This window comes from Callithrix jacchus, chromosome 6, assembly GCF_049354715.1.
Source record: "Callithrix jacchus isolate 240 chromosome 6, calJac240_pri, whole genome shotgun sequence".
NCBI lineage: Eukaryota > Metazoa > Chordata > Mammalia > Primates > Cebidae > Callithrix > Callithrix jacchus.
In genome coordinates this window covers 49,111,339-49,355,131 of record NC_133507.1, presented here as the reverse complement: position 1 = coordinate 49,355,131, position 243,793 = coordinate 49,111,339, and the positions used below count along the sequence as shown (strand labels likewise).

The following is a 243,793-nucleotide window of genomic DNA, read 5'->3' as shown; positions in this document are numbered from 1 at the left end:
GTGGGATTAGTGCCTTTATAAGGAGAAGAGTTTGTTCTCTCTTTTTCTGTCTCCCCATCCCCTTCCTTTCCTCTCTGGCACATGAGGATACATGGAGAAGATGGCCATCTGCAAACCATAAAGTGAGTCCTGTCCAGACAGCAGATCTGCCAGCACCTTTATCTTAGACTTCCCAGCCTCCAGAGCCGTGAGAAATAAACATCTATTGTTTAAGCTACCCAGTCTATTGTAATATCTTATAGGAGCTGGAATTGACTAAGTCAAGTCAGCTCCACTGAGGATAAGTTACTCTTTTGAGAAGGAAGGAGCCATCCAATGTCGAAGCATGGAACACAGGGATCACTAGGAGGCAGGGGTGGAAAGAGGGATAAAATAGCAAAGAAAATGATGGTGGAACAGACAAACTTGTTCTACACCTCAACTTGCCTTCCCAAGACAGACTCTGGCTTCCAGTTAGGCTTTTTCTGTTCCCATTTTCAGTGTCTGTATCTTCCCACTTCATGCTGGTTGATCAAGAGATGGAAGGTGGAGCAGGCAAGGAGAAGTTCATAAAATTTTTATGTTGTAAATTATAGCATTGTTTAATAGTCAAAAAGTTGAAAAATAATGGTCCTTCTTAAATCCAGAGAGAAATCAGTGAGTGAGATGGCACAGGCCAGCTTTCAGAGAGGCAGACTGTGAGTCAGAGATGAGCAGGTAGGAAGTTCATTAGGTGTTCTCCAAGGATCATCACCTAGGAAAGGAAAGCAAGGAAAGGGAAGGGACTGGCAGAGGGAGAAGTGGAGCCTTGATGGATTCTCAATGAAACCTTCAGCCCTCTGGATTATTCTGAAGAAGGGATGACCCATCAAAGATGCCTTGAATTCGGGCAAAATGGGTAGGCCTTTATACCTCCACATTGACTAGTGATTGGATGCAGACCATCCTCAGAAAGGGTCTGTCACTTTAGGCAAGGAATCTCTCTTCAGCTGAGGAAATACCTGAAAGGAACTGACAGCTAAGGGTTGTCTTGTCCACAGCATTCCTTGCTGCTAGAGGAATAAAACCTTCAGTCTTGAAGGGAGAATCTGAGCAGTGCATCACAGTTACCATCACAGAGAGAAAACTCATACCTACCACAAAGCTTAATGTATGCAATGACTCAACAAACATTTATTTAATAAATGAAAATCCTGTTCTTTCTTGCAAATTGTCCCTCCTTCCCAACAGAAAAATAAATACGGTATTATTAAAGTGTTTATAGATGAACGATTGTCTTCAATAACTAGTTTTTCTCCTGTGAAAGACTAGCAAGATATTGTTCTGTAGCTATACCTGTGACCAAGGAAAATGGCATTATGTGACAAGTATCTGTAAAAGTCTGCTGTAACTTAATGTACATTTAGTTTTGAATTTTTGGAAAAAGCAGTTCGCATTTTGAAGCCATGTTAAACATATAGAAAACTTACAAAGAGAGAACAAAGAAGTTTTCTTATTTGAACAGTTGGAGAGTAAGTTGCTGACCCGATGCTGTAATACCCCTATACTTTAGTGTGTTTTTCTAGTCCTATAGACAAGGATACTCTCCTATTTAACCAGAACATGATTACTCGAGATCAGGGAGTTAACATCACCACATTACTATGATCTAATCATCAGACCATGTTCAAGCTTTGCCCAATGTTCCATTGTAATTTATAATAAAAGAATCCAGTCCAAAATAAGTACTGCATTTTGTTCGTCTCCTTAGTTGTCTTTTATCTGGAACCATTCCTATCTTTCTTTGACTTTCAGGACCTGACACTTTTGAAGATGATGGGTCAGTAATTTTTATAATGTCTCCCAATTTAGCTTTGTCTGATATTGCCTTATGATAAGGTTATGCTTTTTTGGCAGGAATCTCAGTGAAACAATGCTGTGTTCTCTTCGCATTCTATCAGAGGGTCTGCATTTTCGATTTGTTTTATCACTGAGATGTTCACTTTGATTATTTGATTAAAATGGTGTCTTCCAGTCTCCTCTATTGTAAATTAACCCCTTTTCCCTTTTTATTCATAAATACTTTTCAGGAAGTACTTTGAGGCTATGTAAATATCTCATTCTCCACAAAGTACGAACTTACTTATAACGTGATTTATTATATGATTATAAACTCATGGATTGACGCTTTAATTTATTACTATTATTTTATTTGAGGTTCAAATTGTTCCAGATTTATCTAGTGGTGTGCCCTTCAAGCTCACTTCTGAGTCATTTTGACTTGATGCCTGCACAATATTGGGGGACACTTCCTTACTTTTTAGCCTAGTAAGACGTTCCAGGTTGATCTTCTATTTCCTCTGACCTAATTCTGAAATCAGCCATTTCTCTGAGCTCTATTTTATTTATTGTTCATTTTTTGAGATAGAGTCTCTCTTTTTTATTCAGGCTGGAGTGCAGTGGTTCCAGAATAGCTCACTACAGCCTTGAACTCCTGGGTTCAAGCAATATTCTCACTTTAGCCTCCTAAGTAGCAGGGACTACAGGTATGCACTACCACACTTGTCTAATTTCTTTTTTCTTTTCTTTGAGATGAAGTCTTACTCTGTCACCAGGCTGGAGTGCAGTGGCACAATCTTGGCTCACTGCAACCTCCACCACCTGGGTTCAAGTGATTCTTCCGCCTCAGCCTCCCGAGTAGCTGGGACCACAGGTGCGTGCCACCATGCCCAGCTAATTTTTTGTATTTTTAGTGTAAACAGGGTTTCACCATTTTGGCCAGGATGGTCTCAGTCTCTTGACCTCGTGATCCACCTGCCTTGGCCTCCCAAAGTGCTGGGTTACAGGCGTGAGCCATGGCGCCCAGCCAAATTTCTAAAAAATTATTTTTGTAGAGACAGGGTCTTGTTACGTTGTTGATATGGTGTGACTCTGTGCCCCCACCCAAATCTCATCTTGTAGATCCCCTAATTCCCATGTTGTGAGAGGGACCTGATATGAGATGATTGAATCATGGGGGTGGGTCTTTTCCATGCTGTTCTCATGATACCGAATGAGTCTCATGAGATTTGAGGATTTATTAAAATCAGGAGTTTCTCTGCACAAGCTCTCTCTTTGACTGCCACCATCCATGTAAGATGTGACTTGTTCTGTTTTGCTTTCCTCCATGATTGTGGAGGCCTCCCCAGTCACATGGAACGGTAAGTCCATTAAACCTCTTCTTTCCAGTCTTGAGTATGTCTTTATGAGAACTATGAAAACAGACTAATAAAGTAAATTGGCACCAGTAGAGTGGGGCATTGATGAAAAGACACCCAAAAATGTGAAAGCAACTTTGGAACTGGGTAAGAGGCAGAGGTTGGAATAGTTTGGAGGGCTTGGAAGAAGACAGGAAAATGTGGGAAAGTTTGCAACTTCCTAGAGACCCATTGAATGGCTTTGACAAAAATGCTGATAGTGACATGAACCATAAGGTCCAGGCTGAGGGGGTCTCAGATGGAGATGAGGAACTTACTGGGAACCAGAGCAAAGGTGACTCTTGTTATGTTTTAGCAAAAAGACTGGCAGCATTTTGCCACCGTCCTAGAGATATGTGGAACTTTGAACTTGAGAGAAATGGTTTAAGGTATCTGGCAGAAGAAATGTCTAAACAGCAAAGTATTTAAGAGGCAACTTGAATGCTGTTGAGGGCATTCAGTTTTATAAGGGAAGCAGAGCATAAAAGTTTAGAAAATCTGCAGCTTGACAATGTGATAGATAAGAAAATCCCATTTTCTGGGGAGAAATCCAAGCCAGCTTCCGAAATTTGCATACGTAATGAAGAGCCAAATAATCCCCACGACAATAGGGAATATGTCCCCAGGGTATGTCAGAGATCTTTACAGTAACCCCTCTCATCAAAGGCCCGGAGGCCTAGGAGGAAAAAGTGGGTTCATGGGCCGGGCCCAGGGTCCCCATGCTGTGTGCAGTCTAGGGACTTGGTGCCCTGCATCCCAGCTGCTCCAGCCATGGCCAAAACAGGCCAATGTAGAGCTTGGGCTATGGTTTCAGAGGATGCAAGCCTCAAGCCTTGGCAGCTTCCAATGTGGTGTTGAGCCTGTGAGTGCACTGAAATCAAGAATTGAGGTTTGGGAACGTCCACCTAGATTTCAGATGTATGGAAATGCCTGGATTCCGAAGGCAGAAGTTTGCTGTAGGGGTGGGGTCCTCACGGAGAACCTCTGCTAGGGCACTGCAGAAGGAAAATGTGGGGTGGGAGCCTCCACACGGAGTCCCTACTGGGGAACCACCAGTAAAGCTGTGAGAATAGGTCCACTGTCCTCCAGACCCCAGAATGGTAGATCTACTGACAGCTTGCACTGTGGGCCTGGAAAAGCTGCAGGCACTCAATGCCAGCCGGTGAAGCCAGCTGGGAGGGAGGCTGTACCTACAAAGCCACAGGGGTGGAGCTGCCCAATACTATGGGAACCTACCTCTTGCATCAGCATGACCTGGTTGTGAGACATGGAGTTGAAGGAAATCATTTTGGAGCTTTAAGATTTGACTGCCTCACAGGATTTTGAACTTGCATGGGGCCTGTAGCCCCTTTGTTTTGGCCAATTTCTCCCATTTGGAATGGCTGTGTTTGCCTGATGCCTGTATGTCTATTGTATCTAGGAATTAACTAACTTGCTTTTGATTTTACAGGCTCATAGGTGGAAGGGACTTACTTGCTTTGTCTCAGATGAGACTTTGGACTGTGGACTTTTGAGTAAATGCTGAAATGAATTGAGACTTTGGGGAACTGTTTGGAGGCATGATTGGTTTTCAAATGTGAAGATATGAGATTTGGGAGGGGCCAATGACAGAATGATATGGTTTGGCTCTGTGTTCCCACCCAAATGTCGTCTTGTAGCTCCCATAATTCCTGTGTGTTCTCAGAAGGACCCAGTAGGAGATGATTGAATCAAGTAGGTGGGTCTTTCCCATGCTATTCTCACGATAGTGAACAGGTCTCACGAGATCTGATGATTTTAAAAACAGGAGTTTCTCTGCACAACCTCTGTCTTTGCTTGTCACCATCCATGTAAGACCTATCTTGCTCCTCCTTGCTTTCTGCCATGCTTGTGAGGTCTCCCCACCCATGTTGAACTGTAAGTTTATTAAACCTCTTTTCTTTCCAGTCTCTGGTATGTCTTTACCAGCAGTGTGAAAATGGACTAATACAGTTGTTCAGGCTGGTTTTGAGCTCCTGGCCTCAAGCTATCCTGGCTTGACCTCCCAAAGTGTTGGGCTTACATGGGTGAGCCACCACACCTGGCCCATGTCTCTGAGCTCTATTTAAGGTCCCCTCTCCATTAGGGCACTTCATCCATCATAAGGAGTGTGGTTTGTCAAAACTATATAATGGAGTGTTTCTTGCTTAAGTTTGAAAATTACAGTACTCTGCTTAAAATTCTAAGTTCCAAAGGTATAGATGTCATAGGTTTATTCCAATATCTTCGCTGCATAGATGTGTATCTTTAGTATATCTAGGAAGTAGTGTAAAGTGACTAGTTTGCATAACATAGTTCAATTTATATAGTGAAGGCCTGTGAAAGGGGATAAACTCCATTTAAAACTGCTCTGTGGTAAGTGTGGTGATTGCCAGTTCAGCAGCAGAAGTGGGATGGACTTTGAACAGAATAGATGACTTGGGTTTGTGACTCAGCAGAGTCCTTCAGTAAGAAAAGAATCTCCACCTCACTAGGTTGTGTAAATATTAAATGAATTGGCTCCCATAGAGCTGCTGTGTAAACTGTAAAGGGCTATTTTAATATAAAATATTATTTTAAAATGCTAACAGTCACATAACTGTTAAAATTTCAAAAAAGTGAACTTGGTTTTCTCAAGAAAAGAAAAACCAATGTAGCAAAAAAAATAAAACAGAACAAAACAAAACAAAGACAACCAACCAAACAACAACAACAAAAAAATGGTAACACTGTTAGCCTTTAAAACAGTGAGATTGTATTTATAGGCTTATTTTTTCACAGAACCTTAATAGAATTCAAATTGCAATTGTGCTGAAATCTGTCTAATGATTGCCATTATTGCTTAACCTTCTTATATGCTTTGTTAAATTCATGATATTTTATTATTTGAGGTCATCTACAGATAAATTGCTTGTTCAATTTTTAAAATTTCTGAGAGTAAACCACTAATAAAGAATAGTTTGTGGTTCTTTCAATGGTTTGTAGACTATGAGTGGACCTGAATAATGAGTTAGCAAGAAACTGAACTATTAAATAGTTCTTACTTGTTCTTATTTTGTTTGAGTTTTATAGAAAAGAAGAGAAAACTAATGAATTGCTGTTAATTTTGTAGGTAAGACTGATATTGTCTTTTTAAAAAGTCATTAGTTTCTAGAGACATACTAAAACATTAAAAAATGTAATATGAAAGAGATTTTTCCTGAGATGAGTGGATGAAAGTTATAGTTCAGGGGTCAGCAAATTTTTTTGTAAAGGGCTAAATAATAACTCCTTTAGGCTTTGCAGACCATACAACTTCTGTTGCAACTACTAAACTCCACTACTACAGCACAAAAGCAGGCATGATGTAAACACAAGAGCATGGCTGCATTCCAACAAAATTTTATTTACAAAAGCAGGCAACAGGCAAGATTTAGTCTGTGGGTCATAGTTTCCAACCTCCAGGGAGAAATGAAACAAGATTTGCTGTGATTGATAATTATGAAAGCTCAGTGATGAGTACGTAAAAGTTGCTACACCATTCTGTGTACATTTTATATATTTAAAATTTTCCATAATAAATTTTCTATAATAAAAAGTCAAAAACAAAGAAAATTTTGATAAGAGATAGAGAATGAGATAACCAGGCTGAGATAAAATACCTTCATATTTGATATATATACATTTTACTAGTTTACTGATCAGATTTACTGGCTATTTTCCATTTATTTGTTTATTTGACAGGGTCTTGCTCTGTCACCCAGACTGGAGCACAGTGGCTTGATCATGGCTCACTGCAGCTTTGACCTCCTAGGCTCAAGTGATCCTCCTGCCTCAATCTCCCATGTAGATGGGACTACAGGTATGTGCCACCTCACCGGCCAATTTTTGCATTTTTTGCAAAGATGAGGTCTCATTTTGTTGCCCAGGCTTGTCTCTAACTCCTGGGCTCAAGCAATCCTCCAGCTTCAGCCTCCCAAAGTGTTTGGATTATAGGCATGAGTCACTGCACCCAGCCTATTATCATTTTATATAATCTGCCTGATTTTTTTTTAAAAAAGATATTGAATTGGAATATTTATGAAACTATTATTTGGTAATATACTAAATTTGGTATGCTTAAGTGCCAAGGGATTTTAAAACATTTTATTTTTAAAAACCATCACATGAAATAAAGGATATATATTTCATATAGGATTCTAGGACTTTGGATTGCAATGCTATTGAAAGTTAATGATTTACATTATTCCTTTACTCAAAACTCGTGGCCATGATTCATAATACGTCTCTGTGAGCCAGGAACAGAAAATGCAATGAAGAAATTAGGTGGGAGCCACGAGTCTGCTAAACTCTAAGTCAAGAAGTAGATAGAGGCAATTGTGAGTTCATATTCTCTTGGGAGACAGGTTCACTGCCTAAAACCAGGAGCTGGGCTGGTGATCCCCACTTCCTCTCATCCCTTTCACAAGGAAGCTTGAAAAGCTCCTGCTGACTGCTGCCTGGTACTATAGCTTTAGGGAAAGCTGCGAGCTTCAGGAGGAAGGACAAAAACACAAGCTGGCAACCAATATTCTACATGTTCCCATGAAGGATGTCATCAATGAGTGGTCCAAATGATTATTGTTAAATTTTATTTTAAGTTTCTGGATACATATGCAGGATATGCAGGTTTGTTACATAGGTAAACACAAGCCATGGTGGTTTGCTGCACCTATCGACCCATCACCTAGGTATTAAGCCCCACGTGGATTAGCTATTTTTCCTGGTGTTCTCCCTCCCCTCCGTGACCTATCCATTGACAGGCCCCAGCGTGTGATATTCCTCTTCCTGTGTCCATGTGTTCTCATTGTTCGGCTCACATTTATGAGAACATGTGGTGTTTGGTTTTCTGTTCTTGTGTTAGTTTGCTGAGGATGATGGCTTCTATTTCCATCCATGTCCCTGCAAAGGACATGATCTCATTCCTTTTTGTGGCTGCATAGTATTCCATGGTGTATATGTACCACTGTGTGTGTAAGGGCATTGGGTTGATTCCATTTCTTTGCTATTGTGAATAGTGCTGCAATAAACATCTATCTTTATAATAAAATACATGTATCTTTATAACAAAATGATTTATAGGTCCAAATTCTTTATCCCTTTTTGTGCCTATATCCATTGCCATTGTAATGTCAAAATTCTTCCCATAAAAGGCAGTATACTTTTCTGGGCTCAGCCATAGGACATGCTTTGGCCAATGGGGTGTTAGCAGATATGATGAAAGCAAGAGCTTGAAATGTGCTTATCTAATGGGGCTTGGCCCTTATACTTCTGTCATCACAATCAGGAGAGTTTTCCCCAGAATAGCTGCTGCCCTAGGCCTGAGAATAAGCATGTGGAGCAGAAGTGCCCTTCCTGTTTGCAGACCTGGCAACTCCACACACATCACACCCTCTCTGTGGTTGACAGTGCCCTGAGTAATATGATCTAGCAGCATTTTGGCCTCATTCATCCTCTCTACTCTCCCTCTCTCACTGTTCCAGGCCCACAGCATCCTCCCTCTCCCTTGAACACCTACCCCAGGGCTTTTGCACTGGCACACCCTCCCCCATTCTGCCCTGCTGGGCCCTTCTCATCACCCATAAGTCAGGACAATTGTCATCTCCTCAGAGAGGTCCAGGCTGTCAGACCTCATAGTCATCACCAATGCACAATACATTGCTTTTTCTATGCTTAGATAATGTTTAGATACACAAATACTTACCAATGTATTACAATTGTCTACAGTATCCAGTATAATACATGCTGTATAGGTTTGTAGCCTAGGAGCAATGGGCTACACCGTATAGCCTAGGTGTGTAATGGGCTATACCATTTAGGTTTGTATAGTACACTATGTTTGAACAAAGACAAAATTGCCTAACAACACACTTCTCAGACTGTATCCCCATCATTTAGTGATACATGACTGTACATGTATGAATTTTTTCAGCTGCAGATAATAGAAATGTAAGGATAGAAATGATAAAAAGTTTTCAGCTGGATTATAATCTTATTGGACCGCCATGATATATGCAGTCTGTCACTGGCTGTAACATTGTTATACATTTTTTTTTTCAGTTCATAGGTTTACAGATCAGGGGAACCACATCCAAAATAGACGTACACCATAAGACAGTGGAATGCAATCCTTATAAATGACTGCATGAGGCTTTTGGGGGTCCTGGGATAAAGATGAGTCTGTTTTGCTGTGGGATGGATGTAAGTAATCATGACTAAGAAGGTGGACTATAGTTGATTGAACTGATTTTTGGTCTCAATGCTTCACACTTCCATGTATCTACCTGCTTTGCCTCGTGACTTTGAAGTTCCTCCCACAAAAGGCAAAGTATGCTCACCTGCTCCTTGATCTTGTGCTTGACTGTGAGACTTGGGTTGGCCAATGAAATGTCTGAAGATGTTACGTAAGCAGGGGCTTCAACTGCTAGCACAGCGAGGCTTGTCCTATTGTGCTTTTGCCATCATCATAAGATGAGATTCTCCTAGGTAGCTGCTTCTCCCACAGTCTGAGCTCAACAATGAACACACTAGAGCTGCTCCAGCTAACCATACGCCCACAGTCTGAATCAGAGGCTGCCCCACCAACTTGTGAGCAAAATAAATGCTTACTGCTGTATATCACTGAGATTTTGAGCTATGTCAGGAATAACTAATACAGAGGAGAAATCTCAAATTGTCAGTATAAGGCCTGATTTAAAACTTGGTATCCTGGGAACTTGTTGGTTAAGTGCAAAATCCTTCAATAGGCAGCTGTGGATAACAGAATAATCTTTTCCACCCAAAATGAACATTAAAAGTCCATAAAATGTTCCAAAGCACACAAAGAAATCTACATTTAAAAATGCTCTCAAAACTTTAATAGTCAGAATTATTTGCTCCAGATTAAACTGAAATAGGACAATCTACAGAATGAAAATACATGGGCTCAGTGCAGTGGCTCAAGCCTGTAATCCCAGAATTTTGGGAGGCTGCGGCAGAGGGATCACGAGGTCAAGAGTTTGAGATGACCCTGGTCAATGTGGTGAAACCCTGTCTCTACTAAGAATACAAAAATTAGCTGGGTTGGATGGCATGTGCCTGTAATGCCAGCTACTCAGGAGGCTGAGGCAGGAGAATTGCTTGAACCTGGGAGGCAGACGTTGCAGTGAGCCGAGATCTTGCCACCGCACTCCAGCCTGGGTAACAGAGCAAGACTCCATCTCAGGAAAAAAGAAAAAAAGAAAAAAAGAATGATAATATATGTTTAGAATCCTCAAAAAGTGAGTTGAAGCAATAATATAATTTTTTTTTTTTTGAGATGGAGTCTTGTTCTGTCACCCACACTGGAGGGCAGTGGCACAATCTCAGCTCACTGTAACCTCCGCCTCCCGGGTTCAAGTGATTCTCCTGTCTCAGCCTCGCAAGTAGCTGGGATTACAGGCGCATGCCACCATGCCTGGTTGATTTTTGTATTTTTAGTAGAGAAGGGGTTTCACTATGTTGGCCAGTCTGGTCTCGAAGTCCTGACCTCAGGTGATCAGCCCACCTCGGCCTCCCAAAGTGCTGGGATTACAGGTGGGAGCCATTGTGCTGGGCCACATAAATTTTTAAAAAGAATAAATTATGAAACAAAATCAGGCTTAAATGATCCAAGAATAGGTAGAAATAGTTTATTTAAAATTTGCTGGACATAGTGGTGTGTGCCTGTAGTCCCAGGTGTTTGGGAGGCAGAGGCAGGAGGATGGTGGGAGGCCAGAAGTTTAAGGATGTAGCACTATGATTGGTCCCATCAATAGCCACAGCACTCCAGCCTGGGCAACACAGTGAGACCCTGTCTCTAAAAACACAAACATTTTTAAAAATAAATAAAATAAAAGAGTTCAAAAAGTTAGAACATACCAATTTAAAGACGCATTGGACATTCTAGACCTCACACAGTCTCAGAGAGAATTACTATATTTTAAGGCATTACTGAGGAAATAATGTAAAATGCAACAAAGAGACTTTGGAAAATAAGTGAGAAAATAAGTGGCACAGACAACAGACAGAGAAGCTCCAACTGTCTAATAAACTTTCAAAAGAAGAAAATAGAGAAAATTACAAAGAAGCAATATTTGAAGAGATAGGAGCAGAGAACTTTCCAAAACTGAAGAACAACCCCTTGGAGTAAAAGTACATTTTGTACCAAGCAGGATATAATACAAACTCATATGTAGACACATAAGAGTAAAACTGCAGGATAAGAAAAATTACAGTTATCAAAGAGGGAAAAATAATTAACCATAAAGGTATAAAAATTAGACTAATAAGATTTCTAATGAGAAAAATAAGTGACAGGATGCAATGGAATAATCGTTTCAAATTGCTAAGAGAAAGTAACTCCGAATGCAGAATTCTATACTCAGCCAAAAGCTATTATCTAAGAGTGAAAGCAAAGTAAAGGCATTTGCAAACAAAATGAACAAAACTCCAGTGACATCTCACTGAAATAACCACTACAGATTTCAAGAGGAAAAGTGAATGTAAGGGCAAGAAGTTAGATGCAAAATACAATGGTGATTTTTACGTATGTGAACTGAATACCAATAAAATTGTTTTGTGTAAGAAGAAACAATGATGGGCATAAAATTGTCATGTTTGAATACTGATTTTTTTAAAAATGTATTTTATGATAAAAATGTTGATACTGAATTTCCAGACAACGATAAAAGGAAATGTAGGAATCAGTTAATGAGTAAACAAAATAACATCCTTTTCTTGTTTGGAAGAAAGTTGTTTCAAGTAAGGAGAACATTAAAGTGGGGGGATAATAGAAAACCTTATCAACCTGGCAGAAGACCAAAACTGAAGAAGCAAATATAAATAATGATAAACACATAAAATAAAATGGTAAAAAATAAATGCTAGAGCTAGGCATGATAGGCCAGGCACGGTGGCTCACGCCTGTAATCCCAACACTTTGGGAGGCCGAGGTGGGCAGATCACTTGAGGTCAGGAGTTCAAGACCAGCCTGACCACCATAGTGAAACTCCGTCTCTACTAAAAATACAGGAATGGTGGTACACACCTGTATTCCCAGCTACTTGGGAGGCTGAGGCAGGAAAATCGCTTGAAACCAGGAGGCGGAGGTTGCAGTGAGCCGAGATTGTGCCATTTCACTCTTATTCCCACGTGTGCAACAAGAGTGAAATTCTGTCTTAAAAATCAAACAACAACAAAAAATAGCTAGGCTCGATGGCACACACTGGAAGTCCCAGCTATTCTGGAGGATGAGGCAGGAGGATCACTTTTGAGTCCAGGAGTCCAAAACCAGCCTGGGCAACACAGCAAGACCACACTTCTAAATGAATGAATGAGTAAATAAGTAAATCTAAATGTCATTAATCACAATGAATGTAAATGGGTTAAACTGATCTAATGAATGACAGACTATCAGATTTCACAAAAAGCAAAATCTAGTCACATGTTGCTTGTAAGAGATACATCCAAAGTAAAATGTCACAGAAATTTTGAAATAAAGGAATAAAAATGCACTACACAGGGTTCTGATTCTGAAAATGAGAGAGGAGCTTTTATCAGACTATATGTTCTATAATAATTATAAACTCTGGGGAACATATATATATTCGATTGGTTCATATATATGTGAACTAATTGGTAATTGACATATATATGAACTAATTGAAGGTACTTGTAGAATCAAAAGCAGGCAGAAACCAAGGGGAGTAAACATTGAAGGAAGAGAATCACACTGGGTGAGATTCATGTTTATGAAACTTTACCTCAGCATAGTGATGCTAGAACTCAAGCAGAAAAGTGCAGTCTTACTGGCTTGAGTCAGTGGGCACGAACTGGGGATGCCTAAGCAATATGAGAGCAAGGGAGCATACCCCAAAAGGGATAGAGCCAAAAACAAGGAGTCCCAACATCTAGGATAAACCTCACTCAATTTTTTGGGCTGACTCTTTGGCTGTGCATGTGCAAAGGAGACTACCAGAGGTGGTGGTGATGGAAAATAATAACTGGAAAGCTGAAAACTCCAACAGAAATCCAGTGGCTGCCAACTGCAGAAGAGGAAATGGGGGTCCAAACAAGCTAAGCACCTGCTAGAATAGAAATAAAGACTCTTCATAAAAAGGTAATAGAATCTAGTCAAAACAATGTTTGATTCCCAATGTCTTATATATGATAAAGCTAAACAAGTGAATGACTAATGCTACAACTGCTATTTTTACAATAGACTACTCTTCAGCCATGAAAAGGAATGAACCATTGATATGCACGACAGCATGTATGAATTTCACAGACCTCATACTGAGTGAAAGCAGATAAACACAAATGAGTACACAGTCAGCTTTCCGTATCCTTGGGTTCTACATCTGTGGATTCAACCAGCCTAGTTTGAAAATATGTGAAAAAAAAAAATGGATGGTTGTGCCTGCATTGAACACATACAGACTTTTTTCCTGTCATTATTTCCTTAGCAATACAGTATAACAACTGCTTACAAAGCATTTACATTTTACTAGGTATTGTAAGTAATCTACAGATAAAGCAAACAAGAAAATGTGCATAAATTATATGCAAATGCTACACCATTTTATTTTTATTTCCTTTCGAGACAGGGTCTTGCTCTGTTACCCAGGCTGGAGTGCAGTGGCACAATCTCTGCCCCCCTGGGCTCAAGTGATCTTCTCACCTCAGTCCCCCAAGTAGCTGGGACTACAGGTATGAGCCACCATGCCAGGCTAATTTTCTTTTTCTTTCTTTTTTCTTTTGGTAGAGATGGGGTTTAACCATATTGCTTAGGCTGGTCTCAAACTCCTGAGGTCAAGCAATCCACCCACCTCGGACTCCCAAAACGCTGGAGTTACAGGCATGAGTCACTGTACCTGGCCTACAATCATTTTATATGACTTATCCATTTGAGCATCAGTGGATTCCTTTGCAATTACCAAGCGACAGCTGTATACGGTATGATTCCATGTAGGTGATGCTCTAGAAAATGCAACACTATCTAGTGTGAATGAAATCAGAAAAAGGAGATTCTTGTGAGATTGATGGGAAAGGGGCATGAGGGAACTTGCTGCCCCAATAAAAATGATCTATATCTTGAAGGGATGCGATTGTCAAGAACTGTGAAGGGTCTGAAATGTTATCCTACTTGCAAGATAAAAAGCCTGCCACCGTCTCCTGCATCAGAGACAAAGGATTTCATTATCCACAACACAGTAAGCGGCTTGAGCTGCATGTCTGCCTTGGCTCCTGTCACCCCCCAGGTCTTACAGGGGTAATGCAGAGGGGCCCGAGTGGATGCCATGCATGCAGCACTGTGTGCTAGAATGGAAGAACACCGAGCTTAAGGAGCCTCAATCTTTCACCAAGAGCTGTAAGTCTGCTGGCCCTTTGCCCTGGAAGGAAACATCATCTTAATTTTACTGGATAGAACTTGTCTTTTGCTCCAGAGGGAGAAACTATCTGTCTTCTGAGACTGTTTACTTTATAAAATCATTAAAAAAGATAGTGCCTCTGCTTACAAGACAAACAGAAACACAATAGACCCATGGGAATATTCTCCAAAAGTCAGTATGAGAGTGTTTGCATTAATCAAGAATTCTCAAATCTTACGCTTAAGCAGTGTAGACGACACTGTAATCTTTATCTCCAATAACACAACAATAAAACCCTTTAAAACGAACCCCAAATCAGAATTGGGTGTGGACAAATTAAGGATGACAGAAAAGGGGAATTCCTCTGTTCTTGTGAATCCTCTAAAATTGATATGTTTGGGAGAAGTCAGCCTGCTTTACTCAAGTGGCAGCTGACCTCACTGTAAACTATTACTTCAAACTACATTATAAAGTTATAATAGCATGTAATAATTTTATAAGCTATTATATAATGCAAATAAGTCATCTTTTTTTCTTTCTCTTCACTATTATGTCCTTGGCAGCTAGTACATACATGTTCAAATATATTATTGTTGAATTAACTTGTACAACCAAGGTGAAAAAGGAACCAACACTTTGACCCCAAAGTCACTAAGTCACCTCTTAATCCTGCCATCTGTAATCCTTTCTCCTGCTTTCACATCCTCTCATCACAGTTATACTTTTCTTATCTTTTCCTGCCACCTCATTCTTTCAAGGAGTCATAAAATGGAATAAAAATGTTTTCACAATTACATGGTCTATTTATAACATAAAGATTTTATATTTCTTTCTTAAAAAACAAACAGTACCCAGAACAATGGTTGAATTAAACAGCATGTAAACTTAAAAGAAAATTAAACAAGAGACCTCAAAAACTTGGGTAAAAACTCCTAACTGTTCCTCTCCACAGAAATCTTCAGTAAAAGGCAAAAGATTTATATGATCTGAAGATAAACCAGAGTATCACAACGTGGGAACTTAAGTGAGGCCATGGAGTCATATTTGTTGAGCATTAATCCCAGCTCCACTGGCTATGTGTCCTGTCAGAAGCCATTTAACCTTCCTGTGCCTCACAGTATTAATTTCACAGAACTGTTAGATTGCTAAATGGGAAAATATCTCACAATGCTTGGAACAGTAGTGATATAGTAAGAGTTTAACAAGTGTCATTTATTATTCAAAAAATCATCTGGATTTGTATTTGGACTGTGGACTAGGCACTAGTAGAATTGTAGAAAACAACAAAAACACAACATTAAAATAAAAATTAGCATAATCTTTAAAAATAAGCCTAAGTAAAACTTCAATTTGAAAAGGTAGTACCTAAATAATTATTGCAATATCTATAGAGAATACACATTTGTTTACAGAATCTCTGCAGAAGACACACATAGGAATCCATTATGTTGTAATCCAAATGGATAAAAATTGATTTTGTGCCTATTATTGTAAGGTGCATAGCTGTGTTTGAGGTTACAAAAATAAAACACAGGCTTTGCTCATAAAAACCACAATTTAGTAGGGCATACAGGATAATTTTTAGATTTTTTTTAAAGTGCAAATGTTCACCAAGGAAAAATGAAAATAGTGAAAAGCAAATACGCCCATAAGACTCTTTCTTTTTCTTTTCTTTCTTTCTCTTTCTTTCTTTCTTTCTTTCTTTCTTTCTTTCTTTCTTTCTTTCTTTCTTTCTTCTTTCTTCTTTTCTTTCTTTCTTTCTTCTTTCTTTTTCTTTTTTTTTTTTTGAGAGGGAGTTTTGCTCTTGCTGCCCAGGCTGTAGTGCACTGGCGTGATCTTGGCTCACTTCCCAGGTTCAAGTGATTCTCCTGCCTCAGCTTCCTGAGCAGCTGGGATTACCACCTGCACCACCATGTCTGGCTAATTTTGTATTTTTTGTAGAGATGGGATTTCTCCATGTTGGTCAGGCTGGTCTCAAACTCCCGACATCAGGTGATCCGCCAAGACTCCCAAGTGCTGGGATTACAGGCATGAGCCACTGCCTCAGCCTCCCAAATTGCTGGGATTACAGGCATGAGCCACAGTGCCCAGGCTGCTCTTTCAAATCCATTCTAGCTTTTTAAAAAAAATCATTAACCACATTATATGCAATTTTGTATTCTGTTTGCTTTCTCTAAATAGTAAGCATTATTTCCATTCTATCCCATAGTTTTGGAAGAATTTGGTGTTACATAATATTCGATTAGTGTGTGCATGTGGTAGCGTCTGTAATCTTCATTATGACCATTGATATTTAGTGTAGTGGTTAAGAGACTGGGCATCAATTTTAAGTCTGCCTGTATCTGAAGCCCAGCTTCCCCATTTGCTGGCTGTTTCTTGAGCAAGTCACTTTATTTTCTGAATGTACTTCAGCTTCCTGTTGATAAAACAGGAAAAATAGTACTAACATCATAGAGTTCTGAGATATGTAAAGTCACTTGCCCAGTGCCTGGCAATAAATCTAGCAAATAAGCAGTTTTAGACATTGTGTTTGCCTTACCAACATGCTTTCCATACCTTCTCCATTATACTGCAGTCATGAGGTTGGGAACAAGGCTAGATACTGATTCATTTCAACAACTCAGGCTAGTCCCATCCTTCCAGCTAGTGATTGTTTCAAACTAATCATGCATAATCCAAAGAATCCATGATAGTCATATGATCACAAATGAACAACCAATTTGGGCAAACAGACCTCATTGTGACTATACTGAGATGTGTATTATAATTTGAGAGCAGCCTGAGCAACAAAGTGAGACCTTGTCCCCCCCTCAAAAAAAGTGTATTGACAGTTTTTCCTCCCTCAGTGGGAACTGCTCTTTCATCAAAAGATAAACCCTACTTGGTAAGTTGTTCTTTGAACACATGATTTATATTTCTAATATTTTATTTAGGTTTGTTTGCATCCATATTCATAGGTAAAAGAACAATCTATAACTTTGATTTTTGTCTTTTCAAAGTTTTGGTGTCAGGGTAACAATAACTGTACAAAATTTAATGTGGTATACACTCATCTTTTTCTGTCTGCAAGAGAAAACTGATATACCTTGGAAGTAATGTGTTTCTTAAAAGTTTGGGAGAATGCATAAGTGATCAGGACTCACTGGAGGAGATATAATTCACTGGTTACTATATTTTTTCTTTGGTTACTGAGCTGTTTGAATTTTGTAGGTTTTCTAAACTTGTGTACTGAATATATATATATATATCTTGAGATGGAGTCTCACTCTGTCACCAGGCTGGAGTGGAGTGGCGTGATCTCCCCTTACTGCAACATCCACCTCCTGGGTTCGAGCAATTCTCCTGCTTCAGCCTCTCGAGTAGCTGGAACTACAGGTGTGTGCCACCACACCCAGCTAATTATTGTATTTTTAGTAAAGTTGGGGTTTCACCATGTTGGCCAGGATGGTCTCAATCTCTTGACCTCATGATCTGCCTGCCTCGGCCTCCCAAAGTGTTGGGATTACAGGTTTGAGCCACTGTGCTGGTGGCATACTGAATATTTCATAGCAAGTATTTGAACTAAAATAGAGAATTAAGGATGGCATTTAGTTTTTTAATAATCTCTTCTGGTTTTAATTATCATTTCTGATTTTGATTTTTTTAAAAAATGCATTTTCCAGGAGGTTGTCTGTTTATTTGCCTTCTTTTGATTTATTTCTAATTAGTCTCATCCGCATTACTTTTTTCCCTTGTGTTACATGTCTAATTCATTCATTTTCACGTTCTATATAATAGTGGCTATCAGTTTGCCTTTCAGCATAGCTTTAAACACATCTTCTTATTTGCCATTTTGTTTTCACTCAATTTTACTGGACCTTTTTGACAAAACACTGTTTAGAAGGCTTCTAAATTATTTTTCAAGGGACTATAATTTAATTAGTATTTTTTAGTTTTATTACCATGTGTAACTTTTGCCCTTTAAAATGCACTGCAAGGAAACTGTCAGGCTCTAACGATTGCTTTCAGCTATTACAGGCCATTCAGATGCTGAACTAATGTACAGCAGGTGGGTACTGAATATCAGACCCATTTAATTCCTAAGGAATCCAAGGAGGCCCATAGGATCTAGGCTTAGGGTAGAAGATGGCAAGAGATGTCCTTGCAATCAGACCAAAGTACTTCAAACAAAGAGGCTGGAAAGAACATGTTGGAAGTGTTTCTTTTATCCTGCTACAAATACTCTAAATCAGCTAATATTCAAAAATCTAAGAGATCTTTCTGGGTCCTCTATGCTGCTTTTGTCATGCGACATTGCTATCTGATGGATTTGTAAACTATTTCATTTGAGAAAAGGTAATTATATTTTTTCTGTACATACTAATTTTGCTTTATTACTTTTCATTTCTTGAGGATAATTTCTCCCCCTATTTGTGTTGTGATGGTTCACGGAACATGTTTAGGTTTCCATCACAATACTTACAGTATTGTAAAGGCCTTTGAACTTTCACATTTTAATCCTATAGAAGCCTGCATTTAAGTGTCAGGGCTCGTTGTCTTCACTAGTAATTGTAATTTTATCAGACACTATGCTCCTGTTATTTAGCCTTATAACTTCTCCTTAAATTGTACTCTGAGGTACTTTTTGGGTTAAGTGTGTGTGACAGAATTGGATTTAAAGGTAAGTCTCTTGGGTGAAAGAAATACTTTCATTTTGTGTTTAGAATTTAAACAGTTCGAACAGTTTATGTGCTTTTTTTTGACATTTGTCATCCATACAATCTCACTTTTGTATTGTTCAAGAATTTGAAGAGGAGACATTGTTATTAATTTTATTTTCAACCACCTTAACAGATTTCAAAAGATTCTTAATCTTACATTTAATTATCAAAGTAAAAAAATTAATTTTAATATTTCTTTACAAAACAGAAGGATTTTTACACCTTATCTGCCTCTGCCCCCTGAAAAAAAGAAACTAACACTCCTTCCTGGCCTTCATTAACTTAACCAAGGGTTATAAACCCCACTGAAAAATTTTGTAATAGATAAATCATATAATAAACCTTTTTTTAAAAAATGAAATTTATAATTATCTTTATTATTCTAGTAGTTTCAGTGATGATTTCAATGTTCACCAACTAGCCTTTCTTTCCTTATTCTTTTATTCTTAATTTTGATTCTTTTATTCTTAATTTTGAACTCATTTTGGGAGTGTAGTGATTAATTATTTTTCCAGAAATGGCAAATGAGCAGTACATTGTCTATCCCAGAATGACTGTTACCTTTACAATAAGGATGAGTAGAAAAATCCTGGGCTACAAAACAGCAGACATTGCCCCATTCCACATGGCATTTAAAATATGTAGAAGAGGATCTTCAGTCTTGTGCTTTTTAAAATTTTTTAGGTCAACATTGTTTCTTCTATTAAAGCAGGTAATTGTTTATTGGGAACCTCTATTAGTCAAATGATAAGTCTCTGTAATCAGCCTTTTTGACCTGCACCTTTTCTCTTGCTATATTCGTTGGAGGATGCTTTTTACCTTCTGCTCTGGTGCTTTCTGCTCATCCTAACTTATTTACACTGCAGAATCCTTTAAAGGAAAGCTTTTAAAGCACAATATATAACATCGATGAAGGTTATTTCTGATCTGGATAATGAACAAGAAGTGGGGGAACCCCCTTCCATCTTCCCTTTGTGGGCTCATGAGAACCCATAGGATTCTGAAAAGTAGTTCAGTATTCACTGTTCATCGTGGATTCAGTTTTCTTTAGTGCCATGACTATTTATTATCTCTGACACAAATATTAATTTAGCGTCTCCTTTTCTTTTCTCACTGTTACTCTCCTGCCGTCTTGCTATCATAATACCCTACTGCATCATAGGGGGAGCAAAAGCAGATCTTTTCTAATATTTCTTGTTCTATAAGCACTGGAAGAACAAAGTCCTTCTTTCTAAATGCTTCAGGACATTGCTCTTCTCTCATTCTGCAGAACTGTCCGTTTCACCAGCCTCATGCTGATTTTTGCTTTATTCACTAAGAAAGTAAAACTTTAATCGAAGGAAAAGATAAATAAAAAACGCATACTCCATAGAATACAGCTCAAAAGACGATCAGTTATCCCCATCCTGGTCAAGAAAGACAAGATCACCAGCACACCATAACTCCCTTTGTGACCTTCCCCATTTCATCTGCTCAAAGGTATGTTTTGCTTGTTTCTGAACTCTGTAAGTGGGAATACAACAGCACATCTTTTGTTGGCTGGTTGCTTTTGTTAAACATTATGTTAGTGAGATTCCTTCAAATCGTTAAGTGTAGCAAGAGTTAGCTCATTTCCTTGCTATAGAGCGTTATATGTATTCTGTTCATGGACATTGGGATTGTTTCCACTTTGAGGCTACTGTGAATAATAGTAAGAACATTTTTCTATGTATCTTTTGGTACATATACGTACACATCTTTATTGGATATATGCTTGAAGTGGAATTGCTCAGTTGAGGGGGTACATATGTTCAACCTTAGTAGATACTGTCAAACATTTTCCCAAGTGGTTGAGCCAACTTACACTTGCACCAGCAGTTCTTATTGCTTCACACTGTCACCATTACTTAGTATTGTCAACATTTTAATTCTTGCTATTCATACCACTGTTAGGCTATCTTACTGTAGTTTTAATGTGCAGCTCATTAATGACTAATATGGTTGAACATTCTGAGTTTTAAAAGATTCTTAAATTTAACTGTCAAATTAAAAAGAATATTTTAATATTTCTTTACAAAAGGAATCCACCCAATCCTCCTGTCCTCTGCCAAAAACACAAAACGAAACCCCAAAACAAAACAAAAGAACCCTCCCTCACCAAACAAAAACCCTGCCATCTCTTTTGGTCTTTTGTGAAGTGCTTGTTCAATTTTTTTGCCCATTTAGTTACTTATTTATCAATGAGGTTATCGAGGCCAATTGCAGAGAACTATCAGACTCGGAATATTGCTTTCAGCTCTTTCTCAGTCTACCCAGTAAGTGCTGATATAATACCCAGCAGGTGGTCAGAGGTGCTAGACTCATTTCATTCCCTCAGGAAATCCCAGGTCTGTCAGATCTAGGATAGAAGAGGGTAAGGGACTTCCTTGCAATAAGATAAAAGTTCTCAAGTCAAAGAAGCTGAAAAAGAACATTCCGTACCCCCTGCTCCCCATCTGTAAGTATCAGCTGATTTAGACCAGCTGATGTGCAGAAGCTAATAGGTCTTTTTGTGCTGGTTATGTCACCTTTGCCATTCATACTCTTCTAGTCAGAGGCAGGATCTTTTATGACTCCCCTGTGGAGGTGAATGCCAGATGTGGTTCTCTTAGTCAACAAAACCTCCAACATAGTGCAGCTTCAGGGCCACTAGTGAAGGAATGCTGAAAGGAGCCTATTATGACAAGACTCTCAATAGCTGTCTCAAATTAATAGTATAGCTTTTGCATATGTTAAGTTAATAAGGAGTCTTAGAAGATGGGAGGTTATGGTGTCATCTTGTTTTATTAACAAGATGTTCTGATGTCAAATTGGAGTCAGCCATTTTTAAAAATCCTACTCCTTACTGGTATTCTACTAAATTTCGATTTAGTAGAAATTCTAGTTTCCACTATTTTTACCTAAGTTTCTATGATTGACATGAATTTTCTTCCTATTTAATGTTTTCAAGGATATTTTTATAGAACACCGGGGGAGGAGGTTTGCAGTGGCTTGCATTTACACTACTCATTATTATTTCTTATTTTCTAGATGAGAAAACAGACCCAAGAAGGCAATGTGGGTACCATATATGAAACCCACTTTCTGGGAACTGAAGGCTAATAAAATCAACAAGATCTAGAAGACATGATAAATTCTTGTTACAAATAGCTAAAACCTAATTGGTAGAAGTTGGGTATTCCAGGCATGTTGCTAATCTTTAAGGATGATGTAAGGGAGATCTACTTCCATTTTTCTTGTGTGTGAAATACCTCCTTTAAGTTAACATAGTAAATAAGACGTAGGGATGACATTACAGTACCTGGTATAGACTCCTTATTGCCTATGATTCCTAGATTTAGGCTAAAATTATTAGGAGATAAACCCTGTTAGAAATTGCCGGTGAAAGAAATAAGCCAAGATGGTACCTGATGGTAGATAAATACTGGTAGAAGTTGGTGATAATAAACCAAAAGTAGGTGCTATCTTTGCTAGTACACTCTTTTTTTGCCACTGTTGGTTTAGTCTTGACATTGCCAAAGCAGCTCACCCTGTCCAGTACTCTCAGCAGCTACTGTAGATTGTTTCTAAAGTCAGTCCTCCAAGCAACAGATTATAATCTTCTTCTCTACCTTCTTCAAATGATCATGCTCGCACTTACATTAAGTTATGAATGTACTAATATAGAAGAGGGAAGAAGTCTTTTGTGCCAGTGGAGAAATTATGTAAGAATGTAAAAATTGGCCGGGCGCGGTGGCTCAAGCCTGTAATCCCAGCACTTTGGGAGGCCGAGGCGGGTGGATCACGAGGTCAAGAGATCGAGACCATCCTGGTCAGCATGGTGAAACCCCGTCTCTACGCAAAATACAAAAAATTAGCTGGGCATGGTGGCGCACGCCTGTAATCCCAGCTACTTGGGAGGCTGAGGCAGGAGAATTGCCTGAACCCAGGAGGCAGAGGTTGCGGTGAGCCGAGATCGCGCCATTGCACTCCAGCCTGGGTAACAAGAGCGAAACTCCGTCTCAAAAAAAAAAAAAAAAAAGAATGTAAAAATTATCTCCTAGGGCCAAAACCCAACACAATGAATAGGCTTTGTTTTATTTCACTTTTATTTTTGAGATAAAGTCTTGCTCTTTCACCCAGGCTGGAGTGCAGTAGTGAAATCTTGGCTCACTGCAACCTCTGCCTCAGCTTCCTAAACTGGGATTACTCCAAGTGATTCTCCTGCCTTAGCTCTCCTTAGTAGCTGGGATTACAGGTGACTGCCACCATACTGGCTAGTTTTTTTGTATTTTTTTTTTTTTTTTCAGTAGAGACAGTGATTTACCATGTTGGCTAGGCTGGTCTTGAACTCTTGACCTCAAGTGATCTGCCCACCTCAGCCTCCCAAAGTGCTGGGATTACAGGTGTGAGCCACTACACCTGACCCAGATAGGCTTTGTGGACAAAGAGAGGAAAAAAATGATATTATATACTTTCATATATCACATCTTCTAGCAAATTAGAACATAAAGTAGATGAGTTTAATTTTTTTCTAGCATTAAAATAACAACAAAGAAACAATAAACAAGCAAACAACACCCTTAAAAACTGTGAGCTAATGAATGCTGCTACCTATGTCTTGCTAATGCTAGAAAATATTAATGTATGAGCAAAAAAAGCAGGGAGGTGTAATATATACTTATAAAATCAGAAAAGAATTTGAAGAATTCAGAAAACATAGTTTCACAGAAGTTATTGTTGAGAAGCACTTTGGTTATTCTTCTGTGCTCAGTATCTCCCCCAATTTCTGCAGAAAACAGTACTTGTACTTGCCTTTTACACAGTTCTTGAGTTTTGTACCTCATATACAAACAACTGTTTAAAAATGGTCTCCTGATGCCTTCCTTCTGCCACTACTGCAGCATTGTGGTCAGACAGGCAGTTTCTAAGAGTACCACAGTGGTACAGCCTAGGTTAGCTAGCTCACGTGGACCTTGACATCTAGATACTGCCTTCAATTCATATATGACAGTCACAGAACTCCCTTTTACTCTGATAACCACTCAAATAAATTTTCACAGGGCCTGGTAACTTTCTCAAAGTATAGTAGGAGCTGCATTTTCTACTGAGGACAAAACTTTTCCATCTTAAATAAAGTCAAAGCATGGCCATTAATGAATGAACTACACCTTGATATTTTAACTGAATACTGCTGTCTGATCTCCTACCAATACCATACCTTCAGTTCCCAGGATCCATGTGCTCTTGAGCTACTGTTTCTAGAAAAGGAAACAATGCAATCCATTTATTAGAATTCAGGTATTAAAATGGAACTTCTTATCTAATAAGGATGACCTTTTTGGTATTCTCTTTACTGAAATCATATGTAAAAGTAATTGCCCTGATTTTTAATAGCACTTACCATCCACATATGGAACAAAGCCTGTGTGTGGCTATACCTCTAGGTGAAAAGGCAATAGATTTCACTTGTTTTTGCTCTCACTGATTTTTAGTTTTAGTATTTATTAAAGTCACTGAAAGTTAAAAAGTAACTATAAATCAAAAAAGCGATCATTTTACAAGAAGATTCACCTTAGGACTGTAAGAACACACATAAATATAGAGGTATTTCTGTACCCTTTTGATTATTCTATTTCAGTTTTTTAGAAAATGATAATTACATGTCCTTCATACTCCTTTGACATTTAAAACAAATAACATGTACCTATGTACTTCTTCAGAGCCCCAATCTTTGGTAATTTCTTTACACAACTCACTTAAAAATAAATGTAAATAAAAAATGTTAGGTAAAAGCTTTGAATGGCATAAACAATTACCATCCCTTATGAACATCAATAAAAATGCTGGCCTATTACTTGTTATTTATGAGGCTGTGTTTTTCAATTTCTTAATGCAATTCCTATTTACTGATATTAAACTCAGGAAAAACCAGATGCATAATTCTAAAAAATGCCCAAGGTAAAAAGACTAAGAAATAACTTCTCGATGCCTTACTTTTACAACAGTCCAACCTAAGGTCCAACATATGAAACCTCTTTAGGCCAGTATATTCCAAAGTGAATGCCACTGACTATCCCATCATAACCACAGCTTGTTCAAAAACTCACCCCAAACCTACAGAACCAGTATACCTATATTTTAAACAAACACTCAGGGTGATTCCTGTGGACGCCAAAGTTTAACAGTTGGCCGGGCGCAATGGCTCAAGCCTGTAATCCCAGCACTTTGGGAGGCCGAGGCGGGTGAATCATGAGGTCAAGAGATGGAGACCATCCTGGTCAACATGGTGAAACCCCGTCTCTACTAAAAATATAAAAAAAATTAGCTGGTCAGGGTGGCGTGTGCCTGTAATCCCAGCTACTCGGGAGGCTGAGGCAGGAGAATTGCCTGAACCCAGGAGGCGGAGGTTGCGGTGAGCCGAGATCGCGCCATTGCACTCCAGCCTGGGTAACAAGAGCGAAACTCTGTCTCAAAAAAAAAAAAAAAAAAAAAAAAGAACCACAGTTTTGGCTGGGCGCAGTGCCTCATGCCTGTAATCCCAGAAATTTGGGAGGCCGAGGCAGGCAGATCACCAGAGGTCAGAAGATCCAGACCAGCCTGACCAACATGGAGAAACCCCGTCTCTACTAAAAAGATAAAATTATCTGGTGTGGTGACGCATGCCTGTAATCCTAGCTACTCAGGAGGCTGAGGCAGGAGAACTGCTCGAATCTGGGAGGAGGGGTTTGCGGTGAGCAGAGACCGCACCATTGCACTCCAGCTTGTGCAATAAGAGTAATATTCCTCAAGAAAAGCACAGTTTTAGGCATTTCAAACACCATCATTTCATTTCCATCTCAGGACCTTAAATTAACATTGAAATGCTGTACTTTATCACCGATGTTTACCACCACCTAGTGGTTAAGTCCCTTATTTCTGTTCTCTATGGCTTCATTCATACTGAATAGGATCGCAATTGAGAGAGAATAAAATTGAGAGAAAGCTAAAATTGTAGACAAATAATTTCCCTACCTTTTTGTCTATAGTAGATTAAATATGTGGGACCAAAAATACCAAACATTTTCTAAATGTATTTAACCATGAAAAATTCTTTCTAGTATTCCAAGGAACATAGTTTGGAACATGTTGATTTAGAAGCAGCAAATTTGACAGTTGTTTTCAGTACCTGTAACCTGCCATACAAGACCTCAGTTGATGAATTTACGAGAAGGCTTTGATCAGGCTTATTTTAAATGTTATTTCTTATTTTAACTACATACTTGAGAGGTTTATTGAGCTGTACTGCTTATTATTTAAATTTTTTAAAAATAAATATATACTAATAAAACACTGTTAGCAGTTTTAATAACTAACATTCGCTGAGCATCTAAATATTTATATATTATGTTCTCACACTCAAAGTGTTCTGAGAAGTGAACATTAAGGTGAAGACATAAACAACTAGATTACTAAATGCTATTTTTAGGTTCTAGAATTTCCTCATTCTAAGAAAAATCTGAAATTCTAGCTTCTAAAATACAGCTTTAGGGATCAATTGCAAAAGACAGGAAGACAGGACCAAAGCTAAATAACTGAGAGGATTAAGACGAAATGCACACGGAAGATGAACTAAGCATTGTTTACTGAGACATGCACCTGGGAAGGAAAACAAAACAGGTTGTACTGAAAACGCAAAGTGTTTTGCAGGTAGAGAGGTATCATACGATCTTTTTAGAATTTAGATTAGGATTCAAAGAAATACACCTAGATAAGGTCCCTTACTCTTACCACAGTTGCTGGGACTGGCTGCCTGACTTGTAGAAGGGAGAAACCAGGATCGTTTAATCTGAACAGAGAACGTGGAGGGCTGGCCAGGAATATGATAGCTAACATGTGACAGATTCAATTTCTCCTAGAAAACCCAGTGAAATACTTTAATAGGGGAAAATTGTAGGAAATAAGATTTTGTCTCAATTGTGAAGATTAACCAGAGATGCAGTAGACTCAGGTAGGAGGTAGAGAGCTCCTTCCTATAACTGTTACTTTTACACTGTTTAGATTAACCACCTGGCAGAAACATTTTTGAGGTAATTCAAGCATTACTTACATGACACAGCCCAATGACTTGTAAGGAACAATTTAATCCCAATATGTGAAAACTGAACCATATGTACAGTAAATGAGTTTGGGTATAATTATACCTATTTTTTGGCAATTAATCTACAACTCCCCTCACTTAGGTTTTTCATTGCTTTTAAAAAAAAATCAAAAACAAAGAAATGGAAGACTGTGTACTATAGTACTATTGTACTATTCACAGGTACAATAACAGCACATTGCAGCCTTGAACTCCTGGGCTCAGGCACTCCTATTGCCTCAGTCTCCTGAGTAGCTAGGACTACAGGCACTTGCCACTGTACCCAGCTTTGCTTTGTTTTTAAAATACATCCTCTGGCTTACAGAAAGATAGCTGGTCCAATTCTTGTCAGCAGTTTTGCCTGTGAAGATGACAGTTTCTTATCTAAATTTGCTAAAATCACTGACTTTTTTTTGAGACAAGACTGTCACCCAGGCTGAATTGCAATGGCGCGATAGCTCACTGCAACCTCCGCTTCCTGACTTCAATTCTCCTGCCTCCCAAGTAGCTGGGATTACAGGGATGTGCCACCATGCCCTGCTAATTTTTGTAATTTTAGTAGAGAAGGGTTTCACTGTGTTGGCCAGGTTGGTCTTGAACTCCTGACCTCGTGATCCGCCAGCCTCGGCTTCCCAAACTGCTGGGATTACACATGTGAGCCCCTGCACCCAGCCAATCACTGACTTTAAAAGAAAGGATTTTAGTTTTCCAATGGAGATGTCCAAGTATAAGATACTCTATTAAAGACTGCTGAATTTATTTTTATTTTATTTATTTATTTATTTGAGATAAGAATCTCACTGTCGCCCAGGTTGGAGTGCGGTGGTGCAATCCGGGCTTACTGCAGCCTCCACCTCCCGGGTTCAAGTGATTTCCTGTCTCAGCCTCCTAAGTAGCTGGTATTGTAGGCACAAACCCCCACACCCAGCTAATTTCTGTATTTTTAGTAGAGATGGGGTTTCACCATGGTGGCCAGGATGGTCTCAATCTTCTGACATCACGATCCACCTGCCTCAGCCTCCCAAAGTGCTGGGATTACAGGTGTGAGCCACTGTGCCAGGTCAAGATTGCTGAATTTAATCTTTTATCATTATTAGTTTGAGTCAGGAGGTGAGAGGTATAATGAGAAGATAATTGTGTTTGAACAAATGTTTAACATTTATAATACCTTTTTATAAAAAGTGCCAAGTGCTTGATTTAGATACATCTTTTTGATACATGTAATTCAACCACAGAGCTAATAACATTTTTTGGTTAAAGTTTTAAAATACAAGCAGAATAGATTCCTAATTTTTAATCTTTAGTTTTTATTTTTAGGACAGGGTCTCACTTTGTCGTCCAGGCTGGAGCAGTACAATTGTGGCTCACTGAAGCCTGTCTTCGAGGCTCAAGCAATCCTGCCACCTCAGCCTTCTCAGTAGCTGAGACTACAGTCACATGCCACCACGCCTGGCTAATTTTGTATTTTTTTAGAGAGCAGGTCCCCTGTGCTGCCTAGGCTGATCTCTTCTTGAACTCTAGGGTTCAAGCAATCCTCCTGCCTCAGCCTCCTAAAGTGACAGGATTATAGGTGTGGTGAGTCACCACCCCTGGCCCTAATTTTTAATCTTTAATTTCAAAATGACTATACCTCCTATTGCAGTCTGTTTTGAAAATTCCTTACATGTCATATTTTTGGAGTGGCCATTATTTCTATAAAGATAAAAATGTCCATCTCCCAAAGCCACTGAGATTTATTTAAATTTATTATCAACAAGTTTTAATTTTTTTAATACTGTTGCTTAATAATCTTAAAACAGCTTTACAAAATTACCAACACATTTTATTATAACTAAAAAAAAATACAGTATAAAATATTTCTAATGATTTGTCTTTTGTTCTTAGATTAAGTGTAAACAGTTAACCTGGATGTATAGATTGAGTAGCAGTTACCATATTTTGTTGACTCTAAGAAGCAATTGATTGAAAAAAGCACCTTTTCTTGTTTTACTAAGGAAGAAAAAAAGGTTATCAATTACACTATGCCATACAATTCATAGCGAGATGCTTCCACTTCCAGAGGTGTTAAAATGTGAAAGATGTGCATCTCAAAATAAATAAAATATGTCATTTAGTCAAGTTCTAAAGACTGCCTTTTAAATTTTTCTATTCTGGTCTTTCACATAAATAAGTCATGATTTAGTTAAGCAAAGAAAACTTTATTTCTGCTATACGTAACAACATATTGCTCTAAGGAACAACTACTATGTTCATTTTAGCATTAATGTATGGATTCAAAAATACATGTCAGCAATCCCTGCTTCCCAGACAAAACAATGCTGTACACAGACTATCAGGTATATGAAAAAAAAAGCTGTCAACTGTCCACAGGGAATGCGTCCAGTCACATTTTCAGTCAGTCAGCTGAGGATTATGTCATTATTTAGTCTTTGTTCTGTAGAAAGAACACAACACAAGTATGAAAATCATCACCTGAAAGGAAACAGCTGTTGTAGTATTCCTAAAATTTTAGGAATTGTTCCTTTATTTCAATATACCCAATGTTATCTGCTTAATCAGAGCCACCCCCAAATAAAACCAAACTTACTCAGAAGCATGATGCAGGTACTGAATTTCTAGAGGGAAAATGTTGTGAATTAATAAAAAATCCAATGCTCTGAAATACTAAAATTTCTATTTTCCTCAAATAGACAATTACATTGTGGTTATCAGACCTATCTTGAAATAGAACTCAACTACTTTCAAAGTTATATCCTAAGATCAGTTCTTCTATTTCCTAGGCATGACTCACTCAATACCAGGCCCATACCTCAGAGACGAAATAAACTAGCCTTCATGAGCTGTGTCTGTAGCCTCTTAAAAATTAATGAAACAAATAAAAAGGTGCACCTACCCAAAAAAACTTGTCACAACTATATAAAATTTGGGAAAGTCTTCCACAGTATTTTATCAAACCTTAAAATAAGATAATATATTTATTTAATACACCAACAAAGAAGAAGCTCATAATGGAGTCCATTGTAAATAGACGATCCGCAGCAAAAATTTTTAAAAAGCCATTCTGCAATTAGAAGAAATTCAAAACCGTGTAGCTAATCGTATCCTATCCAAATAACCCTTTCAGTTAACCTGACCCTACTTTATCTCTGCCCTGAATATGTGTAACCGTTCAAAAAAGGGAAACATGATAGATTAACATTTTTATGAACAGCCATGCTGAATATGCAGTTCCTCTAATGTAGGAAATTGGATGAGTTTTAGGGGAAAATGTGGTATTATAAAGCTTAGTTCTCACAGTACCAGCTGGCCATGAGGTAGTTTTATATCATTATACTTTTAGTTTCTGATCATTTGGATGTCATTATTTTAGGTAAAAGGACATCTCAAAGGTTTCACTGAAGCTACAAATGTAAGAGTTTTAGCTTAGACCTGAAAAGCTTTTTTCGTTTTATAAGGAATTTTGTTGACTCATCTCTCAACAGCCCCATGAGAAAACTGGGCCTCAAAAAAGGCAAAGAGGGTCAGGTGCAGTGGTTCACGCATGTAATCCCAGCACTTTGGGAGGCTGAGAAAGGCAGATGGCTTGAGCTCAGGAGTTCAAGACCAGCCTGGGCAACATGGCAAAACCCTGACTCTACCAAAAGCAAAAAATAGTAATAATTAGCCGGGCATGGTGGCACATGCCTGTAGTCCCAGCTACTTGGGATGCTGAGGTGGGAGGACTGCTTGAGCCCAGGAGGTAGAAGTAGCAGTAAGCCCAGATCAGGCCACTGCACTCCAGCCTGGGTGACAGAGAGAGATTATGCGTTTTTAATTAAAAAAGGCCATAGACACCAGCCCAGTCACAGTTAGATGGCTTTTTATTTTAAGCCCAATATTCTCTTTAACATGTAAATACTCATTAGAAAAAGTTCAACCATAAGAGTAATTTATATACTATTCTATACTGAGAAGTCTATATTATTTTCCTTTTTAAGGATAAAGATTTATTGAGTAAAAACAAGAACTGTTTCTTTCCTATTGTTGAAATATTCACAGATGGAATAAACACCTTTTTTTTTTTTGCATGCTAGAGAATAGCTTGTCCAAATAGAATTCATTCTTAACATTTTATTCATAAACATGAAAAAATGCTTGCTAATTCTTTTTCACTGGCAATTTAATATTTCCAGGATTAAACTGCTAACAATGTATGGTACAATGAGACTGGTTTTGTCACTTAATAAAACATTTAAAAACATTTAAAAATTAGAATTATGGCTGGGCGTGGTGGGTCACACCTATAATCCCAGCACTTTGGAAGGCCGAGGCGGGTAGATCACGAGGTCAAGAGATTGAGACCATCCTGGTCAACAAGATGAAACCCCATCTCTACTAAAAACACAAAAATTAGCTGGGCATGGTGGTACACGCCTATAGTCCCAGCTACTCAGGAGGCTGAGGCAGGAGAATTGCTTTAACCCAGGAGGCGGAGGTTGCGGTGAGCCAAGATCGTGCCATTGCACTCCAGTCTGGGTAACAACAGCGAAACTCCGTCTCAAAAAAAAAAAAAAAATTAAAATTATATGTAATGTGTCCAATGGGCACTTTCTCTTGTCAAATGCCTTCTATGAAGGAGGGACTAATCACGTGACCTGTCCTAGTAAAGGAAGTGAGGCCTGGTAGGATTCATTTTCATATGTGCTAGCTCACATAATTGGTCAGAAAGAAAATCTTAAGTGAAAAGAATAAAAGTTTCAAGCCAATAACTTCAACTAAATTCAAAGTGCTTGCCATCTACTACATTTGACCTATTATACACCTAGAAAGCTGGTTTGTGGGAACAGGAAAACAGCTTCCCCTGAAATTCAGAATTATTTTACAGAATAAAAAAAGCCAAACTTTAAAGAATGTTTCCCCAAACTACACAGATATAAACTAATTGTCACAGGAAAAGAAATTATAGTTTGATTTTTGAAAACTAATAAATTAAATAGGAAATGAAATTCATATGGCTGTACATATTGTAAATTACAGTAGATAAAGAGTTTTTGGTAAATGGTCAGGTTTTCTTAAAAAACACATATATGCGCACAAGAATATTTTCTGAATGTATTGTTTTAATGTACAAACTCACAAATATAAGTCCAGAAAACACCAACGGTTAGGTTCAGAAGGTCCAAAAATGATATATTATATATTGCCTTTTAGACATTTCATTAGAAAAAAGTCAAAACATTATCTTTATAAAAGACTGTCATAAATCACCTCAATTCATAACTCAAGACAAATTCTTCAAGTGAAAGATCTTTAGAAGTATTTTAATTTTTTTGAAGCAATCTATATTCCAGCACTGGACAATAAAAGTTTATGTAAGCACATAGTAAAAAAGTCAAATTCTTAAAATCTAAGATTTCACAAACAAAAAACAATGATTTTTCTTTCTAAATTGAAATCTAATTTTATTTGATAGAAGGGCAAAAACATTCTTCTAGTAAATGTCAACAATTTTTAAAGTTTAAATAGTTGCAAAGCTCTTTTAACCGACAACTTCTAAATCACTAAAAAGAAAAGTTCATAATTAAAGTACTTATGCATATTCTTCTTGCTATACTATTTACTCAATATGTTTTAAAATTCAGATTAAAAAAGGCTTACCTCAAGAATCAGTAAGTTCTTTGCCGTTTGTTAGATTCTTCTCTTGGCGAATCTGCCAGCATAACTTTAAGTCTCACCCCGTTCAGAATCTTACCATGTAGAGTGGCAATGGCATCATTCGCACTTACTCTATCAGCATACTTGGCATACCCCACATTTTTTCCTGACACAAGGTAAACTTCGATCAGGTTACCAAAGCGGCTAAAACAAAGTGAAAAAATAAGCTACTGAAATTGATAAATACAGCTGCTCAGGTCTAAAATTTGGAGTCCATGCTTGACTCCTTTTTCACCCTTCTCCCCAGATCCGACATCCAACTGTTGTCAATCTTAAACATCTCAGTCAATTCTATTCATTCTTTCAGGTCTCTCTTCTCATTCAGACCATCATCTTTTCCTTAATCTAATTCTTTTTTCACTAGTTTCCTTACCCACTGGGCTTGGCCCTCTTCAATCCATTTTCTACTCTGTCTTCTGAGTGATCTTTCTAAAACCTAAATATGATCATTTACTCCCTAAAAATCCCCTCAGCAGCTCCCCACTGCCTCCAGGGTGACAACAAATTCCTTAATATAGCTCAAGAGCCTTTCTGACATAGTCCTTGGACTCTTTAGTTTCATCTTTCCTAACACTCTCCAATTCCCTATCTAAAAGCTCTTCTTTTACATTCTCTATGGCAGAAATAACCATGCATACCACCAGCTTTCACCTGTAGAAAAATTATTTTTATCCTTCAGGTCTCCACATACACCTTCATTCTTTCAAGGCTTCTCAGAGTTTCTAAGGTAACTGCTCCTCCAATGAATTTCACACATTCCTTATCACACACCAATCACACTGGGTTATAATTTTCTAGTTACTTATCTGTTTCCTACATGAGATTAGCTCTAAGAGGACAAGAACTATAAAGTCTTGTCCATTTAATATTTTGCTTACATAATGTCTCTTGTACTTAGCATACACAGTTCCTGCCTTGCACAAAGAGGAAGTTCAAGAAAAAAACTAAATACATCAGTTAAATAACGGTCAAAAAGACTTGAATCATGTCCCTGATTTTTTTTTCCTTTTGAGCCTTAATATACGACCACATTATGTTCCTGATATTTTGTGCAGCTCTTTAACAAGCTTCCTATCTAACTAATTCACTAACATTCTTGTAAGGCAAATGGGAAAAAGACCTAAAAGAAAAAGTGAAGAAAGAAGTTATGTTAAAAACACAAAAATAAGAAGTTCCCCCCCTTTTTTTTTGAGACAGAGTTTCGCTCTTGTTGCCCAGGCTGGAGCACAATGGTGTGATCTCAGCTCACTGCAACCTCTGCCACCCAGGTTCAAGCCATTCTCCTGCCTCAGCCTCCCGAGTAAACTGGGATTACAGGCATGTACCACTCCATCTGGCTAATTTTGTATTTTCAGTAGAGATGGGATTTCACTATGTTGGTCAGGCTGGTCTCAAACTCCCAACCTCAGGTGTCAGCCCGCCTCAGCCTCACAAAGTGTTGGGATTACAGATATGAGCCAGCCAGATCTTCCTTTTCTTTTTAATAAAAAGCATTTATATATTTTTCCCTACAATCAAGTATCCTTTACACAATGCGACTTTATAACCCTTAAGGATTCAACAATGCACCAACAAAACAGAAGATGCTTAGTTAAACACACACACACACACACACACACACACACACACACAAATAAAAAGGGTCTCCCAGGCTGGAGGTTCACTGCAACCTCGACCTCCCGTGTAAAAGCAATCCTGCCACCACATCCTGAGAAGTAGTTAGGACCACAGGCATGTACCACCATGCCTGTTTAATTCTTGTATTTTTTGTAGAGATGGGGTTTTGCCATTTTGCCCAGGCTTGTCTTAAACTCCTCAGCTCAAGTGATTCCCCCTACCTCGGCCTCCCAAAATATTGGGATCACAGGCATGAGTCACTGGGCCTGGCCCATTTTATGTCCTCAAAACAAAATAGCAGGAAATTCTATATGGAGCCTTAGGATATGTGATTGATAAGTAAGAGAAGAAAATGATCAGAAATTGAAAAAGAAGATATAAATAAGTAGTTTTTACTAGGGAAGGGCCAGCAAGGGGTGGGGAGTTGGGGAAGGATAACATGGGGAGACATGCCAGATATAGGTGATGGGGAGGAAGGCAGCAAACCATATTGCCATGTAGATAACACTCTTGCATGTTCTTCACATGTACCCCAAAACCTAAAATGCAATAAAAAAATACATATATATATGTATATATTTTTTTTAAAAGTAGTTTTTAAAACCACAGAACAAATCCTCTCTACCTGATAGAAGAAAGTAGGGGACGAAGAAAGGTTCTAGATTATGAGAATGCTTAAATTACTAGCATAAATAAGTTATAATAAAAATTGTGACTTTCTTACCAGAATACATCTTCTAACACGTCTAAAGGTAAAGGATGAGGATTAAACACAATAAAAAGTCTTTCTTTCACAGGAGTTTCAGGAGGGGCCTTTTTTTTGCATGATGGAAGTACAACATCTGTCTGGATTTGAGGCAACTGTGATCCAGAGCTTCCTCCAAATTGCTGTTAACAGGTAGAAAACAAGAAAAAGAAAAAAAATGCCCTTTAGGGATTTTTGGCCAAGAGCTAAAGACAGATACGTATCATGGCATCTATGTGGTCTTCCATTACAGCTCTGAAAATTTCCTTATACAGGTAATCGAAAAAGTACGATTTTTCTTCATATTTATTTTATAGACTATTGATATATTACAAAGATTAAATTCTTACCTACTTACCATAAATTGTTGCTGACTTGGGTTATTCCACACCACTGATGCAAGCTGTGCAGCTACCATCTGTGTTGCCATTTTTCTAAGGAGACTGGAGACAATAACTGATAATTTACAGAAAACTAGAAATATTCAGTCTTTTAACAGTAACTTGTTTTGTGTGACTTTCTCACCTAAGAGGTCAACTGTTTTCTATTTTTATTCTTCAAGTCCTATCGATCATGTACACTCAAAGCTCAGCTTTAGACACTCCTGGAATGGTACTTACTCTGCTGCATTACTTCCATCATCAGTGAAGGAAACACCTATTCGATTCCCAGGAGGGTACTGAAATCCATGTAATTTGTATTTTGCATAAATAGCTGATGCTACATTAAAATACTGAACCACTCCATGACCTAAAATAGAAAATACATAGAAATGAAAAAGGAAAGCAGATTGAGTGCCTAAGGCCTATGTTACAATGTATCTCAAAAATGAAACCATTTAGAATTCTAACATCACACAACTAGTAAATATAAAATCAAATGTATCAGAAAACACAATTCTGATATAAATGTGTGCAATAGGTATATTCCTAGAAGAGGAAGAAATGATTTAGGGAAAAAAATGAACATGATATTTTAAGGAAAATGGAATATTAACATACATTCTGTCTAATAAATTCAATTTTAGGGTACTGGCTTTCTTATATGATACCAATATACTTATGAGTCTAAACTTTTATTCTTTGAAATCTACTCTGAAATATCAAGATTTTCCAACCATACTGTGTAGTGAACAAAATGAGAAGTGATAGTTGAAAAGAATATATACTCATCCTGGCTATCTGCAGCAGTAGGGAAAGTAAAAGTGATTTGAATGAAAAACAAAGAGAGAGCAGATGATCTCAGATCACAAGTCACATATTTTACATTCCTTTGCAGAGATTTCCATCAAAGGGACAAATTCCAATTTAGGAGGGTGATGTTAAAGGGAGGGACAATGTTACAATGCATTCCTTAGAGAGCCCAGGAGCTTGTGACACAACCAAAAGGTTTTCACATTTATAATACAAACCACTGGGGAAACACTTATAATTTATATTCATCTGAAACTCAAGCATCCAATATTTTAATAAAATATTTAATGAAATAAAACACAGAAACCAAATGACCATATAAAGTTAATTCAAATGGGATTCACACTATATGATGACACCTCTATTAATAAAAAGATGTTCCAATGACACATATATTTCAGACACATCCAACCAGAGAAACAAAACAGAAGGTATAAGAACAAATACATTTCGACATACAAGATAAAAGCGAGGGATCAAAATGAAACAAACACAACTTCATATGCATATAACAAACGTGCCAGGTGTGTCTGTATGAAGGGTGGAGTTACCTTAGTCCTGTTGGTCCACAAGACCAAACTCACTTTCCTACTTCTACATCAACAGCCATGTCACTCTAAAAGGACTAAATTAAGTATCCTTACAAAACAGGAAGAGATGCCAACCAAGTATGATTTCTCTCTACCACCCTTCGCTAAGAAAGAAAAAAAAAATCTTTAGATTTACTGAGTGCCCTATTACATGCCAGAACTTGAATGAGGTTATTTCACATATATTACCTCTAATTCTTACCTAACCCTGGCAAAGAAGGTATCAATGATCCCATTTTACATATGAGGAAAGAGAGGCTCAGAGAGGATAAGCAAATTGCCAGGGCCTAAAAGCTACATGCCACTGCTGGGATTTGTACCCGATTCTGATGCAAAATGGAATGCCAAACTTTTCCATTAGGCCACAATGCCTCCATTAACAAAGAGCCTTAATAAAATCAAAAGCTTAAAACACCAAGATGGGTTGGCTAATGTTAGATAATGGGTTTAATCAATTAACTAATAAGTTCAAATGGCTGATATGTGAGTCTTGCTTCCACTGAAATTGGAAGAAGCAGAGAGGGAAGGAGGGCATTCAGATACTTGGAATGAAGAGAATGAGGGGTACAAATTTAAGAGAAAGAGATCTAGGGATGAATGAGGAGAAAACACTGTGAGTTTCATAACTTTGCCTAGCATTAACCAAAAGAGTACATCGAGACAGAGGCTCTATCCTGAGGATTTTTTTTGGTGTGCAACTGGAAATACAGAATGTTATATTTTGTGAGAGTTAAAATATATTTTACAGTGAACTATTTTGTAAAAAGGAGATAAGTTCCAGGGCTTTGTTTATTAAGGTATCACCATAATTTGAAGTCTAAAGTAGGGAAAAAGGAAAGATAAAATTCCTGTCACACGAGCAGTATCTGACATAAAAGTCCTACTAGAGAAAAGCCATTTTAACAAAACTCTGTGTATGTATATATTTTAATATGAACATTATCTTACCATAATTTGAATAAGGATCTCGTTGAACTTCACAATATTCCAATCCTGGTATTATATCAAAAATGCTGAAAAGCTGTTCTTCAGTGAAAGGAACTCTTGATACAACTGACAAGCGTTTGGAGATTGCTTCCTGGCCTCGGCTGTCATTCTTGTCAACACTTGAAAATTCAGATTGTTCTCCAACAATATAAAAAAAAGTAAATCTTTAGATTTCTACATAGCCAACAATTCACTTAACATCTTAAATACTAGAAAACAAAGAGTCCTTTGTACTGAATAAAGGTCCTGTATTTTGTAGTATGCTTCTGGTCATCAGCACTACCGATGGGACTAATGACAAGAAAACAAACAACTCTTCCCCCCTTGCCCTACCTTTAATGAAGAAATATAAGCAGAAATGCATAGTCTAATTTCACAGAAATAAGTTTAGTATGCAAAACTGAAAAATACAGCAAGAATTTTACTTGAAAGTTTATGTCAACTAACATTCATAGGCCTCACTTTCATCACCCATTTTCCCTTTTTCTATTATAGCTTCTTCTACTTTTGCCATTCCTCTCCTTTCTGTAGCCCTAATTTTAAAGCAGCAGTAGTTCTGGGACAAATTTTTAGGACTCATACTTAGAGGATATCTATATATGTCTTTTTTTTTTTTGAGACGGAGTTTCACTCTTGTTACCCAGGCTGGAGTGCAATGGCACGATCTCGGCTCACTGCAACCTCCACCTCCTGGGTTCAGGCAATTCTCCTGCCTCAGCCTCCCGAGTAGCCGGGATTACAGGCACGTGCCACCATGCCCAGCTAACTTTTTGTATTTTTTAGTAGAGACAGGGTTTCACCATGTTGACCAGGATAGTCTCGATCTCTTGACCTCATGATCCACCCACCTCGGCCTCCCAAAGTGCTGGGATTACAGGCTTGAGCCATCGCGCCCGGCCCCCTATATGTGTCTTTTTAAGTTTTTGGTCAGCTGCATAGAGGCAGAAGCTCACCCTAAAAAGTGACAGTGATATGTGGCAGTGGCAATAGTTTATAATATGAGAATGAGTAACTAATCAGAGAAAACTATAATTAGAAATCAGTTAAACAAAATAAGTGTTAAATATTAAGAACCTTAGGAGTTATAAGCCACTTTTTAGAAATAAAGAGCTACCTTTAAGATATTTATTCACTAGGTGAAATTTAGTGAATAAGATATTCATTCACTAGGTGTTATTAGATGACTAATAACAGAGTATTTTTTAAAACCCAAATTAGATGGCATATACTACATTATACTATTAAAGTAAAGGTAGCCTACTTACCAAATGGAAACATATTTACTCTAGGTTCATGTCCCAAAGCCTCTTGCCTCATATTACTATAATAATCTTGTTCAGAGGATTCAGAGGCTTTATTTTTAGGTTCAGCCAAGATTGCTCTAAAACCTGAAAGAAATCCATGAATTTCAAGTTTCATAGCAAACTCAACATACCTGCAAATATATTTGATTGCTAGTGCCTGACTCAGGTTTATAAATATAATTGTACAAAGTAAAACATATACAATGGCCATCTCCACCAGACCTACTTCTTTGCTTTCTGGAAGACAGTAAAGAGTAAATGAGAAATAGCAAGTATCCCAAATTATGGATCAATGTAGACATGAAAGATCAACAATCCTATGCTATCCCTTCCAGTCTCCCCCATTACAGATAACAGCATCATTCATTTGCCTAAATTCCTCAACATCAAAATCCTGCAGGGCTTCTTCATATTTAACCTGTTACCAAGATTCTTCCTTTAAAATGCACACACTCGGAATATGCTATCTTCCACTCTAACTTCCCTGCCTCTGTTTTTAATCTAGATTCTCTTCAATTAATTAAAACAGTCCTTTAACTGTTTTTTTCCTTCTGGATCAAGGGTTCTTAACTAGGTGCCCAAGGATGAGCTTCAAAAGGTGGGAAGATTCCAGGAACCCTCTGAAACTTTAAACAAAATGCTTACTGTGCATTTATGTGTACATGGAGGGTTCAGTTTTCTTCACATTATTCGGTGGCTTAAAAAAGGATAAAGTCAGTCAGTTTGAATTCTTCTCTGGAAATCTGTGTGGTTAAACTGTTCTTTCTTTAATCATTCTAAACAATCTACAAAAGAATCCTAAAGTGGACCAACCTTGAACTTTCCTTAACCTCCCATATATGGTTCCAATGTACCTAGTTAACTGTGTCTCAAAATGTCTCAACAGAAATACTGTGCTTTACTCAGACAGCTGCCTTCACGGCACTAAGCAAGACATGTTTACTCCTGGCTTTGTGCCTCTGCTAGCACTGCTGTCATCTTCTGTCCTGCCTACTCAACACCAGACATAAGTCCTACCCTCTCCGCATGTGTTTCCATGCTCATCCAGCACATTTGTTTTTCACCATTGATAGACTCTACCATATACTTACAAACATTTTTTCATTTGGCAAATTCTTATTGAGTCTACTACAAATGGCAGTTACTTTTATAGAGAGCTTAATAAATCTTTATTGAGGGCCTAATATTGTACTAGATACTTGGAGTGACAGACAAAAAAGACATACTTCTTGCTTTCAAAGAGCCTTCAAAAAAAAGTTCTTCCATTATTCCTTATTTTTTTTTTTTGCCTATTAGATCTTGGCTACTCAATATAGCTATAAATTCCTTAAATGCTAGGGCTGCCATATACTTCATCTGTATCCCTCCACTTAGCATATTGATGAGTATACCACAGGTACTCAATTAGTGCTAGCTAAATGAGAATTTAGAAGGATCTAAGAGAAAATTTTGGTATGTACCTTAGGGGTATCTAAGAATTCTATTGATTAACAGTAATTCTTTCCAGTACACATAGATTTTTATAATGTCCTAACATCCTCTAATTTAATTATTTCACATCTAATTTCTAAAGGTCAATATACCTAACTAGAAGTATACCAAGAAAGAATGTTCTCCATGACTTCTTTAAAATTCTTATGCTTTATATATACAGCAACATCAGAAGATCAAATTCATGTCACACTAGCTTGAAATTAACCCTAGCTATATTAATTACTTATGTTAGCACATCTTATAAATCTTATTTTTAACCTATATGTTTATTAGTTATACTGTATACTCTTTGGGGTGTAGATCAAATATAAACAAATATAAAGAATATTTTTAAAACCCTGAAAAGGTAAGTCAATTTTCAATACTTAAAATTCTAAAATACATAAAAAAAAAACCCCAAATCCTCTGCAAATAATAACCAAAGTATGCATTTCACTAACTTAAAGTAGTTGCTCTTATTTCAAGGTAGTGCCTCAATGAATGTTTAATCATAGCCCCAAGGTATTTTTCATCCTTGGACTGCATGTATTCAAATACCTACTACTAAAATTACATTACCAGATCTGGTTATTAGCAAAAACCAGTATTAAATTCAGTTATTTAGAATAATCAGAATTTTTTACAGAAGTTTTTAAGAATGTTAAACAAACACATCCTTACTTCGATCACAGTTTTCTATTGCTTGGGCAGCTTGTGATGGTTTTAAGTATCGTACGTAGCCCAAACCTTTACTTTCTCCAGTGACTTTATTCTTAATAATGCTGCAATACTCGATATCTCCATACACCTAAGAGAGTTAAAAGACATTATCTTAGGGGACTTGAAATTAACTGAACAGAATACTACTGAACCAAAAATTTGTTTATATGTGACCCTTGCATGCAAAGAAGTAAGCAGTATAAAATATCTGCATATTTTATACTGCTTATTTCAGAGATGAGGAAGCTGGGGTTTAGAGAAATCAGAGGGACAAAGCCACAGAAAAAAAAGTAAGAATCTGTACATGGTCCGGATACCTCCAAAATCTTGCTCAAAAGTGGTTAAGAGCCAGAGCTCTGGAATTAAACTTTCTAGATTGAAATTCTGGATCACCCTCTTATTAATTAGGCAGTTTATTTATTCTCTCTGTGCCTACCTCTTTATCTATTAAAAGAAACAAACAGTAGTATCCACCTCACAGGGTTGTTTAAGGGTTAACTGAAGTAAAATATGTGAAGTGCTTACATGGGGCTTAAAACATACTAAACACTCAAAGAACATTAGCTATAACTACTTGTCTGTCTTCTAACAGGAGCATAAATGATTCTGTATTCTTTAGAAGGACAGCTTTTCAAAGGATATCTTTAAAATACACTGGTTCACTCAGAAAGTTACTATTCTGAGAAACATGCGGTAGTGTTTACTTTTAATGTAAATGAATATGAAATATAAACCATTAATATTTATTTTACAAATTCTTAAGTAATTAATTAGCAACTTAATTTACTATACATTAAAGTGTCATACTTGTTCATTCAGGAGAAGATAAAAATTTATAAATATTTAAGGTAAAAAACATTTTTCTTATTACTGGAGAAAGCATGAATACGCATTTTTGGTGTTTGTTATTTTTGAAGTATTTTTCTGAATTCTCAATTGGGATAGGAGAGGAAGTTCAAAAATTACTTTTTACTGCTTATTTTCTTTCTTGCTTTTTGCCACCCAATTCATGGAAGGACTAGTAGAAAAAGATGAAAAACTACAATTCAAAACAATTTAAAAATTGCTTTTTAATAATTCTTGTGAAAGCTTATCATCGCATAAGTTAATGGCTAAAAAGACTTAAAATGATCTTTGAATTTCATTTATATAGGTCAGAGCTGTACTTAGTTTTCTTCTTTATATGTAACTCCTTCAAAGGCCCAATTTTAGGATGAAAATTCTTCAAAGAACAAGACTTTCTGTGAATGAGTAGTACCATATCAACACACCATAGGCCTGTTACAAATACTAGACAACACAGTTCACACACTCAGGCCTGCCTGGTTCACCTCCACATGCCAGGCAATAGAGGGGAGTGATAAGAGAGTGCTTTGAAATTTTAAAGACCAAGAACAGGCTCCAGACTCCGAGAGTCTGGGTGTAAAATCACAGCTCTACCACCTACTAGCTGACTTTACTTAAAAGTCTCTGAGCTTTGTACTTCATTTCTGTGACTCTCTACTGTCACAATAAAGCAGGGGAAGACTACAATTACTACTTTTCAGATTTTATATAATCTGTAATTTTAAAAACTAATTTATGCTAGGTTTAATATTTAAAGAGTAGATTGAAAATTATGAAAACAGTTACATAATTCCCCATGACTACTCTACTGACCTTATTCAAACAACACTTCGGATTTAGTACCCACACAACCTATGTAGGACTGTGAGTTATCACATATGCTAACTGGTTAGAAAACATAAGTACCTTAAATTTTTCCCATAGATCTTCTTCTGTGTAGGACTTCGGTATCATAACAAATATTCTTGTAAGTTCTTCGTCTTCAACATCTTGGTGACTTCCAGATGATCGGGACTGAGCAATGAAAACCTAAGAAACAAACAAAACCCTAAAAATAATGTTAACTATTTTCCCACTTCTTAAATTTTTTCAAAAGCAATTTTTATTGCAATGAGTTTTGTGTTTTTTTGTTTTGAGATGGGGTCTTGCTCTGCCACCTAGGCTGGAGTGTAGTGGGGTGATCATGGCTCACTGCAGTCTCAATGATCTAGGCTCAAGTAATCCTCCCACCTCAGACTCCCAAGTAGCTAGGGCCACAGGCACACCCCACCACGCCCAGCTAATTTTTTATTATTTGTAGAGATGAGGTCTTGCTATGTTGCCCAGGATGGTCAGGAACTGCTGGGCTCAAGTGATCCTCCCACTCTGACCTTCCAAAGTGCTGGGATTATAGGTGTGAGCCACTGCGCTGGGACTGCAATGACTTTTTTATATGAGATAATACCAATCTCTGCATTGTGTTTTTCCCAAACATATTTCTACTTTTGCATTTATTTTTAGCTAGAGCAATTTGAAAAAAATGAAATACAATTAATTAAAACACCATAAAGAAGGGCCCTTCCGTTGTTTGCTTCTTTTTCCTTTAAAGGGGGCTCTATATCTTGCTGTCTGACCTACTGCTGGTAAAGGGGGTTCTGTATCATTCAAGCATGAGAAAACTGGAACCTATGAAATTCCAGAGTAGGTGGCAGCAACCAAGAAAACCACAGGGTTAGAGACAGATTATGTTTGCTTCCTTGGGTCTCCTGGCATTAATGGTTGAAAAAACTTCATCCCACTTTTTCTATGAGATATGTTTTTTTCAGACATGATATTTATTCTTGCTAGTCAGTGTGTAGCTAATATGTGCACAATCAATAATGTAGCAGCAATCCTGGTGGGTAGGGACAGCTTCACATACTGCAAAGAGTGCCATTCAGTACACAGCAGACTGGAACTCCATCCTAGCTTGGTCACCAGCTGAACCTGTAATCCAAGTCTTAGATTCTCCATCTATTAAATAAAAGCACTGACTTTTATTCCATTCCCACACCAAGGGACCAAGATGTGTTTAGCTTTAAAGAAATTTTCCAGATAATTTTCTTGTTTATTCTTCTCAAATAAAATAGGAACAAACCTAAAACCGTCATCCTCTTAATAAAGACACTTATAAGAAGTTACATATATGGAATCGATGTAAACACAATCATACTACAGATGTCTCTTGAGCCTGCCTCTAATTATGATGAAAGCTATAGTCACCAATACAGTTTTTTTTTTTAATATATCCTTTTTTGAGACAGGGTCTTGCTCTGTCCCCTAGGCTGGCACAATCACTGCCACTGAAGCATTGACCTCTCCAATTTAAGTGATCCTTCCTGCCTCAGCCTCATGAGTAGCTGGGACCACAGGTGTGCACCACCACACCCAGCTAAATTTTGTATTATTTGTAAAGACGAGGCCTCCCTATGCTGACCACACTGATCTCGAACTCCTGGGCGCAAGCAATCCTCCTGCCTCGGCTTCCCAAAGTGTTAGGGTTAGAGATGCAAGCCACCACACCCAGCCTATATGTCCTTTGTTTCATTAAAAAAATTAGATTATCTGATATATCCCATAAATGGTAGTCCTTAATTTAGAAGTGAATTTATAAAGTAAGCCAAGAGAAGTTAAAAACTGCACATGCATTTTGTTTCTAAAATCTGACATGTCTATGCACTTCCAGGTGTTTTATATTTGCAAATACATTGGGTTAGAAATCATCTTTAACATTTTGTGTTAGTGTAATAACAATATTATCTAATATTAATGCTACCAGAATTCAGTTGCTTTTTCTGTGTATCAAAATTTATCATACTTTATCCACTTACACAAGGTGATTAAACAGAATCTGCCCAATTTATTCCACAGTAAAATTATTGTAAAATCTGTTTTTCCTGCTGACTCTTAGAAATTGCAGAAAGACAAAAACCAGTTTCATCTCTATTAATAGTGTGAAACAACTTCCTTCCAGTGGGACAGAAATCTAAACATATTAGGGAAAGATTTAAGTATAAAGAAAAATGCTTTGACTGGAAAAAAAACCCACAAAAACACAAAAAGGATTCATTAAAGCAACAGAACAAAACCTAATTTGGGACCCTAAAAACTCTGGCAATGCCACGGTAATGAAGTTTTCATTATCTGCTTCAGAGTAACGTCTCTGAAATTGTTATTCTGCTATATAGCTAACTCCCAAAACTCAAATGTATCAGGAAATGTAAAGGTTAAGTCTGACTACAAGAAGGCCAAAATTGCACCAGCTTCCTAAGTGAAGAATAGCAGAATAAAACATACAGAAGGCAGAAATAAAATGAGGTGTATCTGGAGAATTTCATGATGAGCATTTAGATTTAGCAGTGCCCAATGTCACTTACACTGTTTGTCATGACCCTGTCTTCAGCTATTAATTCGGGGTTGTATATCTTTTTAAATTTAATTTTGAATGTTCTTGCATGTTTGGTACGTCTCTCAGCACTGCTAAAGATTGTTTATCCATATAACATAACTACACCAATATCATTTAATGTATACACTAGTACAAAAATGTTTTTTTATTAAATGAAGAATTTGCTGTGAAAAATATACTATTTGTGGCCACCATTTATATCTGTGTTCATTTTCTGTGTGTATCTGCATGTGTATTAGAATCCCAGTTTTTCTTTTGCTCTAGTTTAGATTAAATCATATTTAGATGAAATTTAAAAAATAGCATTGGAAATAGGAGGCTAAGTTTTGTTAAGTGTCATTCCCTTGGGGGGAAATTGCTTTTTCCCTTTTATTTTCAGGTACAATAATCTCAAAAGGATCTCCTACTGACTTCCTTCCTAATTATTATTGTTTTACATGAAAGAAAGGAAATATGTTTTCAGTTGAATTGTTTGAAATCATTCACTTTGTGTAGATTTCCCAGATTGATGTTTCATTGTAAGAATATTACATTATAGGGCCGGGCGCGGTGGCTCACGCCTGTAATATCAGCACTTTGGGAGGCTGAGGCAGGTGGATCACGAGGTCAACAGATCGAGACCATCTTGGTCAACATGGTGAAACCCCGTCTCTACTAAAAATACAAAAAATTAGCTGGGCATGGTGGCGCGTGCCTGAAATCCCAGCTACTCGGGAGGCTGAGGCAGGAGAATTGCCTCAACCTAGGAGGCGGAGGTTGCGGTGAGCCGAGATCGCGCCATTGCACTCTAGCCTGGGTAAACAAGAGCGAAACTCCGTCTCAAAAAAAAAAAAAAAAGAATATTACATTATAGACCACTTGGCCATTTCACAAGCAACTAAATTCTGCTTTAAGAGACCTAAATATCTTTGTTTTTAATAAAATACTTAGAGTTTAACTAAAGCTCTGAAATAACCTGTATTTCTTTTGAGAAGGGTGATTTTAAGGCTGAAGAAGGAAGAGAGCATCCAAATACCTACAGTTTAAATGTTAACTGTTAATTTATTCCATTAACCTTGTCTTGATCTGTGATGTTTTCACTGTGAGAGGGATACTAGCACAGCCGTGTCCATATAGCTTTCTAAAGATGATAAGAGGTTCTTCAAATTATTGAAGTTTTCTGGAGGTAGGAAAGTCTGCAGCCAAAGGCTGGGTTCCTGTGTCCGTTACAGATTGCTCAAATTTGCATAGGCAATTACACAGGGGGATCGCATCAATGCAGGACTGCCAGCCACACTGACGCCATACAATTACGCAATGGCTTCGGTGCTTAAACTTTAAAATTCTTACACCATTGTGCCTGTTCTATTAGAACAGACTGCAGCAAATGATCCAAAGCCAATTCAAATGACTGAAGAGGAGGTGCCCAGAGAGAGGGAAGAGGTGCAGTGTGGCCCACTACTGGCCAGCATACGCAATCACTGTTGCTGGCTGCCGCAATCAGCAATCACTGGCCTTTGTGCTTTGCAGTCTGCAGTTTTAAAGTGGGACCAACAATAAGGCTCACCTAATTCACAGAAGGGCGGTGAGGATTAATGAGGGAAGTTAGGCAAGGCAGCCCTGATACTCAAAGTACTTCCTAAACACAAGAGCTTGGAGTAGCTCTTTGTTTTAATGGTTGTTTTTTTAAAAAATGCTGCTGTATCTACAGTTTTGCCTTCTCTATTAATCCCTTTTATAAACCAAAATGCTATTGTGTTCTCCCTGGGAAGTTAATTTAGACAATAATACTCTATACCCCAAAACACAAGCTACTTGGTCAAAAGCAAGGGATATTCAAGAAGAAAATCTAATTAAAGTATTAATAAAGCTGGAACTACCAGCAAAGAGTTCATAACGAGGTTAAATGTCACACCATCTGAGCACAAATGTTCTCAAGTGTTGATTTTAGCATACACTCTTTCCAAAAGTCTTAAAAGATTGAACAGATGCTCCTAAAAATCAGTCAACTATATTTCCAATTCGGCACTAATTTATTCTTTTCTTCTCTGTTCATGGTAGAAGACTAGAGTGAGGGAATGGGGACGCAAGATAACTGAACTTCCCAAACTGTCCACCCTGAAGAAAATGGTCTGAAACCAAAACGAAAATGAAATAATAACTGGAAAGTCGATTTGCAGAAGGTCCTCCCTTATCAAGGAAGATGTCTGACCACAGCTGTGGTTGAAATACTCAGAAATTAACTATGTTTACCAACAGAAAGATACAGTATAAATAAGACATACCTTACAACTAGTTTTAAAAGAGAATGCCAAAGAGATTACATACACAAATAGAATATGGGATTTGATCATGACATTTTGGCAGGCAGAACATAAGCATGCTAAGAACCAAGCATCATGCTTTTTGCTCCTATATATTTTGCCTAAATGAAACTCATCTACATGATAAACATGTCTCCCTTTATGTAGCAAAATCCACACTGAGTCCAACTCAAATTTCATCAAACTACAATTCCTTTCTACAAGTCACCAAATCACTTTATTACAACCACCAAATGCTTTCCTATTGCTTGAAATGGTATGATACATTCACCTTTTGATATATGCTCCATGTTTTCAAGATCCTATTGCAAACAAAACGATGCTTTATGACACTTTATAAAATTCCACCCTATTTAATTCTTTCCAGAATTTCTATCATTAAAGGGCCTTCTCTCACCACCACCCCCAACAAAACTAATCTATTCCCCAACTGCCTATCAGAGACCAAATAAAAAGTCGGTCTATCAGCAGTGATGGTCATGCCAATTTCACAGTGTGATTTGTGCACTCATTTCATTTTGAAAATGACCCTGCCCTCCATCTGTCTAAGCCGAATGTCCTGCTTTTTTCAAGGCAGGCCTCTGGAGCAGCATCACATGAAATAAGGAGGAAGAGACACAGTAACGGCCTCCCTCCTGCTCATTTCAGCTGCCATGCTAACAGGTACACACACAAAGAGGAGAACCCCAACTGAATCCTGGTAGGGATCCCAGAAATTTGGAGGAGAATATATAGTTGTTTTACTTTTCATACATTTTCAGGAAGCCATTTGAAGGTGATGTAAATACAATCCTGCAAAACAGAGAGAAAGACTAAAGGTATGAAAGGCAATTTTCCATTCCCACTTTGTCATCTTACTTTAATTTAATAGCAAATTACCTAAGGTAACAGTACATACACAAGAATTTTAAAATACTGAGTCTTGTGAGGCACAGTGGCTCATACCTGTAATCCTAGCATTTTGCGAGGGAAAGTGGGAGGGTTGCTTGAGGCCAGGAGTTCGAATGAGACCCTATCTCTATTAAAACATTTTTTTTTTAATTTGGCATGGTGGTGCACCTGTAGTCCCAGCTATTCTGGAGGCTGAAGCAAGAAGATCACTTAAGCCCAGAAGTTCAAGGCTGCAGTGAACTATGATCATGCCATTGCCTGAACAACAGAACAAAGCCCTGTCTCTAATAACAAATAAATAATAAATAAATAAATCACTTGGGCCCAGGAGTTCAAGGCTGCAGTGAGCTATGATCATGCCATTGCACTCCAGCCTGAACAGAACAAAGCCCTGTCTATAAATAAATAAATAAAATACTGAGCCTACATTCCCAAGGGAGAACCATCAGGCAGCCAGCTATAAATAAAACAATGCATTCCCTCCCCCAATTTATTACTGAGCAGTATCCTTTACCCATGTGCCTCCTTGGGTTTAAGACTCTAAAAGGGTGCACCAATAGATGAGATTGAAAGAAGCCTTAGAATAGAGCTATAGTAGTATTCCATAGTTGCTTTCTGTGGGGTCTTGGGTGAGCAAAGCCCCATTCAATCCTTCTGAAATGGGTGCAGTTTCCCTTTCTTGGAATTGACCTTGTCGAGTCACAGCCAAGAAGACACAGCTCTGCCAATTCCTAGTAAGGGAGAAGACTGAATAAATAAAGTCACCCATTTGATGATATGAGCAATCACACACCTAATAAAAATCTCCTCCCAGTGATACCAAGTAAATACAAGCTACACAATTCCACTAGTCACATCTGCTCACAGCAGGAATCAAGGCATAGAAGTTCAAAGTCTACTACCTACACAAAGTTAGTTCATTGTTTTAATGGAGAAACAGAGACAATAATATTCCTCATAGATACTTAGCACCAAACAATGGGCCCTTACAAACTCATGTACATGAGATACATGAATCCGGTTATTCAACATTCACTTTCTTACTGAAATTGGTTATTGGATATCGTGGCTCAGCCCCTACCTACCTAGGTGTGGCCTTAAGCAAACTATTAATTTAAATAGTTTAATTAATAATGTAATACTTAAATCTTTAAACCTTTCTAGCTCGCAGACTTCCTCATCTTCAATATGCAGAATGCAGGCTGCTTATTCAAATTAGAACTACTATATGTAAACAGTCTATAACAGAGTGCTATATGATATGGCTGATACTGTTATCAACCATATGCTGCTCTATTCTGTTCTTAAAAACTGTGCCCTTGGGGTAGCATAATAAGAAACTGCTCTAATTCCAAGGGAATTCAAGGAGTTAACTCCCTTTTGCAAATCCGGTCCCTTTATTAAAAGGTCCTTTTATTGTACTGGTAAATCTCTACATTATTAAAACTAAGCCAAACCCCAGCATTAATATAGACCACACCGTGTACAAGGCTCAAAATCGCCAGAAACACGGAGCCGGAAACCATCCTCCGCCGCGCAAGAGACCGCGGTGGCACAACAGACGAAGAGAGCTCCCCTCATCCTTCGTACGCACGAAAGGCAGGTGACTGCGTCCCGACTGGCCGCGGATCAGGTCAGTACAACAGGGACTACGCCTCCCAGCATGCAGTGCGACCACGCCTGCGCAGCTGCGCCACTGGAACGGTGCTTGCCGCGACGCTGAGATTCAGTCTTTGAACAGCCCGAAGGAGTAGCCTTTCCCCTCCTAACTGCCGCCACTCCGCAGTCCCGATCTTTGAAAATCAAACCGAAATGGAGAGACTAACGAGAATGGTTCCTTTTTATTCCTAGCAGATTTCTTCCGTGGCAAAGTAACCGGCAGTCTTCCGTTTCCGGTTGCCGTGGTAACCACAGACAAAACAGCCGTGACGGTTATGGCCGGCCTGAACGACGCGCAGATCCCCGACGGGGAGTTCACCACAGTCGTGTACCGGCTCATCCGCGATGCCCGCTATGCCGAGGTGGTGCAGCTGCTGGGCCGAGAGCTGCAGCGGAGCCCTTGCCGCGCCGGCCTGTCGTTGCTGGGCTACTGCTTCTACCGCCTGCAGGAGTTCAGGCTGGCCGCCGAGTGCTATGAGCAGCTGGGCCAGCTGCACCCGGAACTAAAGCAGTACCGCCTGTACCAGGCCCAGGCCCTGTACAAGGCCTGCCTTTATCCGGAGGCCACCCAGGTGGCCTTGCTTCTCCTGGATGACCCCACCTACCACAGCCGGGTCCTCCGCCTGCAAGCTGCCATCAAATATAGTGAGGGCGATCTGCCAGGGTCCAGGAGCCTGGTGGAGCAGCTGCTGAGTGGGGAAGAGGGAGAAGATAGTGGGGCCGAGAATGAGACTGATGGCCAGGTCAACCTGGGTTGTTTGCTCTACAAGGAAGGACAGTATGAAGCTGCATGCTCCAAGTTTTTTGCAGCCCTGCAGGCCTCAGGCTACAAACCTGACCTTTCCTACAACCTGGCTTTGGCCTATTACAGCAGCCGGCAGTATGCCTCAGCGCTGAAGCTTATCACTGTGATTATTGAGCATGGCAACCGCCAGCACCCTGAGCTAGGTGTGGGCAAGACCACTGAGGGCATTGATGTTCGCAGTGTTGGCAACACCTTAGTCCTCCACCAGACTGCTTTGGTGGAAGCTTTCAACCTTAAGGCAGCCATAGAATACCAATTGGGAAACTATGAGGCAGCTCAAGAAGCCCTCACTGACATGCCACCCAGGGCAGAGGAAGAGTTGGATGCTGTGACTCTGCACAACCAGGCACTAATGAACATGGATACCAGACCTACAGAAGGGTTTGAAAAGCTACAGTTTTTGCTCCAACAGAATCCCTTTCCTCCAGAGACTTTTGGCAACCTGTTGCTGCTCTACTGTAAATATGAGTATTTTGACCTTGCAGCAGATGTCCTGGCAGAAAATGCCCATTTGACTTATAAGTTCCTCACACCCTATCTCTATGACTTCTTGGATGCCGTGATCACTTGCCAGACAGCTCCTGAAGAGGCTTTCGTTAAGCTTGATGGGCTAGCAGGGATGTTGACTGAGGTCCTCCGGAAACTCACCATGCAAGTACAGGAAGCAAGACACAATAGAGATGATGAAGCTATCAAAAAGGCAGTGAATGAATATGATGAAACCCTGGAGAAGTATATTCCTGTGTTGATGGCTCAGGCAAAAATCTACTGGAACCTTGAAAATTATGCAATGTTGGAGAAGATCTTCCGCAAATCTGCGGAATTTTGTAACAACCATGATGTGTGGAAGCTGAATGTGGCTCACGTTCTGTTCATGCAGGAAAACAAATACAGAGAAGCCATTGGTTTCTATGAACCCATAGTTAAGAAGCATTATGATAACATCCTGAGTGTCAGTGCTATTGTACTGGCTAATCTCTGTGTTTCCTATATTATGACAAGTCAAAATGAAGAAGCAGAAGAGTTGATGAGGAAGATTGAAAAGGAGGAAGAGCAGCTCTCTTATGATGGCCCAGATAAGAAAATGTACCATCTCTGCATTGTGAATTTGGTGATAGGAACTCTTTATTGCGCCAAAGGAAACTATGAGTTTGGTATTTCTCGAGTTATCAAAAGTTTGGAGCCTTATAATAAAAAGCTGGGAACAGATACCTGGTATTATGCCAAAAGATGCTTCCTGTCCCTGTTAGAAAACATGTCAAAACACATGATAGTCATTCATGACAATGTTATTCAAGAATGTGTCCAGTTTCTAGAACACTGTGAACTTCATGGCAGAAACATACCTGCTGTTATTGAGCAACCCCTGGAAGAAGAAAGAATGCATGTTGGAAAGAATACAGTCACATATGAGTCTAGGCAGTTAAAAGCTTTGCTTTATGAGATTATAGGATGGAATAAGTAGCTCTGGCTGATAGTGGCTTTTTTCAAAATGGCTTTCTTACCTATCACACTTTTTAATCTGTACTTAGCCTTGGCATCTTTATGTTTGTTTTATTTTGAACTTTATACACTTTAAATTATAATAACAAGTATTGTGTTTGAACAACTTTTTCATTTAATTCAGAAGAGTAGGGAGTGTGCAGTGTAAGCTGAATCACTTCTGCTTTCTTCCTACTAGTGACAACCATCTGGTCTTGCCGTCAATCAGCAGTTGCTAGAGTGACATCTTTGTATAAGCAAGTAACCCCAAATAGAGTTGATGTTTCAGCTTTGAGCTGTGAAAAGGGTATGTCATGGACCAAAGCCCTATCAATATGTGTATGTTTGCATTTGGTCACTGGTATGTAAATGAATGCTAGCCCATGACTGGACCACTTCTCAATCAGTAAATAAAGCCATGTCTATTTTGCCATCTCAGGATGGACTGTGCTGTCTAATAAATCTAATTCTTAACTCTATTTCTCCAGTTATTTAGTCCTTTAACTTTCTGGATTGCAACAAAGTTCTACTTTAGACCTTCTCTAAGCCCTTTTTAGAAGTACAAGTATAACGGGAATGTCTTTTCTTGGTTCTTTTCAGGTTATGAGGTTTGGTCCATTACTTAATTTTTTTTTTTTTTTTTTGTAATTTGGTTGACTGATTGCTTAAGTTTTATAACAAACATTTTTTTCATTTTCTATTTTTGATTTTACAGAAATGATTTTGCTTTCTTGTGTATACTGACACATTAAGTGTAGAAGCTTAATATTTTCAGTTTTTTTGCTTTTTAATTTTATTAGGAAAAAAAGCACTGAAGTGAGAATGAGAAGACTAAAGTATGAGTTCCATACCTTCTCATTTTAGGCTTTCAGAAATTCCTTTATTCGTTGGGGTTTCACAATCATTTTACAATTACTTTTGGCTGTAACATCTGATTTTGTATAAGGATATAGAAAAAGTTTGCCTTTCTGTTTTTATGACCTGGATATATAAACAAATCAGCTAGGAAATATATAATTGTATTTTATATTAATGTTTGCTAGGATTTTGGCTTACTGTACATGTTAACCCCTACAGTAAATGATGGTTATCTTATTGTTGGATGTTATACTGATTATTAATAAGACATTTGGATTTTTGCCTTTTTGCTTGGAATTTTTGCTTACAACTCTCTGAATATATATAGGGTGGTCCCCAGTCTCTGCTATGGTTGTGCATAAATTAATAATTTTATAAATATTTAAAAATTTTATAATTCTCTTAACCTACCCATTTAGATTTCGTACTAATGTTTGTTTTTGTTGGGGAATGGGAGATTTGCTTTTAATCCTTCCCAAAAATGATGGACCACCCTTCCATTCAGTAGTTTTATTGACAGGCTGTTAAAATGTGTTTTTTCTCCAATAATTCTTGAAACAATTAGACCTCCTCCTTCTTCTAACGTGAAGGCCTTTAGATGCTAGTCTGCCAGAAATCTGGAAACAGAGGAACAAGTGAAGTGAAGATGTAATGGAGATTTAGCTGCATGATGTACTTCACAGTCCACCTTGGATTCCCATCATGTCCAAATCTCAGTAATCAAGTGTCTGCTGCCGTTAACAGAACAGAGGTAATGGATAAAAGAATGGAAATAACACATGCCAGAGCTGCTTCCATAACTAACTCACCACATCAAATTGTCAGTCCTTATACTCTTGTTTTTTTGTTTGTTTGTTTTTTGAGACGGAGTTTCGCTCTTGTTACCCAGGCTGGAGTGCAATGGCGCGATCTCAGCTCACCTCAACCTCTGCCTCCTGGGTTCAAGCAATTCTCCTGCCTCAGCCTCCCGAGTGAGTAGCTGGGACTACAGGCGCCCACCACCACGCCCAGCTAATTTTTGTATTTTTAGTAGAGACAGGGTTTCACCTTGTTGACCAGGATGGTCTCTATCTCTTGACCTCGTGATCCACCCACCTCGGCCTCCCAAAGTACTGGGATTATAGGCGTGAGCCACCGGCCCGGCCACAACTCTTGTTTTATTTAATACAAGGAGAAGAGGCCATGCAGACTTTCAAAAAGGTCAAAGCCACATAGAACAGGAAGACAGTCTCTAATTTAAAGCTTTCTCTTTGATTGTTTTCCCCCCACTGCCTTCAGAGGGTCTACTTTGAGAGATAGTGGTGTTTACTGCTGCAGAATGTATCATAAGATAAGAAATAAAAAATGTCTTTCTTACCACTCCCTTCTCTTTCTCTTTTTTATCTTTTCCCTTTTGTCAAGTATAGGGACACTTTTCTCTGATAGCTAAAAGTTGAACCTTACCCAGGTATAAAAGATGCATACCAACCTTTTAGCAGTAAGTGTCAGGTGAGTGAGCACTATGATTATCAAGGTGACTTTGGAAACCTTTTAAAAATCCATTTTTGCAAGAGAAGATACCATATATTGATAAAAAGTGACTCTCAGATTGGTAAAGCCAGAAAAAATTTTAAGAGGACTCACCAAAAGTACTAGATCTATATAATTTGTTGAATAGAGTGAACTTTTAAAAATATATTTGTGGTAGCCTACTCTTTTAAATTTTTGAACTCAAAAGAAAGACTGAAATTTTAAAGACATGTAGTATTTGTATCATTTTAAATTCTATAACATTGGGAATTAAATATACTCAACTTTAGAGGACACTTGCCTTACTGTAATCTATAATCATTTTATACTGAAAAATATGGCCAGACATTACCAGAAGGTAATTAATTTATTAGCCATAGGTATAGTGTTTAGTATTCTCTTGGCGAGTGAGTCTTTACAAGGTGATTACTTTATACTTGATACCACTGTTAATTGAGGTTCTTTTGGTTCTTTAATTAAATCAGCTCCTTTGGATTTGGGCCAAGATTGATCCACCACATACTGAAATCCTTTCGACAACATCATAATGTATATTTATTCGAAAAGGAATTGCTTCATAAGGAAACATTATTAGAATATAGAGAGTTCTAAGTACATTTCTAGTGTGAAAAGTAAGCATTTGTTAGTTGAAGTGAGACCTGCCAATAACTTGATTTCAAATGAAATGGGCCCAAGTCCTTGTTCAAAAGTGAAATTTGCATGTTTATGAAATAAAATGCATCAATACCAATGACTGAATATCTTAATTCAAAATGGCTAAATTTGTACTATGCAAACAGGACTTTAGTAAGGTATGTGGGAAAGCATATGTTGCTGCTAATATTTTATTTTCAATTATTTCATTAGGAGAGTCAAATGCTTAAGATAAAGGACACATGACTAAAAGTTTCATCAGCACTCATGGCAACTTCTGTAAAACACGTGTCCATGGAGTGCCCACAAACCCTCAATATCTTGTTAAGTCTCAACAGTAAACTACTGGCTGGTTAGTTTTTCTAATCAGGGTCAGGGTCTGTTCTATGAAAACTCAACCTCTTAGTCACAGTTCTTCCAAATTTTCCAAAACCATACACTATAGTGTATGTACTTCATATATGGAAAGGAGACGATATACGACTGTGAATATAAATGGTCTATTCCACTTTTAAGTCATGAAGTACCATAGGAAGAGATAGTCACACCCTAACATTGTAAAATAAAACAAGAAGAAAAGCTTCAGGAATTGGACCATAACAGCAATAGTTTGCTGAAAACTATTTAATCAGAAGGCAATAGTACATATTTACATATGCTAAGGAGTGCCATTATTTTGTATGTTTACTGGAAAAGGCAGAAACTTTTTCCGTAGTTAATACAATATTTTTGTTTCTAGGACTTTTGTTCTTGTACTGATTCATTACCACTAAATTGTTTTGACAAAATGCCAAAGAACAAAGGAGAGGTATACATGATTTGAGCAAGACACTGTAAGTAGTTTCAGAAACTAAGGAGACTATTTTTCTGACAATGTATGTAAGATTTATAATGAAATGTTTGGTAAAATTATACAATGATACTGGAGATAATCATGTAAAATATAAAATGGGTAATCATAAATGGGATTTTTTTAATATTTGTAGACATGACATAAATAGGTTCTTTTAAATTACAAATTATTAAGATAAACATCTGGAATGTATCTGCAGCTAGAATGTAAACAATGAGGGCTTAGACTAGTTCATCTCTTGAATCATAAAACTGAGGCTCAGAGAGTTTATTACTTGCCCAAGATAATATGATAGAGTCAAATAGGATCCAGGCAAAGCCAGGATCAGAATTCAGGGCTTCTTGCTCAGTTCCCTTGCTCTTTCCACTCTACCACATTTCTTTGAGACAGAACAGGGACCCCTCTTAGGGCCTCCAAGTATGGAAATAAGGGAAAATTCTGAGTTCCTGCAAGGGAAGTTTCAGACAGCTAGCTAGCCCTGAAAAGTAAATAAACAACTTGATGAGCAAGAAGGTGAGAGTAGCTTAAGGCAATAGCCAAGGAAATTAGAATCACAGGATGTTTGGTTCCCCTACAGGACTAGAGATAACATATGTCCCTGAACTGTTTTTCAGAAACACAGACCTCACCAAACAGGTCTGCCTGCACATAGACCTCCAATAAGGGGGAACTGAGGACTGAACTCTGGCTGCCATTCTATATGGTCTAAATTTTTTCCTGAGGTGCCTGGAGAAAGTCCACTCATGAGTCAGGGCTGACATTCTTTTCTGCTGACCCCAGAATTTTTAAACACACCTTTTCCTTAACCAATTACAAATCAGAATATCTTTCAATCTGTGATGGGTAAGCCCCCACATCAAGATATCCTGCCTTTTTAAGCCAAACCAATGTGTAAACTCCATGTATTGATTTACAATTTTGCCTGTAACATCTGCTTTCCTGAAATGTACCCCTGCCTTTAAAAAACCCTTGACTGCAAACCATAAGAGAAGTCAGGATTTAAGCAAGAACTGCCTGATCCTCCTTGCTTGGCACTCTGCAAAACGATGTCCTCCTTTCTTCTGCTGCAAATCTCAGTGTGGATGTTTGGCCTTATTGTGCCAGGAGAGCGAATTCCAGTTCGGTTCCATAACACCTTCTCTTGGGTATTTTTTGTTTTTGTTTGTTTGCTTGTTTTACATATTATTCTATCAATGCTAGGATTTCTTTTCCAGCATTATGACTCTTGCCACTTCAGTTCATGCTGATTATTTAATCAGTAATTCAACAGGCTTTTAAAAAAATACACTTAGAACATTCCAGGTCTAGCCTAAACTACATTATAGTTTACAAAAGTGTGTTGAGGGTTCCTGAGCAGGTATGCTATGCTGCTTGTGGCAGCGCAGATTTAGTGGCAGTGCAATCTGGGCTGGGCACAAAGATTACTGACTCACCTGTTGTTTCGTCACTGCTTTGAAAAAAATCACCTTATATGATTCTTCTTCAAGTCAGTGATTTTCTTCTCTTCATTATAGTTTCCAGCCACCGCAAACACATAAAAATGGTCGTCAAAAGGCTTCTCTACACCTTAAGTGCAAAGAGCTGTGAGGCACCTACTCAGAAATCCCAGCATAGTGCCAGCCGATTTTACAAGTATTTACAAAGTGTTACCAGAGACTTTTGAGGCCCCACAAAGCTTTACCTTTACTTGCAAAGTCCATTTGAGCTAAACTCCTGAACACTTACCCTCTTCCAGGAGATTGATTGCTTCGTTTAGCTTAGCTTTGGGGGAGGAAAAATTAAAAGCAAGCAAACAATCGAGCCACGATTAAGTCCCTGTCATTTACCTTCTTTTTTCTTTTTGTGCTAATAATTCTTAGTCCACATTCTTCATGAGAATCAGTGGGTAAACTTTTCAAAAAGTAAAGATGCCTTGGCTCTAACCCCTAAATATTCTATTTCTATGGAGATGGGAGTGGGAGGAGGGGTCAGGTTTTTGTAAGTCCCCCAAATAGCTGATGTGTAGCCAAGGTTGAGAACCACTGTACTATGCAAACACAATAGTGACCATGTGGCTGCTGTATGCTGGTGTGTTAGTTGTGACGCAACGTATTTGAGAATAAAATAACCCTGATGCCCAACCTAAAGAAATGACGAAAAATGAATAAATGGAACCAATGAAGGATCTGAATTTGTTTAGAGGCACTAAGTCTGGCATATTCTGATTCACTCAAATGTAGCTTTTAATCCAGTGAAACTTCTTAAAAAATTTTTTTAAATCATGTACTCAATAATTGTTAAGAAATCTTTGGCTTTCATAGAAGGAATTTTAAAAATACTGAAGTGACTAAAAGCTATACAATTTGATAGTGGAAGCTAAGAAGGGTTTTCAAAATTTAAGAATATGAAGATACTCTTTTTATTTTCAAAGACTCCTAAGTGTCATTTACTGTTGTAGGAGAGGAAAAATTTTCCTCTGTCCTCAGGGTTTTCAGCTAGAACTGACATAAGACAGATTAAACAGGAGAAAAGCATACAAATTTTACTTACATGTATATGGGAGCCCCCATAAGGACAAAGAAGACCCAAAGAAGTGGCTAGGCCTAAGCACTTATATTGTAGTTTGAACAAAGGGTGGAAATTGTAGAAAAGTAACTAGGAAGATAAGTTAGTTTAACAACGTTTGTACAGATTTCTCTCAGCTTCAACTCCCCATCTCTGGTGATGAGAATGTTCTTTTGTACTGGTATAGGGAGGGTATCTTTCACATGGGAATTTCATCTGCTTTTGGGAAGAAAAGAGAGTACCCTTCCTGTACCTACTGTCAAGTGCCTCTATTTCAAAATAATTAATATGTCAAGGCAGCATATTTTGGAGTGGCATGTCTGAATTCCTTTACTGTTGTCTCTACTTAGTTTATTAGTTTACCTTTGCCAAAGTCAAAAGTGACTGTGCATTATCATAACCATGCATACAAATGCTTTTGGTTGACTTTGGATGCGCCCAATTTGTTCTCCTAATATATGAGCCACATTCATCTGTTCTTATAAATATGGATTCCTCTAAACCAGACTCCAGTCCCATGTATGCATTTATAGATGCACATATGTTTTTTAAAAATTTGCATTGGAAATTAATAATACTCAATGGTTATGTTGATTTATTTATTTTGAGACAGGGTCTCATTCTGTCTTCCAAGCTGTAGTGCAGTGGTGTGATCTGGCTCACTGCAGCCCTGACCTCTTGGGATCAAGAAATCCTCCCACTTCAGCCACCCAAGTAGCTGGGGCTATGGGTCCACACCACCATGCCTGGCTAATTTTTATGGTTTTTTTTTGTTTGTTTCTTTTTTGCTGTTGTTGTTGTTGTTTTAGAGACAGGGTTTCATAAGTTAGCCAGGCAGTTCTCGAACTCCTGGACTCAAGCTATCCATCTGCCTTGGCCTCCCAAAGTGCTGGGATCACAGACATGAACCACTGTGCCCAGCCTTAATATTGGTTTATAACTCAGTATGAATTCTCCAACTTTATTCTTCCCCCATCCCCAAACATTTGGTCTAAACTGATGGTTCTCAAAATGTTTGACTGCCCAGTAGAATCATCTGAGACACTTTTAAAACTCTCATGCTGTATTAATTCATTCTTGTATCACTATAAAGAATTACCTGAGACTGGGTAATTTATAAAGAAACAAGGTTTAGTTGCCTCATGATTCCACAGGCTGTACAGGAAGGATGGCAGCATCTGCTTCTGGGGAAGCTCAGGGAGCTTTTACTCATGGTGGAAGGCAAAGCAGGAGCAGGCATCTAACATGACAGGAGCAGCACCAAGAGAGAGCGGGAGGGCAGAGGTGCCACACACTTTTAAACAACCAGATCTTGTGAGAACTCGCCATCACGAGAACAGCACCAAAGGGATGGTGTTAACCATTGATGAAAGATCCACCCCCCATGATCCAATCACTTTCCATCAGGTCTCACCTCCAACTTTGAGGATTACAACTGAACATAGGATTTGGGTGGGGACACAGATACAAACCATATCACATGCCCCTGGCTGCATCCCAAAACAACTAAAGAAGAATTTCCAAGGGTGGAACCCAGGTATCTGTATTTTCCTGAGCTTTTAAAATGCAGCCAAGGTTAAGAACCACTGTTCTAAGTGATCACTATAATTTCCCTTTCCATGATTGATTTAGGAATAAGGATGTGACCCAATACTTACCAAGACGCAAGAAGTCTCCTGTAAAGCTGCTGGGAAAGCTTTCTTCACCCCTTTAAAGAAACAAAAGGATATAAGAAAAAGTCTCTCTTCTTCATCTAGCATTGTTGATCTGAATTGGTACCACCAGTTTGTGATCTTGGCATAGGATCATGGTGACTTTGGGTGAAGGTGACTTTGAAGATACTTAAGAAATATAATTTGAGTCCTTGATGATCCTGGAGCCTGACCTACCTCTGAGTCTTCAGTAGAATAGAAATAATAATATCTTATTGTTTAAACTTGTTTGAGCCATATTTTTCTGCTTATTGTCTTTAAAAGCACCCAGACCATACTCACCATGGACAAAGATTTTCTCTTTGACAAAACTCTACTCAGGCTCCCCTGAACTTTTCAAGCAGGCCTTGAAAAGTTGGACTTTTGGACTTCCATATTTGTCCCTGACTGTCCAACTTTAACAAGAATCCTTGGCTTAGTTGAATCCCCCTTCCTCCATATCTGATTATGCTCCATATGTTATTGGGTCTCTCATTCTCCACCATTCCTCAGCTATGTCTGATCATCCCAGCCTGCTTTCAGCAAGAATCCTGTTATGCCAGTTTGGCCAGAATGCCCACTTAGTCCTAATGTTTCCTCTTAGTACTTTTCCATCCATTAACCCCCACCCTGCTCCTTGGCTATAAATTCCCACTTGCCCATGCTGCATGTGGTTTTGAGCCCAGTCAATCTCCCCTACTGCCAAATCCCTTGCAGTGGACCTGTATAGCTATGGAGATAGTTCCCACATACACCTTAAATAAAGGCTGCCTCATCATATAAAGTGTCATTGACTTTTTTTTAGCACCATACATAGGCCACACATTTTGAGTATTAATCAGGAGGTGATGAATCTTTATGCATATTTCCAAACAGCATTACTCCTTACGTTCAGGTGAGTAGGACAAAATCAACTGACCTCTGTAAAGGTGTTACCCAAAACCTTGACTTCATTAGTATTGATTGCTCAAGTCTTTTGAAATTGCAACAGCTACACATAAAATTGGGTATGAATTCATTGGAAGAACATTCACTTACATAAAAATAAATAGAGTTAAATTGTTCCACCCAAAGAATTAAGTCTAAACCTTGCTTACTGCTTCTTGGCTAAAACACAAGGCAAATACCAATGCATATAGCAACTCATAGAAAACATATTCCCCAGTTTTAGAATTTCCTCCACATTCATGAAGGTGATTTCAGTAAAATCTCACAGCATTTATTCATATAGAGTGAACCTAAGCGTTGAAGTGAGACTGCCTAAATTATTCTCTAGTGAAAAATGCTAATCCATGTACAGCACTATTTCAGCTTTCGCCCTTTCCAGCTATAAATCTAGTTAAAGGAAAAGCTTCATAAAAAGTAAATACTTTAGTTCTTCCTGATAATCCCCCTCAGCGTTGCATTCTACTTATCAGGCCAACTTATTCTGAGTTGTTGGCTTATTTCAGTTCTCTAAAAGAAGAACGCAAGAAATTCAAATTCAAACCGGATGGTCCATATCACATCAGGGGATTGGGACAGTTGATTTACTCATACAATCTCTTTAAACATCTACCAGGAGAGGTTCTAAGGCAGAATTTATTGCCTCCTCCTGCCATCGTCGGACCTACAAAAAACAAAGCAAAATCCTTCTAGGAAATCTGAAACTCCAGTCACTGATTTCCTGGCAGATGTCATTTACAAAGCACGATGTAGTCCTGTGATAGTCACAGCAGGAATCTGCCTCTCTATGGGGTTTCCATCTGTTTGCCATCAGAAAGAACCTCTTTGGGAAGCCATGGTAAATGCAGAGAACCCATTCCTCCCCATGGGTCCCAGAGTCTTGTATTAGCTTTTCAGTCTTTTCAGGATCAGCTGCTGTTAGAATTAAATATGCTTACATTTCTACAGAATGAGAAGTATATAGAGTTATACTGCTGTAACTTTCATTTTTATCCATGTTTGGCTTATCATAGGCTACTTGGTAAAAATCTTTCATATGATTCTGAAACTCTTATGCAAATGTCACCAAAATGAAACTTTAGCCACTGCAATTCTTTCCTTTGGGAGAAGACTTTTCTATGTAACTTTATGTAATGCATTTCTTATTATAAAATGGCTTACATTTGAAGCAAATATTTCTGAGCTCTTTAGGTCCAAAGTGACTTAAAAGTGTAGTATTTTATGTTGAAAGGCTATTTGTTCACTTCTTTTTTAAATTTAAATTTTAATCTTACAGATGGGGGGTCTCACTATGTTGCTCAGGCTGGTCTTGAACTCCTGGCCTCAAGTGAGGCTCCCATCTCGACCTAAGTGCTGAAATTACAGGCATGTGCCACCATGCCCAGCCTATTTATTCACTTCTTATTAAGAGCTAACACAGATGATATAACTGGTTAGAGCAAAGAAAACATATTACAGTGGCAAGACGTTTCAAAACTGATCTTTTGTGGGTCAGCTTCAATGCAGATAATTCACTGTAAATAAGTGGGGGTTCACAGCAGTATCGAGTTATAACTAACGGAATTGGGTGTATTGATCCAGAAATAAATGCATAATGGTCGCTTTTATTACTGAGGAAACAGAGCTTGAATTCCACAGGAATGTTTAATAAAGGAAACGATTTCATGAAGATCAGCCTTTTTCTCATCTCCATTCTTCCCTGCAGGTATTGCAGCCTTCACAGTGCCCGAACAAAAACAGACTCTATTCTGTTCCTCAAGGAATAATTTATTAAACATGTTTTTGTACATTGGCCTTTCTGTGTTTATGTGCTATTTCCTCAGAGAAGATTGACTATGAGGATGAAATAGAAATAACATCACTTTTCAATATTCTTCGAGCCCCAATTCCTAGAAAATGACAGATACAAAGGTATTTTTATTCATCCTGTAAAATGACAGTTTGTTTCAATATGGTTTCCCTGAGTTCAGTATCAAATGAGGCACAGTCTCCACTGGGCAGTAGAGAAAGAAGTTTTCCTTACCACACTGGGGAAAGCAAATATGAATACTAAACCAAATGACTGTCAGAGGATGGAGAGGAGATGAAGAAAGGCCTTAAGAAATTTGATAAGGCATAAGGGAAAGACCAGGTGAAGAAAGGCAATCAACAACTTGCCTTTCAAAGAATGATGACATTGTGATTACTGTATTTACATGACTTAAACATGAGGCGCTACCTCAGTGTTTTGTAAAGCATGTTACACGCATGTGATAATTAACGGAGATGAACTTGGCACACAGATGAACATTTTTCAAGGGTCGTGTATTTATTTTATCACGTGTATGGTGTACATACCCATTCACACACATATGCATACATTTGTAAAGCATGGTACATGCATATGATAATTGACAGAGATGAATTTGGCACGCAGATGAACATTTTTCAAGAGCCATGTGTTTATTTTATCATGTGTATGGTATATGTACCCATTCACACACACATGCATGCACGTATATCCCTAACGCATCAAAGCTGAAATTTCATGGATTCTATTGCTTAGGATGAAGCTGAAACGTAAAAAAAAATGGTTTTATTGAAGAAAAAGTATTAAATAATAATACACACAGTACTAGGCTGTGGCAAGAAGCATGTTGGTGATACTTGAATGACTGGAATTTAAGAAACCTTGGTAAAGGCCAATGAAACACAAAGTTTCATGTGAGAGTGTGGGGAGAACCCTACTCTCCACTGATCAAAAGGGTGATTTTTATTTACTATTGATTCAGTATTTTCAGAAAGCTAGCTTCACATTTTTAGTCAGATATTTTCACCACCTATGGTGAAAATATCCTCAGGAGAATGTTGCCTAACAAATTTATGGGAAAACAATTTTAAACTTTCTAGAACTCTGTTTTCTTGTCTGAAGAGTTGAAACTTGATGTTTGTTTGTTTGTTTGTTTGTTTTTCCACATTTCCTTACCTTTCTAATCTGTTCTGATTTTGGGATCCCCCCCCACCACCATTTCGGACCACAAATTCTACCAGTAGAGGGAGCCGTGTTCTACTTGGAAAATCCTCTAAGCTCAAGGATCTTTGCCGGAAACAGCATCACCCCTCCAACTTGTTTACTGAACACTGCCTCCCTTTACTCTGGGTTAGTCATTTTACGGTATCGGCACCAGCCTGGGGATCCTTCTGACAGCGGATATATTGTCACAGTGCAGTCTGAGATCCAGCCTTCAGCTTTTCTAAGAATACAGTTAGCTTCTGCACGAAACATCTTGTTAAAATCGTGAGTGTTCTGATCATTACCACATTTTTCATTATGTGTGTGGTAATCCTGGGCTGACTAGGCTGGGATCCAATTGCGTTAATTTTGAGTTGGATTTGAAGTTTTAGAGTTGGAAAGATTTTTAAGAGCATCTGTTCCAAATTCCTCATTCCACAAACAAAGGATATGACACCGAAAGAACTTATGTCCCACAGAAAGTTACTAGTGTGGAAATAAGATTAGTCGGCTTTTGTGGAAAAGTCCTTCACAGCCCGCTTTAGTCCTGACTGCACCGGGGGCTGTGCAACTTTGGGCAGGTCATTTAATCACTGAGACTCTGTTTTATCTTCTATAAAATACGTACCCGCTAAAATCACTTCAGTTCTATTCTGTTGGGCTCACTGCCTCTAAATGCTAAGTCATTTAAAGGCGGATGGAGTCATAAGGTTGTAGAATTATGAGTGATTTGTCTTTTATTGAAAAAAAGTTTCTAACTATTGCATAATCTTTATCTTCTATTTGCAGGCAATTCTAAGGCCTCTTTTTGGCTTTATTGTTCCTTCCTGTTCTCTAAAATTGTAAATGATTTTTACCTTTACGAGTATAGAAGGGATTAAATTTGACTACACCAGAACAAAAATGTGTAACTCCAGCATGAATGCAACAATCAAAACGTTAGTCCAGGACCATAAGAGAATGTGGAAAAGAGAAAACAGTTGAAGTATTAAGGTTGGAGCATTGTGAATGATTTGTCTTTTTAAAAAAAGGTTTATAATTGCAAAATAAACATAATTCAAGAGGATGAAAAAGTCCACGTAAAAAGCAACACAGAGGTGAAGGAGCCAGCCAGCCAGAGATTTTAGGGGGTGGAGTCAAAGCAATCAGCAGCTCCGCCAGTACCAGCACTCCCCGCCAGACCCCGCTCCTGGCGTGTGCCTCAGCTTTGCAATAAAGCTTCCTCTTTTTCAGGATATTGAATTGGGGTTCAGGGAAAGCCAGACATCATGTAATCAGTTTGAAATTACAGCGTATATCTAATAAAAGCACACAAAACTTACCAAAATTTTTTTTTGCCAGAATCTCTTAAACAGCAATGTGTTTGCTAAGAAAAGGGGAGATGGAAAAGAAATCATGTGTAAGAGAAATCTTTTCACAAGAACCTACACAACTTCAGACCCGGCACACATAATGGCAGATAGCTTAAAACCGGAACCTCCTTCACCTTAGAAGGAGACAGAGAATCAGAGTTTGCACCTCAGAGTGAGGAGAGCCCTGTTCAGCCTGGATCCCAGGAAGGTCCACCTCTCTGTCTGTTAGCATGGCTGCTCTGCGGAGAGGACAAAGGTCTTTCCTGCTAAGTCAAATCAGTGCATCAGAGTGTTTTGGTGATATATGCTACACGTTTGGACTGATTCTATCGGAGACACAGGGCCCCCTTCATGGATGTGGGGCCTGTGCAGTCAAACAAGGTTCCAAACATAGGAGGATCCCCTTTGTGTTTGGTTTAATCTCTGCTGTCACTGTTTTGAAATTCTTGATAATTTATGAACAAGAGACCTCATTTTCCACTGGACTTTGAAAACTATGTGGCTGGTCTTGGTTGGAAGTTTTTGCGAGGCTGTTCACATTGTTACATAGATTTCTTCCATTACTCTGCTCTGTGGTTAACCCTTTCAATGTGCTTAGCCTGTTGGCCTGCTGTGGGCAACATGTGGCTTGCTGTGAGTTGGGTCTGTGAGTTCCCATGTGTTCTAGACTGCAGAGTGTGGGCCTCTTCGAAGCGGATTTGTCCTTTCTACCCTTATAAACTCCAGGTCAGCGCCTGTGTCTTGCACAGACAATTTAGCAGGTTCCTCCTCTCTTCCCCAAATGACCAGAGCTTCATGTTGTTTTCACCACAGGTGCTCTAAGTACATACCACCCTTTTAGAATCCGCATTAAAGGTAGTCAAGTTCTTCTGAAAACTTTGCCTGGGCAAAGATTAGTGTAAATCTGTGCTACTTTGAGCATGCCGCATTTACCTTCATAGGCCTTGTATGTGGCAAATGACAGAGACCTCTGGTGTTGCACTCATCTTGCTCAAACATCTGCTGACTTTTAACATTTGGTTTTCCGCAGGTCAGAGTCTCCCTTAAGATTTGAAAGTGGCTCCTTTGAATGACCAAAATGCAATTTAACTACAGCTCTGTAGCATTTCTACAGCCAAAACCCCATGAGCTGCAGCAAGAACTCGCTACCTCCCTACTGTATCCTGGTACACAAAAGGCCCAGAGGAGGATCAGATGGCCCGTGGGTAATATAGCTCCTTTAATATTCCAGCAATCACTTTCTTCTCCCCTGCTTCCCTCCCAGAGCAGAGCAGGAAAGAAACCAAACATTGTCCTACGCAAAAATGGGGCCTAATGCCCCAAGGGGGAAAGGAGGAGAGAGAGAGAAAGGTGCCTTGCAAATTTGGGAAATACTTACGATAGCAATTTAAAAGGTATCATCCCTGGGCCTGGCACAGTGGCTTATGCCTGTTATCCCAGCACTTTGAGACGCCAAGTCAGGCAGATCACTTGAGGCCGGAAGTTCAAGACCAGCCTGGTCAAAATGGTGAAAACCTGTCACTACTAAAAATACAAAAATTAGCTAAGAGTAGTGATGGGCACCTGTAATCCCAGCTACCCAGGAGGCTGAGGAGAATCGCTTAAACCTGGGAGGCAGAGGTTGCTGTGAGCTGAGATCGTGACGCTGCACTCTAGCCTGGGCGACACAGCAACACTCCATCTCTAAATAAATAAATAACTGTATCATCCCTGAAAATGAATGTGCCCATTGGATGAGACTGGCAGACACAGCGTAAGAGGTGAAGAGATGAGCACACCTATAGCTCACCCTGGTAGAAATATTGAAAAATCTGACCAGTAGACTTCAGACCCACCTTTTTCCATGCAACAAGAAGTGCCCCCCACCCCCCGACCACCCTGCATCTTATTGTTTTGTGAGGTTTCAAGAGCAACAGCCATCATTCACCATTTAGTTGAAGTCCAAGATGTCTTCTGCAGACCAAATAACTACGGGTGTTTGGGAGCGGAGTTTTCCTGAATCAAGTGGGTGTGTACCTGAAGGCTGATGGGCTAGTTGTGACCTAGGTTGAGAACAGGAATCCACAGAGAGTGTTCTTCCTGTGATCAGGCTTTTATCTTTAAAGTGCATCCCCTTTGAGGTTCAGGGCAAAGTCCTAATTAGCAGGGTCTCGACTTTTCCTCTGCTATGTAGTTCTTTCCAAACCACAGGGCCTTGGATGGATTGAAGGGGCAGAGTGTCAATCTTTGGTCCAGGGAAGGGGTATCACCTTATCAAGTGGACCTGGACTCAGAGAGGTCAAGTCAGAAAGTAGAATAAGTCTGTCTCCTTTCTCAGTCAGTGAGAGTTAGCTGCCCTCTGAACAAAGAAAGGGCTGAGATTGAACATTCAGGTAACTGAAAGAAGCTGGCCTCCTACTGTGGCCTAGCAGGGGCACTGTACTTCTTATGTTCATCTTCAAAAGGAATTCTGTGGAAGGGGCATTCTGTATCAAATTGCTACCCAATTTCTAAACCACCAAGGACCCAGATGGCCTGAATGTTTCCCTTAGAATGGCTGAACTTCAGACAGGCTTCTTCCTGACTTGAGGCTCTGACCTCTCTTTTCTTAGGGCAATGTTTTTTTCGAGACAGGGTCTTGCTGGACTCAAGTGATCCTCCTACTTCAGTAGCTGGGACCACAAGAGCGCACCAGCATGCCTGGATCATTTTAAAAAAATTTTTTTGAGATGGAGTCTCACTATGTTGCCCAGGTCTTATTTTCTTTAGGAAACTTAATTGTAAATTTGTTCTCTGCCCCTTTGAGATATATGTAAATCTTTCAAAACATCCCTTGCTAGTTTTACTACCCACATATGTGTTTCTCAAGGATCTGGAATCAATGTTCTTGAAATATAATCATCAAAGAAGATAGCTTTGAGAATCATAACATATCCTGTGGAATGATAGGAGCCTAACTTCAGTGGGTGCCTTGCTCCAAGTTGTAAAACTACCAACTGTCATAAAGATATGAGAAGTTTGCTTTCCTTTGGGCAAAGTTAATTAGCAAACACAGATAGCCCAGTGATTCCCTCTCACTCCGGTGCTCAAAGACTCTACAACCCTTTTTTTCAGTGGAGTTGAATTCAGACTGAGTTCTGGCCTCTCTCCCCTATTGTAATCACCTTAAATAAAGTCTTTCTTGCCTGTTTAAATTTTTGGGGTGCAACTTTTGCTTTAACATCAACAATGTAAGTAAACTCAACTAAATGTGCTGTGTCCCTACAAACCCTGGTTGCTTTGCAGCAGGAAAAGATCCATGATTAAATTGCATGAGGTGCATGAGGCAAAATGCCTCTTGGTTTGTGACACAGGAAGGAGGGATGTCACCATCGTAACTGAAACATTGTGAGGGAGCAGCCAGAGGCTGGCTGGAGCTGAGCTGGGATAGAACACCTACTTACCTCACCCCAGGCATGACTCTAAGCACCTTGCAAATAATTCCCCATTTAATTCCTCCAACAACCTTATGAAACAGATTTTTTTTTTTTTTTTTTTTTTAATGAATCTTGCTCTGTCCCTAGGCTGGAGTGCAGTGGTGAGATCTCGGCTCACTGCAACCTCCACCTCTCAGGTTCAAGCGATTCTCCTGCCTCAGTCTCCCGAGCAGCTGGGACTACAGGCATATGCCACCAGGCCCAGCTAATTTTTGTTATTTTTAGTAGATACGGCGTTTCACCATGTTGACCAGGATGGTCTCGATCTCTTGAACTTGTGATTCACCGACCTCAGCCTCTCAAAGTGCTGGGATTACAGGCATGCGCCACTGTGCCCAGCTGATTTTATAGCCCCATGTTTTCAGATGAGGTACACCTCTGACACACAGACATTTGGTGAGCATAGAGCACTGGCACTTTGGTTCCAGGATTTGTGTTTTAACCACTAGCTTATACTTCTATATTCTGCAGCTAGAACCAAGGAGCACAAATCCCAAGGCGTGGTAGCAGACCCCTAAGACCTGATCAGGTAACCAGGAACACATCAGAGAAGTCTCTGTCTCTACCAGAGAGCAGTTTTCTATCTCAGGACTAAAGCAGCCCACAACAGGGCCACCACAGCATCCACCATTGATATCCCCTGTCTCACAGGATAGGACAATTCTGCATCTTACCAATTCCTAAGGTCAGAGGGGTTTTCTCCATAAAAGCCTATGTAGGTTCTTTCTATAAATCTGCTTTTACGCAACCACATGCCTGGTAGTTCTAGGAAGAAAAAGCCTGTTTTTCTGCTAGGGTGCCAAAAGGTGGCAGTGTCTAAGAACAACTGAATCGTATCGAAGCTGCTTCCTCTGTGCAGTTCTGAGGTGACCTTGGCTGATCTCTGCAGTATGTGCTGAAACTGAAATGGGGGCTTTGACTGCCATCAAGGGCAAACCACATTCTGCACTCAGTATGCTGAGTGCCATTTTCCCCTGCCGCTTGCTCCCTTACAACTTACTTTCCTCCCTTGCTGCTTCAAAAAATGTGTGAGAAGCCCTTTGACAGAGCACGTTGATGCTTGCACAGAGAAAAGAGAAGTAAAGTTGCTTTTGCAGCTCAACTACACAAAAACAAATCCCTTTACTGCCTCCCCACGTCCCCCAGTGTAGCCCCTGGACGTCTCTGTCTGGATGGCTGCAGGCTAGGACACCAGACTCACCATTTCATTCCCTGAACCTTCCTTTTCCCATCTGTGAAAAGAGAATCTCAATATCTTGCTTAGTACTCTCCAGGGCTGTTGTGAGGCTCAAATGAGATAATGTATGTAAAGCACTTTGTAAACTGTAAAATGCTTTACAAATGTAAGGGATTATTATAAACCACAATACAGTGATGTTTTATGCTTTTATAAAACTACTGGCTGGAACTGCTGTAAGGGGAATCCCTCTGGTGATTTTTATTTTGGAAACAGGAGGACTTAGGTTTGCCTCCTTGCCAGGAATTGGATTCCTGGCAGCAGCTGTTTATTCCATTTCGCTCGGCGACGCACATATGGCCACAGCACGCCTCCTGCAGAGCTGACAATATGTACTACTGTGTTTGAGCACATCCACGGAAAGCCTCCTTTCTCCACCCTCACTATTTCTAACTTGCCAAGTCTAACACCTAGGAAATACAGACTTTCACACCGCATTTCACCACAGCAGCGTTTGTTTTCTTAGATGAGGTTTTTCCCCCTTAGCAACCAGAATTTTACAGTCAGACTCTCACCATAAAAACAGTCTTCTCTTGAGCAGATTGAAAAAATTGGATGCTGTTTTTTTCAACTTTGACATGGTTAAAATGAAAATGATATTAATATTTGTCCCAAGAAGGAGCTTGGACCAGTTGAAAAGGATTAAGGTACTGACACGTTCTTTTTCCCTTGTACCTGCAGTGCACAGATAGACTGGACCAGCACTGAGTGACGGTGCTCAAGCTTTCTGCTGCAATGGACCAACGCACTGCCACTCTGCTCAAATACCTGCACAGAGCAGCTTTATAGATAACCACTCACTGCTCTCTGAGGGGTTTGAGATCATTTGATGTCTGGGAACTACTACTGGCTTGTAAATGTCAAGAGAAATTATGAACATTTGTAGAAAAGTAACTGTTTGACTAATTTCCTGTACCATGGAGCAAACACACTGCCCTATGTATTTAGAATCTGGTGCTGCCAGCCAGGCCATGGCAAGCTTCAATGTTATAGGATCATAAATGGGATTAGATAAGCCAGACAGTGTGGCTCAGACTCCAGCACTTTAAAATATTATTAAAACCCCCAGAAAAGGCAAACAAGTTTGAGGGGAAAGTAAGATGTAACAGACTCCCACCAAGAGAGAAAAGAATCTTGGGTATGATTACTGGGAACTTGGTAACGGCCCCGGAGCACTTCTAGAGTGCACTTTAGAGCACTTTAGAATCAATCAACATTTTAGGATATAAGACATAATGCAACAAGTCATGCTTTAGAGCTCAGAAAGATTTTTCTATTTGATTTGATCCGTGGAAAAAAAATTAAGGAAAGGACAAAGAAAACTTACTGAGAAGACCAAAATCAACATTAGGAATTTGTCGAGTTCTGAAGACCTGAATGCAGTGCCCCACCTGGAAGTCTTTGCGTTTTTAATTATGTTTCTTTTTAATTGACCAGATTAATTATTTCCACCTTGCTACTTGGCAGGTAGGGTCACGGTTCCTTTTCACAGCATTAATGAACTGATTCACTTTTTTTCCATGTAATTAAGACTGTGAGTTGCAGATCACATTCTTAAATTGGCTTAGTGTACAGCCATTCAGTCTTTATTAAACAAAATATATGACATCAGGTATTTCTCACTGAAAAACAGTGTTGAGTTTCTATTGAGTTTTCCTCCAGTTGGGAGAGGAGAGTGGTGACTTTGTTCTTTTTATTTTTTTGGAGAAGAAACACAGACCTGTAAAGGTTATAGCATCCAGGGTGGTGTTTCATTCTTAATATACTCAAAGTCTGAAGATTTAAAGGGCAGCTAATGGATTCATGCTCAGGTGTTTCTATTGCCACCAAAATTCTGACCAGGTCCTTTCATGAGCTATTTGAAAAGAAATAACTTCGGGTATGCCGTTAAGTTAGTTAAGTGAGATATATTGCCCTCTTCTGTTAGCTTTATTTCTAGGTCATTTAGGAAACCCTAGGAACATTAAGAGTTTCTCAGGCATTGACTCCAGTAGCTGAACACAGTGCAGAAGGCTGTCTGTGGTGTCTACAGTACTCAAGAGAGCAAACTTCAAGCCAACGCTAACTGTCTCTCAAAGCATTTGGTTTCATTCAGGACTTCTGGATCTCAAGGTGATTCCCAGAGGAACTTAATTTAGAAGTAAAGGGTAAGGTGCTGTAATCTTTCCAGGACCTGAATGGGATTTGCTCCATCAAGTCTGGTGGAGCACCTGATCAAGAAAGAAACTGATGGACAGACATCTGAATGCTGGTCCTCTTTGACGCTAGCGAAAGACAAGCAATACACATTTGAAATATTAAGAATATTAGTGCATTGCTTTTACATATTAAAAGCTTGTGAGAAATTCACTGTATTGTCTGAATACAATGGGGTTGGGATCAAAGGTACAACAACTGGTGTTTTTTCATTTATTACTTCACTTCTTAGTAGAAATGGAATCTTCTAGTTACAGGTAATAACTGTGACCAATATACTCAAGTATGTAACATAACAGTTCCTAATTTTTTAATGGAACCTATATTTAGCAATCTTCTGTCCCACAGTCGTAAAACTTTATGGTGTTCTTTTTCTACTGAGATTTCAGGTGGTTAACTGCTGTATTTCCTTCCAACCCAAAATTCAAGTGTGGTAATGATATCCATGTGCTTCGAAAAAGGTATGTTGGCCTGTGGTTATGTTTTAAACACACATACTCACATAGACTCAGAGTCACCTGGAATGGCATTTCATTTTTGTCTCATGCATAGCAGACTGTGTCCTAACAAAAAACATTCAAACGTAATTGCAGCATGGCTTAGTGTGACTTTGTCTTTTGCACTAAAAAGGACAGTTTAAATGCTTTTTACCCATTGCTGTGATGGCTTGAAACGGTGTGCAGTCTTTACACAAACAGGCCATTTCAAATCCATGTTATAGACATGTGTGGAAATGGTGGTAATGAGAAGAAAAACACACCAATTTCAGGGAGTTAGAGTCTTTGTACTTGCTGTTAGAGTCCTCTTTGTGGCTTGTACCCAAAGTATTTTGTGCTGGGTAAAGCCGAAGACTGGGTCTCTGGAAAACACAGTGATTAAAGAGAAATGTGCTCAGAGAAGGAAACTAACCAAACTAGGGAACCACCTCAGTGTATTACCAGTTTTGGCCGGGCCAGTTTCGCCACAGCAGCAGAGTCATTCTCAATGACAGTGAGCCCATCTCTTTGTCCCTCCAGGAATGCAATGCCAAGAAGCAAAACATCTGCTTGGGGAAATCTTTGGGTATCATAAAAGTTCCCTGCTCTCCCTTCAATCAGATCTTCCTCCTGCGCTGGCGTGGAGGGCTGCCAGACACAGCACTTGGGGAAGCCTGCATACTATGATGGCCAGATCAGCTACTCTCCATTCTGGGCTAGGTCCTCTGGAGTCTCATTTTCAGCAATACCTCCCCTCTGTGCATCCCGGTTTCCCTTTTTCACAGTTAACTTACCTCCTTCCAGGCTGGAGTCTGGATCAGGAGCTTTGGAGACTCAAAGGGGAGAAAAATTGGAATGTCTGGGTTAGGTCTTGAGAGTTTATTCCACTGTATGAAATACTCCATACACCATTTAAGATTGACAACCATGAGGAATCTATCTAGTGATTACAGTGCTGGTTTTTCATTTCCTGAGGTTTTGTATAACATGCTATTTTATGCACAGCAATACTGATATTTTTATTGGTGTAATAATGTTATTTTGGCCATCAGTTAACTTGGTTCTCTCTCTTCAATTCTACCCCACCTGTCTTCTACCTACCTCCCACCCCAGTCACTGATACTCTCACCACAAGCCTCTTCAGCCCCTTTACCACTCAGCTTTTGTAACTCCTTGGCTTCTCTTCCCCAAAACCCAATGGTTTAGCTAGATTTGGTGGGAGGAGTCAGATCTCCCTGCCTGGGAAGGGGAAGGGTACATCCCAGGTGGGCATATCCCTGCTAGTCAGCTGGAGAGATCACACTGCTGCAGCTGGAAGTTTACTAGCCAGATTCGGGAGTGGTTCAGATATGGTGGGCCAGAGAGCTCCACTCAAGCGAGCCATAGTGGCAGGAAGGGCTGAAATCCTGCTGGGCCACAGACTTCAAAGGCAGCAACTCCAAGGGAGGCACCAGCCAGGGTCAGGGACAGAAAATTCCATCATTTATAAATTACCTAGTCTATGGTGTTTTGTTACAGCAGCACGAATAGACTAAGACAGTGGGGGAAGTATAATTTTCTCCCAGGGAGAAACAGCAAATATTCTGAATAATAATACCATCTATCATAAGCCCCATTATCAAACAAACATATATATATAAAATGAAAAGTCTGGCAGAATGAGAAAAGTTACAAACATTTGTCATTATCAGGGAGAGAAAGCTTGACATTTCTTTGACAAATATAATTCATCAATATAATTCCCTCTATAACATAAGACAATATAGAGCCACATGGTGGAGCTCAGCAGCTTGGTGGTAGATACAGTGTGGCCCAGAAAGGAGAGAGTAGCTGAGAAAGAAGAAACAGCACAGATTATTGGGGCCAGTGCCAAGGGGCAGGTGGCTTTGAGAGCCAGGATGTCTTTGACCCTCGCCTTTTTGGTTACATAATTTCCATTGACCTCACTTATATTCAGCCTGTAACCTAACACAGGAATCTCCTTTCAAGATCAGATTGAAAGGGCTGAAATATCTCTGCCCATTTGCTTGAGCCTTTGATAGCAAACAGCTCTGAGCAGTCACTATCTCCTTTATCCACCACCACCTCTTCCCCTCAACCAGAAGGCAGGGAGAACTGGCTCATCATCAGGCAGACATTTCCATATCTGCTTGGATTGTATTTAGTGATTACAGTGTAGTCTGTCCAGGGACCAGCCTGAATTCTTTGCCTCTTCCTCTAAGGAAGAATCCACTGCTTATGACCACAAAACTTTTGGCTTTGCCTGGAGACAAATTTGAGCTCTGGTAAGACCCTGGTAGGCTCAATTGTAGGTTCCCACACAGACCCACTGATCCCTGGAATGCAATCTGAATAACTGGCAGAGGGGCACAGCAGTTCTCAATCATGACCTTCTGGAACCTCATACCCAGAGACACTTAACTCTGAGCCACATGCCCACTAGCAAGGGACGGGTCCTAGTGGCCAGCTGCTTGCACAACAGGCTGTAATGGAGCTGGATGAGCAAGCAGGCCTGGACTGGCAGGCCCTTGGTGGCTCTCTGCTCTAGTCCCATCTGAAATATGAGGATGATTAATTGGAAACATCCCTATTAGAAACTCACCTTCTTGCCATGCCTGACTATTCCTTTGAATGCATTAACCCCACCTCCATGTATCCCAGATCCTTTATGGAGGTAACTGGTTTTGAGAAGGAGGTGTAAAGCTGCCCTAAGCAAAGATGAAGCTCAATGGAATGTATGTGTAAGAAGTAACCAGATTATCAGACTGGGAGAACGGTTTCAAGGTGAAACTGTCTCTAAGGCTGAGGGACTGTGCCCCCTCCAGACTAGGGGACAGTCAGTGGTGGATATGCAGCTATGTCAGCTAATCCAAGGCAGTGAACAACCATCAGAATCCACTATTATTTTTATTTTAAAAATATTTATCTGCTTGGTATCCTCCCCTCCAAAAACACCTGTCTTCTAAAAGGAGTTCAGCTTCACTGGCCACAGGGATAGGAACATACAACACAGTTTGGCTCAATCACAGGACCTCAAACACTTGGCTCTAAAAGGTGGGGGATGATCTACCTGAGACTAAATGACATCTTCTGTTTAAGTGGCAACTTGCCTCTTGTCCTCTTGTCAGGGACAAGTCCAGATGACTCACCCTGAAATGCAGGCCTCTTAGGTCTCCAGTTGAGGGTGATTCATCTGGTCTTGTCCCTGGCAAGACAGTTCAGTGGCATGGACAGCCCCTGAATTCAAGTGTGGCTGAACTACCTGTTTATCGTTTGTATATTTGTTTTGACAGTATGCTGGAACCCACTGCTTATGACCACAAACCCCGAAACCTTGCCATTTCCCTCCAGTTATGAAGCACGTTCTGTACCCTTGTTGTCCCAACCCATGTTCCTTGTAGTCCACCATTCCTGGAAGCCACTGGATATCTTGGCCCTGACCATTTATCATTCAAAAGCCAAGGGCCATGGGAAGTGCCAGCTCAGCTCATCCATCTGGACATCCCTCAGCCACTTCTATCTTCCAGCATCAGGGAGGAAGTGGAGCTGTGCCACTCATGGGTCTTCTGAGAGATATTCAGTCTTTCCAGCTATCCCTGAAGAAGAAAGGAGTAATAATGCTCTTAGATGTTCCCCCAAGTCTATTTGCGTGTTTCCCCTATAGCACTTTCCAGGTTGAACCTCAAGTGAACTAAGAGTTAAGAACACTCGGGTCTGACCTTTTGCCTTTCTTCCTCTTTCCTGCTCAGAAAGGCTTTCTACTTCCCCTTCCTCTTTAATCAGAACCGTGCCTAGGTCATGTCCTCCTTCTCTACATAGCACTTGCCTTCCTCCCCTTTCCCTTCCCTGGGAAAGTGATACTGCTGTGGCTGCAGAGAAAGAAAGTGAATTTCCAAGATGAGAAAACAACTGGAAAGTGTCTTCAAAATAGTGTCCCTATTTCTCCAGCAAAACTCAGCAATCATAGATGAGTTTCCTCATATTTATTCATTCAACAATCGTTTACGGAGGAGCTGGAGACAAGTCTTTGCTTGCAATAAAGTCAGAGTTTTATGGGAAGGCCAATGAGCAGCTAACAATTACAAATATCTCAGCAGCTTTCACACTGAATGATATTTTCTCAATTCCACATGTTTTCCCCTAAAAGATAGGGAGAACTTTGACCAAGGGCTGTGTCCTATTCCATAGCACCTAACACAGATGATGCTTTAAAAAGTTTGTTGAATATATGAATGAATGAATGAACAAATGTAAAGAATAGTGTTGTAAGGGCATACATATAGGGCACTATAAAAACACAGAGAAGGGCTTTGCACTTTCACTGGGATGGGGAAATGAGGCCTTAGTCAGGCAAAAAGTTCAAGGAGAAGTTGATATTTGTGCTGAGTCTTGCTTTTCAGCAAGCATTGAGAGGTGGAGAAAGCACATTCCACACAGAGATACTATGATGGAAAGGATCCCACCATGTCTCGGAAATTGCATGTTGGAACTGCAAATTGCAACACGCCTAGAGTCCTTGTTGGGGACACGAAGCTGGTGACTGAGCAAGACCTAGACTACATAGGGCCTTGTATCTATGCAAGCACTGTGTGAAGATTTTTACTCCAGGTGGAGAGGAGTTTTGTCTACTTGTTCCCCATTGTATCCCTTTTCCTTTTTTTTTTTTTTTTTTTTTTTTGGTAGAGGTAGGGTCTTGTTTTGTTGCCCAGCTGGTCTTAAACTCTTAGCCTCAAGTGATCCTCTCACTTTGGCCTCCCAAAGTGCTGGGATTACAAGTGTAAGCCTCCCTTGAAGTTTAATCAGTTTCTTCTTCTCCATCTTTTTAGTTTACATGTGGTTTCAGCCAGCCATGGCCCAGACTCAACGTCAAGTCAGTCAGCTCTACAGCTCGTGCCCCTGGACTGCCTCCATCACTCCATATTTCCTAATTCAAATTTCCAGGAGCACAGATCAGATTTTCCCAGAGGGTCACATTATGGGTCAGCCAATTGGATGTCTGTTCTGGGTAAGGTGCCCAGCCTAGGCTGCCAAGGCAGGTCACATGGTACCAGAATTGGCCATGTTGGCAAAAGGGCTGTGAGCATGTGGCATTCCCTTGGGGGCTGCGTTAGTGAAGCAGGTACAGGACTGACACAATCGGTACAGTCCTCAGAGAGATGGAAGGAAGAGGCCAGGACTGTGTCTTTTTCTGATTTGCATACTCAGTGCTTAAATAGTGCTTCACATACATTGAATCAATGGATAAATGAATGAATGAACATATGAGGGAATATGTGAAATTAATGAAGCAGAAGCAAGTGCTGCTCAGAAGACAATTCCTGTAACACCAGAACAAGAAGGAGCCTGGACACTGCTCAGCAGCCCTCTTGAACCAGAGCTGTGCCCCTAGGAAAACTCTGTTCCTAGACCCAAGTCCTGGCCCCTCACAGGGTGCCCCTTGAAGCATGAGCAAGGAAAAAACCCTGTCTGCCAGGCGTTTCACCCAGAACCTCCATCTGGCTGTGAAAACTGCCCCTGTGCCAATGACAGGAGCTTGACCCAAGAGGCCTCTGGCATAGGAGAGGACTTTAGTTGCACTCCCTAATTAATCTCAGGTTTGGCAAGAGTGACTGGAAATGTCTGACCCCTCTAGTCAAACAGATGCTTCCCCTGAGCTCTGACAACCAACAAAGTTGTCAGTTGTATTGAGAAACAAGAAGCCATAATATTATTTAAGAGTCCCATGCCTTTGCTTGAGAGACACGGAAAGGAAATTACTGGGCTTGGACTCAGAAAGGATGAGTTTCAGTTTCAGTTTGGTCCCAGGTAAGTCATTTGACTTCTAAGGCTCTCACTTTCCTTAAAATTGAGGATAATCACTCTGTTCTTCCTACATCTCATTTGGTTGCAGTGAAGGTCAATTTAGATTCCTTTTGAGGAAAGAGAGTAAATGAGTGGAACACTGTACAGATATGAGGAACTATTACTAGCATCAACAACAATTAGCAAACAAATGGATGGTGATGGGCACATCTGGAGGTAAAAAGCTCAGCTAGGAGGCTGCTGCAGGTCACCAGCCTGCAGGTGATGCCATTTTCAACCAAGCAGAGGCAGCAGGGATGGGGAAAAGACACAGAGACCCTCTCTTGAATTTTTGATACATATGAGGCTAAACTATTTAATAAATGAACTAATTAAGTATAATCAGCAATTCTTTGGGAAGAAATCATCCTACTTATCAAAACATTACTTGTTATAGTAATTTCTGAATTCTGAATTTCACTCCTATTTTTGTAACACCAGTAAATGTGCTACATATTTTATTATTGCATTCATCGCCTGATTTAATGTATTTGTTAATTTTTTTTTTTTTTTCTTTGAGACAGAATCTTGCTCTGTCCCCAGGCTGTAGTACAGTGGTACGATCTCAGCTCACTGGAACCTCTGCCTCCTGGGTTCAAGCAATTCTCCTGCCTCAGCCTCCCAAGTAGCTGGGACTACAGGCACACGCCACCACACCCAGCTAATTTTTGTATTTTTAGTAGACATGGGGTTTCACCATGTTGGCCAGGATGGTCTCGATCTCTTGACCTCATGATCCACCCACCTCGGCCTCCCAAAGTGCCGGGATTACAGGTGTGTATTTGTTAAATTTTTCACCTCTTCTTCTAGATTTGAATCCCTGCAGGGCAATGGCCTGCTGAATTACTATTTGAAACCTCTCTTGGCTCCCAGCATACTGCTTAACACGTAGTCAACATGTAATGTTTGATGGATGAATGAAAGTTTAATCATATCACCATGGATTGATTTATTACTTCAAAACTTTACAATAATCTCGCAGGGCAGATATTTTAATTCCCATTTTATAGATAAAGTAAGACTCAAAGATGTTAAGTAACTAAGTTGCCCAAGGCCCCATAACTGGTACAGCCTAGATTCCAAAGGGCCTGCTCCAGAGCTTGCTCGGCCTGCTTCCCCAGTGCCTGGCTGAAAAGAACAACCCCGGGTGGGTATGTCCTTGTAATTTGGAATTTATCTTGAAGTTGCTGAACTTCCATTCCCTCCAGCACTTGCCTTGGTTGGACACACATTTCACTGTGGGGAGAAGGGAAATGGCTTCTTGAAGGAAGGCACTGCTATGAAGGCCATGGGAAGGTTGAGTGTTTAAGACTTCTGAAAACAATCAGCTTCTGGGCCAAGGTCCTCCAGGATAAATCTGATAGAAACTTTTTAGCAGAGCTAAGGGAACTTCATTGCTCTGAGCTTTAGAAAATCTAGCACTTCCCTCCTTGTCCCATGGGTTCTTTTTGTTTCAGGACAAGGATGGCACAGGGCCAGGTCTCCACACCTGTACAGCCAGGAAGGTGGCAGGCAGGGATTGTCCAGTAGGAAAGGAGGTTCTTAATAGTAGTTTAGAATGTATATTTATTTTTATTTTGTTTTTGAGACACAGTCTCATCTGTCACTCAAGCTGGAGTGCAATGGCACTATCTCAGCTCACTGCAACCTCCACCTCCCAGGTTCAAGGGATTCTCACACCTCAGTCTCCCAAGTAGCTGGGAATACAGGTGTACCACCACACTGAGCTAATTTTTTTTTTTGTATTTTTAGTAGAGACGGGTTTTGCCATTTTGGCTAGGCTTGTCTTGAACTCCTAGCCTCAACTGATACACCTGCCTCGACCTCCCAGTGGTGATATTACAGGCGCGAGCCAGTGTGCCCAGGCTCAGAATGTGTAGTTTTTAAAGGTGGCTTGTCATTAAGAAGGAAAACCAATCCGCTGCTACATGCTTGTTATGTCCCTGTTGGGTTTTTTTCAGTTATCAGAAGCACATCCAACCTGCCTGATCCAGCAAATACACTCACAGTCAAACATGTTCCTCTACTTGAGAACCCAGAATTCAGTGCTCTTCATAAAACATGATTAAAAATTGCTACACTGAATGTCATCATGCAAATCAGGGCCAACTTTACTCAGAGACAATTGGTACCAGGCACTAAAGATTTAAGGATATTTAACAAAACTCAGAGAGTACAGAAGGGTACAAAATGATGAGCAAATGTCTCCTTCCTGAACTACCACTCATACGGAGCCCTAAAGTTAACCCTGAAAAATCCCTGAATTTGCCTGAGCCAACCAGTCCATCAATCAGCACACACTTTCTTCTGAGATATGAGATCAAAGATGAGTCTCAGGCTGGGCGCGGTGGCTCACACCTATAATTCCAGCACTTTGGAAGGCTGAGGTGGGTGTATCATGAGGTCAAGAGATTGAGACCATCCTGGCCAACATAGTGAAACCCCGTCTCTACTAAAATACAAAAATTAGCTGGGCAAGGTGGCGTGTGCCTGTAGTCTCAGCTACTCTGGAGGCTGAGGCAGGAGAATTGCTGGAAGCTGGGAGGTGGAGGTTGCAGTGAGCCAAGATTGTGCCACTGCACTCCAGCCTGGTGCCTGGCAAAAGAGCGAGACTCTGTCTCAAAAAAAAAAAAAAAAAAAAAAAGATGAGTGTCTCCCTTCTCTCCCCTTAAGTAGAGAGACGTGCACATACATACAAGGAGAGCTGACCATCCAAGGAGATATGTGATAAGAACACAGGAGTGGACCAGACATTTCCCTGACGGCAGTTGGAGCACAGATAATTTAAAATCAGACTTTCCCCACCACAACTTCTGTATTCTGAACTGAACCTGAGCTGAACGTTAGACTTTGAACTCCAGTTATTTATGACCCTGTCATTCTTCTATGAAACAGGCAACTAAGTTCCTCAGAGCCTTCTCAGATAGCACCTAGTACAATGCCTGGAACATCATAAGTGCCCAGTAAATAATAAATTTATACCTAAGGCCTGATATTTACACCTAATATCAGTTATCTCATACTTAGATTTCTTATGTGTATAGGATAGATCGTGAGTGCCTGCTCAGGGCAATTCTTCTGTTATTATCATTGCCTTTGATATTTCTTTCTAGAAACGTAAAACACAAACATCTCAGTATTGATACCCTTTGACAGCTTACTTTTGGAAGGAGGATGGGGAAGAAGGTGATAAACCTCTTTGTTTAAAGAAAGCTCAAAGGATTGTAGAGACAGAAGTGAATCCTGATCCAACTACTGACAGATGTTCTGCAATCGCTCCTGGCAACAGGAGACATGAAGAGAGCCGAATTTTTTTGTTGGCTACAGACCTGCCCGAATGTGACAAGGAGAACCATTCATTAAAGCCCCCAAGCCAGCTCCAGGGTTCCAGGGTGGGTCTACCTCTCTGGACCTGCACCTGGACCAGAGGCCTGGAAGATTACCTTGATGGCCACATTCATTTGGCAGAAATGAGAAGGCACGGAGCTCTCCAGCAAGCTGCACCGAGTGGCTGTGTTTGTAATCTTCTGGCACTTGCAGTCCTGGCTGACTGGCTTTCCAGCTTTCTCTGGCACTCAGATCTGGCATTTCAGAAACTACTGGCAGCAGATCTTGGAATTGGTACCTTTAAAAATAAAAGTAAGGAAAGCTAATATTGCACTGGCAAAGCTCACCTGAGACCATCTCCATCTGTCGTTCCCTCCCTTTATGACTCCACTTTCACTTTCTCTCTAGCAGTCAGAGCCCCTGCTGTCCTTTCCATGCCCTCACTGGGGACAGTCCTGTGGACGGTCTTCCACCATTCCCTCAATTATGACTTCCTCCTCCATAGAGTCTGACAGCTGGGAAAGGCAGCTGAAGTAATTTCCATAAGGTTGTCAACTGAGCCTGGGCCGGATGGGAAGATGGTTTCAACATGAAGGGACAAACCTGACTCCCTGCTGCAGATGGGCAGAGGGACTGTGCAGAGCATGTGACGGCCATATGAGGCGGCTGAACTCTGGCCTCCACCCACAGCCCAAGGAGGGCCCAACAGAAACAGTTGTGGGATACTGGGCCCTTCTTGCCACTCTCTGGACATCAACTAGGGTTCTTAGTTAAAAATAATGGATATTAAGTATGTAAAATTAAAAAAAAATTTACTGAAAGGATACAGGCTAGTTCACAACATCAAAAGAAATGCTGAATCCCTTAGTCTTAGAAAGGGCAGGAAGAAGGGAAGGTCCTGGGAGCAAGGTAACAGGGCATACAGTACAGATTATCCATCAGGACATTTTCTGTCCAGTATCAAGCTGTTCAAGATTCCTGGTGAAGGCCAAGCATAGTGGCTCACGCCTGTAATCCCAGCACTTTGGGAGGCCAAGTTGGGTGGATCACCTGAGGTCAGGAGTTTGAGACCAGCCTGGCCAACATGGTGAAACTCCGATTCTACCAAAAATACAAAAATTAGCCAGGCATGGTGGCAGCTCCTGTAGTCCCAGCTACTCTGGAGGCTGACAGAAGAGAATCAGGGAGTCAGAAGTTGCAGTGAGCCAAGATTGCATCACCACACTCCAGCATGGGCAACTTCATCTCAAAAAAAAAAAAAAAAAAAGATTCCTGGTGAATCTATTTGACTATGTTGGGATCAAGTGACCCAGCAAAGCCAATTACATTGTCTTAATTTGATTGCCAGACCCACTAAGACTTTACAGAGCATGGGGAAGGGCTTGATCTACCAGGTTGAAAGAACAACTGGGTGGTCAAAATGGCAGGTGTCCACCTTCAACCCAGAGAAGCCCCTTTTCCTCTCTTCTTTTCTTTCTTTTCTCTTTTCTTTTTTGCCCTCCCCTCCCCTCCCCTCCCCTCCCCTCCCCTCCCCTCCCCTCCCCTTCCCTTCCCTTCTTCCCTCCTTTCTCTCTTTCTCTCTCTTTTTCTTTTTCCCGAGACAGGTCTTGCTCTGTCGCCTAGGCTGGAGTGCAGTGACGAGATCTCGGCTTGCTGCAGCCTTGACCTCCCTGTGATCCTCCCACCTCAGTGATCACTGAGTGATCAGTGATCCTTCCACCTCAGCCTCACGAATGGCTGGGATTACAGGCATGCAACACCAGGCCAGGCTAATTCTTGTAATTTTTATAGAGACAGTGTTTCACCATGTTGGCTAGGCCAGTCTTGAACTCCTGAGTTCAAGCAATCCTCCTGCCTGGGCCTCTTATAGTGCTGGGATTACAGGCATGAGCTACCACACTTGGCCTCCCTTTTTTTCCCACACCTGTGTTTGCTCTAACTTGCCAACAACTGGATTTTACTGCAAGAAAAATGGCGAAGACCTCAGGAAGCCAAGAACAGGAAGGGATTGATTACTGTTTGCAAGTAGTTTAGCTATCAAGAGGTGAGTCCTGGAGCAGATTTCTGCTCCCCTGAAATCTAGAACAGAGGAAGGCCATTTACCAAGCCAAGAACCTGAGTGACCCACAGTTCTCCATTGCCTTCTCTCTTCCCCACAAATCAAATAGGGCATCAATTTATTTCATTTTATCCCCCAAACATCTTTCATTAATATATAACCTGTCAAGCCTCAGCTTTTCACCTGCCCAGGGCCAGAGCCTCCTAACCAGTCTCTCTGCTTCCTTGAATCGTTGCTGACTGCAGCCAGAACTATCTTCCGGAAACCTAAATCAATCAAGATTCTCCCTCTCGGGGGCTTCTGGCTGCCTGTGAGACAGGCTTAGCCTAAATGTAAGGCCCTTGGGATTTGTCTGCAGCTCACTTCTCTTGGTCTTCTTGTGAGATTCTCCTTTCTTTACAGCTTTCATTGTTAAGTGAGGGTGTGAGAGGGAGGCCCTAGTCTGATAGAGCCGGTGTCCTTACGAGAAGAGAAAAAGACACCAGCACTTGCTCTTTCTGCCATGTGAAGACACAGCAAGAAGGCTTCCTGCAAAGCAGAAAGACAGCCCTCACCAGAACTGCCCCTGCCAGACTTGCATCTGAGGCTTCTGCCCCCAGAAGTGTGAGAAAATCAATTTCTTTTCTTTAAGCCACCTGGTCTGTGATATCTCTTATAGCAGCCTGAGCAGACTAGGGCAGGGGCATACCCTGAAATAGTCTGCAAAACCCTTATGTCTCTTTAAAAGTCTTTTTAAAATTTTACTTATCTATATTTATTTTTTTAGAGATGGAGTCTTGCTCTGTTACCCAGGCTGAAGTGCAGTGGGGCAATCATGGCTCACTGCAACCTGGAACTCCTGGGCTCAGGTGATCCTCCCACCTCAGCCTCCCAGGTAGCTGGGACTACAGGCATGTACCACCATGCCCTGCTGTTTTTTGGTTTTTTTTTTTTTTTTTTTTTTTTTTTTGTAGGAGCGGGGTCTCACTATGTTGCCCAGGCTGATCTCAAACTCCTGGCTTCAAGAGATCCTTCTGCCTCAGCCTCCCAACATGCTGGGAAGTCTTTTGTTTTAGGATAAGTTCTGATATTTTTGCATCCTGCCTCATACTAGCCTTACTGGCTTTAATAGAAATGTGTTATTTCCAATCATACATACAGTAAATCAAGCCATAGTGACCTGCTGACTTCTAGTATCCCCAGCCTGCCATGCCTTACCTTAGGGAATTTAGAATCCAATTTCAGAGTCCTCCTTAGTCATTCCCATGTAGAGGCTTTTGGATACTCTACTCTTTGCTGAAAAATTCTCCCCAACTCCCTTTTGTCCATTTGGCAAAGCCTTTAAAAAAAAAAAACTCCAATGACCACTTCCTCTTTTAAGACCCTTCTAGCCCCACACCTCAATGCAGAGCTGACATCTTCATTTATGTGCTCACTGTGCCTTCTGCAGATGTATTACTTGCCCTTTATTACTTGCACATATGTTTACATGTATATGATGTCTACTGAATTGTAAGCTCTCTGAGGGCAGGCAGGAGGTCTGATTTATGAATCAGCCTAGCAGAGGGCCAAGCACAAAATATATGCTTGGTAATTGCTGAAGCATGAATGAATGAAAGAGTAAGTGAGTGAACGAATGAACAAATCACAAAGTAACTTAAATTAAAGCAGAGGGATTTTTCTGGGATGTTGGAAATGGTAATTAAATGTTGAAATACAGACAGTCCCTGATTTAAGATGTTTAGACTTATGATTTTTCAACTTTACAATGGTACAAAAATGATACAAAGCCAGTGGAAAGTGGTATGATACTCTTTCATGATCATGAGGGTAGAGAACCGATATTCTACAGTGAACTGTGTTGCCAGACAATTTTGTCCAGCTGTAGCCTAACGTAAGTGTTCTGAGCAATTTAAAGTAGCGAGGCGAAGCTACAATTTTAGATGTATTAAATGCATTTAGTGGGTTAGATGTATTAAATTAGGTTACAATATTTTCAGCTTACAGTGTGTTTATTGAGAGGTAACCTCATTGGAAGCCATGGAGCATCTGTATCCCCAAAGGTTGACAGCAAAACCTCCACGGCTATAGCCACTCCACTGCCTTAAATAGGGCGGGGGACTGGTTAGAGAGTCTCCTGAGATTTCTCCAACTCATTTTGTGTACGCCTGTTCTTCAACACCTCACTGCATCTCTTTTTGACCCCCACCCCTCACTCCCTCTGAGCTCTCTCTACTTTAGTTGAGTCACTATGTAACTCATGCTTGGAATACCACATTTATTTCTTATTTAGACCACCTGCCTAAAAGTACCTCTCCTTTCTATCAGTCTACATATGATCTACCGATTACTCAGAACTCCTGAGGTACTGACTCAGCCACCACGCACTTGAATGGATACATGTTAGGTGGTTTTGTGTAGAAATGCCTGTGTGTCTGTGCGTGTGCGTGCATGCTTCCCACCACTCGAATGTAAACTCTCTGTCTCCTCTGCGTCTTGCTCAGCTCTTGGCACCTGAAGCTGAATCAATATGACAGGGCAGGGAAGGAGGTTGTCAGCAGACAACTCTGCAGGGCTCACCCTGACCTCCTTGGCTTCATTTCCTACTGCTCCGGGTGTCAACTTCTGTCACAATGTTTGCTCTTGTCAGCTGAAGCACTTGTGACAACCTGTCAGGCTGGGGGTAATGACCTGCACCAGGACACAGCAGTGGGAGAAGGAACCCAAGTCTTGACAATTTCACTGGACAGCGTTTTCCTTGAAGCCTGATAGAACCAGTCAGAATCTTGTTCCTTTCTTGGCTCCTCCAGAATAGAAACTGTGTATACTTAGGGACATATTCTAACTAGTGGGAGATTCTCATTTTCTTTCTGAACAACAAGGATATTACAGTAGAGAGGAAAAAGAGGCAGAGAAAGGACCTCCAAAGAGCCAGGATATCCTCTCAGGCACTCCTGTTACATGCACACATAAGGGCCAGGGAGCCTACGGCTTGCATGGCCACTAAAATGGAGTCACAGCATAGTTCTCAACAATATCCTGCCCAGAGGGCTGCACTCGTATAGTTGGACGGAGCCTGCTTAAAACATGCAGGTGGTGAGCAGTCTTTCCTTCAGAGCGGAGTTCACGGCCACGACCATTTCTCACTGTCCCCAGCCATTCCTACTGCCATCTGCCAAAAGGGAAGAAAGAGAAGTTATTCACAGACATCATCACTTGCCCAGCAACTCAGACTCCCCACCAAATAAGGCAGCCAAGACAGCTCCTACCCTGGGACTGAATTAAAGAGAAGAATTTAAGAAAAAATAATTCTACTAGATGGCAAGACCCACAATGCTCTGGGGCCACATCTAATTAACTTACAGCCTCTGATGTCAACAGCTTCCAAGGCTGGTGTAGTGCATTTGCAAACACATTTCAGAAGAGTCAACGTGATCTGGTGTTGACACAAGCCCATAACTGTCAGAGGCAGTAGTTTTCAATTTATGGATGCCGTAAAGCTTTGGCAATATGATTGCTACAATGTGTAGTGTGTTTTTGACAATAAACAGGAGGTAGGGGGTTGGGGAGCATTGGTTCCACATTTAGCTATGGATGTAGGCTCATAAGGGCAAACCTGTAGTCATTTCTGCTATTGCAAAGCAGCTACAATAATGGCTCTAAACAATGAACCTAGGAATGTTATGTGGTTCTTTACTAGCAAACTCTGGACTTCTACATCAACTCAAAGGTACATTAGTCATTCAACACACATTCAATACCACCTACCCTATGTAAAGCACATAGTGAAGAATAAGTACAGAGTATAGTGGGAGCACAAGAAATGGATGGTAGGTTTACTTCCAAAGGATTCAGAAAATGTCAGATCTCCTTACTTCAAGAACCCTCCTAAGAAGAACCATGATGGGAGGAAAAAAGGAGAGGGGTGGTGACCACAGCTGTCATCAGCCTTTGCTTCTATCCTGACAAGATGTGAGTGTCCTTAGATGCAGGTGTGTGAGACTTGCTCATATTGTCAGCAATAGAAGGAGTGACTTTTTCATGGTCGAAGACACAAATGTGATACTAGACTTGATTATTGACCAAAATAAACATCACCAAAACACGCTTCATTTGTTATCACTTACTGGCCTCGAGGCCAACATTTGGATGTACTCAGAATCTGGAACTCAAGAGTCTGAATAATACAGTCCCAAGCTACAGCAGAAGAGTGCATATGTGTGTGTGTGTGTGTGTGCGCGCGCATGTGCATGTGCATTGTATATGTGCATGCATATGCCTAAGTGCTGGTCTGAAACTCTCTAAATGGATTCCTTATAGTTCTCAAAAGCAGAGGCAGCTGGGTTATTAGAAGCCATGCAATCAACAGATATTTACTAACCACCTACAGGGTGCCAGGTATGGTGCTAAAACGGAGGGGCTAAGGGACAAACTGTGTGGCTCTCAGAAGTTAGCATACTTTTGCTTAAGAACAGAAAGTGGATAATATATTAGATCCACATTCACATACTCATTGCCAGGCAATTCCAACTAGGAAAGCCTTTTTATTTATTTTTTTTAAAGGTTGCCACTACACACCTGCTAGGATGTCTGAAATAAAAAACGCTGACAATGTCAAATACTAGCAAGGATTTGGAGCAACAGGAACTCCTACTTATCACCAAAGAGAATGCAAAATGGTACAAACTTTGAAAATTGGTTTGGTAATGTCTTACAAAACTAAACATACTCCTACCATATGATCCAGCAATACTGCTCTTTAGTATTTACCCAAAAAAGCTGAAAACTTATGCCACAGAAAAACCTGCTTGTAGATGTCAATAGCAGCTTTATTCAGAATTGCCAAAAATTGGAAGCAACCAAGATGTCCTTCAAATAAGCGAACAGATAAGCTGTGGCATGTCTAGACAATGGAATATTATTTAGTGCTGAAGAAATGAGCTATCTAGCCATGAAAAGACATGGAGGAACCTTAGATGTATATTACTAAGTGAAAGAAGCCAATCTAAAAAGGCTGTATATTATGCAATTCCAACTATACGGCATTTTGGATAGAGCAAAATCATGAAAGCAGTAAAAAGATTAGTGGTTGTCAGGGGTCTAGAGAGAGAGGAATGAATAAGGAAAGTTTAGAGGATTTTTAGAGGAATAAAATTACTCTGTACATACTATGATGGTGAATACATGTTGTCTAGTCCATTTTGTGCTGCTACAACAAAACATCTGAGGCTGGGTAATTTAGAAAAAACAGAAATTTATTTATCACAGTTCTGGAGGCTCAGAAGTTCAAGATCAAAGTGCTGACATCAGGTATCTTGTTAGGACCATCTTGCTGAATCTTCCAGAGGTAATGCTTTTCCTTATAGGGTAGAAGAGCAGGAGACAGATAATTCTTCCCAATGCTTTTCCTTATAGGGTAGAGGAGCAGGAGACAGATAATTCTTCCCAAAGGCCCATTTTATAAAATCATCCATTCAGGAAAGTGAAGCCTCATGACCTAAACACCTCCCATTAGGCCCCATCTCCCCACACTGTTGCATTGAGGATTAAGTTTCCAACACCTGAATTTTTGGAGGGAACAAACACATTCAAACCATAGCACATGTCAACATGTATCTGTCAAAACTCATAGAAAGCACACTATTGTAAACTATGGGCCTTTATTAATAAGGATGTGTCATTTGGTTCATGAGACTATAAGGTCTGCTACAGATGTTTCACTGGGGTGTCAGACATTAACAGCAGGGGAGGAAGTATATGAGAATTCTGTATTTTCTGCTCAACTTTGCTGTAAACCTAAAATTGCTCTGAAAAATGAAATATACTTAATAAATGAATGAATGAATAAGTAAATAAATGACAAAAAATGGCATTCCAAACTGTGAGCAGTTGTAGAAAGAAATCAAAGGATCTGATGATTAAGATACTCAATTAGTGCCCTGAGCAGATTTCTTAGGTTCTTTTTGACATGAGAATATCTTACATTTTTATGCTGACTTTGTTCATCCTGTGAGTCCATAGCCATGTTCAGAACTGGAATAGTCCCATACTTGGGGCTTTCTGGATGACTCCAAAATCCTGTCTTCAGTCCCAGTGTGCTAACTCTGTGAAACTGGAACCAGACAAGGTCAGCACAGAGAACTGGTGCATGAGAAGCTGCTGAAGACAGGTACTCTCAGTGTTCTGTGAACATGAGGAATCATGTAAAAGAGTGAGAATGCTTTTTATTTTTAATTTTTGAAACAGGATCTCACTCTGTTGCCCGGGTTGGAGTACAGTGATGTGATCTCAGCTCACTGCAACTGCTGCCTCCCAGGCTCAGGCGATCCTGCCACTGGCACACACCACCATGCTTGGCTGATTTTTAAAGCCCTTTTGGAGAGATGAGGTCTCACTCTATTGCTCAGGCTGGTCTCAAACTCTAGGGCTCAAGTCATCCTCCCACCTAAGCCTCCCAAAGTGCTAGGATTACAGGTGTGAGCCACCACACCCAGCTAAGTGAGAATGCTTAAGCAGGCATAGTAGCATGACTCTGATACATTTTTTTTAAAAAAGAAACTTACCAGCCGGGCACAGTAGCCCACACCTCTAATCCTAGCACTTTGGGAGGCCAAGGTGGGTGGCTTGCCTGAGTTCAGGAGTTCAAGACCAGCCTGGGCAACACGGTGAAACCCCGTCTCTACTAAAATATGAAAAATTAGCTGGGCATGGTGGCATGCACCTGTAGTCCCAGCTACTCAGGAGACTCAGGCAGGAGAATTGCTAGAACACAGGAGGTAGAGGTTGCAGTGAGCCAAGATGGCACCACTGCACTCCAGCACTCCCGCCTGGGTGACAGAGCAAGACTCCATCTCTAAAAAAAAGAAAAAAAAAACTTACCAAAATGAATAAATGAATGGTCCCAATTCTGCTAAATAGTCAATTTGATCTTAGATGAATGATTAGAAAGACATGGCAATTGTTAACAGCAATTGTCTCATGAAGACAGCTCATCTGTGATTCTTACATTTTGTTTTATGCATCTTGATGTTCCAAATTTTCTTCAATAAATAAGTATTTTTTAAAATCACAATTGAGAGAGAGAGACAAAATATGAGAGACAATGATTGTCCATCAACAGAGTAGTCAATGAGAGTTCTGAGTTTATCAAGACGATAAATGACCAGCAGGAAAACCCCACATCTGACCCAGAGGGAGCTTCTGAAGAACTAGGGTACAGTTGGGTTTATTTTATTTTTACTTTTACACACACACACACACACACACACACACACACACACACACAGGTGTGTGTGTATATATATGTATAAACATATATAGTTGTTTTTGAGCCAAAGTCTAACTGTAGCCCAGGCTGGAGTGTAGTGGCATGATCTCAGCTCACTGAAGCCTTCATCTCCTGGGTTCAAGCCATCCGTCTCCTCAGCCTCCTGAGTAGCTGTGACTACAGGTGTGTACCACTACACCCAGCTAATTTTTGTATTTTTTGTAGAGACAGGGTTTTTCCATGTTGCCCAAGCTGGTCTTGAGCTCCTAGACTGAAGTGATCCTCCTATCTTGGTCTCCCAAAGTGCTGAGATTACAGGCATGAGCCACTGTTTCCAGCTTCTTGGGTTTAAAATAAAAACTGCACATAAGAAGACAAATCTACATGTGCTGTTTGTAAGTCAACTACATGGACCATAGCAGTAAGGACCCATTTAGTTCTTGTTGGATCCCAGGAGAAGGGCATCAAAAGAGTAAAAAGTATCTGAACACTGTAGGGCCCAACCTCTTCATGATGGAAAGAAAAGGCTATTTCCAAACCTATAAAGGGCAAGAATGACAGTGGATGTAGCCCCCAAACAGATACAAATGATACACCTGGATTTATGGACCAAAGGGTTGAGAGTAGGGAGGTGTGGGGAGGAGACAGAAATTAAATAAACCCGAACCACAGCCAGGGATCAAAATCTAACACCTTCCACTTGATTTGATGGCTCTTCCAGGAGCCTGTTAACACCTCATAACTATAACTGAGGCCCACAAAAGAAACCACTCAACAGGGGAACACAACAATCCGCATACCTCAAAGTGATCATGGCCTTCAGTGCAGAACAGAGAGGCTCAGCAGTGAAGAAGCAAGAGAAATTGGGGGCATATATTTCATGTTCCTCAACCTCCTGGGTGTGGGTTGCTTGTTCAAATCCTCAGTTTCATGGAAATGCACGTTTTTGTATTTCAGCAAAGGGACCCTATTTATTTGACATGTAAGGTCGTGGTTTTCTGTATCCCATCTTATGGTCTGGATGAGAACTTGAGAATGGACTGTAAGTTTCAACCAAGAGTTGGATCCACTGAAGTGCTGCCACCTTAGATACTGCCAACATGGTGAGACACATCCTGAGTCAGGGTCACTGCTGACACCAGGCCTTTCACATTCAAAGGGTCCCTTGAAGTTCAGATCAGTGAGGTCATGCAGGTTTTGTTCCCATCCTGACCTTTTTTTAAAACAAAAACTAGAGTTTAAAAATTCCCAGTAATTGTATGAATTGACAGGTAGCACAGGTTAGAGGAGGTGTGGGACTGAGCATGTATTTAATAATAGCCTTTGTGGGAGATTTTTATAATATATGAATAACTTTGATAATTGCATCTCATTCATTCCTTACCAGAAAGCTGAATAGTAACATTGCCACTCCTATCTTACATTAAGAAACTGAGTCTGAGAGAGAATGACTTGCCTAGGAGGGTAAGCTAGTAAGTGACAGAGCTGGGATTCGAACCCAGATCTTTTCACTCAGTTCATGTGCCTACCCTAGGGGGAAGTACTGCAATCCTATAGCTACAAAGAAACTTCCAAGCAAGGCCTGGGAATGGAAGCCTGAAGTGAGCCTTTTCAGGATAGGGATCACATCCTGTCTAGCATGTGTCCCATCACATATGATGAACAAAGGAGGAAGAGGTGTCATGATGAGTATAGCACTCAAGGGAATGCAGTGCTTACCCACAGACTGATGGCTTGGGGTAGATCAAAATCATTCCCATGATGGGCTCTATTAGAAGGCAAAGCAATGAAACACCTTAGAGCATCTTCAAGGGCAGAAGCAGAATAGAGACTATAGCTGTGAGTACGTGGTCAAATTTTGGTGAGACCTCTCTTCCTGGCTTGCAGATGAGTACCTTCTTGCTGGGTCCTCACATGGCACAGAGAGAAAGAGAAAGAGAGAGATAGAGAGAGAGAGAGAGACTCTTCCTCTTCTTATAAGGGCCTTAATCCCATCATGAGGGACCCATACTCATGACCTCATCTAACCCTAATTATTTTCCAAAGGGCCCCATCTCTAAATACCATCATATTGGGGGTTGGGCTTCAAAATAAGAATTTGTGGGGGGCACAAACACTCAGTCATCCCACCATTGTTTGGTACTTGACTTAAAGACAACTTCTGCTGGGAGTCTTCCCTGAAATACCCAAGGGTATGGTTTCTCACAGCATCTCATATTTACCATGGTACTTACCATACTCCATTGGAATTGTCTGTATACCTATATGTCTTCTCTTACCAGCTTGAACTTCTTGATGGCAGAAATGGTGTGTTATTCACTGATGGATGCCTACTACCCTGCATAATGGCATGCACATGGTAAGCATTTACTGAGTGCCTGTTGACTGACTGAATTAGTCAAGGTAATGCTAGTAGAATTAACAACAACAATAAAAATTAAGACATAGAAGTTAATTTCAGGTGCACATAACAATCCAGTGCAGTTGTTCGGCAGGCAGCCTTCCATGGAGTGATTTGAGACTCCAGTTCCTTCCATCCTATGGCTCCACCATCCGCTAGAGTTGGAGTCCTTCTATGCCAGTTAGCACACGGGAAAGAAAGAATGAAGATGACACACCTACTTTCTAATTGCATCTGCCCAGAAGTGGCATGCTTCTGTGCCAATCACGTCTCATTCTAAGAACTGGCCCCAGCTAGAGGCAAGGGCTGAGAGGGAAGTGGGAGCAGACTGAGAGATATGATCCCCTATGAGAAGCTGCTTCCAAGCAACCCTGCTCTGTATGGAATGAATGAATGAGTGAATGAGCTCAAAGATACAGCACAGTGGAAAGAACTGAGGAATGTTGAGACCAAGAGAAAAACCAGATTAAATCACCCAATACTCTCATTTTATATAAGATGCAAGTCCAGAGTAGATAAATAGCAAATAATGCAAGTATTTACTATTTACTTAAAGACCTGGGGTTCGAATTCAGGTGACCTTAGTTCTTGCCCTAGTTTTTGTCGAATGTAAAAGTCACCCCCACCTCTCTGAGCTTCAGTTTTGTCACCTTTAAGATATGAAGTTTGTGCCAGATGCTCTCTAACATTCAGCCCAGCCTTGCTGGGCTGAAGGTGCCACAACCATGACTGTGGAGGTTTGTTCTGGGAATGTAATAGGTCAGGTCCCTGGGACCACACTCAACAACCAAGAAGTACAATTTCAATCCCTTGGTCAGTTGTTTTATCTGCACATGTTCTGTTGATCAGAAACCATTCTTCAACAAAATGAACCACATTGTAAAGGTGTTTTAGAGGGAGGAGTCAAAAACTGTCCACACACCTTCATCCATCCAGAATTGGCCTGGGTTCACAGGTGAGGTCACCAGGCATGGAATGAATACTTGTGACACACCTCAGGCAGAATTTAGACTATCACATAGTAAGAATGAGTGTGACACCGTCTCTGTCATTTGAGATCTGAGGATTTTCTGATTGTTAATAGTAGCACTGTTCTTTCTATTTAAATAGTTCTAACCATGCATTTCATGCTATTTAGATGTGCTCTAAGTCTCCAATTTTAAAACATTTGGGTAGGAAAGATAAAAGAGTATTGAATAGTGTGCTGACTTCATTAGGAGCCTATTTTAGGAGGTAAACACCATTTGAATGGTAGAAGTTTTCAGAAATAACTTCAAATAGAGGTAAACAAATGGGACTAGTCGTTGTTTAGAGGTTAATGAGAAACTTCAAATGTTTTTGGCCCGGAGACTTTCTTGAAACTATAATGACTTTCTAGACTCACATGTAGCTAAATGACTCTTGCTTAAATCCTCAAAATACGAATTAGTAAGAATGTGTTACAGAACTCTTATAAGCATTTGTTTTCATTTAGACCGTTGCATTTTCTCAGGAGAAAATGCAAGAGTTCCCCAGTGTTGTGAAAGTTGTGTGTTCCATGCATCTGTCTCAACACAGAGGATCATTAAAATCTCTTTCAGACATCCCAAACCCCAGGCCCTTTCACAGGGAAATCCTGTTCTGACTGATGTCCCTTACCAACCTGTCCTGGAGAAAAGGATTCTCCTTCCACTTCCATCTCCCATATTCCTTAATTTGGGTATCTACTTCCCAACATGAAGTAGCAAACATTTTTCATCTCATGAATCAGTTGGACAAGTCTCTGCAAGGTCCTGAAGAAAATGTTTTGATGTCAAGTGACAAGATGTTTGGCTTTAAAAGAAACAGAATCATTAGAAACAATCATGTTGCAACAGAAACTATATTTATATAGTTTATGGCATGTATGTTTTATTTATTCAGTCACTCATTTCAGGATATTGATATATACTAGGTAGGCAGAGGGCAGGACACCAGGGAGAAAACAGTGAGCAAGGTCAAGGAGATGTCTGAGGGAACCCAACAATCCAATGAGAAATACAGAGAAGAAAACAAGAAGTTACAACAAAGTACAATCAACACTTTGAAAAGATCCACATTTTCCTCCCTTGCTAGATTTCAAGCTCCTTGAGTAAAAAAACTACGTTTTGGCTGGGCGCAGTGGCTCAAGCCTGTAATCCCAGCACTTTGGGAGGCCGAGGTGGGTGGATCACGAGGTCAAGAGATCGAGACAATCCTGGTCAACATGGTGAAACCCCGTCTCTATTAAAAATACAAAAAATTAGCTGGGCATGGTGGTGCGTGCCTGTAATCCCAGCTACTCAGGAGGCTGAGACAGGAGAATTGCCTGAACCCAGGAGGCAGAGGTTGCGGTGAGCCGAGATTGCACCATTGCACTCCAGCCTGGGTAACAAGAGCGAAACTCCGACTCAAAAAAACAAACAAAAAAACTATGTTTTATTCATCTTTGTATCCTCAGCATCTAAGATTGTGTTTTGTATAAAATAGGCACTTAACAAATATTGGCTGACTGAACGCACTGTATTTGTGTGGGAGGGTGTGAGGTTAGCAGGGTGGCAGACAAGTGTGATATGTGTGCATATATGTTTTATGTTTGTGGTCTGTGGTATATGTGATGTGTATTGTGTGTGTGGTATGTGTGGGAGTGTATAGGTGTGGAGTATGTGTGTGTGATATGTGTGTGGATTGTGTATGGTATATGTGGGTGTGTGATGTGTATATGTGTGGTGTGCATGTGGTATGTAGTATATGTGGCATGTGTGTGGGATGTATGGGGAGTTCAGGGGGTATGTGGGTATGGTGGAGGCAGTGCATGTGGTATATGTGCCGCGTGTAGTATGGGTGTCGGGTGTATGTGTGTGCAGCACTGGTTGTGAACACAGTAACCAAGGTCAATGTTTTCTAATTATTTTAGCTTGTATGTGGGCTAAGCAGACAGCTGTTTGGATTTGGAGATTAGGAATGGTAATAACAGTGTGCTCCCCAAGGAAAAAGTACAATCACTCATCTGTAAACTAACTGTTTAGGACAAAGTCTTTCATCCTGTAATTAAAGTTCAAATTCTGAGAAAACATGGGTATATTATGTCAGCATCCATGTGACAATAGCTCTTTCCTGCAACCACCTTTCTCAGGCACCGGAACACTGGGCACCATGGGAAAGTTTGGGCAATACTTTGTAAAGATTAAAACACAAAGATGGAGAAGATAGGCGCTCTGGCATTGATTTTTACCCATTTATGTTGAAAATGGCTGGTACTGCCTCCTGAACTTCTACTGAAAAGGGAGGCAAAAAGTTGAGTTCTGAGTACCAGATTAGAAACAATTCCTTTCCCCAAAATAGAGTTTTGGAGAAAATAAAGAGGTCAGTAGAGAATGTTCATTTCATTGAATGTTTCAGTATTTATTTCATAGTAGGATTCAGATATCAGAGGCTACATTTGATCGAATTCAACTAGACAATCATTTATTAAACACTGATTATAGGCAATATGCTAAACTCAGCCCTATGGTGGCTAAAGAAATGTATATAATTAAGAAACTTAAAAAGCTTATAATAAACTAGAAGAGGAAATCATTCTGCTTCTCATTGTTTAGGAGAGTGACTAAGGAGAACTCTTTGTATAACAGTCCCCAAAATACTTTGAACTTATTGCATTGAAATGAAATTATTGCTTAGCAATTGATTTCACTAGACAGTTCATCTGTCTCAATTTTTTCCTCAAGTACTTACTGGCACTTGGTTGAGTGCTAGTGAAATAGACTTTAATGGGATGCTGTGGTCTAGTGTGAATCCCAAGAAATTGGGATTATTTGACATCAATGGCTGAGTCAGAAAAACTGACATTTAAATGTTTCTAGCAGTTCGCTTCCCTTGGAGAAAAATTTTCAACTCAGCTTTAGAGGCACACTACTTCTTTATTTTGGGAACGACATCTGAGAGCATCTTCCTATTAAGTGAAGGTAAAGCACAGATGCTTCTGTAATGGAGACTCTGGAGATAATATGGCTTCAAGGAACTTGATCTGCTTTCCACAATCATATAAAAGGTTGTCTTCACTGTGACACAGCTGCATCTCTGCACATTATCTTTTCTTTCATAAAATACTTCTTTCCTGTAAGTAGATTTAAATTGTATTGTTGGCCAGGCATGGTGGCTCACGCCTGTAATTCCAGCACTTTGGGAGGCTGAGCTGGGTGGTTCACGACGTAAGCAGTTCAAGACCAGCCTGGTCAAGATGGTGAAACCCCATCTCTATGAAAAAAACACAAAAGAAATTAGCCAGGAGTGCTGGCAGGTGCCTGTAATCCCAGCTACTCAGGAGGCTGACATAGAGAATTGCTTGAACCCAGGAGGCAGAGGTTGCAGTGAGCCAAGATCACACCACTGCATTCCAGCCTGGGTGACAGAGCAAGACTCCATCTCAAAATAATAATAATTGTATTGTTCCTGAAAGTTTTTGTTATATACTGGGAAATGAATATGTTCAAGTAGGAGATCAGTGGAGGCAGGAAGCCGCAAGAAGAACATGAACATATTTTACCTCCAAAAGAACAGCCTAGAATTACCGAAGCACAAACTGGACTATATTGCATAAACCCCATATTTGGGGTCATTCCTGATTGAAAAAACACAACTTTGGAGAAAGCGCTGATGTTGCTCTGAACTATCCTGAGAACTAAAGAGAAAGATCACACCTCCATGGATGGGTGCGAGAAGAAAGAAAGATTTTCACCCTCAGTCATGCCAGAAGATTGACAGAGGCCAGGAAATGGACACTGAGTATGAGCTTATGACTGTCTCTGGGTCTGGGGGAACAGGAGGCTTAGGATCTAAATATGGGAATCTTGTTTCAGGCATTCCTGCTGCGGAAAGGTAAGCTGAGCCCTGAAATGGGGTGACAGGCCTGAGACTGGGCAGAGAAGACTTTGCACAATACAAAACACCGAAGGAGGGTTTTGGTCCACGAACTCAAGGAACTCATATATCTAGTTACAATTGTTGAATTATCCTCTTGTATAACATCCCACACCTTTTAAAAATCTCCAAACCATCAGTGAAGTCATGAAAACAGCACAGTTGATATTCCTATTACTGTGAGGAACTGTGCAAGAGTCTGGGATGGCATTCCGGGTGAAAGCCATATGTGGGAGAGTAGGAGCAATAGTCTGAGGGATGCTGGTGACCAACGACAAGGAAGGCAGTGGCCCGAAACCACGCAGCTGGTTAAGACGTCAAACAACAATTGGCTTGGGATATATCAGGGGCTCAAAAAATGTTCGGGATGGAAAAACTGATAAAACACTGGAATTCTTGCAGCTAGGAGGAGAGACATTTGAACTATTTTTAAAATTAGGTAATATGATAGGCGAATAGGCTGGGACATATATGTTACCTAAATGTAAAGAAAATAAGTTTACTTTATTCTCTTTTATTATTATAGATCCAAAGCCAATCAGATATCTAGCACTTATAAGATTCTCTATAAATCGTTAACAAAATAAAATAAGTGTTTTGATAAATTCAGCTCCAGTTCAGCTTCAGCCAAAAGCTGATAGTTAATTTGTTTCTGGCCTTCAGAAGGCCCAACTGTTCAATGTGTATGTAAATCAGTATCTTTTCTGGCATACTTGATCTTTGAAGTAGCTTGAGTTATGGTCAGTCATATACAAATAGCATCATGATGTCAGTAATGAGAACAAGAAAGGTATTTTATTTTTAATGCAAGAATATCAATTGTGTATGTTGATAAAACTGGAATCGAAAGTATTTTATGCTTATGACATTGATACTCTATTAGTAGAAGGAAAAATATTTCTTCTCATAAGCATAAAAGTCACAATAATTAATACAAAAGCTATTAATTTCATGAAAAACAATTACAACGATTCTCAGTTAAATAGAAAAATAAATTGACAGCTAAATGTAGCACTAGCTAAATAACTATGAATAAAACTTATACTTACTTTGAAATACACAGATCTACAAACAAACACTATTAGGATGGAAATTAAATTATACTATAATTCTAATCTTTGTAATGATATTAGATAAATACTTAAGCACTATATTTTTATTTATTTAATTTCATGAGGGCATGAACCTTTCTAGGAAAAATAATTCATTTGAGAACTAGTCTCATCTTTTGAGGATGAATTAAAAGCACAAGACCAGCTTTGCTACTTCTAAATAGAATATTATCGCCAAGAGATAATTAATACATAACTCCTAATACAATTTTTACTTTCTTATATCAAGAGGTTTTTTTTTTTTCTTTTTGCGATGGATGCTTGTTCCATTGCCCAGGATGGTGGGCAGGGGCACAATCTTGGTATACAGCAACCTCTGCCTCCCAGGTTCAAGCAATTTTCCCGCTTCAGCCTTCCAAGTAGCTGGAATTACAGGAATGTGCCACCATGTTTGGCTAATTTTTGTATTTTTAGTAGAGATGGGGTTTCGCCATGCTGGCCAGGCTTGTCTCAAACATCTGACCTCAAGTAATCCACCAGCCTCGGTCTCCCTAAGAGTCAAGAGTTATTTTTAATCATAGAATTGGGCTTTATTCATAGTCAAATATTGATTTTAACACTTAGCTTTTGCATCATATTAGTATGTTACAAAACGCGTATATAGTATATGTCTAGCTATGAGAAAGTACAATCCTTATTGACTGGGCTCCCTAGTCCTCTTTATAAGAGGAAGTCTAGATTCTGTTCTCTCTCTCCCCTGCATGGCACTGTTGTGCAGTATGAAACAGCAGCAGAGCACAGGACAGCAAACTGCAAAACACAACCAACATAAAACCTGAGAAAGGGCAGATCTCACAGCTCTGTTCTTCCCACCATGATTGCCAGGGCTGGAGTGCAACTATAATCACTTTCCTAAGAGTGTCTTAGAAGCACTCCAGCAAGTCAAAAGCTGAGTCTTCCTGGGAGGCAGGACTGAGCTCTCCTACCTGCTATGGAACCTTTTAGGGGTGGAAGGGAACACAGGCAATTGAACGGATGGCTCCCCACAAGACAGACCCATCCAACAAGGAAGTAATATTTTCAGTTCATTGAATTCTCAGGTCATCTTTACAAGTTTACAAACAAGAATGATATTCTCTGGATTTTGCTTTATCAGAAAGTATAGGTATAGTCAATTAAAGAGAACACATTGTATAGACTAGTTTTATTTTCAGTCATAATTTCTATATAGTCCATCTAGATACATTTTTACAGTTATTGCATTTTTATTCATTATAAAAGTAATTCATATCATTCGAGAAATGTTGAAAAGTACAAAGAACAGGAAAAAGATTGGAGAAAAATCTATATTCCTACCAAAGTGAACCACAGTTTGTTACATGTGAATAACAAAAAAAGTGAACCACAAACATTACATGGTTACTTCTGGTCTTTTTCATTTACAATTGATACACAATAATTATTCATGTTTATTTCTAGCCTTTTAAATGTGAATATTGCTTTCACAGAGTTCTGGTTAGACAACGCATACTTGCTAAGTGTTTAAATATATAAATGTATTAGGGTTGAGCGTTTAAATTGATTCTATTTACCTACAATTTCATTAACAAGAAGTTGATTATTTTTTCCTTCTGATATGGATCAAAGGCACCTGTAACCAATATTCTAGAAGACACAGTACTGTGGCAGGGGCTGTCTTGGTCAAGGCAGTCAGACAGGATGTGATAATGGGGAAACTAAGAGCTAAAGGATGAAGAGCAGTAGAGGGAAGAACACTGCAGGCAAAGGAGATCCTATGTGCAAAGGTCCAGAAGTGAGACGAAAGATGGCAGGTGTGACAAAATGAAAGCAGCCCAGTCCATCTAGAGTGGAGAGAGCAGGGCAGAATGAGATATGAAATAAAGCTGCAAAGCAGAGCAGGGCCTGGTCAGTCATGCAGGCCCTTGTAGGCCAACATGAGCTGTCAGTCTAGGGAAGGTGCAGAAATGCCTTAAAGTGGGGGCCTGATACGATTAGATTTGAGCTGTGAAAAAAAAATCACAACTGGATAAAAAAATAGGGTGCAGAGTAGAGGGGGTGTCATGTGAATGTGGATGAGTACAAGAATATTACAATTTTTCAGGCAAGAGAAGGTGGCACCTGGACCTGCAGGGTGATGGTGACAGCAAGGGGTAAAGTATATGGATGCCAAACACTTGGAGAAGAAACATCCCATCCACATGTCTTGGTGGTGGATTAAGTAAGTGGGCCTGGGGGCAGAGGGGGTGACTAGTGTCGAGAATGACTCCACGGTTCTAAACCCTGACTGGGTCTTGAAAGTACCTGGGCACAAAAAAATGATGAGTATGTGAGGTAATGGACATGTTACTTACCTTAATTTAGTCATTCCACACTGTACCCATATATTAAAACATGGTGTTTATATATTTTTTTATTCATTAAGGAAATAATTAAGTACCTAGTATTGTTTTCAAAACTATTGATGCCAGAGTCCCATTTCTATAGATTTTCATTAATTTTGGTTTACTGCTGGGGTTGGAGGAGAGGGTAAGTGGGTGGGGCAGCTGGGCCTAGTAGTGTAAACCTCCCCCCGGTGATTCTAAAGGACAGCCAATATTGAGAAGCACTGCTCTAAAGATTGCTGCTATTTGCAAGTAGGTTCTTCCCTAGTCTGAGACCCTACTGGGCAGTCACCAACAGACTTTACCCTGCCACCAGCGAAATGTGGAAAGAAAATTTGATTGATTCATGTTAGAGAATGAACAGCAGTACTTTCAGGGTCTCATTTGCCCCTAGAAAAGATACAAGAGTCCAGGCTGTTTTTCCCAGAACCTTCTTCTTAGATCATGGATGCTTCCTTCTCATCTCTAAGGCACAGGTGTCCCAGAGGACTGGCAGGATGGGGACTCCTGACCCACATCATGGCTGGAAAGCTAGAGTTCCATATAAAACTCTCGGGAGCTGAGCCCAGCTCTCATTCTCTAATTTGCAGAATTATTTTGAGTAAATATTACATGGCCTCTCTGCTTCCTTCAATATTCTGGTTTCCACACTTGCATTCTGCCTCCTTGGAGTAATTTTCACTTGGTTCCCAACACATACCTGGAACTGAATTAAATGTGCCATGACCTTGTTTGGATCTAATCCTTAACTACAGGCAACTTCCCTACTAACTCCTTTCTCTCCCAGTCAAGAATACTTTTTATTCCAAACATCACAACAGGATATTCTTCTTAACTCATCCTGAAAGATTTGTTGACAATATGTATTTGGAAAATCAAGTATATGCAAAGCTAATTTTTCTAAAAGTAACATTTAGAAATATTTAAGAAATTTTAAATTAGGGTAACTTATTAAGCAATAAATTGATACTGTATTTGTAATAAAAATAATCAGACTTATATATATGCTAGTCAAATGACTAATCAGGCAAGTAAGAGCACTTCTGCCCAGGGAAATGGCAAATTGAACAAAAGGTCCGATCAACAGATTAAACTGGGACTGCCCCAAGTAAAGTGGAGCATGTGGTCACCCTATGCTTAAAGTTACTTTGCATTTTTTATTACAAAACTAATTTACTTATTCTCCCCAATCAATCTATAAATTCAGTGCAGTCTTAACCAAAATCCCAGAAGGTTTACTTTTTGGAAACTGACAACATGATTCTGAAATGTATATAAAAGGTAAAGGAACCAAGAATAGCCAGGGAAATTCTGAAGAACAATGAAGATGCAGGACTTACACTAAGAGATGTCACAGCATGCTATAAGGCTCTATCAATTAAGACAGTCTGGTTTGGCTCAAGGAAAAATAAGCTGACCAATGGAACAGAAGGAAGAGTTCAGACACATAAATGCACCCACATATACATATATTCACTGATTTATGACAATACTGACACAGGTAACTTATGACAAAGTGATAAAAAGATAGTAATTTCAATGAATGGAGTAAGTTGCTTGAATATACATATTGGAAAAAAATTATCTTGATCCTGATTTCACACTGCATGTCAATCCCAGAGGATTGCAAATCTAATTGTTAAATAAAAAATAATAAGATCTTTAAAGGAAAAGACAACATTATTGTGCCTTCGGAGTAGGCAAAGACATAGAAAATATTAACTATAAGAGAAAAACTATAAATTAGGATACATTAAAATTAAAATTGTTTCTTCAAAGAAAAACCACCATCAGAAACTACTATGAACACTTCTATATACACAAAGTAGAAAGCCTAGAAGGGATGGATAAATTCGTGGACACATTCATCCTGCCAATATGAGCCAGGAAGATATTGATGCCCTGAACAGACCAATAACAAGCTCTGAAATTGAATCAGTTATAAATAATGTATCAACCAAAAAAGAAGCCCAGGACCTGATGGATTCATAGCCAAATTCTACCAGATGTATAAAGAAGAGCTGGTACCATTCTTATAGAAACTATTCCCAAAAAATGAAAAGAGGCACTCCTCCTCAACTCATTCTATGAGGCCAGAATCATCTTGATACCAAAACCTGGCACAGGCACATGAACACACACACACACACACACACACACACACACACACGGAAACCTTCAGGACAATATCCTTGGTGAACATTTATGTGAACATCCTTGACAAGATGCTTGAAAACTGAATCCAGCAACACAGCAAAGAGCAAATCCACCATGATAAAACAGGCTTTATCCTTGGGATATAAGGTTGGTTCAACATATGCAAATCAATAAATGGTATTCATCACATAAACAGAACTAAAGACAAAAACACATGATTATCTCAATAGACACAGAAAATGCTTTTGATAAGCTTCAACACCCCTTCATGTTAAAAACCTGCAATAAATTAGGTATTAAGGGAACATATCTCCAAATAATAAGAACCATCTATGACAAACCCACAGCAAACATTATACTGAATGGGCAAAAGCTGGAAGGATTCTCCTTAAAATCGAGCTCAAGACAAGGATGCCCTCCATCACCATTTCTATTCAATATAATATTAGAAGTCCTAGTCAGAGCAATCAGACAGGGGAACAAAATTAAGAAGATCCAAATAGGAAGAGAGGAAGTAAAACTATCTCTGTTTGCAGATGACATGTTCTATATCTAGAAAACCCCATAGTTTCAGCCCAAAAGCTGCTTCAGTTGATAAACAACTTTGCAAAGTTTCAGGATATAAAATCAATGTACAAAAATCACTAGCATTCTTATACATCAATAATAGCCAAACTGAGAGCCAAATCAGAAAGGCAAGTCCCATTTACAATTGCCACAAAAACAATAAAAATACCTAGGAATACCACTAACCAAGGAGGTGAAAGATCTCTGTGATGAGAATTACAAAACACTGCTCAAAGAAATCAGAGAAGACACAAACTAATGGACACACATCCCACGCTTGTGGATAGGAAGAATCAATACCATTAAAATGGCTATACGACCAAAAGCAATTTAAAATTCATTGCTATTCCTATCAAACTTCCAAAGACATTTTTTGCAGAACTAGGAAAAACTCTTTTAAAATTCATATGGAACCAAAAAATAGCCCAAATAGCTGAGGCAATCTTAAGCAAAAAGAACAAAGCTGGAAGCATCATGTTACCCAATGTCAAATTATACTACAGGACTAGTAACCAAAACAGCATAATACTGGTACAAAAACAGGTGTTTAGACCAATGGAACAGAAGGGAGAGCCCAGAATAAGGACATACATCTACAACCATCTAATCTTTGACAAAGCTGACAAAAACAAGCAATGGGGAATAGACTCCCTATTCGACAAAATGTGCTGTGATAACTGGCTAGCCATATGCAGAAGATTGAAGCAGGACCCCTTCCCTATAACATATACAAAAATCAACTCAAGATGGATTAAAGACCTAAATATAAAACCCAAGTCTATAAAAACCCTGGAAGACAACCTAGGGAATAACATCCTGGACACAGGAACTGGCAAAGATTTCACGGCAAAGACACCCAGAGCAATCATAACAAAAGCAAAAATTGCCAAGTAGGATCTAATTAAGCTGAAGAGCTTCTGCACAGCAAGAGAAACTACCAACAGAGTAAACAGACAACTATCGTATGGGAGAAAATGTTTGCAAATAATGCATCTGGCAAAGGTCTAATATCCAGAATCTTTAAGGAATTTTAAAAAAATTACACGAGAAAAACAATCTCATTAAAAAATGTGCAAAGGACATGAAAGACACTTCTCAAAAGAAGACATACATGCGGTCAGCAAGCATATGAAAAGAAGCTCAATATCACTGATCATGAAAGAAATGCAAATCAAAACTACAATAAGATACCATCCCACACCAGTCAGAATGGCAATTATTAAAATGTCAAAAAATAACAGATGCTGGTGAGGTTTCAGAGAAAGGGGGACACTTATACACTGTTGCTGGGAGTGTAAATTAGTTCAACCATTGTGGAAATTAGTATGGCAATTTTTCAAAGAGCTAACAGCAGAACTACCATTTGACCCAGCAATCCCATTACTGTGTATATACCAAAAGGAACATAAATCACTCTACCATAAAGATAAATGCTCATGAATATTCACTGCAGCACTGTTCACAATAGTAAAGACATGGAATCAACTTAAATGCCCATTAATGACAAATTGGATAAAGAAAATGTGGTACATGTATACCATGGAATATTATGCAGCCATAAAAAAGGATGAGGTCATGTCTTTTGTGGGAATATGGATGGAGCTGGAGGCTATAATCCTTAGCAAAGTATTGCAAGAACAGAAACTGAATATTGCATGTTCTCACTTATAAGTAAGATAAGAATTTGTGAACACAAAGAAGGAAATAACAGACACTGGGGCCTACTTTGGGATGAGACTGGGAAGAAAGCAAGCAGCAGAAAAGACAACTATTGGGTACTGGGCTTAATACTCGGGAGGTGAAATAATCTGTACAACAAAGCCCTGTTCATGTGTTTACCTAGTAACACACCTTCACATGTATCCCCGGACCCAAAATACAAGATAAAAAAAGAAAAAAAAATGTTGCTTCATTTAAATACATCATTAAGATATTTAAGAGGCAACTCCCAGAGTGGAAAAAGATATTTGCAATACATATATACAACAAACTACTCTCATATGGAAACTCCTTTAAATCAACAAGCAGAAAACTCAGTAGAAAAAAAATTAACAAAAACTTTGAATTTGGAAAAGACATCCCAATGGCAAATAAACATATGAAAAGGAACTCAACCTCATTTGTCATTAGGGAAATGTAAATTAAAGCCACAGTGTAATATCATGATCTTCACCAGAATGGTTAAAATAAAAATGACAGAAAATATGTGTTTCATGAAGATATGCAACCAAAACTTGTAAATGCTGGTGGAAGTATAAAGTGGGACAGCCATTTTGGAAACTGGCAATGTCTACTAAGCTAAGCATATGCATCGTGCATCGTCTAAGACCTAGCAATTTTATCCTTACATATACGATATCAAACAGAAATATGTATATACGTTCACCAAATGGATATATATTCACTATAATGTTCATAGAAGCACTACTCACAATACTTCCAAACTCAAAAGTACCCAAATATAGTCTAATGTATTTACCCATTCACAGAATCTCAAGATTAATATTGAGCAAAAGAAGCCACTCCAGAAGTTTACAAATTATACAATTTCATCTATTTACATAAAGCATGAAAACATGTAAAACAAATCAGTGCTCTTAGAAGGCATGCTAGTCATTAGCTTGGAGGGGGTGAAGGTTCTAAGGGATGCGTAATGACTTAGAGCAAGCACAAAGCAGACTGATAAATGTTCAAATTGAGGTGTACTCAATTGGAAGAAATCCATTGATCTGTACACTTACAATAGGTATACATTTCTGAATGTATACTATAATTCAATAAAATTTTTTAAGTTCTATGTTCACAAAGAAAATTTATTATTTAAGAAATACATTTTGAAAGGTTATAGCTGCAATCAGTAGTGAGTCCTCTGGTGAATATGAACAAAATAAATATTCTGGAAAGGATTTGCCATTTGATGCCATTAAGAACATTTGTGATTCATAGGAGGAGCTCAAAATATCAACATTCACAGGAATTTAGAAGTTAATTCTAACCCTCATGGGTGACTTTGAGGGGTTCAAGAGACACTTAAGTGGAGGATGTAACTGCAGATGTGATGGAAGTAGCAAGAGAAGTAGAATGGTAAGCACAGGCTGAAAATGTGACTGAACTGCTATAATCTCCCAACAAAACTTTAATGAATGAGGAGTTGCTTCTTATGGGTGAATAAAGAAAGTGGTTTCTTGAGATGAAATCTTGGTGGCCAGTGTGGTGGCTCATGCCTGTAATCCAAGCACTTTGGAGGCCAAGGTGGGTGGATCACCTGAGATTGGGAGTTCAAGACCAGACTGACCAACATGATGAAACCCCGTCTTTAAAAAAAGAAAATTAAAAAAAAAAGGAATCTTGGTAAAGATGCTGTGAACATTGTTGAAATGATATCAAATAATTTAGAATATTTCATAAACAGTTGATATAGCAGCAGCAGGTTTTGAGAAAATTGATTGCAATTTTGCAAGAAGTTCTAATGTGGATAAATTGTTATCATACAGCACTGCATGCTACAGAGAAAGTTTTGTGAAAGAAAGACTACATCGATGTGTAAAACTTCATTTCTGTGGTTTGCGAAATTGCCACCACCATCCCAGCCTTCAGCAATCACCACTCTGTTAAGTCAGCAGCCATCAACACTGAGGCAAAACTCTCCAGCAGCAAAAATGTTATGACACACTGAAGGCTCAGATGATCATTAGTATTTTGTAGCAATAAAGTATTTTTCAATCAAGGTATGTACTTTTTTAGATATGATATTATATACTCATTAAATTACAGTATAAACATAACTTTTACATGTGCTAAGAAACCAAAAAATTAATATGGCTTGCTTTATTAGGATAGTTGTTCTATTGTAGGCTCTAGAATCCAACCCATGATATATTTGAGGTATGCCTATATTTTTAGAGTACACTTTTTCTAGTTTTAAAAGTGTAATTATATATTTACAAAAATCTGATTGCTCTGTATATGATTTTGTTTTCTGCTTTTTCAATTATGAATATCTTTCTATGCATTAAATATTCATCTTCAACATCGGTCCTAATAACAGCAAAATATCCACAATATAGAGATAATTGAGCCAAACTGAGGTCTCATTCATGGTTTATAGGGAACCTAGCGGGAGAGAACACAGGCAAGGCTAGAGAATCTTAGGTAATCCCCCCAGGGCATTGGTAGCCACTTGCCCCAAATACCTTCAGATGTAAGAGGCTTAGGGACTGCCTAAAAACCACTTCATTTTCCCTGGAGCCTGAAGGCAGTGATATGACAGGAAGGTTCCTTTCCTCTCCCTTCCTCTCCCCTCCTCTCCCCTCCCCTTCCCTCTTCAATTCTCTTCGCTTTTCAACAGAATCTCACTCTGTGACCCAGGCTGAGGTGCAGTGAGTGGCACGATCTCGGCTTACTGCAACCTCCACCTCACCTGGGTTCAAATGATTCTCCTGCCTCAGCCCTCCGAATAGCTGGGATTACAGGCACATGCCACCACGCCTGGTTAATTTTTGTATTTTTTAGTAGAAATGGGGTTTCACCATCTTGGCCAGGCTGGTCTCGAACTACTGCCCTCATGATCCATCCGCCTCAGCCTCCCAAAGTGCTGATTACAGGCATGAGCCACAGCACCTGGCCCTTTTCTTTGCTTTTTTTCCTTTTCATTTTCATTTTTGACTATTTTAAAGATATTTAGAAAAGTTTTCTTTTGTTTTGGTTGTTGTGCTTTTTGTTTTTTGTTTTGTTTTGTTGCATTTGTGTCTTTATGTATATCCATGATATTCCTTTAGGTTACATTTTTGGAAGTAGAATTACTAGGTCCACTTTATTGCCGATTTGATCTCTAGATTAACGATACCAATTTTTACTTCTATCAGCAGTGTAGGAGAATGTTTATTTTCTACTCTCACAGCACTGAGAAAGCTGGTTGAAGAGCTCAATCTGAAAAGCACAGCATATTTTTAAACGCACTTATTTGCTAGTATAATTGAGCAGTTTTTCATATGCATATTAACCATGTATTACAGCTTTTATTCGTGAATTTCCTATTCATGACCTTTGCTTTTTTTCCCATTGGTACTTATGTTTCATTATTATAAGGGATTTTTTTTGTATATTTAACACATAAACTCTGTCTCTCAAATACTTACAAATACTTTCCCATTTAGCTTATCTTTAATTTTGTTCATAGTGATTTTTGGATGTACTTAAGTTTTTATTTCAATGTATTCAAATCTATTCACCTTCTCATTTTTGAAAATGTGTTTGGCTTAGAAATTGGTCCCTGTTCTATGTTATAGAAATTCCTAATATTTAAAATAATTTTATATTTGTCATTATAGTTTTAAACATGATACATAGTAGAAAACGTATAGAAGCCTGAAAACCAATACAATATCTCTTAATATTGGTAAGGACATACGGCATCTTGGACTACTGTGTAAATGGCTGTGGCCACTAATGAGCATTTACATTGAAAGTCAGTCAAGAAGGGGAAAGATAATAGCAGGAAAGCTTCTTGTTACACACTAGGAAAACATTTCTTCCTAAAGGCTGTGGTGATAAACTGTTCTCCTCTGAAACTCCTTGAAAGGGACTAGGCTGTATGTTGGAGACCATTCCAGTGTAATCTTATCAGACGCAAAACAGGGCTACCCAGTTTCCATTCTAGGGCTCTGACTCTAAAGGAGCTGAACATATGTTCAATAAGTAACATCTGTCCAACTTTTCCAATATACTTCTCTCCTTACTTCACCTGCAAGCTCTGGACACTAGGGGTCTGTCTATTTCACTGCTCTGAACGCTAAAAGATAAACTGTGAAACACAGCAACTTTCAGATAAAGAAATGGCTCTATAATTAATTCACTGAAATGAATCTTAGGTATCATTTATCACTTGTTCTCTTAAAAAGTCACAGAAGTTATATTAATTGTGCAACAGATGCAAGGTTTTATCTGTAGTTAAACATAGAGAGAATATAAGCTTTCTGATCAGCTTTTTCAGGTCAAAAAGTATAACTTTTGACACTAATGTGATTTTCATTCTTTTCCTCTCTTATATTTTAAAACATGGTCTGGAAGAACTGAAAATACAATGTTGGATATACACACATGCACACACACATACACAATTAGGTAACAGTTAATATGGAAGCATCAGTGAGTTTGAAGTTAGTACCTCCTGTGAGCAATTTTTCTGGTCCTTTTGCAGGTTCTTATCTTCCCCTTATAGTTGCCCTATTACAAGCTACTGAGACTAATGAGGAACAAAGATAGATTTAGACGAGGGACTTTGTTCTATTGGGTCAAAGCACACAGTAAATGTAACATACTCAAGAGTAACATGAGAAGAAAATAGCAATTCCTGAGGCTCCCTTGAGAGTTGAGAACACCAGGTCAAGATTCAAAGTGGGCAGCTTCGGTGGGTATGATATGGCTGTCAGGAAATGACCCTGCAAACTTTGCTGGAGAAATTATTCCCAAAGGCGCTACAGTCAGAAGATGACCCAATTACTGAGAAGAAGGCCAGGTATATAAAAGACAATGATGAGAACAGGCCACAAAGACTCAATATCAGAGCAACTGAAATAGTCAAACATTTGATTTTAAGAATCAAAATCAGAAACTGTTCAGAAGAGAAAAGAAGAAAATGCCTTGTTGAACATTAGTGTTATGATAGCGCTGGGGCATGACCAACTCTCCAGGCTGCAAACAAAAGAGGATGTTCCTGTGACCTGTTCATTTTGTCCTCACCCCACTGCAAGTTGGAGCTGATGTGAAATAGAGAAGGCTGCCCAGAAAGAGGATGTGTGGCACAAGAGCCTGATGACAAGTTGATTTTGCTCTAACTTTTAATTTATTGTCCTTCCTGTACCTGTTCTTTCCATATTGATTTTCTTTTAAATAGTCTTTTGTCCTTTCATAATTGATCTTTAAAAAGTTTCCTTGCCAAATATCTTCACTGCCTCTAACATTACATTTGATGACATTTAAGATCTTTATGTTCTCACTTTCCCCATAAAAGAAGTGGTCAACTTTGACTTAATTCTATTACAGAAAAAAAAAAAACCTGGAAAATAGTGAAAAACAAACTTACTTTTTGCCCAGAAGTGTAATTGTTAAATTTACTCTAAAATGTTCATAAAGTGCATTCCCCACTATTTTTAGATAGGTTCTTAAATTCAAAGTTATGAAGTTGTTATAATCACTGTGACTTATACTCAGAAAAAACTTTGAGAAAGAACGACATGCATAAAATTTGTTCAGCTCTGAAACAAATCTTAATATGGGTACTGGTGACTATGTTAGACTGTAGACCAGTTTCATGATTTTCAAATATATAAATGGGTACAAGTTACTTCCAACATACAGGCAGCTGGCAATCAACCATCCAATCGCTTAGAGACCATGGAGAAGATGACAGGCAAGAATGAGCTGGACTGAATTTATTGTTTTGGATTCTTGGGATACCATGTTCATATCAACAAGCAAACTTTATATGGTATTATACCACCAAGAAAAACTGAGAGGACTGTAAAGCATTTTGAAATGGAGCATCCAAATGCCTGCCTGTTGAACGCAAACTTATGCATCTGCGAAGCTCCTTCTTTCCTCTCTCTTCCTACCTCAATGACCCAGATGAGAAGCATAAAACATACTAAAATACTAAATGCACTTACAGCATGTTGGGATAAGTTTAAAAGGACTCATGTCAAACGTAAGAGAAGTTTGCCTATTTGGGGATGGGAGTGGGGAAATGGAAATATAAGGAAATAAATAAATATAAGAAAGGAGCCTCTCATGAACCAGTAATGAGTAATAACGTGATGATTTGAAGAGAGTAATTAATTCAGTTCTCTACATTGGAGGTTAGAAAAAAAGATCAAAAACAACTTTTCCTTTGAAATCATTCCTTGATGATGAATATTGTAGTATTATATTCCATGACAACTGTCCCACGTGTGACTCTTGGTTAGCTCCGAGTAGGGCATTAAGGAGCTTGGTCTGGTTATGAGATGAACAAGGCAGGAAACCTTCTAAGAGGTTGCTAACTATGGATCTCAGTTCCTTCTATTCTTACACTGACAAAACAAAATTGAAAAGAGAAAAGAATTGCCTTGAAAGATTTCTCCTCTTTTGCCTTTTCATATATTTCTTCCCTAATGCTCTTATGCTTCACCCTGCGTTCCCACTCAAGCTCACCTCTGAATTAATTCACATTGTTGTTATTGACTGACAGAGATATATTTGTTGGAAAGAAATGACTGTCCAGTGCAGCTATGTTTAATGCAAGTACACATTAGAAACACTCAGAGAACTTTTACCAAAATCCGTATGCCCAGGCCTATAGTCTTTGATTTAGTAAATTTGGCATTTGTGTAGTTCATGGAGTGGGGCAGAAAGAAATAAAAGTACTTTTTGAAATGCCAAGAAACTTGTGTGTTCAGATGCTTCTGAGTAGTTACCCAATAGTGTCTCCCTACTTCCCAGCCCCACTACATCCAATGTAAAGACTTCTTAGCCATTCTCCTAGTTGGAACAGGAGACCAGTACCATTCCCTATTGTACCACCCACCTGCTCCTCAACCTAACAAATACTCCCATGACCATGTGGAAGAAAGTGATAGCTCTGTCAGTCACTTGATAGTGGAGTAATCTTGAGAAACCAGGCATCTGTCTGGGCATCAAATTCCTCTTCTGTAAAGGGAGGAGAATGATTCCAGATGACCTCTAAAATCCCTTCCAAAATTCCAAAAGTTTACACAGCTTTGTTTGTTATTTGCTTTTCTTATAGGGGAAAATTATAATGTCCCCCTATTTATGCTATAATTTATCAGCTGCACTTTATTGCTTTGGGAAAATGATTTGCTCTGATCCTTCTGATCTATGGCTCATCCTTCACAGTGAACTCAACAAGTGCTGCTGTCAGTTCTGGGTTTGCATAGAGAATAGTCCTTCTCATCTCACTTGGGATTGAGTGGGAGGCAGCAGGCAATATTTCAAAATGCAAACTGACATTTAATTATACAAAAATCTCCTTCCGTGATCACTTCTGGAAGGATGATTCTGATCTACATGAACATTTTTCCTTTTTTGTTGACTCCCAGTTTTCCAGTTTTTATTGCAAACAATCAGAAATGAGCCCCAAACAAACAGTAGCAAGCCCTGAGATTTACAGTCTTGCTACTTCTCTGCCTAACGCAGTCTTTTAGTGACACTGTCATTTGAAAAATCATGTATCTTTTGGAGACTTATCTGAATCCCTGATAGCCATACTGACATTCTCAAAATGTGGATATTTTCCAATATTTGTATAAAAAGTAGAATATTTTTACAAATGTCACTTGGAAGTTTAAGTGGAGATTCTCCCAGCAAGTGCATGAAAATGAACCACTTGGTTTTAGCTAATTAAATATGAAATGATTCAGCATGAAGATAAACCAAAGCCAGGCTAGTAAGACAGGTGAGGCACCTGTCTTAGGTATGACATTTTAAAACCTCAGCTACCAAGATAAGCAATATTTTAATGCAGCATTTTGAAACGAATGGCGTGCCATGGCGCGCCATTGGAGAACTGAAAAAAAGAAAAGTAATACTGAGCCTGCATTGTTTTTAAATTTTGATTTTTTGGTCATAATGAGTTTTTTATATTACTTTTTCTTTTTCTTTCTTTCTTTCTTTTTTTTTTTTTTTGGAGACAGAATTTTGCTCTGTCTCCTAGCCTGGAGTGTAATGGTGCGATCTCAGCTCACTGCAGCTTCCACGTTCCAGGTTGAAGCAATTCTTCCACCTCAGCCTCCCAAGTGGCTGGAAATACAGTACCCACCACCATGCCCAGCTAATTTTTTGTTTGTATTTTTAATAGAGACAGGGTTGCACCATGTTGGTTAAGCTGGTCTCAAACTCTTGACCTCAAGTGATTCACCTTCCAAAGTGCTGGGATTACAGGCATGAGCCCCCATGCCTGGCCTCACTTTTTATTTTCTAAAATAACAAAAAAATTATTTATCCCATTTACTGAGTTTTTCGCATCCCCTAAAGTCTGCACTCAAGACAGGTGCCTTTTTCAACTCACCTTCATCCCAGCACTAGGATAACACTATATTCTGTCATAAGCCACATATGAACATTACTGATTCTTATTCTCAATAAAGTGGGACCCCTACAACTCTAATTATTTTTGTTATAGTTATCTTTTGTGTGTATGCCTTTTCTGAGTGATTGATACCACTTTAATAATTTATTCCAAGCAGTGACTGAAGAAGTAGGCCATTTCCTTTTTTTTTTTTTTGAGACAGAGTTTTGCTCTTGTGGCCCAGGCTGGAGTGCAGTGGCACCATCTCAACTCACTGCTTTACTGCAACCTCCACATCCTGGGTTCAAGCAATTCTCCTGTCTCAGACTCCTGAGTAGCTGGGATCACAACCATGCACCACCACACCTGGCTAATTTTTTGTATTTTTAATAGAGATGGGGTTTCACCATGTTGACTGGGCTGGTCTTGAACTCTTGGCCTCAGGTGATCTGCCCACCTCAGCCTCCCAAAGTGCTGGAATTACAGGTGTAGCCACCGTGCCCAGCCCATTTCCTTTTTACATAAGAGAAAAATGAAACTCTGAAACGTGAAAATAACTTAATGAAAAACAATGCAGTTAGCACCTTAAAATTCTTATGCATCCTGTATATTTTCTTGTTATTGAAGGTAAAGAGAAAAAGAAAAGAGAGAAAGAAAGGAGAAAGACAGGGAAGAACATAAGTACATATCCTAGAGATTTTTGAACTTTGTTTGCATAAGACTTAACTGGTAAATTTGCTTAAAATATAGATACCTGCATTTTTAAATTAAACAAGCTGAGGGTAATACCCAAAGTCTTCATGTTAAGTGATTCTGATGCGAGTATTCTAGGGATCACACACTGAGAAACTTTGAGGGAAAGCATCCATTCTGGCAGAAACTGTGCTGTCAACTGAAACACACTTTCTCATAATCCCCCTCAATAACCTTAAAGAATTAATTACTCCTTTCCTTACACATGAGGAGAAAAATTCCAAGACAATAAGGAAATTACAAACTCACATGTTGAATGATTAGAAAATTCAGACATGAACATGAACCCAGATCTGTCTGACTCCAAATCTCAGACTCTTCCCACTGTACTCTGTGACTTGCATAAGAAAGGGATGTATTTGTTCAGTGAGCACTACCACTCAGCAGGGACACAAGACTGTCTCAAGGAATCCAGCTATGGCTAAAGTGTTAGTGGGTGATATCGTTAGGCTTTTCGTCCCCACCCAAATCAATCGATGGAATTGTAATCCCCAGGTGGCGAGGGAGAGACCTGGTAGGTGACTGGATTATGGGGGTAGTTTCCCCCATGCTATTCCTCTGATAGTGAGTTCTCATGACATCTGATGGTTTAAAGGCTCTTCCTCTTTAGCTTCACACACGTATGCTCTCTCGCCTACTGTCATGTAAGACGTGCCTGCTTTCACTTCTACCATAACTGTAAGATTCTTGAGGCCTCTTCAGCCATGAGAAACTGTGAGTCAATTAAACTTACTCTTTTCTTTTTCTTTTTTGTTTTTTTTTGAGACGGAGTTTCGCTTTTGTTACCCAGGCTGGAGTGCAATGGCGCGATCTCGGCTCACCGCAACCTCCGCCTCCTGGGTTCAGGCAATTCTCCTGCCTCAGCCTCCTGAGTAGCTGGGATTATAGGCACGCGCCACCATGCCCAGCTAATTTTTGTATCTTTAGTAGAGAAGGGGTTTCACCATTTTGACCAGGATGGTCTCAATCTCTTGACTTCACGATCCACCTGCCTCGGCCTCCCAAAGTGCTGGGATTACAGGCTTGAGCCACCGCGCCCAGCAAACCTCTTTTCTTTATAAATCACCCAGTCTCCTGGAGTTCTTTATAGTAGTGTGAAAATGGACTAATACAGTGAGCAACAGCTGCCATGCCAGGTGGCTGGGGGCAGATGTCAGTGCTGTGTACAGGTAAAAAGAAAAGATAACAGAAGTGCTGGAGTTGGTGAGGAGGCGAGGAAGCAGAACAATTCAGGAGGTAGTAGGAAAGTAATGTTTTGCACATGCAATGGTTTTACTTTACAGTTTAAAATTCAAAATGAGATGTGCAACCATTATGCCAATGTTAGCTTTTACATGAACAAATGACATATTTTTAGTTTTGGCAATAATTTAGTTTGAAGAGGAAAGAACAACATTTTGGAGGGAGCCTGTTTTCTAGTTTAAACCTACATCTCTGGGTTTGTCTCTATTCTGCCTTTCTGTGTTGACCCCAATGACTGCGTTCTATCTTTGATCCTTAACTCAAGCTGTTCTTATGAGGCCAGTTTTCTACTTTTACAATCTTAAACCAGAATCTTCAGAAATCCATCTGCCTTTGGGAAAATCACTCTGGTTAACTCAACATCAGCTTCTACTTGACACCTTACCATTATGCTCACCCAACCTCCATGTGTGTTTGTACATAGAGAATATTTATTATTTATGCACCTATACCTGTGTTGCTTGGTCTACAAGAGCGTCTATATTGCAGCTAAATTTTAAACAGTTTAGTCACAATTTTATAGGTCAATAACTCTGAAATTCTATCACTTGTCATGTAAGTGGATGTTTCTTTCCCCAAAGGATGAATACATTTATTGCCTCCTAATATTAATAACTGTTCAATTCTTGCTATTTCTCTAGATCTGATTTGGAGTCGGGATAGGGAACATAAACATTATACATGGTCTTGAGAAACTTAAAATCTTTCTGGGAAATAGGAACCAGCACACACTATTCTATAACTTTAGGCCTAGTTACCTTGAATCTGCAATCATAACAGAGGAAAGAGGGATCAGTGTGACGGCAGGAGTCATCTTGGATGAAATGGGGACACAGCAGAGCAGGGTCTGATTTGGTATAACAGAGAAGAAATTGGTCCTTAAACACAGAGAGAGGTTATGGGTGGAGATACATCTGGGGGTATAATCAGCCTAAAGATAGGATCTGAAGTCAGTGTTTAATGGGAAGAGTATGTGTGGAAGGGAATTTAATAAAATGAATGAGAAAATAAGGAAAAGGAGAGAACAGTAATAGGTCTTGCATCAAAGAATTCTGGCTAAGAAACGAAGAGGCCAGTGGGAGCAAGTGAAAAACATTTTCTAGAGAAAAGAAACTTGAGTGATTTTGAAGATATAATGCAAAGAGCCTGAAATTAAGAAGCTAAAAACCAAAGAGAGATAACTACGGTAGCAAGTTCCCAGAAGGAGGAGGTAGGGAAGGGATGTCAAACATAGTAGGTAAGAAAGCTTTAGAGAGAAGAAAAAGCTTTCAGGAAAAAAAAAAGGGGGAAAAATATGAATGCAGGTAACTGTCGGGAAAAGTTAGAGTCATTGAAAGGAACTCAGCATAGAAGATTTTTATCATTTCCATTTTGTGGAGGTGACATCATCCCTTGAAGGCAAAAACGGGGTGGAAGTATATGAGAATACCCTGGTTAACCGTGGTGGGGAGTTTTGCAGGTTGTCAGTTCTATCTTCAACATCTATGAGTGTACTGTGGATGTGCATTATAAATCATTTTTATATAATGAGATTATAAATTTGATACAAAGATAATCATAAGCTTCTCCCTCATAAAGTATAAATAATATAAAGTCTAGATATATTTAACAATCTAGAAAGAAATGTCAGTTTTCATTTTCTTACATTTTTTTCTATGTTAGCCAACACTTAAGAATTTACTTTTGCTAATTTCAGTTGTTATTACACAGTGTTTTAAAATAAGCAGCGGTCTCAGTGACTTGGGTTGGCTGACTTTAGTAAGACACAAATTTTACAATAATTAATATCAGACAGCTGACATTAAATTCTTGTTAGAAGCAATCATATTTTAAATTATGAAGCAATCCCCAGTTTAATTGAATCTCTTTTGAACATCCATATATCTGGAAGCCATTCAACACCTACACACAGTAAGTGAGAAGTATCTCTAGTAATAAAGGTAATTTTTCCATTGAAACCAAAAAATGGACTACTATAGACCATGTCAATTTACTTCCCTCTTTTTTCCATGGAACAGAAACTATGGAGGGTTTAATTTGATTATCCTTGCTTAGGGTATAGAAAAATCCACCCACAAAAAGGGGGGGGGGAATAACTAATTTTAAGATTGAAAAGTATACACTCTTATACCAACCTTGAGGAAATTTGTAGCAAGAAGCAGCACTTTCAAAGAGAGGATCACTTTACAAAAGATTTTACTAACTTGAGGTTTTTAATTTACTCAGCTTGAGATGACTTACGCAAAATGTCCTGACAGTCCACAGACAACTTGAATATTCACCTTTGAAAGGTATTATAAGTTCCCCTAGATCTGAGATGAGGAAGCTATCTCCTTGGGGCAACATCAGAGTTTTACCCAAGGGCTGTTTTCATTTCTTTGTACTGAAAATGCTCTTTCTTACTAGATTCCCCCCATCCTGTATGCACATGCATGATAAGGAGAAGGTCACATATTCGGATGCACCATCCTAGCACTGCCTAAAGACAGCACTCCATTTGAATACACTATGCTAAGGAAAACAACCTTGGAACAATTGATCAGGAAGAATGTGAAAACTAAAATTGTGCTTTCTTTTCCCCCCCATCTTGTGGGGAAGGGAAACAGCTTGCTTCATTAAGGATTCAGATAGTGGCTAGTGCTGCCTTGCAGCAGGCTGACTAGTTTTGGAGTCTCTTATTTTGCTGAAATGTAAATTATGATCTCTCCAAAAAGTCTTGAGTATGGGCAAAAAGTGCTGTTGAAGAAAATGTAAAAGGTGTAACAGCAGACACGGTAACTCAAAGTCTCAACTCCTGTGGACTATTCAGGCTGAAGAGAGTAGGCTTGAGCACCACAGCACCAAAAGCCAAGGGCAGCATTGCGAGACTGTACCCTCTACTAGCTGTGTCTTGGTTCAAGACATTTAATCTCTAAGAATTATCTGAAAAGTAAAGACAGTAGAATTTCTTCACAGGATTCTGGTAAATTTTAAGCAAGATAATACATGTAAAGTGACTAGAGAACTGTCTGGCACATACTTGATATTTAAGAAACGTTAACTATATCTTATTACGAATGTACTTTTGGGAATGGGGTTTTAAAAAAACCCTAAGCAGAGATTCTTCTTAATATAATAACTGTTTCACAGAAACAATGACTTATCCCCATAAAACAACCTCTGAGGTCCATCTTAAGTACACTCCTATTTAAAACCTTACTGTAGAAAATTTAAAACATACACAAAAGTAGTAAAAATAGTATAGTTCACTCCCAGTTTTGACAAATTAACATCTCTGTTTCATATATACTCCCTGCCACTTCTCCTCTCCCTATATTATTTTGAAGCAAACCCAGAATGATATAATTTTACCTATAAATATTTTAGTATGTTTCTAAAAGATGTGCATTTAAAAAAAATCATGTTATCACACTTTTAAAATTAATAAAAATTCCTTCACAGTATTAAATATCCTGTCAGTGTTTAAGTTTCCCAATTTTCATCTGCATGTTTTTCCCCAGCTATTTACTGAATCAGGATCTGAATAAGTCTTTTGGTTGATATGTCTTTTAAGATTACTTTAGCCTATAGTTTCTCTCCGCATTTTTCTTCTTGTAATTTATTTGTGGAAGAAACCAGATTATTGGTACTTCAGAGTTTTCCCTGGGCTAGACTTTGCTGATTATATCCTTAAGGTATCTTTTAATGCATTCTTTCACTTTTCTTTTCTTTCTGAAAACCGATAGATCTAAAGGCTTGATCACATTGAGATCTAACCTTTGTCATCATTAAGTTACAGGACTTCATCAGGAGGCATACGATGCCTTCACGTCTCTCTTTTTGTGACATGATCAGCTGCTTAGTGGTCATTACCTCAATCTGTTTTTGTACAACAGTAATACTCTAATCCACCATTCATACTTCATTTATTAGCTAATATACTCCTACTAAAAGAAAACCCCTTCATCGATTCTTGCTTTTCCTGAGGTACAGTTCATATAGAAAAGAGGAATATTGCTTCATATTTTTCCCTGTGTTTGTTTTAAAATACTGTGTTGGGCCACTAGAATCTTCCACAGGTGGCCATGGAGGGATCTTTTTGTACATATCATTACAAACTTGTGGATTCTAACATATCTCATATGTTTCAATCTATTAGTGATAGTATTTGAATTTAAAATCAAACTGTTCTTTGGTTAGTAAGAGCCTGTTCAAATGGACTGAGTGCTTCTGTCACAAACCTAGTAGCCTTTATAGTCTCCTTGCCTTCTTCCTCTTCTTTATTTCCTGTCCTAGCCCTAGAATCAACCATTTATCCAAGACCCCACCCATTCCTCGTAGTGGGACATGTCTTTTAGATACCACAAGTCTGGTGGCTAGGAGTGCTCATCGTTATACAATCATTGTTTGTAGGCCATTTAGTGGACAGAGCTAGAAAATATTTTTTTAAATAAAATGCATCACAAGTTCATACTGATACTGTAATTCAAATTCAGGACTACAAGTTTTCTATTAACCTCATTGATCACTGATCTTCATCTTTATATTCCTTATCCAGTGCCCAAAATTCCAGTTCGCAAGGACACCAACATAATTACTCATCTGCCTTATCTCACAATACTAGTGTCAGGGTCACAGAATGATTACTAACCGCAATAATACACTCATTGTAAATAATTTAAATTCCTTTTACCTTTTATTTTGTTCTTATGGTATCTATTCTTTGGTAACTATAGTCAAATTACTGTGGTTTAAAGCTGTAAAAAGCTCTTTTACATGTGGTATACCATGTACTTGTTACATAGTTAGGTTGCCTGTTTTACTTTACTTTTGACTTTTAGGGATGGCTTTGTACATTTAATACTGTTTTATAATTATTTAAACATTTATGTTGTTCTCAAATTTTATCTACATAAAAGGTTTTATTCAGGGAATTCTAACTTGGCTACTTGTCTCTTTTTCCCCTGTAAGAATCATATTTTATATTAACTGTTTATCCAATCTATTTTAGTGATTTGGTGATATTTAGATATTTGATTTTAATCTAATCAACACGTTCCCATATCACGATTGGTGAGAGTAGTACACTACACATACGCTTATTTGTCATGCTTATTTTACTCTATAGCTCCTGCATTGTTCAACTTTTCTCATTTATACTGAATTCTACCGCATATACAATTCTACAGTATATACAATATACTAAATTCTATTTATACACAATTACATAATTATATATAACTATATAATTATTATACTAATTCAGCAATGCAGTCTAATGGAAAAAGGTGTCCTGCTTCATGGTGAAATAGCCATCAATGATGAGTTTTAAAAGGATGCCTCAGGCTTTCATTTAAAGTGTCAATATTAAAAGGTAATAATCATAATCTATTTCTTTTAAAAGCTGGCTATTTCTGCTAGTCAGTGTTGTATTCATTTACATTAAAATCTGCTGAAAATTAGTATATGAATTGTCATGTCCTCTTTAGGCATCTGCAGGAACAAATATCCCATTGATTAAAATTTTGAAATATTGGTATATAAGAAGCATACAAGTTATTTTTCTTTTTACCAGTTTCTTGTAGAAATTTATAATAGAAATATTAAAATGGAAAAATTCATAGAAGATGGAAATCTTAGCTAAACTGCTAAGTAGCTGAATGACTTTAGGCAAGTCATTTCACTTCTTAGAACTTCAGGTTTCTTATAGTCAAGTGGAAATAATACTACCAATGCCAGAGTACTATTGTGGGTAAAAAATTTATTTGAAAGCAATATATAGACCCCAAAGCACTCTGCAAACATAAAGCATAATAAGCAGGGAATTAAATGGCTAGTTTGCTAAATCCAATCTCAAAGTTTTAATTTGTTTGTTTAAAATGACAGCAACATCAACTGTGAATGAGAGCTTTGCAATCATCCAAACTGCAGTCCAGAAACTGAGTTTTTGTCTGAACAGAACTCAGTTATAAATATCTGTCTTTGGATTTGACATTCAATTCTGAAATGAATCGAACATGCTTCAGAATTTTAATCTGACATCCAAGAGCTGAAACTCTGAAAGCAGATAAAACATTTTTGAAAAAAAGCAACCTGCTAATCTCAAGTGACTTTTAATTCCAACTCTGATTATTCAATATAGAAAATAAATCTTCAGATAAAAACCCATTTCTGAAAATTCATCTGGACAGCTTTTTACACAGTCTAAGTTGGAGATAAAATTTATCTAAATTTTATGTTAAGGGAAAATAAAACTCTAAAATTAATCATTTAAAAAAAGTTTTACACAGGCATAAACTTTGTTAAAGAAAGAATATTATATGACATAAACTTTGAATGTGATTCTGCAAATAATAAAGCAATGGGAATAAATAAGAGATTCATTTATAGTTGCTTTTTTTGGACACTACAAATCATACCCATTAAAATTGTTCATTCTTGCCTATGAACTCTGAACATAATTTCTGTTTGAAATCAAAGCTGAGGAAATCTGCCTTTCTGCTTTTAAATGGATATCTGCTTTAGGGATTGCACATTGAAGGAGTAGATCTAAGCTCACATGTAAAAATAAAAATATATAGTGTATATAGATTTTTTAGTTCTGAACTTTGCAGTTGCCTATTATTTTCTTCTCTCCAATTAAATCTTGCATGCTGCCAATAGTTACATGTCTATGCTACCAATCTAGTTATGAACACTCACTGGGGGAGGAAGAGCAGAGGAGTTTAGCTATGAAAATTTTCAAAAACATTCAGAAGCAGAGAGAATAGGTCAGTGAGCCTCCACATATCCATCACTCAGATTTAACAATATAAAGAATTTGCCACATTTACATCATCTCTTCTTTGCTGTTTTGCTGAAGCCTTTTAAAGCAAAGCTCAGACTTCAGACACACTTCAGCATATATCTCTTAAAAGGATAGATGATTTCTTATATAAACTACCATGTTATTTCAACCATTCTAAAGCTGCCAGTGGTCCCTCGATTTTATCTGTTACCCAATTCATAAGCAAAGTTTTCTAATTTCTTCAAAATAGTCACCTCAGAGTTGCTACGTTCAAGTTAGAATCCAATCAAAGCCTACATGTTCCATTTGGTAGTCCTTCCTTTCTTTCAATACGTATTTCTTCAATGTCTATTTCTTGCTAGGTGCTTTAGAATTCATTACCTAATCTCAAAATATCCTCAGGAGGTAATGTGGCAAATACAGGCACTTTTCTACCAAAACTTTTGCTTTCTCCTCCATGGTATGGAATTGTTGCTAGGAAGTAGCTGCTCACCAAGGCCTTGCCAAGGACTGGTTATGTGAACCACAACAATCAAGGTTAATCTAAAGCATTTTCCAGTACTTTAGACCAAGTTTCTCCTGTCCTGGGCTAGAGAGAGGCTCCAATGACAAATGTCCCCAGTAACTTCCCCTTACCTAGATGTAATCTCTGAAAAGTGTTCTGTGGTCATATTTGGCGCTATACACATCCTCCCAAGACAAAGTTCCTAACTCTCTTCTCTGTGCTAAGATGCCATGTCACATTTCAATGACATCATTCTGGCATTTTATTGTAGTCATGTCTATCTTCAACCCATTACACGGTAAATCCCAACAGTAGAGAAATTATGCCAAATTCAATTTTGAATCTCTAGGACTTATTATGACATCTGCCATATAAAAATTTGTATAATAAAAAATAAAATGAAATGAACAATTACACATCACACTTTTAGGTTATGTTTTAAGAGGCAGGCAAATAATTTATCTGAGAGGAGGTCTTCTAATGAATTTACACAAAATCATAGCACTATGGAGGAACTAAGAAATGGAAAGTGGCAATATACAAAATTTCAGAACATCTGACAGAAACAAAGGGTGGCAGAAGGAAAGAGTCTGAGAAAATTTTATGCTTTCAAGTAAGAAATTGCTATGAAATACTCAAATATAAAGCAAACCAAATTGTAGTTAACATGTCATGGATCCATCACTTCATCTTTGCATGGGAACATCACTGGTTGATTAGCAGTTAAGTTAATTAGCTCTTTCTCAGTATTACCAGGGCGGAAATAATGCATTTCAATCAATGTTTAACAATCTTTATTGTTTAAAAAGCCTATCCCAAATCCTTTATACTTCAGCATAAGCACATTTCTTCCTATTCCATCATGAGAGGTGAGCAGCTGGTTGCCATGCTAACCAGATCTGTTTATATACTCTGAGACCCTCCAAATATGTACTGCTTCTTCCAATCTTTAAAATAGACAGCACTCTTCACACTCTTCCTTATGCATCCTGTTGGTAATATTCCTTTATGTAATTCATCATTTTAAATCATCCATTTAAAAATGCTACATTCCTTAGCTTCACCTCTTTCTAAGCCCCTTCTGTTAATGTCTCCAATTCCATTTACTACATTAATTCCTTCCCCCTCTCAAATTCGCATTCTGCTCTCTACATCTTAACAGAAGGGCTATTTTAGATAATAATTTACCCTACATTTCATCCCTTCATTTGAAGTATCCAATGATAAAATTAAAACAGTCCCAATCAGAATCATGAAACCAACCTTAAAACAGTCTCCATCTGTCTTGGGAAGATTTGCCTTGCTCTAGATGTGTTGATGAATTTTTAGCACAAATTAAACCTCAAAGACTCATTCCTCAAGTATTTCTACAAGTGTTCCGTGTTCTACCATTATGTCACCCTCAGATACTTTAGAATGGTACAGCTGTTTTGAGGCTGAATGACAGCGATTCAAACAACCATGCTTACAACTTATAAAACTGGGGGAAATTTCTGGGAGGCGAAGTGACTGGTCCCAGGGAAGGAGCGTTCTCCATGATACTATGCTGCTGGTTATAAGGTTTGCTGTTCTGCTTTCTTTGACTGCTACCCAAAAGGTTTGGCAGATAAAACTACCGGTAAAATGAAACTTTAAATAAATGTCTTTGCTAGCCTTAGAAACTAACAGTAAATAACAAAAATGAAATAGCTAAGCCTTATTTATGTAGCACTGACTGCATGTCACATACTTTAACAGTAAATTAACTCATCAACTGTGGATGCATTCAATCTTTAGAATACTGCTGTGAGGGAAGCATTTTTATCATCTTCATGTTACCATGAAGAAACTGAGGCCAGAGAGTTTACGCAGCTTGCCCAAAGTTACACATGATTTGGATGAGATTAAAATTCAGAGAGACTGGTTTCAGAGTCAGAGTTGTTCATCATGACTTTTATTATATTACAAATAGTTCAGGAGATTCATCTTTGTGACACAGGGCATATGTCTTCTAAGGTAACACATTTTTGGTAAATATAAACATTTCCACAATAATGTTTCATTATACTTAACAAAAAATAGAAAAAATAATCAACATGGTATTAATGTACCATTCATGGAAAGCAATAAACTGCTGAGAGCATTCTTTACTAGTGCATGACTATATATGCCTGACTTTGAACAAAAATGTTTTTAAATCTAAAAAAATCTTAATATAAACATCAGCTGTTTCTTTAAAATTATTTTAAAAACTCAAACAATGTTTAGACCAATTCTCTTGTCTAATTAATGGAACAGCTCAGAGGTAGAAGCGCAATCTTATAAAATAAGATGTATAAACTGTGCATGACATTTTGCATATTATCATTATTTGACTATGACCAACATACATGTTATAAATCTCAATGGACAGAACAATCAATCAGCAAATATCAGTAGCATTTACTGAGTGCAAAGCCCTGGACTAGATTCTATAAAGGATCGAAGAAAGACAATTCTCATGTAAAGAGGCTCAGCCTCTTTCTTCAAAAAAAAAAAAAAAAAAAATATATATATATATATATATATGCGTGCGCGCGCACACACACACACACACACACACACACACATACAGCGCGTAACCAAGCATCTGATAAGAGCTAAATTCCAACTTATTTGAGATCTTTTGATTATAAGGGTACAAATTCACTCAGGTTATGCCACATAATGGAGATTGATGATAAGTCTGTATCCAGAAATAAGAAAGACAGGAGTTTCCAGAGTAACCAAGAATTCAACTCAGGCTTAGAGAGACAGAAATGGGTTCAAGATTGAAAGGTCATTTGGGATCCAAATCAGCTCTGGCAACTATGTTACCAACACCAGTCTGTTTATCCCTGCTCTGCTTATCATCATCTTTGCTTCTCTCCAACACTGGGTTTTTGTTTTCAACTGCTTCCCTCTCTGCATATCCCATTCAAAGATGCCCAGAGAGAGGACCTTATTGTCAAGTTAGCTACTACCATTTTTGCTGGGCTGAGCTTTCTCAAAACATCACCTTCCGCATTACCAGAAGATGTATTCATGCAGAGGGAAGACTTCACTTGACCTAGACCTCCTGAAACCATGGAGCCACTAGCAATATCTGAGGGACTCAAAGATTCAGTTGCTCCTAAGAAATGTGGACCAGTGTTAAGAATACAGCAATTAGAATGCCAGTGGGATTGCTCCAGTTTCTTACTCAGAGCCCGATTTCCATAAGATGACATACACAGTCTGTGGGAGGCAAGATATAATATGGCATACACGTTTTTATGATCTATAGGAGCCTGAATGGAGCAGTGGGGGAGAAGGTACTCTAAAGGCATATTGCCTGTGTTCAAATTTAACTCTGATGCTTACAAGGTATGTGACCATGTGCAAGTTATTCAACCTAGCTGTACCTCAGTTTCCTTGTCTAGAAAATTTAGGTAATGGTAGTCGCCTTCACAGGATTGTTATGAGGATAAAAAAAATAAATCATTCAAAGGGCAGGATGTGCTGGGCACACAGTGAGCACTTGATGAATTTTAGCTATTATTTTCTTACTATTTCAAACACACCTTATCAATTGTATCCCTGTGACTCCACAGTAAAAAACTAACCAAACATATTATGCTCCTTTGTGCTTCTGTTCTTACCTGCTGCCTGGATCTTCTTCCCCTAATACTTTCTAGTGAAGCCCTTCTCATTCCTCAAAGTTCAGAACAAATTTCCATTTCAAGCAACACCATCAGTGATTGTTAATTTCCAGAGGGACTTCTGACAATTCCTCCAGTGCGATATTCTCATGACACCCTTCTCATCAAGAGGTGGGTAGTTCAATTCCCTCATGTTTAATCTTTCCTTGGGACTGGTTTGGAATATAGAACGAGGTGAAAGTGACATTCTGGGACTCTCAAGCCTAGGCCATGAGAGGATTCAGTCTTCACTTTCTGTTCTTGGAACCCGGCCACCATACTAGGAAAAAATCATGCCATATGGAGAGGTTATATGGGGGGAACCAAGGTGTGCTGGTTAAACACTCCAGATTAACTCCCAGCTTATGCCAGGACCAACCCCCAGGCATGTGAATGAAACATCTTGGACGGTCCAGCCCAGCCAAGCCCCAAATGAATGCAACCCTAGGCATCATCACATACTCAGTAGATTTTAGCCCATAGAAGTATAAGGCATAATAAAATGATTGTGGTTTCAAGCCATTATGTTTTGGGTTGTTATACCAATATGAAACCAAAACATCAGTCATGAAACTCCTGGACAGGGTTGGTATTTTTTTTTTTTTTGAGATGGAGTTTCACTCCTGTTACCCAGGCTGGAGTTTCGCTCTTCTTACCCAGGCTGGAGTGCAATGGCACGATCTTGGCTCACTGCAACCGCCTCCTCCTCGGTTCAAACAATTCTCCTGCCTCAGCTTCCCGAGTAGCTGGGACTACAGACACGCGCCACCATGCCCAGCTAATTTTTGTATTTTCAGTAGAGACAGGGTTTCACCATGTTGACCAGGATGGCCTCAATCTCTTGACCTCGTGATCCACCCACCTCGGCCTCCCAAAGTGCTGGGATTATAGGCGTGAGACACCGTGCCCGGCCAGGGCAGGTATTTCTTAGACTAAGCTCTCATAATTCTAATCTGCAACTTAATAAACTATATTATTATAATTATTTCTTTTTATGTCTGTGTCTTCTGCTGAGAATTTCAAGACTAGTAACCATGAACTTAAGGGGAAAAAAAGCTTTTTCAGAATTAATCCTAGGAGAAGTAACAGAATATACAATGGCTAGAATGAAGGTATAATAAAGTAGAAAAATTCTGAAGTTACTCCCAGCCTATCATTTTCACAAACTCTAACTCTTTGAAGATTTGAATTAAGTTATAGAAAGGGTAAGTCTGGTCACCCCAAAATGATTAAATGACTTAATATCTATATTTAGCACCCTGTTTACTATACTACCAGAGCCTTTTCTGATGAGAAAGAGAGGAAAAAAACAAATGAAAGAGAAAAGATTGCCGAAGTTAACCAATATTGTTCACACTTTTTTTGTTTTGTTTTGTTTTTAAGAAGAAGAAGGAGGAGGAGAGGGGACGTGGTTTACTAGCTAGCAGGACTTTGGGGAGGCTGGTAATAGAGTAGTTTTAAATGTGGACTCTGAAGCCAGACAATCTGGATTTCTACTCACCTTCACAGCGTGGGTTTGAATCCTAGCTATAGGTTTATGTGGCAAATTATCTAACTAGTCTGTGCCTCAGCTTCCTTATTTATAAAATGGAAATAATGAGAGTTCCTACTTCACAGGATCCAGTTAACGATTAAATGAATATGTACAACACATAGAATGGTGCCTGGCATTCAGTAAGACCTATATAAGGGTTGCTGTTACTGCTGCTGTTCTTCCTTCTTCTGCTATTATAAAGACATAGTAACAAATGCAGCATCGTTTTACATAATGGATAGACAAAGAGGACACTGGAACCAGGCAATAAATAGGGCTTGGACGATTAGCTCTCTAATGTAGTATGCTAGATATAAAAAATAAATTCCAGAGAGAATTTTGCTTCATAACATTTAGAGGAAAAACTTCATAACATTTAGAGGAAAATATGGGAGAGTGTCTTTAATAGCTTGGCTGACAGGGAAAAAAATCTTAAACCTGATGTAAAAGCAGAAATCATTAAGGAAGATCATTAAATTTAACCATCTTGGCAAAAATTTTAAATTTTGTGCCAACAAACAGACCAAAAATGTCATAAACAATGTGAAAAGATAAGCCAAAACTGGGAAAATAAACTTATGTCCAAAATATGTAAAGAACTAATTCTAATCACTAACAGAAAGCAAATAACCCAATACAAAATGCATAAGTTGTTAAATGAGCTATTTGCATAAGGAAAAACCAAATAGTTAATAACATAATAAAATTCTAAGATAACATATCCCTTAATTTTAAATAAGAGGGTATTTCATGCCTCGTAATTGGCTCCTTGTCTTCTGCCTGGACCCTCAGCTAAAGTGATCTTTTGAAGAAGAAGAGGGAGAGGTTGGTGAGGCAGGGCGGTCCTGAAGGGAAGCCTAGGCTCCCCCCTCGCCCCACCATCCCCAGAATTTTTCCATCCCAGTCTTTCCAGATAAGGCTGATTAGAGCCATTAACCTTTCAATAATGTAATCTGATATTTTACATCACTAAATTTTTGCACCCAATTTATCACATTTTGGTAATGTTTTATAACAAGAACATCTTACTTAAGGCTCAACACAGTTGTAAGACATTCTCACATATTAACTCAGAAAATACCCATAATGTAGGTGTGATTATTATTCCTAATTTCCCAATGAGCCACAAAGTGGTGGCAAGCCCAAGGTCACCCAGAAAAGTCAGGATTTGAAACCAAATTATCTGGCTTTAACATCTGGCTCTTAACCCTGTACTATTATTGCCTCCAAACATATGACATATGAAAAGAGGCTCAATCTCACTAGTAATCAGGGAAATGAAAAATTGCAAAATTCCATTTCACACCATATGCAGAATGACAGAACATTTAAAAGTCCAACAATGAGTACTGTGAGCAATGGCAATCCATATATTTTCTAGAGGGCGTATAAACTGGTACAAACACTATCTGGAGGCATTAGGAAGATGTGTATTCTTAATCACGAGGCAGTTTCACTTCTAAGTATATGGTTAAGAAAATACTTGCCTAGGAAATAAGGAGAGAAATGTCTGTTTCCACCATGTTTGTATAGGTAAATAATGTATATAAGTGGAAAACTAGATAATTTGGCAATATTCACACCATGGAATGCTATTCAACAGCTGAAACAAATAAATCGAAACTACTAGCTTTATCGTAAATAAATTCTAAAATTATGTCAAATTAAAAAGTAAATTAAAGAATAAGGCCAGGTGTGGTGGCTCACACCTATAATCCCAGCACTTTGGAAGGCCGAGGTGGGAAGATCACCTGAGGCCAGGAGTATGAGGCCAGCCTGGCCAACATGATGAAACCCCGTTTCTACTAAAAATACAAAAATTAGCCAGGCACAGTGCCATGTGCCTATAAACCCATCTACTCGGGAGGGTGAGGCTGGAGAATCACTTGAACCCAGGAAGCAGAGGCTGCAGTGACCCGAGATCTTGCCACTGCACTCCAGCCTGAGTGACAGAGTGAGACTTCATCTCAAAAACAAAAAAGAAAGAAAGAAAGAATATAGAAGGTTACCATTTATATGAAGCAGATAACATGACAAATATCATTAATAATATTGTACATAATTCTTAAGTGATACATGTATGCAAAGTAAAGTGCACACTCAAGAATGGAGAAGGTAAACAGTAAATTCAATGCTATGATTACCTGTGGAGAGAAAGGGATAAGGCAAAGGCACACAGGAACCTCAGCTGTAACTGTAATGTAGTGCTGGCCTAAAAAAAATAACTAAGGCAAATATGTTGAGGTCGAATAAAATTGGGTGGCAGGTGCTTGGTGGTAAGCTAGTTTGTATACTTGTCTCTATATTTAAAGTATTTCATAATAAAAATATAAAAACAAATGAAGTGTGGTAAAACAGAGAACATTCCAAAAATAAATGACAAAGGGGAGATTTACATATATTTCATCTTAGACCTTTTTTGGGAAACATTGCTCTACAGGAGCATCTGTTACTGTGTCTAGGCCCTTAATTTTGATGGGTCCCACCTCCCTTTAGAGCTTTAACAAAATAGATTGTTTCTACTACTGCAATAATATTACAGTTTTGCAGAAAACAACAGAACACATATGATTAACAGGAAAATAAGGTCAGTGGCAATAAGTTTATGAAAATATCATCAATGTGTTTGTCCTGGGAAAATATGCCATAAGACAGACAGATAACAACAGGTGAAATAGATAAATGAAATATTCTTTAACTACCACTGAATAGAGAATTAGTAGTTTCTCCTCTATGCAGAAGAGAAAACATTCAGGATTAATAATTTTGAATCAGGTTGATAACTGTCAAGCTATGATGACTGCCTCTAGAATATGAAAATGTAAAAGCTCAGTGACAAAGAAAAAAATCACTTAGTATCCATTAGTTTACTGGATGGATAAGGGTACTCTGTTCATTTATATTACACCATCTAAGTTTCAGGAGAAAAGTAATCTGAGATTCAGTTATATGGAAGAAAAGATCAAGAGCATGGCATGTAAACAACTTTGCCTCATGAAGAGTTTCAGTTAAACTCTCTCTCTTCTATCTTTGCATTTCTTGCCATTGAGTTATGCTCTATTACCTTTATAGCTTATTCTAACTTGTATATCTTCATATTCACATGCAAACATAGTAACGCCACACTTAGCCAGTCATTAAAACGGCAATCTAAATTACATGAAACATGGCCAAAGAAATACACATATAAGGCCCAAGAAAAATCAGAATAAAAGGCACAGAGTTCTATTGTTGAGTCTTATGTTGTAGACAGTGATAAAAATTTTTAATCATATATTCAATTACAAATGAAAGTTGTTTAAAAAGGGATAAGTATGACACCTGGAAGTATTAAAGAAACATGGGAAAAATAGAAACTTATTACAGAAATTTTGAAAAACCTAATGATCAAGAGTCATGTGGGACATGGGCAAAAAAACCATCATACCTAAATAACTCACAAAAATGCTATAGTACTTATGATGATTCATAATTAATCATGGCACTGAATTATCAAGAAAAAAATAAATTATATTTCTTCAGTATACCTTAAAAAGTGTGGGGAAGTGACTTTAAGCCACTGATTCTAACATTCATCCAGAAAAACAAATACGTAAGTATGTTCTGAAAAAAATAACTTTTGTCTTATCAGTTTTAAGATACAGTGTTATGAGATAATAATGAAAGGAGTGAGGTAATACCACAAAACAGCCATTTATTATCTAATAAATGTTACTAAAACACTTGGTCAACTATTCTGAATATTGTCTTTTTAGCGGTATTTATAATCTCACCTGAAACTATATATCAAATAAATTGCAGACAGAAAGAGCTTTAAAAATGTTTTTTAAGTTGCTATTTTACAATGAAAGGACTTTAAGCATAGAGAAAAATGACTTTAAAAAAGAAGAAAAGAAAGACAATTTCAAAATGCAAATACATTTATTTTTACAATTATAAAAGTAATTTGTGAGAAATTCTGAAATCTTAAAATGCATATAAAAATTAAAAACTGTTGATTTTCCTTACAAAGGAAAATATTGTTACATTTCGAAATATATTCTTTATTTTTTAGTATGTGTGTATATATACTTATACATATATGTGGTTTTCTTTTTATTATTTGTGAATGGAATTGTAGTTGCCTTGTAATTTAAAGTTTTTAATTTCTACATTAAGGAGATCTTTCCATGTAAATAAATGTGGATATACACTGCCATTATCATTTCCAATGGCAACAAAATATCTTATTCTATAAAAGAAAACTCTTGGAAGTAAACACAAATAAACCCAATTTTCTCTTTCAACCACTGGTGTAAAAGTCAATTTTGGTTGTTTTCTTTTTCAGGATGGTGGAATAGAGGCTTCTAGCATGCCTCGGCCTTTTGGAAATAGCAAGACAGTGCATAAAGATTAACTCTGTCAGCTTTCATTCGAGAAGGAAAACGGGAAAATAAGAAGTCAAACTGTCTCTCCTCACTGAAGACAGGATTTTATACCTAGAAAACCCTACAGACTCCACCAAAAGATTTCCAGAACTGATAAATGGCTTCAGTAAAGTTTCAGACACAAAATCAATATACAAAAATCAGTAGCATTTCTATACACCAATAATGTTCAAGCTGAGAGGCAAATCAAGAATGCAATCTCATTTACAATAGCCACACACACACACAAAAACAGTAAAATACCCAGTAATACAGCTAACCATGGATGCAAAAGATTTTCATAGGGATAACTTCAAAACACTGCAGAAAGAAATCAGAGATGGCACAAATGGAAAAATATTCCATGATGATGGATTAGAAGAATTAATATTGTTAAAATAGCCATACCACCAAAGACAATCTATAGGTTCAAGATTATTTCTATCCCACTACCAGCATCACTTTTTACAAAACTAAAAAGATTATAAGATTCATATGGAACAAAAAAGAACCCAAATATTGAAAGCAATCCTAAGCAAAAAGAACAAAGCCATAGATATTGCATTACCTAACTTGGAACTAAACTCTAAGGCTGCAATAACCAAAATTGTATTGTATAAAAAGAGATACACAAAATTAGCTGGGCATGGTGGCACGTGCCTGTAATCCCAGCTGCTCAGGAGGCTGAGGCAGGAGAATTGCCTGAACCCAGGAGGCGGAGGTTGCGGTGAGCCGAGATCGCGCCATTGCACTCCAGCCTGGGTAACAAGAGCGAAACTCTGTCTCGGAAAAAAAAAAAAAAAAAAAAAAAAAAAGAAGAAAGAAAGAAAACCGGATACACAGATCAATGTAACAGAATAGAAAACCCAGAAATAAAGCTGCTCACCTACAGCCTTTTGATCTTTCACAAAGTTGACAAAAATAAGCAATGGGGAAAGAACTCCCTATTCAGTAAACAGTGCTGAGATAGCCGATTAGTCATAGAAAGAAGAATAAAACCGGACCTCTACATTTTAACATTTACAAAAATTAACACAACATCGATTAGAAATTTAAATGTAAGACCTCAAACTATAAGAATCCTAGGAAAAAACCTAGGAAATACCATTCTGGACATTGGCCTTGGGAAATAATTTATAACTAAATCCTCAAAAGCAATTCCAACAACAACAACAAAATTGACAAGTGGGACGTAATTAAAATAAAGACCTTCCATACAGCAAAAGAAACTATCAACAGAGTAAACAGGCAACCTTCAGAAGGGAGGAAATTATTTATAAACTGTGTATTTGACAAATGTCTAATATCCAGTCTCTAGGGAACTTAACTGAACAAGCAAATTACAACCCATTTAAAAATGGGCAAAAGACATGAATGGACATTTTTCAAAAGAAGACATACAAGTGGCCAATAAACATATGAAAAAATGCTCAATATTACTAATTAACAAATAAGTGCAAATTAAAACCACAATGAGACAACATTACACCAATCAGAATGGCTATTATTAAATAAAGCTAAAAAACCAACAGGTACAGCAACATTTCAGAGAAAAGGGAATGCTTATACACTATTGGAAGGAACGTAAATTCATTCAGCAGTTGTGGAAAGCAGTTTGGAGGTTTTGCAAAGAATCTAAAACAGAACTACCATTTAACCCAGCAATCCCATTACTAGGTATCTAGCCAAAAGAAAATAAATCTTTCTACCAAAAACACTGATGTACTCACAGTTCATTGAAGCACTATTCACAATAGCAAAGATGTGAAATCAAACTATGTGTCCTTCAATGGTGGATTGGATAAAGAAATGTGGTACACAAACATCATGGAATACTATGTGGCCACAAAAAAGGAATGAAATCATGTGCTTTGCCACAATACGGGTGCGGCCAGAGGTCATTAATCTAAGTGAAGTAACAGAGGAACTGAAAACCAAATATTGCATGTTCTCACTTATAAGCGGGAGTTAAACGTTAGGTACTCATGGAAATAAAGATAGCAACAATAAACACTGGAAACCACCAGAGCAGAGGGAGAGAAAGGGAAAAGCGTTGACAAACTATTGGGTACCATGCTTGGTACCTAATGACCTTACTGAATGACTCCAGTACTGAATGACTCAGTAAGGTTATTCACGTAGTAGAAAGTATCAAAAACAAAGCACATTTATATATTTCCAAAGATTATCTCTACGTATGTATTTTAATTTCTTTGAAAGTTAGTGGTTTGATATTTTTAATGTTTCTTAGTCATTAATATTTCTTGTTTTCTAAGTCATTCCATCATGTTCTCTGATCAATGTTCTATTGGAATTTTAAAAATAGATTTGTCAGAGAGCTCTCATATAATAGTTATAAAATTAATAGTTTCCATCTTTTTTTTTTGAGATGGAGTTTTGCTCTTATTACCCAGGCTGGAGTGCAATGGCACGATCTCGGCTCACTGCAACCTCCGCCTTCTGAGTTCAAGCAATTCTCCTACCTTAGCCTCCCAAGCAGCTGGGACTACAGGCTGTGCCACCATGCCCAACTAATTTTTGTATTTTTAGTAGAGATGGGGTTTCACCATGTTGATCAGGATGGTCTCGATCTCTTGACCTAGTGATCCAACTGCCTCAGCATCCCAAAGTGCTGGGATTATAGGCATCAGCCACCACTCCCGGCCTAGTTTCCATCTTTTTATAAATAATTTTTCCTGCTTGTCATTTGTATTTTTTCTTTGTTAATTTTTATTGTGTGGAAGGTTTCAAATTAGTCACATTTAAAAATATTTACTCTAATGGTTTCTACCCTTATTGACATGCTGGGAAAGATCAACACTATCTCATGATTACATAAATATCTACTTCCATTCTTTCACATGCTCCTATATCTTTTTCATATTTTAACATTAGAATCTTTGGTCTACTTGAAATTTATTTTGGTATGACATAAGAGAAAGAATTCTAACAGCATTTGTCCCAAAATTTGAATACCTTAAACATATGCCAATTTATTACATTTACTTGGGTCTGTTCTGGGGCTTCCAATTCTATGATCAATTTAATTATAAATTAGTCATTTGATTAACTAAAACTTTTAAGTTAATAAATGCATGAAAGTATAAGGCAGAAAACTAGAAAAAATTATTACAGCCACTATTACAGACAAATGGCTGACAACGTCAATATGATAAATCATACAAGTCAACAAAAAACTACCAAAACATCACTGGGGAATGTGGAAGATGGTAAAGGATAAGTGGAGAAAAATCATCAAAGCAAAATAAATGACTTCTGTAAGCATGGGAAAGTGATGCTCACTCTGTAGTAGTCGAATACATATGTTTAAGTATTAGACAACACTTATTAAACTGTCCAATTAGCAAGAACTTTCTCATACAGTAACTTTTAAAAAGGCTTCAAAGTTAAGAACCTGGGGAGAAGGGCATTCTTTCACTTCCCAGTAGGCATATAAATTAGCAGACTGATTTTTCAAAACAACCTGGCAATAGCTAACGAGTCATAAAACAGTATACATCCTTTGACTCAGCAATTTCCTTCAGACTCCAGCCTAGAAAATAACATGACATGTAGTAAAAGATTTATATACAAAGATATTCATCTTAGTTTTATTTAAATAAAAAATAGGTTTGAAAAATCCAGTAAAATGATGAATATATAAATCATAGCATAAATACAGTATCAAAAACTCTAGCTACTATAATAGTTATTTACAAACCTGTTTAAAGCATGTGGAAAGTGTTACAATGTTATGTGAATGGAGCAGGCCCAATGCTGATGGAGGGGTTGTGGGCAGGCCCTGAGGGTCTTTGGGGACCACAGGGACTGAGAGTGAGGGACTGTGCTCATCACACGGGGCCCTCCTTGGCACTCGGCCTTGGGCAGCGGTGAGCGTGTGGGCCACTATGTCACACACACTCCTGCACCTCCACAGCAGCTGGCAGGTGGACCAGCCCATCCTCCCAGAGGAGGACCACATGGTTGTCATTCGCTTCTGCAATGACTGGGACTCCACATGCATGAAAATGGACAAGGTCTTGTACAGCATCATTGAGAAGGTTAAAGATTTTGCAGTTATTTTTCTTGTGGATATTACCAAAGTACCTGACTTCAACAAAATGTATGAGTTATATGATCCATGCACTATCAGGAACAAGCACATCATGATTGTCTTGGGGACTGGCAACAAGATTAACTGGGCATTGGAGGATAAGCAGGAGATGGTGGACATTAGAGGGATCATGGACCATAGGGCCTTCAATGGAGGCACCTGGTCATGCCCTCAAAAACTACTCCATGAAGTACAAATAGTGACGTGCCCTCAGGCTGTGTGGATAAATGTTGTGGAGGCCTTTTCATGTGGAAACCTTTACAACTATTTCAAGCCTTTGGAAAAGTACATGAAGCTCCAGGGCTGGAGGAGTTCTGAGATACAATTTATTACATGGCCTTAACTAGCTGAAATAAACAAACACATGAAAAAAAAATAGTATTAATGATGTTACCTGAATGAAAGGGGGATTTTAAAAGTGTATGTATATAGTGGCATCACAGTTGGTAAAAATGCATATAGGAAAAACTTAAGTAAACACATAATGATCATCTCTGAGAATGGGATTATGGGTGATTATGATTTTCTTCATTCTTCATTTCCTTATTTCTAAAATACTTCACGATATGTCTCTATTGTTTTTGTCTAGTTAGATGGGAATACAAATTGGGGAAAGGCCTGTGTTTTCAAGATGAGAAAAGCTATAAGCAAACAAATCTATGAGCTGGGAGAAGCCATAGAGAGAGGGAGAGGACAAAGGCTTAAAAGGAGCAACAAATGCCACCAGGATCCTGAAGAAAAGAGGCATCAAGAGAAGAGGTGGAGAGACTTGCCTAGGAGGGACATCTTTCCCTTGATATCTGTGAGAAGGAAGTACTGGAAAGGAACAAATACAGATAGATTTATATGCAGGTAATGGGAGCAGAACATTCACTCAACTCACAGATGGTCACTTTTATTACCTAAGTCAAGCACGAGGCAAGCTCATCGGCTGAGACTGAAATAGAACTTGAAAAGAATGATAAAGATTATGAAAACTGAATGGGAGAGGGAGCTTATCAAAAATAGGGAAAAGAACTATACTGGTATTTCTGTTTACCTAAATATGTGTCACGATCATGAAATCATTTTGTTTCAGGAACCAAATACAGTTACTATCCTCTTTAACAGGGAACAATTCTTTTAACATATCTATGCCATATATTGATTGATTCCTTGATTCCTTGATTCAGATTATTTTATTCATTCAACAATGCTCTAGTGTTTAACCAGGTCGCTAATGCCCTCCACATTTGCAAATTCAGTGGTCAATTCATGGTCCTCATGTTATTTGACATTTGTTATGTATTGTAGGACACATTTAGGAATCCTTCCTTGAAAATTGTAATGTATTGGTTTCTAAGACACCACTACACTGTACTAGTAACCCTTCTTAGATGCCTTCACTGGTACCCCTTCATGTATCTGATGATAAATGTTAAAATGCTCCAAGGCTCAAACTTTGTGCTTCTTCCATCTATTTATTCATAAGGTCATCTCATTCAGGCTCTTATCTTTAAATATGTTTGTACATTGACAACTTACATGTCACACACACACTCCTCCAGATTCAATCTCTCACCTAAACTTCAGACTCAGACAGAACTTCCTACCCTACTTGAATGTCTATCAAACTGCCAAGAAGCAACCCCCACCCCAAGTACCCCTCATCCCCAAATTATCCATTTAACTAAACAGAAACTTCTTTCATCAAGTTGTTCAGGCTAAAAACCTTAGAATCATCAACAGGTCTCCATTTCTTTTTGTCCACTTCAAATAAAGCTGCAAATTCTAATTACTCTATTTTCAAAATATACCAGAATCTAACCACTTCTCTCTACTTTCATTCTAGTTTAAGCCACAGTCATTTTTCCTCTGGAATGCCTTGGTCCCCCCCTGAAGGGACCCTCTTCTTCATCTCTTATCCCCTAGCAGTCTGTTCTCCCCATTGTAATGGAAATGATTGTTTAAAACCAAACACAAGTTAGATTATGTCACTCTTCTGCTCACAAGTCTCTAATGACTTCCTATTTCACTTACAGTAAAAGTCAAAGTCCTTATGAAGGCCTTGAGGCCTTACCTGATCAGGCTTCCTGGGAGGAGGGCAGAGAGCAGGAGGATCTTCTGCCTAGGTTTCCACATGGGAGACAATTTCTCTAAACACTATACCTAGCGGGGCTTCCTCAAATAGAAGTTCAATGTTTGTTCTTGGTACAGTTTTCTAAAGTTTTCTTATCCAACTAGCAAGACCAAGAAAGTGAATGAATAAAATAATAAATAAATATTTAAATAAAAGCTCACGTTTTTCAACATGAAATCTCAGAAATATTAGTGGTTCCTTTCCAAATATAATGTATATACTCTAATTTCCATTCTTTTATTTCATTTTATTTTTCAAAAGAAATACACCAATGGACCAATGTAGTTTATGAAAGATTTTTCCCCCCTTTTTCTTCTTCATTAGTAACAAAATCCCAGAATTGTGATTTCCAGATTCTTTTCAAGAAACAAACATCTGGTGTGTCCCAAATGTTGCTTTCCAATCTTTTAGACATTGTGTGAAAGCTTCGTCGTGAATAACACTGGACATTTTTGATGTTCTGCTGTCCTTATATGTTCACAGACAGAAAGCTCTCAGTTTCAGAAAGGCAACTCAACTGCCCACCTTTTTATTGTCTCCTATCGAAATACTAAGTTGTATCATTGTTCTTTTGCATAGTGCTTATTATTATAATCAGCGAAAGCAAGTAACAGAAAGTAGCACAAAGTGACATAAGAACATTGATCTACAATTTGGCAAAATAGAGAATTGTTTTTTTAATTTCATGATATAATCCTTACCAACTTCTCATCTGATCCTGTAGACTCAACAAGTATATATTAAAATGCCATTTTCTTATCTACTTATATAATCTCTCAACTTTCACCTTCACATATTAAAGCAGAAAAAGCCCATGAAGGTTTCTTAAACTATATGTGAATAATAAAAGTGAGCTGGTATCAAAACCACTAATTTCACTCCAAATGTAATCACATGAAATAATTGGTCTTTGTCACCACCTCTAATTCAAAGATCCAGAGAATGTAAATCAAAGGCAGAAAAGTCAGAGATCAGCAACAAAACACTGGAGAAGAAAAGAAAGCCAATGCTTAACTGTGTGTGAGCAGGCACTACTGTGTGTGTAACCCTCTGTTTGTGTGCGTGTGTCAATCTGAATGGGTCTATGTGGTTATGTTCACATGACTGGCTGTGTGTCTGCATACTATGTGTGCATGCCAGCTTGAGCATGTGCATGTGTGTGTGTGTTGCCCTGCAGGAGACAGTGTGAGTTTATAAGAGTCAATCTGAGAAACAGAAAGTTCACACGCATATGCACTTTTCTCCTTGGAAAAGTGGGTAGAACACTGTTGGCTATACAACTTTTATGTTGTGTAGGTGTGTCAGCATGAGCAAGAGTGTGTGTGTTTGTGTATGTGTCAGCTTGAACAAGCAAGCATGTGTAGGGAGAAGGGAGAAGACTGTGGCAGACTGCATGTGTGTGTATGTGTAGTACATTGTGTGTGTCAGCCCAAGTGAGTGTGTGCATGTGTGGGTGAGTGTATGTCAGCATATTTCTGGGAGAAAGAACTAGAGAGAATATTTCCCTGCATCCTATGTGGTAGGAGAGAGTTCTTAACAATCTTAAAAGTACAGTTTTATTAAAATTTGTCTTTCCTACATAATGACAGGTCCCTCCAAGTGTGTTAATTAACCTCAGTAAAAATTCTCCAACTCTGCTACTAGATACCCTAAAATGATCTAGCAGCAGAGTTGGAGAATTCAGTCAATTTAAACATTACCACTTTATAAGTTAGCAGAATGCTATTTTTCTTTCAGTTTAAAATAACCTGATATAATTAAATAATTTTTCCTTCACTAAATGGCTCTTTAAATCAGTCTTACAATTGATGTCTCTTGATTATACATCACTTTATTTTAAATTAAGATTTAAAAGATAATTTCTGAACAATCATGATTAATCCCTTGCTAGTGTGTTAGTATTACACATAAACATAAAATACAATCTTGCAAGAAACGTTTTGGATTTCAAAACTAGGTACCACAAAGCACTGACACAGTATGCTGGACTATAATTTCATTTTTGATTCCCACGACACGCTCCTGGTCAGTTCATTCGGCTGGAGACACATCACACTAGTGACTCACTTCTACTCGATGGAAAGAATAGAAAGGTTCTCATCCTCAGTGTTGGCCCTAATGCTCATCAGATTTTATAAACTCCATGATAAACCTGGAAAAATATCAAACTAGTCCAGAAGAAGTGCTCTTCCCAAATGCCGGTTCTAATGGCCTCTTCACTGAGTACAAAGTAACTAAGGTAGGCTTTCTTATTGGAATTCAGCTATTATTTTGGTGTTTTTGCCAATACCTCATAGATATATATGTATAAATATGTGCATGTTTATAAATACACACACACAAAATTTACTCCACAAAATAGAACTTAATGTCACTTTGCTTTATTTTTCTAATTCAAATAAAGTAAGGCTCCGAGTATCCATTTGCCAACAGTATTATGCAGTATTTCATACCCTTTTCTGCTCTGGCCCTGTGAGATCACCAGGAAATTCAGCAAAAAGGGTCTTATGGGTTTCAGACTGTTGTGGTAACCATTGAGATGCTGGTGTTCAAACCCCAAGGACAGGTGGGTGGCTCTACTTCCAAGCCAGTGCAGACTTTGGAATCTTCAAGTGCCTGGAACACAGTGGCCTCCCTCATGATATCACCACCCCCTCCACCACATCATCCATCTGTCACCCACCGGCCCTATTAATTCCTGGGATGCCCCCCAGGACTCAGAATAGACCTGCCACCCTGCACTGTGCTTCGTAACCCATAACTCTAGGTGGGAATTTCCATCCCTTCCAAGCCTTGAAACTTCATTCCTTCTTGGCCAACCTAATTTAATTCTCTCCCAGAGGATACACACAGACAGTTTTACTTTTCCCCTTAGGAAAGGTGAGTAGAACACTGTGAGGTGCTCAGGGCCTCCGAAACTTGAGGATGAGCTTTGGCTTTCAGTTTGCCATAGTCACCATTTAGATGATGGTTTCCAAACCTCAAGGACAGCTCAGAGGTCTTTTGCCCTCTCCTTTCTGGGAGGATGGGGAAAAGGTACATTTTTGTCAATAGCAGCCATGTTGTCAAATTCCATTCTTACACTATTTTTGCCTTGGTTTACAGACTTTCAGGACACACTGTAGCATATGATTGTATTATACAGTTTCCATATTAACAATTAGACATATTTTACCAGGTACTTCCCCTAACAAGGTATCTGGAGGCTGATGGAAATTATAGCACACTTTTTGAAAGCGTCCCTAGCACACTGTCAAAAATAAGTTTACCTTATGCTTCCAGACTTTTCAAGCACCCCTAGAATGTATATATATATACATGTGTATGTATGTGAATATGTGTGTGAATGTGTATGTGCATATACACATATATATATGTGTGTGTATGTGTGTGTGTGTGTGTGTGTGTGTGTATATATGTACATATAGCTCAAATTTTTTCATTGATGTGTTTTCTTAAGTGGTAAGAACTTTTCAAAATAAATGTTAGATAATTTTTTATAACATCTACCTCAAAATCTCTTTTCCAGTTTATTATGTACCTTTGGTTTTGTTAATGAGGAACAACATGCAGAAATTTTCATTACTTCATTTTTCAGTATACTTGCATAAAGTTATATAGATATTTGCATAATTTATAATCTTCTCTGACTCTGACTATAGCCCTTTTCTCATTTCTAAATTTGTTTTTTATTTTCTGTTTCTCCTTCTCTTTTTAAAATTTAGTTTATCAAACATTTATTTCATTGTTTGATTTTAAACCAGTCTTAATCAATTCTACTGTTTTTCCATCTTCTAACATTAAATTCTGTGTTTTGTCTTTACTCTTAACATATTCTTATGTGCTATTTATTGGTGTTACTTTGTTTCAGGATTTTTTTCTCCCAATTGTCTAAAATTTAATGTTTCACTCATTTTCAAATTTTATTTTTAAATAATAAAATCTCTTAGGGTTGTGAACTTTTCTATAAATATGGATTTGTCTACCAAGCATAACTTTGACATGAAACTTATGTCTTTGGTTTCTTTCTTAAAAGGCTATAATTGTACTTTTTTATTTCCTCACTGTCTATAAGGAATTTTGTTATAGTAACATATTTCCAGGGTTTTACAAGAGAGCATGAATGGTGGATGTTTTCTTTTTCTTGTAAATATTCTAAATCCGAAAAAAGAGTTCGTGAATGGAGATTCCAGCTAAAATGTTAAAACCTTAATGATACTACTAACTATTGATAAGTCTTCATTTACTAGGCTGCATTTATTTTTCATATTCCTATTCTAGAAATAACGGCAAAATTTCCTATTTGTGCACTTCAGAGCAACCTATCAAAACTAATAGAATTTGAATGGAACTCATAGCAAAAGTTTTCAATGAATACCTTTTTCTTTTTTCTACTCATAGTACATATCAAAGAAAAACTGCCAATCTCTACAGGTGGTCCTTGAATCTTCCTACAGCTGACCAATGGGCACAAACTCCCAAGTGTCAGGGCACAAGGCGTTCCCTCTCCCGTTGCCATGTCCTCCTCTCTTTCCAACTATCTATACCACTTCTTAAGTAGTCATGATACATGGAGTCATTTGGGGGCAATTAAAAGATCTTTGTGAGTGAATTTCTTTAAAGTCATTTAATATCAGAAATGCTCATATTACCCATTAAAAATGTCCTCTCAGAGATATGGATTTCCTCCAACAAAGGATACAGTGGGGAGTTCAGGAGGCTGCAAAAAGGGTAGGAGCTGCAGAGAATATAAATAAAGCCTCCAAATGAGAGTTCGGTTATTTTACATTTTATGCCACACCCCTTGGTTTAAAAGCCATACATAAAACTAAAAACAATACTCTTGAGTACTGACTTTTACTTTTGGTGAGAACACTTCACAGTTTCCCAGGAGATTCTTCAGGCCTATGACAGAGATCAAAATAAAAAGCAATTTTAAGATGTCATTCCTTATCTAGTCGTTTTACCAAGATGTGCTTTACCCAAGATAGAATAAATGACAACCTGTTTCCCCCCTTAGTACATGTCACATAAACTAGCATTCTCAGTTCTGCCTTGACTACAGTTTGCAGAATATGATTAATGATATATCCAAGCAGAAGTACCCAAGGAAAACATCATCTCTTAATTCTGATTATCCGAATGAAATGGTACCGTTCATAATTCATTAATCTGACTGCAGTGACAAAAATAGGATGCAAGAAAAAAAGTACTCCTAGTGTCCAAAGACACAAAGCTGAGATAATTCATTAGCAAGAGCATATGTTAAAATTCACTATCTTCTGCTGCATAGTGCAAGGTTTTCTGTAAAAAAGTAACAGCAAGAAACACATTATGTTCCTCTTTTTGAAGAAAATGATCACCTTGAAAGAGGGCAACAGAACTTTTATTGAAATAATTTATATTATTGTTTCTCCATGAAAAAAATTCCTACACAATAGATTCCTAAAATATAAATTTTATTAAGGCAATAAGTTAAATAAAAGTCCACTGAGCACAGGTTTTTGTCCTTCTTTTCCACGTTCCTTAGCCTTCCCTTAAAGGAAGATTGCCTGTCATCCTATTAACCACACATTTTCCAAGTGCGAGGTCATTTCACCGTTTAGGTTCTCAAATTAGTGGAGCTTAATACGTCACTTCACCCAAAACTAGCTGCTATAAAAGGCAATATACTAATGTGTAAAAATGATTTCTTTTGCTAAAGAATTTTAACATTCAAAAATAAATACTATAATTTCATGGTGGTAATGATGAAAATGATCATATTCTATCTAATTCAACATATTCCTAATTATCAGCAGCAACAGCAGCAATACAGACCTTGGTGGTCGAGAGAGTCTGATGGAGTCCTGCACTCACAGAAAGTGCCACTCCTAAGCTATGGAGGACGAATGTCATCTCCACATCATGAACCTAAAGACCCTTCCCTAGACTTCGGAATTTTAATTTGTAACTGAGATTGGCATGTGATTACCATTTGCGTACAGAAGTAGCAAACCTACACATCTCCCCCTTAAGTAAAAGGCCAAAGAGCCCAGATCATTAAGCCTTAAAAAATGAAGTAATTGGGGCTGGGCACGGTGGCTCACGCCTGTAATCCCAGCACTTTGGGAGGCCGAGGTGGGTGGATCACGAGGTCAAGAGCTCGAGACCATCCTGGTCAACATGGTGAAACCCTGTCTCTACTAAAAATACAAAAAAATTAGCTGGGCATGGTGGCACACGCCTGTAATCCCAGCTACTCGGGAGGCTGAGGCAGGAGAATTGCCTGAACCCAGGCAGCGGAGGTTGCAGTGAGCCGAGATCGCGCCATTGCACTCCAGCCTGGGTCACAAGAGTGAAACTCTGTCTCAAATAAGAAAAAATAATAAATAAGTTATTGGAATATCTTTTCCATTCTAAAGAATTCTTCTTTGCACACAATAATAAACACATAACAATAGCAATTCTATGCTTATGGGAGCCATCCATTACATACAAGGCATACCAGTCCTGTAAAAACATCTATGAAGATGTCAAAGTTCTGTTAGTGATTATATAACTTTGACAGTTGTGAGGGATACAAAGGTTTCAGGATTTGTTTAGAAATTTTTATCTAAAGATGTGTTCTCTTCTTTTGGGAGGGGAGAAAAACAATATAGTGTTCAAGAGCTTAAAATTCATGCTGAATCAAAGATAACTTTGCACTGGTCATAAAATTCTAGCCGAAGAAATATTCCAATTTACTAACTTTTATTCCATGAGTGAGATAAAGTAGTTGAGGTGACAGAAGTAAGACCTACTATTCTGACTGGGTCTTATCACCACATATCAAATTCTTCAGTTACCATAAAATATCACATAAAACTGCTATGCTGTGCTACAAAGCTGCAGCACAAGTTTCACAAACAGGTGAGTTTTAATTCTAGATAAAAAGATGCAGATGCTTGCTATGTCTAGACAAGTTTAATTTTAGACCTAGTTTTCCCTTCCAGGCTATCCAAGACCACAAAGCCGAGCTCACTTTTAAATCCTCCTGTGCCTTTTGTCAAAATTTGGTTCACTATCAAGTAACATTTTCCTTCACACACATTTTACTTGTTCCCATTGTTTCTCTTAGTACAGAAGAATTCTTAGCAACTCTTCTTGTATTTTACTGTTCATCCTTTTCTACCTCCGTGACCCAACATCTAACTCTAAGAGCTTCCTCTGTCAATTGTTGAAATAGCATGTCATTCCTCTTTTCAAAAATAATAGTTTCCAAATATTTGCAAACACAACGGTTTGCGGTTATTTTTCAGTCTTGTTTCAGTTAGTTTTTTTTTTTTTTTTGGTTGCCAGTAACTGAAACTCAAATGCAAAAGGCTTGAGCAATAAAAGGAGTTTACTAGTTCATGTAATAAAAAACTCCAGTGACAGGGTTTGGCTTGATCCAGCTAAGCAGTATCACCAAGACTATCTTCATACCTTAGTATGAAGATCTTAGATGTTGTATTCAATCTAAGGCTTTTAAAAAATCTTTAGATGGTCTGCCCTACTTCCCAAGGGTACAAGTTCAAGTACTTCCAGCAGGAAAGTCAGAGTCTGTTTCTATAGCAGCTCTATTAAAATGCTAGTATCTAGTCCACTTGTGCATGTCTGGTCCATGTGACCATCACTCAAAAGATGTCACTGTGGCTAAAGGGAGGGAACACACTGATGCACAAACCAAAGAGAGCCCTTTGGGAGCTGAAAGATAAGTCTATGTTACCCAAATTCACTATACAGTATATTCAACATGAATAATGGCATTAGTAAAACATAAAAATACAGAAAATAAATGCTTGCTAAATTCAATACATTTCAAAATGAAAAGAAGAAAAAATTTGTGAATCATATTTAAATAAACTTGGCATTTTAAATACTCATTGTGAACATAAGTCTGTGTTTGTTTTGTTTAATTTTGTTTTTGTTTTTTAATTTCCAAAGCACCATATATTTTGAACACATATGGAAAGGACATATGGTTCCCTAATATCTTAAGTGTGTCTTCATCATTTTATTGGAGAATTTTTTAAAAGTTAAAAACACAACTTTTATATAGGGTGGCCATATATGCTAGTTTGCTGAGGAGATGCCTGGTTTGTGCTTTGCTCTTATATGGGTAGTCTGATTTTTAAAAAATATACAAACATTTTGACAACATGTATATTATATACTAAAAGAAATGTGAGACAAGAGAAATACCTAATCAAATAAAAGTGAAGTTAAATAGGCATACTCTTTGTGTCAGTAAAGAAAGAAATAGTTCAATTTATCATGTTGTAAGAAACACAGCAGTGCTTCTAATGTCTGAAAGAAAATTCATTTGAAGCCACAGCTGTTGTGCTTTAAGGATTTGGATTAAAACTCATTATTATCTTTCTGTTAATACTCTTCCCTGGACCAATAAGTGGTCATATGGTGCTTATAGACCCTGGACACTGAACTGACTTGAATGGCCTTTGTATTACAATACAATCAGATTATGTCTAATCTAAATGCTGCGTGTCCTTTATAGGACAAGATGAATCCTAATCCCCCATTTACAAAAGCAAAACCAGTCCAGTTCCCAATGACTATCTATTCACCCTTTCCTGTTTTGTTTTGTTTAATTTCGAGTGATAGATACCAAAATAAATTTTAAATTCACTCAGTCTAAACTTAGTCTAAAAATAAATATTTGGTGGTTTTGAGCTGTGGTCAAAGCACTTCTTTTTTGATAGTCTAAAATGTATTACTATAAAAACACAATTCTTCTTCCAAAGTATAAAGATTAACAAAATAACCACCCCCTACTATTCTAACAGTTTAAAGACAAGCTTTAAAAGAAAGCATCTCATTTCCTCTTTTCTAAATTACTTGAGAGGTTATCTTGAAGCTCAGATTAGTTAGCTGTGCCTAGGTTTTATCAGTTAAGGAGTAATGAGGTTTTAAAGCAGAAGTCCCCACAAGATGACTCATCAAGCCATTTGGGAATGGACCTTTCTGCCCCTTGCAATTTCATTACAGTGTTGTCAAGTCCTGCTTCACTATGAGTTAAATAAGATGCCATTTTCAAGGAAGTGAGGGAGTAAAATACCATTGATGACAACGACCCCTCCCTTCCTTAATTCATGGCTTCCTCCATCTGTGAACCCCAACTTTCTTCCTGTTTACTACCTCAGGATTGCCCCACCATCCCTGTCCTCCCATCACTCTAGGATTCATTGTCAGTATTCTGATGTCATCCCCTCCCTCAGCTCGGCAGCTTTATTGACACAAAATTTTGGGTATCCTGCTTTTTAACACCTCTTTATCCTCCTTTTCACATCACCTCTGTGAGCCACCTGACCAGCAAATGAGAGCCTTAAATTTGAAGAGAATAGATAGATAAACAAGTTACCAAAGTATGAAAAACAGTTGTCGAAAATGCAGCTACCCACCTTACATGCAATAGAGTTTAGAGTTTGAAATTGTCAAACGAGAATGCAGTTCAATGTTTAAATAGATAAGAAATAAATTTTTCGAAAGGTATCAGGAAGGGAAAGGGTATTTTAAGAAAGATTGATGGTGCTTTGTTTCTTGGTACAACACTATAAAGCCACAAATAAAACAACAACAAAACATGCAAGAGCTTTGATGCACTCATGGGTTTTCTTCAGGGATAGAGGTAGAAGGCTGGCTTATTAACAATAAAAAGACACCATTTTTAACTCTCACTTGATGACTGATTTCATTCCTTTTAGAATACTCAGATACCACTTACCCCAGCCCCATCCATCTCTATGAAGCAAAGATTGCTACTGATAGCCCTGCAGAGAAGCAAAAATATTCCTGATAGGCACCTTTAAAGTATGCAGCAGTCTCCCTTAAAGTAGGGGGTCAGCAGCAAGATACTTCTCTATAATACACACAATAGAACTAAATGAACCTAAAATGAACAGGTAGGTTTTGTTTTACTGGTTTTTTTTTTAATTCGCTTTGTAAATTATTCAGAAAAAAATTCTTTTACTTGCTTGGATTTCTCTCACTGCCTAGCACCTACCCACAAAACATATACTAAAAATAAATACCAACAGCTTTTGCATCTATAAATCATGCAATTAGAAAGGTAAATCTGAAGCTAAAAATTTATAAAGCATACATCAAAGACAAATCTAGTTGACTTTGGTTTCTGTATCAATTCAAAACTTCAAATCTTTTGTCCATTCCACACTTAAGTTCCTAGCATGGTCTAAATACTGTCGTAGAATAAAGATAAACAGGAAACTCACACTACACCGAATGTCCTAAAACCTAACAAAGAGACACAAAAGTATCTAAGGATTTAAGATGATGATACGGTTACTTTATGAAGTCTTCAAGCTGCTTTAATTAACTGACATCCCATCAAGGGCCAGATACTGCATTAAGCACTAGAAACACAGTAGTCTGAAATATGTGAATATAATAGGCATGCAGGGGAGAAGGAGTAGCCAAAGCAAAGACTAGTCGGTGTGGAAAAACCAGTGCCCAAGGAGCTGCAAGAAGCTGGGAATTTTGGAGATAGTGTGATAGGGAGGGTTGGGGAAGAACGGGTAAATAGACTTGGAGGGAGTCTAGATCACGTGGGCCTTTCTATGCTTCCCCAGGAAATCAGAATTCTGTCCTGTGAGCAATGATAAGTCACGAAAGACGTTTAAGCAAGGATCTCTCTATTAATTTCAATATCTGATTTCATAACAACACAAATACCATTTTAAGCAAATGATTATGTATTTCCAGCAGTGGGAAATCTGTGTTTTATATTTATGTAAATAGACTTAATTATTTATTTTAAAAATATAATTCTCAAATGCAAAATGTGAACAATAATTTAAATGTAAGTAATAATTTAAATAATGTTAAATAATCTTTAAAAAATAAACCTCACACATCTCTTACAACCAGAACTGCCCACATTTCCTAGCTCCCCATTATTAACTGCTCCCTATTAAATGCTGCCCTCACTGGGGCCTATGTTGTTGCAAACACTGCCTTTCTTAAAGCATGCTGTTAAAATATAACATGTGTGCATACAAGCAAACATCATAGAGCCTATGAATTGTCACAAAGTGAACATGTCCCATATAGCCGGCATTAAGATCAAGATTACCAAAACCCCAGATGCCTTCTCATGCCCCTTTATAATCACTACGTGACTCAAATGTAACCACTATCCTGACTTTTGATACCATGGGTTACATTTGCCTGTTTTTAAAGTTCCTATAAATGCAATTAAGTAGAATTTATTCTTTTGTGAATTTTGCCCACGCTGTTGGATATAACTGCAAACTATTTGTTTTCATGTATGTAAAGTATATTTTATGCATATATTATTTCATGAATATTTTATGAATATATCATTTATTTATCTAGACTACTATCAACTGACATTTGAGTATTTTTCAGTTGAGGGTGTTATAAATGATGCTGCTATGAACATTCTTGTGTTCGGTGGAACATGGGTACATATGCCTTAGAATTGCTAGGTCTGTATATTTTTTTTTCATGCCAATCCTTTTAAACAGATGGCAAGTGTGAGATAATGATATAGGATAGGAGGTAAAAATATATCATACAGAGGACAGCTAAACAAATTCCAAATGGCAAGTATTAAATTGTCCATTAACTCCTTCACCACGAGCCCACCATATTACATACAACATTTAGCAATAATGACCTGTATTTGAAAACTCCTTATTAAAAGTAAAATATGACCTCATTTCTGCTTTGTAGCTTAAGTAAAATTTTGTTTTAAAAAATAAATCCTTTATTCACTTTTGTTTCAGATTATTTGGTTCAACACTAAGCAGACCATTATAATGTGAGTGGCTACATTATTGCAAAAAAGAATACCAAGACAATCTGAAAGGAAAGATTTGGATATGAAAAGGCTCCTAGTTTTCATGAAAATTACAAATCACCTCAAGAACTTTAAAATCTTTTCTTTAAACAGGCCTATGTAACCAAATCACTGGCAAATATTTGGTAAATATTTCACAAAACTGGCATAATTTGAAATATATGGGTTTTATGGATTGTCTGGGCTCTGTGCCTAGAAATATTTCCAGAGATCATTTCACGTTTTTATTCCTAGGATCAACAATGTCAGCAGATGTTAAGGTTTGTTAGCCAAGTACAGTGGGAAAGAAAGAAAAGAGAGAGAGAGAAAGAGAGAGAAGAAAGAAAAAGAAAGAAGGAAGGAAGGAAGGAAAAAAGGAAGGAAGGAAGGAAGGAAGGAAGGAAGGAAGGAAGGAAGGAAGGAAGGAAGGAAGGAAGGAAGGAAGGGAGAGAAAGAAAAGAAGAGAAAGAGAAGAAGAGAAAAAGAAAAGAAAAGAAGCCAGGTGCATTGTAACAATCTTCCAAACCAGTAACTCAGAGGATGAAATGGATTAAAAAAAGTTTTAAAAGACCACAACTACTTAAACAAGAGCATTACCAAACATTTAATTAAGAAATACAACCAGCTCCAAATCATACACACAGTTCTAGTCTTTCCAAATCATTCTAAAATATAGTGAAAGACCAAATGTTAAAACACTTCACTGAGAAAACAATTTCATGTTCTGATAATATTTATCTTCATAGTTACAGAGACTATTAGCTGAAAAACAATATTCTCCTAGGTCTTCAGTGATTAAAATATCTTCCTATAAATATATCCAAGAATAATGCTAATTCACTCACCAGAGTGAAAACTAAATGAACTGTACCTACACATGCAAACATATTAATAATCTAGACATTGACCTAACACCTTTAACAAAAATTAACTCAAAATTTTGAACTAAATGTAAATCAAAAAACCATAAAACTTCTAGAAGATAACATGGGGGAAAATCTAGGTAACCTTGGGTTTGGAGATGGCTTTTTAGATGCAACACGAAAGCACAATCCATGAAAGAAAAATAATGATAGATGAAACTTTACTGAGATTAAAAACTTTAGCTCTGAGAAGATATTGTTAAGAGAATGCATAGATAAGCCACAGATTGGGAGAAAATATCTGCAAAACATATATCTGATAAAGAACTTGTATCCAAAATATACAAAAAACTCTTAAACATTCAACAAAGGAGCTCAACTGAAAAAGAGCAAAATGATCTGCATAGACACTTTACCAAAGAAGAAATACAGATGACAGGCATATTGAAAGACTCAGTGTCATGTCAGTGGGGAAATGCAAATGAAAACAACAAAGAGATACCACTACATAACTACTATAATAGCTATGAATAAAATTCTGAGAATTTTATTCAACCACAGCGCTGTCTTGCATTTTACTGCCATAGCGAAGATCCAGCAAAACTACATAAACATTTCCATTTAAGATGCCAACACTTAACGGATCAAGTTGCTTTGAAAAAAAAAAAGGGCAAAAATGGGCTTATCATCTAAATTAAAATTTCTTTAGAAGTACATATACTTGGAAATACTTGCATCACTTGAAAATATAATCTCTAATTTTCCAGAAGTAAACTTCCTTGCAAGCAGATACCAACGCTCTCATGGGCCCAGAAGTTTGCTTAAATGCTCCTTCCAAGAGAAAAAAGGAAGGTCAGTTTAGTAGTAGCAAGTACTGGGTATTTGGGCAAAGGGTCCAAGCCCTGGATCAGAAGTGGGAAGACCATTATTGCAGTCAAAGCTCTGCCACTCCTGGGCTAAGCACATCTGTCTCCTGAGATCTCAATTTATGGACTCATAAAGAGACTGACAGAGAAAAATCTCTGACTCCCTGCTGTTTCTCTGATTCATGCATTTGGAACCTTGAAGATTATTAATTCTTGTGACATAAAGAAATAGTTCAGGCATAAGGCACAAACAAATTATGATAGGGTGTGGAGTTTCATTTCCATTTAGGCAAGACTGCCCTCATATAACATCCAGCTGTGGGTCTGAGGATCTGTGACAGAGCCTCCTTCTGTAGACGAGTCTCAGAGTACCAAGAACAGCAGTCAGATTAATTAAACTGTGTTAGGATTAGGAAGATGAGCTCTGGAGGAAAGAAGCTCCTAAGAAGGATCCAGGAATTTGGTGTCTCAGGTGATTCTGGATAATCAAGTTGCTCTGCAAAACTAAAAAATTGGAAAAATCTGGCCTTTTGCTATATTTACAAAGGAATCTTCCTTCTCCTACCACACCCTCTCCCCCTCCTCCCACTTCAGTTTCCTGTTACATTAGGCATCCATTCCAGGATGATCCTTGAAGTTCCCTATGTGCTACAAAAGATTCACCTTTCCCTTTAAAAATGCAGTCTCACTACAGCTCTTCTCGGATTTAGAAGGAAAGTAATCAGATTAAAATGCATCAAACTGCAGTATAAATGACTGAAAGGAGCTTAACACTTCCAGGGGCAGTATTTGCATGTAAAAAATGTTAATATATATAAACCTTTCAAAACTAGAATTTAGATAAAAGCAAGTTTTGTGGACTTTCCAAAAAAAATTATTAGGTTTACTAAAGGAAAGGGCATTATTCTAGGCATCTTGCATTAGCCTACCAAGTCAGAAAGCAAAACCAGATGTCAAGCAACCACCACCTCATTTTTAAAAGCATACAAATCCACACTCTAGCCACCCTTCGAGTTTCCAGGGTATGCATGATATTCAGGCTAATGATTTAAATAACCTACTTAAAAGTCCAAGTATACATTTTATAATAATCATCATATTCTACACTAAATCAAAGCATCCTAGAATTAAAATGAGATATGCTTAGAGAAAATATTCAAGACCTAACCAAATAGACATTATGTAATTAATTTTTCTTACATGAGTAAATGAACTATGCTGAATAAAGTGATTTTGCTGACATTACCTTCAGCAAGAAATGTTATATACATTTGAAATTCCTCTACTTTGGGGTGAAAATAACAATGTTACATAAAATATTTTTCAAAGTAAATTTATAGCTCCTTTAAAATCTGCACAACTCATTATTTCACATTTCTCTAAGTATATCACTTTTTAATATAATTTATTATAGAGAGACAAAACATCCAGAGAAAAAGTGTGTGTATGTACATGTGTGTATATATATGTATAGATGTATGTATATGTTAGTATGTGTATATATATTCAAACAATCAAATACTTGGTGTAATTTTATTTAGACACAGTTGCATATTTGACATTTTCCAATTTTCACAATTTTCAGTTATTCCCCCCAAATGTGCCCATATTTTGACTATTCCAGAAAAATACACACAAAAACAGTACAAATCAAATGTTCTTTTAATTTTCCTTGAAAATATTTCAGATCTCACAAATAAGATGTGATACATAGAAAAACACTGCTCTATAGATGATGTATACCTAAAGAAACAATGAAAATCTACACACAGTATTCTGCTAAAAATTAGTATACAACTCTCAGGTATAAATTTACAAGATTTACAATTAAGGAAGCAATTAATAATACAGAATCAAACCAAGAAGAATTATTATTTGCATGGACCTTTAGAGTTCTAAAAATGTACTGATACCCCTTATGTCATTTGATAAAATTGCCCTATTCACTGGTCATTACTATACACACTGTTGCCTTATTAGATTTTAAAGCTAAAAATGACCATTTTTTTAAACACTTGGCAGTATTGAATATATCTTTTTATACATTTTTGACTTTTGAGTTAGGTTAATGTTTTACATATTATAAAATTAAATTTAAAGAAGAAAGTATGGGAGAAACTAAAATTGAACTCATTCAGAAACAAATAAACCTAATTCTATATCCAACAGATAACATAACCATACAGAAGAAAATGGAAAAAGAATACAGGTAATTTTTGAACACAGCATTTGACTTTATATCAAGAAAATATATTCTGAGGATAAAAAGAACTACAGAGATCTCGAACTAAGTGAGTTTGTTGTTGGTACTGGATATTGGTGTAGCAATTCTAAAATTAGGGAGAGAGTTATTGTAAGCCACAAACAAGTAAATATTAATACATTCATGTTATTGGAATCATGGTTTTCTCTGTGGGAGGAGATACAGCTATAGAATGAGAAAGAGAAAAAGAATGCTGTGGTATGAGACTAGAATTAGAGGTATCAGTAAGTACTCATACCCATATATGCATGTGTATGTGCTGAATAGTACTAAAAGCAATGATACCCCCATCCCAGAAGCAATAACATCCCAGTAGTAATAAACATAGCTAGTTCCTAGATTTTGGTTTCTAAATACCAATCCCCACTAGAAGAAGCCAGAATCTTTTGGAGAAATCAATGATTGCTGGTCTTGAGCAAGGAAAGTACAGATGAGCCTGAACCTCCTAAGCTAGACCAAAAAAGGTAGAGATGGGGGAGTGCTCAGTAACTAATTAAAAATGTCAGCCGGAAGGGGTTCTTACTAGTCAAATTTGAGACAATTACAACATCAGAATGTATTATAACAGGAATGGATGATAAGATAATGAATTTTTTAAAAAATTACTGAGTCCATATTGATAGTTTACAAGGAAAGACAGGGAGAAAAGTTTTTCTTTACAAAGACAAGTCAACTGATGAGTGTAGAGGGAACAAGAGAAATGGAGAGTCATCGTTTTTATAACCTCCATGGTAATGACTGATTCTAGAAAGATGCACCCGTGGATGCTAACCTCATTAGGTGAAAGGCTATTACAAAACAAGATATTCAGAATCTCATAGTATCTTCCCACAGATTAGTTATGGATTGCAAAAGAGAAAAAGGTATCTTTACAATGGTAAAATCTGGCAAATACACCTTTACCAAATAATCAAGTTTAATATCATCAACAAAGTACCATTATAAGCCTCCTGATATTATACACTATGAAGGACACAACACCACCCATGAAGCATGCCTGCCAAATTCATCTAGCCAAAATCTACTCAGAAGGAAACATCAGGCATGTCCAAATTGATAGATATTCTGCAGAGCAGTTGGCTTGTCTCTTCAAAAATGTCAGTGTCATAAGGAACAAAGAAGGGCTGGGGGACTATTCTGAATTAGAGGAGACTAAAGAAATACGACAATAGAACAATGAGCTATAAAGAACAAAATTAGGACAATTTGGAAAATGTAAATATAGGCTGGATAGTAGATAAAAGTATTGTATTGTTAATTTTCCTGGACATGACCAGATACACACTGAAGTATTTAAGGGTGAAATGTCATGATGTCTACAACTAACTTTGAAATACCTTAGCAAAACAAAACAAAACCAAAACCAAATGTGTATACCGAAAGAAAAGAGATAAAGCAAAAGTGGCAAAGTGTTTCCAACTGGTGAACCTATGTGAAGGGTTTAAGCAACTTTTCCATCTATTTGTACTTTTTCAAAATAAAACACTGGGCAGAAGGGAAGGTGGAAACCCTTGAGGTAATGGGACACTTTGTATGTTCTGCCCGAGAACTCTGTAGTCCATATTATTCAGGTGGAGCCTAGACCTATGGAATGAATACACATAAGCTAAACACGTGCACCACAGATCCTCTGATGTGTTGGCGGGGTGGGGACCGGGAGAACTGTGGCAAAGGTCTAAGGAATATGAAACTTGCTGACACTTCCTTACTGTGGCCCTCCAAGCACTGCACTATCTGCCCTTGTCAGCTCTCAAGTCCTGCCTCTCCTCACCCTTATGCATTAGTCTCCAGACCCACTTTCCCCTTTCTGTTTGTCATTATTGTTAAGCTTGTTCTTCCATGGAGTTGGTGTTCTCTGTGCCCTGTGCTTGGGAATTTCTGCCTCCAGACTCTTCATTTCATGTGGGTTCTGACTGGGGTGTCACTCCCTTGGTAGGCCTTCTCTGACACCAATCCTACTGTAGTCCCTCACTTCTGGCATATGTCTCAGAGCACCTGGTTTAAAGTTGTTATAATTATTAATATTGTAGTTATAGTAAGAATGCTTCACATGAGATCTACCCTCTTCACAAATCGTTAAATGTATAATACATACTACTGACTATAAGTGAATGAATAAATAAAATGTGATACCTACAAACAATAAAATATTATTTAACCTTAAAAAAGAAGGAAATGTGCAATAGTCAACAACATGGATGAACTTTGAGGACATTAAGCTAAGTAAAATAAGTCAGTCACCAAAAGACAAATACTGCATGATTCCACCTATGTGAGGTTTCCAAAATAATCATTTCATAAAGTTGTTTTTCGTAATACTCAGTACATGACACAGTGCAAAATTTTCATGTCTATGCATTTACGTATCATTTGTTGTCTGTCCTGTGATGAAGGGATCTCACCTCTCTTATCCACTGCCGTAAACCCAAACCTCAATCAGTGTCTAATGTATTTCATCAACACCTATGGACTTCATAAACCCACAGTGTTTAAAACACTGCCAGACTCTGCAGATTAAACTCTGTATTGCTTCCCCTGCAATATTTGCATTTAGAGCAATACAATAAAAATGCAAAATAGAATTTGAGTCAATAGCCTCTCTCGTATTTCTTTTAAAAAATGATTTCAAGATATCTAAATCAAAGCGCTTGTGTTTTCTAATGAAACAAACGTATATTTGCAAAATCACAGCAAACTGGACGTTCCTGTCCTTGTAACAATCAATGAAGGAGGGGATCCAATTGCTGCTTCACTTGCCTCTAACCCTCCAGTCACCAGCCAGAGAAAAGCATTAGACAATCGGAGGTGGGAACCTATTCTGCCTTTCCAGTTCATTAAATCATATATCATTTTTACATGTAAGCCACCAGACTATAAATCATGTAAGATAGAATGAGAGCTAATTAAAGGGTCAGCTGAGCATATAATTTTTAATTCCTAGGCACCTAAAAACTGAGATTGACAATAGAATGTGATAAAACTCAGAATCATTTGTTAACTAATAAAGCAGGGATCTTCAAGCTGCCAACTTACTAAGCCAGATTTCAAGCTGACAATATTTAAAGGAAACTATATGGAATACAGTATTTACATGACAATGAACTATCAATCATTTGCCCTAGCACACTTCATTATGATGTGCTTGGATTTTATTTTTTTATATGTTTGGTAAGGATTACAAGGTCAAAAGAAATATCAACAAATTGTGTTCTCATTTCAGATTGAAATTCGTTCCTGATATAGAAGGTATTATTGTTAATTAGTATTTATATGGCATCTCGTTTCTAAAGCAAATTCAGGAAAAGCAGGTTAGTAGAAAGAATTTCACTTGTCAAGAGGAAAACTAAAATGGAATAAGACCAACATGGCCAAGGTCACTAAACAAGTCAGCAACTGTTCAGAAAGCAGAGCCTGAAGAGACAGCTGACTCACCGCGGCTTCCCCGCCAAACACACTGCTTCATCTAAAAGGTATTTTGAGGGTATTCGGGTTTACGCATTTTATATTTGCACTCCTCACAACAAAGAGCTTGCGTGGTTTTTAAAAAAACATTCATTATCTTATTTAGATACAATAATAAATATTAAGACTATTTTCCTGTTAAAGCTCTTTATAGCTATAAAAGAAGGCTTGTAATCTGAACAGTAGAGTTAGATATAAACACTGAGTTAGGTTATTTAAAAGAAGAAAGATTACAATAGTCTGTTATCACTATAATTGAATAACCAAGAAATAAGGTGCATTTTCAGAGTTGTTGCATTACAATTGAAATTTTATTAACTTTGATACTACTTCAGAATCACAGTTAAAAGAAACTAAAATTTCAAGTACACAATATACCTACAATTTATTTATTAATTCTTTAAATACACAAATCTCTGGCATTTCCTATTCAAAGTCGAATGTAGAAAAAATGTCTTTCACTGTAGAATACAGAGGTGAATAAAATAAGAATTATTGAGTTATACAGATCAAGGTTCCAATGCTGTGCCTGTTTTTTCAAATAAAATGATAAACATTTCTCTCCATGATCAAATAACTATGGGAGGTTAAGAGAAACCACAGCCTGAGAACTACATATTCAAAAGATTACTTGGATCTTCTCTAATCACATGTCCCAAGCACGAACCACTGATTACAATGCCAGTACTTCAATTTGTACAAAACAAGAAAGTCTGCATAGCAAATGCTGCTTATACAATAGATTTGTCTTTTTACCCCTCACACAACAATCTTCATGCACATGGAGTGCCTAACTTCTAAAAACATGGAAAGCAGGGTTATCCTTTGCTCCACATCATCCAATATCATTCTTGTAATACATACAGATCCTTCCCTTCTGCAGCTCCAAAGGAAATGCTTGTTATGTTGCCATTTCCAAAACAAGATTTCTCGGGAAAGGAAAGAACATGCTTCTATGGGATGTAAAGCTATATATAGATAGATATATAAATATCTATATGGCTAGACCCATAAGCAAAAAATAGTTAACAAGAATACTGGAAGCTTCATGATATCTCTTGTCTGTCATATTCAAGCACTATTCACTCTTCTCTGAAAATAATCAGCAATTTCTAATTTTTTCATTACTAGAATCATGAAGGTGACATTAATTTATATAAAACGACCTTTGAAATACAAATTTTGCTTAAAAATATAAAACAATAATAATTAAAGTAAGAGCTAAATATCAGTTATTATTGTAAACCAAAAAAAAGGTGGAGGGGGGGCATTTGCTGCTCCTTACAAAAGTGTCTTCCTTTTAGCTCTGGTGCTATATATTCTGTCCTAATTGAAAAAACAAGGAATCCTATAAACAGTCTGAATGAGGGAAAATATCTAGAATTGGCTTTCAACCTGAATTCTTTCTGGAGAATTCTTCTGAAGAAGATTGACACCTGAATCCAGAAGAGAACTGCTCAGCTGTGGTCAGCTGACAGCCTCTCACCTATCCTTGAAAGCTTATTTGGCATTCATTAAAAACTGGCTGCAAAAGCTGTAGCCAATGAGCCATTCAATGATTCCTGGGTCTTTGCATTCCAATTAACCTCCCACCATAGCTAATTTCAAGGACCCTACCAGAGAGAACTGTGAGCAATTGGAGTCTTCCCCACCATTCACACCAACCTGGAGCTCTCTTCCATTAATTTGTATTAGTCAGTGGATCACAAAAGAAATGGTCTTTCTGGGCCAGAAAAGGCATACTATCCTTATTCAAAGTCATTTTTAAACTTACTATTTCATGCCATAATTTTATGATATTGGAAATATGAGGTAAACATTACAATGGATATTTCATGATCTATCTGTTTAGTCCAGTTCTTTATCATTTAAATCTTTACCATTCATAGATCCTCAAAAATCTCAGTGTTTCAGATAGTCACCTATATAAGTTAGGGTCCCAATGGGAAGGAAGTAGAACATTTGAGTTAGGGCAGTTTCAAGAAGGTTTATTTTTAAAGAATTATTTACAAGCATACAGTCAGAATGTAGAGGAACCACAAGGATACTGCAGGAAACAAGGGCTAAGGGTGTGTTATAACCCCTACTCCCAAGGGGAGAAGAGATGGTTATTACCCAAACCTGGAGAAGAGAAAAGATGGTGGCAGAGGCCACCTTGAGAGGGGCAGAGGCCATCACAGGACACAGCCAGGATGCAGTGCCTCCAGGGAGGGATCTGGGGAATAAACACCCTAATCTCAATCTCTTCCCTCTCTCCCATCTCCTGCCAACATTTTTCATTAGCAAAACCCATTTTAAGACAGAGGGCAGAGAAATACAAAGAAGTCAGTTTTCCAGAGCACAGAGTAGACAAGGGTAAGGGTGGATCTGGAAGGACAAATGGAAGATCCCGCACAGGCAGAGACGGACCACACACACCTCCATTCTACAATTAGGTCACATGACAGATATATTTGTAAAGCATATGGAATCAAGGCATTCACACAGGGCAGGAACAGATACGTGATCCCCGGCCCAGCCTGCCTTGTCCACCAAAGTCCCATAAAGGCACATAAGCACTGGCAGTACAGAGTGAGGCCTTGCTGAGTAAGAGCCACTCATTTCTTGTTACACTAAGTTGTATATATCCATATTCAAAAAGGCATTGACAAGGATCTCTGAGCATTATGCAAGGGAGCTTGGATTGTCTGTGCAAAATTTAACCATCAAAGTTCTGTGATAAGAGCAATGTCATAAGTATGTCTTTGTTTAGAAATATTTTTTCGGTGACCTTGTGCAGTTGAAATTAGAAGAGAAAGTGAATGGTATCACTAGGATACCGTTTAGAAGGCCATTACAATAATCCAGGAAAAAGATAAATTCAGTACCATCATTTGGTGGTTTACACTTTTAAAAATCCCTGGTGCATAATACTTTGTGACATACAAGGAATGATACAAAATTTGTTCCTTCAATTTTGAAGTTTCTATATTTATTTTCCATTGATTTCTGTTGCTTCCTTACCTCTCATAACCAATCATTCATCAAGTACTACTAAGTCTAACTTTCAATATCTCGAGAACCTGTCCTCTTCTCTCTGCCAATGTGTTGATAAAGGCCACATTTATCACATAGACTAACATTTCTCAACTATGCACAAACTGTTCTTGGGGATTCCATTAAAAAAGGAAAGTTTTCTGGTCAAATACTTTTGCAAAGTCCTGGGCTAAACAAATTTAAATAGTTTGCTTTTCTGAGCTTTAAGGAATGCTTATATGACTTGGGAATTCCTAGAGAGAAGTTCCCCTTTGATAGAAACCCTACTGACATCTCCAGTGGTCCTCAGAATATAGACTGTAAATTGCTGACATGGACAAATAAATTTCCCCTGCATTTCTGCAAAACTTCTTTCAGTCTGCTGACTTCCTGTGTGTATTGCCTGCAGGAACGGGATCATGTAGTATAAGACAGAGAAAAAGGTAATCCATTCTTAAAGTTTGGATTTTAAAAGTTAAGAGAACAATAATTCATGGACCATAGATTTGAAAGACCAGGATCAGCAAGGGCAAAGCTTTCTATATTCAAACTAGATAAAAGGAAGAAAAAGGAAAAATAGTTGAGATTAACTGCAGGGTTTGATACAACAGATTAAGAAGGCCCAGGTCCCAACCCACTCACCAGCCCTGCACTGAGCCCTGATGGAGGAAAAGGAATCAGAAACCCCAGGATAGTTTGGTGGGATCTAAGAACAAAGGGAACCTGTGCCGACCCAGCAAGACAGAACTGTGGTAAGAAAGCAAGACTTTGCAAATAAAATTGCTGAAATGTAATTCATGTCTGTGTTGGGGATTCTCAACCTCAGCACTACTGATATTTTGGTCTGGATAATTCTTTGCTGTGGGATCCTCATGTGGAGTGTAGGATATTTAGCAGCATCCCTGTCCTCTGCCCTCCATATGCTTGTAACATACTCTGCATCCCTAGTTGCAATTACTAAAAATGCTTCTAGACATTACCAAATGTCTCCTGGGTGCAAAATCTCTACTGAGAGCCACTCGTTTAGGTAAAGTCCTACACATAGTTTCTTCTTAACCTAGTGCAGCTCACGAGTAGCAGAAAGAATCATTTGGGAAGATCCAGAGCAACATACATGGATGATGTCCCACAACCAGATGATATGTAAAAGCAAAAAAACCCCAATGGCAATGGATGCCAGAAAGGATTGATCACTCTCAAGAACAAACTGACACACTCTCCACAAATACCTCCACATTGCAGCTAAATTAGTTAAGAACCTAGATACTAGAGCATAGTGAAAGCCAGGCTGCCTACTTTTAAATCCCAGGAATCACTCAGCTTTCTAGGCCTCTGTTTCTTCATATCTGTGAGATGCAGATAATGACAGTATATACCACATGGGGTTACAATGGTAATTAAATGAGTTAAATTTGGTGAAGTACCTGCTCTTTATTTAATTACATTTTGAGTAAATGGTGGTTTTTACTATGTATATAAATATCCCTGGGATTAGTTCCAAGTCAGAGAAGGAGAATGTGACCCTGAATTATTAATGTAACTAAACTTCTGCCATCAAATCAAATAGGTTCACACTATTCTATGAAACTGAAACTCACAGAAAAATACATTTCTTTTTATATAACCAGTTTGTGTTCTGAAATTTCTCCTCATTCATTGGTTTCTTTGCCTGCCATCTAAAATTCCCTGTCTTTGTCCCTTAATGTATCTTCATACCATCACTGTGGTCATCTTATAAAATCTCAAACTGGATCAGATATGAGTTTTCCATTATACACAGCCATGGTCCCACAGAGATGTCTCAAGAACTCAGGGTGTATGTGGAAGGCATGGCATGAGAGTCTCTGGTGTGCTCCTCCATGATTAACTCCTAGATTGAGTTTCCGTGTAAGATTTTATTTGAAAAATTACATGTGTTCCTACAAAATGTCACTGGCCCACAGAGACCCCACCAGATGGCAGTCGAGGCCACCATGAGCAGCCCTCATCCATCCCTCCAGCTGTTCAACACAGGCCCCTGTAATCCAGATGAACAGTCACTGGTAGGGTCCATGTGCTTTCAGCCTCATAGTTTTGCACATGCTATTTCATCTGCTTAAAATATCTTCCTCTATTTCCTGCAGATACGAAGTCATGGGAATCATGCTTGGATTTGCATTTTAATGGGAAACTGATGGACTAAAGGCCTCTTCAGACTTTGGTGTGGAGGGAGCTTCCCTTAGGTGCTGTGGGATTCTTTGCCAAAGCTAGAGATATACTGCTTTCCTAGGTGTCACCCCCCACCACCCCAAGGATCTGCCACAGCACTGAGGGTGCTCTAAAGATGCAGACTATTGTATCTACTAACCTTAGAAAATCAATCTCTCTCTTCCATTCTTTCATATCTTCCTGTTTACCTTCCCAAAGGTCTCTGCTGCTCCTACCTCCCAGGATAGTATCCCCTCAAGGGGCCTCTAGCACACCAAAGGCATTTTTCTTTTAGAATGGACAATTTCTCCTTCCTCTCTGCAACACAACTCTCCCCTGATACAAAGGGAGCACAGGGGGACTGACTACCTATCTGGAAAGGGAAAATAAGTGAACATCTAGAGTAAAAAACACAACCAATCACCCTTTTATCTGCAAATGTTATCTCAGTGAATAGCAACTTCTTTATTTGTACTTTCTCTGAATAAGTTTAGAGTCATTTTGTAAACAGAAAATAGAATGCTTTTTGAGTCCAATCAAGACACACATCTATATTGAAGCATTACTATGCAAGGTAAATATTAACTAAGTTATATATTATCCATATACCTGTGACATAGGTATATACAAAAAGCAGTACCTTATAGAGTAACTGCCTCTCTCTTTTCCAAACCTTCAATGCAGTTAAATCAGTGATGGAAAATGCTATTTCCTCAGGAGGGTCACCATTCATTGTCTTCATTTGTGCATTGGTATCTATGCCCTTTCAGTTCAATGCCACAACCCATCAGATCACCTCCTCCTCTGTCCCATTTGGCAGCCAGTGTCAGGACTGCTGCTGTTTTTCCATCTGTCAAACTCAATCTACCTTCAACGTAGAGGCAAGGCCTGGAGAGTGGACTGAGTAAAGAACAATGAAGTCAGGTTGGTTTCACCCTGAATTTCAAAAACTTTGAGGGAAAAAGGAATTCTAATAATATGGAAAATTTCCTTTGCAGGAGTCTGCCTTCAGCCCTGGGAGATAGCAACCCTATTCAGTGGACAGCTTTTGCACTGTCTGCCCAGCTACAAGAATTCCTTCCTCTTAGCCCTAGAAAGAAAGGAGCGAGGTAGCAGCCATTTTGAACAATTCTGTACAATGAGCCCAAACTCCTTGTAATAGCACATTGGTCCAGAGATGATATGCGATCTGAGTTGGCCAATTAGATAGAACAGAAAATGCCTACATAACCTCCTTGAAAATGGACATCAATTGAAACTGCCTCCTCGATTTGCTGGTTTGGGTAAAGTACTTAACCTCTCTTGACTATTTCTTCATCAGTAAAAAGAATAGTTTGGAATAAATAATTTTTACATTTCCCTTCTGCTCTTGCAGTATGGTTTTCACAATAAAAGTGGGTTCTAGAGTCAATGAAGCCTGGGTTCACAATCATACGCTGTCAGTTACTATAGTCTTATGACTTAAAAAGATTTCTCAGCTTTCTAAGCATCAGTTTCAAAATGGGGACTATGATAGTGTCTACCTTGTTGTTAAGAGATATAATACATGTTCTGGGCTTAAAACACCACCACACACAGTCAAGCACCCATAGTCTCTTGTTGCCATCACTGGTGTTATTTCTATTTCAGCAAGATTTAAAATTAAAGAAAAAGAAGGAAAGAAGAAAAGAAAAGGAAACCAAGGTAAAAAACATAATTGTTCAGCAAAAAAAAAATGATCTGAATTTAAAAAATTAAACCATTTGATTCATCGATACCGCTAAAAGTTCAGGAGAGAAAGTAAATATGACTCTCCAGGCATGTAAAAATGTGCAGGATGTTTAATTGTGGCCTTATAAAAGAAGGTAACACTATTCATATCAAGCTCTATCACTCTCAGAACTTAAAAATCCAATAACAGAGGGTCCTCCAAATACAAATAGCATTGGGTAAAATCATAACTCTCTCATGAGCGATAATATCTATAAACTACTAAACTTGAAGAACCATGTTCAAGACTTACTTATCCCATTGTCTTTCTTTGTAACCTTGTCTTGGTGACATGGACAGTATCCATATACCAGGGATATTATTTTCTTCCATATGTCAGGAGCATAATGATCACTACCCAAACACCATACAAGGCTGATGCTCCAATCTAATTATCTCAATCCAGAAACTACTCTAAATAGCCCTAAAGGTAGAAATGCTTTAAGATAATCAGAAGAACTAGATGTCCATCATAGAATATTTTCTCCATATAAATATATATTCTGCCAGAAAATTATTGCCACAGATTTACTCAAATATTCAGCCTTTTCCCAGTTCAATTATTTAGTGAGTCATATGACCTGATTGGGTACAATACAATAAATTGAAGAAGGGTGAGGCGATATAAGACAGGTAAGAGAAAAAAATCAAAGAACCAGTGATGTACAATGTGGTATAATATAATGCCAGTCTAAAAAGATGAAAAATATTGACAGTAAATGGGCTGTAGTTAGTGGAGGCAGTTCGACCCAGGGTACTCAGCCAGTACAGAAATGTAATTCTACCTGTAAATCTGAGAGCAAGTACCACCAAAATTGATGGGGACAAGGATCAAGGATAAAGTCAACATCCAAAGGGCATGTCACACTTGCCTCTCATACAAAAGAAATATATGGATCACATATATCATATTATTCAAAACTCATTTGTGAAGATTTGCAGCCCTTGTTCCATTTTCTGGGCTTGTATGTGCAATGCAATATGTGCACACATGATCCTTTCAGATGGTCACAGTAGGAAACTGGCAAGAGTTTCACTATTTGGGAGATCCTAGAGACCTCCTAAAGAATTCAAGAATGAAATCATCCATTATCCCATATTTGCAACTTGATATATTAGATGCCCTAGAATCCAAAGTATGTTTAAGCTGGTCCAGGGTAGGACAAAATGGGTCGCTATTGTCCATCCCATTTAATTATCTGGACACTACTAAGAGTTGTCATGTCATGTGGCTAGCAGGACTTTTTCAAAGCCAACTTGTTTTTTTGCAAGATGATGAAAGGTAAAAAGGAAGTTTCAGAGATTCTCTCTTAGACTACATTCTCTTCACTGGCATACTTACACATGGTAGTGACTGAATACATACTTTTGGTTGGCTATGGAAAGCCATCTCCTTGGAGGAGCTGATGACTTTTGCTATCAAAATAGTAATTACATCATTTTTGTCCCAAATTTTGGGCTATTCAGTTATTTTTACATTTACATTTCAGACCCATCGTCTTATAAAATATCTATAATGGCTATTTTCAGAATTTGAAACCACGAACCAACAGAATGTGGTTCAACAGCCTCAGGATCTGAAGTCATTTTAGACACACAGGTACAAGATTTAATTTAAATTGTTCTAATAACTCAGATGTTTAACCAGGTATGTTACTGGCTTGTTCTGTTACATTTGCATATTTTCAAATGGAAATTTGCCGACACAAGGTGGCAAGAAACTAAAGCTTTTACCAAATTCAAGGAGTTGAAGAAAACATGAATGAATAAATGCAGGTGAAAATACTCTTAAAAAGTTTAACAAACTACTTAGTTAACAGTGTTTAAAATCACTGGAGAACACTAATATATTCTTCCCCTAAAACTGACAAATTGGGTGCCACTGCTTCTTGTCTGCTAAGGACCCCATTCTTATATTCTTCATCAGGCTGCTGTGCTAGGTGCCTGCCCTCTGACCAGACTATAGCTGATAACCTTCAACACAAAATTACTTTTGAGCAGTCCCCACACTATACCCTGCAAGGTAGCACAATAATCTTGATACCTCTTCTTCCAAAGCCCAAGATTCTACCAGCTTATTCTCAAGTCACCTAATAATGGAATCATAAGAAAAAAGAGAGGTCAATTTTCCAAGTTCATACTTAAAAATTTTTTTTCTTAAAATTTACCTATTCCTACTTACTTGTTTCACACATGTGAAAAGTGAGGTTCACTAAAGATAAATTCCCTGCCCAATCTCACCACAATAATTAAGAGTGGAAACAGGACCAGAAACCATGTATTTAATTCCCAATTTTGTATGGCTGTCTCCACTCTACCTTGGAGAAAGTCTTCCTTAACGCTTCTTTTTTCCTAAGTTCCTTGCAGACACTTTTGGTTTAGTAGTAGCAGTAGTGGCAATGCCATTGGACCAAAGCAATAATGAACCAGAGGAGAGGGAGAGAAGCCATGGGAGCTACAGGGCAGCACAGATGGACACTGTGGAAGGGACTGGAATAAAGAAGCATGTGGTATTAGTATCAGGTTACCCCTTCTCTGCCACCTCAGAGGAGACTCAGGAAAGAATAAGTGAAATATTCATTGCACGTATCGATGTGCTCTACAGATGCTGTTGTTTAAATCCACTTTAAACAAAGTATCTTTTTAAAAGTCTACTTCAACAAAGAAGCCTATAACTAGAATAACTGCTTGCCATATGATACATAGCTTGGATAGAGGGTCCATGGTGGCACACAGCTCTAGAAAGAAGCCCTTGGCCCTCATGCCAAGAGATGAGGTCTGGAGCAAGGAGGAGGTGCTGCACATGAGAGGAGCCGACCTGGATGAAGACTGATTTGCTGTAAAAAAAACGGTTATGGGTACCAAGTAAAGAATGAATTATGGAACTCTGTGGAGAGAAATGGGCTGAGGGCAGATTTATTATGCTCCATTTCCACTCTGCTAGCAGGCTGCACAGTCTCAGAGGTATAGGTTTACTCAGGATTGAAATTTTACATCCAGGGACGCTATCTCTAATAATCTAATTTGGTGAGATGAGAAAATCATATCTTGTAAACCAATCATCCCTTTCCAAAAGCCCATATAAAAGTTTACAGGCTGTTGAGGTGTCTGGCCATAGCACAAGCTTCTATTACAGGTGATGCAGAGACAGTGGACTTAAAGATGAAATTATTTTAATAAGAATGCTACTACTCGGTATGTGCAGTTTGTTCTTTACAACCTGAACTTCATAAATTTTTATAAGGTGTCTATTTATTGTCAGGCTCAGGGGCTGTTGTGCCACCACTGCTCAGTCAAAGCCTTTTCAAATTAAAGAATTTTTATTTGGGTAAGATACATTATGTGATATTAAGATATACGACCCCACGTCCATTTCTAGCATCTCCTCAGTAACGTTTGTGTCTCCTATGCAAATGTTAAAATAAATATAGTCTCAACCACTGTGAATGGGCTGCTCTTTTGGCCGCTGAACATGTGGGAGCAGAATGCCTCAGCAGGAAGGAAACTTGACTTTCCTTTACTAAGTCTGCAATGTGAAGAAATGATGTTCAAGAGCACAACAAAACCCGTGCCAAGGAAACTTCTTCAGGACTTGGGTGCTGATGGGTGCTGATCTCTTTCAGATGTTATAGAAAAGAGAAAGAAAAAAAAGCGAGGGGACTATTTCCAAATAATAGCAGCTATCATTTCTAAGGGCTTATCATGTTTCCGGCACAGGAAAAACACTTTATATACGTTATCTCATTGAGTCCTTGCAATCCTATGAGATATATATTATGCCCATTATGAGAAGAATCCTCAGCTTAAATATGTTTATAATTTGCCTAAGGCCATATGGAAGGGACTCAATCTGGAGGGGTCCAATCACAAAGAATATAGTCTCATCCCAATGCCATCTTCCAAACAGGATTCTAAGCCCAACACTTCTTCCCTTGTCAGCATCATTCTGGCTTTGTGGTTATTTAGGAGAATATCATGCAGATGAAAAGGACAAAGGGACTTCAGAAAACCTTTGAAGGAAACCGAGATTGTGAATTACAGGCTTTAAGACTGAATGAGCCCCAAAATCATCGTGAATGAAACAATTAGGTGGTCACAGGACTAGTTCCAGGTCACATAGCTAGTTAGAAGTGGGAGAAGGATTTCCTCCTTGTCCTTCACTAGTGATACCAAAGGTAACACATCTATTTGGGGAGATGAAGGAGTTGCATAATAACTGTTTTTCGCTTCTCTAATTTTGGGGATTTATTTTTGGCATCATTCTTTCCCTCCATCCCTGAAATAGAATGGATGGGTTAAATAATTAGGATGTGATTAGTATCAGGAAGGTGGGGTCCAGAAGAGAAAGAATATTCCAGTATTTTTTCTTTTAATTTCAAATGTTGAAGATAAAAGTCATCATGGGTATTTCTTTTGAGGGAGGGGTGTGACGAGAGGAGCAATCAAATATTGAGTCAATAAACATTAGCATTTACTATTTGTTAGACACTTGTGTAGTCATTAACCTGGTAAATAAGTCAAGGGGTCTGCCCTCAAGTAGCTTACAGTCTAGTGAGAAAAATCAACACAAACATATTACAATCTAATATTGCAAGCACCATACGAGAAACACAGAAAAAGTGATATGAAAACATGAAAAGATTACCAAGGAGTTTAAACTCAGCTGTGATGGGTATGCAGCACAACCTGTGAGAAGTCACCAAGCTTGACCCTTGGGTGAAGGGCTGCAAACAACTGCAGAATTCTGGCTAAGAGGGAACACATTGGCATCTGTGCTTTTTGCTGTTAGATGAGATAATGCTGTGGCATATAGTAGGTGTTCAATAAGTGCAGTGTGCTCAAAACCTGGAAAAATAATAAAAAGCTGGGGGAAAGAAATGAAGTAATTGTTCTATCATCTTTTAAGGAGTTCAGGAACACCTCTCCCACTTCCTTTCTTTTTACATAACCCCTTCCCCTATAGTCACTCCTCAAATTATTTTATCAATAATGCCAAGAATGAGAAAGACTATAGCAATCAGCTCAATTGGGCTTCCACTCAATGCAGGAATTCCTTCTATGCTATGTCTGGTAGCTGATCCTCTCATCTAACACATAATTTCAATTAGAAGGAACATGAAACTTCAAGGTAGCTATACAATTACTGGATAGCATGAATCACTAGAAAGTTCTTTCTTATATTAAGTTGAAACCTGCATCCCACACACTGAATCTGGCTGTGCCTGCTGGAACTTCAGAAAATGAATCTACTTCCTTGTCCACATGTCATCCCTTCAAGTGTTTACAGGCAACTATCATGTTTGTTCAAAGCCTTCTTTATTCAGAACCAGATGAGGAGGCACATGCTTTGTCTATCCTTTTGCTAAAGGGGGTTAAGAAACAGCAGCCAGGGAGATGGGGGAGACTCACACAGATTCTGCTTTGTGAATTCCAGCATGCTAGGCTGGTTAGAGTGGCTTCAACTAGTGCTGGAATCATAATGCTAATGCACACTTTCTTGTGGTTATAATAAGGCTTGAGAGAGAAGAAAAAATGGGCTAGACCAAGAGATGCTTAGTGTGGTATGACCTTTCCAATTAAACACAAGCCCTGTGGATTATTAAAACTCTGTCCCATGGAGGGCTCCTCAAATTACCACCAGAATTAGCCTTATGCATCAGTTCAGATGTTGCCTTTTGCATTTTTTCTTAATGTTACAAGATAAACTTGCCATGTGACCAGCAGTTTGCCTCTTGAGAAGATCTGTAAAGTTTGACATCTCCTATTTGCAAAGTCCCCTGTCCCCTCTCACATTTAATTTGGTTTTATCATTTTCTGAGTAGGTCAACCTTTTTGCCAATCACCCCCTTCACCAATATCTTCCATCATCATTGAGCCCTTCCTTACAGCTAAAGAAAGAAATTGAGGCCAGACACAGTGACTCAAACCTGAAATCCCAATACTTTGGGAGGACGAGGTGGGAGAATTGCTTGAGGCCACGGGCTTAAGACGAGCCTGTGAAACACAGAAAGACATCACCTATAAAATACTTTTTTAATTAGCTGGCCATAGTGGTACACACCTGTAGTCCTAGCTACTTTGAGGGTGAGGTGGGAAGGTCACCTGAGTCCAGGAGTTGGAGGCCACAGTGAAATAGGAGTGCAACACTGCACTCCAGGCTGGGTGACAGAGCAAGACCCTGTCTTTTAAAAAAGAAAAGGAAGTTGACATCTATGAGAGCTGAATCAGACTGAACGTAGGGTTCAATCATAACATGGCCCTACAACAAGAAAATGCTGAACCGTCACTTTATGCCGCCCTCCTCTCAATCACTCTCTGAGGTTTTATAGATAACAAAGCATTCTTTCACAGGACAGAATTCTATTGCTCAATTTCAAAATAATCAATGATCAGAGTTAGAGCTACTCATGACAAAGTGTTTCAAAATGTTTAATGTCATTTTTGTTCATTACATATAGCAACATAAAAAAATTCTACAGTTTACAACTGTAAATGGATCTATAGAAGTACACACAGAAGACTCAGAAGAATTGTTATGCATATACAGTAAACAGTTTTTCTTGCTACAATTCTTGATAATTTCTTAATAATTCAGAAATGTGATTTCAAGAATCAAATTTTCCTAAAGATCAGACTACCTTTGACTCATGCCAGCTAAGAGTACATTATACTATTCATTTTCCAATGCAATATAAAAGAAAAAACAGATCTGAGAACCTGTGAAATTCTTGACAAATTTAAACCTTGCTTATGTAAGCTATGCACAGTGAGGCAAGAAAGACTCCAAGGATTTGCAAGGACTGAAAGAGGATGTCTCTGCCAGGACAACAGCAGTTAGAATGTGCACCATCACATCTGCACAGTGTGATGTGGCACAGTCATCTCAGTCTCCACTAGGCAGCTATGGAGAAGGGAAGGCAGGAAGGGACCATAGAGAAAGGAGTCTATTTCTCACCATAAAACCACAAGGACAGGAGAAATGGCTTTTTCCAGGATGCAGAGAAGGCAAAAGCAGCCTCTAGACATTCAACAGTCACAGTGATCTCAATACCATCCATCTGGTCACTGCCATCAGTGTGGTTACAGAAAAACTGTGAGTCATGGAGGCAAAGGTGAAACTCTATGCAGTCATAATTATCGTAGTGGGAGCCAAAAATGCCAGCTCTAGAACCTTACCTCCTATCACCTCTTTTAGATTTTGTAGGGTTTGGGCCCTGGAATCCATTTACCATAAGTGAGTTCACACAGATACTGTGGCAGGTGTCTAGTGGTTCACGCTTGCATGGAAAACCATGGTGGACTAAAACCTGTAGATAAAGGCCAGTGAATACCCAATGAGGGAGCACAGACTTGTTCTCCAGAATTCATACATGACAGGCTCCATGTGGGCGATTTCTCAAAGCAACTTAAGATAGGAGTGTTCTGTGGTACTGAACATAGGGAATTGAGCTTGGCATAGTTTGCTGGACTTTTACTAAGAACCACTGGTAATTTTGATATATATCCCCAGTTGAGAGCTAGTGCTAATCTCCAAGTGTGGTTTGTCAATCACCTGGGATACTTGTAAATTACTTAGATTACTGGGTCCTACCTCAGACCTGGTGAGTCGGAGATTTCAAGGGTTAAATCCATGTCTCTGTATCTTTAGCCAATTCCCAGGTCTTCTTTCACATGCTAAAGTCCAACAATGACTGCATTAGAGAGGACTTTAGAACCAGCTTGATGAACACAAGCATGGGAAAAAGACAACTATGCAAAAGAGGAACAAGACTAATATCTCAACCTTCCTCATTCTGACTCTTGAAGATTTTACTCCTGTGAAAGTGAGTTTGACTCTTAAGAACCACACATGTAGTCATGAGGTACAAATGGACTTCGCTCTTTGGTAATCCTGTGCACAGTTTGACAATAACACCTTTCTCTTACAAATTATTTTTCTTTCTATATTCCAATTTAGAAAATCAAATTTGGATGTGAAAACAAATACCTATGAACCCAGGAGAGGTGACTATCCAATGATTAATACAATTCTAGTACCAGAAAAAAAGACCGTCCTATAAATGAGTCCTAGTTATATAGACCCTGTTTACATAAGCTGGCTTCTCTACCTGGATCACTCCCTCACTTGGGTCATTTCCAAACATTCCAGGTTCATACAGGTACACCAAGTTCAGAAAGCATATTCATGTAGAAGCTATATGTTCAGCTACTTGGTCCTCCAAAACTCCCAGAACCCAAGTCTACCTGTGTTTCACGTGGTTACGAACATTCAAAAGTCCTCGTAATGCTTAGACTTTCACACCACTATACTCTCCTTCATTTCATTGTTCTTTTAAACAAGGAAAGGCAGATGAGAAAACAAAATATATAACTGAAAAATACATAGTAAGTTTCAAACTGAAGGTTTAAAAGTCAGAGTAGCAGAAGTTAGCTTGGCAAAGAAATCAGTGTACCTATAGGTATTTAATATTAATAATTATATAATGTACAATTATGGCTACATATATGAGTATGCTATGTGCATTATCTAATTTTATCTGATGAAAATCCCAAGAAAGTTTCTTTCAGACTCAGTAAACTAAAGCACAGAGAGGTTAAGTAACTTAGTCAAAGTCACAAAGCTAAAAAACAGAAGAACTGAAATTTGCATACACAAAGTATGACACCAGAGCAAAACTCAACATTTAGGCTTTGCTATTTCCCATCTTCAATAGTGCATCACATGCAGGAAATGAGATGTGTTTTATCATCATCATTTCCAGATGTCTAAGAATATGTGCAATGGCTAACTTATTTAAAAACAGAAAATTCCATGTGTATAAAATTGAAATGTCTGAAGCATGTATATTTGTAGGCAAACAATGGCATTTTTGTGTTTGTATTGAAGCATTAGCTTCTTCATACCATGCAAGGTAAAACTTCTCCCTCAGCCTGCGAGAAAAAGTGTTTTCACCTCCAACGTAAAAAATCTAAGGAAATCACAGGGTCCACACAATTTCTCTGTGAAGTTTAAAGGTCAGTGTTAATGCCAGAAGTTCTCTACCCTTACTCGTAATGTTTAATTTCCCTAAGCTCAAGTTTTAAATATTCTAAATTCTCGGGGTCCCATTTTTCTAATTTATCAGTGATGATTTTGTACAAAGATCTCTTTTAACTCTAAACATACACTGACACTGATTTAATGATTGTCTTTGAATGAATGGTAGTCATTTCCATATCCTTACCTATTATTAGGTCTCCATTTAAAAAATAAAGGCAAAAATTATAATTACTTTTACACCAACCTATTTCACAGAAATAGGAATCTGTTAAGCCTAAGAGGAATTTGAAACTGAACCCTGGATCGAAATCATTATAAGCTAACTGCTAGGCGTCCAGGCCTCTAGACATGAAAACTTTATTTACCACACTATCTGTCAGATGAACCTCTTTAACACACATCAAAAATCACAGCTCCCTGTAGAATTTAACACAGTTTTAACACTGGTATACTGAAGTAAAGATTTAGAAGAATTCACTCATTATGTCTCACAATGGGCCTTTTCTTAGTGTAGCTCAAAGTACTTCTTAAAATTTCATCATGTCTTAATTGTGTCATAAAAAAGTACACATTGCATCACAGTAGGGAAAATAAACAGTAGGCTGTTAGTGAAGATTTAACAGAAAATATTCTCCTTGATCCTAAAGTAAATGATACAGAAATGAAACTTTTTATTCCAAGAGAAAACAATGAAAACAGTACTCAGCTACAGTTCTTTCACAGGCGAAGGATATCAGCATAACAATCCCTGATAATCATGACTGAGTAGCTCTGCCAGGCCCACTGGAATCACAGCGCACCTCTGTTATTTATTTTCAGATGTGTACAGAAAAAACAGAAAAGGGGAATATGGGCCTTGGGTTAATATTGTTTATGTCCATTTATCTAATCTTCGTTTTGCTGATATAATGATAACATAATAACATAATGGCTATTTCAGAATCTCAGCCAAAAAGAAAATAAAAAGTTGATTAGCTTTGGCCTGCATAGCACAGGATATCTCTCTGTGTGTGCTTTTCTTCTTTATTTTTAAATTCCATTTCCCATTATAAACTCAGAAATGTAAATGCTTTCTACATTCATATTTATTTCCAAAATAAAATGCTCTCTTAGGTCCATGAATTTCAATTTTTATTTGTTGATGATAGAACTGTCTTTATTAAAAGACGAAGTCATTTTTCATAAAGGAGGTATGAAAGCCTGGTCATCTTTTGTATCAGTTTATATGTATTTTCATCCATCTATTTATGAGATCATAGAGTTGATGTGGCACCAAATAGATCAAAAAAGGGTGACTGTTTCATGTTAATATATATGCTTTCTTCCGTATTTTTTTCACTGACTTCTGAAAAATATGCTCATAAATTTCTTTTCAGACTGATCACGTGGTGCTGAATGTCCTGAAACTGACCTGGGGTCAAGAAAAGTGTTAGCTTGGCAAAGGCAAGATAACCCTTAACCAGTTAGTGAATGTAAGCTTTAATAGTATCATTATGGTGATAAACAGCTACTACCATTTCTTGAATAACCACAGTGTGCATAGTATCTACTGCTGGCTCCAAAGACATTATCCTGCAACAAAGTCAGCCCATTTCATAGACAAAGAAAGTGAGGGCCAAAGAAGTTAAGTAACCCTCGTACCCACAAGCTATCAAAGCTGGTGGTGAGTGGCTAAGCCATGATTTGACAAAATGCTGTGTTCCTAAATACCACAATACACTCCCTTTACTGTAGTTGTCCATCCAGTCTGTAGTTCTCCATCCAGTCTGGAAAGAGGGAAATTTTTTAAAAATACTGACATATGAAAGCACCCCCTAAAGATGGCTAAGAGCATCACTGTTTTTCTAAAGCTCCCAAAGTGATTACAGTGTGAATCCCAGGGTGAGAACAACTGGATTCAAAGATGCCAATGAATATTCATTTTCTTAAGTAATAGGAATATTTCTTCAATTAGAGCTAGAATAACAACTAAAGTTCAAGTTGTTTATCTAGAACAGGAACCTGAAACAGGAGCACCAGACGGGGGCATACATCAGCACCAGCATCATCAGAAGATTTTCGTTTCCTTCCCTCAACCTGCTCCTTCTGCCCCATGTGCAGATCCCACATGGTATTTTAGTGGTAAAGTAGACCCAGGAAGTAACCCACGCCCTTCATCTACAAGTGATACAAGAGCCCAGAAAAGAAACAGCTGTGCCCAACATCTCACCCTAGCAATAAAGAGAACTTGAGTCTCCTGTGCCCTATTTCAGTGCTCCTTTTGCTTAAACATTTTGGAAGCAGTCGGAAAACAGGTGGGGCATAGAGTCAGCCAAGGCACCTGAAGAGAATTGTAAGAAACCAAGAGAGCAGAGACAAAATAAAAAGAAGTCAAACCAGAGTGGGAAAGGAGAACAGCCGCAATCTCACAATCTGCGATCTACATATGATAGGGAAATGAGAAGGAATATTTAACCAAGCAATGCAACTGGCCAGAGAAAAATGTAGTCAGGAGAACTAGCAACTGCAATCATGTATCAGTAAAATGAGGTAAAAATCCCAGGGAATAAACAAACCTTCCACTCAGTTTCAGAAAGCGTATCCAAGCCCACCATACTTTCAGAATAGAAAATAATATTGAAACAGAAACAAACTAGGACAATCTCCAGGCAGAGAGGCAGGGGCTGCTAGAAAACCCCAAATATGTTATGCATCATCTACTGCCTTGCTTCTCAAAACATGGTTCAAGGATCACCTATTTCAAAATTACCTGGGAGCTTGTGAGAAAGGCATAATCTTGGGCTTCATCCTAAACCTGTTCAACCAGAATGTGCATTTTAATAAGATTTTTGTAATGATTTATATGCACACTAAAGTTTAAGAAGCACTGGTTCTACTATAAGAGCCCTGTTAAGGTGTTAATAAAATAGTTATTACATAAATTAGCACTACAGAACTGCGTAGAATTCAATCCAACTAGTTAAAATTTCTTGTTGATGTCCTATGATATGGCAGGCCCTGAGCTGGGTATTTCAGGAAATGAAGGTCCCATGTTAAGCAAGGTTGGTGCACCACCCTTAGGGGAGAATATAGAAAGCACCTATATATTTGGAAGACTCTGACTCGTAGTCCACAGGGAAGAGGTTAGGCAAAATATAACAGGGTTTGCTGAAGCAAAAGCTGGAGTGCAGAGGGAGATCAGGACGCATGTAGCAATTGCACTGACTTTCTGACAAGTGTAAATGATTGAAGGGAAGTAAGAGGGCCCCTTCCTAGCAGAGGGAACAGCATAAGCAATGACACAGAGCTAAGACAACCTGCTGTGTTAAGGAAATACTACCTTCAGCCTAGAGAAGTCTCAAATTGCATCAAGGAGACTTGGGACTCTATGATGATGTCTCAAGACTAGTAAGAGCAGGGAGCGGAAGTTAGTAGGATCTCTGGGACTCCATTCCAACCACTTAAGATTATATTTTAATAGAGTTCAACATTGAAAAATAATATTTTAAATGTATCATGGAGCCAATACACATGGTGCTTTTAAAATTATCACCTAGTGCCGTGCTGGTCATGTAGTAGGCACTCAAATATTCACTGAAGAAATTAATAAATTAAGGACTGGATCTATCAACCAATGAGATCAAAGTAAAAAATGCAGAGCTACTTTGGGGCTGGACCGCCGAAGTTCTTCACTGTTTGAGGAGGGATTAATATGTCACTCGGTAGGACACTAAGGAAAACTTTACTAGCCATTGATTAGGCTTGGTTCTCTTTGGGAAGCTTATTCTGCAAAACGAAGTGTGAAATAAATTGGGAGAGAATGGAGATGGGAAACGAGTCAGGAAGCCATTGTGGTGGTCTCTAGAAAGAGATAAGAAGACTGAAAAAAAATAGCCACCATGGGAATAGAAAGATGAAGAAGCAGGCATCATAAAACATTATGGAGATGAACTATGTCTGACTTGTTTGTGAATTTTATGTGAAAGGCAAAGATACTGGGAGGGTCATCGGTGACTAGGAGAAATATTAAAATTGACACAAAGTCATCCTTGTTCACTCAGGAGAAAGAAGTTAATTAGAGCTTAGACCAGCTAAAGTTGAAGCACCTGAGAGAAATACAAAGTTATCTCTTAGGTGGTTCAAAATGTAAACGTAAGGCAGGGAGAGTAGAGCTAGGATGTCACTTCAGGAAGAAATAATCTAGCACTATTAAAAAGAAACAACTGAATAAAAAGTAACATACAAAAGAGCAAAAAGTAGACAACCTATAATCTATAAAGCAAGAGAGATCAAGAGAAATCCCCAGAATTTTTTTAAAAAACAAGAAAGAAAGAAAAAGATAAAAGGACCATATTGAGAAACAGTGGGGACAGAGACAGGAATCGGGGGTTGGGGGGGTGGCAAAATAGAGATAGTGAAATGGTGTGGCAGGGATATAATAAAAACCACAGGCACATAAAAAGCAATGGGAAACTGGGACAGACACACACTCCCTGTTCTTTAGGTCTTTGAAGACATATAGGATAGGGTATTACGGGAGCAGCAGAAAGCAATTTTGCTCTTTATTTCTGTGAACAACTCACTCCTGTAAGAAGTTAGCTAATTGCTCATTTTTTTAAATATAAATTCTTGCTGTTAAAAATCAAGCAATGATGTCTTCAGATTCAGCTGGGAGAAAAAGTCTAGGGCAGGACAGGCAGGGTGGCCAGTCCAAAGACTTAAGATCCTTGTCTTTTCCATGGTGCCTGACTCCACATGGCATTAGTCTGTATAGACATCAGAATTGTTTTGAAAGATATTTTTTTCTTTGAGTCAGGTCACTTGCCTGAGAAAAAGAACGCTGGGAGCAACTGATATGCTTTGATCAATCCTCATTTAATAGTTACACTTTTTAAAGTGATCCTCCAGCTGTTGACAGGTCTCACTAATTGGCCACATTTGGGTGACAAGTACTAATGACAGTTCCTTCTCTGGTTAGACTGGAGAGGAGACACCTCCATTGGTCTCCTGTCTACCTCCATTGAAGAAAAATACATTAAATGTATTGTTTTCTTTTTGCTCTGTGAATCTGTATATTGTTAAAATGCTGTAAGATATCAACATGATTTTTTTCAATATACATGATACTTAGTGGTTATTAAACTTCCATAAAGGGATCATTACTTATGTAATGTAAAATAATATACTGCAAACAAAGCACATAAGACATTATGCTGCAAAAAAAAAAAAAAAAAATCACCAGGATGATTCCAGAATGGACAATAGTTTTTCCTTTGTTAGGAGAATTCACCTTCCCCAAAGTATTTTACTACAAATGCATCCAAGAGAGGTCAAGGAGATCTACAAGAATAGCTATTTGATTTGTGGTTTTCATCCCAAGCTTCCTCAAATCACTTTTGGAAACAGGTAAGAGTGTAAATTACAATACCACAAATATTTAATTTATGGGAATATAGAATCTGAAAAACAACCAACACTTTGATCAAATAAGCATTTTTTTTTTCATCTTAAAAACCTCAAGTAACAGAACTTTCAATGCCGTATTTTCCATTCTAAAGGCATTTATCTATTACAGGGAAGGGGCAGCACATACTCAATGCACATATGGCATTAAAATAAGATTAAAGGATGCTGAAAACCAGTGAAATTAGGCCCTGGAACATTTAAGGGAGTTCTTTCAAGCCCGAGCCTTTAACTTATCTAAGACGTGGCTTACTGACTTTATGAAAAGCCTTCTTTTTAATTAGATAAATGCATTTCCCACAGTTTCATAAACTGTGTGGAAGCTGCCAGTTTCCATGCTTTAGGCTGGGCCCTATAACACAAATGTTTTGTTCCTTCTGTAGGAACATCTTTTTGCTACTACATCTCGACAAAGTTTGCATTCCCCTTGGTGTGTATACCTCAGCAAAGCAAAAACCAAACAGAACTGCAAACCTCATCTCTGTATGACAATGAAAGAAGACGTTTCCCAGCCCAAGAACTTTTCAGAGCATCCCAAAGCCGCGTTTATTTTGTGTTCTTGGGCGTGGGGAGACGGGGGATACTTCTTGGCAATTTATTACCCCTGAAGAACAGCACTTCCTATCCTGGTTCACCATGAAAACTGTTTGTCCTCCAGAGTCTAGGGAAGCATCGTCCTGCCAGCTCTCCCTTCTCCCCACAGGCCCCCGCACAAAACAGTGGCGAAACAGATGGTCCTCCCCCTCCCCTTCTCCTAGTCCCACAGTGTCCTCCCACCCTGCGCTGACACCTTCACCAGAGATTAGTGGCCGAGGCCGCCCGTCAGGGCTCCGAACAAATGCAAACTTTGGGGACTTTCTCTGTGCCCCTCCGCCCCATCTCATCTGGGCTCTGCTGCAGAACTCACCCGCGACTCACCAAGCTTCGACTGCTACCCTCCTCCCACACCTCCGTCCCCTAATTAACTACTCGTTTCCAGGTCAGGGAGAGAAAGAAAAACCCCAAACTTCCAGCCCAGGTGAGGAGGCGCTGCGGCTAAGCACAGCGGGGCACCCTCCTCGTCCTCTCCCCTCTCCATCCGTCCTTGGGAATTGGAGCCTACCCTGGGGAACAGCTGAGTGTGCTCCTGTGGCTTCCACGACCTAATCCTAACTCCTGCGGACTCGCAAGAGTTAGGATTAGGTCGTGGAAGCTACAGGCGCCTGGGCGCCCTCTTCTACAAGTGGGACTGCAGGACAAGGTGCAAACTCTATCAGGAGGGGGCCTCCCAGCCTTACCTCGGGCGGCGCGCTCAGGTGCACGCTCGCTACGCGGAGGCGGGCGGGGGCCGGGCGAGCAGAGGGCGCCTATTCCGAGGATGCCGGGCTGGGCTGGGCGCCCGTAGCTTACCTCGGCGCGCGGGCCGCGGACGCGTGGGGCAGTGGCTCCTCCAGCCGGAAAGCTGTTGCTCACGCTCCGGTGTTGACTGCGGTCCCGCGGGGCTGCACAGGCTTCGCGCAGACGTTCTCCCGCGATCTGCTGCAGCCCGAGCGGTGGCGGCCGCGGAGGTGGAGGTGGCGCCGGCGACAGCTCGGCCCGGAGCGGCCCCGGAACTGTCCAACTCTTGCCCGCGCGGGGCTTAAGCACCAGACCGCTGTCCCCGCGCTGAGCGCCTGCGCGCCCGGCCTCGCCCAGGTGAGGGGCGTGTGCCCGGAGCCCGCGGGGCGCGCCCGGCCCGGCGCCGCCGCCCGCCAGCTGCCCTGGCCTGGCCGAGGACCCCGGGATTTGGCCGTGCCAACGCCACTCTCGCGCGCCGAAGCTGTGACGGTTTACCAAGCAGAGACTTGCGAGGCACACACACTAGAGGGAATGAGGCGGGACCGTTCGGGGGCTCCTTGACACTGCAGAGCCTCCCGCAGCATCGCTGCCTTAAATCCCGCCTTTCCAGGCGTGCGCGCACTGCCAGCCAGAGGAGGCTCCGTCCCGACCAGGGGTCCGCCGCGGTCCTCAGCCCCAGGGCTCGCGTCCTGAAGAGATCCTTGGCAATGGCTGGGGTCCCAAAGCCGAGATGCCAAGCCGCGCCGTGGGGCGGATGCTTCCAATATTAGTCAAGCCAGAGTGAAACTCTTCTTGCAGATCGTCAGACCGACTATGTTTTTCGTCTCTGACCAGCCCTGGGCTCGCAGACCACAGCGAGCAGCCTCGGCATAATTAGCGGAGCCGGGAAGGCCCGCAGCGCAGAAGGCATTGCAGCCTCGCCGCGGATCTGAAAGTCTAGTGGGCGGGGGGCTCATATTCCTCCGGATTTCTTTTCCGTATTTAAGTTTTCAAAACTAAAATCTGTCATCGGTTACCCTGAGGTAGAGGGCATCTTCTGAAAATTAGTGCAAACATGGCCAAGGTACTTGGTTCTGAAAGGGAAAACACTTAGAACACTTAAGAAAGGGAAAATAATTTTAAAGAGCAGTTTTCTGAGATTACTTCTTTGGGGAGAAATTCAAGAGTCATAAATGACCAGAGAGCTGTATTATATAGCAGAGATTTTTTTTTAACCAGATGATCTTAAAATATTTTTCATTGGTTCTTCTCTCAGATGATTGACACTCACTCCGTAAATAGTTAATCCTGCAGCTGTTAATGTCTTGGTGGAATCGTCTAGAATAAATATCTTAACATCCAGCCAAAGCCAATGTTGTTCTCCCAGGGTGGGCTTGAGATGTGACAAACACACAAACACAACATCCTAGAGCTTTCTAAAGGAGCAGGTTGTGTTTATAACTCACCTTGGAATATAGGGTTAATGCAAGCACCAGCACATCTGAGGTACCAGGGTGAGAAAGGACATAAATCTGACTTACAGTTTTCTATTTTTAGAATCCAAATATCTTCACATCTAGGTCGGCAGTCTCAATTCTAAGGACGGGCGCTTAATGGTGTGTTTATTCTTAAAACTGTACGTTATTTGAAGTTGCTACAGAAGGATAGCACCAAAATTCAATCATTTTAACCCAAAAGAACATGAGCTATAATAATTGCTTAAAATCTTTTTTACAAAATTATGATCTTAAGATCTCTTCTCATCAGTAAAGGGTATGTTGAAAACAAGTCTTTCACAAGTCCCTGAAGGTCAGTAAGGCAGAGCTCTGGCAGGCTGCGAAAAGCAGGAAATTCCAGAGGCAAAAACCTTCCTTGAGGAAAACAACCAGCTTCCAGTGCCCTGCACTTCAGAGTTGGGAACAGTGTGGTGTGTCAGGGTTGCCTCTGAACTCAGGTAAGTATTGGTGTCTCCACGAATCTAAGATTCAGAAAAAGGGTGAGGGCCCCTTAAAGTCTCCAGTCAACACCTTGGATTGCACTTGGAGGCAAATGAGTAACCGCTGCAGAGTGGAACACCTGTGAGAAGTGTTCTCCGTGGCTTGCACAATTTAGCAGCATGTGCATTTTTTATGTCCTGCAAACTGCAACTATATCCTTCCCTCCTCCCTGTCTATTTTTAATCACCTATAGCTAAGACTTATGCAGAGAATAATTTTTTTTTAATTTTTTATTGGATTTTAGGTTTTGGGGTACATGAGCAGAGCATGCAAGACAGTTGTGTAGGTATACACATGGCAGTGTGCTTTGCTTTTCTTCTCCCCTTCACCCACATTTGGCATTTCTCCCCAGGCTATCCCTCCCCACCTCCCCATCCCACTGGCCCTCCCCTTTTCCCCCCAATAGACCCCAGGGTTTAGTACTCCCCTTTCTGTGTCCATGTGTTCTCATTTTTCATCACCCACCTATGAGTGAGAATATGCGGTGTTTCATTTTCTGTTCTTGTGTCAGTTTGCTGAGGATGATGTTCTCCAGATTCATCCATGTCCCTACAAATGACACAAACTCATCATTTCTGATTGCTGCATAATATTCCATGGTGTATATGTGCCACATTTTTCCAATCCAGTCTAATATCAATGGGCATTTGGGTTGATTCCAGGTCTTTGCTATTGTAAACAGTGCTGCAATGAACATTCGTGTACATGTGTCCTTATAGTAGAACGATTTATAGTCTTTTGGATATATACCCAGTAATGGGATTGCTGGGTCAAATGGAATTTCTATTTCTAAGGCCTTGAGGAATCGCCACACTGTCTTCCACAATGGTTGAACTAATTTACACTCCCACCAACAGTGTAAAAGTGTTCCTTTTTCTCCACATCCTCTCCAGCATCTGTTGTCTCCAGATTTTTTAATGATCGCCATTCTAACTGGCATGAGATGGTATCTCAATGTGGTTTTGATTTGCATCTCTCTGATGACCAGTGACGATGAGCATTTTTTCATATGATTGTTGGCCTCATATATGTCTTCTTTTGTAAAGTATCTGTTCATATCCTTTGCCCACTTTTGAATGGGCTTGTTTGTTTTTTTCCTGTAAATCTGTTTGAATTCTTTGTAAATTCTGGATATCAGCCCTTTGTCAGATGGGTAGACTGCGAAAATTTTTTCCCATTCTGTTGGTTGCCGATCCACTCTAGTGACTGTTTCTTTTGCCGTGCAGAAGTTGTGGAGTTTCATTAGGTCCCATTTGTCTATTTTGGCTTTTGTTGCCAATGCTTTTGGTGTTTTGTTCATGAAGTCCTTGCCTACTCCTATGTCCTGGATGGTTTTGCCTAGATTTCCTTCTAGGGTTTTTATGGTGCCAGGTCTTATGTTTAAGTCTTTAATCCATCTGGAGTTAATTTTAGTGTAAGGTGTCAGGAAGGGGTCCAGTTTCTGCTTTCTGCACATGGCTAGCCAGTTTTCCCAACACCATTTGTTAAACATGGAATCCTTTCCCCATTGCTTGTTTTTGTCAGGTTTATCAAAGATTGTATAGTTGTATGTATGTTGTGTTGCCTCCGGTGCCTCTGTTCTGTTCCATTGGTCTATATCTCTGTTTTGGTACCAGTACCATGCTGTTTTGATTACTGTAGCCTTGTAGTATAGTTTGAAATCCTGTAGTGTGATGCCCCCCGCTGTGTTCTTTTTGCTTAGAATTGACTTGGCTATGCGGGCTCTCTTTTGGTTCCATATGAAGTTCATGGTGGTTTTTTCCAGTTCTGTGAAGAAAGTCAATGGGAGCTTGATGGGAATAGCGTTGATTCTGTAAATTACTTTGGGCAGTATAGCCATTTTCACGATATTAATTCTTCCTAACCATGAACATGGAATGTTTCTCCATCTCTTTGTGTCCTCTCTGATTTCATTGAGCAGTGGTTTGTAGTTATCCTTGAAGAGGTCTCTTACGTTCCTTGTGAGTTGTATTCCAAGGTATTTTATTCTTTTTGTAGCAATTGCAAATGGCAGTTCGTTCTTGAATTGGCTTTCTTTAAGTCTGTTATTGGTGTAGACGAATGCTTGTGATTTTTGCACATTGATTTTATATCCTGAGACTTTGCTGAAGTTGCTTATCAGTTTCAGGAGTTTTTGGGCTGAGGCAATGGGGTCTTCTAGGTATACTATCATGTCGTCTGCAAATAGAGACAATTTGGCTTTCACCTTTCCTATTTGAATACCCTTTATTTTTTTTCTTGCCTGATTGCTCTGGCTAGAACTTCCAGTAGTATATTGAAGAGGAGTGGTGAAAGAGGGCATCCTTGTCTAGTGCCAGATTTCAAAGGGAATGCTTCCAGTTTTTGCCCATTCAGTATGATATTGGCTGTTGGTTTGTCATAAATAGCTTTTATTACTTTGAGATACGTTCCATTGATACCGAGTTTATTGAGGGTTTTTAGCATAAAGGGCTGCTGAATTTTGTCAAATGCCTTCTCTGCGTCAATTGAGATAATCATGTGGTTTTTGTTTTTGGTTCTGTTTATGTGGTGAATTACGTTGATAGACTTGCGTATGTTGAACCAGCCTTGCATCCCCGGGATGAATCCTACTTGATCATGATGAATAAGTTTTTTGATTTGCTGTTGCAATCGGCTTGCCAATATTTTATTGAAGATTTTTGCATCTATGTTCATCATGGATATTGGCCTGAAGTTTTCTTTTCTCGTTGGGTCTCTGCCGGGTTTTGGTATCAGGATGATGTTGGTCTCATAAAATGATTTGGGAAGGATTCCCTCTTTTTGGATTGTTTGAAATAGTTTTAGAAGGAATGGTACCAGCTCCTCCTTGTGTGTCTGGTAGAATTCGGCTGTGAACCCGTCTGGACCTGGGTTTTTTTGTGTGGTAGGCTCTTAATTGCTGCCTCAACTTCAGACCTTGTTATTGGTCTATTCACAGTTTCAGCTTCCTCCTGGTTTAGGCTTGGGAGGACACAGGAGTCCAGGAATTTATCCATTTCTTCCAGGTTTACTAGTTTATGCACATAGAGTTGTTTGTAATATTCTCTGATGATGGTTTGAATTTCTGTGGAATCTGTGGTGATTTCCCCTTTATCATTTTTTATTGCATCTATTTGGTTGTTCTCTCTTTTATTTTTAATCAATCTGGCTAGTGGTCTGTCTATTTTGTTGATCTTTTCAAAAAACCAGCTCTTGGATTTATTGATTTTTTGAAGGGTTTTTCGTGTCTCTATCTCCTTCAGCTCAGCTCTGATCTTAGTTATTTCTTGTCTTCTGCTGGGTTTTGAGTTTTTTTGATCTTGCTCCTCTACCTCTTTCAGTTTTGACGATAGGGTGTCAATTTTGGATCTCTCCATTCTCCTCATATGGGCACTTATTGCTATATACTTTCCTCTAGAGACTGCTTTAAATGTGTCCCAGAGGTTCTGGCACGTTGTGTCTTCGTTCTCATTGGTTTCGAAGAACTTCTTTATTTCTGCCTTCATTTCATTGTTTACCCAGTCAACATTCAAGAGCCAGTTGTTCAGTTTCCATGAAGCTATGCGGTTCTGGGTCGGTTTCTGAATTCTGAGTTCTAACTTGATTGCACTATGGTCTGAGAGGCTGTTTGTTATGATTTCAGTTGTTTTGCATTTGTTGAGCAGTGCTTTACTTCCAATTATGTGGTCAATTTTTGAGTAGGTGTGATGTGGTGCTGAGAAGAATGTGTATTCTGTGGATTTGGGGTGGAGAGTTCTGTAAATGTCCACCAGGTTTGCTTGCTCCAGGTCTGAGTTCAAGCCCTGGATATCCTTATTGATTTTCTGTCTGGTTGATCTGTCTAGTATTGACAGTGGAGTGTTAAAGTCTCCCACTATTATTGTGTGGGAGTCTAAGTCCTTTTGTAAGTCATTAAGAACTTGCCTTATGTATCTGGGTGCTCCTGTGTTGGGTCCATATATGTTTAGGATCGTTAGCTCTTCTTGTTGTATCGATCCTTTTACCATTATGTAATGGCCTTCTTTGTCTCTTTAGATCTTTGTTGCTTTAAAGTCTATTTTATCAGAGATGAGAATTGCAACTCCATCTTTTTTTTGCTTTCCATTAGCTTAGTAAATCTTCCTCCATCCCTTTATTTTGAGCCTTTGTGTATCCTTGCATGTGAGATGGGTTTCCTGGATACAGCACACTGATGGGTTTTGGATTTTTATCCAATTTGCCAGTCTGTGTCTTTTGATTGGTGCATTTAGTCCATTTACATTTAGGGTTAATATTGTTATGTGTGAATTTGATACTGCCATTTTGATGCTAAGTGGCTGTTTTGCCTGTTAGTTGTTGTAGATTCTTCATTATGTTGATGCTCTTTAGCATTCAGTGTGATTTTGGAATGGCTGGTACTGGTTGATCCTTTCTATGTGTAGTGCCTCTTTTAGGAGCTCTTATAAAGCAGGCCTGGTGGTGACAAAATCTCTGAGTACTTGCTTGTTCGCAAAGGATTTTATTTTTCCTTCACTTCTGAAGCTCAGTTTGGCTGGATATGAAATTCTGGGTTGAAAGTTCTTTTCTTTAAGAATGTTGAATATTGGCCCCCACTCTCTTCTGGCTTGTAGTGTTTCTGCCGAGAGATCTGCTGTGAGGCTGATGGGCTTCCCTTTGTGGGTAACCCGACCTTTCTCTCTGGCTGCCCTTAGTATTCTCTCCTTTATTTCAACCCTGTTGAATCTGACGATTATGTGCCTTGGGGTTGCTCTTCTTGCGGAATATCTTTGTGGTGTTCTCTGTATTTCCTGCCATTGAGTGTTTGCCTGTCTTGCTAGGTGGGGAAATTTTCCTGGAAGATGTCCTGAAGAGTATTTTCCAGCTTGGATTCATTCTCTTCGTCCCCTTCTGGTACACCTATCAAACGTAGGTTAGGTCTTTTCACATAGTCCCACATTTCTTGGAGACTTTGTTCATTCCTTTTTGCGCTTTTTTCTCTAATCTTGGTTTCTTGTTTTATTTCATTGAGTTGGTCTTCGACTTCAGATATTCTTTCTTCTGCTTGGTCAATTCGGCTATTGAAACTTGTGTTTGCTTTGCGAAGTTCTCGTATTGTGTTTTTCAGCTCCTTTAATTCATTCATATTCCTCTCTAAGTTATCCATTCTTGTTATCATTTCCTTGAATATTTTTTCAAATCTTTTTTTCAAGGTTCTTAGTTTCTTTGCATTGATTTAATACATGATCTTTTAGCTCACAAAAGTTTCTCATTATCCATCTTCTGAAGTCTAATTCCGTCATTTCGTCAGAGTCATTCTCCGTCCAGCTTTGTTCCCTTGCTGGTGAGGAGTTTTGGTCCTTTCTAGGAGGCGAGGTGTTCTGGTTTCGGGTGTTTTCCTCCTTTTTGCGCTGGTTTCTTCCCATCTTTGTGGATTTGTCCGCTGGTCATCTGCGTAGTTGCTGACTTTTCGATTGGGTCTCTGAGTGGACACCCAGACTGTTGTTGATGAAGTATTTCTGTTGCTTGTTTTTCCTTCTACCAGTTTAGCCCCTTCGCTGTACGACTGCTGAGGTCCGCTCCAGAACCTGCTTGTCTGGGGTGGACCTCTAGCAGCTGTGGCACAGCGAGGGATGCTACCAGTTTCTTTTTCTGCTATCTTTGTCCCAGGATGATGCCTGCCTAATGTCAGTCTTTTGGATATAGAGGGGTCAGGGAGTTGCTTGAGGAGACAGTTTGTACTTTATAGGAGCTTAATTGCTGAGCTGTGAGCTCTGTTGTTCATTCAGGGCTGTTAGGCTGCTATGTTTGATTCTGCTGCAACAGAGCTCATTAAAAAAACCCTTTTTTTTTTTTCTCTCAAATGCTCTGTGTTGAGGGGTTTGGGCTTTATTTTTGGATGTCCGTTGAGGTCCTGCCCAGCTAGGACGCAGACTAGCCACTGTTTGCCTGCCGAGTCTCGGCCCTGCTGTTGTGTGATTCGCCCTGTTCCTGCAGGCTCTGCTGTGTTCTCTGCCACGCCCTGTGGTGGAGTCTCTCTGTTGTAGCAGGTTGCCTCAGCAACGGCTGGCTGCGTCAGCAATTGGTGTGTATCTCAGTTGGGGCGGGTTGCCTCGGTAATGGTGGATGCCCCTCCCTCTCAGAGCGTCTCGGGCCGTCTGCACGGGGCTTGTTTGAAATCGTGGTTTTGTTCGTCCCACTGGGCCACCCCTAACGCTCTGTCCCTGCAATCCCCTGGGCTGGCCCACTGTCCAAGTCTAGCTCAGTCTCAAGTCCAGCCCTCTCACGTCTCCGGTTGCCAGTTCAACGGGGCACCTGGACAAGCGCGCCCTGTGGGGAGCACTGGGTAGGGCCGGCCGCCGCCACCCCGGCTGCCGGCTTCACCAGGCGGCGGTTCTGCCTGGCGTCCCGTGTCTCCTCTTCACTTGGGAATTTCCCCGTTCCATGGGCAAGAAGATCAGTCTGGAAATGCAGCTCAGACTCACCTCTCCGCGGACACAACGAGAGCTCCAATCCTGGGTTGTTCTCACAGTGCCATCTTGAGTCGCAGAGAATAATTTGAGGGTTGCATTTCCTAACAGCTGAAAGAAGCATGAAACACATGCAGACAGCTCCCAGTTTTTCACCTGTGACATAACTGACTAAGAATCCTGCCCTTCAGGTCCCTAGCCAAGACAGGATTAAGGCCTCTGGAGTGAGCCCCAAGCATTGAAACAATTGCAGTGCCTCCTTTCTAAATGCACTTCAATACGGAAACAATGTTAAATTTAAAAACAGAATATTTAAATATATAGAGAAAAAACAGCTTCTGTCCAGATTTTCTGATTGCAAATGTATTCCTATTGTATAACTTGTCATTGACCATGCCTTTCCAGTATTACCTGACATAGGGGATTCTCCTGTCCTCAAAGCCTCCAAGCACAGCTTTCCTGGAACCATTATGGCTCATTCCTGGCAATAATGGAGTAAACCAATGCAGGGAACTATAGCCCTAGGCTTGGGGCATTAGGAGAGTGATCAGGATAACAGCAACACTGGAAGGCTAGCTCATTAAGGAAAGATCCCAAGTATCAAGAAGGAACATAACAGAAAAGTTCTAATTTAAGTTTGTTTTTCCTACTTTTTGTGTTTATGAAGTATGTGGTGCATTGTTTCCTAAATATTGAAGACCTTAGCTAGACAAATTCCTTTTAACTGCATTCATGAGTTTACACTTTCCAGTGGATAAATAACTTGGTGATAACAAGGAACATCAACAAATTTGGAGACCTCATAGTTCCCTTAGTTTTACTATACGAGAAATGGAAATGAGTTCACACATAAGATGTATACTACTCGAGTGATGGGTGCACCAAAATCTCACAAATCACCACTAAAGAACTTACGTAACCAAATACTACCTGTCCCCCAAAAACCTATGGAAACATTTTTTTTAAAGATGTCATATTGTAAAACAGGGGCCTACAGACATTTTGAATCTCTTTGCAGCCATCAGTGAGACTCTGGTTCCCAGGCAGGGGCCATATTTTGAAAACACTCCTGCAATAGAGAAAACCAGACTAGATAGGATTAGAAAACCCAAAGTCTGGGGCTATAGCACAGTGGTAGAGCATTTGACTGCAGAAAACCCAAAGTTAAACTTCAGCTGTAGCTTTCAAGCCTAGAATTCAGTCCTGTAAAACAAGACTAAGTCAGCCTTGTCTCCATAGATGACAGTAATATTCAGGAGACATAATGTATAGAAAACACTTTGGAGACTGTACAGGAACACACAATACCAGTGGTTATAGTTGTCTTTCTAATATTTCTCTTTTCCTCCGTTGTTTTTGCAGTATTCTGCAAACATTCATTCAAAGTGTCTTATTAATCCTATTTGGTTTTTCAATCATCTTCACTGGGAACCCTTTCTGATAACTACTTTTAAATGGCTCCAGTGTCAAGTAATGGGGAAATACAAGTTCCTGTGTTGGATGAGCAGGGCTTGAGTTCTGACTTTGCATTTACTTACTAGTTACCTGTTACTTTTCATTCCTTCTAAACTTCAGTTTTTCTCCTTTGATATCGAAAAAGAAATACTCCTTCTTCATAGGATTATCCCACAGACCAAAGCAAATGGGGATTATTTTGCAAACGGTAAAACACCTGACAAATGCCAATTAGAGTTTAGTTAACAACTACTTGGAAGCAAATAGGAGGTTTATCTCCAATATTTGGCGATGAGGTTAAAAATGTACTAGAAATGTTTTAAAAAGTCTGAGACTTGTAAAGCAACATACAACTGGAAGAAAGACAATATGACATTTCACAATAGGCTACTAAATTATATTTGTTTACAAGGGTGCATGAATATCTTGCATATGTCAGAAGATTCTGTATTTTATTTCAACTTTCACATATTGTGAGAAATTAATGGGATAGATGCTTTATCACATTTGTTCTTAGCAGTCCTAACTCAGGCTCAGTTAAAAACAAAAAGTATTTCTTCAAAGACACTTATAGTAATTGTCTTAAGGAGGTCTGCCCACTCAAGATAAATAAAAATGAATTGTAACAAAAAATTGGGGTTTTATTGATCAGTTAATTTTCAGTATCATTTTCTTATATGTTTGAAAAAAATAATGGAATTGATAGATCTTTGAGGCTAATGAGATGATTTTAGGTAAAAGTTTCAAATTTGACCTAGACCTGTATCTCTAAAAATGTATGAAAAAGTATAGTTTATTTTAACTGTAAATCTTAAAGTTGTTTCTGAGTTGTCAATTTGTGTTTTACATGTCTCATTTTTAAATCTATTTTAAATCTAACCATAGCTTATGTATTTGGAAGGTGAAAGGATACAAAACTCCTTACATCTCAAGCTTACTTGAGAAACTATGCTGTTATTTTCTTCTGTCTCTGTCTTGGGAGATTGTTTTTGTGTGAATCATTAGTATTCTTTGAAAAGGAATTGTCATCTTGGCCTATAATTATTTTTTAACTGGAAATTGGGTTCCTCTTCATCTTCCTTTTTTATTTGAATACTCTTAGCAGAGAAGGGCCATGTATTTAAATTCCTTGCTCACTAACGTGTCTTCCTTTTTTACATTGAATACATTATGATTTATCTTGATATTTTTAGATTAATTATTTAAATATTTTCCCAAGTGTGACTGAGCTGTTTGTTTTCACTCTTTCCTCCTATAAATTTATTTTCTTGAGATTTAGTGGAATTGGTGCTTTGCTGTGACATCATGCCCCTCTCTGGGGCAGTAGTATCTTTTGTGTCCAGAGGTGATTAATATTGTAAAAGTATTCCTTCTAGACTCTAACCATGGCTTTGCAGTAATAACACTGCTTCTTGTTATGCATCTGTCCCTTTGAAACCTAATCCAGCACTGCCTTGGGCCCCAAGATGAAGACTGCACTGATTTTACAATACCCCAAATCCTTTCCTGATTAGATTGCAAGGTGATTACCGTGGTTAACACTTATTCCCCAGTTTGGCTCTTTGCGCCGAGATAAATATATAATAATTAATCTTCTTTTAACTGCATTTGCAATTTTGACTTTTCCTCCACCTTTTATAAATCTGAACATAGTAACACTCCTTTCAAAAATGCTCATTATTTTCTAGGCTCAGTTTTTCAATTTGTTCCCTTGGGCAGGTAACTCATAACTGCCTAGTAGCAGGCCTAGTACCAGTGGAAACTCCCCAATGACTAGTATCTTTTGATTTCAAATTGTATTTTTAAATAGTTTTCCATTTTAACCAATACCATAATTTCAGATAAACTACTAATGTTGAATTTACTGTGTTGAATAACTTTCAAAAAGCTTTAGTGTCTAAATAGCCAACGCTTAGCCCTTATTAAAGGATGCTGTGTCCAGACACTGTACATGTGCATTGTCTCATTTTATTGTTATGAGGAGCCTATGTAGGATAAATTATTAATATCATTTTACAAATGGGGAAAGTGAGAATCTGTAAGTTTGTGATATACTCAAGATCACAAACTGGCGGAGTCGCAATTCTAACCCAGGTTTATCTTAGCTGTAAAAATCTCTTTGTATGCTACTTCTTGAGGTTAAAGGATTGATTAGAATATAAGTTTCACTGAAGAGATAAATCATATCCTATTGGTTCTTTTGTCTTTTATAAAACTTCAGATATAGTGCAAAACAGCAACTCAGTATCCATTTGCGTAGTAAGTTATTTTACATTTCCTATTTTTCATGTGTACAACTACTGTCACCATAGCTCTTGAAGCCATTCTCAACCTAGTTTCCTTAATGCAGGGCTGCCTGAAAGGAGTTGAGAAGACTGAGGAGAAAGATCCCTATTTATAGATAAATTATAAATACGTTGCAACTTTTGACTTCTCATCTTTTTTTGATTATTGACCAGCTGGACCTCCTTAAACAACTCCTTAAAGATAGTAGCTACTTCCTATTTCATCTTTTCAATAAGATTGTCAGGCCCTTAAAGCTACGAGCTATTCCTTATATTTTGTTTGCATTCATGCACTGCCTTCAGTGCCTAGGACTACTAAACTAGTTGTAGATTTTCAATGCAAGCTTAAATGCCCCTAGGAATTTTTCATTCTCTCTCTCTCTCTCTTTTTTTTTAAGACAGAGTCTTGCTCTGAGGCCAAGCTGGAGTGCAGTGGTGCAATCTTGGCTCACTGCAACCTCTGCCTCCTGGGTTCAAGCGACTCTCCTGCCTCAGCCTCCCAAGTAGCTGGGACTACAGGCATGTGCCACCATGCCCAGCTAATTTTTGTATTTTTAGTAGAGACAGGGTTTCACCATATTGGCCAGGATGGTCTTGATCTCTTGACCTCATGATCCACCCACCTTGGCCTCCCAAAGTGCGGGATTACAGGCGTGAGCCAATGCACCCAGCCAAATTTTCCATTCTTATGCACACTCAAATAAAGGACAGGACCTGATTCCCTGATGCAACAAAAGAAGTGACTTTCAAGAAGCCAGGTCCAGGCAGTCATTCAATCATTTTAATAATTATTCTGTATTTAATATACAAGTCTTTCCACTAAGCACCAGGGGTAGAATGGTAAACAACATGGAGTTTATAATTCACAAGCCGTAGAAATAATATTGGTTTTACTATCGACCAAACAATCGTTGCTGCTTTCCTGTTATCAGTACTTATCTCCCTGTTGTGTTCCCTTTAGTATGTTACATTTCACTTTGCTTGTCAGGTCCCTGTGCCTTCCCTCATTTTCTAATTCAGCAATCCCATCTCTCATTTTTATTAAAGATAATATACTAATAACCCTTTCAATTTGAAAATAGTTTTTGCAGACATTTCCCAGTTTTTAACTACAGGTCAAAATTCATTTCCCCCTTTTTCATAAGGGGCTAGCATTACTTGGCCAATTTAAGGAGCCATCAAAATCCTAACAACAACAAAAACCTCAAAATGTTATTGAAGCTGACCTAACTGATAGTATTTTATGAATGTCCTTGGTGGTCAGAGCCCTTTATCCAAGCACCTTTCAAGAGTTTTCAAGCCATTAGGATCAAGCCTAGAGTATAAGTGACAATTGTTTAAACATCAAACATTACCTGAACAACTCCATGCTAATATAGGCATATTCTAGGGGACTGGTAGAAATCATTGCAGCTCAGGTGGATTTTCTGAAAAAGATTTCTTAAAGGAGATAGACCCAGCTGAATTATAATGGGGATCAGGTGTGGCATGAGCCATAGGATGGGGTTATGAAGAAATCTGAAGCCTGGAGGACAAAAGTGCTAGTGTCATCTTCTTGGACCGTGATCTTGGGCATTGAACTAAATTTCCTGAGCCTCTGTTTCCCTATTGTTCAACTTTGGCACTATCATGACACTTGCTGAGTTTACCTCTATGAGCCTCGTCACATTTTGGCCTGCCTTCACTTGCAGCTATTTCATGAATGAAGGTTTCTCACTTTTGATACAAACATCTAAACTTTTGAAATAGGACAACCAAATAGACAGTTTACTACATTTAAAAAACGTATTTGCTTAAAAAAAGTTCTTTAGAAAGTCTAATTTGTCCCCTGTGGGATAATTGGCAAAGTATGTGAAGACATTTTTTGGTTGGTGCAAGTCAGGGATGCCGTAAAGGCAGAATGCTGCCAAATAATGTGAACACACGGAACAGCTTCCCACAGCAAATAATTGTCCATCAATAGCCAAGGTGAGAAATGAATTAAAAGGACAATTTTCTATAGACAAAGGACAGGTCTATGCAATGTTCATGCCTGCTAAAAATAAACATTGATTTAAAATAGAATGAGATAGCATCAAATTAGCACACTTTAAAAAAGTTATTAAGATAACAATTTTAGCAGAATTGATATTCATTGGCTCAACTGCTTTTCCTAACAGCAATTTACCCTATTTATCAAACTCTTATAATAATTATTCCTGTTGACTCAGTTGGCAATTTTAATCTAAGACTATATGTTCTAGACTTAATGTTAAATGTGGGGGAAAAGGGCCCACCAAAAAGATTTATCATAGCTTTACTAATAACAGTAAAAACTGAAGACACTTTAAAGGGAATGGTTAAACACGTCTCATTAAAAAAATGTTATGTACCTATTCTCATACATGATGTTTGTTAGAACTTTGTGGTAACATGAAAAATTATTAATGATAATGTATAAAGAAGAAGATAACTGGAATATAGCATGATCACAACAAAGCAAAATAAATTAATGCCCGAAAAGATTGAAAGAAATGTGAAACACATCCATATAAATCAATTTATAAACATTTTGATTGACAACATTTCAAGCACACTGCATAACTCACATAGTACATACATGAACACATCTCCACAATTGTATTTTGTGGCATATACCATCAGATATTTCTTTCACATATGTTAGGTTTTCCTGATTTAAAAAGCTAGGAAGAGAGGAGTTCACATTTTATTTTCTTCATCATATTAAGGATGTAATTATATGTTATATGAGACTATTAAACAATGCGGGATTCTCTCATGCATTGTTGATGGGTCTGTAAATTGATACATCCTCTCAGGAAGTTACCTCATTGATGAGCATGTGCTTTAACACAGTAATCCCACATTATTCTAGAGACACAGTAACAGACCTAAGCAAAGCAGAATGTACAACGCTATTTATTATATCATTGTTTGAATATGGAAACTTTGGAACAAATTAAGTGCCCAACAACAAAGGAATAATACAAATAAATTATCCTACTGTACATTCACTAAACTTTTTATAAGCAGAATATATTCACATATTAACTTTTGTTATCAAAGTAATAGGGTTTTTCAAAAAGCCATTGGCAGAGATGAATAGTATGCACTATCAGCTTTAGCAGACTTGTGATGCTCAATCTAGTTCAAATATCTGCTGAAACCCTAGAGTTTTTGAAACCTAAATTTCTTCTGTTCTTATCTATGTATTTATTTTATTTAATAAAAACTAATAAATATTAAAACACATTTGGACACAGAAGAAAGAGGCATATCCTAGCTAGGTGAGTGGTAAAATGCCACTTAAGCTTATCCAAAAAATCATGGAATTAAATTTCATTTGTTTTAATTGTAACCAATTATTATAAACCGTGGCCTGGATGAGCTTCCCTATTGCTGGGAATTTGTGTTTTTCAAGACAACCTGTGCCACCTCTGGACAATTTCAATTATGAATGTTTCTTTTTCACAGTAATTCCAAATTTTCCATATTGATTTTCTTCACCTCTATTTCAAAAGCTTATTTCTTGTAAACAATTTTCAAGTTGTAAGCCAGGTTCCCTGCTTACCTTCTTCCATTGAAAGAAGAAAAAGTATACTATCAGGTTAGGTGGTCTGAGGTGAAAATTCAGCAGAGCATCAGCATACCTTTCTTGCCCTGCACTCACTTAAAAATAAGTAAGTATCTAGCCCCTAAGTCCTCCCACTCCACCATTCTTAACCTGTAGTTCTCAATCAGTCTCCTCTTTTCATCACTCCTGACATCCTGATATCGCTACCCCAGGTCCTTTTCAACTATCCATTTCTTATCTCGTATTAACCTCTTAGGAACATTGAAACACGTCAGAACCCCCAACCCACGCTCCTATGCAGCAGGAAAAGCTTAACTCTTGCACTCCTGGAAGGTAGAACCCATCTGACTTGAGCATCGTCAACTTTCTTCCACATGACAAGAAACACCTCAGAATTTCTCTTTTGCTGTCCAAGGTAAGACCTCTATGTGGTCTTAATGCCAATTTCCTTTGCTGCATTCAGTACAGCATTCCTCCACAGTATTCTTGATCCTACTTCCTCTTGTCTGGCTCCAACATTTGAGATGACTGCGTCTCTGCAAACCTTCCATCTTTCTTACATTAGTCAGTCTGACCTCTTACAATTGATACATCAGCAGCCTATTCTTAAAATGAGAAAAGCCATGAAACAAAAACATCCTTAAATTTTCTTCACCTAAAGCTGTTGTCTTCTTTTGCTCTTTCCTTTGTCATCAACACTTATTTCACCAATATTTTAAGAGCATGTGTGCACATAATACTCTTCTATGTAGCTAGAGTGGAGCAAGACATATAAAAATACATAAGACATAATCTCTCATTTAAAAGTTTGACCTATCTTTAGAAACAAGAAACTTCCTGGGGAAGAAAAAGAACTGCCTCCATTTGCTGTCTGCACTTTCTCACCTTCTCTTCAATCAAATCCGTCATATCCTCAATCAAATTTCCACTTCCAACACCATCAAGGATATATTGATTCTAAAACCCAAGACTTCTTCTCAGTTCTCATCCTTTTTGGCCTTTCTTCCTTTAAAGATTGTCAGGGATTGAAAAAGTGTTTTCATAGGTATGATCAAAATTAATCCTCACAATAACCCTGTAGAAGAGATATTTCACCACAACCCTAATTCCCCAACTTCATTTATCAGATGAAGCTCAGAGAGAGTCTCAATTTGCCCAAGGTCACCCAGCAAGTGCATAACAGAGCCTGGGCTTCCCATATTTTCAGACTCCAAAGCCACCACACTTCTTACTTTACCCCAGGTGCCTTCCATGGCTGACCAAACGAATGACTGGATGTGTCTAAAGCCATCATGCATGCATACAGAATGCAGAATCTTTGAAAACATCATTCTTTCTATGACCTAATCTGACAGAGCTTCATGCAACCCTAGGTATGGCATTACTATCTAGTAAATGTTGCTGTTGAGGTTGCAACACATAATACATGGCTTTAGGCATGTATTAGGCACCGGAGTGGTGCTGATGAAACCTTGTTGTGCTGAAATCCTGCCCTCAGGATTCCTGTCATGAACATACCTTACATGTGAACCAGCTTTATAATTAGATCTTTTGGTGCCTGAGTAACTCAACAGCTTTAATATGAAGCACAGATAAAACCTCATTTTATTGTATTTCACTATTAGAGGGTAATGTGAAATACTAATTTACAAATAATTACCTTCATTCAAATATCTTTGAGTAACCAAAGAAATTGGAGAGCCTTAAATGCCCAGACTAAATTCACTGCTTAACTTATATAACCTTTAATTGATGGATCAATTCCCATCATGTTATAGCCTCATCTTTTTGAAACTCTTATAACTTATATCATCTAAATGTCTAAATCAATGATGCTTCTTCCTTTTTTGTAAAAATTATGAACTCAGGTTATCTGAAATTGCTACCTTGTCTAATTTACTTGCAGGTAACTTTTTTTTTTTTTTAAATGTCTACATCTGTTGTTTCAGGAAAATTGTTGTCTTAAAAAGGTAGCTCTCCACCTGCTTTTGCTAAAGAGGCATATGCACATCTGGGTTTTTATCTTCAAACAATCTCTTGCTTATAACCCTAATTAGTTCAGTCATTTACTTTCATTTGTTGCCAGCCTATTTGAAATGTTTTCTGAAACTTGCTGCTTATTGTCTTTCTCTACTCTAATATGTAATTTTTCCTTAATTTGGCTTATTTACATAGCTTTCTTCCTACTTCACAATTTCTTCGTAAATGGATATATTTAAATTTCTTCCATATGTCTACATAACTTGTCTGAGATCTCTAGTAGGTATTTATTTGTGTGAACTGCTGCCTTTTTCTTTCTTTTCACTTCCTTGGATAAATTCACCTTCATTTGGTTCTACTTTTAAAGAGTTTATTAAACTCAGTCAAATCTTTATGTTTGCAATCAGTTAGTCCATAAAAGGAACTTTCACTTACTAGATACCCAACAGGTGCACAACATTGTGCTAAGCTATGGGATAAAAAATCCAGGCAGAAGGAAAACCATGAAAACAGAATGTAACACAAGAGTTCTTATATTTAGGAAAACTTGAAATGTAGCAGAGTATACAGGATGTCTAAAAAAATCAATTCAAGAAGATTATGTAAAGCCAGGCATGGTGGTGAATGCTTGTAGTCCCAGCTACTCAGGAGGCTGAGGCAGGAGGCTGGCTTGAGCCCAGGCATTCAAGACCAGCCTGTACAAAGAGGAGGAGGAGGAGGAAGAGGAGGAAGAGGAGGGGAAAGAGGAGGGGAAAGAGGAGGAGGAGGAGGAGGAAGAGGAGGAGGAGGAGGAGGAGGAAGAGGAGAACATAGCAACCAAATTTGAATTGATTCTCTATGAACTCTGAGGGAATAAGCAGTGATGAGTTGAATTCAACAAGGATGGTTCTAGGGAATGATAAGAGAAGTATATGGAATGTCAGTGGTCCAGCTGGTGGCGGCAGAAGTATTCTAATTAAAGGAAATGGCACAGATGTAGCAGTAAGCAACTTGTTCAGACAATTTGTTGTGGGCTTGATAAGGGAATCAGAGTCAAAAATAAAAGAGCAGGGGAAAGTAGGTGAGAATAGGAAAAAAAACAGGTATTTATCATTTCTAATTTGTGGTAATTCTTTATGTAGTTCAGTTCTGATTCTTGTCAGTTAGGTGTGCTGCAAACATTTTCCCCAAGTTTCGGGCTTGTCTTTTTGTTTTTGAACAGGACTTGATGAGCACAAGTTTTTAATTTTAGAGTAGTCAAATTTATTAATCTTAAAATTAGTACTTTTGTATTATGTTTAAGAAATCCATCTGTACCTACGGTTAGAAAGGTATTCACCTGTAGTCTTCTAAACATTTTATCTTTCAACATTTAAGTTCTTAATCCATCTGTAGTCAATCTTGGTGATCCACAGTTTTTCCTAGCTCGACTTACTCAATGGTCTCTCCTTTCCTTAGTGATCTACAATATCCCCTCTGATGTAAAGAAAATGGTACACAAATTTACCTCAGGTCCTCTGTTCTGTTCCACTGGTCAATTTATAATGTCCCTGACCATTGACACTATTAAGTTCCACCTTAATTATAATAGCTTTATAATATATTGTTATGTTTAGTACAATATTAAATGTATAGATCAATTTGGATATGATAGGTAGGTAAATAGATGGATGACTTTTGAATGAATGTATGATGATAATATTCATAAACTTGTGATTATAATTAGTCTAATTCTATATACTTGAGGTGCAAAGATTACAGTGGATGGGGTGTAAAGGGGATTTACTGAGTGCATCTTTGGTAAGGTAAGCATTTTTTTAAAAGCCAGGTCATATTTTACATTATATAATGACATTGAGGGAAACAAAGTAAATACAAGAAATCTGCACCAGCCAAATCAAAATTAGACACAATGACAATTCATTTGAATAAACCGTAATTCTGAGGAAAACCTATTACCTGTCTTGTAGCCCACATTACTTGAGAGCATGGACTATGTATACCCAGTTTCTAAACAATGTCTGGCAAATACTAACCACTAAATAAATATTTGAGGCACAAATGAATAAACAAATGAACAGTGAAATAGTGGAAAGTATTGTGGACAGAGTATATATTCTTGGCCAAGCATGGTGGAAAGTACTGTGGTAAATGTATCACCATGGTAGAAAGTATCATGGACAGAGTAAAAATTCTTGTCCAGGCATGGTGGCTCATGCCTGTAATCCCAGCACTTTGGAAGATCAAGGCAGATGGATCAACTGAGGTCAGGAGTTCGAGATCAGCCTGGCCAGCATGGTGAAACCCTGTCTCTACTAAAAATACAAAAACTAGCCAGGCATGTTGGTACACTCCTATAATCCCAGCTACTAGGGAGGCTGAGGCAGCAGAATTGCTTGAACCTGGGAGGTGGAGGTTGAAGTGAGCTGAGATTGCAGCACTGCACTCCAGACTGGGTGACAGGTTGAGACTCCATCTCAAAAAAAAGAAAAAAGAAGTGTTTAGTTGAGAAAAAAAGTCTGCATTTATAAGTCCTTGCAGTTAATCAAATTATACTTCTTCTGCATTGCCACGCAATTTCATTAACAGTAAGTGGCATTTATCAACAGTCCAGTGGAAGGAACACACTGTGCTAGATCCTAGGAGAAGCTGTGAAAGAAGATACATGAGTCAAACAGGAATGGCCAGTGTTGCTCTAATTTTCACTCAAGCTGAGAATACAGAATGAACAAAGGAGAAAGTGTCAGAACACTTAGACTAGTAAGTGTAAATTAAGCCAGCACAAACTGCCTATATGGGTACCGAAAGAATGTGGGCAAGGCACCAGGTGCCCCTTTGGAAGGTGAAGGGCAGTGGAGCTCCTGTGAGAGCTTTCTCATGCTGGTGAAGAAGTCATCATGGCTTCTAATTGTCTTTTTTTTTTTTTTTGAAACGGAGTTTCGCTCTTGTTACCCAGACTGGAGTGCAATGGCGTGACCTCGGCTCACCGCAACCTCCGCCTCCTGGGTTCAGGCAATTCTCCTGCCTCAGCCTCCTGAGTAGCTGGGATTACAGGCACGTGCCACCATGCCCAGCTAACTTTTTGTATTTTTAGTAGAGATGGAGTTTCACCATGTTGACCAGGATTGTCTCGATCTCTTGACCTTGTGATCCACCCGCCTCGGCCTCCCAAAGTGCTGGGATTACAGGCTTGAGCCACGGTGCCCGGCCTCTAATTTTCTTTATCAAACTGTGGTCACAGCCCGTTGGAGAGTCATGATTAACACTGATTTAAATAGATAATGTCGTATTATCTGTATGCGTCTATATAGATAAATATATAATATGTGTATTTAATTTTACCTGAAATGTATAGACATATATATTACAGATATAATTATTACCTATCCTTATAGAAATTGAAGATCGTTTCACAGAGTAGAAAATAAAGTACCTGCATGGCATATACTAAAAATAAGAAATAAGTGCCAGTTTATTAAACTTTAATTGTGGTTACTTTTATGGTTTCATATTTGTAGGTGTGTGCTGGGCTGTAATAGAAACTGTATTTCTTACTGTCAATTGGTCTCACATGTTTGAAAGCCACAGTAAACTGAGAAACAAAAGGGTCTGCATGGCCAGCCCAAGAGGAGGCCAGAACAAGAACCTCCCCTCCTTTCTGTCCTGTGCACATAAGGCCTCAAGGCCAGGCTGTAGTCACTCTCTGATAGGCTTATATTTTGTTGCCTTGTCATTTCAGATTTGCAGTCAGCCGACAATCTTTGTTTAAAACAACTTCCCCCATTTCTTATAGCTATTTGCAAAGCTGGGAGTTTCTGCTTGTGGCTTCCCAAATATTTATAGCTTCTCCATCAGTTCAGAAGTTGTTGTCCCATCTTTTTAAGTCTGTATTCTGCCTACTCAAGTTTGAGCAACCCTCTTCAGCAACAATGTGGGGATCCTGTTATCCCTGCCTGTGCTGTCATTTCATCTAGCAGAGCAGTGTCATGATGAGCCCTGTAGGCACCAGTGTATCTCATCCTGTCACTTCCAGGAAGTGTACAGTTTATTTAAACTCTATTATGTAGAAGGAGCTTATATTCATTAAATGTAGTGCATAAGCAATTTTGCTATCCTTTAAGAGTAAATCTGTAATTATTCTGTAACAACTGTCTTGCGTCATTTCTTTTCTAGATAAGCTTTGTAAGTTTTCAAAATTGAGAAAACATTTGAACTAATGAAGTTGAAATTGTCAGCACTTTTACTCCAGTGCTTCTTTGTCAAAAGTTATTGAAACAATGAAAAACAAATCTTTGCAGAAACAGGAGAAATTGAATCTGTGTATGAAGCCCAGCTGTGTTGGATTTTTTTTCAGTATCTTTTTAAAATTATTGTTGTGAGCAAAACAAGACAATTCAAGAACCTACATAAAGTCAGTTTTACAGATCGATCCTGAATATTTCAAATGAGCACATAGTTAGCAGGTATCTGCCAAATGAGGCACAACCTTCAAGACAGAGTTGGAACACAGAGCCAACAAAAAGCAGGAAGCCAACACGTTAGAGGCCTAGTGCCTGATGGTTACATTGCTGGATGTCTCTAACTTCACTGAGAACTCTCTGTACCACCAGACTTCACGTGTGCCCATGGGAGCAGGATTTGCTCCTGTAGGTGGAGAGCAGAACATGAATCTCCAATTATGTCTATTGTCTGTTACAGGGTAGAGTGGCAGAAGCAAATAGTACATGGGATGATGGCTCTTAAGAAAAGCTAATATACTTGAGTAATTAGAAGGTGCTTTGCAATTTTATTATTTATTTTTCATAGAAAGAGAGGTAGAAAATAAGGAGACCCTGAAAATAACATTAAATTTATTCTGGACAAACAAGCCAAATGCATTGTATTATACTGAAAGGTAAAGTTTCGAGGTGATTAAAAAATAGACATCTTCCTAAGCATATATTCTATCAATAAAAGATCAAGTCTTTCCTTTTCTAAGTAGAGCTCATGAACAGTCATAACAGAAGGTAGTTCATAATTCTTTTTTTATTGTTTTCCATGCTCGTGAGACATTTCATCACACTGTGATTTTCAGAGTGGCCCATGAATGTCCTCCAGATTGTCCTTGAGATGGTCTCAACATACAGATATTCACAATAATATCTTCATTTACATCTTTGCAATAATTTAACTTGGATTTCAATTTCCTTTCAAAGATGTAGTAGGTATATCATCAGGGCTTTTTATTCTGTTAAGATGCACCATGGATCTCTCTGAATTTAAGAAGTGTGGGTTGCCTAATAAGAAAACATGAATTATTCTCCACAAACTAAGCAGGTTTGGTAAATTCATTATTGGGACTAAATATATAAATGCTTACAAAAAGTATAATTTTTCTCTAGGAGTTATTTTTTGGTTTTACAGATGGTGTTCTCTTATTATGTGGAGATTATTGTGTAGGTAAGGATTAAAACCATGACTTTATAAAATGTGCCTAATGTCCTTCATTTATTCTTTATTAAACTTTCTTTGAAGATTTCAAATGCCATGACAAGATTTTGGAGGAAACACAGAATATCCTAATATTGAATTTATTGTACTAGGTATAAAATACGTAATACTTGATATGAAAGAATTCTTCTAGCATCTCTTTTGTTCTTGGAGAGCACTTTGACCTCTACATTCATAATTTATAGGATAAATGAGAAATACCTACCACTGTAGTTCTATAAATGAATAGGCAACTAACAGGGAGCATTGCTTCTTGTTAATTAAGAACCACCAAGAATGGGCTCTTGGCTCTCTGCAGAGTGTTGTAAATCTTCCCTTTTTAGGGCACACGATTCTTATATTTAAAGAAAATACACATCTGTGTTTAAACCAGACGGTATGTTGTAGACATTTCCTATTATTATTCATTGTTCTGTCCATTGCTACAGATGTTATAAGTATCTTTTATACTTCTCCCCGCTCCCACAGGCTAAAAACAGAACCTAGTATTAAACATAACAGTAAACGAAGAGGCAGAGAAAAGCTGAAGTGAAAACCAAGTGCGTAGTAAGATTAATGTTGTCCTTCTACCACTTGCTTACCTCAACAAACAATAAACTTGCAGTGAAGTCAAAGCTATTTTTTTCAGAGATAACTCTGAGAGAGAAATTTACTCTTTCATAAATTGGAATTGACACAGTATCATATGCAGAGAGATTGCTCTTAGGCTTAAAACCCTATTTGAAAACATCTGATCTCTTTTTTAGTCCTTATTTAGTTTTAGTTATAATCTAAGGGTTATATTAACCTCATAATGAAAAAATATTTGAGTTGTATTTTCTTTTTTTATTATTTTTTATTGCGTTTTAGGTTTTGGGGTATATGTGAAGAACATGTAAGATTGTTGCATAGGTACACACATGGCAGTGTGATTTGCTGCCTTCCTCCCCATCACCGATATCTGGCATCTCTCCCCATGCTATCTCTCCCCAACTCCCCACCCCGTGCTGTCCCTCCCCTATTTCCCCTGACAGACATCAGTGTGTGATGCTCCCCTCCCTGTGTCCATGTGTTCTCATTGTTCAACATCCATCTATGAGTGAGAACATGTGGTGTTTGATTTTCTGTTCTTGTGTCAGTTTGCTGAGAATGATGGTTTCCAGGTTCATCCATGTCCCTACAAAGGACACGAACTCATCGTTTTTATGGCTGCATAATATTCCATGGTGTGTATGTGCCACATTTTCCCTGTCCAGTCTATCATCGATGGGCATTTCGGTTGGTTCCAGGTCTTTTCTATTGTAAACAGTACTGCAATAAACATTCATGTGCATGTGTCCTTATAGTAGAACGATTTATAATGCTTTGGATATATACCCAGTAATGAGATTGCCGGGTCAAATGGAATTTCTATTTCTAGGTCCTTGAGGAATCGCCACACTGTCTTCCACAATAGTTGAACTAATTTACACTCCCACCAACAGTGTAAAAGTGTTCCTATATCTCCACATCCTCTCCAGCATCTGTTGTCTCCAGATTTTTTAATGATTGCCATTCTAACTGGCATGAGATGGTATCTCAATGTAGTTTTGATTGGTATTTCTCTAATGACCAGTGATGATGAGCATTTTTTCATATGTTTGTTGGCCTCATGTATGTCTTCTTTTGTAAAATGTCTGTTCATATACTTTGCCCTCTTTTGAATGGGCTTGTTTGTTTTTTTCTTATAAATCTGTTTTAGTTCTTTATAGATTCTGGATATTAGCCCTTTGTCAGATGGGTAGATTGCAAGAATTTTTTCCTGTTCTGTTGGTTGCTGATTCACTCTAGTGACTGTTTCTTTTGCTGTGTAGAAGCTGTGGAGTTTGATTAGGTCCCATTTGTCTATTTTGGCTTTTGTCGCCAACGCTTTTGGTGTTTTAGTCATGAAGTCCTTGCCAACGCCTATGTCCTGAATGGTTTTGCCTAGGTTTTCTTCTAGGATTTTATGGTGTTAGGTCTTATGTTTAAGTCTTTAATCCACCTGGAGTTAATTTTAGTGTAAGGTTTCAGGAAGGGTTCCAGTTTCTGCTTTCTGCACATGGCTAGCCAGTTTTCCCAATACCATTTATTAAACAGGAACTCCTTGCCCCATTGCTTGCCTTTGTCATGTTTGTCAAAGATCAGATGGTTGTAGATGGATGGTGTTGCCTCCGAGGCCTCTGTTCTGTTCCATTGGTCTATATCTCTGTTTTGGTACCAGTACCATGCTGTTTTGATTACTGTAGTCTTATAGTATAGTTTGAAGTCTGGTAGTGTGATGCCTCCCACTTTGTTGTTTTTGCTTAGAATTGACTTGGCTATGTGGGCTCTCTTTTGGTTCCATATGAAGTTTAAGGTGGTTTTTTCCAGTTCTGTGAAGAAAGTCAATGGTAGCTTGATGGGGATGGTGTTGAATCTGTACAGTATGGCCATTTTCACGATATTGATTCTTCCTAACCATGAACATAGAATGTTTCTCCATCTGTTTGTGTCCTCCCTTATTTCATTGAGCAGTGGTTTGTAGTTCTCCTTGAAGAGTTCCTTTACGTTTCTTGTTAGTTGTATTCCTAGGTATTGTATTCTCTTTGTAGCAATTGTGAATGGCAGTTTGTTCTTAATTTGGCTTTCTTTAAGTTTGTTATTGGTGTATAGGAATGCTTGTGATTTTTGCGCATTTATTTTGTATCGTGAGACTTTGCTGAAGTTGCTTAGCAGTTTCAGGAGATTTTGGGCTGAGATGATGGGGTCTTCTACATATATAATCATGTCGTCTGCAAATAGAGACAATTTGACTTCCTCCTCTCCTATTTAAATATCCTTTATTTCTTTTTCTTCCCTGATTGCTCTGGCTAGAACTTCCAATACTATACTGAATAGGAGTGGTGAAGGAGGGCATCCTTGTCTAGTGCCAGACTTCAAAGGGAATGCTTCCAGTTTTTGCCCATTCATTATGATATTGACTGTGGGTTTGTCATAAATAGCTTTTATTATTTTGAGATACATTCCATCAATACCTAGTTTATTCAAGGTTTTTAGCATAAAGGGCTGTTGAATTTTGTCAAAGGCCTTCTCTGCATCAATTGAGATAATCATGTGGTTTTTGTCTTTGGTTCTGTTTATGTGGTGAATTACGTTTATAGACTTGTGTATGTTGAACCAGCCTTGCATCCCTGGGATGAAGCCTGCTTGATCATGGTGGATAAGCTTTTTGATGTGCTGTTGCAAATGGTTTGCCAGTATATTATTGAAGATTTTTGCATCTATGTTCATCATGGATATTGGCCTGAAGTTTTCCTTTCTTGCTGAGTCTGCCAGGTTTTGGTATCAGAATGATGTTGGTCTCATAAAATGATTTGGGAAGGATTCCCTCTTTTTGGATTGCTTGGAATAGTTTCAGAAGGAATGGTACCAGCTCCTCTTTGTATGTCTGGTAGAATTCGGCTGTGAACCCATCTGGACCTGGGGTTTTTTGGGGTGGTAGGCTCTTAATTGCTGCCTTAACTTCTGCACTTGTTATTGCTTTATTCAGGGTTTTGACTTCTTCCTGGTTTAGGCTTGGGAGGATGCAAGTGTCCAGGAATTTATCCATTTCTTCCAGGTTTACTAGTTTATGTGCATAGAGTTGTTTGTAATAATCTCTGATGATGGTTTGTATTTCTGTGGAATCTGTGGTGATATCCCCTTTATCATTTTTCATTGCATCTATTTGATTATTCTCTCTTTTCTTTTTTATTAATCTGGCTAGTGGTCTGTCTATTTTGTTGATCTTTTCGAAAAACCCGCTCCTGGATTTATGGATTTTTTGAAGGATTTTTTCATGTCTCTATCTCCTTCAGTTCTCCTCTAATCTTAGTTATTTCTAGTCTTCTGCTAGGTTTTGAGTTCTTTTGGTCTTGCTCCTCTAGCTCTTTCAATTTTGATGATAGGGTGTAGATTTTAGATCTCTCCTTGCTTCTCATGTGGGCATTTATTGCTATATATTTTCCTCTAGACACTGCTTTAAATGTGTCCCAGAGTGATTCAAGATTTAATTTAACAATGTTATCTGGAACCAAGTAAAAGGGTACAGATTTCGTTACCAAAGAATACACTGACAATATGCTACCCAGAAATAAAGCTTTAACTGAAGGACCCAGTATTAATCTACCTACACAGTGGTTCCCATCAGAAGATAGTGAGGCCATATCAGGTAGCATTCCCCAGTTCCTACACCATCCTCTTTACTCTAGGAAAAGCCCAAGGATGTAGAGTATTCTCAGCTTCACTGATTCACTGAACACTATTTATTGAGGGCCTACCATGTTTAGAATTACTCCTAAGAACTTTAGTATCTCAGGGATTTTATGTTCTATATCACTTTCTTTTCATAACTTCAAGATCATGAAGGACTTTGAAAAAAAAAATCTTACCAGAAGATTGTTAACTCCAGACTTAAGAACAGATCTTGGTTTAATCTTCATAAAATCTTTTATAATATGGAAAAAATGGACTGATGTTTACCTCTTTGTGTAGGCCTAGACCTGGAGTAGTAACAAGTGTTTTTTAAGGATTCCTTAGGAAAATAGAAGCAAGGTACAGTTTTCTTAAACCAAACTTATATCTAATTGGCCAGTGAAAAGATAATGGTTGACTTTAAAATGGTTTTACATAACTAACATTTTCTAAGGTCTACTTTAAGAGAAGAAAGGGAAATTACACTGAATAAGATCACAGAATAAAAGACTTGTGTCATTGAGGTTCTGGTCTTAGAAATTAATAGGTTCTAAGATCAAGCAAGATGATTAGTACTAGCTTTTGTTTGATCTATAAGCCACAAACACAGGCACAGCATGCCCCTGACTTTTCTAGCATTGTGATTTAATGAAAAGAGAATGCTTAGAAGAAAACAATGAAGGAAAGAAAACACAAACCCCTCTGTATTGGAGCAGAAACTTCTTGATTGATGTGCCCAGCTTCTGATTTCTAAATCTTGATCGCTTTGGTTATGTGACTATTTTCTTTCCAAGAGAGCAGGATAAAAGGTGTTAGGTTTTTTAAACATAAGTGACAATTTTATAGAAGGAAAGTGATGGATAGCTTCATATTTTCTAAAGGAAATGCCACTTGCAAAGATATAAATAATAATGCTGGGGAGATTGGGAGAAAGTAGATGTGCTAATTGTGGGTGTACTTTTATAATAAAATCACCATGAAATTTTGGTTAAATATACCACTTTTGCAAGACTTTTTGTAAGGCTGGGTTAGATGATGGCTAAGTCTCCAGAATCCACTAGTTTGAGTAAATGTACCAACCATGATGCATCAGGGCTCAAGGTCTAATGGAGATGAGACTGAAAAATCTGAAAAATTCACCGGCATAGGTCTCTTGTCTGTATATCTTCTTAGCCCAAAGCAGTGAATTCAGATCTGGAAGTTATATACCACCAGGGTTATGAGCACTTTGTGGATGTGAAAGATGGAATATCGAAACCTTTATGTTCAAGGTTAAAGCCACTGTGGAAACCAGGACCTGCTGGGAAACAGCCCTGGAATCGCCCCCACTGTTTTTCTTAAGATTCTAACCCTTGTTACTTGCCACAGCTCAGAAAACTGCTCCAAGATGGTTTACACCCAACAAATCACCTGAACTTTTATTTCCACCTCTCACTCTGGCTCCTCTCATGGCCACCAACTTCATTCTGCACCCTGAGCACTTCAGTCTGAGCCTGATCCAAGTCTGTCCTGCCTAATTTTGCTTCCAGATATTTCTTCAGAGATCACAGTTTTGTCCCTACTCTTCATAGCATCTCTCCAAGGAATTTCTTAAATCAAAACAAATGAGGATATATTTTACCAAGGATTTCTCTATCCTCTGATGGAATAGTCACATCTGCCTCAATGACTGTTCTTAGCGTATTTTGTATTTTTTTAATTCACTCATCTTTTTCATATTTACTGAGCATCTGCTATATAACTATATGCTGAGGGCTTCCTCTCAGAGTTAAAGACATAATCCTCATTCTCTGGCAGAATTTAACCTGGTAAAGCAAACAGCCAGCCTAAACATTATGGTACGTGGGTAACAAGTGCTTTGATAGATATAGACAGAGGAGCTATGGGACCATTTACACCAGTCTGCCTGATTCATCTGATTGCATGATCACAGAATCATAGGACTTAAAGGTCATATAGTACTCTTTTTACAAGCAAGTTTAATCCCCAGATCTCTTGGTATTATTCATTCAAAGACTATCGAGTGATTGTCTACAATGAACCAGACAGTGTTCTATGGTGCCATTATTTTAGGATTGAACAAAACATTCATGCCTTCATGGAGTTTACATTCTAATGGAGCCAAAGTTCTACTATATAACACATGAATAAGTAAAATATAGAGTAGAGAAAATAATGATTTGTGCTAAAGAAAAAATAAATCAGGGAAGAGGAATATAAAATATAAGAGAAACTTCAACATACTAGGACATCCAGGAAAGAACTCCCTCTGCAAGTGACTTCTGTGTCATAATTTGAAAGATGTGAATGAGCTGTGTTGCTTTCTGAGGGAAAAGTGCTCCAGACAAAGGGGACAAGTGCAAGAAGCCAGTGCCTAGAGTGTCAAAACAGAGTGAGGCCTTTGGCTTCAGAGAATGAGCTGGTGAAAAATCACTCTCCTCTTAAAGAAGAGGAGATGCATTCCTTTCCCTATCCAGTTTCAGGACTTCAGCATCCAAGGGAATAGAGATGCTATAATCAAGGACGGAAGTGTGGGAGGGCAAAGCCCTGTTTCCCAGGCCTGGCCTCAGTTGATCATCTTCAGTCTCAACTCCTTACTCTGGGTATCACATTTAATGTACGCACCTCTTCCATGAAGTCAGCAATCTTAACAGAAAACCAGAAGAAAATCAGTTATCTCAGACACATTTGAAGAAAGATACAAAAGTGATTGCACACCCTATATATTTAATTTTCCATATCTTCCCCCACCACCCAAGATTCTTTCTCAGTCCAACATTGTCTTGCACAGGAAGTCACGATTGAATTTCAAATGAAAAGCTTCCTACAGGACCTAAAAAAATGAGAGTTAAGAATTCAGTCCCAGGGACCTTTAACCTCAAATTGGCTCATCATCTTAGAAAACATTTCATAGAGAAACACAAATGAAACTAAGAAAACTCAAAACCAAACACACACACACACACACACACACACACACACACACACACAAGAAACAAGCCAAAAATCCTAGGCAAAAGACAGTAACATCATAGCTGCCTCTGAGGCGGTGATTCTCAACCTTTCCGCAATTACAGACCCTTTAGAGAACTGAATAAAAGATACAGTACCTGTTTCGGGAAAGTGCACGTTTTGAATTTCAAGGGGGTTATATAATCCCATGAAACTGGATGGCTCCATGGAGTTGGGATTTATAATACCTACTTTATAAGAAAAAGTCCCTTCTTTTTCAAAAGGGCTAAAGACTTCTCATATTTAGATTTGTTAACATCTTTTCAGACTTCGGAGGTACAGCTTTACTGTCTCCATTTACTATAAACATACTATAGTTTACAATTCAATAATCAGACTCTAATGTCCCTCCTGACATCAGAGTAAGCAGAAGGCTGGAGCTGGGAAAAGGAACTAGTGACAGAATTCAGTTCAGACTCTCTGCCTTTGGAGATGTTACCATCAAACAGCTGCAGGAGGTCCCCTTCCGGCACAGTCTCCATGACCCTTCGCCAGCATCTCTGTGACCCTGCTAGGAGCCCTGGCCCCAGGAGGAGAAATGCTGAGTTATGCAAACAGATCTAGCCATTTTAAAAAGGTGATTTTTTCCCCCTCTTTGTATCAGTGGGTGTTCTTCTGTCCTACCATTTATTCATTGCACTCACCTGGAATGGCCTCCAAAATCTCTTTGTAAGCACTGACGCTCCGTTCCAGCATGTAAAGGAAGAAATTAAGGAGAGTAGAAAGAAAATGATTCTGCCTGCTAATATTTTTCTCATCTGTGTACCTGCTAATCTACCAACAGCCCTGTAAATTTGAGCTTAAACACTGAAATATATATATATTTACGTATATATTTATATATAATATAGATTTACATATATATATATATATATATATATATATATATATATATATATACTCATGAAATATAAATCTTCACTACTGGGAAATGGTCCAGAAGACAGAAGAGTTTAAATATGCATATATGCATTGCTTTTTGTTTTTGTATCAAAAAAAACAGGTGCTGATATTTTAATAAACTGCAAAATGCTTCTCCCACACTTTTCCTGTTCTGCACACCCTCTTCTCTAGCTGCACTGGTTTGTGAACTCCTTGTTCTCACCAAAGGAATTAGCTAGGAAAGAAATGATAATTTGTTTAGGATGATAGAAATCAACAGTTGGTTTGACAAAGCAGTACTTGTAGCTTCTACTCATTGGGATGTAAAATATTTGAAATCCATGGTATTAGAGGGTGAACAGTTTTTTTCCCCAACAAATGTATCCCCAATGCCTTTAAGAGTGAGCTGAGTTACCATCAGGGAAGTGGGTCAGCCCCTGGAACCAAGAACTAGGCCCCTAGGTACGAAGCAGTCTTCCTCTTCTCTGATGTGACTCAGGGCTCAGCCGGCTTAAGAAGTGCTCCATCACTGGCAGAAAGGAGAGGGGGTTCCTCTGATAAAGGTACCCATGCTCTGGTTCCTTTAATAATCTACAGCTCTCTGGAGATCCTTCTTGTTCTTATACATAGAAAGGAACAACCAGTATGAGCCTTTCTAAAAATATACCAAAAAGTAAAGAGCATCAACATAAAGAAGAATTTACATCAACGAATGGATAAAATAGCCGGTTAACATCAAATGGCAGTAACCCTAAATTTAAATCGACTAAATCCCCCAATCAAAATATACAGCCAAAACCTACCGGTATATCCAAAGATACACAAAGACTCAAAACAAAGGGTTGGAGAAAAATTTACCAACCAAATGGAGAGCAAAAATAAATAAATAAACAAAAAGCAGGAGTTGCAATTCTCACATTTGATAAAATAGATTTCAAAGCAACAAAGATACAGTGGTAAAAGGATCAATGCAACAGTAAGAGATCTTAATACCCAGATACATAAGACCCATAACGAGATTTAGACTCAACGAGACAGAAAATTAATAAGAATATCCAGGACTTCAACTCAGATCTGGAACAAGTAAACTCAATAAATATTTAGAGTCTCCATTTTAAATACACAAAATGTTGATCGGCCATTATTAATACCCATTTTTAGAATGAAGCAATATTCCTGTTCTCTCTCCCTCTTTTTCTTCCTCTCTCTTCCTCTCCTTCTCTCCTTTTTTTACTTTTCAACATCCTAGTTCCTCACCTCTACTCAATACGATCCTTCTTGTTCTTAAGAAAGACAACCTCATCAGAGAAATTCTTAGCATGCTACATAAAAACACCACTGCCATAGAGATCAGGAAGGGAACTTGGTGATATTCTTACTGGACATCTCTAGAGAGTCTGTGAGGTGTGGCACAGGTACTGCACAGATTATACCTATGCAGCATCATAGATTATACAGTGAGCCCTTCCCCACACAATGAGCAGTGGCTCTGAGTGAGAGCAATGCTTGGAGACTTTTTTTTTTTTTTTTTTTTTTTGAGACGGAGTGTCTCTCTGTCACCAAGGTGAAGTGCAGTGGAGCCCTCTCGGCTCACTGCAACCTCCGTCTCCCAGGTTCAAGAAATTCTCCTGCCTCAGCCTCCCGAGTGGCTGGGACTGCAGGCGTGCGCCACCACACCTGGCTAAAACAGACAGGGTTTCATCATGTTGGTCAGGCTGGTCTCAATCTCTTGACCTCGTGATCCATGCGCATCGGCCTTCCAAAGTGCTGGATTGCAGGCATACGCCACCGCGACATTTTTTATTATTATTACTGGAGGCGGGGGTACTACTGAAATCCGGTGGGTAGAGACTAGGGTTGTGGTTAAACATCCCGCATTGCAGGGGACATCTCCCACAAAAAAGAATTATCCAGCCCCAACAGCACAGAGGCTGAGAAATCCTGTATTAGAGGGAACGAGGTGGTGGAGATTTGGGAGATGAGAAAAGCAGAAGTGGGAGAGCAGTATACAGCAGAGGGTCGCAAGGGTGGCCCCACATTTTGGCCTTTTCAATCAAACCTCGAAGGCTCAAGTGATCTCAAAATAGGGTGGGGATATTTTTGACTGAAAATTTCATTCCTGAAACAAACAATAGTATCAATTTGCTGTTGAAAATTGGAGTCGTCTCCTAGGGCTGCTGAAAGTTAACGACTGCGCTCTCCAGGTAAGTCTTTCCTGTGTCTATGTGGGTACTAAAGAGAAGGGCAACAGAAACCCAAACACGTGGCCCGTCTGGAAGTAGGCAGTGTACAAACTGCAAATGAATAACACCTGGGTCCTTTGTGCCGCAGACAACGCTGATAAAAAAGTTACACATCCTTCTTTTTCGTAAAACACATTATCGACAACTGTGGGCTTAAGATAGATGAGCTGTCTCCCGCCCAAGACTGCAGCACTGGGTCTGAAAATTTTCCTCAGGAGGATTTCTCAGCAGTTGTTTTTCAAAGGACAGGCCCAGGTCCATGTAAAGAGTCCCCTCCCCTGTTCTCTACATACCACGCTGGGAGAATTTACTGACAACAGGGGACAGGGGTGGGAGTGTGGGGGATGGAAGTGCTCACATGTGTCTGTGGAGTGTGTGTGCACATTTCACTGCCTGTGACTTTGTGTACTTTACAAGCAGATCATGCTCTGCCAGTAACGAGAGTGCTACCTCAGCATCCTCATAAGGAGAAGAGTTGAATCCGATGACCTCTAGGGCCTTTCCAGCTGTACCACTTCTGGATTCTGTGTATCCAATAATTTGGTGCCTGCAGAAGAATGCCAAATGACTACATCCTCTGCTTCCTGTCTTCAGTGGCCTTGTGAGAACTTTACTGGTATGGCAGGCTGCTCTGTGTGTGACAAGGACAGGGACAAAGGAGCACCCAGGGCATCCATTTCTCTGATTCCATTCTTGCTTTAAAGTAATACTTTCTATTCCTCCTCAAGATGACAAGAAGGACTTTAATGAACTGATTTTATGTGAAGATCTAATGATAGAAAAACAAATTCTAGTCAGTACTTTACTTAGAGGTTCATTCTCCAGAAGCTGAGGCAGTTTCTAAAACAGTCCCCAAAGTAGCTTAAAAAATAATGGAGATTCTAAACCAGAACATTTCCTAATGAAAACGCAAGGCCTGTTCAACTTTTAATCCTTTCCGAAATCAGCGTAGTTTTTCTTTTTCCCACAAAGGTATTTATAATGAAGTCCTTGAATTTGCCCATTGGACACATTAACATGTTGTGCCTAATTTCCTAATTCTTTTAATCAAAGCCTCCCTAGTTTAACTTGTGATAACTGTCTTTGAGGAATGAGGATACTTATTCCTATTTGTCTGACAAATATATGGCATCAAGTATTCATCATTTAAATGCAATTAGAATACAGAATCATGAAAACATCATTGCAATTACTTAAATTGCACCAGTTTTAATTAAAGGATTAGGGCAATGGGGGATCTGAAACATAATGCACAAGGAAGAGGCCATATTTCTATAGACTGTTAATAATTTAAAGGCCTTCTGACTTTAAAGATAAGAGGCGTGTGTGTGTATTTGTCAGCAATAAGTAACAAGACTAGAGAAGAATGTGAACTTGACTAAAAAATATAAAAACTCAGATGTACTCAAAGATTTAAAAATTCACCTACTTGGTGAAATTCTCAACAGTCCTCAATTCTACCAGATTAAAAGCAATATATCAGAATAAAACCTCTCATATGAGTGGAATATAGAAATCAGCCACGTTGTTAGGAATCATATCTTCACTTTTAAAAATTCTTACATATAGATTCCTATTTCACTAGGATTATCTTAATTTCTTTATGGCTGTGGGACTTGTGAGACTACCTTAATTTGAATGTTTGGAATTGATCTGAGATGCAGTCTGTGAATGATAAAACCTAAACACGTGTCTAAAAACTTTAAAATTAATTGACACTTTCATTATTCAGCTGGCCTGCAAAATGACTCCATATAAATTATATTGCTATATGTAAATTGTTTGAACTTTAGCTGCCACATGTTCCATATAAACCAACTGCAGCTATAAACAGTGTTAAGTGAAGCGAAAACTGGTTTCCCTATGGAAGCTCCAAATATGAAGTCTCTCATGAATTTTAGCCTCATATACTTCTGTGTAATCAACATCTCTTTTCAGAGTTTTAATTAAAGTGGTATGAGTGCTTAATGTAATTACCCATGCTCATTGGCTATCTGAGGCATATGTGTAGCGCCCACATCCTATGCAGGTGTGCGTCAGTTCTCACTTAGACCAACTTCAAATTACGCAGGTGGTAATTGGGTATTATGTGTATATGCTCCAGTGACACGTGGACCTTCAGATGAATTTTGAACAAAAAAACAAGGGAGATCACCTGGTCTAACATTCTAGCTTTTAGCAAAATAATAATATTAACAATAACTAAGACACCTATATAAGATAATGAGTATCATCTATCTCATTTTAAATTTTCAAGTAGCCACATTTTTAAATTACAAAATGTGAAATTAATGCTAGAATATATTTTATTTATTCCAACATAGCCAAATCATTATTTCAACAAGTAATCAATATAAAAATTACTATTTTTCATAGCACGTCTTTGAAATCCACTGCGTGTAGTGTATTTTACATATGCAGCGCATCTGAAATCCTAGTATAATGATAGCCACCCCCCACCCCAACTTTAAGTGCTCAATAGTCACATATGAGCAGGGACTACTGTTTTGAAAATGAAACTCTAGGTTTACAAAGTGGGCTGGAATGGCTTTTTGGTCATAAAGGGGTAAAAAGCCTGAGGAAGGTTAATGTCCCCACCCCATCCCAGGGCATTGAGTAGCTCCAGAGAGTCAGACCAAACAATGAGAATAAGATTTTTTTTTTAATTTGCATAAATTCAAAGGATACAAGCACAGCTTTGTTATGTGGATATATTGCCTAGTGGTGAAGTCTGGGCATTTAGTGAAGTCATCATCCAAATAATGTACATTGCACCCATTAATTAATTTCTCATTCTCTCCCTCCCACCGTCTCACCCTTCCATATCTATTAGTCCACTCTATATCCATGTGTAGGAAATTAGATTTTTGTGGCTGGTTATAGGGACAATGTTTCTAGAAGAAGGTATCATATGTTGCATTCTCATACAATGGAATACTTGCAATAAGAATGATCTACAGCAACATGCAGCAATGAGAATAAATCTTACAAATATAATAATATAGAGTGAAAAAAAGAAACCAGACACACATCTTTTTTGCATCCAATTATGTGCAATGTAAGAAGAAAAAAATAAACAAAAAACACTCAAAACCAACCTAAGGAGTAAAAAGTCAAGATAGCAGTATCTTTGGTGCAGGGGCAGTGACTAGAAGGAGGCACAGAGGCCTCTGGGTGCTGATAATGTTTCTTTAACCAGGTATGTTTCTTGTGTGAAGATTCCTTGCATTACACACTTATAAAGTACCTATTTGTGGTTATATATGCTGTACTTTACTATAAACTTTTTTAAAAGAATGGTAAGATTCAAAGGATTAACCCTCTACATATTTCTGTTCTGAATCATAAACACCTGAATCATAATCATATAAATAATATTATGAAAAGTATCTGTCAATGTTTCTGATACAATTTTTTAAATTTTGGATTCCAAAATAAAATTTTTAGATAAAATTAAAAGTTATAGGTATTGATTTCTGAGGTCAACTTCACAGGTGGCCAAGGGTAGGAGCATAGGACAGAGATGGGACCAGTTTCAAGAATAGCCTAATAGATCTCGGTGTGGGTCTGAAGATAAACGGGACATGGGCAACCCACCACTCTCTATCCTTTCCCCGGGAAAAGATGTTTAATTTTCTTGTCCCAAGTTTCTCCAGTAAGCTCTGCAACCCTGAATTTGGAGTCTTTGCAACTGAATCAAAGAGCCAGAGAACTTTAAGATGAAAGCTTGTCTATTAGGCCTTGAAAGAACAAGTTGAAGGATGACAAATTGAAGTACCTGGTGGATTTACTTGAAGTTCATGATGATTATCAGTTCTCTGAAATCAGAAATACTTGTAATACTTGTCCTATGTGTAACACCAAAGATACTCATGTATATTTTTAAGAAATATTCTTGAGAAATGTTTAATCTTGAGAAAAATTGGCTAATAATTCTTAACTATCCGTATTTTTTTAATAGCCAAAAAAAAAAAAAAAAAAAAAAGAGATCCGTCTTGTAACTCAGGATGCTATGATTCACAACCAACCCAAAACCAATTCAAGAGAGTCCAATAAGGACATGGTTCCTGGGCTGTGAGTCTAATAGGAAAGGAACTTCTACTTAGCTTCATGTGCTCTTGCATTTTACTCCAACCTGAACAGATTTCTGATCAATTATAGTTACATGCCATTGGTATTGTACATTAGAATAACTGTAACTTACTGAATATCTAAAGTGCTGATCTCTAGAGTGTCTTTACCCTCCTATTCCTAAATTCCCATAGACCATTTTACTAGTACTCGAGCTCCCCTATGTCTATGGCTGACACTTGGATGTTTTAATAGTGGTTTAGATGTCTGTCATTATTAGAGTTGAAAACATTATTTAATTATTTTCATCTTATTATGAACCTTGTTGGTTAAAATCCTGGACCCCATAAATCTATTTTTTGTTGATTTAAATTCATAGAATAAAAAGAATATAGATCAGACTATATACAACTGTGCCCTATTTTTAAACACTCCTAAAATAATGGCTTTGCTGGTGTAATTATTCACGCCCAAAGCTGAAGTTACTTATATTCAAATATAAAGCTTAAAAATTGTGACCCATGTAATCAAACCTCAGAATGGAATGGCAGTCAAACCACAATAATTAATTTTCCCAACAATTCAATTCATCATGTTGTGCACAATATTTCTTATATAATCTCCTTTTAATCCCAAATACTTTTATTATTTGCCATAGCTTCTCCTGCATTTCATCCCATCAGCACTTAATCTTTCTCCCTACCACCTTTCCCCTTTTATAAAAACTCTTCAATGCAATATGCTGCCCCTAGAAGGTGGCTCAGAGGAAGAAATGAAACAGGCAAAGAATGACTCCTCTTTAGAGGAGTAGGGGAAAGGAAGGCTGGAAACAATGGTACATTGACCATTTCTGTCCCATCACACTGTGTTAGTGTCAGATTAACATTGTCTTAGATCAAGTTCTGGGGAAAGAGACGCTGAGACAGATTTGCCTGCGAGTGGTTTACTGTGTTAGCTCTCAGCAACAGCACCTTTTGAGCATGAGAAAAGCAGGATTATTATCCAAGTTCCAAGCAGTTGCAACAGAGGCCTCCACAGTACTGCAGGGAAAATATGAAGGTGGGATGGACCTTGAGAGTTGTCCTGAATCAAGACAAGGGGAGAGGAGGCCTTTGTACCAGTCACTGGAGATGGGCTGTGGAGGGGACATAACCATGGGCAAGGCAGCTCTTTTCAACAGAGGGTGAGGGAATCAGCTCTGAGTTGTCAGCAGCCCATGTCCTAGATAGCTGAGAGAAAGAGCACCTTCACCCAGAACAGGGTGTATACATGGAGCATAGAAGCACCTACTCCAAGCATTGTATTAAAAGTTGTCTTTTCATATCTGATAACAGGAATTAAATGTCTCCATGTTTGCTATTGATCATCATTTTTCACTTTATGATCTCTGGGGCATCCTTGTTGCTAGTTATCATTTTGGAAGGCCTCACATGAAGTAAGTTTGCTTGGTGTGTTGTTTCAAACCAGTTAATGGCTACCTCTTACAGGAAAATTGTTCTGCCAGATGTCTTAGAGGAGTTCTTTATGCTCAAGCTTCATCCTATGAATGTTTCCCTTAAGCTTTTTGCACAGCAGTTTTGACATCTTCTTGCCATTTCCCTTCTGCGTATTTTCAGGCCAAGAAAAGTTTATTTTCAGTAGTAAAACTGCAATGTAGTTATGCAAGTTTGATGTCGCTGATGGTTAGTCCCTGGCACAAATGAAACAGCTCTAGAATTTAACTGCTTAATACTGCATGCCAAAGTCTCCCAGCCCTTCAGGAAATTTGGTTTTTAGCATATCTCAAACTTGGCCTGAATTTTCCAGCTATGTTGATGCCAATCCAGTTTCCAAGCCATAGATTCATTTGATACTATTTTCTCCTTTCCAATGTATTTAACATGTACTTTGCCTGGGATTGAAAAAACAATTTTGCTTTTGTTTCCATTGCAATGCTTAGCTTATTTATCCATAGCAAATAACATGATGTATAACTCAATTTCCTTTAGGCTGTCATTTATTTAACTTGATAGTGATTCTATGCTTGTCTTAATGTGTATTAACTTTCAGCAAATAGGTATGAACCTAAAGAAATCCTAAATCAGTTACTAGCTAATGAATGAAAGAACCAGTAATGAATTCTAACCTAAATTTCCTTACTGAATGCAATTGGAACATTAATCATAAACCTAACGTGACAACCTGTGTTGTCTTGTCACATTTAAATGGCCTGTTGGGATTTTCTGGTGAACAAACCTAATTAGTAGCTGATAAACTTACCTGAATGTCACTGAGCACTTCCTATGTTTAGCCAACTAGGCATTGCATGGCACGAGTCAATGGATATTGAATCTCAGCAAGTTCTTTCCTCATTGCTGGGCCACATTCTAGTTGGTGAGAGGTGTATGAAAGGCTGAAACTTTATATCCATTGATTGCAGTCTATCACAGAGTCAGAGTGAGTAGCCAGAACTGAAAGAACCAAGACAGTTAGGTCCTGGCAGGAAAATAAATAGGACCCGGAGTTCAAAGCCAGCTATCAAGCTAATCAATGAATTTGCACCTCAGAAAGTAAGAGGGGTCGGGGAGCAGGGAGCCTCTGGAGGTCAAGAGGAGGCAATGGATCAGGTAGAAGCTACTGAATTTTATTCAGTAGTGAGATAGGGATATCATGAACTCCTATTAGTGTCTCAAAGTCATTGGATCACGTCAGCCTTGGCTTTCCACATTCCAAAGCCCTCCCGGAGTTTATCTTTCATATAAGGAGCTACAAAACCAGTTGGTCTACAATTCTAACATATAAAAACGAACTCCTGTTTTGCCACCACAGAGAACTTTTAAGAATTGACTAATTATTTTACTGAAGATGGCGCTGTGAGAACAACCCAGGATTGGAGCTCTCGTTGTGTCCGCAGAGAGGTGAGTCTGAGCTGCATTTCCAGACCGATCTTTGTTGCCCACGGAACGGGGAAATTCCCAAGTGAAGAGGAGACGCGGGATGCCAGGCAGAACCTCCGCCTGGCGAAGCCGGCAGCCAGGGTGGCGGCGGCCGGCGCGCTTGTCTCGGTGCCCCGTTGAACCGGCAAACGGAGACGTGAGAGGGCTGGACTTGAGACTGAGCTAGACTTGGACACTGGGCCAGCCCAGGGGATTGCAGGGACAGAGCGTTAGGGTTGGCCCAGTGGGACCAACAAAACCGCGATTTCAAACAAGCCCCATGCAGACGGCCCGAGACGCTCTGAGGGGGAGGGGCGTCCACCATTACGGAGGCAACCCGCCCCTACTGAGATACACGCCCACTGCTGACGCAGCCAGCCGTTGCCGAGGCAACCCATCCCTACTGAGATACACGCCCACTGCTGACGCAGCCTGCCGTTGCCGAGGCAACCCGCTACAACAGAGAGACTCCGCCGCAGGGTGTGGCGGAGAACACAGCAGAGCCTGCAGGAACAGGGCGAATCACACAACAGCAGGGCCGAGACTCGGCAGGCAAACAGTGGCTAGTCTGCGTCCTAGCTGGGCAGGACCTCAACAGACATCCAAAAATAAAGGCCAAACCCCTCAACACAGAGCATTTGAGAAAAAAAAAAAAAGGTTTTATAATGAGCTCTGTTACAGCAGAATCAAACATAGCAGCCTAACAGCCCTGAATGAACAACAGAGCTCACAGCTCAGCAATTAAGCCCCTATAAAGTACAAACTGTCTCCTCAAGCAGCTCCCTGACCCCTCTATATCCAAAAGACTGACATTAGGCAGGCATCATCCTGGGACAAAGATAGCAGAAAAAGAAACTGGTAGCAACCCTCACTGTGCCACAGCTGCTAGAGGTGCACCCCAGACAAGCAGGGTCTGGAGCGGACCTCAGCAGTCGTACACTGAAGGGGCTAGACTGGTAGAAGGAAAACCAAGCAACAGAAATACTTCATCATCAACATTCTGGGTGTCCACTCAGAGACCCAGTCGAAAAGTCAGCAACTACGCAGACGACCAGCGGACAAATCCACAAAGATGGGAAGAAACCAGTGCAAAAAGGAGGAAAACACCCGAAACCAGAACACCTCGCCTCCTAGAAAGGACCAAAACTCCTCACCAGCAAGGGAACAAAGCTGGACGGAGAATGACTGTGACGAAATGACGGAATTAGACTTCAGAAGATGGATAATGAGAAACTTTTGTGAGCTAAAAGATCATGTATTAAATCAATGCAAAGAAACTAAGGAACTTAAAAAAAGATATGAGGAAATGATAACAAGAATGGATAACTTAGAGAGGAATATGAATGAATTAAAGGAACTGAAAAACACAATACGAGAACTTCGCAAAGCAAACACAAGTTTCAGTAGCCGAATTGACCAAGCAGAAGAAAGAATATCTGAAGTCGAAGACCAACTCAATGAAATAAAACGAGAAACCAAGATCAGAGAAAAAAGCGCAAAAAGGAATGAACAAAGTCTCCAAGAAATGTGGGACTATGTGAAAAGACCTAACCTACGTTTGATAGGTGTACCAGAAGGGGACGAAGAGAATGAATCCAAGCTGGAAAATACTCTTCAGGACATCATCCAGGAAAATTTCCCACACCTAGCAAGACAGGCCAACACTCAATTTCAGGAAATACAGAGAACACCACAAGATATTCCGCAAGAAGAGCAACCCCAAGGCACATAATCGTCAGATTTAACAGGGTTGAAATAAAGGAGAGAATACTAAGGGCAGCCAGAGAGAAAGGGCGGGTCACCCACAAAAGGAAGCCCATCAGACTCACAGCAGATCTCTCGGCAGAAACACTACAAGCCAGAAGAGAGTGGGGGCCAATATTCAACATTCTTAAAGAAAAGAACTTTCAACCCAGAATTTCATATCCAGCCAAACCGAGCTTCAGAAGTGAAGGAAAAATAAAATCCTTTGCGAACAAGCAAGTACTCAGAGATTTTGTCACCACCAGGCCTGCTTTACAAGAGCTCCTAAAAGAGGCACTACACATAGAAAGGATCAACCAGTACCAGCCATTCCAAAATCACACTGAATGCTAAAGAGCATCAACATAATGAAGAATCTACAACAACTAACAGGCAAAACAGCCACTTAGCATCAAAATGGCAGTATCAAATTCACACATAACAATATTAACCCTAAATGTAAATGGACTAAATGCACCAATCAAAAGACACAGACTGGCAAATTGGATAAAAATCCAAAACCCATCAGTGTGCTGTATCCAGGAAACCCATCTCACATGCAAGGATACACAAAGGCTCAAAATAAAGGGATGGAGGAAGATTTACCAAGCTAATGGAAAGCAAAAAAAAAAGCAGGAGTTGCAATTCTCATCTCTGATAAAATAGACTTTAATGCAACAAAGATCAAAAGAGACAAAGAAGGCCATTACATAATGGTAAAAGGATCGATACAACAAGAAGAGCTAACGATCCTAAACATATATGGACCCAATGCAGGAGCACCCAGATACATAAGGCAAGTTCTTAATGACTTACAAAGAGACTTAGACTCCCACACAATAATAGTGGGAGACTTTAACACTCCACTGTCAATACTAGACAGATCAACCAGACAGAAAATCAACAAGGATATCCAGGGCTTGAACTCAGACCTGGAGCAAGCAAACCTGATAGACATTTACAGAACTCTCCACCCCAAATCCACAGAATACACATTCTTCTCAGCACCACATCACACCTACTCTAAAATTGACCACATAATTGGAAGTAAAGCACTGCTCAACAAATGCAAAACAACTGAAATCATAACAAACAGCCTCTCAGACCATAGTGCAATCAAGTTAGAACTCAGAATTCAGAAACCGACCCAGAACCGCACAGCTTCATGGAAACTGAACAACTGGCTCTTGAATGTTGACTGGGTAAACAACGAAATGAAGGCAGAAATAAAGAAGTTCTTCAAAACCAATGAGAGAGGGGACTCAAGATGGCGATGTGAGAACAACCCAGGATTGGAGCCCGCGTTGAATTCGCAAACGGTGAGTCAGTGCTGCATTTCCAGACTGATCTTTGTTGCCCACAGAATGGGGAAACTCCCAAGTATAAAAAGACACGGGACGCCAGGCAGTAGGTCTGCCTGGCGAAGCCGGCAGCCGGGGCGGCGGCGGCCGGCCCTACCCAGCAATCCCCACAGGGCACGCTTGTCCGGGTGCCTTGTTGAACCGGCAACCTGAGACTTGAGAGGGCTGGACTTGAGACTGAACGAGACTTGCACAGTAGCCCAGCCCAGGGGATTGCAGGGACAGATCGCTTGGGATACCCAGTGGGACGAACAAAACCACGATTTCAAACTATCCCGGGCAGACGGTCCGAGACGCTCTGTGGGGGAGGGGCGTCCACCACTACGGAGGCAACCTGCCACAACTGATATACACGCCCACTGCTGAGGCAGCCAGCCGTTGCCGAGGCAACCCGCCCCAACTGAGATACACGCCCACTGCTGACGCAGCCAGCCATTGCCGAGGCAACCCGTCCCTACTGAGATACACGCCCACTGCTGACGCAGCCTGCCATTGCTGAGGCAACACGCTACAACGAAGAGACTCTGCCGCAGGGCGTGGCGGAGACCACAGCAGAGCCGGCAGGAACAGCGCGAATCACACAACAGTAGGGCGGAGCCTCGGCAGCCAAACAGTGGCTAGTCTGCCTTTGAGCTGGGCAGGACACCTGATCGGACATCCAAAAATAAAGCCCAAACCCCTCAACACAGAGCATTTGAGAAAAAAAAAAAGGGTTGTTTAATGAGCTGTGTTGCAGCAGAATCAAACATAGCAGCCTAACAGCCCTGAATAAACAACAGAGTGCACAGCTCAGCAATTAAACCCCTATAAAGTACAAACTGTCTCCTCAAGCAGCTCCCTGACCCCTCTATATCCAAAAGACTGTCATTAGGCAGGCATCATCCTGGGACAAAGAGAGCAGAAAAAGAAACTGGTAGCTTCCCTCGCTGTGCCACGGCTACTAGAGGTGCACCCCAGACAAGCAGGGTCTGGAGCGGACCTCAACAGTCGTACAGCGAAGGGGCTAGACTGGTAGAAGGAAAACCAAGCAACAGAAATACTTCATCATCAACATTCTGGGTGTCCACTCAGAGACCCAAACGAAAAGTCAGCAACTACGCAGACGACCAGCGGACAAATCCACGAAGATGGGAAGAAACCAGCGCAAAAAGGAGGAAAACACCGGAAACCAGAACACATCGCCTCCTAGAAAGGACCAAAACTCCTCACCAGCAAGGGAACAAAGCTGGACGGAGAATGACTGTGACGAAATGACGGAATTAGACTTCAGAAGATGGATAATGAGAAACTTTTGTGAGCTAAAAGATCATGTATTAAATCAATGCAAAGACACTAAGAACCTTGAAAAAAGATTTGAAAAAAGATTCGAGGAAATGATGACAAGAATGGATACCTTAGAGAGGAATATGAATGAATTAAAGGAGCTGAAAAACACAATACGAGAACTTCGCGAAGCAAACGCAAGTTTCAATAGCCGAATTGACCAAGCAGAAGAAAGAATATCTGAAGTCGAAGACCAACTCAATGAAATAAAACGAGAAACCAAGATCAGAGAAAAAAGCGCAAAAAGGAATGAACAGAGTCTCCAAGAAATGTGGGACTATGTGAAAAGACCTAACCTACGTTTGATAGGTGTACCAGAAGGGGACGAAGAGAATGAATCCCAGCTGGAAAATACTCTTCAGGACATCATCCAGGAAAATTTCCCCCACCTAGCAAGACAAGCCAACACTCAATTGCAGGAAATACAGAGAACACCACAAAGATATTCCGCAAGAAGAGCAACCCCAAGGCACATAATCGTCAGATTCAACAGGGTTGAAATAAAGGAGAGAATACTAAGGGCAGCCAGAGAGAAAGGTCGGGTCACCCACAAAGGGAAGCCCATCAGCCTCACAGCAGATCTCTCGGCAGAAACACTACAAGCCAGAAGAGAGTGGGGGCCAATATTCAACATTCTTAAAGAAAAGAACTTTCAACCCAGAATCTCATATCCAGCCAAACTGAGCTTCAGAAGTGAAGGAAAAATAAAATCCTTTGCGAACAAGCAAGTACTCAGAGATTTTGTCACCACCAGGCCTGCTTTACAAGAGCTCCTAAAAGAGGCACTACACATAGAAAGGATCAATCAGTACCAGCCATTCCAAAATCACACTGAATGCTAAAGAGCTTCAACATAATGAAGAATCTACAACAACTAACAGGCAAAACAGCCACTTAGAATCAAAATGGCAGTATCAAATTCACACATAACAATATTAACCCTAAATGTAAATGGACTAAATGCACCAATCAAAAGACACAGACTGGCAAATTGGATAAAAATCCAAAACCCATCAGTGTGCTGTATCCAGGAAACCCATCTCACATGCAAGGATACACAAAGGCTCAAAATAAAGGGATGGAGGAAGATTTACCAAGCTAATGGAAAGCAAAAAAAAGCAGGAGTTGCAATTCTCATCTCTGATAAAATAGACTTTAAAGCAACAAAGATCAAAAGAGACAAAGAAGGCCATTACATAATGGTAAAAGGATTGATACAACAAGAAGAGCTAACGATCCTAAACATATATGGACCCAACACAGGAGCACCCAGATACATAAGGCAAGTTCTTAATGACTTACAGAAGGACTTAGACTCCCACACAATAATAGTGGGAGACTTTAACACTCCACTGTCAATACTAGACAGATCAACCAGACAGAAAATCAACAAGGATACCCAGGGCTTGAACTCAGACCTGGAGCAAGCAAACCTGGTGGACATTTACAGAACTCTCCACCCCAAATCCACAGAATACACATTCTTCTCAGCACCACATCACACCTACTCTAAAATTGACCACATAATTGGAAGTAAAGCACTGCTCAACAAATGCAAAACAACTGAAATCATAACAAACAGCCTCTCAGACCATAGTGCAATCAAGTTAGAACTCAGAATTCAGAAACCGACCCAGAACCGCACAGCTTCATGGAAACTGAACAACTGGCTCTTGAATGTTGACTGGGTAAACAACGAAATGAAGGCAGAAATAAAGAAGTTCTTGGAAACCAATGAGAATGAAGACACAATGTGCCAGAACCTCTGGGACACATTTAAAGCAGTCTCTAGAGGAAAGTATATAGCAATAAGTGCCCATATGAGGAGAATGGAGAGATCCAAAATTGACACCCTATCGTCAAAATTGAAAGAGCTAGAGGAGCAAGATCAAAAAAACTCAAAACCCAGCAGAAGACAAGAAATTACTAAGATCAGAGCTGAGCTGAAGGAGATTGAGACACGAAAAACCCTTCAAAAAATCAATAAATCCAAGAGCTGGTTTTTTGAAAAGATCAACAAAATAGACAGACCACTAGCCAGATTGATTAAAAATAAAAGAGAGAACAACCAAATAGATGCAATAAAAAATGATAAAGGGGAAATCACCACAGATTCCACAGAAATTCAAACCATCATCAGAGAATATTACAAACAACTCTATGCACATAAACTAGTAAACCTGGAAGAAATGGATAAATTCCTGGACTCCTGTGTCCTCCCAAGCCTAAACCAGGAGGAAGCTGAAACTATGAATAGACCAATAACAAGGTCTGAAGTTGAGGCAGCAATTAAGAGCCTACCACACAAAAAAAGCCCAGGTCCAGATGGGTTCACAGCCGAATTCTACCAGACACACAAGGAGGAGCTGGTACCATTCCTTCTAAAACTATTTCAAACAATCCAAAAAGAGGGAATCCTTCCCAAATCATTTTATGAGACCAACATCATCCTGATACCAAAACCCGGCAGAGACCCAACGAGAAAAGAAAACTTCAGGCCAATATCCATGATGAACATAGATGCAAAAATCTTCAATAAAATATTGGCAAGCCGATTGCAACAGCAAATCAAAAAACTTATTCATCATGATCAAGTAGGATTCATCCCAGGGATGCAAGGCTGGTTCAACACACGCAAGTCTATCAATGTAATTCACCACATAAACAGAACCAAAAACAAAAACCACATGATTATCTCAATTGACGCAGAGAAGGCATTTGACAAAATTCAACAGCCCTTTATGCTAAAAACCCTCAATAAACTCGGTATCAATGGAACGTATCTCAAAGTAATAAAAGCTATTTATGACAAACCAACAGCCAATATCATACTGAATGGGCAAAAACTGGAAGCATTCCCTTTGAAATCTGGTACTAGACAAGGATGCCCTCTCTCACCACTCCTATTCAATATAGTACTGGAAGTTCTAGCCAGAGCAATCAGGCAAGAAAAAGAAATAAAGGGTATTCAAATAGGAAAGGAGGAAGGCAAATTGTCTCTATTTGCAGACGACATGATAGTATACCTAGAAGACCCCATCGCCTCAGCCCAAAAACTCCTGAAACTGATAAACAACTTCAGCAAAGTCTCAGGATATAAAATCAATGTGCAAAAATCACAAGCATTCGTCTACACAAATAACAGACTTAAAGAAAGCCAAATCAAGAGCGGACTGCCATTCGCAATTGCTACAAAAAGAATAAAATACCTTGGAATACAACTCACAAGGAACGTAAGGGACCTCTTCAAGGAGAACTACAAACCACTGCTCAACGAAATCAGAGAGGACACAAACAGATGGAGAAACATTCCATGTTCATGGTTAGGAAGAATTAATATCGTGAAAATGGCTATACTGCCCAAAGTAATTTACAGACTCAATGCTATCCCCATCAAGCTACCATTGACTTTCTTCACAGAACTGGAAAAAACCACCATGAACTTCATCTGGAACCAAAAGAGAGCCCGCATAGCCAAGTCAATTCTAAGCAAAAAGAACACAGCGGGGGGCAACACACTACCGGATTTCAAACTATACTACAAGGCTACAGTAATCAAAACAGCATGGTACTGGTACCAAAACAGAGATATAGACCAATGGAACAAAACAGAGGCACCGGAGGCAACACAACATACATACAACTATACAATCTTTGATAAACCTGACAAAAACAAGCAATGGGGCAAGGATTCCATGTTTAACAAATGGTGTTGGGAAAACTGGCTAGCCATGTGCAGAAAGCAGAAACTGGACCCCTTCCTGACACCTTACACTAAAATTAACTCCAGATGGATTAAAGACTTAAACATAAGACCTGGCACCATAAAAACCCTAGAAGGAAATCTAGGCAAAACTATCCAGGACATAGGAGTAGGCAAGGACTTCATGAACAAAACACCAAGAGCATTGGCAACAAAAGCCAAAATAGACAAATGGGACCTAATGAAACTCCACAGCTTCTGCACGGCAAAAGAAACAGTCACTAGAGTGGATCGGCAACCAACAGAATGGGAAAAAATTTTCGCAGTCTACCCATCTGACAAAGGGCTGATATCCAGAATTTACAAACAACTCAAGCAGATTTACAGGAAAAAAACAAACAAGCCCATTCAAAAGTGGGCAAAGGATATGAACAGATACTTTTCGAAAGAAGACATATATGAGGCCAACAATCATATGAAAAAATGCTCATCGTCACTGGTCATCAGAGAGATGCAAATCAAAACCACATTGAGATACCATCTCATGCCAGTCAGAATGGCGATCATTAAAAAATCTGGAGACAACAGATGCTGGAGAGGATGTGGAGAAAAAGGAACACTTTTACACTGTTGGTGGGAGTGTAAATTAGTTCAACCATTGTGGAAGACAGTGTGGCGATTCCTCAAGGCCTTAGAAATAGAAATTCCATTTGACCCAGCAATCCCATTACTGGGTATATATCCAAAAGACTATAAATCGTTCTACTATAAGGACACATGTACACGAATGTTCATTGCAGCACTGTTTACAATAGCAAAGACCTGGAATCAACCCAAATGCCCATTGATAATAGACTGGATTGGAAAAATGTGGCACATATACACCATGGAATATTATGCAGCAATCAGAAATGATGAGTTCGTGTCGTTTGTAGGGACATGGATGAATCTGGAAAACATCATCCTCAGCAAACTGACACAAGAACAGAAAATGAAACACCGCATATTCTCACTCATAGGTGGGTGATGAAAAATGAGAACACATGGACACAGAAAGGGGAGTACTAAACACTGGGGTCTATTGGGGGGAAAAGGGGAGGGCCAGTGGGAGGGGGAGGTGGGGAGGGATAGCCTGGGGAGAAATGCCAAATGTGGGTGAAGGGGAGAAGAAAAGCAAAGCACACTGCCATGTGTGTACCTACGCAACTGTCTTGCATGCTCTGCTCATGTACCCCAAAACCTATAATCCAATAAAAAATTAAAAAAAAAAAAATACCAATGAGAACGAAGACACAACATGCCAGAACCTCTTGGACACATTTAAAGCAGTCTCTAGAGGAAAGTATATAGCAATAAGTGCCCATATGAGGAGAACGGAGAGATCCAAAATTGACACCCTATCGTCAAAACTGAAAGAGCTAGAGGAGCAAGATCAAAAAAACTCAAAACCCAGCAGAAGACAAGAAATAACTAAGATCAGAGCTGAGCTGAAGGAGATTGAGACACGAAAAACCCTTCAAAAAATCAATAAATCCAAGAGCTGGTTTTTTGAAAAGATCAACAAAATAGACAGACCACTAGCCAGATTGATTAAAAATAAAAGAGAGAACAACCAAATAGATGCAATAAAAAATGATAAAGGGGAAATCACCACAGATTCCACAGAAATTCAAACCATCATCAGAGAATATTACAAACAACTCTATGCGCATAAACTAGTAAACCTGGAAGAAATGGATAAACTCCTGGACTCCTGTGTCCTCCCAAGCCTAAACCAGGAGGAAGCTGAAACTGTGAATAGACCAATAACAAGGTCTGAAGTTGAGGCAGCAATTAAGAGCCTACCACACAAAAAAACCCAGGTCCAGACGGGTTCACAGCCGAATTCTACCAGACACACAAGGAGGAGCTGGTACCATTCCTTCTAAAACTATTTCAAACAATCCAAAAAGAGGGAATCCTTCCCAAATCATTTTATGAGACCAACATCATCCTGATACCAAAACCCGGCAGAGACCCAATGAGAAAAGAAAACTTCAGGCCAATATCATGATGAACATAGATGCAAAAATCTTCAATAAAATATTGGCAAGCCGATTGCAACAGCAAATCAAAAAACTTATTCATCATGATCAAGTAGGATTCATCCCGGGGATGCAAGGCTGGTTCAACACACGCAAGTCTATCAACGTAATTCACCACATAAACAGAACCAAAAACAAAAACCACATGATTATCTCAATTGACGCAGAGAAGGCATTTGACAAAATTCAACAGCCCTTTATGCTAAAAACCCTCAATAAACTCGGTATCAATGGAACGTATCTCAAAGTAATAAAAGCTATTTATGACAAACCAACAGCCAATATCATACTGAATGGGCAAAAACTGGAAGCATTCCCTTTGAAATCTGGCACTAGACAAGGATGCCCTCTCTCACCACTCCTATTCAATATAGTACTGGAAGTTCTAGCAAGAGCAATCAGGCAAGAAAAAGAAATAAAGGGTATTCAAATAGTAAAGGTGGAAGCCAAATTGTCTCTATTTGCAGACGACATGATAGTATACCTAGAAGATCCCATTGCCTCAGCCCAAAAACTCCTGAAACTGATAAGCAACTTCAGCAATGTCTCAGGTTATAAAATCAATGTGCAAAAATCACAAGCATTCATCTACACCAATAACAGACTTAAAGAAAGTCAAATCAAGAGCGGACTGCCATTTGCAATTGCTACAAAAAGAATAAAATACCTTGGAATACAACTCACAAGGAATGTAAGAGACCTCTTCAAGGAGAACTACAAACCACTGCTCAACGAAATCAGAGAGGACACAAACAGATGGAGAAACATTCCATGTTCATGGTTAGGAAGAATTAATATCGTGAAAATGGCTATACTGCCCAAAGTAATTTACAGAATCAACGCTATCCCCATCAAGCTACCATTGACTTTCTTCACAGAACTGGAAAAAACTACCATGAACTTCATCTGGAACCAAAAGAGAGCCCGCATAGCCAAGTCAATTCTAAGCAAAAAGAACACAGCGGGGGGCATCACACTACCGGATTTCAAACTATACTACAAGGCTACAGTAATCAAAACAGCATGGTACTGGTACCAAAACAGAGATATAGACCAATGGAACAGAACAGAGGCACCGGAGGCAACACAACATACATACAACTATACAATCTTTGATAAACCTGACAAAAACAAGCAATGGGGCAAGGATTCCATGTTTAACAAATGGTGTTGGGAAAACTGGCTAGCCATGTGCAGAAAGCAGAAACTGGACCCCTTCCTGACACCTTACACTAAAATTAACTCCAGATGGATTAAAGACTTAAACATAAGACCTGGCACCATAAAAACCCTAGAAGGAAACCTAGGCAAAACCATCCAGGACATAGGAGTAGGCAAGGACTTCATGAACAAAACACCAAAAGCATTGGCAACAAAAGCCAAAATAGACAAATGGGACCTAATGAAACTCCACAACTTCTGCACGGCAAAAGAAACAGTCACTAGAGTGGATCGGCAACCAACAGAATGGGAAAAAATTTTCGCAGTCTACCCATCTGACAAAGGGCTGATATCCAGAATTTACAAAGAACTCAAACAGATTTACAGGAAAAAACCAAGCCCATTCAATAGTGGGCAAAGGATATGAACAGATACTTTATGAACGAAGACACATATGAGGCCAACAATCATATGAAAAAATGCTCATCGTCACTGGTCATCAGAGAGATGCAAATCAAAACCACATTGAGATACCATCTCACGCCAGTTAGAATGGCGATCATTAAAAAATCTGGAGACAACAGATGCTGGAGAGGATGTGGAGAAAAATCAACACTTTTACACTGTTGGTGGGAATGTAAATTAGTTCAACCATTGTGGAAGACAGTGTGGTGATTCCTCAAGGCCTTAGAAATAGAAATTCCATTTGACCCAGCAATCCCATTACTGGGTATACATCCAAAAGTCTATAAATCGTTCTATTATAAGGACACATGTACACGAATGTTCATTGCAGCACTGTTTACAATAGCAAAGACCTGGAATCAACCCAAATGCCCATTGATAATAGACTGGATTGGAAAAATGTGGCACATATACACCATAGAATATTATGCAGCAATCAGAAATGATGAGTTTGTGTTATCTGTAGGGACATGGATGAATCTGGAGAACATCATCCTCAGCAAACTGACACAAGAACAGAAAATGAAACACCGCATATTCTCACTCATAGGTGGGTGATGAAAAATGAGAACACATGGACACAGGGAGGGGAGTACTAAACACTGGGGTCTATTGGGGGGAAAAGGGGAGGGCCAGTGGGAGGGGTAGGTGGGGACGGATAGCCTGGGGAGAAATGCCAAATGTGGGTGAAGGGGAGAAGAAAAGCAAAGCACACTGCCATGTGTGTACCTGTGCAACTGTTTTGCATGCTCTGCTCATGTACCCCAAAACCTAAAATCCAATAAAAAATTAAAAAAAAAAAAGAATTGACTAATTAATCTTCACAATATCTGTCAGTTAAGTAATAGATTGAAAGGAAGTACAGCCCCTCCCCACCCCCCTGCCACCCACTGAAATAAAGCCCCATTTGGAAAGGAAGTTTTTTTGAGCTATAACTAGACAGCAGCTTAAGATGGTGCTGAGGACAACATATGGGACAAAAATCCAAATGGATAAAAGTATGAAAATAGGGCAGAAAGCTAAAGTAGATGTGCACTCAATTTCTTTAAGTATAAATAGCATTGTCTGTAATCTCAGGTATATGATTCAGCAATTGCTAATGAAAATCATTTTTAGTATTGCAAATGGGCAAGGAACAGGGCCATGCTTTTTTAAATACAAAAATGGAAAGGGTCTGTGAAAAACCTGAAATACTCAAAAGTTTCAGTTGGGCTATATATATTTTTTCTATGTGTTAATATAACCGGCATCAAAATCTCCTAAACCAAGTAAAATGGCTGGTAACCTACCTAAACAGTTTTAATCACTGAAGGAAGTCAATCTCAGTAAGCATGGGTACAAATAATCACTGAGCCTTGTTGATTGGCCTCATCACAAATTCATGACTATCACACTCACTGTGGCTCTTACAGCGTCTCTGCCATCCATTTACTCATCTCAGAATGAATCTCTATTCCACTCACAATCTTTTTTCCTCCTCTGCAGCTCTCAGCTTCTTTGCGCAGCCTTCATTCGCAACACAATTCCTCGCTGTCCAACTTGGATGGGTCCAATTTCCTCCCATCCATATCTAATTTTAATTTCATTTTTACCCTCCCTTCCCTCAATCCTTTCTGCTTCAGAAAAGGCAGTGTCCTTACTTGCTTCCAAGATGACCAGTTCTTCCACTGGATCTTATGATCGTATCCCCTACTCATCTTCTTTGGGGCTTTATTCCATCCCTCACATCTCTCTATCCAACATCCATATTTTAAAAAATCACCTGTTACTGTCACATATTGCTGCTTATCAATCACTCAAAACCATCAGCATTTAAAACAACATTTATTTGCTTATAAGTCTGCAATTTAGGCAGGGTGGTGGTTTCTCTGTGATCATATGGCATCTTCTGTAGCTGGAAAATGCAAAATGGCTTCTTCACTTGTATCTGGTGCCTGAGTTGGGATGCCTTGAACAACTGAGGGCTGCCTGGACATCTTTCTTTCTCTCCATGTGGTGATTCCACGTGGATAGCATAGGTTTTCTCCACAGCAGGGTGATGCCAGGTAGTCAGACTTCTTCTTTGGCAGCTGCCTTCTTCCAGAATGCAAGAGCAGAAGAAGCAGAAGTTGCCAGGTCTTCTTAATACCTTGGTTTGGAAACCTGTCCAAGAGCATCGCATTCTGTTGGTCAAAGGGCCATCCCAAATTCAAGGGGAGGGGAGTACACAGGGAATGAGTCCCAGAAGATATAGTTCACTGGGGGTCACCAATGTAAGAGACTACTACCCCATCTCTTCATTGTATCTTTAGAATCAGCTTCCATTATCCTAATAAAACTATCTTCCCAAACTTATTCTACCTAAAGAGTTATAACCTGCTCTCATTTACACTTCATCACTGCTTATCAAAAATCATCCTTCACTCGTTTCCTCCAAGTTAACACTACTTTTACTCCTCAACCTGCTACAATCTGACTTCCAGTCTCATCACATTATTAAAAACGAACATCAACTTTCTAATTGTTAAATCTATGTGTGTCTTCTTTGTTCTCCTCTGACAGTACTTCTCTGATTCATTTGTTTCTGTTGACCTCCTTCTTGAAGCCCCTCTCCTCCTTTGACTTCCGAAACATTGTGTCGCTTTCTTCAAATTTTATTCTTCCCAATACCTTCCTCTAACTCTCCTTTCTCTTTCTCTGCATAAATGTGGGAGGCTTCTGCATTGCCCCCATCCCTGTGTTCCTTAGTCTGTCACTAGGCTATCACAATCCTACCATAAAATCTAGAAACCACCCCCTCTTTCCATTTCCATTGCTCCTACACTAATTCAGAGCCTCATCTCCTCCTCATTAGGCAAATGCAAGAGTCTTCTATTTCATCTCCAATACTCCAGTTTCATCCTCTCTCAATCCTACAAACCGATGTAAGAGTTACCTTCACTAAACAGAGTGGTCTATGCTCAAAGACTTTTCCCAGAATGCCAATCATTCTGTCTCGCTCAAAACACTCCGTGGTGTAAAAATATTAGATTAAATTTGAGAGGAAATTTTAAACAATATGTAGAAGCATTAAGCAAAACAACTCTGCATTTTCCCGAAGTACCTGGATAATTTGCCTTACTTTGCTATCTTCTTTTAAATTATCACTCTAGGATTTATCACCAACTGATGCTCATTAAATTTTAATAACTCTCTGGAATATTGGGATAGAGTGACACTAAACTTTCTCTCATAACTAGCATGCATATATATATATAAACATTTCAATTAAGTGTGTGAAGTAATAGGCAGATAAATCTGTACAGTGGGATAAAGAAATATTGGTGAGTATTTCATGTTATGAGAGGAAAATACTTGGTTATTCTCTGTAACAACAGCAACAACAAAATTATATTATGTGCCTGGCGAGCAATTAGTACTCGACCTCACTTTCACAAATAGATTTGTTCCTAAGATATACAGATCAATAAATCAATTCTATATTCATATCTCCTTATAATTTATTTAACATTTATTTCTCACTTATCTTTGTCTAACAATTTTCAACTTTTATGCATTAGATAGCGTAACCCACCCCTAGATTCTCTATCAAGTAGTTAATGGTCTGGAAACAAATACCGACCTTCCTGTTTTAAAGGAACATTAGGGCCAATACTTCTGCAAACCGAGTGATTAGATACTAATTTGTAGTTTGAAAATTCAACTTGACATACAGCTCAAGTATGTATTTACAATTTAGGATTCTGCTGGGTTCCAAAGATGGGTTGAAAATTGATTACTGGAAAATTGGAATAAAATTTTCCCATCAAAATTGTTTAAGTTTTCCAAACTGATTCTTTTAAACTCTAATGCCAGTGACCTGCAATGTATTAGTACCATTAACAAGTAGATCAGTTTCAGGATCTGGGACCAGAGTGCCTTGGATGTTAAAGGAAGAATGAAGAGAACGGAGAATTGTTTCCTCTTGCAATCTTTGCTGGTTGGTAATAAGCAATATTTTGAAAACTGCAAATTTTGCCAGCAGCACTCTTCTACTCCCTATATTTTTCTTTTTCTTTCCTATCTAGTTCCATCTTCAGGGTCTTGCCCTAAGGCCCTCTTTTTTTAGCCCCCTGCTTGAAATGCACTAACAAATTTCAGGCTTCGATATGACTTAAAGCCATCCTGTCTCTTCAAAATTGCCTTCCCATCCAGCTGGACAAAAATGTAGGGAACAAGGACTCTGGTGTTGAGAAGAGAGAGTAACAATCTCATTCAGTATATCTATAACAGGCTTAAGGATGAGAGAAGAGAGTTCACACGTTTTATATCTGAGCAATCTTCAACAGCATTAATAATGTAGTGGAATGGATATTATAGACAAGAGAAGGAAATGAGGAAAAGGGGATATGCTACAGGCTCTGCACAAAAAGGGATGATTATAAAGAAAAAGAAGAGGGGAGAACTCTTTAGCCAAGTCAGACAAGGTGGGATGGCCATTCATACGTGAAGGACATTTTTAGTTGGGAACTTTGTGCCTTAAAGCAAGATCCTCCTATGGTCATGATTTAAGCTTGCAAAAGCAAATAAACCACAACATCAGTTTTTCAAACATATCAAGAATAAATACTCAGTTTGTACATTAAAAGAAAAATAATTAGAAATATACAATTTTTAGTCAATGTTGAAGTATTTTTGAGTTTTAAATAATTCTTGACAATTTATGGACAAACTAGAAAATTTAGTGCATTGCTATTTATACATTTTGTGATTTCTTGATTGTGGAGTTTATTTATAGAAAAATAAAAAAGAATTTACGAGTGGGAAATGTGATGATTTAACGTAGAATTATAGGCAACGTTTTATTGCCTAGTCATCCATATGGCATTTACATTTCTATAGCATTTTGCTCTGCCCAATGGACTATTACAATAATGAGCTGTCTCTGTTCCAACCTAAGGCCACGACTTCCATTTACCCCATCCTCTCTCCCTTACTCAAGGAATTTGCTCCTGCAATTATCTCCTCTCAATTGAATTAGCTCCATCAATATACAAATATGCTTCCATTTCTCTCATTTAAAATAAAGATTCTTCTCCTTGGAGAAATAGATGATTCCAGATTTCAGATAGTAATTCTACAAGGTGAGCCAAGAATACCATCAGTGAGCCACAGTGCCTACATTACTAGACACAGTAGATGCTGAATAAAAAATTACTGACTAAATGAATGAATGAGAAAAAGCATCCTCAAATTGTAACTTCTTAGCCCCTCCATCTTGGCCCTAGTCTTCTCCACTTTTCTTTGAGATTTGTACAGCTGTCACTAAAATAGAGTCATGCATCACTTAATAATGGGATACAATTGGAGAAATGCATCGTTAGGTGATGTCATCATTGTGTGAGCATCATAGAGTGTACTTACACCAACCTGGATGGTATGGCCTACAATACACCTAGGCTCTATGGGGTATCCTGTTGCTCCTAGGCAAGAAACCTATATAGCACAATTACTGTACCAAACACTGAAAGCAACTGTGACACACTGGTATTTGGTATTTAAACATAGAAAAGAGACAGCAAATATATGGTATGAAAGATTAAAAGTAAAAGCAAACAGCACATCTGTATAGGGCACTTACTAAGAATGGAGCTTGCAGAACTGGAAGTTGATCTGGGTGAGTCCATGAGTGACTGTTAAGTAAATATGAAGGCCCAGGACATTACTATACACTACTGTAGACTATGAACAAAGCACACTTAGGCTACACCAATTTTTAAAACTTTCTTAATGAATTGACTTCATATTACTATAACATTTTTACTTTATAAACTTTTTAGTTGTTTTAAACTTTTTGACTGTTTTGTAATAACAGATTCAAACACAAAAACATTGTACAGCTATACAAGAATATTTTATCGTTTATATCCTTATTCTATAAGCTTTTATCTATTTAAAGTTTTAATTTTTAAACTTCTTGTTAAAAACTAAGCTGCAAACACATACATTGCCCTAGGCCTACACAGAGTCAGAATAATCAATATCACTATCTTCCACCTCATCTTGTCCCACTGGGAAGGCTTTCAGGGGCAATACCCCACATGGAACTGTTATCCCTTCTATTACTGCCTTCTTCTGCAATACCTCCTGATGAACATGCCAGAGGTTTTTTACACGTTAACTTTTTTTTGTAAGTAGAAGTTCAATACTCTAAAATAATGATAAAAAGTACAGAATGATAAGTACATAAACCAGTAACATAGTCATTTATTATCAAGTATTATGTACTGTACATAATTGTATGTGCTATCCTTCTGTACAACTGGTAGCACAGCACAGCTGGTTTGTTTACATCAGCATCACCACAAACACATGACTAATGTGTTGCACTGGGAAGTTTTGATGGCTATGATATCATCAGGCAACAAGAATTTTTCAGTTTCATTATAATCTTATGGGACCGCCATCTCATCTGCAGTCCATTATTGACTGCGATGTTGTTATGTGGTGTATGACTGGACTCATTTTTTCTTCTTCCATTTTTCACGACTTCATAACCCAGATTCCTGCATCTAAAGATAATTTAAAAAATAAATGACAAGAAATTTATATTAAAAGTGTCTTAGTCTACCTTATGGTGCAATAACAGAATAATACAGACTATATATATAATCTGTAATGAACAGAAATATATTTGGCTCACAGTTCTGGAGGCTGGAAAGTCCAAGAACATGGTGCCAGCATCTAGTGAGGGACTTCGTGCTGCATCATCCCATGGTGGAAGGGCAAGAGAGGATGAGAGAAAGAGTGAGAAAGAGGACCAAACTCATCTTTTTATCAGAAATCTATTCCCAAGATAACAGCATTAAGCCATTCATGAGGGCTCTGCCTCACAGCCTCTTAGAGGTCCCATCTCTCAACACTGTTACATTGGAGATTAAATTTCTAACATGTGATTGCTGAGGGACACATTCAAACCATGGCAAAAAGTAAAAGAAAATAATGATTTTCTGTTAATCGTTATAGTCAATTTAGTCACATGCTCTGAATTATTTCTATCTCCCTAACACTAAGGTTGAAAGGGGAAAATATAGTATTTCTAACAAATTAAAAATTGAAAGGAGATATTCTATACCAATCTTCCTCTATTTGTATGTTCTATAATAATTCACAGCATATTAGTCTGTTTTCATGCTGCCATAAAGAAATATCTGAGACTGAGTAATTTATAAAAAAAGGAGATTTAATTGGCTCACAGTTCCACAGGCTGTACAGGAAACATGATTCTGGCATCTGCTTGGCTTCTGGGGAGGCCTCAGGAAACTTACAATCATGGCAGAAGGCAAAGGGGAGCTAAGCATCTGACAATGGGGGAGCAGGAGCAAGTGTGGGGCAAGGCACGTGCTAAACACTTTTAAAACAGTTATTTTTTTCTAGTATATTATTATTATTATTTATTTTACTTTAAGTTTTGAGATACATGTGCAAAACGTGCAGGTTTGTTACATAGGTATACATGTGCCATGGTGGTTTGCTGCACCCATCAACCCATCATCTACATTAGGTTTTTCTCCTAATGCTATCCCTCCCCTTGCTCCCCACCCCCCAACAGGCCCTGGTGTGATGATCCCCCTTCCCGTGTCCATGTGTTCTCACTGTTCAACTCCCACTTATGAGAACATGTGGTGTTTGTTTTTTTTTGTTCCTGTATTAGTTTGCTGAAAATGATGGCTTTCAGCTTCATCCATTTCCCTGCAAAGGACATGAACTCATTCTTTTTTATGGCTGCATAGTATTCCATGGTATATATGTGACACATTTTCTTTATCCAATCTATCACTGATGAGCATTTGGGTTGGTTCCAAGTCTTTGCTATTGTGAATAGTGCTGCAATAAACATATGTGTGCATGGGTCTTCATAGTAGAATGATTTGGAATCCTTTGCACATATAACAACTAATGGAATTTCTAGGTCAAATGGTTTTTCTGGTTCTAGATCCTTGAGGAATTGCCACACTGTCTTCCAAAATAATAAAAAAAACAGATCTTGTGATAACTCACTCACTATACAGTACCAAAGAGGATGGTGTTAAACCATTCATAAGAACTCTGTCCCTATGAACCAATCACCTCCCATCAGGCCCCATCTCCAACAACAGGGATTACAATTCAACATGAGATTTGGAGAGGACACATCCAAATCATATCATTTTGCCCTCGACCCCTTCCAAATCTCATGTCCTTCTTATATTTCAAAACACAGTCATGCCTTTCCAGCAGTTTCCCAGCATCTTAATTTGTTCCCGCATTAACTCAAATGTTCAAAGTCCCAAGTCTTATCTGAGACAAGGCAAATTCCTTTTATCTATGAGCCTGTAAAATAAAAACAATTTAGTTACTTCCAAGATAC

At 38.8% G+C, this 243,793-nt stretch overlaps 2 protein-coding genes, 1 long non-coding RNA gene and 1 other non-coding gene across 4 annotated transcripts; 2 read left to right on the top strand and 2 right to left on the bottom strand.

The window, feature by feature from the left end:
• Positions 1 to 15,468: 15,468 nt before the first annotated feature.
• LOC118154849 (U5 spliceosomal RNA) lies at positions 15,469 to 15,584 on the bottom strand. Its single transcript, XR_004745102.1, has one exon. It is a non-coding gene; the product is annotated as a U5 spliceosomal RNA (small nuclear RNA).
• Positions 15,585 to 19,728: 4,144 nt separating this feature from the next.
• On the bottom strand, positions 19,729 to 184,042 carry LOC100397397 (RNA-binding protein 45-like). The gene is made up of 11 exons (XM_078375628.1): positions 183,895 to 184,042; positions 183,677 to 183,843; positions 183,159 to 183,608; positions 43,470 to 43,592; positions 41,679 to 41,805; positions 39,486 to 39,608; positions 38,182 to 38,358; positions 36,071 to 36,200; positions 35,809 to 35,893; positions 35,430 to 35,593; positions 19,729 to 33,232 (listed from the first exon to the last, which is right to left on the bottom strand). The coding sequence occupies exons 1-11, from the start codon at positions 184,040 to 184,042 to the stop codon at positions 33,040 to 33,042; spliced, it is 1,887 nt and encodes a 628-aa protein (XP_078231754.1). The 3' UTR covers positions 19,729 to 33,039.
• Positions 50,880 to 55,347, top strand: LOC128928159 (intraflagellar transport protein 70B). Its single transcript, XM_054257493.2, has one exon. It carries the CDS (start codon positions 51,119 to 51,121, stop codon positions 53,111 to 53,113), a length of 1,995 nt encoding a protein of 664 aa, XP_054113468.2. The 5' UTR covers positions 50,880 to 51,118; the 3' UTR covers positions 53,114 to 55,347.
• Positions 65,327 to 69,701, top strand: LOC144576626 (uncharacterized). The gene is made up of 2 exons (XR_013518852.1): positions 65,327 to 65,461; positions 65,966 to 69,701. It is a non-coding gene; the product is annotated as an uncharacterized LOC144576626 (long non-coding RNA).
• Positions 184,043 to 243,793: the final 59,751 nt, after the last annotated feature.

Excerpts from the sequence above, each read along its gene's own strand:
- LOC128928159 (XM_054257493.2), top strand. The coding sequence starts at position 51,119 with ATGGCCGGCCTGAACGACGCGCAGATCCCCGACGGGGAGTTCACCACA.
- LOC100397397 (XM_078375628.1), bottom strand. The coding sequence starts at position 184,042 with ATGAGCCCCCCGCCCACTAGACTTTCAGATCCGCGGCGAGGCTGCAAT. Across the intron at positions 43,593-183,158 it reads TCCGCGGCCCGCGCGCCGAG|GTTTTCATTGCTCAGTCCCG; the intron begins GTAAGCTACGGG and ends TTTGTTTCTTAG. Across the intron at positions 35,594-35,808 it reads CAAGTCAGCAACAATTTATG|CAATTTGGAGGAAGCTCTGG; the intron begins GTAAGTAGGTAA and ends ACCTGTTAACAG.